The 281,239-nt window shown below is 56.9% G+C and overlaps 3 protein-coding genes and 2 long non-coding RNA genes across 17 annotated transcripts; 3 read left to right on the forward strand and 2 right to left on the reverse strand.

The window, feature by feature from the left end:
* Nucleotides 1-764: 764 nt before the first annotated feature.
* LOC123289074 (uncharacterized) lies at nt 765-9,612 on the forward strand. 2 transcript variants are annotated; one of them, XR_011502541.1, is made up of 4 exons: nt 765-983; nt 1,659-1,923; nt 2,043-2,214; nt 5,899-9,611. It is a non-coding gene; the product is annotated as an uncharacterized lncRNA (long non-coding RNA). The 2 variants fall into 2 exon arrangements; XR_006532851.2 differs by lacking the exon at nt 2,043-2,214 and having other exon boundaries at nt 790-983; nt 5,899-9,612.
* Nucleotides 9,613-25,888: 16,276 nt separating this feature from the next.
* RTL6 (retrotransposon Gag like 6) lies at nt 25,889-31,389 on the forward strand. The gene is made up of 2 exons (XM_014864429.3): nt 25,889-26,041; nt 26,212-31,389. Exon 2 carries the CDS (start codon nt 26,482-26,484, stop codon nt 27,199-27,201), a length of 720 nt encoding a protein of 239 aa, XP_014719915.1. The 5' UTR covers nt 25,889-26,041; nt 26,212-26,481; the 3' UTR covers nt 27,202-31,389.
* A 59,615-nt stretch (nt 31,390-91,004) lies between these two features.
* Nucleotides 91,005-226,145, forward strand: SHISAL1 (shisa like 1). 4 transcript variants are annotated; one of them, XM_070506751.1, is made up of 5 exons: nt 91,005-91,344; nt 179,867-179,962; nt 183,395-183,608; nt 193,290-193,607; nt 220,238-226,145. In XM_070506751.1, coding segments are annotated over exons 2-5 (597 nt in total). In that variant the 5' UTR covers nt 91,005-91,344; nt 179,867-179,898; the 3' UTR covers nt 220,239-226,145. The 4 variants fall into 4 exon arrangements, with proteins under 4 accessions (XP_070362852.1, XP_070362854.1, XP_070362851.1 ...); XM_070506753.1 differs by lacking the exon at nt 91,005-91,344 and adding an exon at nt 147,601-147,656; XM_070506750.1 differs by lacking the exon at nt 91,005-91,344 and adding an exon at nt 148,640-148,973.
* Nucleotides 200,742-205,917, reverse strand: LOC123289113 (uncharacterized). 2 transcript variants are annotated; one of them, XR_011502542.1, is made up of 3 exons: nt 205,645-205,917; nt 202,289-202,529; nt 200,742-201,899 (listed from the first exon to the last, which is right to left on the reverse strand). It is a non-coding gene; the product is annotated as an uncharacterized lncRNA (long non-coding RNA). The 2 variants fall into 2 exon arrangements; XR_006532872.2 differs by lacking the exon at nt 205,645-205,917 and having other exon boundaries at nt 202,289-203,149.
* A 29,271-nt stretch (nt 226,146-255,416) lies between the features above and the next one.
* PARVG (parvin gamma) lies at nt 255,417-281,216 on the reverse strand. Of its 8 annotated transcripts, XR_011502545.1 has the most exons (15): nt 281,040-281,180; nt 280,458-280,667; nt 278,624-278,715; nt 276,175-276,239; nt 274,795-274,897; nt 273,670-273,810; nt 272,669-272,784; nt 271,313-271,368; nt 269,124-269,146; nt 266,382-266,440; nt 266,131-266,199; nt 263,923-264,024; nt 257,650-257,849; nt 257,498-257,570; nt 256,643-256,968 (listed from the first exon to the last, which is right to left on the reverse strand). XR_011502545.1 is itself a non-coding variant. In XM_014864424.3 (14 exons), exons 3-14 carry the CDS (start codon nt 278,697-278,699, stop codon nt 256,859-256,861), a joined length of 993 nt encoding a protein of 330 aa, XP_014719910.1. In that variant the 5' UTR covers nt 278,700-278,715; nt 280,458-280,667; nt 281,040-281,216; the 3' UTR covers nt 255,417-256,858. The 8 variants fall into 8 exon arrangements, 5 of the variants coding, with proteins under 5 accessions (XP_014719910.1, XP_070362856.1, XP_044634066.1 ...); XM_014864424.3 differs by lacking the exon at nt 257,650-257,849 and having other exon boundaries at nt 255,417-256,968; nt 281,040-281,216; XM_070506755.1 differs by lacking the exon at nt 257,650-257,849 and having other exon boundaries at nt 255,417-256,968; nt 281,030-281,166.
* Between the last annotated feature and the right edge of the window lie 23 nt (nt 281,217-281,239).

The following is a 281,239-nucleotide window of genomic DNA, read 5'->3' on the forward strand; positions in this document are numbered from 1 at the left end:
TCCTCCAGACACAGTGCTGCTGGGACTGCCACCGGCTCAGCCACTTTGCAAACTGCTTGGCAATATGTACTAGGCTGAACCCAAGTCCCTAAACGACCCAGGAATCCTGCTCCTCGGTGTAGATGCGATAGAAATGCCCACGGATGCTCAGCAAAGACGCAAAGAGACATTCTGGAAGGTTCATGATTGCCTCAAACTGGAAACCACCCATCTGTGCACCACAGTGATGGACAAATGAACGGGCTATTCGCGCGGTGGGCTCTGCACAGCAGCAAGAATGAGAGTTGGACAGACACAGGCAGCAGCGACGACCCTCACAAACAATGCTGAGCGGAAGGCGCCAGACGGAGGAACCAGGCTCTAGGGTGACATTTACGCGAGAGGAAAAGGCAGGCAGAGCGACCCCACGGCGCCAGATGGTTGTTTTGTGTTTTTTTTCTTGCTTTCCCTCCCTCGCACCCTCCCCCCTTCCTTCCTTCCAAATCTGGGATCTCTCTCTCTGTCTCTACACACACACACACACACGCACAAATGCATGCACACACACACATAGCTCCTTCTCTGCGTCAGGAAATAATGCCCTCAGTGGTGGGCGCCCCAGTTCAAGGATTAACGCTCTGGAGGACCCACGACCTTCTTCAGGAGTCAGAGAGCTTCAGGCCGCTGTCAGACACAGGGACTAGGAGGGGCTCGTCTGGGTGGAGATGAAGGGTTGGTGGCAATCAGGTGACAGGAAGTGGGTACCACGCCCCATGGGGGTGCTCCCGGGAGGGGAGGAAGGTGGAGGCCGCCCCCAAGCAGGTGTTCTGGGAGAGTGGAAGGGCAGATCTGCTCGTTTAAACGACGCGTCTGTGTCTTTGTAACAGTTGCACACAGTGGATTCCCTGGGTCCTTTTCGGCTGTGTAACTGAATCTCCGTTGTTGGTGTGGCCGCCACGTGGGCACCAGGCCCGGCTGCAGGGTTCCCATCCGGGCTCTCCCAGGTACGAGTGATTGATCAGGGGCGGGCTAACTAAGCTGCTGGGGCCCCAGGGTCCCCATCTGTAAAATGAGGTCAAGCACTGCACATGCCCGTTAGGCTGCTGTGGGCACGATGGGAGCTGTTATCTGTAAAGCTCCTGGCGAGAGTCCAGAACACAGGAAGCGTGTGATAAATGCTTCCCACTCTTGCTCAGTTGTTTAGAAATTTCCCCCGTTTTCTTAGTTGGCTTTTGCTGTGATGACTCTGAGTAATGAGCACCCCAGACCTCTCAGCGGCTCTCAGGACTAGGACCACACTCTGTTCAGGGCTGTGGCTCCACCTGCCTCTCCTCTCATTCTGGGAGCCAGGAGGAAGCAGCAGTGACCACCTGAGGCATTACTCCTGGGTACTGTCGCTCCGCCCACACTCCAGGGCGCAAAGCCAGTCTCAGGACCAGGCCGGAGCAGAGGAGCTGACCGCCCGCACAGGGAACCCTGGCAAGGGCGGGCGAAGGAGGGGAGATGGGTAAAAACGATTCAACCTCCTCCCCACTCAGTTCAACCTGGCTCTAAGGTCCCCTGTGTGGAAACATGGTGCCCCTGTCTGATTAAATTCCTGGAAGGGCAGTCAATGCCCCATGAGTCATAGGAGGATTTTCCTGTTGCTTCATAAAGCGTGGCCAAATTGCCCTCTGCAGGAACGGACCCAGCTACGTTCCTCCCAGGAGTGCACGAGCTGACCTGCAGCTCCAGCCTGCGTGCAGTGAATTGTCTGTTTCCACCTTTTCTAAGTCGATGGGTAAAAATGACGACGATGATGAGAGTTATGACAGCACCGCATTATGTCGCTGGCTGGGATTTCTACGGTGGAGTCTGCCACATGTGAAGTTGGAAGGACCCGGGATGGGAGCAGTCATGATCATCGGTTCCCTCGTTGCCACTCCCACATGGGACTGTGGGCAGGTAAGCTTCCCGCTGACCTAGGCGCGTGGCCATGTGACCTGTGCTGGCCGGGGGGACGTGCAATGTCCAAGCAGCAGCTTAAATGTGCTCCAGTGGTGTGCTCTACCTGCCCCGCCCAGCCCCTCCCCTCCACCATGGGGATCGCACGTCCTGGGCAGTGGCTGCCCCTCCATCCTGGGCCCCAGGCTCAGAAGACACGCGGAGTCCATCTCGGCTGAGCCACGGCTTTCATGAGCAAGAAGAAGAAGTAACGTTTCTTGCTGCAAACAATCAAGAAGGCTGTCCGATACGGTACGTGATTGGAAGGACATGTCCCTCTCCTGGGGAACACGCAGCCTCTGGGTTCACAGATGGAAGGACCTGGGTGATAATAACACCGTCCTTTCTCAGTTTGGGCTCCTGTGTGCAGGAGGTTGACTGGGGAGAGCTCCCAAGCACAGCTCCAGCGGGAGTGAGGGCCGCGGGGCCGGGCGGAGGGAGAGGCTGGTCAGTGACGGAGCTGAGGACACCTCGGCCGACACGGGGGGCCCTGGAGCTGGGAGGCCAGGTGGGCAGCGCTTTGCACCCGGGCATTGATCACTCGTGGGACGCAGGCTTCTCCTGGGGAGGGGAGGACCTCGGGCACCGTAGTCAGTTCCTGGAGAGATGCGGGGGAGCCCTTAGCAGCTGGAGGAGTGAAGGCCTTGCCCCTGACGGGGGCATCTGCGAGGTGAACCACACGTCCCCTGCATTGACGAAGCTTCTGTAATTGAGCACCTGGTGTGCTGGACACAAACTGCCAACCGTGATCACCAGGGCCCTGGGGGTTAGCGTCAGCACCCATCAAGGGGATTCCCAAGGTGACACTGAGAGAAGGTGGCCGGGCCGGGCTGGGGGCCCGCGGCTGTCTGACTCCAGCACCAATGCCGTCGGCTGCTAAGACGGAGTCGGGGGAGGACAGCTGGCCATGAGTTAGGGTCGTGCCTCACCCAGGAGGGGCGCCCGGTGGCATCTTGGTGCGAGTGGGTGATACCTGCCGGGACCACCCGAGGAGCCCGCTGCTGGGCTGCGGGGATCCGATGATGTGTTCTGGATTGCCGTCTTCTTTTGTGCCAGAAGCTTTTACTCTCTGAGAGGGAAGCAATTTAGAAAATGATTCAGCAGTTTGGTAGAAGTTTCCTCGGGCTGCCGGGTCTGTAGAAGGTGCCTCATCTTTGGAATCAAATCTATGGTTGGAGTCCCAGCTCTGCCCCCTCCCACCTCACCGTGGGACCGTGGGGCCTGTCACATCTCAATTCCCCAAGGGTGGGTTGAGATGCCACCCTCCTCCCGGGGAGGATGCTGGGGGATGGAGTGAGGCAATGGGTTTGTGGACTGTGACGTTCTCCGTGGGTCAGGGACGAGTTTCGACTCTGGGCCTGGGGACGGAGAGGTGACAGGGTGTGTTCCTCCACCTCAAGGAGGCCACAGCCCAGTGGGGAGCCCGCCATGTTGACCAACCATCATGGGGCTGTGCCAGGCATGCCACGACACAGGGAGGCACAGAGGAGGGTGGGGGCCAGCTGTCGGGGAGGGACATGGGAGCTGGGTTTTGATCAATGAATAGGAGTTCACCAACTGGCCAAGAGGGAGTGTGTGCCGAGCTGGAGGGGGTGTGGGTCCAGAGCATCTCAGGTGAACGTAGCGAGAGGATGGCTTGTTCAGCTCCGTGTTCAGGCTTCCTGATTTCAAGTCAGCTGTACTTGAGATCCGTGCCTTTTCGTGCATGTAAATTACACCTCGATAATAAACTAGAACGGACGGGAAAAGTTTGCCAGGTGAAGATCGTGGCGAAGTCAGGGACGCCTCGGGGAAACAGCTGCTCAGTGGAAAACGAATTATCTTGTCGGGCCCGGTGATGAAGAAGTTTGATTTAGGGGTAACCTGACGGGAACCTCCCATTTCACAGAGAAGGAAACACATCAGAGGACCGCTGCCTTGTCCACAATCGCGCAAGTTGTCGGTGGCAGAGCCGGAACTCAAATTTAGGGTGTGTGTGTGTGTGTGTGTGTGTGTGTGTGCCTGTGTTTACAGGGGTGGGGCGGGAGGGGCGGTGAGTCCACTGCAGTGAAACTCGCTGCAGGAAAGAGCGCGCCCCTTTGATCTGTGTTCGTGCCACTCAAACAGGCTGCTGCAGTAAAACGACTTAACAAGACAGACAACATTTCCCCCCTCCTGGCGCCCCGCGAGAGCCGCTCCGGCATCCGCCCCAGCCCTGCCCCACTGGAGTAAGAACCGGGATTACCCACGGGCACGGTGCTGAGCTCCTTGCTGAGCTGACCCTGCAGGCCTCGCGGTGACACTCAGGAGGCGCTGATGACTCTCCCCACCTCGCAGATGCGGGCTCTCAGCTCGGGTGGAGCTCTTTGCCTGCGGTCGCCTGGGGCCGGTGGGGCAGGTGGGGCGGAGCGCCGCAGAACTTGAACCCTGGCTGTCGGGGCCTTTGCACTTGCCGCCCCTGCTTCCTGGAACACTGTGTCCCTGAGTACTTTCATGGTGGGGCCTCCTCTTTGTTCAGGTCTCAAGTCAAAGGCCAAGGAAGGCTTGACCACTCCAGCTAACACGCCCCCCACCTCCGTCTCCAGCACTTTCCAGCAATCCTCGTTTTCTTGTCTTCAGAACACCTGTTTTAGTAAATTATCCTGTCTACCTTATGTGTTTATTATCTGCCTTCCCTACTGGAATATACATTCCAGGAAAGAAGAGGCTTTACTTAACATGCTCCTGTGTCAACCGATATACACTGAATGAACAAACACATGAACGAATGAATGAATGTCAGTGAGTCCTGGGCTCTTCCACTAATTTCCATTAGTCCATAATTTCCTGCTCCAGCATTTTCCTTGGGCGTTTAGGGTGTTTCCAGTTTGCACTGCTACATCCGTTGCGATCTATCGTGGGGTCACATTTATGCCTGGTGGATAAGGTCGTTTATGAAGTGACGGAGATGACAGCGTTTGGTGGTTCTCCCCACGCTCAGCCTCCCATTGTCGAACACTGGCCGTGCTGCAGGCTCTGTGCGTGCGCTCTGTCTGCCTGTTCAGCCTCACCTTCCGCCTGCTCTCGGACTCAGAACAGGAGAATCTTTGGTGCTCGCATAGCTGGGTCCTGCCAGCATGATGGAAAAAGAGCCCCATCCAGCGATTGGCTCTGCCGTCTAATTCCCGCTGTGAAGAGCCGGCTCTGCTCAGCTCCTGGGAAACGAGAGCCCAGGCGTCACCATCCCTGGAAATGAAGCTGCAGTCCCTGTTGGAGATTAGCGAGGTGGTGACGAGGGGGGCAGCGGGGCTGGCCTTTAAGTCGGGCTCTGCCACTTACTGGCTGGTGCGGCTGAGTGAGTCACTGCCCACTTCTGCAGCTCCATCTCCGCGCCAGTGAAATGGGATAATGATGGTAACTCCACCATCAAATGAGGATGAGAGGACCACAGTGTTAGAGGACCAAACGAGAGGAGGTGAAGCGCTTGGCAGCCTGGCACACTAGACGTGGCCTCCCAAAGGCAGCCTCCACATCATGCTGCTGAGCATCTGCGATAACGAGGCATCGGTCCCTGGGGCCATCCCTCACACTCTGCTTTTCTGTTCCCACCCTCTAAATCACTGGGGCCCCCAGCCCTTGGGGGTCCACTGAAAGGTCCTTAGAAGGGTTGACACGACCGTGACGCTATACTCAGATCACAATGCCTGGGCGGCTGTGACTGCCAGCTGCAACACTGCATTCTTCTTTCATTCGGCTGTGTGCCAACATCGTTCACAGTCCTGGGGCCCATCAAGCCACGGAACAGACAGGACGCCAGACCACAGGTGCTGTCTCTGCCCAGAGCACTGCGGGAGATGTTCAGCGAGCGGGCAGCTCCTCTCTGTGCTGTATTTTCACATCGTTTCTCTCTAATTATTTCCTCGAGTTAATTTACATTTATTATGGTTACATTTGCTGTGTTTTACTCCTAATTTGCAGAAATGCGTTGGTGGCCCAGAAATGGTTCCTTACAACCTGGAAGCCGAACAATGACTGGAATGCAGAAGGAGCTTACGGCCGTAAAAACCAACAGCGAGAAGGGGCTGTGAGGTCCTGGGAGGTGAGACCACTCGCACGATGATTTTGCACGAGAAGCCCAAAAACAAAAGCAGGAATTACAATCTCAGCAAATATCTGAAGAATTGATTCTATTGTACGGATGAACTCTCGTCCCCAACCCTCTGGATGTCACCAGTTATGAAACTTCGTCAAACAGCAGCCTGAAGCCGGAGATTTCTTTTCTTTCAAAAAATAGTACAATCCCTCGGATGAAGTCACGGGGTTTTTCCGAACAAGCACAGAACGAGAACGGCCCGTGCGAAACTGAGAAATTCTACTAAGAAAGGCTGAAACGGGGCAAGAGCTGCCCTCTCCGTAGCCACAGCAGAGGCAGCGAGGTCACTGTTCTGTAAGTAACCACAGAGTTAATGCCACATACCATGCGCAGGGAGAAAACCAGAGCCGCCGGCCAAACCCTCCATCGAATGACGCCGTGGGACGTTGCCTAACGGCGAGGACACGCGGCGTGTGAGAGCAGTTCCTGCCAGCAGACATGTCTCTGTCCCCACGAAATCCTCAGCTGGGAAGAGGAGAGAGCCGCTCCCAGTGGCACTGGGGCAAACGCTGGTGTTTTGAAGAAAGAGCCAGTCGTCCGGCCAACATCACTGAGCCTGACGCAGTCAGGAAGAGCTCTCCGCACTTTACAAGAATCGAGCAACCAGGACTTTTATTTACTAATTTTTATTGCATTAATTAGTTTATTTAACAAAGACATAGTTTTACTATCCACACTTTAGAGTTGGCCAGCCCATGGCCCGTGGAGGTGAGCTGGCTTGCCCCAGATGACGCGATTGGTGGGCAGCAGAGGGGAGGTGCAGCCGAGGCCACGGTGTCCACGCCACTCTTACCGCCATGGCCAACAGCTCGGCCCCAGGGTGAGCGAGAAGCGGATTTTTCCTCCCTAATGACTGAGAGCTCACATTTCAGGAGAAGAGGCTTTTCATGAAACGCAATTATTATTATCATTTTCTGGAGGCACGATGTGGACTGGAAAAGGGGCGTTAGAATCAGTTCTGACTCGCCACCCACTCTGTGAACAGCAAGAAAGGACAGCTTGGAGGGAATGAGGCGGCCCAGCCTCCGTCCTTCTGTTCATGGCAGAGTCAACAGTCCAGCCGTGCGTGCCCTGGTCCTGTCTCACAATGGACGGAAAAGTCACCAATAATCCACGTGACCTCGCACGGCTGCTGCGTGGGCATCTTTCAACCCTCCGACTGGATTAATTGGCATCAAACTCCCATATGTTCCTTTTGAAACAAGGGCAGAGATCAGACTTTCCTTCTTGATAGAGACAAAGCAAGTCAACACCATCCCGGGACTCCGCGTGGCGGCTTCCAGCGTCTTGAGGATGGAATCAGTGTCTCAAGCATCACGGAGACCCTGGATCTGTCACTTCAGGACAGAAGACTCACGGACGCCTTAAAAGGACCAACCGTAGCAAGAACTGTTGGAAAAAGAAATCGAGGGTCAGACACGTTTGAAAAATCGCGTCCACAAGCTGCAACAGGTCGTGAGATATTTCCAGAACGCAGCTCAGGAGGGAAGCGGGTGAGGAGCCCACCGGCTGTTGCCTCCTGCTCTGTGACGCTCCGCTTTCCGCTGTTCCCGTGTTTGGCGAAGTGGTAAAGAGTCGGAATTTGTTTCTGCGAGGTTTGTATTAGGATCTGCGAGCTTTACAGTAGGTTTGTGTAAATACTATATATTCTATAGATATGATGAGACCACCCGCCTGTGTTAGAAAGAGCCGCCTCGGGCCACCGTGGAGCACGTCACAGTGAGCAGCGGTGATCTAATTCAGTAGAAATAACGAGTTAGGGAAGAAAACTAATCTATAATTCAATCTCTCCCCTCTCAAGAAGGCCACAGCACCTCCATAAAAATTTAGAATGATTTAATCCCTCGGAGTGACAGGAAACGACCATTTTTATCACCAATTTTTAAAGCAATGCCTTCACTTTGCTTTTACAAAGGGAGACGACGCTCTAGAGAAAACTACGCCCTGAGCTGGGGATCTGCTCCCCTTCTCTCCTTTGGCAGAGTCTCCGCTTGGGGGTCACAGCCAGGCCTCAACCTCAGAACCAGGGCGGGAGAGGTCCCCAAATCTGGTGACCTCCATAACTGACACCAACACCCACTCAGCTGCACAGTGTGGAAGCCACATGTGACATCTCCCTCTGTGTCATCTTCCTAATTCATTGCCAAGCCTTGGGGAACTTACCTCTGCCCGGTACCCGGAGTCTGAACCTCACTCCATCCCCACTGCTGCCCCCACTCCGAGCCCCAACTCTCGGCTGGACCGTCCAAACAGCATCTTCCCGACTCCTCCAAAGCCATTTCTCTTCACCAGCCGGAGTGGCTGTTTCAAAGCGTGAATGTGCTCTGTCCTCTCCTCTCTGCACCGTAACGCTCTCCATCACAGCCCCTGCTCTGGACTGTGGCTTTGAGCTGGACCGTTCTGTACTAACCCATCAAATCCACGGCAAGCCCGTGAGGGAGGTGGCTCCGTTGGGGCTGCCGTGAAAGCAAAGGCGTGGTGCAGGTGGACCCCAGGAGGCAGGAGAAAGGGCGCAGAGACAGCGAGGCAGGCAGGAGGGTCGCTGCGGCAACGGGGCTCAGTCCCACCCACCGGGCCCCCCAACCGTGCGGAAGGCACCTGGGACTGTCCACCTGGAAGACACGCACCGGGGCGCCCTCCCCCTGTCCCCTCCCCCGCTTGGCTGAGGACGGCCCTGGGGGGCCCTGACTCCCCTCCATTTGCAGGCTCCCCTCCAGGAAGGCTGAGTGAGCTCCCCCGGTTCAGCCAGAGCCCCAAGGCTCAGAAGAAGGGAGACTCTGGGGGCACTGGAGGCTGGGCATCAGCAGTGGCCTGGCTGAGTCTGCCCGAGGTCATGCGAGGAGGTGGCCTGGGACAACACGGTCTCTTGCTCCAGAAGGTGCTGCTGTCATCCCCACTTTGCAATGCAGAAACAGAGGTCCAGGGAGGTCAGCGGCTGGCTCAAGGTCACACGTTGTTAGAACACAGACGGAAGCCCTTCATCGGCTCTCCAGCATCCCTTCAGAAGAGCTGAAGAGCAGCACCTGCTGGTCACCCAGTGACTGGTGGGGTTGGTGTGTAAATACCCCGCCTCCCTCACCGCCCCCGGGGTAAAGTAGGTCCCACAGTCCCCCAGCCTCCGGGGCTGGACTGGTGGGAGCTTTCGCCCCGCCCCCGTGATGCAGAATATAAACCAGCTTGACTGCAGCCTGGGTGGGGCGCCTCAACACCAGGCTGGTCCACAAGTGAGCTGCAGTCACCGGCCCCTTCGGTGCTGTCCTTCTGGGAGAGCAGGACCAGGACCCTGGGGTGGCACCTTTGGCTCCTCTCCCATTCACTGCCTCAGTCGGTCATCACCCAGCTGACTGTAGAGTGGCAGATCTGCCGGCCAGGTCTGGGCCGTGGCCTTGGCCAGCGTGCAGGGAGCTTCTGAAGAGACCCAAACTAAGACATTTTCTGTTTACTCTAATGTATACGAGACTGAAAAAGTATAACTAGAACCATATCCTTGTGCCCCAAACTTAAGGTTTTTATTACAAGTGAATTTTGATTTGAAGGTAAATATGAAGTAGTTCATTGAGTAATGAGCTGAGAGGTGGTCCACGGATGTGGGATGGATGCAGGGGGCGTGGACTGTGGCCCGAGGCTGAGAGACGCTGCTGGGGGCCACCTCCCTGGTCCTCAGAGTCCCATCGTCATTCGCTTACTGAAAAGCCAAAAGCTTCCTAGGTCCCTTGTGATAGAACCCACCCCTCTCACCTGGCCGGCCAAGCCCTGCTAAGCTGGCCCCGCCCCCTGCTCCCGTTGCTCCCAGGGCCGCCACATGCCTCCTCCTGTTCTAGAACACACCAAGGTCATTCCCAGCTTAGGGCCTTCGCGCCCGCTGCTGCCTCTGCCCAGAATGCTCCTGGCCTTCTTCACGTTGGTGACTCCTTACCATTCTCCTCCTGGCTGGCACATCACCTCCCCAGAGGCCTAAATGAGCCTGCCGGGCATTCCCGATGATGTCACACGGCACCTGGAGCAGTCCGGAATTATCTCGGCCACCTATTTGTTCCCGTGTGTGTTGTCTGCCCTACATACACCAGAATTTGAACTCTGTGAGGGCAGAACCTTTATCTGGCTTGTTCACAGCCGCATCCCCAGGTCCAGAACAGCGGCAGGTGCGTCCTAGGCCCACGGTGGTCCGTGTGGTGAAGAATCCTGCTTGGGGAGGTTTCCCGCCTGCCAGCCATCGCCCCTCTGTCCCCTGAGGGTGGCTCTCTCAGGAAGGGCTCGGTAGTGTGAGGCTGTCCCGTCTCCCGGAAGTGGGAGAGTGTCTGCCATACATCCTGAAGGAGCTGTAGAAGCAGCCAGAGAGCTTCCATGACCCATCTGCAGACCCCCGTCCTCCAGGCATCTTCCCCCAGAATCCCTCTCCACCTTTTCTGGGTCAGTCCCTTCCTGTGTGGCCCCCGCACCTGGGTTTGCGGGCCGCTCCACTCTCATCTGGTTACCCTGGTGCTTTACAGCTTACAAACTGGGTTATCTGTTTCTTCATCCCTCCGCCCACCCTCAACGTCCTTCCTCCAAAGATTCGAGGTGCCACACAAATTCTATTTGCTCATCCCTAAGGTGGCCCCAAGCCTGAGGTGCTCTGTTGGTTTGATAATAGTTTTTCAGGAAACTAACAAACATTACTGTTGGTGCAAGATTAGAAAAAACCTCACGGACAAGGGCAGGTGCCATCCATACAACTCCACCTCATCTGCCTCATTTCTTTCTGCTTGCCACCAACAAAAGTTGAGTCTGGAGTTTCTTCTGAGTCACGTGTGGCTGTCGCAGTGGCACAGAGCACCTGCCCGTGTTTGGGATCCGACCTCTTCCGGGCTTTCAGAATGGGCGGCGTGTGTCTGCAAGGCGAGGAGGGTTCCCGGGGTTTGGAACGGGAGCCAGCGTTTCATTTTCCCCCCTTAATTGAATTGCTTATCACTCGAAGTCGAACAGCTCCTTCTGAAAGGCGGCCAGCCGCTTTAGACAGAGCGGTGCTTGGCGCCTGAGTGATATTCCTTTTGACAAATGAGTCGGTCACCAGAACTTCTAGAAGCCTTGGAACTTCTGGAATCTATTCTGCGTGATTTGGCAATGTCACCTGTCTTACACATTGGCAGGTGTGCGACAAGAATGGGTCTTACACACAAAATTACCTTTCAGTCTTTTCGTCTGCCATTGTAGCTCAGGAATAAACTCACAGAATTTGGAGAATAGGTTTGGGACGGTCTGACATAAAATATATTCTAAAAAGTAATTGCAAAATTCGTTTTGGGGGGAACGGGGGAAAAGCCTCAAAGACAGAGGCACTCATGATCTGGAACAACTGGAGGTAAGCTCTCTGTCGGTCCACGAGACAGCCAAATAAGAGAGACAGGTCGTGATATAAAGATGCTGAGATCGATTACATTACTGGTCCAGAACATCCACTCCCTGCCGCCCGCTTCCACGGATAAGGATGCTTTTCCATTCACGGATGCTGGGCCTGATCACGTGACCTGCTTCACCTCTGTTTTGGGTGGTCCTAATTCTCTGCTCCATAACTTCAGGCTTAGCTGTGTGACTTGTTTTGGCCAAATGGATATTAGTGGATGTGCTCTGGCAAAGGCTTGCATGTGCCTGTGAGGTGGGCTTGCCATTTGGGGCTCCTGCCGCCCCAGAAGAAGAGCTTGACCTCCTGTAGCTGCTGCCTCTTCAGCCTGCAGCCCTGGATGAACACAGGTGAAGCACACCTGGATTCAAGCTGCAGCTGCATCCAGCCCAGCCCAGTCCTTGTCAGCTGACCTCCAGCCAACGACAGCCATGTGAGAGAAAATAAATTGGTGTTTTAAGCCATTGGGTTTTGGGGTAGTTTGTTACACAGCATTATTATGGCTGTAGCTGACTGCTACAGATACGAATGTGAACAAATAACTGGGACCCCTCTTCCTGGTCTAGCAGGTGAAACTAGCAAGCAAGTTGCACAGGCTTAGAGTCAGGACAAAGTCTGTGTTCTATCACGAAGCATCCTTGCAGGTCATCTTAAGCCTGTGTCAGAACGACCTTGTAACCCTTCACCTCATGACCCAAGATGAAAGCAGGAAAAGATCTGTGACAAGACGAGATGAAGGGTCCCTGGCTCTCCTGTCCCCTAGCATCATTTTTAGGTTGAGGGACTGCTCAGCAACCTGGTCCTTGCCTCCCTCCACACACAGATAACACCAACACTCCAGGATATATAACCAAGAATTCTTATTCTGGAAAAAAACCAGATGTACCCTGCCACGGACGAACAGGTGCCCCCTGGCGTATATGACGAGGAAGCCCCTTTCTGCTCATACACCACCCTGTAAGAAGGTATATAAACTGCTCAGACCTGGAGACACTGGAGTGGTTCCTTAAGGAAACCCTGTTCACCTGTTTCTGGGGCTCGAGTCCTCACTCTCACTTATTGGACAAGCTCTTTCAGTCAACCATTTTGAGGTTCTTTATTTCAGTCGACATTGACATGGTTTCAAATAGAAGCCTCATATTAAGAGACCAGCCCACCAAGGGGCCGCCGTTGGCCTGGGATGAGCCGCTGACCACACGGACAGCTCTCACCACGCTCCACGTCTATGCAGATGAGGCTCGATTCTTCCAGGCAACATGGCGCAACCAACTGGAGAGAACTTGTGCTTTTAATCCTTCATTATCTTGACCTACTGTAACCTGTGACTTCTAATAAGAAATATATATTTGGTCTTTGTCCCAGTTCCTGGCACAAAGCTCCTAAAACCCTTGGAATTTCCTAAGAGCTGTTGATGCAAATAATCCATAATCAATCTATAAATCAAAATTGGGGTGAGTTTATCATCTAAGCCAGTTTTCAGGACTGTAGCCCGGGAGAAGCGACCTTCCCCAAGGAAGGAAGCTCTCCGAGAAGTGGGGTGGACAGAGTGGTCATATAGCGTCTTGGAACAGGGAGTGTACATCACATATGACAGGAACGTCCCTTCTACTAGTCACGGGGCGCTTAGCTGTCACAGCAGGTCGGTGGCCTTCGTTTGGGGAAGAGATGCTTATCTTCAAAGAAATGCTGATATGGGGAAAGCTACATCCCTCTCTAAGGGCATCATCTTGGCTTTGGGACGTTGTAAATGCTTAAAGGTGCATGCTCGACAGGCCACGGCAGGCCCTTCTGGAAAAACAAGGTCAGGCCAAATTAGTTTTAACCCAAATGGCTTCCTCGTACTTCAATATCTTATTGCTTTTCATTTATGCATCAGAGCGCAAAGGAGATGGGAGTGTCTTTCGTTATTCATAAGAAGCCCTTTTCAATGATGCCTGAGTTTCTGTTAATGAGGCGACTTTCAGAAAGCCCCTGAGAATGGGGGCTGGTTGCCAGGGAAGCAACCGTGTGATTAGAGGGTTGGCACTTTCAGCCCCACCCGACCTGTGACCTCCAACCTCCGACCTCCGGAGATGGGAGATGGACTGGAGTTCGGGTGTCACCAGTTGCTGGTGATGCAATCAATCGCGCCTACGTAATGGAGGCTCCATGAACATCCCTAAAGTGTGGGGCTCTCGGAGCTTCCAGGGTGCTGAACATGCAGGCGCTGGGAGAAGGAGCATGGGAGGGAGAGAGCACAGACGGCCCCGCCCGCCCCGCGGCTGCCCCAGGCATCTCTTCCATCTGGCTCTTCCTAAATCGCATCCTTCATAATCCGCCTGACGCTCTCTCCGGGTAGACAGTGTCAGAACCGCGTTAAACTGTAGGACGCCCAGACAGTGTCCGCCGAGAACTGGAGAATTGCTTCGTGTGGGGAAAAACTCCCCACATTTGGTGGCCAGAGGATTGAGAGGATTCAAAGGGAACAGAATTTTCCTTTAAAGTAGAGTATTGACAGGAGAAACAGTTTTTACTTCACGTATTAAAAAAAAAAAACAAGTGAAATTAGGTGTCTACGTTTAGGTTCAAATTTAAATGCTAGTAGTGTCACCAATGTCCATAGGTTAACCACGGTGACGAGGATGCGCAGACACTTAAGCAGGCTGAGGTCACAGCTCCGGCCTCTGCAGCTAGGTCACCCCTGAGCAGGATGACCGACCCATCCCGGGAGCCCCTTCAGCTCTGGGTAAAGTGGGACGGTTGGTCACCCTATGCCCCACCCTAGGCCTGGGGCCTGGCCAGATTTTGACACCAATTGTAAGATGAATTCACTCATTTCAGAAACATTTACACTTTGAAAAATTATGTGTCTCGGAATTATGGAAACATTGTGCTTACGGTAAACAAGATAAAAAGAGATGGAGGCATTGGGACGGAAATTAGGACACAGAAGGTGGTGTAGGAAACACACACGATTTTTCACCCTTCCTCTTCAAATCCACTAGCACGACGTTAAAAAAACGTGGACTTTTAAAAGACGTTAATCCACAAGAACAAAGAGAACAGAAGAGACAACGGAAATGAGGTTTGGGGAGCAGGAAGGAAGATGGACATGAGCTTACTGATCTAACAGCAATTGCAATATAGATATCTTGATATCTTGGGAGGGAAAGGAAGGCTGTGTGTGTGTGAGAGAGAGAGAGAGAGAGGGAGAGAGAGGGAGAGAGAGGGAGAGAGAGGAGACTGTGGTGTTTGTGGCCATGACAGGAAGCTAAATCATCTTCCATAGTGGGAAGTTGATAGATAATGCCTAAATCTAAGTAAGCAACAACAACGTAAGGATGCTATTTAAAGACTTAAAGACGAAGGCAAAAAAACGAGGCAGGAGTACATGTTCTGGAAAGATGGGATGGGGGAGGGGAGCAAGGATTGCTGATTCTAGCAAAGAAAAAGTGTATGATGACTTGACCTTTAATCCATGTTCATTCAAAACTTAGATGAAAGCAAAAATCCTAGAAGAGAGGAGCCACACTGAACCCACGGAGACAGCACAAGGACACGGCCATCCACGGGGCACTGAGCTTGCGTTTTCTAGATGGCTAGGGGAGCTGAACACTTCTTAATCAGTTTGCTGGCCTTTTGGGATCTCTGCTGAGAACTGTCTCTTCGTAGTCTTTCTTCCTTTTCCTATTGGGTGATTCTCTTTTTCTTAGCGATCATTCACGATAGATTCTGGACGCTCATGTTTGTGGGTTATCACTTGTGCAGTCATCTCCTCTCCTCCTTACTTTGGCTTGCCTTCATCTCGTGTGCATGCGTGTGTGTGCGCGCACACACAGAAGTGTTTCATTTCCGTGAACTGACTTGATCAATCCCTTCCCCGTGGTCTGAGTTTGAGTTCTGGTGTTCATTTAAGGGACCCCCTCCTAACCCTCTGGCCCAAATGATACACTCCGATATTTTCTTCTAAAAGTTTTAGAATTCTGCTACTCACTTTTAGGTCTTTAACTCATGTGCAATTAACTTTTGCATAACACATAGAAATAAATATGCCGCAGCCTCCAATACAGCAGGGAAAAAATTAATGAATTGGAAAATATACCTGAAAAAATGTATTTCGTTGCTCTGCAGCAGCGGTTCTCAGAGTGGGATCCCCAGATCAGCAGCATTGGTGTCACCTGAGACCTTGTTAGAAATGCAAATTCTTGGGCCCAGCCCAGACCCTTTGAAGGAATCAGACACTGGATGTGGGGTCAACCCTTCCAGGAGATTCTGAGGTATGCTACAAGCTGAGAATCTGCTATACATTGTTCCACTTTATTTTCCAGCTTACTGTGATGGCATTGGTGTTACGGCCAGGGTTTTGCTTTTACAAACATCGCCTCTATGAACCTATCTTTCACAGGTTTCCCAGGGCCCCGGTGCGTGTGGTCTAGGGAGGCCCTCCAGCCCAGCCCGTGTCACCTTTCCTAAGCCACTCGAGTCGTTTTCTGAAGGGGTGCTGTCAGCCTGAGTTCAAGCAGAAAAGGGAAAACACATTCAATCCCGGTAAATGAAGAGAGTTTTGTAACAGAGATGATTTACAACAGTATCCTGAGAAAAAGCAACGTTTTCACTAAATTAAAAAACCAGCGGAGCACAGATGTACTGGGATAGGTTGCAGCAAACACATCGTTCATAGCTGCATCCAAATAGTGTGATATTTTATCCATCAAAGTAGAAGCTGTAGTTATCAATATTTAGAAATATTATTATGCATACACAGTTAGAGAAATTAGGCTACAAAAATTTTTGTGACAAAGTTGGTGTTGAACACCAAAACAGACTTCAGGCTCCTGGTCCGTCCTTGCTGGCTTTGTCGCAGTCACGAATCGGACCCTCGAAACGTGGGAGTCCTTGAAGATAGACTTTGGGCATTGACCTCATGCCCTGGAGGGGGACTGAACTTTTTGCAAGCGAGTCCTTTAAATTTTTCTTGCATTGTGTCCAAAATCAGTTGGAAATCTTTAATCAAAGTATTCATTAAATGAGTGCCAAGAACTTGAAGCTTTGAAGCTTTAGTGAATTGTAATTATTAGAAACAATCCTCGCCAATAGGGACACGCTGAAATTCCCCCCTACAAAAGCAAGGGAGGAGCTGAAGAAATTAAACGCTGAGAGCTCCAACGGCGTTTGAGGTCTAATTTTCAAAATCCCATAATTGTTTTTGGATCATCTCAACATGTGGGAAGAATCTTTTGATGAGATTCCTAGTTTTAATTAGATAAATTTATATTTCGTGCTGGAATGGAAGGAAATGAAGCAGGCCTATAATTTTTGCAGCATCTAAATTTGACGAAACGGTCAAAAGAATAATATATGCTTTTTGAGGGGGGTGAGTTTTGGCTTATAAACGTATTTGTCGCACAACGGTACCCTGAGCGGAGTCAAAATGGCTGAACTTACGGAGATCTTTGAGCTAGAATATTTATACATTTTAATACAAAAAAGAGAATTGAGAACATCCTCCACTTACTGGAGCTTTTCTGAGCTTATCTGGTTCCTTAGCACCCGAAGGAAGAGGATTTTCTCAATGGAAATACAGTCTACAAAGACTGAATGGAAAATGTCATCAGATTTAAATCTATCCCCACAGAATGCAGCTTTGAGTAAGACTGCAAGTGATTCTATGACAAAAGGAAGAAGGATAAGACCATATTGAAGAAAAAAGCGTCCTTCGGAAAAATATCAGCAACATGGCCATAGCTCTAGGCCCCCAGGAAAATTGACTAACGTGTTGAGCCATAAATACTGTTTCAGAAAATGCATTAGTTTAATTACCTTTAGCAACTCGTTTTGCTCCGAAAAGTATCCCAGCTTGGGTGGCCGCCTTGCCCACGTGAAGACGTCAGCACGGTTGAGCACGCTCCTCCTCCAGAAGCTGGTTCTTGGCTTCGAGGCCCCACAGTTTCCTTCGACCCCTGCGGCTACTCTTCCGCAGGCTCCTCCCCATTTCCTAGACGGCTAAACCATGGGTTGCCCAATTCTTGACCCTCTTCTCCTGTCTGTTTACACTCTCCTCCCAGCTTTAAACACTGTCTGTCTATTCATGACTTTCCAATGGACCTTTCCCCAGAGCTCCAGAATCACATCCCGAGCCAGCCTGACATCCCACTTGAAGGTGTCCGAAAGGTCTCAGAGTAAAGTCTCAGGGATGGCCTCTCCACCAAGGCCCACTTCACACGCAGCTGTAAGAAGTGACGCAGACAGACCCGGTGTGCCCTCCACTCAGTTTCCCCCAGAGGTCACATCTTGCAAAAAAATCACAGTTCAACATCACGACCAGCATATTGACGTTGATATGGCCAAGGTACGGAAGATCCAGAGTTGTCCTTTTACAGCCATGCCCACTTCCCTTTCACCCCAGCGCCTCCTCAGGGGTTCACTTTTCTGGAATGAACGCCTGGAGTGCTATCGCTGGGTTGTACGGCAGTTGCACACTGTTTTGTTTTGTTTTTTTTAAAGAAATCGCCAAACTGTTTTCCAGAGTGGCTGTACCAGTTTGCATTCCCGTTTCTCTGCCTCCTCACTGACATTCGGTGTTGTCACTATTTTTTATCTTAGCCATTCTAATACGTGTATGAGGAGATCTCAATAAGATTTTAATGTTCATTTCCCTAACGGCTGATGATGGCAAACATTTCTTCATGTGCTTATTTGCCATCCGTATCTCCTCTGGGGACAAATGTCTCTTCATGTCTTTCGCCCGTTTTCTAGTTGGATTGTTGGTTGTTTTACTGTTGAGATGTGAGAGTTCTTTTTATGTTCTAGATACGAGTCCTTTGCAGAACGTGTGGTTTGCAAATATTTTCTCCCGATCTCTGGCTTGTACTCTCATCCTAACAATCCTTCACAGAGGAAAAGTTTTACATTGCGATGCAGTGCAACTTATCAATTTTTCCTTCTACGAATCGTGCTTTCGTTGTCAAGTCCAAGAATTCTTTGCCCAGCCCTACACGGCAAGGATTTTTATCCTACATAGACGTATTTTAAAGTTTTACAGTTTTCTGTTTGACATTTAAGTCTGTGACTCATTTTGAGATAATTTCTGTAGAAGATGTGCAACTTACACTGAAATTCTCTCTTTTTTTTAATCCTACGGATGTTCAATTGCTCCCTCACCATTTATCGAAAGGCTGTCTTTCCTCCCTTGGATTGTGCTTGCATCTTTGTCAAAAATCAGTCGGCATACCTGCATGGGTCTGTTTTTGGGTTCTCCATTCTGTTGCATCGACGTGGCTGGGGTCTATTCCTCCAGCAACATGAACCGTCTGAGTTACTGCAGCTGTATGAGAAGACTTGGATTCCTTTCATCAGTGTTTTACTGTTTTCTGCATAAAAATCCAGACATATTTTGTTAGGTTTACACCTGAGTATTGTTTTAAGCGACTGTATGTGGCATTGTATTTTTAATTTTGCTGTCCATGTGTTTCTTGCTAGTATATACAAATAAAATAGATTTTTGTACGTTTATCTTGTATCTTGTGATTTTGCTGAACTCACTTATTAATTTCGGAGGTTGGGTTTTCGTGTTTTTTGTTTTGGTAAATGCCTTGGGATTTTCTATGAGGACAATGATGCTACCTGCACTTAGGGGCAGTTTTATTTTCTCCTTTCCATTCTGCACGTCTTTTATTTCCTTTTTTCCTGATCGCTCTGACTAGAACTTGCGGCGCTATGTTGAATAAAAGTGGCAGGAGCGACAGCCTTGCCTCGTTCCCAGTCTCGGGAGGAAGCGCTCAGTCCTGGACCAGCAGGTGTCAGGTCAGCTATGGGTTTTTGTAGAGACTGCCTAACAAGGTGAGGAAGATTCCCTCTTTGCCCATTTTCCTGTGAGTTCTGATCACGAACGGCAATCGATTTTTTTTGAGATAGAATTCACATACCATAAAAGTACATAATTTAGTGGTTTTCAGTACATTCATAATGTTGTGTGGCCATCGACACTAATTGCAGAACATTTTCATCACCCCAGCAAGAGAACTCGTGACCCCTCAGCCCTCACTCTCCATTCTCTCCTTCGCCCCGGCCCATGGCAACCCCCAATCCACTTTCTGTCTCTATGGATTAGCCTATTCTGGACATTTTCTACAAATAAAACCATACAATATGTCGCCTTTGTGTCTAACTTCTTTCACTTAGCTTAGGGTTTTCAGGGCTCATCCACATATCAGTGTGTCATTACTCTTTAGACGTCGTTAATGTCCCATCGTGCAGTGAGACCACATTTTGCTTCCCACTCATCGACTGGCGGACATGGGGCTTGGTTCCATTTTTGGGGGGGGTGCTATTATGAACAATGCTTCTTTGAACATTCACGTACAAGTTTTTGTGTAGACATGTCTTCAATGATCTTGGGCCTATGCATAGGAGCAGAATTGCTAAGTTATATGGAAACGCTATGTTTAATTTTTCGAGTAACCGCCAGACTGCTTTGCGGCAGCTGCACAATTTTACATTCCCGTCAGCAATGCATGAGAGTTTCAATTTTTCCACATCTTCACCGACATTTGTTATTGTGTGTCTTTTAATTTGTAGCAACACTGGGGGGGGGGAGGTGCAAAGTGATATCTCATTATAGTTTTGATTTGCATTTCCCTAAAAACTAATGACATTTAGCATCTTTTCATGTGCTTATTGGCCATTTGTATACCTTCTTTGGAGAAAATGTCTATTCAAATACTTTGCCCATTTTAGAAATTAGATTATTTGTCTTTTTAATATTGAGTTGTAAGAGTTCTTTATATAGTCTGGATATTCGACCCTTATCAGATAAATGATTTGCAAATATTTTCTCCCCTTCTGTGGAGAAAAGAAATTTCACTTTCTTGATAGTAAAAACACAAAAGTTTAAAATTTTGGTGAAATATAATTTATCTATTTTTTCTTTTTTCACTTGTACTTTGGTATCATAACTAAAAAAAGCCCACTGCTCAATTCAAGGGCACGGAGATTTTCCCCTAGGTTTTCCTCTAAAGAGTTTCATACTCTTAGCTCTTACGTTGGGGGCTTTGACTGATTTTGAGTTAATTTTTGTATAGGGTGAGAGGCAGGGGTCTGACTCCTTTCTTTTGGGTGGATGTCTAGCCGTCTCAGAAAAGACTGTTCTTTGCTCATTGAATTGTCATGGCACTGTTTTTGAAAATTAATTAAACATAAATGTTAGGGTTTATTTCTAGACTTTCAATTTTATTCCATTGATCTATGCCAGAACCACACATTCTTGCTTACTATAGCTTTACAGATAAGTTTTGAAATTGAGAAGCATGAACCCTGCAACTTCGTTCTTCTTTTCAAGATTGCTTTGGCTAATGTAGGTTCTTCAAATTTCCATATGAATTTTAGGATGAGGCTGCGTTTCTGCAAAAAATAACAACAACAACAACAAAAACAGCTGGGAATTTGATAGAGATTGAGTTGAATCTGTAAATAAATGCGAGGAGTATTGCCATCCTAAGAGTGATAAGTTTTCCATTTCACGAACACAGGATGTCTTTCTATTTATTTAGGTCTTCTAATTTCTTTCAACGATGTTCTGTGGTTTTTGGTGTACATGTCTTACACTCCTTTTGTTAAATTTATGCCTAAATATTTTATTCTCTTTGATGTTATTTTATTTTATTTTATTCATTTATTTTTTGAGGAAGATTAGCCCTGAGCTCTCACTCACCGTCAATCCTCCTCTTTTTGCTGAGGAAGGCTGGCCCTGAGCTAACATCTGTGCCCACCGTCCTCTATCTTATATGTGAGATGCCTGCCACAGCACGGCTTAATAAGTGGCGCACAGGTCCCCGCCCAGGATCCGAAGCAGTGAAGCCCGGGCCACCGCAGCGGAACACGAGAACGTACCTGCTACGCCAGCAGGCCGGCCCCTCTTTGATGCTATTTTAAATGTAAATATTTTCTTCATTTGACTTTTAGAATGTTCATTGCTACCATATAAAAATAGAATTGATTTCTAACATATTGATTTTGCATCCCGCGACCTTGCTGTACGTGTGTATGACCTTTAGTGGTTGTGTGTGTGTGTGTGTGTGTGTGTGTATTCTCCTAGATCTGCTCTATATAAGATCATGTCATCTGTGAATAGAGATACTCATACTTCTTCTATTCCTAGTTTGTTAAGTGTTTTTATCACGAAAGGGTACTGGATTTTTTCAAATGCTTTTCAAATGTCTATTAAGACGATCATACGGTTTTTGTCCTATATTCTATTATATGATGTATACATTGGTTGATTTTTGTGGGTTGAACGAATCCTTCCTTTCTGGGATAAACCCCACCTGGTCAAGGTGGAAAATCTTTTAAAAATGTTGCTGGATTTGGTTTGCTAGCATTTTGTTGAGGATTTTTGAGTCTATGTTCATAAGGTTTACTAGCCTGTCTTTTTTTTTTCTTGTGACGTTTTTGTCTTGTTTTGGTAACAGAGTAACACTGGCCTCAGGAATGACCAGAGAAGTCTTCCCTCCTCTTCTACTTTTGGGAAGCACATGAAAAGGATTGGTGTTAATTCTTCTTTAAGCGTGTAGCAGAATTCACCAGGGAAGCTATCCAACCCCGGGTTTTCCTTTGTGGGAAGTTCTTGATTACTAATTAACTCTCATTGCTTGTCAAGTCTATTCAGATTTTCTATTTTTTCCTGAGTTTGTTTCGGTAGCTTGTGTCTTTCTAAGAATTTATCCGTTTCATCCAGATTGTCTAATTTGTTGGCATACAATTGTTCGTAATATTCCCTTATAATTCTTTTTATTTTTGTAAAGCCAGTAGTAATGTCCCCTCTTTCATTCCTTATTTCAGCATTTGAGTTTTTCCTCTTTTTTTTCTTGGTTAGCCTCATTAAACGTTTGTCAATTTAGTCAGTCTTTTCAAAGAATCAACTTTTGGTTTTGCTGATTATATCTATTGTTTTTCTTTTTCCTTACTTTGCATCTCTGCTTTAATCTTTATTATTTACTTCTGCTTGCTTTGAGTTTAGTTGCTCTTTTTTTTTTCTAGTTTCTCAAGGTGGAAGGTGTGGTTATTGATTTGATATCTTTCTTCTTTTTTTTATCATAGCCTCTCACAGCTTTAAACTTCCCTCTAAGTCCTTCTTTTGCTATATCCCATGCATTTTGGTGTATTATGTTTCAGTTGCATTAGCCTCAAAATATTTTCTAACTTTCCCTAGGAATTCTCCTTTGATCCAGTGGTTATTCAAGAGTTGCTAAGACTGTGTTGTTTAATTTCCACACATTTGCGAATTTCCTTGTGTTGTTGATTTCTAACTTCATGTCATTGTGTCTCAAGAACGTGCCATGTATGATTTCAGCCCTTTCAAATTCACTGAGACTCGTCATATGGCCTAACATATGGCCCATCATGGAGAACGTCCTTGAGAAGAATGTGTGTTCTGTCATTGAACAGAGGGTTTCACAGATCTCTCTCAGGTCTGGTGGTTTATGGTGTGTTCAAGTCCGCTATTTCCTTGCTGTATAGTTCTGTCCATTATTGAAAGTATATTGAAGTCTTTCACTATTATCACTGATTACCCATTTCTCCCTTTGTTTTTGTATGGTTTTGCTTCATGTATTCCGAGCTCTGTTGTTAGGTGTATACAAAATTGTTAAGTTGTCTTGATAGATTGATCCTTTTATCATTACAAAATGTCTTCCTTTTTCTCTAGTAACAATTTTGCCTTAGACTCTGTTTTGTCTGCTTTACAGCTGCTCTAGTTCTCTGCTGGTCAGTTTGAATGGTCTATCGTTGTCCACTCATTTACTTTCAACTCATTTGTTTCTTTGACTCTGAAGTGTGTCTCTTGCAGACAGCACTGAGTTGGGTTATTTTATAAAGTCCATTTTGCCAATCTCAGCCTTTTAAATGAAGTGTTTAATCCATTTACATTTAATATATTACTGATAAGGTAGAGTTTCCTTTGCCATTAGGTTATTTGTTTTCTATAAGTTCTATTTTTTGTTCCTCTATTCCTCCTCTACTGCCTTTTTTCATATGAAATAGATATTTTCTAGTGTACCATTTTAATTCCCTTGTCATTTCTTTTACATATTTTTTGAGTTATATTCTTAATGGTTGCCCTGAGGATTACAATTAACATCTTAACTTATAAAAATCTAGTTTGGATTAATACCAACTTAATTTCAATAGTTTAGCAAACTTTGCTGCTAAATATCTCCATCTCCTCCCAACCTCCTTTGTGCTATTATTGTCATGCAAATTACTTTTTTTTGTACGCTCATGAACATAGATTTCTAAGTATTGCTTTATGTAGTTGTCTTTTAAATAAGACAGGAGAAAGAAGAGTTACAAACAGAAATACATTTATGCTGTGAGAAACCAGCTGTTAATTTTATTGACAACACCTTACCCAGGATCACTTGCTTCTCTCTTGCTGCTTTCAAGAGTCTCTCTTGGTCTTTGACTTTCGAGAGTTCACTTATGACATGTCTAGGTGTTTGAGTTTATCCTACCTGGAGTTTGTTGGGCTTCTTGGATGTGCAGCTTAATGCATTTCATCAAACTTGGGAAGTTTTTGGCCTTCTCTGATACCACTCCAGCTGGGGAGCGGGGTGGGGCACCTCATTTTAGCTTGGCAAGGGTGGAAGTCTAGGCTCCCTACTCAGCCTTTGCTGGCACAGGTGGTGGTGGTGCTATCAATTTTCCTGCAGTGTTTGGTGGGAGTAGAGTGGTTACTGTCTAAAAGTTTTCTGTCTTCTTAGCCTGTCCCTTTCCTGGCTCTGTGGCTTGAGAGAGCAGGCCTTTTGGGGAAGCTGTTTGGTCTGCACCCATTGGCAATTCCAGGTTGCCAGCTTCTTAAGCTCTAAATTTGAGAGATATGATGCAAAAGGATACCCAGCAAACCCATCACTCTGTCATTCCTTGGGCCCTGAGCCACCCAGCCAGTCTGCCTTTTTCTCTCCACCTTGTAGAGTCATTTGAGTTTTTCTCAGTTGTGATTTGTTGAAAGAATAGAGAAGAGTAAACCTACCCCATCTTCCTGGAAGTGGAAGGTGACTATACCTCCTTTCAAAACGGACTTCTTCACGGCCACCTCATCTTGTTCCATTTCTGCCTCCCCTCTCCCCCACCCACAACATCTGTTCTTTTCACAAATGTTATTCCTTCCTTGTTTGCAAAGAGGATGCTAAATATGCTTACTTTAAAGTCTTTTTTCAGACTGTTCTATTATTTTAATTTCATCTGGAGTTAATTCATATTATGATAATTGATTTTGTTGGCCATTATTCTTAGCATTAGATGTTTTCATGGGCTTCAGAGTTTTTATTTTTAGGCTCATTTTTGGGTAAAAATCAGTCTTTCACTTTCTTTCTCTGTCTGTGTACTCAACCCTCCTCCCCCTTTGACATTCCCTCCCCACCCCAGCAGTTTGGGGCTGCACCAGTGATATGAGGCATGAGTGAACCGGACTCTGTCAGAGGCCTACCTGAGGAGCACAGGTGGCTGCCAACGGTTCAGTCTCCTTGAAGACCATGTCCTGCAAAGACTGGCATGGTGGTGGGTGTCCTCTCTCTCCAGCCATGCCTCAGCCTAGAACCGACCTTTCAGAAGCAGCTCAGCAAGGTCAAGCAGGAAAGCCATCCAGATCCTAAGTCCGAATAGTTCACACCCTTTGGCCCAGTAGTTCCACTCCTTGGCGTGTACCCCGGAGAATACAGCATAGACAGGGGCTGGGATTTATATATAAGTGTGGTTCATAAAACTTGCACATGGAAAATGCGGTAGAGATTTATCAAAAGGAGCATGGTTAAAAGAATTGCGGTACACGATTTTAGTGTACCACTAGGCAATTTAAAATTGAAAATCATGCATCTTTAACGGGAAAATGTTCAAATTTCAGTGTGTCATTAAGGTTACAAAATAGTTCGTAAGGTACAAAAATTAACATTTTGTGATAAGATATATCATAGAAAAATGACTAGATGGAGCTATAGAAATAGTACTATGTGCTCCCTCCAAGTGGACCGACTCTGAGTGATTTAAAGGGTTTTTTCCTAAGACTTTTGCAACACCAAAATTTGCTACGAGTATATACTACATTGAATTTGTATTCCAGTCACAATAGGAAAAGCAAGCTTCCTTTTAAAAAAATCATTGTAATATATACAAAAGGAGCGTTGCAAGCAGTGCTGGGAATAATCAGAAAAACAAGGAAGGCGCCCAGCGAAATAATAACATAACAGTATCCACGGTCATCGCTGATTGGCTGCTGAGGAAGGACGCGCAGCAGGTGCCCGGGAGGCGGGGCTGCGCTGGAGGGGGCGGGGCCGCGCACGCCACTTCCGGGGCGGGACCTCGGCCGCCGCGCGCGCGCTGGAGCGGGCGTCTCCATGGCAGCCGGCGGGGCCCGCGCGAGTCCGCCCCGCCCCCGCCGCGCCCCCGGCCCCGCCGCCGCCCCGCTCGGCCCGCCCCCCGCCGCCGGCCTGACCTGACCGGGAAGCAGTTCCGGCGGGCCGCCGCCGCCGTGACGCATCGGCCGCCGCGTCCCCCGCTCGGGCCATCTTGGTGGCGGCCGGCGCGGCAGACGGAGCCGCGGAGCCAGCGCGGAGAGCCAGGTACACGCGCGCCCCGGGCCCGGCGCCGTCGCGGGGGCGGCCGCCCTTTGTTCTGCCCGGTGGGCGCCCTCCCCTGACCCCCAGCTCGGCCTCCCGCGCCGCGTCCCCCTCCTCCCGGCCCCTTCCTGCGATCGAAACCCTCGTAAAAACCTTTTTTTTAAATCCTTCAGGGCCCGGGACCATCCAGCCTCCCGCGCAGCCGCCTGGGCCTGGAGAGGGCCGCGATAGAGGAGCGCATCCCGGAGTCCAGGGGCCCAGCGGCCTGCACCGCCTGCTGCCCCGGCCGCGCTGCCCTCTCTCTGGTCCCCTCGGAGCCCGCTCTCTCCCTGATCCCTGCTCGGGCCTCCCCGGTTCCAGCATCGCAGGTGCTCCGCTCGGGGCTTCCCATACCCGCCCCTCGCGCCCCGTCCGTCTCAGTCTTTGGCTGACCTCTGGCCAACATGGTCCAACCCCAGACCTCCAAAGCCGAATCCCCGGCCCCTGCGGCCTCGGCCAGTGCCCAGGTAGATGACGTCATCGACACCCTGACCTCCCTGCGCCTCACCAACTCTGCCCTCCGGCGGGAGGCCTCCACCCTGCGGGCCGAAAAGGCCAATCTCACCAACATGCTGGAGAGCGTGATGGCCGAGCTGACCCTGTTACGCACCCGGGCTCGGATTCCGGGGGCGCTTCAGATCACGCCGCCCATCTCGGCCATCACCTCCAACGGGAGCCGACCCATGACCACACCTCCGACCTCTCTGCCCGAACCGTTTTCCGGAGACCCCGGCCAGCTGGCGGGGTTCCTGATGCAGATGGACAGGTTTATGATCTTCCAGGCCTCCCGCTTCCCGGGTGAGGCCGAGCGAGTGGCGTTCCTGGTGTCCCGGCTGACGGGGGAGGCGGAGAAGTGGGCCATCCCCCACATGCAGCCTGACAGCCCCTTGCGCAACAACTATCAGGGCTTCCTGGCCGAGTTGCGTCGAACCTACAAGTCCCCTCTCCGGCACGCACGGCGCGCCCAAATCAGGAAGACTTCTGCCTCGAATCGGGCTGTGCGCGAACGGCAGATGCTGTGCCGCCAGCTGGCCGCCACGGGCACCGGGCCCTGCCCCGTGCACCCCGCCTCCAGCGGGACGAGTCCAGCTCCCACCCTGCCCACCCGAGCGCGGAACCTTTAAGAATCGGCCGCCACCCTGGTCGCATCTGCAGCCACCCAGGTAGCATACACCCTCTGCTGCGTAGAAGAAACGTGCGTGCGACAGCATCGCTGCTGTTTGAAGACGTCCCTTCCTGCCTCTCCACACCTGTTCCCTAAGGAGATCTTCCTTCCTGGCTCTTGGGCGCCCTGTTACCCACCTTGCTTCCTAGTGTACTACCAGCTTCGTACCTGCACCGCGGCGCAGGTCTCCCCTCTCTTGCCTGCAGCCCCAGCTCCTCTGGTGACCACAGCTCTGCTATTTGGTCACAGCGACTCCACGGCACCCTGCGGACCACTGGGGCTGACCTCTCCCGGCGTGACCAGGGTCGTGGCAGCTCCTACTCCACCCTCTGCTGGCCCCCACAGCAGCTCCCTGCCTGCTTGCCGAGACCTCACGGATGACAGACAGAAGCAGCTTTGGCCAGGCTGGTGGCTTGGTGTGGGTACCTGGAGTGGGGTCTGGCTTCCTGCCCATAAGTGATCACCTGCCCTGCCAGGGCCCAGCGTTGCAGGCAGGGGCCTCGTCCCTGCTGTCAGTAGCCAGGTGACCCCTGCTGGGGGTGTGGTTCCAGCATTTCTGGGGGCAGGTTCACTCTGCACATAAACACGCAGTCATTATGGCCGTTGCTGCCCCTGGGAAAGACCGATATCGCGGCTAACAGGAGGAGCCCCTGGAACGTGCACCTCCATTAGCGCCTGGCTGTAGCTGCCAGTGTTCCGATGGCACCAGGAATTTGGGGGACTCTGGAACTCACCTGCTAGAGAGGGTCGTTGTGACTGTGGACACTGGGCAGTTGCATCAAGGCCCGACAGGCAGCACGTCCCTGCACGTCCATGCCTCAGGCCACTGCAGGCTGGGGGCGACGCTCGTGGCCCACTTTGCTGCCCTGCACCTCCAGTGGGCCTCACCCCAGCTGCCAGTGTGCAGTCTCCCCCTCTTTGTCCCTTGGTGGTGGGCCTTGTCTAGCTTGAGCCTCATTCCCTTCTCCATTCAGGTGACGTGTGGCCTTCGCCTCCACCCTTTCAGCCACCCACACCGTCTCTGCGTCTCTGGAGCTCCGTGGAGCCTGCCTCCCCATGTCTGGGCTGGCCCTCAGGTTCCAGGCTTGGTCCGAGAAGCCCTGGGCTCTGACGGCTGGAGAGCCAGCTCCTCTGGGCCGCAGCATTAGCGCTTGAGGCGGGCGGTGTCTGCCTCTGGCAACCCCACCCAGGGCCTTGGCACGTTTGTAAAGGAGAAGGGCTGCAGGCTGCCTCGGTCCTAATGTGGTGCCACTGCAGAGCTGGCACTCGTGTTCTAATTCTGAGGGACAGAGCTGTACCTCCTGGGGTTGTGTGGCCTCGTGCCTCCTCGCGGGGCCCACCCAGAGGTCACTTTCTTGGTGAGACTGGGCCAGGCCCTTTGGAGCAGTGACGCCCCGCCATCTTTTAGTGCCAAAGGGAGTGCAGTTACGGGGCCGCCTGGACCGCGGGGCATGGGCGCTCTTGCCCTGCTTCACCTGCCCACTCTGGGTGGTCCTGGCTTGACTGGAGAACCACGGCCTCCGCGCCCACCCAAAGACCTGTGTCTTGGGATACCCGGAGCTTGGGTCCTGGGGCCCATCCTCTTCCTCAGAGTTTTGACGATGCTGGGAAGTGACTGCGTTCCTGAAGCAACTGCTGCCTCGCAAGGTCAAGGGCATTCAGTGGTTGCTGGGGGTCGTGGACCACTGCCACCTGCTCATTGTACTCTGTTAGCCCAATTGCCCTGCTCAACAACTGCCTGAATACAGGCTTCAGGCCCCCTGGATTCCAGCTGAGGCTGTTCAGGTGGGACCATGGTGCTCATTAAGCATGAATGTGGAGGACACACGGTGGGGCCACCATTCTGGGGGTGGGACCTCTGATGGGGGGTGTGCAGATCGCTTTCTCTGTGCTCAGTCGTCTTCTGTCTGCCTGCAGATGAAGGGGTACAGTGGCACCTGGGGAGAAGGAGGCCGGTGGGGGGTCACAGACACCTTGAAGGTTTCCATGGGGTGCAGCCCAGCCAGGGCAGAGACCCTGCATGGGACGGCAGGATCTGCCACCCGCCAGCCCTGGGTCGGCCCGGGTGGTTTTGGGACCTGCCGTGTTTGTGGTGTTAGGCGCTCCTTTCAGCTGTGCGGCTCGTCCCAGGGCCAGAGCCGCCGGGGCCGAGGCCGGCCATGCCCACCCCTTTGCGCCTGGGATGTGCCCAGTCGAGGCTGCCACTCGCTTCGTTTGTCTCGGTGATGTGGCTGCGTTCCACCTGTTGGTGCTGGCGTTCGTGGCCTTAGGACTGGTGCTGTTGCACATCTGCGACCTTGACAGCTCCCTGCAACGTTGGAAACGAGCACGTGAGAGAGGCTCAGGGTAGCCCTGCACTGCCCTCGGGGGAAGCTCCACACTGGGCGCCCTCTGTGGCTCTGCTGGAAGACACCTGGTCCCCTGCCACAGAGGATGGGATCAAGCTCCTGCAGCCCGGAGCTGGACCATGTGACTGGGAGGGTCGCACGCAGACGGAGGTGGGGGGTATAACTTTCATTGTTGTACATTTTGGGCTATAACTTCTCTACGTCCAAGGGGACAGGCGTTGCTTTGTAAAAGGGACAGGCAGTGTTGATGGTGCATGGGAGGGGAGCTTATGTTTTCGTGGTGTGGACACTATTTGGCTTCCATTGTGACTGCTCTCTGGTCTGTGTGGCGCTCCCTCTGGTAAGTAAGCTTCCTTGTTGACGGTGTCGTTGGAGGTGAGAATAGAGTAAGTGCTGCTTCTTGGCCTAACAGAGGGGCCTTGGCGTTAATGTCCTGAAGCATTTCGGTGACGTCTAGGGAAAGGCAAAGACCCGTTTCGTGGGCCCCAGGTGAATATGTGATGAGTGAGTAACGATGAGACGAGCAGAAACACCCCGTCAAGGGCAGGTGAGGCTTTCCTGATGCACCAGCCTCTGCTGTCAGGGCCACAGGACCCCGCTGGAGCCGCACTCCAGGTGGTCAGGCCTCTAGGAGGACAGACACGTGGGGAGGGTGGGCGTGGACTTAGCTTCCCTTAAGGGAGCCAGCAGCAGCTGGGACGCTACCAGGTGGGGCTCTGTGTGGGAAGGGGGAGATCCTGGTGGAGGTCCCTGCCGTCTCCCTCCAGCGCTGTATGACCAAGGTCGCCTCCTGCACAGGAAGCGGTAGGTCCAGGGCTCAGAGGTGAAGACCCAGGTGGGGCTCCGCAAGGAGGTGGAGAGCAGGCTGTTGGGGACACAGCAGAAACTTGCAGCATAGGGAGAAGACGGGTTTAGGGCAGGTCCGTCATGCACTGTGAGTGAGCGAGCTGCGGTCTCCCGTGTCACCCCTCAGGGTCCCAGCACGGGGCATGGTGGCGGTTGACACAGCACGCACGCAATAGAGAAGATGGGAGGGACCCCAGTCCTCACCGCGATGTCACTATCTCCTTTCTGTAAACAAGTCACAACCCACCAGGTCGTTTCATCATCAAAGCAAAGCTACACATTATAGAAATTTTGGAAAATAAAGAAGAAAGAGAAAAAAGTAAAAACTTAACATTTCTGTGTCTCATTCCAGGCTGCCCCGCCCCATCAGGGCTTCTCTTTTTGGTCCAGCGTAGTTGTAGTCCTGTACCGAGAGCACGGGCACTCCCCGTTGCGGCTGGCTGTTCTTCGGATGGCTGTGTGCCCCTGCGGCAGTCGTGCCAGTGGTGGGCACCAGTGCTGTTGCTCATTTCTCACTGTCACAAATCGATGGATATCTTCGTGCACAAATCTTTTTCCCAATGTCGAGTTTTATTTCCTTAGGGTGGATTCCCAGAGGTGGGGTTATTGAATTAAAGAATATGAAAACCTTTGAGGCTCTTATTACCTATTGACGAAATGGTTTCCAGAAACCTTTGTATCCACTTACACTGCCACCAGCAAAGACAGATGTGCCCGTTTTACCATCTTGCCAGCACTGAGTGTTATCATCTCGCTAAGTATTTGCTGATCTGATAATGAAAAAATAGCAGGTTTCAGTTTGCATTTCTTTGGTTTCCAGCAGAGATGAACATCTTCATGTGAAGCAGTGTGTTTCCTCTTTTGTGGGTGTTGGTGTCCTTTGCTCTTATCTACTGGGGTCTGATAAATTTGTATGAGCTCGTTGTATATTAAAGATATTAACCTGTCGTGTGTCATATTTGCTGCACATGTTTCCAGCTTTTACTTTTTTATGTGTGTTTTAACTTACTGAAACTTTGACTCGTACGTAGCTGATCTGTTCCCCACTGGGCACTGTGCCCACGAGGCCGTGACACGAGGTGGCACATCTCTGTCCTTCCTGTTCACGGCTGTGTCATTGCACCTGTGGCGAGTGCCTGGCACACATCTGTCAGATGGTAGCTCGAGCGGGTGTGCTGGTGCTGGGGCCCATGGGCGGCCGCCACAGGCTCTGCTGGAGGGCTGAGGGGCTGGAGCCGCCCTCCAGCCTTTGGTCTCCGAATCCCTCTGTACCTTTGTTACAAATCATTGAGAGCCCCAAAGAGCTTCTGCCTATGTGGGTTTTATAAATGTTTACCATATTATAAATTAAAATAGAGAATGTTTTAAAATGTTATTTTGAAAATAAACTCATTACATGTCAGCATAAATAGAATATTTTCATGAAAACTCTGTTTTCCAAAACAAAAAATTTAGCGAGAAAAGTGGTGGTAACATTTTTGCAAATTTGACGTTAGTTTAACAGAAGACAGCTGGAGTCCCAGACCGGCTTCTGCACATGATCTGTTGTGAGCTCGCACGTCACATGGCCGCTGAGAAATTCCACGTACACCCGTGAGATAGAGCGGAAAAGGCTCAGAATGTGTTATCACGAAGACAGTTGCGCATTATTACGCAATAATTATTACGCAGTGTTATCACGCAGACACTTATCTCACAGCCCCTGGGAGGGCCCGCTGTCCGAGGAGAGACGAGCAAGGTGGTCCCGCGACCCCCTCCCTCTGCTCCTTTGTGGTTTCTTTCATTGCTTTAGACTTAAGGTCTGTTTTTCCCTCTGGAACTGATCAGCAGTTGTTTCCGGAATTAACTTGGCGTACAGTGTAAGGTGAGGCTCTAAATGGACTTTTTTCCAAATATTTAAACAAATATCCTGAGATGAGACATTGGATTCTCTCCCTCGTTGATGTGTGTTGTTTCCGTTATCACACTCGAGAATCTGTCATAGGCTGACTTTCCTGTTATCTGTCCGTCCGTTTACTTGCCCCCCCCCACGACTTCCCTCTATTAACAGTTGTGGTCTTAGAGCTTGTGCTCATATCTAGTGGGGCTCTCCCCCTTCAGATCTTCTTATCTGTATCCCCAGATGAACTTAAAAAATGAATGCTGAGATTTTCCCCAATCCTGGTAACAGGCGTGGGGCTGGGAAAGGCCTGGTGGTTCTGGGCGTTGTGTGCGGGCGGGAGCTGGGAGGGTGGGGCACCCCGACTTCCTGCCGGCAGGAGGCCTTGCCTCTGGGGTTTCCACCTGCCATCTCTCTCTCTGACTCGTGGGAGGTTTGGGAACAGGGTAAAGATCTGCATCCCAGCTGGCTGGACTGTTGCCTAGTCAGTGTCTTCTGCTATGGAAAAGTCTAGAGGGCACAGAGTCACCTGTTGCCTGTCCCCAGATGGCTGGTCCTGAGAGGTTTACAGGGACCCGGCCACCCACTGTGCCTGGCTGTGGAGGTGCGGAGCTCTGACCTCCCCACCACCCCCTGTGTGGGGCCCAGCTGGAGGCTGGAGGCTGGAGACCAGGAGCCTGGGTGGAGCAGGGCCTGCATCCTCAGTGACTGCGTGAACTCTGCTCTTGCCCTGAGCTCCTAGGTGCCCAACCTGGTGGGATTGCATCCTGTGCTCTGAAGACTCTGAGGGTCTATCTCAGGGAGCGGTGGCTCTGTCCACGTCGCCCCCAGACCAGGAACCTGGGTGTCGTCCTTGCCTTACCTCCTTCATCCCACACCTGCTTTCCAAGGCCTTCCAATGCTGCTTCTCAACGGCTCAGGCAGGCGGGCTCTCTGTTCCCACCGCTGTACCCTCTTCAGTCTTTCTTCCTGCCTCTCCTCCATGCTCTTAGTCCTGTGTTTAGGATCACGCATTCCTCCTCTGAGAGACCCTCCTGAACAACGAGGCCGGTCGGGGTCTGCAGGCTGTGCTCCCACATCCGCACACCCACCCAGGGGACACTCATTAAAAGCTTGTCTTGTGTTGGTGTTGAGCTTCTGTTTGTCTCTGCCTCCAGACTGTGGGCTCCTTGGGGGCAGAGCCGATGGATTGATCCGTGTCCCCAGCAGCTGCCCAGGGCCTGGGCGTGAAGCTGCTTGGGGTTGACCAGAAGGACAGCACAACAGACAGTAGCTGGGAGTGTGGGGTCCACGTCGTACAGGCCGTCTGCCAAGCAAAACTGGAACCCCAGCAAGCCCCACACCTGTCCATGTGCCCCATTTCCCTTTCTTTTGTACGAAATGAGATCACAGCGTACGTACTCCTTGTTAGCCTCTTTGGGTTTTTTCCCCCACTTAATGTGTGATGAGAACTCACCGAGGTCATGACATAGCCTTTGAAAATACAGTTTATAAATGAATGATATTCCACCTCTGGTTCTGCCACCCGTGACTCAAAGGATCCTTTTCTTTTGGGAATGCAGCTTTGCAATTTTTGTCATACATGGTGTTGCAATAATCATCCGTGTAGCTGCACGTTTCCTTGGGAAGGTTTTCCTGCCGTCAGGATGATCCTGTCGTCAGTCTCCCCAGTCCCCTTTACATTTTCTGAGAGGTCATCGCTGATACCCAGGAAGATGAATGTTGTGTTTCTGTTTGACCGCTTCACTGAGCACGGTGTGGTCGGAATGTTTTTTCAGTTGGTTCCTCCGAGTTTCTGCATACATTGGTAGCGTCTCCAGTCAACAAATGTCTGCTCCTGGAACAGACGCTGTGGCCACCCGGGTCCCCTTCCAGGACCGAAGCACTCATTTCCCCAGCACCGGGCGTGTTGGTGACCGGGAGCTCTCAGCTGAGTTCCTTCCAAGACTTGCTCTCAAACGAAGTCATCGCCTCACCCACGACTGTGCCTCCTGCATGGTGGCAGCACACGTCCCAGGACTGGTTGACGTGGGACAGCGCTGCAGGGCCCTCCCAGCTCCAGAGCTCTTCGGGGCGTTGACCGAGGGCCTCCTGCAGACTCCCTCCGCTCAGCCCTGCTTGCCTCGCTCCCCACCGGTGTCGACCCCAGAGTGCTTCCCGACAGACTTCCTGCAGGCAAACCTTCATCTCAGTCTGTGTCCCAGGCAGGGCGGCCTGTGACAGTCCGTTCCTTTGTCTAGAGTTTTTATTTACATCCTCTCAATTCAGTTTCTGGAACTTCCTGAACAAGGTTATTTGTTGCTGATGCCTGACACCCTCGTCTTGCTCCCGACTTTCAGGGGAAGCAGAATTGCTGGGCTGTCCTGGGTGTCCCCTCTGGAGGCAGGGCCGTGTTCGTTGCTGCTGCATCTGTCTCACTGAATCCTCCCGGCAGCCCGAGGGAGGGATTGTCTCATGACCCCCACTTGACAGATGAGGAAAGAGGCGTAGAGGGGGTAAGTCGCCTGTCCGTGTCGCACAGCTGGTAGGGCCATTTCTGGGGCTTGAACCTGGTCCTTGGACTCCAGAGCCTGCCTCCTGATCACTGGCCTTCTGGTTTCCCCCCCCTTACTTGTGATTGTGGCTCTAGTGTAGGATAGCTCGTTCTGTGGGTTGTGACTGAATTTGTACTGAAACCTTGCTCTTCAGCTCTGGGCACATGAAGTGAAACACCGTCATACACGCATGCACACACGCACGCACACTCATACACACGTGTGTGCAAACACACACACAAGCACAGGATGTGTGTTTGGAAGCATTTGGAAATAATAAAAGGAAATTTCTAGTGGAGCAGAAATGAAAATATCTCAAAACTGAAAAGAAAGCGTCACTGGCCACCATGGGCTGTGTGCCAGCAAGCAGGGCCTGCAGAATCTCCACCCTCCGGCCTGGTTTGTGGCAGAAGCGGGCTGCCCACCCAAGGCCAGGGCCAAAGCAGGTCATTCCTGTGGGTCCGGGAGCCGTCCCGTATGTGTGCGCGAGCAGGCCCAGAGTCGCCGTGCTGTGCCGGGCAGGAGCTCCACATCGAGCTCTAAGTGTGGGCTCAGTTTACCCCCAGGACCGGGGCCGAAACCGCAGGGACCCACTGCCCAGGGAGCGCTTCCCAGCCCAGAGTCCAGGCAGGAGAGACCCCTGCAGGAGACGACGCCAGAAGGAAAGCGCGTGGGACCAAGGGAGCCTGGCGTCCATCAGTCTGCAGAGCAGCAGACGGGAAGAGTCTATCCTGGCAGCGATAACAGTGCGACCTGAAGAAGACTCTGGAAGTCGGTCTGTTCCAATCATACCAGAGGGACGGGCAGAGCAGTCTCGTGAAAGGAGAACCGGAGCTGACGAAGGAGGGCACGCTGCCCCTGCTCCCCCCACAAGCCCCCTCCCCCACCAAGGGACCCCTCCCGGGGCTTAGCTCCTCCCCCGTCAGGTTCAGGTTTAGGCCCCTGCCCTGTGCCCATGCACCCACCCCTCCCTCGACCCCCGATTTCTCGAGGAGTGGACTCTACCCGCTTTGCACACGTGTTCACCCACAACCGCAGTACAAGCTCACGAGTTTTTCATCTAGTCTTCAATTTTTTTCTGATGAACTTAATTGTTTAGCATTTATTGATTTATTTGGATTAGAATGGCATACATATAACATACAATAGTGTATGTATCATATACTTTAAAAAATATAGAGGATGTAAAGAATAAAAATCTGCATATCTGCCACCCAGAGAAACACAGTTAATGTTCCTATGTATTCCCTTCTAGTCTGTTTTTACCTGCAATTACACACACACGCACACACATACACACATGCAGACACACAGCCCTTCTTACAAATTTGGATCATTCCAGGTAGACTTTAGAATTAAACAAAATTGTGAGATTTTTTATTAGAATGTAATTAATCCTATGAAATTCTTTGAAAACCATGGACCTCTTTGCAATGCTCAGTCATCCACTCTGGGGACAAGTTATACCTCTCCACCCGTTTACTTCTATTTTATGTCCCATACGAAGTTTGTGGTTTTATCCATATTGGGGCTTTTTAAAAAAAAAAGTCATTTTTCCTATTGTAAATGTAACATATATTTTTTTTCCAAATGGGTTATGCATGGCATGGATTAGAGATAGTGATTACTGTACTATTTTTTAGGTTGCCATCAGGGTGAAGTCTCAATATTTTTACAAGTTTTAAAGCTGATTCTCTTGGATTTTTGTATAATCTCATCTCTTGAAAATAAAAGTATTATCCACACTGACTAGTACTTGTAACCGTATTTTCTTCCCGTGCTGCATTTGGGGGGGTCAGGAGGAGCCCCTTCTGTGCTTGTCTTCCTACTGCTGGGGAGGGTGGGGCCTGGGACAGGAAGGGAACAGAATCACACTCAGGCCCGTGCTGGTGGCCGCACCCGGTGAGCGCGCACGCGGTCTGCCTCTGGAGCCCTGGCGGTTGGGCCGTGCTGCTCTGTCTGCTTATTGCTCTGTGTCAGGTGCTGCTGGGAACCCATCACTGTCGCCTGTGGCTGGTTCCAGGGCGGTGTGGCTGCTCTTCCATTCCTGGCCCCAGTTATTCATGTAACCTCAGCCTCTGCTGCCGGGATCTCCTCACCCCACTGGGCGGCCTCTCCGGGTTGGGAAGCTGGCCGACGCTCCCGGCTCCCCTCCGATGGCCTCCCCTGTACCCCCGGGTGATGGTCAACCCCCGCACCACAAACTTAGCTCTGTGGCCTCCGCCCTCTTGCACCAGGCTTTACCACCTCTCCTCTGTCAAGCGTCCTTCCCTGGGTTCCAGAACTCCTGAATGTAGCTGTGAAGTCTTCTGGATTCCAAGCAGTGTTGTGTCCCCAGAAAGCTGCTGGTCACACACCAAGCACCACAATTCAAACCCATTGAAACTGCCGGCTCTCTCAGCTCGTATCTGAGCATTTCAAAGACAGGAGAGGCTCATGTGACTTGCCCATGAGTCTCCAACGGCCATCTCGGGACCTCAGCTAAAGCCACCACCCACCTCAAGAAAAGTTATGCAGTGTCTAGGTCTGCACTGCAGCAGGACATTGGGCTGGGCTCTTCCCGTTGTGGCCAAGACCCACAAACGAGAGTGAAAGGCAGTGAATAAGCTGTATCCTGAACTGGCACCGCTGTGACAAGCCGTCAGCGGCCACACGTGAAGGGATTTCTTAGGCCTGTCCTTCAACCAGAACCAAAAGTTTGCAGAGTCTGGCTGGTCCTTTACCAACCCATTTTCTCTTCTACCTGGGCCAAAGGCCAGGCTGTATTTCCCAGCCTCCTTCCCACCAGATGTGGCTAAACGACGGATTTCCAACTGCGGGGTGCAGACGAGCGGGATCCTCCACGCCCTCCCCGACCGCCAGTTCCATCGCTGCTAACGGTCAGGGTGACCTCGGAGACCACGTGGTGAAGACGGCAGAGCCATGCACCAAGGGGGCCTGTTTAGGGGCGAGCCAGGGTCACCACAGGGTGGGGCACACAAGAAAGCATGCATGGGAGCGCAAGCGTGACGGCCCCCAGGGGGGTCAGCCCGCAGAGGTGGGTGGATGGGGGCAGGGAGCCGGCGGGGCGGCCCTAGGCTTGAGGATCTGCTTGCACCCAGCGCTGAATGGGGATGCGAGGCGGCTGTGGCCTGGCGGGGGCCCTGGGCCCTCTTCCCAGGAGCTGCCCCGACACACGGATCAGAGCGGCCTGGATAGAAAGTCTCACCAGCCCCTCCAGGCCACCAGGCCCACAGTGAGCTCTGACAAGCTCAGAGGGAGGGCAGGAGACAGGCCCCGGATTGTGCTTGAGCCGAACGTTCTCTAGAAGTAAACAGGGCTTACTCTTAAACCCCAAGAGACCCTTCTACAGACAAAAATGACAAGACACCCTTGGAATCTGGCCAAGGTGTCATTGCGAGACCTCCGACCTAATGGAAAGGGGTCCACAGACCCCACTGAATTGGAGTTTGGAAGAAATCAAACCACTTCTATTTATATCCCTAACAATTTGAGATCCTCAATAAACCAGGAACACATAATTCACTCAAATTATGAAACCCCACAAAGCTATGAAACAGTGAAAGAGGAAAAGCAGAGAAAACATTGGTGTTGGGAAACCTAAAGGAGCTTTTACGGCATGAAAAACCACGTCGGAGTGCGGCAGCCTCGGCACACCAGCTGCCAGGGCCGTTTAGAAGAAGCTTGTGGAACCCACACGGGAAAAACGGCCACCGTAATGCACACCGACTGTGCACCTGCTGTGGGCCAGGCGCTGTTCTAGGAGCTGCCGATGTGATGCGAGCAAGACGCAGACCCTGCCCTCGTGGATCACCCACCCTCGAGGGGCAAGAAGGACGACGAGCGCGTGTGTGCGTCACATAACGGCAGGAGGGCGGACGGGGCAGCAAGGCCTCTCCGAGGGCGGGACCCCCGAGCAGAGGCCGAGGGAAGTGAAGGGGGCTGAGACTCCACCTTGACTGTGGTCCTGAGAGGGAAAAGTTATTAAAATCCATGTTTAGTCTTAAAATCGGTAGTGTCTTAGACTCAAGGAAATGGTTAGTTTTTTCAGTTTTGGGATTACACTGAATATACGATTTTATGTCCTTCATAAAACTGGCTTAATATGATACACATTTTACCATGTTATTTAAAATGTTCTTTGAAAATAAGCTGACGATTTCATAATATTCATTACATGGGCGTGTATAACTTATGTAGCTGTTCTTCCTGGATGGTGACACAGATATTACATATTCATTTTTAAAAAATCAAGATGTAATTTACACACAGTGAAGTGCACGAACTTAAGTACGTTCTCCGACGTGTTTTGACAAAGGTACGCACCCTGGTAACCACCGCTGGAGTCAAAAGGTGGAACGTTTCCATCGCTTCAAAAACGTCCCCGTGCCTTCTGCCGGTTGATGGCTCTCCACCCCTGCCGGGCATCTGCGGTCTTAATTTCTGTGCCCCTAGCTTAGCTTCGACTGTTCTGGAGCGTCGCGGAAATGGAATCACAGAGCGTGTGCTCCCTGGTGTTTGGGCGTCTTTTGCTCAGTCTGGCATCTTTGAGATTCGTCCACATTGGTGCGTGTCTGAGTAGTTCGTCACCTCTCATTGCTGGGTAATGCTCCCTTCTGCAGACAGACACTAGCTGTTCAGCATTCACCCGTCGATGGACATCGAGGCTGTTTCCGGCTTGAAGACGTGTGAATAAAGTTGCTGTGAGCGTCCCCGTGGAAGTCCTCTGTGCACGTATGTCTGCGTTTCTCTTGGGTGAGAGCCTAGGAGCTGAATCGCTGGGTCCTAGGTAAGGGGGATAATTTTATAAGGAACTGCCAGACTGCTTTCCAAAGCGGTCGCCCCGTCTTCCGTTCGACTCAGCTGCGTGCGGGTCGCGTTGCTCCATGTCCCATCTTCCCCCGGGCTCGTCTGTCATGTGAATTTCAGCCACTCTGGTGGGCGTGGGAGCATCTGCGGTGGTTTTATTTTACGTTTCCCTGGTTTCTAATGACACTGAGCATTTTTTTCCCTAGCCATTAATATATCTTCTTTTTTTCCCCCAAAATTTTATGAAAAATTTCAAACATACATAAAAGTTGAAAAAAACTGCATAGGAAACAGCCATAGATCCACCAGCTAGATTCCACAATTAACCTTTTACTACATTTGCTTTAATCGCATATCCATCCAACCTTCTACCCATCTTTAACACATCTTACTTTTAACACCAGCAAACAAAGTTAAAGCTATTAGGATTCTGCACCCCTGAGCACTTCAGCGTGCCTATCGCTCACTGGACTTCAACATTTGTTTGCAATTCTTTTTTGATTAGGGGATGGGGATTCATCCACATACAGTAATCAGTCTTACATAGGTCATTTGGCGATTTTTGAAAAATGCGTACACCGTCGTCCCCCCAGCCCCTATCAAGATAAAGGACATCACCGCCCAGAAATTTCCCCACTGCTCCTCCCTGGTCCTAAATACTTTCGTCAATCTCCGGGACATTAAGATATTCTGTAATTGCTTCTTAAAAATTATAGTTTTAACTTTTACATGTAGGTCTCTGATTCATCTCAAAATTTTGTGGATGACATGAGATGGGGTTGAAATTTGTTTTTTTTTTTCCCGTTTATATCTCCAACCGTCTCAGAACCACTCGTTGAAAGACTTTCTGTTCCTCCATTGGCTTGCTTTGACGACTCTGTCTAAATCAAGTGACCAAATATAGTCTGTCTACTTCTGGACTCTGCATTCTGCTGCACCAATCCATTCGTCTGCTCACACGCCGGCACCAGGCTGTCCTGATTGCTGGGACTTGGAAGTCAGCTTCGAACTCGGGGACGTAAATCCTGCAATTACGTTCTTCCGTTTCCAGATTGCTTCAGAGCCTCCGGATCCGCGCTGTGCTGTTCAGTGAGTCACTACACACGTGTGACTATTCAAATTTATTAAAACGCAGTGAAACTCAAGATTTAGCTCCTCTGGTACAATAACCACATTTGAAATGCTCAATGGAACATTTTTATTATCATAGATATAGTTTAGGTCCTTTGCAATTCCATATAAATTTTAGAATCATTTCATCAATTTCTGTTTAAAAAGCCTGCTGGGGCTACAATTGGGAAGGAATTGAATTTACAGATTAAAGCGGTTGAGAGCGGACATGTTCATAATGTTGAGTCTTTCGAGGCGTGAATGTGGTTTCTCTCTCACCATTTAAGACTGTAATTTTCCTCAGCAGTTCTGTGGTGTTTAGTTAGCAGCCTTTCACATCTTTTGTGAATGTATTCCTGAGGATTTTAAGCTGCTTGATGCTGTTGTAAATGGAATTTTTTTAAATTCCATTTTGCAATTGTTTGTTGTGTAAAACCCAAACTAATTTTTATATTTGCTTTTATTCTGTGATTTAGCTGAAGTCACATATTGGTCCCAGTAGTTATTTCCCAGACGCTTAGGATTTTCTACATACACAGTCATGTTGTCTGTGAATAGAGTTCATGTCTGTCTTTTCACTCTATATGCCTTTGATTTCTCTTTCTGTCCTTTGTGTGCTGTCGGGGCCTGTAGGACAGTGTGACGCGGGAGTCATGGGAGCGAGCGCCTGGCCTCATCGCTGATCTTTGGGGCGCGTGGTCGATATTTCACCATTAGGCTGGATGCTAAGTGGCGGGTTTCTCACACTTCACCTTGATCAGGTTCATGGAACTTCCATCGCGCCCTAATTTGTGTGAGTTTTTTTTTTTAAATCAGGAAGGGATGTTGAGTTTTGTTAAACACTTTTTCTACAATTTAGGCAATCATATTTTTTCTTTTATTCTGTTAACATGGTGAATTAAACTGACTGTTTTTCAGATGATAAACCAACCCTGCATCCTCAGGATGGATAGTGAGAATTATCCTTTCTGTAAAATGTCGCATTCGATTTGCTAATACTTTAAGCATCTTTTGTGTTTATTATCAGGGGGAGATCGAGCTGTCATTTCTTTTCTGCAATGTCTTTGTTCTTAGGGTTACGCTCACCTCATAAAACAGCTTGGGAGCTCTTCCCCTCTCTATTTTCTGAAAGAGTTTGGGCAAGATTAGATTATTTATTCCTTAATTGTTTGATGGAAAATTTAAGTGGACCCACCCGGGCCCGGCGTTTTCTCCGTCGTGAGGCGTTGACAGCGCGCTCGGTTTCTTTAGTGGATTGATGGCTCTAACCGGCTGTCTGCTCCTCCTCCGTGAGCTTTCGTACCAGGTGTCTTTCAAGGCATTTGTCCCTTTTACCAAAGTTAGCAAATTTGTTTACATGAAGCTCCTCATAACATTCCTTTATTATCTTTTTGAGTCTGAAGGATCTTGAGTGTTTGTCCTCTTTCATTGCGTAACATTGGCAGTTTGTGTCTTTTCTTTTTTTTTTTTGATCATTCTCATTAGAGGTTTATCAATTTTACTAATCTTTGCAAAGTACCGTTTTTTAATTTCATTGATTTACTCCTCTTGTCCTGATTATTTCCTGATTACCACAGTGAGATCCCTTTCACACCGCCCAGAACGCTGTCATCAAAAAGACAGGCAGTGACAAGTGCTGGCGAGGACGTGGAGTCAGGGCCCTCACACAGCGCTGGCGGGAGGGTGAATTGGCGGTCACCGTGGTGCGGTCACTGTGGGACAGCCTGGCAGCTCCGCAAGCGCTTAAATGGAGTTCCCACACAGCCGGGCAATTCCATTGCTAGGTCCACGCAACAGAAACGAAAACGTGTCCACACAAACACCTGTGCGCGAGTGTGCACAGTGGCACTATTGGTAACAGCCTCAAGAGGAAGGAACCCAAACGTCCATCTGCTGGCAAGTAGAGAAACAAAGTGTGGTCTGTCCTTACAGTGCAATCTAAATCCTCAGCAAAAGGAGTGAAGGACCGATGCTGCTATAGCGTGGATGCCCTTGAAAGCATTCTGCTAACGAAAGGAGCAGGCGTATGGGCCCATTTGTATGAAATGTCCAAAGCAGGCAAATCTATAGAGACAGAAAGAAGATGAGCGGGTTCCCGGGGGCTGGGGGAGGGACGCGGGGGAGTGGGTGGGGTAAAGTGAAGCCACTGCTAACGTACAAGGTATCTTTTAGGGATGATAGCAATGTCCTAAAATCGATTATGGTGGTGGGTGCACAACTCTGTAAATAAACTTAAAAACGTTGAATTGTACACTTTAAACAGGAGAACTTTATGGTACACAAATTATCTCTGAAAAAATTTGTTAAAAGTCTAAATAAACATGAATTCTATATACATTCTTATGGAACCTACAATATACATGGAACTAACATACGCAAACACAGGAGCATGTGAGTTAAGAAGGTGGTAAGTGAAGTGAAAAGGATCCTGGGTCCCAGTATTGCCTGAGAAAGTGGAAAAGCAGCAATTAACATTTTGTCGTAATAAGTAAAGGAGAGGTGTTGACATTTCTAGGAAAACCACAATCAAACGCTCAAACTAACAGGGGGCAAAAATGGAATAGTAAAACATAATCTATTCCAAAAGACAAGAACTGAGAGGAAAAGCAGCGTAGCAGAGGTTAGGCAAATAAAGCACCTAGTAAGATAATAGGTTTAAACCAGATATATCAGAAATTAGACTAAAATTAAACGGACCAAATTCTCCAGTCGGAAGGTAGAGATTGACAGAATAATTTTTCAAAATGCTATATGCTGTTTATAAGAGATATACCCAAAACTTAAGGACCCAGAAACCTAGAAAGTAAAAGGATGGAGAAGCGTAGATCATGTGAACACCAGCCAGACGAAAGTCAGGAAAACTCTGTTAATAGGTAAAGTGGCAAGAAAGGAAAAAGCATTGGAAGATAGAAACACTTTATGATGATAAAGGTTATATTCACCAGAAAAATATGACAATTCTCAGTTTGTATGTATCTAGTAACACAGCCTCAAACTGTCTAAGCAAAATGGCAGAACCACGAGGAGCGGCAGAAGAATTCCCCGTCATAGTGAGAGATCTCAGTAACTGATAAACCAAGCAAACAAAAAATCACTCTGGATACAGAAGCTTTGAAGCACACAATCGACTTGACCGACACACTAAGAAGCCTGCATCCCGTTGCAGAAGACACCTTATTTTCAAGCACAGATGAAACATTTAAAAAAAATTGACCATATTTTTCACCATAAAACAAATCTTAATAAATTTCAAAGGATCGAAGTCATACCCAAGAATCTGACGCAAGGTAATTGTAAATCAGTAATGAAAATAAAGCAATGAATTAAGAAACGCTCATCGACGTAACCCACAGGTCAAGAAAAAAATCATCATGCAAATTAGGAAATATTTGAGTGGAAGGAAAAGCACATCAAAACATGTGGGAAGTAGGGCAGCAGGGTTCGCAGAGGAAGTTAGAGTCGTGAATATTTACTTTAGAAAACAGCCAAGACTGAAAATCAATGAGCTAAGCTTCCTTGTTCAGGAGTTAAAAAAACAAACCAGAAGAATAAAACCAAAGGAAATAGGAGGAAATAATAAAGATGGGCTCAAAAACGAATAACATGAAAAAGAAGTATGAGAAAATTAATGAAATCAGATATTAATTCTTTGAAAATAGTTGAGGGACAAGGGTTAACTTGTCTCTTTCACTGGCTGGCGACCTCCAGCAAAACAGTAGTCCTTGCGCGCAGCTCCATTACAGCCATCGGGCCACCTGCTTAAGACAGGTGTGCCCGGCCAACCAAGGGCTTAGATGGCAGCCCATCACACCTGGGGGCTGCTGGGGCACCTGTGCCGTGATGGCCGAGCTGGCGGAACAGAGCTGGAGCCCGGCATCTGCACATCACACTGCTGTGGATCCCAGCCCACGACCGTGCCAGGGAAAGCCTGGTGCTTTTTGTCAGTCCAGGGGCTGAGGTTCCCCATCCTGGATTCTGATGTCCATCCCGGATAGATCCTTGTGCACTTGTGCAGAATGAGCCACGGGCGGCCCGCCCATCGGTGACGGCTCCTGTCTCTGAAATTCCCTTTGTACACACTACTTCGGCAAGCCTGGTCAGGCCATTCACCGTTGTTTGCAGGACAAGACGGATGGAAAGATCTCTGGAGAAACTGGCCCAGAAAAAAAAAAAGAGAAAAGGCACAGATACGAAAACAGAAATGAAAGGGCAGACACTGGAGATCTTGCAGACATTAAAAAGATAGGAGGAGGATGCGGTGGGCTGAGTAATGACCCCCATAATCTCTGGAACCTGTCACCTTATTTGGCAAAAGGGACTTTGCAGATATGATTGAGGATCTTGAGATGGGGAGATTATCCTGCGTTATCGGGTGGGCCCCAAATGTGATCCCAATCGTCCTTAGAAGAGGGAAGCAGAGGGAGGTTTGACAGTAGAAGAGAAGACCACTGATGGAGACAGAGCTTGGACGATGCTCTTTCAAGACAAGGGAAGGGATCAGAAGCTAAGGAATTCGGTAGCCGATAGAAGCTGCAAAAGGCAAAGAAACAGGCTCTTCCTCGAGCCTCTGGAGCCTGGAGTGAGGCCCTGCCGACACCTTGATCTTGGCCCAGTTATACCCATTTTGGTCTTCAGGCCTCCGGACTGTAAGAGAGTAAATTTGTGTTAAGCCACCAAGTTTGTGACAAGTTGTTACAGCAGCTCTAGGAAACTAAACAGAGGCTACTATGGAAAATACTGTGGCAGTTTAATATGAGATTTTACGCAAAATGGATACATTTTAAGAAAAATATGATGCTCCAAAATTGGCACGAAAAGAAAGGAAAAATCTGAATAATCTTTTAATCACTAAATCTGTAACTAAAAACCTCCACACAAAGAAAACTCCAGGTCCAGATGGCTTCGTTAGAGAATTCTACCTTACATTTAAGGGAAAATAATGCTTCCTGTACACAAACCCTTCCAGAGAAAGAGAAATGGGAAGATTGCCCAACTTGCCTTGTGAAACCAGTTTAACTTGATGCAAGAAAGAGGAAAGGGCGACATGAGGAAGAAGCGTCACAGGGCAGGTCTCACTGGTGAACATAGATGCAAACACTCAAAACAAAGTATTAAAACCAACCAAACCACAAGGTACATTTAACATAAACCGCTATCTGCCGTACTCACAGATTAAAGGAGAAAAATCATGATTATTCTAATAGATGCAGATAAAGCATTTGATAAAGTTCAAATCTGATCATGGAAAAAGGAACTCTTAGAAAACTAGGAATATAAGAAAATCCTTAATCTGGTAAAAGATACCTACCAAAAACATCTATAGAAGCTGCATATTTCTTGGTGAAATGCTGAAAGCTTTCCTTTTAAATTATGGGTAACAAGACAGAGACGCTTGCTGTCCCCCTCTCTCTGCCATGTCACATGGGGGATCCTAGCCAGGGTCATAAGGCGATAAAAAGAATGAAGTCATAGGAATTGGAAATGAAGAAACAGATTTGTCGTTCTTTGCTGAGAATGTGGTTACGTGTATAGCGACTCATAGAGATGCCAAAGGCAAATTGTTAGAGCTAATAGAGAGTTTAGTAAGTCAATATACAAAAATCAGTTGGATTTCTATATACCAGAAACAAACGGGAAAGGAAAATTTTAAAAGATGACATTTAAATGCTATGAATAATTATATGCTAATAAATTAGACAATAGATGAAATGGACAAATTCATGGAAAGATACAGACTATCAAAACTGACTCAAGAAGAAATAGAAAATCTGAATAAATGAGTAAAGATACTGAACTAATAATCAAAAAACCTCCCATATGGTCCAGATGGCTTCACTGGTGAATTCTACCAAAGATTTAAATAAGAATTAACACCAATTCTTTATAAATTCTTCCATAAAATCAAAGAGGAGGGAACACTTCACAACTCATTCTGAGGCCAGGAATACCCTGATACCAAAAACCAGACAAAGACGTCACCAGAAAACTACAGACCAATATCTCTTATGAATGCAAGCAAAAATGCTCAATAAAACACCAGTGAGCCAAATCCAGTAATGTATAAAAAGAATGATCCACCATGACCAAGTGGATTTATCCCAATAATGCAAGGTTGGTTTAACATCCAGACATCCAAGAATATAATACATCATATCAGTGAGAAATAAACAAAGACCCACAACCCTCTCAATAGATGCAGAAAAAGTATTTGATGAAATCCAACATTTTTTTATGATAAAAACTCTCAAAAAACTAGAATAAAGGGGTCTTCCTCAAACTGGTAGAGGGCATCTATGAAAAACACACAGCTGACATCACATGTAATGGTAGGTGGGAGACAGGATGATTTCCCCCTACACCAGGAACAAGACAAAGATGTCCACCCTCATGACTTCTATCCAACAGTCTACTGGGGGGTCTAGCCAGGGCCATTAAGCAAGTGAAAGGCATCCCGATGGAAAAGGAAGAAGTAAAATGCTCTCCATTTGCAGCGACATGATCTTGTATGTAGAACGTCCTAGGAAATCAACTCTCTGCTAAACTATTAGTTAAATTAGTTATTAGACCTAAAAGATGAGTTCATCAAGGTTTCAGGATACAAGATCAATATACAAAATCAATTGTATTTCTATACGCTAGCAATGAACAATCTGAAAATACAGTTAAGATAAAAATTCATTTATGAAGGCATCAAAAAGAATAAAATGCTTAGGAATGTATTTAACAAAAGGATGCAAAACTTACACTCTAAAAACTACAAAACACTGTTGAAAGAAATTAAAGAAGATTTAAATAAATGGAAACGCATCCCATGTTCATGGATTAGAACAATCTGAAATTCACATGGATGCTCAAGGAACCCAGAATGTCCCAAACGATCTTGGAAATGAAGAGCAGAGCTGGAGATTTCAAAACTCACCACAAAGGTACAGTAATCAAGACAGTGTGGTATCGGCAGAAGTATCAACATATAGATGAATAGAATAGAATTGAGAGTCCAGAAATGAACCCTCACAATTATGGTCAATTGATTTTTGGCAAGGGTGCCAAAACCATTAAATGGGGCAAAAATAGTCTTTTCAACAAATGGTGCTGGGACAATTGAGTGTCCACATGCAAAAGAATGAAACTGGACCCCTACCTCATACCTTAGAACTAAAAGAATCAACTCACAATGGATGAATGACCTAAATGTAAGAGCTAAAACTATGAAACTCTGAGAAGGAAACATGGGTAAATCTTCCTGACCTTGGGTTGAGCGATGGTTTCTTAGGTATGACACCAAAAGAACAAGGAATCATGGAAAAATAGGTACATTGGGACTTCCTCAAGATTAAAAACGTTTGTGCTTCAAAAGATATTATCAAGAAAATGGAAAAGCTCACAGAATAAAGTTTTTGCAAATCGTATATCTCATAATGGCTAACACATTCCATTGTATAGAAAAACCACATTTTGTTTATCTGTTCATCAGTTAGGCATTTGGGCTGTGTCTACCTTTTGGCCCGCGCGCTGTCATCCGTTTGTAGCAGTGCCCTTCGACACGCCGGTTATGGTCACTCTGTGCAACGTCTTTCAGGGGGACCCATGCCATCAATTCTATGTCCAAGGAAATTGCTGTCTCTGTAAGTAAATTTTTCTTTTTTTGGTAACAGTTTTGAGGTATAGTTCACATACTTTTTGCAGTTTACCTATTTAACTTACCCATTTAAAGAGTTCAGTGACTTTTAGCATATTCACAAGTTGTGCAACTATGGTCACAAACAATTTTAGAACATTTTTGATACCCCCAAAAAGAAACCACACACCCTTTGGCTGTCACCTCCTGATAACCCTACTGCAAGGAAACTACTATTATACATTCTCTGTTTCTACAAATTTACCTATTCTGGACATTTCATATAAATGGAATCATACAGTAGGTGGCCTTTTGTGACTGGCTTCTGTCATGAGCACAGTGTTTCCGGGGGTCATCTATGTTGCAGCGTGCATCAGCACTTCATTCCTTTTAACTGCCAAATAATATTCCGTTGTATGGATAGACCGCATTTTGTTTATTTGTTCATCAGTTAATGGACATTTGGGTTGTTTCCACCTTTTGGCTGTTACGAATAATGCTGCTCTGAACATTCGTGTACAGTCATGTACCAGTTTTTGTGTGGACAAATGTTTTCATCATTGTTGGGGACATACTCAGGAGTGGGGTTGCTGAGTCATATGGTAATTCTAGGTTTAACCTTTTGAGGAACCATCGAACTGTTTCCCACAGTGGCTGCACCATTTTACATTGCAGCGTCTATGAGAGTCCCAATTTCTCTACGTCCTTGCTGACACTTGCTATTATCTGTTTTTTGGTTAGAGCCATCCTATAGCCACGTCACGTTGTGTTTTAATTTGCATTTCCCTGATGGCTAATGATGTTGAGCATCTTTTCATGGCTTGTTGGTCATTTGTGTAACTTCTTTGGAGAAATGGCTATTCAAATCCTTTGCTCGCTTTTTTATTGGGTTGTCTTTTTATTATTGAGTTGTAAGAGTTTTAGATACAAATCTCCTATCAAACAAATGATTTGCAAAAACTTTCTCCCATTCTGTGGCTCGTCTTTTCACTTTTTTGATGGAGTCCTTTGAAGCACAAACATTTGTAATCTCAATGAAGTCCATCCTGTCTATTTTTTCTTTGATTTCTCGTGCTTTTGGTGTCATATCCAAGAAACCGTGTCTCAGTCCACGGTCATGATGACTTACCCATCTGTTTTCTTCTGAGAGTCTTACAGTTTTAGCTCTTCCACTTAGATGATTCATCCATCTTGAGTTAATTTTTACACAGGCTGTGAGGTAGGTCCAACGTGGATGTCCAGTTGACCAGCACCATTTGTTGAGAAAATTATTCTTTCCCCTACGGAAAACCACTCGTGAGCACTTACCACGGGCCGGGCTCTGTTGTAGGAACAGGGTGCAGCCGTGCACAGACTAAAGTGTCTGCTCACATTCCAGGGCGGGAGACAGTCATAAACAGTGGACAAATGGAAGTATCCTACCTTAGGAGGTGACAAGTGCTCTGAAGAAAAGCCCCACAGGACAATAGGGATGGAGCAGTGCCTGGCGGAGCAGGAGGTTTCCTGGAGGGTAGTCCCGCCTTCAGCAGAGACCCAGCGAGAGGGCAGGAGTGAGCCTGGTGGCTGTAAGGCGGCAAGCACCCCCGGCCGAGGGACAGCAAGTGCGAAAGCCTGGGATCAGGACTCTGCTTGGGCATCTGAGGAATAGGGGGTCAGCGCGGAGAACATGGAGTGGACAAGAGGGGCCGTAAGAGGAGGTGCCAAGCCAGAGGGCTGGCGGGGCCAGCTCACGGGGCTTCTGGGTGGCCAGCATAGCCGCTGTCAACACATTGGTGTCTGTCCCTCCAGACTTTCCATTGCAGTTATGCACGTGTGTGTGTGTGTGTGTACATGCGTTTAGATAGAATCATCTTGACAAAAATGGGACCATGCTCATAACCATTCTCTCATAACCTCCTTTGACAGCAGCACTGTGTCGAGCACTTTCCCCTGTGAGGGAGTGTCGCTCTATTGCTGGGCGCCACCAATTTTAGTGTCAACCACTTAGTCCCTGGCCGCATTTGCACCGCTGTGAGCAGCGCGAAGGCACTTGGCCTTGCCCACATGTCCTTCCTCACATGCTCCAGAGAATCCCCAGAAGCGGGCCTTCTGAGTTGAAGGGCATGCATGCTCATGTGAGTGACTGTATGGTGAATGAGTGTGCAGTGACTGCTGTCACCGTCGGTGCTCGGGGATGCGTGGACGGACTGGGTCACTGCAGGCTGGCAGACGCACAGGGTCTGTGCATGCAGAATCGATGTCCCCTCCGGGTGTGAGCTCTCGGGGCATCTTGGGGCGCCTTCTGTCTGCCTGCAGGCCTGGAGAGAGAGGGCACACAGCCGCACTCCCGTGCTCAGCTGGCAGTGTTGCTGACTGCCCACGACTCCTGCGACCTGCCCCCCGGCCCACCGCCAGCTCCCATGGGTGCAGGGCCAGCCGTGCACCCCAGGGGCCCAGGGCAATGGGGTGGCCCATGAATAGGCCTTTCTCCAGCCCAGTCCTTTCTCCAGTCTCTCCTCCATATGAAGACGTCCTTTCTCTGGGAATACCCCAAACCAGGCTGTGCTGTGGCTGGGGGAGGACTTCAGGCTGGGGCTCATCCCTTTGGTGGCTTTAAAAATAGACCAGCCATTATGCCAGGATAATATGTTAACGCCAGGATTAGCATAATGTGGTAACCGGCTTGGAGACCACAGCACGCACCTTGCCTCTGGACCCCACGTTCCCAGGCTGGGACCTCACAACAGTCACATCCTCGTGGATCTAAAGCGAGGCGTTTGCAACTCGACAAGGCCATCCTTTAGGTAATCCCGCATGCAGCGGTCCCAGAGACAGTGGGGAGAGAGCGTCTGGAAGAGGAAGCCACGCGGCTGAGCCATCGACCGGCTGCTCACGCCAGCATTGCGCATTCATAAACGCACGCCAGCACATCCTCCCGGGAGCCCAAGCGGCGGCGCGAGATAAATGGAAAATTTTGGAATATAATTAAGGTAATGGTAGTCCTTCAGCCCCACAGAGTTTAATTTGCAGAAGCAACGTTTCCATCCGGGCTGTTTATCACCCCACGGAGTCCGGTTCCACAGAGATAACGGAAAAGCTGTTGTGCGGTCCAGCCGGCCGTTTGTCTTGGAGACGATCCCCGTGGTTCTGTTTGAGGAGGCGTCGTGGCCAGACAGCTTCCGCCAAATGAATGTGTCCGGTGTGGTGACTGGCCTCCAGCCCTCTTGATAAGAGTCTGAGGGGCCTGGTGCGTCTGTGAAATGGCCAGACACTGAGTTCAGCCCTGCAGCAGGAGGTTGTGGGCTCCGGAGCCCAAGCCTGGGGCTTCGGCTGCATCCTCGCAGGTGTCCCAGCTGCTGTCTGCCCTTCCTGGGGGAGAGTAGGCCCCCCGTCTTGGAGGTAATCAAAGACAGAGCAGACTCTTAGAGGTGGCGGTAGATGATGTCAGTTGCCCAGCTCATAGCCTCTCTGTGAGGTTGTTCACGGCTGTAATACGTCCATTGAAACCACTTGTTCTTCTAGCATCCCCTGCAGTCAGGGACAGCCCAGTGGCACCATCCTAGTTAGAAATATGTGAGTGAAAGTCACTGGGGATGGCTTCTGGGAAAGCTTTGTAAAATTACCAGAGTTAGCTGCCATTTTCTTTTTTTGATCTTTGTGTCCTTCTTCCTGCCTGGAATGTAGAGGTAGTGTCTTGATCATAGCAGCCATTTTGTGACTATGGGGATCATAGTCCCAGGCTGAGGAGGATAGAGCAGAAGGACAGGAGGAGCCTGGGCGTTGATGACATGGTTGGCCTGAGCCAGCTGACCGTGACCTCTGGACTTTTCCATGAGATAGAACAAGTCCTTCACTTGTTTGGCTGGGCTCAGGGCTCTGTCACACGTGGTGCTGACTGGTACAGCGGGATGTTCCATCCGTCTGGAGTTCAGGTGAGACACCCGCTGAAGATGGCAGCCTGGGAGTTAGCAGTGCTCAGATGGAAATGAAGCAGCCCTCTGGGCTTCACTGGTAAAGGATGCGGTCTCCTGGGGCAAGGAGACGAGGGCCCAGGAAAGGCTGGATGCTGGCATTAGAGGGGCGGGTAGAGGAAGCAGAGGCCTCCAGAGAGCGAGGGGAGACAGAAGGAGAGCTTGGAGAAGAAGGTACTGCAGAAGCCAAGGCTCTCCAGCTTTTTCAGCCTCTCCTGGCCTCTCCTCCTGGATAGACGATGGGAGTGTTGCCGTCGAAAGCCCCGCAGTGGGGCTCATCCTCTGCCCTCTGCCCTCCCCTTCCTCCTCCATTCCGTCTCAGTGACTGGCTTTGTTACCCACCCACGTCTGGGCTCCTCCCTAACACGCCCTCCCTTCGGAAGCACTTCCCTGTCCCTCTCCTGCCCTCCACCTCGGCCGTAGTCGAAGCTGCCGTCACCTCCTGCCCGGACCCCTGCAGGCTCCTCCTGCACCCTCCCTGCCCCCGGCCAGCCTCACTCTGTGCGCTGACAGACGGCTTCCTCCTTCGTGTTCCTCCTTTGCTTAAACCCCTTCAGTGTCTCCCCACTACCCTCCTGGTGAGGCCCAACCCCCTTGGCATGGGCCACAAGACCCTTCATGACCTGGCACCTGCCTGCCTCCCCGTCCTGGTCTTAGCCAGCACTGCAGGCATTTCTGATGATGCTCCATTTCCTGAGCGTGTCCCGCTCTTCAAGGCTTCTGCGCCTTTGCCATTCCCTCTTCCCAGCATGCCTTTCCCCTGGCCCTGGGAGTGAACTCCTGCTCATCCACTGGGAGCCCCAGCAAGCTCTTCCTCTGTGAGCCCTGCCTTCCGGGGTCAGAATCAGCTGCAGTTTCCCTTTCATTCCTGTGGCACTTTGCTTGAAGCAGATGAGTTGAAGAACTCTGCATACTGTCCCGCAGTGAAGCACTTCCATGCCACGTCCCTCACCAGAATGTGAGCTCCTTGATAATGAAAACCAGGTCTGAGTTAAAGCACCCAGCCCAAGAGTTGGCGTGTGCTTGGCAAGTCACTGTTGGATGAATGGGAGGATGGAGGGATGGAAGGATGGGGGATGGAAGGATGGGGGATGAAGGATGGGGGATGGAGGGATGAGGGATGGAAGGATGGGGGATGGAAGGATGGGGGATGGAGGGATGGAAGGATGAGGGATGGAAGGATGGAGGAATGACGGATGGAAGGATGGAGGAATGACGGATGGAAGGATGGAGGGATGGAAGGATGGAGGATGGAAGGATGGGGGATGGAAGGATGGGGGATGGAGGGATGGAAGGATGAGGGATGGAAGGATGGAGGAATGACGGATGGAAGGATGGAGGGATGGAAGGATGGAGGATGGAACGATGGGGGATGGAGGATGGGGGATGGAGGGATGGAAGGATGGGGGATGGAGGAATGGAGGATGGAAGGATGGAGGATGGAAGGATGGAGGATGGAAGGATGGGTGAGTTAATGAGTCACTGAATGGATCCATGGATGGATGGGGGGATAGATGGATGGATGGGTCACTGGATGCACGCATTCCCCTGTTCCCTCCACCGGCCTTATTTGTCTCCACAGCACTTAGCACCATCTGTGTCATAAACATGTGTTATTTATTGTCCACCTTTCCAAACTAGAGTGTAAGCTCCATGAAGACAGCAACTGTTTTGCTGACGACGACAATCTCAGAGCTAAAGCTGTTGCAGACGTGCGGCAGCTGCTCGTGAATGAACAATGAGGCGGAGGCGTGGACGCTGGCCGGGGTCTTCTCTCTCTCCATCCCGGGCACACACATTCTCTCACACGGTCTCCTCAGCATCCAACTGAAATAAGGAGGCATGCAAAGGGAGGCCCGGACTCAAGCCCAGTCCAGGTGCAAATGGGGGACAAGATCCCCCCCTGAAGCCCCCAGAATCCCAGGCGAGTGTGTTGCATGCTGTGTTTTTGAGTCTTAGGGCATGTGGGGCGGATGGAGGGATAATAAAGGAATGAGGCTTGTGGGAAGGGAGAGTTCTAAACGGGCATTGGGAAGGCTTCCTGGAGGAGGTGGCGTATGAGCTGGGCCTGGGAGGATATGTAGGATCAAGATGGGCAGACACAGGCATGGCAGAGCGGAGGGGGTGGGGCTGGAGAAGAAGGCCAGGGATGGTTTGACTGCAGAGCTGCGTGCGGTGGTGGAGGATGGGCAGAAAACACTTGGGAAAAGCAGGTTGGGAAAGCCTACTTGTCACAGCCGGGAAAGGACCCAGGAGAGGTGTCCAGAAGGACTGGAAACAGGCTGACCCAGGTGGTGCTCTGGGGAGGACCGTGAGTCGTGGGCTCCCTGATCCTGCTAACAGCAGGTGCGAGCCCGGAGCTGGCCCCTAGAGGTAGTCGTGGGAGGGTGGGGGGGCGCCTGGGACCCCACCTGGCCGATAACGGTCTTCTCTGAGACTTTCCCCGGCTCCCTGGGTGAGGCACGGCTGGGCCAGCCTCCTGCCACAGAAGATGAAGTCTGCAGGACAAGGCCGACCCACAGAGCAAGAGGAGAGGGAGGAAAGGGAGAAAGGCCGGCTGCCTTCTCGGGCTGCCTGGAGGAGTTGCCGTTCCTGGGCCCAAGGAGCCGATCGTCTCCTGCACTGGGGCGGCCGCCCACCGCCCTGCTTGCTCAGGGTTCAGCTTGGAACGCAGATGACGTGAAACAGGCGTCTGGAAGCTGCAGGTTGCAAGGGATGAGGCCTACTGTGCGCAACAGGTGGAGCGGGGTGAGGCCCTGGTGCTGGGGGCCTCTCTGGGAGCCACCAGCCCTCGTCCTGTGGGGGCAAAGCAACTGGCTGAACTGCCCCTGAAATCTTGCAGGAGCTGGAGCCTCTGGGGGCTTGGCAGAGAAACGTGTAGCCGTGGGAAGGTGCTGGCTGCTCCTGCAGCAGAGACAAGCCTGGAAACGGAGCGAGGAAAGGACGGCTCTGTCCCAACAGGCTTTTTGTGCCCGGGGCCACGAGGCCCAGAAACACGCGCCCGGCAGCGTGCTGTGAAAGCCAGATTCTACGTCCCGGGAGCAGAGGCGGGAGGAAGGAGGCTGGGGGCTAGGGGTCAGCGCCCGGGCCCTCCCGACACCCCTGCTCTGCACTGCTGATTGAGACAACAGAGGTGACCCCGAAACCCGCTGGAAAGGCCCCCCAGGTGCAGCCTGGCCTGGGGAGCACATCGCTGTGGCTGCCCCCGGCTGACAGACACCCCGAGGCTTGGAGGCAGCCCAGCTCTGGAAGGCGGTTGCTAAGAGACCCAAATCCCAAGGCTGACATCCAAATTTAAGGGCACGACTCAGAAAGAACCCCGGCTTTGCCCTGGTCCTCGGAGTCTTCGGAAACCCGTGCCCGGAGGCCTGGACAGAGCAGGAGTGCAGGCTCGGCAGAGAGTGTGGCGGGGGCTCAGCCTCAACGCAGCCCTGGGCCTTGGAACACGCCCTGACGGAGCTGAGTCCCATGTGCCCTTTCTGATGTGGCCCCAGAGGATGTGGGTGAGCCACACCGGCTCCCTGGAGCTCCCTCCCCTGCAGGAAGTGTGTGTGTGGGATGTCGGCTGCACACCGCTCCCCCGGCTCTCCCTCTGCCTGCCTCTCCGTGCGCACACAGGACATACACACATCGGGGCACGTGTCCACACACGCAAGGACACACACACACACTCACAGCCACACCAGATTTCTTTACATTCTAAGATGCCATCTCTCTCCCCGCTGGGCTTCCCTCTGCCCTTGTCCAGCAGACCCCAAAGCTTCCATCTCAAATGTCAGTTTTTCGGAAAGGCTGTCCCTGAAACCCTGCTGGGAACCCACGTGCTCTCCGTATGGAACGCCGTCCGGGGGTGGCCGTTGTCCAGGGGCTGAAGGCGCCTCTGGAATATAAGCTCCGTGAAGTCAGGAGTTCTTCCATTGGTGCTCGCCCAGCGCTGAGCTCATGGCGGGGTTTCGCTGAATGTTTATTAAGTTTAAGGAAGAAATAAAGATTTTGCAAGTGCTAGGCCAATGCCCTTTCTTCCATGTCTCCTTTTAGAAAGGATAAGGATTTTTCACTCCTTTTGCCTATTTTTTCATGCATGTTGTTATTTTTAATTGAAATGTTAGAATATTCTTTTCAGCAATGTTCTTCAAGATGATGACTTAGGGTGCTCCAAACCCCAGTGCATAGTGACAATATTTCTATATGATCTCAGATCAAGATTAAGAATTTAGTATTTTGAGATGCTTCCAATAAGATCCAGTGAGCAAAGGAAGTTTCTGCCCAAGTTGATATTTTCAAAATGTGCTCTACCCACTGGCTGGGGTCTGAGGACAAATGGTGGGGACTCTCCAGGAAAGTCTGAGGACAGGCTTCCAGCGCCTCTCAGGGCCCGAGGCCTCCACCAGTCCCTTGCAGCTTGCACCCAGTCCACGAGCATCTGGAGGGGTCCTCGCCAACCCCCGTGCCTTCCACCCGCACTTTGCTCCCGCCTTCTCTCTGGGCTGGACGGCATCCCGGGGACGGGCAGTTCACACGCTCCCTCCGGGCCTCTGGAAAGACACACATCTGAATCTTCAGCAGGAGTTAACGGCGTCAAGGATGCTCCAGCCCTGTGGAGGGTCCGTCTCTCTGGATAAAGAACGTCCAGGGCACCCTCCAGCCGTGGCCCTTTCCCCGAGGTGAGCTGCGTGTTTCCTAACCAAGGCTGAAGCTCTGTTCTCTCCCTCCAGATCACTCGCTGCCCTGAGCGTGGTCAGGTGGTCTTGGAACTGACCGCTAACTGTGAGCAGTTTGTCTGGTGACCAGTCAAAAGCACTGGACCAGACGTCTCGATGCGACTTCCAACTCCACGACCAGTGGGAAGGGAAGCCCCATCTGGACCTCAGTTTGCTCAGCCTGTGCACAGGGAGGATCCTATGACCCTGTTCACATAAAGATAAGTCATGAAAACGGGTCGCAATTGGTAGACGTCTTTGTGCCCACAAAAACCGAAAATCCTGTAGAAGCATACATGTGATACACGGTAAATTCTTGGAAACATGCTCCTCCATGAATGTGCAGGCGTGTGCACGTGTACAAAGGTGGTTAGCACTCCATAAAAGCAGCAGAGGCAACTATGGCCGAATGCAAGGCCAGCAGCTCCTGGGCTGTGATGACACAACCTCCTGGATGTTAAGTGGAAGCACTCACCTCCTCGAGGCAGAAGAAGGGAGCAGCGGCCCCGGCAGTGCTGAGTGCAGGCTGCTGGCGTGTTGTCTGGGTTCAGAGCTGGCCGCCTCCACTGACCAGCCCTGTGGCCTGGGCACATGATTCAATATTCTCGCGCCTCAACATCTTATCTTCAAGATGCGTATAACAGAGCCTGCCTGAGTCAGTTAGGGTGTTTTCAGTTGCAAAGAACAGAAAAAAAAAAACCGACCCAAATGGGCTTTTAAAATCAAGATAATTTACTCATTCATCAAACTGGAAGGCTCAGGTGACGTGCGATCCAGTGGTGTAATGGGACACCTAGCTTCCTGCTGTCTCTCCACTCTCCTTCCTATGGTATCAGATTCACTTTAAAACTGACTCCCTTATGTCCAGAGAGGACTGCCAGCCCCCCTTGGGACTGTGTGTCTCCTGGTTCCCATCGTTTGAGAGAGACAGTGTCTCTGCTCCAGCACTCATGAAAACGGCCCTGGTACTACTCTGATCGGACCAACCTCAGTCACACCCCAAACCTGAAGCAGTTGCGAGGCCAGGGGATGGACGCACTGACTGGCTTAGCTTGGATCCTGTGCTCCGGCCCCGGGGCTGGGAGTAGAGCCAGTTTACCTGGACATCCAAATGTGTGTGGGGGACTGTGGGAAGGGAGGCAGGTGCCAGGAAGGATGAACAGTCATCTGTTACGGCCCCCCCGGCCCCCCACATGCATACAGATCCTCTTCCATCCAGGAACACTCAAAGCTGCCCTCATCTGCATAAATGTACCTGCTCTGTCCCCAAAGGGAGATGACCCAAATCTCTGCATCCGACTCCAGCTTCAAGACCTCGGGGAAATTCCAGTCCTTCCATAAGTCTGCATGGAGCTCATCACAGTAGGTGGACAGGACTCGAGAGGGAAATTAAGTCGCAGGGAGGGAGGGACGTTCCAGTGTCAACTCTGTGCCACCAACGTGACCCCTCGGCTGTGGGGGCCTTTGCCATTGTGAGTCATCCCCAGGCCCCAGGCCACCCCCCCTGGGTACCAGTGAGTGTCTGTGGAACCATCAAAGGGATGCTGCAGCCAGGAACTCACCTACAGGAATGCACATGCTCCTCACGCCTGTATGAGGCAGGGAGCTTCATCCCCATTTCACTGACTTGGAACACTGAGGCCGGGACTGGCCTCCACAACCAGCCAGGAGCAGGAGAACCAGGAGTGGACTGAAGAAGCCTGACCCCAAAGTCCATGTCATTCCATGGTTTTGCTGGTCACACTAGGAGAAACTGAGGCACAGAGAGAGCCGTTGATAATTCGCCAGGCCACCCAGGAGTTGGTGGCCTTGCTGGGGTTGCTTTCAGGGTCCCCTTCCCTACCAGAGGGACACCCCATGTTGAGGATGATGCTGAGCTCATGGCCACCTTCATAGGAAGGAGATGTCAGACTCAACCCTCTGGGGTCCCGGAAGCGAGGGGACCCTGGGGGTGTTCACACACTGGAGGGTGGGGGTGCAGTAGCACACACACCCCCCTGAAGGAGGAGTCTAGACCCCCTGTCCCACTGAGGACCAGCAGAAGCGCTCTGCCAACACACGGCTTGTGGGCATGTGGAGAACCCAGCCTCCAGCTCCTGCTGGCCATCTGCCTTCTCCATCCGATTAAAGGCAGCACCGGGGGGTGAGCTGGACAGGGACAAATGCTGGTAGGCTGTGGGGCCCTGGGACTCATGGGGCGGGAAGCTGCCGCGGCCCCCAGGGACGGCCACTCACCTTGTCATGGCCTGAATCGCCTCCAGTGGGGCGTCCACACAGAGGTTTGGGCTTGTTTTTGTTTGAATATAAAGGAGTTGTTCTGGGCCAAGATGCTCGCCCATTCCCTGTTAAAATGGTTTCAGTCCCTCACACCTGGATGACGCCTCTGAGGACAGGTGCGTGGGCAGGGGGGTGGAGAGGGGTCATCTCCGTCTATTGAAGCTCTGCTATGTGCCAGAAACGTCGTCTCATACATCGTCCTGAGTAGCCGTCCACACGTTACAGGTTCCCCACGTGTGGGTGGGGGAGGGGCCCAGATTTGAGGATCTCTAAACACCTCCCCTCCCCCCATCAGGCCTCAGGCACTGCAGATCTGGGGGAGCACAGGTGCCCAATAAATAAGTGAGGAAGGAATTCGTGCAGCCTTGTGACCTGCCCTTCAACGTGACCGCGTCTTTGCATTGGTCAGTTTGGGCTCAAGTACGCTGTGGTAACAAACAACCCCAAGGTCACAGTGGCTCGACCCAAAAGTCTGTTTTGTACCCATGCAAAGTCCACTGCAGATCCAGTGACTCCCCAGCAGCATGATCTCCCAGTGGCAGCCCGACAGGCTGACCGGGGCGCCAGCAGCCTGCAGCTGCAGCTCTGGGAAGGTGTCCACCTTGCCCAGTGCAACAGGAGAGGGCAGGGGAGTGGCTCTCGGTGCTTCTGCTGAGGCAGCGCGTCTCCTCCGCGTGTTCCACTGCAGGGCAGTGTGCGCCTGGAGGGGGAGGAGACCCAGAAACCTTGGAGAGCACTCGCCCTCCTCCCTCCCGCCAGTGGGTGTCATTCTCCAGCATCATTGCCAACTTTGGTCACCTATGCACCTGGCTTCCATCCTGGAGACTCTGCTGCTCTGAGGCAGCCCCTCCGGCCCGTTTGGATGACAAGGGCCCTGAGAGAAAGGTGGAGAGACTGAGGCAGGGCTCTGGCTTCGGGGACATGGCCTGTGTGACCCCCAGGGACGCCTGTGTGCAGGTAAAAGCCCCCTGTGTCAGCCGGGGGCATTGGGCTGCGGGAGGAAGAGCCTGGGTGGGGCTCCAGGGCGGTGGGCTGGAGCCCCATGTGAATAGGGCTGACCGGGTCAGCGAGGGCGTGGCTGCCTGGGGAGGTGGTGAACTCTGCAAGCTGAGGCTGGTGGCTCCAAAGACGGAGGACCCCAGCCAACCTTCTCCACACCAGCCGGACCCACTGGGGGCCAGGCCAGGTCAGGTCATCACCCTCTTATGCTTTAAGGGACCCACGGACCTCCTTCCTTCCTGCTGCAAACTTGGTGGCTTCAGAGCGCGGGATCCTCTGTGCAAGGCTGGTGTACCTCCAGCTCTGGCAGAGGCTCTGGCACACAGTAGGTGCTCACCAAGCACACAGTGAGTGTATGAACCGGCAAGCACAGGCTGGGAGGCAGCAGGTGCAGAGGTTAACAGCACGGCCATTCAGGTCCCACGGTGTCTAGCACAGATCATATGCTTGTTAAATCGTGAATGGATGAGTGAATGAATGAACGAACAAAAAATGAATGAATGAATGAACACATGAATGAATGACCAAAAAATGAATGAATCTATGAAGGAACGAATGAATGAACAATTGGGACAGGTCTTGGCTTTCGCTTGTTACTCCCTGATCCCAGGCACGTTATTCCCCTCTCTGGGACTCAGTTTCCTCTGATGTGGAGTAAGTGGAGATAACAGCCCACGTCTCGTGAGAATGCCTTTTCTAAGCGGAGCCTGCCCAGCAGAGGGCCCAGCCCATGAGAGGCGCACCCACTGTTTCTTTAGTTTAATTCACCCTGACAGGTTTGAGTTCCTCCCTTCAATTCAGTGATGGGTTTGGCGGTGGCCACGCATGAACAGAATTCTAAGAGGTGCTCCCGGGTCAGACTCGCACGCATTCTCGAGGCTCCCAGACAGGGAGTAATTCCTCTGCATGTGAGCGTCCCAGGTCTGGGACGGTGAGCCACTCGTCCCTGCAGCCTGGGAAGGTCATGCACAGGCCGTCTCTCTGGCAGAACCGGCATCTGTGACTCACTCGTCATCATCCACATCCTAGCCCCGTCCTCTGAGCAGGTGGTCTGGCGTCTGGACCGGGGCAGGACGGATGACAAGACAGCATTGACAGTCATAGCTCAAGCTGCCCAGACCGGTCTCGGGGGACTCCATTGCGAGCCTGGTGGGCCCCTGTGTCCTGTCTGCTCTGTCGCTGGCTGGGCGGAGGTTTTCACACATGCTGGGCGATTTCCTTCCTGAACTTTAGAACACTCGTGTGTAAACTGGTGCAGGAACGGGGAGAACCAGGTGGTCCCCGTGGAAACTCAGGCGCTCTGCCTATTTCCCCCCCCGATCCGTGGCCAGAGACCCCTTCGGCTCTTTCCTGGCCCCTTGCTCCCAGGCTCTGTCCCCTGCCCAGGCCAGCGCTTCCTGGTGACGCAGATGACTGGTCTGACGGTGACGCGTGGGCCTGTGTGCAGAGGTGGTGAGCCCAGCCCTCGCCTACTCCCAGGTTTTGGATGCAAAGGTCCCCCTAATTCACTAAGGCCACACCTTCTTCCGCGTCTCGAACCCCAGCACGGCCAGTGTAGCTGCCCCTCGCTGTCGGGATTCCGGAACTCTCACATATGGGGTGGGCACCATCTCGGGGCTGCACTTTGTAACCATCCTGCCCTCACACTCAGGGAGAAGCATGATGGCTGGGCACCTGGGGACCACAAGAATGGACTGACCCTTCGCAGAGCTCTGAAAGGCAAGGCTGTTGGTGGCCTCGTCCCGCCTCTCAGCCAACCAGGGAAGGGTCAGCTGGCTCCTGGGCACTTTCTCCACACCAGGCTCTGGGCCGGGCACCGGGCACTGAGACGGGGTTCAGGCCAGCCTGGCCCTGAGGACGTCCTGGTCTTGTCGGGGAGACAGAGCCCCAGGAGCCACGGGGCTGCGCTAGTGGTCTGCTCCCTCTGGGACCCAGGGGCCCACAGGGGGGATGGGCGGGTCTGGCGTGTTCTCTGGTTCTCCAGGAGGCCTGCGACGTGGGCAGCCTTCTCTCCATTCCATAGATAAAGAACCCAAAGAGCAGAGAATGAATCAGTCAATTTCCAAAATAAGCAGATTTAACAGACACCCCAAGCTGGCGGCGGCACAGAGGCATGCGTCTTCTCACGACTGGCTCTGCAGGTCACCTGCGGCCCGGCCCATCCAGGCTGGCTTCGCCTGGGCAACTCAGCCTCAGGCCGAGGTCTGGTTCGGGTCTGCTGCTGGCCTGGGCTGCCCAGGCCGACCTCCTCATGGCGGATCACGGGGCGCAAACCACCAGGCACCCTTACCGCCTCTGGCCCCATGGTGTTCACTCGACTCCATTGGCCAAGGCGAGCGCGGTGGGCAGCATCGATGGGGTGGGGAATACGCTCCACCCTCACGGGCAGGAGGGTCTGAGCTCATCCCGCATCACAGCCCAGTGGCAGAGCTGGGATTTGAACCCGAGCCCGTCGACGGGACAGACGACCATCTCATTTGAAATCCTGTGTGAAGCCTGTGGCTCAGGGCTGCATCCGTGACAGCTCTCTTCCCACCGTCTCTTAGGAGTAAGAACATCAGACGGCAAGGGGCGGCCCCTCAAACTCAGGCTGGAGCCATCGGGAGTGGCTGGGGGGCCCTGGTGCCCGGAGTGTGACCGTCAGGGCCTGAGGCCTCCGTGCACAGAGGCCCCTCCACTCCCCAGCTCTCACCTTGCTTCTCCCCTCTCCGAACCTCAGTCTACTCTCCCCTAAAGTGGGGGTCACAGTAGGACTTAGGTACCGGGTTGGGATGAGGAGTGGATGGGATATTAGGGGGAAGCCCCCTAGGACCCCGTCTATTCTGTAAGGCGTGACGATGCCCACGGTTCCTGGCCTGGGCCCGACATCACGTTTACGTAGAGCTTTCTTGCCCGTACAATTGCACCTGGTCCCCGTGGCAGCCTTCCGAGGGAGCTGTCCTTTTCTCCTTTACACGAATGAGGAGACTGTGCATCAGAGAGTTTGAATTGTTCACTAATGTCGCATGGCCCGGACGTGGCTCCGGCAGGAACGGCCTGCAGACCCGTCTGACCTGGGGAGGGGATGGTCCCCCCAAGCCGAGGGCTCAGAGAGGTGAGAGCAGGGCTCACGCAAGCACAGGAGGAAGGCAGTGGTGCCCTCCTTCTCCAGGGCGGCCAGCTGGTCTGCAGGGCACTTTCTGAGTCCTGGGACTGTGTGAGGCAGGTCACCTGCGAGAGGAGAGTGCAGACAGGGCTCCCCAGAGCTCGGTGGCAGGGCTGTCTGCATGGCAGGGAAGGAAGACGACTGCAGTCACTTCCTTTGTTCATCCTTTCATTCATTTAAGCATCCACTGAGCTCGGCCCTTCCGCCTGACCCAAAGCGAGGGTCTCAGGGGAGGGAAATCAGATGGGGGCCTTGCAATCAGGCAGTTCCTAGGACCTTGCAGCAAAATGAGACCTCGGAGCACAGCATCCTCACAGGAGGTCATCAGTCTCAGCTCACTCTCCTGCAGGTGACAGGGAGCTCACTACCTCACAAGCCAGCCCCTCTCAGCACTGGGCGTCTCTGCCTGTGGAAGAGTTCTTTCCTTTTTCCTTTTGTTGGTTTTGTTGTGCTTGTTTGTTTTGCTCTGCAAACAGTGCTCCCAGAGCCATTCCAGCACAGTCTTTGGTGTACGTGGCCAAGAGATCCTCCAAAACTTTCGACGTGACCTACGGCGTCTGCCTGTCCTCGCCTTTCCCGGATAACGCCGAGCTGCTTTCCAGAGAGACTGCACCAAGTGACACGACTACGGTTTTATGAACTTCTGGAAATTCTATTTGATTCTTTTTTCAGTCCGCTCAAGCCATTTTTAGAATCTCTTCCTTCTAACTCATATTTCCAATCCTCCCCTCTTTTGTTTCTTTAATCGTATTAAGCGCTTTTATTTTATATTCCGCCTCTGGTAATTCTGTTATCTGAAGACCGCGCTTGACTCAGCCGTGTGTGGTGTCTGCAGGGTCTCCCGCGAGGGCCCGACGCCGCGTGGCCTCGGAGACTCTCCTCTGAGACACTGCTTCTCCCCGGCCTCCCACCTTCAGGTATGGCGTCCAGTGGACTCCTGCAGAGGATATCAGCCTTCGCCCGTGACAAGTCTGGAGGAACCTTTGAACCTGCATCCTCGGCCCGAGCGTTTTGCAGACGGGACAGAAGCAGGAACGGCTGGTGACCGGGGAAGGGCTGGCCGCAGCTGCAGAGCTTCAGGAGTAATGTTCCCTCTCCCGGCACAGAAGTGTGTGGTGCACGAGGGCACAGACCAGCCCCATTTCTTGCTGTCTTGGGTCTCTGAGGCCCCTCCCAGATCACCTTGGCCGGCTGGTGACAGACACAGGGAGGCGTTCTGAGGGTCTGAGCCACAGAATGGTGGTACTCGTGGTTACTGAGCGTCGCTGTGATGTCTGACTTCCTGGTGACCACGACAACCCCACCAGGCAGCACTGGCCTGACCCCACCCCTCCTACAGATGGGGTCCCTGAGGTCAAAAGGATGCAGCTGACCTGGGGTCCCCCGGCTGCGGGCCTGCGCGCACGGCCCTCCTGGACGCTCAGCCTCCCACACTGAGCGTTCGCGGTTCCATGTTTGTTTCTGCTGTTCCCATTTCAGTTTCCTGGCCCCGGGGGGTGAGGGACACGTGTCCCCTGCACTGTTGTTGGCTCGGGCCCTGCTCAGACGCCCGGGCGGAGGGGGCTTGTCCGTCACCCGAGCTCATGCTGCCTTTGAGTCAGAGGCAGGGAGAGGTGAGGGAGTCGGAACGCCTCCGGCAAATGCCGCTCGGCCTTGGCGGCCAGGCAGCCTCGGCCTGTCCTGTGAGAGAGCTGTGCGGTTCTGGGTACAAGCCAAGGACAAAGGCGACCCAGGAAAGAAGCCTCTTCCAGAACGGACGGCTGTGGCCTGGCAGTTATTGTTCCCCGCTTCCTCCAACGCACGCCGTTCGCAAGCCTTGCTGGAAAGATTCCCATTCCAGTCTAGGGTCACCTGCCTGGGGCTCAACCCACACACAGAGCAACACTGGGGCTCAGCAGAGGCAGGCAAGGCCCTGGCTTCAAGTTCTCCTGAGCAACAGAGCAGCCCGGGCCCTCAGAACTCCCGTGGGCATCTTGCCCTACGCAGCTGGCACCGTGAGACAAATGGGCCCTCGGCCCTGCCCTGTGGCAGCTCCCAGTCTGGAGGGGGCTCAGGCTCAGATAGAGACATGCAGCTGTAGTATGGGAGCCCAGCCTTGGAGAGCGCAAGGAGGGCTTCCTGGAGGAGGCAGGCTGAGCCTTAAAGATGAGCAGTATGAGTAGGATGGGTAGGTTCTCTCTCCTCTGAACCTGGTTAATTCCTTCTTGACCTTCAGATCTCCGCTCAAGCATCACTTCCTCCAGGAAGCCTTCCTTGAGCTCACCCACCTGGCAATCCCCTATGATAGATGACCCTCCATGTCCCTCTCCTTCCCAGTCTCTGAAGCAATGGGATTGAGTGATTAATGTCACCCCCTCCACCAGACTTTGGGTTCCAGGAGGACAGGGACCACGTCACCTTGGGCCCCAGGGGAACTCTCAGTATCCAGCAGGAGGCGGCTACCGATATGAGCACAGGCTCCATCTTAATAGCGTAGCAAAGAATGTGACTTTTCCGGGCCTCCGTTTCCTCACCTGTGAACCTGGCTTGTTGCAAGGCTAAGTGGGTAACAGAGTCGCAGTCCCGAGCTGCAAGCAGGTGTTCAGGATGTGTCAGCAATTTTTATTTTCTAGGTCAGGGCCGGGCACAAAGCGTGTGCTCCATCAATATTTGTTAGATAAACGTATGTTGCTGATAAATGCATTAGTCGTCACACTGGTTTTGCTGATTTCTTACCTGTTTATGATCTCCCGCCCTGACGCTGAGCCCTGAGAGGGCGGAGCCGGGTGCCCCGCTCACACGGCCTGCTCAGCGGCCAGCACAGCCCTCGCCTCGTCCTCAGCGCTGGGAGGGGGAGCAGCGCCCTTCTGTGGGGTCCTGCACGCCGTCTCGGTTAACCCTCCACAGCTCAGAGGTCCCCTGGTCTGAACACACGTCCCCGACCCCAAAGCCCAGCTGGATCTGGATCCTCTCTTCTCATACCAAGTTGAGGACGGCCTCCTGTGAATGGTTTTCCTGCAGTGTCAACATCTGGAAACTTCTTTGCTTGCGGGAGGGGCCAGTGCCCTTTCTGTGCAAGTGACGCATTGGAAGTGAAAATAATATCGCTGAGATGCGTCAAGGGCTGACTGTGTGCACAGCCTGGCTTTCTCCAGGCCTCCTGGCAACCGGGAGGACAGGATAAGGACCAGCGGCTTTGGCTCAGCAGGCGCGCGCCACGTTCCAGGGTTTGTGCAGGCTCTTCCCCACAGAGGCTCTCTCGAGGCTCACAGAACGCCACGGGGTGGGCAGTTTTATTTTACTCCCCGTTTACTGCTGGGGAATCCGAAACCCAGAGAGGTCACTTGTCTGAGGCCAAACCCAGATCTACCTCTTTCTGTGGGGCCAGCCTCCATCAGACCGTGGGTGTGTCCTGTGAGCCCCACCTGAGCCAGGGATCGAATGGCTGCAGCATCTGTATCCACAGACGCTGCTAGACTCGCTCTGCAGAGAGGAGCTGGCAGCGTCAGGAGGGAGCAGGGCTGGGGACCAGAGGGACCCCACATGCACAAGGCCGTCGGGGCTGAGCTGAACTCTTCTGGTACTTTCTCCTTTTGGCAACTGTTGCTCCCTGGGGGCAGGGCCCACCTGTACCTCCCCAGGCCTGGGGTGCAGGTTGGCTGAGGGCGGATCTGACAGGCTCCAAGGCGCTAGGCACTCTACCACCCTGTCCCCAGGAGAATTCTGGAGCTTTCTGGAGACCTCACCAGATACCACATCCCTCCACCGCCCTACGAATAGAGAAAGGATGGTGCAGAGAGCCTGTTTGCCCAGCAAGATTCTAAAGGGCAATTTTCACGGCCACCATCATGAGAATGAAGGCTCTTCCTCCAAGAATTGCCAGTTTCTTTCCCCTTACCCTCTGCCTGCTTTCTCTCCTCCCCCCATTCCTCCATCCCTGCATCTGTCCATCCCTCCATTCCTCTATCCGCCCATCTCTCCACTTCTCCATCCTTCCATCCTTCCATCCCTGTGTCCGTCCATCCCCCTATCTCTCCATCTCTCCATCCTTGCATCCCTCCATCCGTCCATCCATCCATCTCTCTATCCCTCCATCCCTCCATCCTTCCATCCCTGCATCCATCCATCTGTCCATCTCTCCATCCTTCCATCCCTCCATCCGTCCATGTCTCCATCCTTGCATCCCTCCATCCGTCCATCTCTCCATCCTTCCATCCTTCCATCCATCTATCCCTCTATTCCTCTGTCCCTCCATCTCCCCATCTCTCTTCCTCTCCCTCTTTCCTTCTTGCTACCCTTCTTCTCCCAGCAATAGAAGACAATGCTGAGCATTTGCTGGCACAGGGCTAGCTAAGCCCCCCGACCCCATAGCCCTGGCTGCTGGCCCTGCTGCCCACCACATGCGCCCTGAGGTATGGCAGGGGCTGGGGGCTCACGTGGTATGTGGCCTGATAGAGGCCGCCTTGCCTGCGTGCCATCCCAGGCTCTGTCACCTGCCTCCAGACCTAGGCAGCCTCGGCCACCTTTCTCACCTGCTCTAGTTTCTGAGAGGCATTCGAGCAGGGAGCACCTGCCAGGCCCGTCTTGCTGTGGTGCAGACCCAGCTCTTAGCGGCCTCTGGCATGAAGCAGGGGCTCAAAAACACATGTGGAGCACATGTCTTCCTTGCGTTGGTTCTTGGCGTGTGGTGGAGGCAGGGACGATGCCCCTGGAGTGGGACGCAGGCACCTAGGCTCCCTGTGCTGACTGGGCTGCACAGAGGCTCAGAGAACCAGGAGGAGGAGAGACGAAGAAGGCCCAGGGCTCACTCCCCCGGGAGGGGAGGTGAGCTGGGAGTTGAGCCTGGAACGGGGAGGGGCTTGCTCAGCCGCGGAAGCAGGACCAGCGCCTGCACCCCAGGCGGAGGTGCCACGTGGGCCGCGGGAGGGCGGTGTCAGGGGGCAGGGTGCTTTGTGCCCTGTGATGCGTGAGTGGGCAGAGCAGCTGAGAGTGTTTGGAGGGAAACGGACAATTCTGAGCGTTGAGACAGGAGCTCCAACCTCAGCCTTTATAACCCCGCCCCATCCCTGCTTCACAAAGGCCACTTCTGTTCTGTCTGCACAAGAGAGGAAAACGTCCCTCCCCCTAAGATTCCACACGATGCAGGGCCACGTTTCAGCTCTCACCTCCCCGTGAAATGATCTCCGTCCCTTTGAGTCTGCTCCAGGATTGCTTGTCCCCGAATCCTGGTTACAGAGAACACAATCGTAAAACGTGGTCATGTATACAACACGCTTCCCAGGCATCCTCAGAGAAGCCTCCGAGTGTGGCATGGGCCGCCCCCAGCTGGCTCCCTGCTCCCGGCAGCCACTTAGAGTGTCAAGAGCAGAGCTGGCGTGTGGCTCTTCCTGGAGAGCTGGCATGAAGAGGTGCCTGGTGGCTTGGGGATCGGAACACGCCACTGGCAGATAAATTGAGTTCTGCAGCTGAACTGTCCTGTTCCTCGAAGAAACTGTCAAACTGTGTCGGAGGAAATCCCGGTAAATCTCGGAAGATGCTGCCGGATGATAGAAGTCGGAGACAGTGAAGGTCATTAGAAAAATTAGTCCTTTTGGCAGCAGGGGAGAAAGCCGCGGAGGGCTTGAGGCACAGGTTGATGCCCAGGGTGAAGGTGTGTGCCCGGGGGGCTGGGGCAGGCAGCTGCTGGCCCAGGGAGGATCAGCTGGAGTTGGGGTCCCTGCCGTCGTTTACCACGGTTGGGGCACCCCGAGCCCAGCAGGCTCGCCTCCCCCATGGGGCTCTGTTTCATTTTGATTCCCTTCTCTGTAATTCAAGAGCAAATAGGGCTGACTCCAGCAGCTTCTGTCCCCTGGCCCCAGCCCTGTGCGTGAACAGTCACTCCCCATCACCGTGTGAGCTCTCCGGGTTGTGGAAGCGCCAGGCTGTGGACGCCAGAGAGCAGGGCTGACAGCAAATCAGAGTGAACGCCTTGGAGGGGACACCCAGGCACCCAGGATGGGCGGATGGAAGTGCCGGACCCTGGGACTGGACAGGGCGCACAGGGCAGGGTGAAGAGAAGGGAAGAAGCCCTCCACCCACGTACCAGCTCTGAGCTCCCCACACAAACACGCTTGGGTCCCCGAGTTAAGGACCCCCACATTCCCTCAGTGTCTCTCTCCTCTCTCAGCCATCCACACGGCCTCACCCCTTGGGCGGGCTTTGCCCCCGTCACTCACAGAGGCGGCCATAGCTCGGGTCTCAGTGGACACGACTCGTCCCCTGGCCTCCTCGGCAGGGTTTGCCCTATTTGGCCTGAGGATGCCGAGCCCAGAGCCACGGCTGTGCTCTCTGAAAGCTGCAGTCAGTCTAAAGCCTGTGAGGGCTCAGGGCCCTGGTGTCTGGGGGGGCCCCTGGTGAGTCCCGAAGCTTCTCAGAGCCCCCACGTCTTCACCTGCAGAGCAGGGCCTGTGACACCCGCCTCCCGGGACAGCGGACTTTCAAGGCTGCAAAGTCAAGGTTCCTACTTTGGTTGCGGGGGTAGGCACGTCCAGGGTTGGGGGGCTGGCCCCAGCCTCGGGGGCTCATTCTCCTGGGAGCCGTGGCTCTCCAGGGCCCGTGTCCACTCTGCTTTGGGCCATTCAATGCGGCTGGCGCTCACAGGGCCCCCACTGGGTGCTAGGACTGAGGCGTGACGGGGAGAGCACGGGCATCAGATGTTAGACGGGCGGTCCTGATGCGGGCGGGTCCATCCCCAGGGCCTGTTGTCCAATATTAGGGCCCTGGGGCAGGATGGCAGCCAGCTGGGCCTCCTGCACCTGTTCCACTCTCCCGCAGAGCACTGACCCAGGAGTCAGAGAGGCGCACGGGAACACGGGGAGGCCCTCGGCCCAGGTTTTGGCAGCAGGCAGCCTGGCTGCTGGGCCCCAAGGGCAGCCCCCCCTCTGGGAGCCTGAGCCAGAGTCTTCCAGGTTGCGGTTGCTATGGAAACCAGGACCCCAGGCCTTTGCCCACCCTCCCACCAGAGCTGGGGCTGGAAGGATGGAGGGTGGGTCACGTGGGGGGCTGGTCTAGGCCTGAGCCGGTGAGCAGGGGCTAGAGCCAGGGTGGGCTGCATTCACATCCTGCCCTCCGGCGCTCAGTGCCCCCCGTGGAGGCGGTGAGAAACCCCAGGGGCCCAGACTTGGCAGCACAGAGGATGCTGGGAGGGCTCTCTGGGACCACCCAGGCTGCACCGGAGAGCGCTGGGCCATCTGGCCGCGCCCCCCACCCTGCCCCGCCCCTACCCCCTTCTGCCACAGCAGGGGGCAGGAAGGGGGGAGCTTGGGGCTGCTGGAGACTCAGGAGGAAAACAGAATACAGCACAGGTGCCCACGGGCAGTGGGACTTGGGGCCGGGATTATTCTGATCTAGAAGAAGAAATTCTCCTCCCGCTTCCTTCGCAGCCTCTGGTCCAGCAAGAAGCCCGCTGCCCAGATGCTCGGGAGGTGGGGGTCCCTGCCTGCCCCAGCCCTGCAGTTCTGAGGTTCGGGGGCCCTGGGCTCACATGAGCTCTGGGAGCAGCAAAGGGGAGAAGGAAGGCTCTGGAAGCCTCTTGGCACAAAACCCCAGCCAGAAACTCTGTCAGCTCCGTCTGCAAGGGTCTCCGTGAGCTCAGCCCCTCCTGCTGGTCTTGTTCACACCACAGGGTGGCCCTAATTGGCCTTGGGAGTCCTGCTGGGAGGGAGGCTCAGGATGCAGAGCAAGCCGGCCTGTGGCCCCCAGCAGGGTCAGACCCAGACGCCTGTGCGGAGGGGGCGCCTGGCCGTCGGAGCCCAAGCCTCAGCCACCCCGGCAGTGCTCCCACCCGGGTATAGCACTCTACAGTTTCCCATCTGTTCTCTCATTCAGCCCCCAGCATCCCAAGGAGGTGAGGGGTGCGGATGGCCATTCACTTTACAGGTGGGGACCTAGGCTCCAAGAAGGTTCGTGACTTGGATGATGCTGCACGGTGATGACTGGAGGCGGGATTTGCACTTGGGTCCAGGTGCACCTCCTGACCCCAGGCCGGCTTCTTTTCTTAGGGCAACTTTGGGCCATTTGTGCATGTCATCCATCCCATCATTCCGGCACCCAACAGCCACAGTGAGGGCCTCCCGTGGGCGCAGCCTGCCTCATGGGGCCTCACGAGCCTGTGGGGGAAGAGACAGCTCCTCGAGTAGGTGCCTCTGCTCGTCCCTCCGCCTGGAAAGAGCTCAGCCCTTCTCCACCTGGCAAACTCCTGTTCACCCCTCAACACCCAGATCTATGACTCTGACCCAGGTCCCACTAGTTCTGAGGAAGAACAAGTGGCTTGATTTGGTGACAGGGGAGAATGAGGCGGGTGAGGGAAGTGCATCCCCAGGCCCACAGGAGGAGCTTGGCTTGTGTGTGGCATGGTCCACACCTAGTGAACCAACCTTCCATCCAGGAGAGGGGCAATGAAGATAGATGTGCCCAAGCGTGCACTGTGGACCCCTAAGCCGGGCGCGGGGGGTGGAAGGGTGATGTTGACCTCAGGATGCTTTCTTCAAGGCTCGTCTCGTGGGGCCTTTGGGGAACATCTGGCCTGGACCCTCAGGGTCTCTTCCTGCGCTGACTCACGATGCGACAGCTCAGGCTGGAAGGTCCGTGTCCACTGGAAGAGGCTGGACAGACGAGTGGCAGAGCCCCAGGTGAACGGCCCGTGGGAGGATGTTGCTGTATCCACGTTATTTCCTCCTCCAAACACCAAGACTTCGACGACCGAGGCAGCGACGCCCGCAGGCTGACACTGATGCACAGATGGAGTCAGCAACGTGGATTTGTCCCCACGTCCCTGGTGCAGAGTGATCCGGGGAAACAGTCCTGGGGAACACGGGGGCGCTGCCCAGCTGGGCTGCCAGGGCCCTCTGAGCCCCTCTGCTCCAGTCCTCATCGGCTGGGCAGGTGTGGTCCAGAGAGGGAAACTGCCCTGCCCAGAGCCACACAGCACATCAGGGACCAGGCACAGCTGGACAAGGACTGACTGCTGGTGGGGGGTTCCCACCCTTTGTGGGAGAGCCTGGGGCCCCCTGAGCCCTCGCACACCCAGGCTCTTGCTGGGCCCCCAGGGAAATGCCCTACACCCTCTCGGGCCCTCCAGGCAGCCCTGGCTCCAGCAGGTGCCCTTATTGAGAAGAGGCAGCCGGGTTTTCTCTGCCGCACGTTTCTCCCCCCTGTGTCACACTGGCAGGCGTTTCTGTCTGCCTGCTTGCCCTCTGCTGGGTCCCCTGGCCATGGTGAGGGGCTTGGAGCAGGACGAGAAGCCAAGTCTTGCACTTGTGGTTTGGATCCACGAGAGAACGGGTGCTGGCTGCTGAGGGCTCCCCTCTGGCTCCTGGGAGGAACACCCGGGACCCAGAGGTGCCGCGCTGTGGTCGAGGCCACGAGGGGTGATGGGCTTGGGAGCTGAACCTCGGAGGTGGGGCTGAGAGGCTGAGAGTTGGAGAGAAGCAGACCCTGTGGGCGCCTGCAGGGGGGTGGCAGCCGACGGTGCCAGAGACGCCCTCACAGGGCGGACAGATGCACAGATGCTGCCCACGGGGGTGGGCTTCTCTGGGGCATGGGAGGAGTGGAGGCTGCCCCACCCCACCTCATTCCTCCTCACCGAGCCTTCGACCCTGCGCCCTCAGCTCTGTCCCTCCAGCGCCTAGGCCCGTGACAGTGTCCTCTGTTGCACGGAGTGCCAAGCCAAGGACAAGGGCCAGGCCCGAAGCCGGCATCCCACCCACGCCCACTGGGCCACTCAGCCGAGGCCCTAATGCTGGCCCAGGTTTGAGTCCCGGCTCTGCCTCCTGCAGGACGCGGTGCCTGCAGCCGCTGAGGACTTCTCTGGTCCTCAGTTTCCTCACCTGAAGAGTGGAGGCAATCATAGTATTGGATCCTTGTGTGGATTAAACAGAGATGCTTAGGGCTCCAAATTGTGCCCGGCACGGAGAAGCTCCTGGTATGCCCATAACACGGATGGAGAGACCGAGGAACAGAGAGGTCTGTAACTGATCCAAGGCCACACAGCAATGGTGGGGCCAGGATCTGGACCCCGTGCTCTCACCCGCACCCACATTCCAGCAGCTGAACAGCTCAGCCCTCGACTTGGGGTGCCGTGCGGGCGTTACAGCACCAGAAAGAATGTCACAGTCAGCATCAGACATCGCTGCTCTGAATGAGGCACGAGGCACAGAGCAGCTGGCACAACAGAGAAGCCCCCCCATCTAGGGAATTTCTGTGCTGGGCTGGGGAGGGGGACACGGACGACAAACAGGCAAATCAGCAGATGGACAGATGGCTCGATGGATGAGGAGGCTGAGACGGGTGATGGGGCACACTACGGCCTCTCTGAGGAGTGACACTTTTGCAGAGAGGGAACAACTAGGAAGACGGAGTGGACAGTCCAGCAGGCGGAGGGCAGGGCGAAGGTCGGAGGTGGGGGCAAGGTTGGGGCCTGGGGGGTCAGACAGGAGCCCGGAGCTGGGTGCCGGGTCCGCCTGGGGTCAGACTTCCTCTGCCGTGTCCTGGGAGGGTTTAAGCACCAGCAGGGGCGGCCTGATGGCAGCTCTGGGCGGGGGGCCAGCTTCCCTGGAGAGGCACAGAGCTTTGGCGCCGTCTGCCCTGGGGGGATCCCATCCTTCCAGCCAGAGCCCCGGCTCGGCTACGGACTGTCCTCAGACCGTCCACCCGGAGAGGACAGCGAAGGCCAGCTTGAGTGTCATCAACAAGATGGTTATCACTGAGTCCTGACGCCAACGCCCAGCGCAGGGCCCGCCTCGGTGCAGGTGGGAGGGGACGCCGCGGGGGGCGGAGGGGGGGAAGAGACGCCATCCAGAGCTGAGGGTCAGCCCCGCCCTGCTGCAGCCTCAAGGTCAGCCTTCCACTCCCAAACCTTTTACAGGGGAAGCTCTACGCCCCCCACCGCCCCCCTACAGCCTCTCTTGCCCGTCTCCCCCAGCCTCGGCCCTGGCCCTGGCCCCAGGGGCTCGGCAGAGGAACTCAGATGGTTCATCTCTTCCCATGAAGTGCCAGCCTAGCAGCAGGAGAGCCCAGCACTTGCTGGAGAGATTTCCCGTCAGGAGGAGCAGGGTAAATTGCCACCTGCTCCCTCGCTCTGTGGCTTGTCACTTCCAGTTTAACGAGACCCCAGGTGACGCAGCAGCCAGCCTACCTCGCGCTGACTGCCAAGCTTCCTTTCCTTTTCCATCTGTCTCCTGTCTCCCCTCTCCGCCAGGGTACTGTCCTGAGCAGCGGGGGCTCTGCGGGCAGCTCTGCCTCCCACACCCTGTGAGACCCCAGCCAGGGCCGCCTCCTGGGCCTCTGCTCCCTGCAGTGCAACATGGGCCGGTGGGCCCAGCTCTCAGGCTGCAGGCGATGTCTCCTTGCCCCTGTCAGGGGACCCAGATCCTTCATACTCACCAAGCCCTGACAGGCAAACTGGGACGGGCCCTGCCCCTGCCCCTGCCCCTGCCCAGGATGCCGGGTGCCCCTCGGGGCCTCAGTGTCGCTGTCCCTGGGGGGCTCGTGTCCCTGCCCCTGCTCACAAGCTGAGCTCTCTCCCTCTGGCCAGGCCAGATTCTACTGAACTCTCCTGGGCCAGCCAAAGGCCTGGGCAAGGACTAGAAACTTCTGGGAGTAAAGCCGGTGCCTCTGAGCCCTGGGCCAACACCTACATCCTTGAATACCAGCTTCCAACATAGAAGTAAGGGGTGGAGGCAAGCATGTGTGGCTGGGTGAGTGCGTGGTCCCACTCCTGCAGCTCATCCCTTCTTGTACCTTGTCCCTTCCTGCAGCTCATCCCTTTCTGAAGCTTGTCCCCTTCTGCAATTCATCCCCTCCTGCAGCTCATCCCCAACTGCAGTTTGTCCCCTCCTGTAGCTCATTCCTTCCTGAAGCTTGTCCCTTCCTGCAATGTGCCCTCCTCGTGCTCCTATAAGCCTTACTACCCCAGGGTGGGGACGTGGGGGTGAGAGGCAAGAACAGGACTCAGAAGAGACAGGCCTGCCCATCGACCGCCAGCAGCCCACTTCTCCCTGCCTCAACGTCCTCATCTGTCAGACAGGGCTGGGCGCGCCTCCTTGAAGAGGTGGCAGGAGTTAAATGAGGGACTGTGGCTGCCTTTCCACCCAGGGTGCTGCTCATCACAGGCACTTAGGGAGCAGCCGCTCCACACCAGGCTCGGGACTGGCTGCCCAGGCGCCCTGCTGGAGCACGCAGGAGGTACGATAACTGTGGACACATCGAGTGCTTGCCGTATGCTGCCATGTTCAGACTGTTCCCATGTTAGCTCATGTCCTTCCATCAAGCCTATAGCAAAGCATCTTTTCTCATCCCCAATTCACAGAGCAGGACAGGACCTGCGTCTACTGGTACCCACACTCCTTCTGCAGCATTTGGCACATTCTCTGGTGCTCATAGGGTTTGTGGAGTAATATAATGACTGAGCAGCATCTTTTCCCTGTCAAGAACAAAATGAAATGGAATATTATGCAGCCCTAAAAAGGAGGGAAATTCTGACACACGCTACAACACGGGTGAACCTTGAGGACATGCGGCTAGGTGAAATAAACCAGTCACAAAGGGACAAATCCTGTATGATTTCGCTCATGTGAGGTCCCTAGAGGAGTCAAATTCTGGGAGACAGAAAGCAGAAGGTGGGTGCCAGGGGCTGGGGGCAGGGGGTGGGGAGTTGTATTTAATGGGGACAGAGTTTCAGTTTGGGAAAATGAGAAAGTTCCAGAGATGGATGGTGGTGGCGGTGCACAGTGAAGCAAATGCACTTAATGCCAGTGAACTGGACACGTCAAATGTTCGCGTGGCCTCACAGTGTCTTCCTGCCCTTCTCCGCCTCCTTCGAGTCCTCGCCCCAAACACCACTTCTTCCAGGAAGCCCCCTCTGACTTCCTGATCCAGGAGATGCAGGTGGCCCTTGCAGCGGCGGGATGCAGGAAGCACAGGGCAGGGAGAGGGTCTTGGCGTCCTGAGTCCAATGTCCTGGATGAACCCCAGCTGGACCACTTCTCTGAGCCTCTGTTTCTCCATGTGAAAATGGGATGAAAATTCAGACCCTGAAGGGAGGGCTCACTGAAGACAAGTGTGGTGTGCTGCCCTGCAGGCGGGGACGCCGGGCTGCCTGCACGTCCCCCGCCCCCAGCCAGCCTCCAGGGCCCGAGGCTGCCGGGATCCCCGGAGCGCCCCATGAGAGAGTCCCAGGGCGCTGGGCCCTGCTGGCTGCATCCTGCCTGTTCCCTTCTCCACTGGGCACCGAGTCCAGGGCTCAGAACACATGCGTCCCCCAGCCCAGGCAGCATGGCCAGGTGTGCATGCGAGGAGCCAGCTGATCAGGAGTGCTTGCTCCCAACTAGCCGTTCTGCTCTAGTCACAAGCAGAAGCTTGGGGGGTCTCTGACAGCCTGCATGAGGTTGTGCGGACACCGTGCTGACAAAGGCCACCTCTCCAGCCCACTGGAACATGGCCAGCAGCCTGAAAACTGGGTCAGGAAGTTTCCTGTTCCCTGTAGGTGTCATTGAGAGCCGTCCACAGGGGACCAGAGGCAGCTCCGCCCCGTCCGTCTCCCCAGGCCCTTCATGCGCTGAATCTCACCAGAAGGCGGAAGGGTCCCTGGCCGGCCCTCAGGCCTGGCTGTGGACAGTCTATGAGTAATAAGGCGGTAGACACTCAGATGGGGAGGCGACAGCGGCGACATCACGTGGTCTGGGAGGCCCAGGCTGCGGATGGCCAGTCTCCAGCGCAAAGAGGGAAGGGGCTGCCCAGCATCCAACATCTGGCCATCGTCAGAGCCAAGATTGCGCTCAGGCGAGTCGAATACAATCCCGGGGATGTAACAAGTGGCCGCTGCATCTGTACAGACATGGTCTGAGCTGTCAGAACGGCGAGGACCCCAGGCACTGCGGAGTCTACTCCACTCTACACATGGGGAAACTGAGGCCTGGAGGTGAGAAGCGACTTACCAAAGGTCTCATGGTGAGGCCCTGACAGAGCTCAAACGGACCCGTCCCTGCCTCCCGGTGAATGAAAGAAACCAGCCACGTGTCGGACGGGTCGGCGGAGAAGCAAGGGAGGCGACGCTGGAGGCGGACGGGGCAGAGCCAGCGAGGCCCAGCACCCTTGGGTCAGGAGTTCTGGCTGATTCTCGCAGCCGCCTCCCCCGCCGTGAACGTGGTGGACGGGAGGAGAGCCAGCCACGAGGACACCTCGATGTCTGGCTCAGACAACCAGGGGACGGTGGGGGACGGGGCGGGAGCACAGGACTGTCCGAGACGTGGCTAATGAGACGCCAGGTGGAGGTGCCGAGCAGGGGGCTGGATGAGTCAGGATGCTGGCAGGGGACGCACTTGGGAGCCTCCAGCCTGTGAGGAGACCAGGAATGGGCTGACCAGGGAGTGTGTGTCATTAGCGGAGAAGAAAGCCAGCGACCAAGCCCTGGGCCACCAACGTTTAGGTGTTGGGGAGACGAGAGGCACCAGCCAAGGAGACTGACGGGGGGCAGCCAGGGAGGCGGAGAGAACCAGGCAAGTCGTGGTCCCTGGGGCGAGGGCAGCCGCTGCTTCACGAAGGAGGCAGAGAGCCGCGTGCCACTGAGAGGCCCAGGCGGGCGAGAGCTAGGAGGCGGCCACTGCGGTGGGATGCCAGGAGGTGACTGGCGACCTCAACGAGAGCGCTCCCCACAGGGTGAGAGGACGGCCACCAGATGGCTTGACGACTGCAGGGAGCAGGCAGGGGCCGGGGACAGCGCATCCCAGGACCTTGGCTGTGAAGGACACGGGAGGCGCGGCTGGACACCCGTGGCCCCTTTCTGTGCGCGGCCGGTAGCACAGCGTACTCGTGTGCGGCTGGATCAGTCCGGGAAAGAGGGAGCCTGGGTGAGGCAGGAATGGAGGAGGGAGCGAGCTCAAGGAGGCTGGGTCTCTGTCGGGGGGCGGGGGGGAACAGGTCTCCGTTTTGCAGAGATGGGTGTGTGGGCGGCGAGGGACCAGCCTAGCCCGGTGGCTTCTAGCTCCTCAGTGGGAAGGAAGCGAGGTCACCGCTGAGTGTAGGACGTGGAGGAGGGAGGGGAAGGTGTGAAGCAGGCCTTGTGGACGCGGGTTCCCATCACTTGTTCTCACTCCCACACGCACCTACAGGCTGGGGTGCCCTCCTTCTTCCAGAATTAAGTCCGACGCATTCTGGATTGTCTTCACGTGACATCTCGCAATGTCTTTCCCAAGCAGGGTAAACGGGTCTCATACTTCTGCACGTGTGACACAAAACGATGGCAGCACAGCCTCCCTCACTGGGGGCACCGGTGGCGTCCGACATCACCGCGTGGCCAGCAGCGCGATGACAAACACACAGTCATCTCTGTGCGCCTGTCGAGTATTTTATATGCGAGACCCTAACAAGTGGAGTTTCCACTCAAACGGGTGTGCACGTGGATGATTTTGGTCCCGCTGGCCTTGCAGAAAAGCAGGGCCTCCTCACACCCGCATCGTAAGGCAAGGAGCGCCGGCCCCCTGGCAGCCAACGTCACCGCTCGCCTTCGCTGGCACCAGATGAGTGAGATCCAACGTGGGGTTGTTTTAATTTTCAGTTCCCTGATCCCTAGTGCTGTCAAACACGTTTTCTTTATTTTTCTCTTCTTCAATATTTTACCCATTTTTCTGCTACTTGTGTTTTTCTCGTTGCCTTCCAGCACTCTCTGCAGAGAAGGCTATTAAGCTTTTGTTATTTGTGTGGCAAATGCTCTCTCTTCCTCCAGCGGATATCTTTTTACTTTGTTTCCATTCTTTGCTGCGGAGTTTTCTGCTTCTGTGCAGAGGATGTTGTCAGCCTCTCTGTAGCGGGCACTGCGGGTGCCACCCAGCTGCTCCTCGGGCCGCCTGCTTGTCGCGCCTGTTGTCCCTCCGCTGCACCTTGGGGAGAGCCCCCTTTTGACGGGAAGAGCTGTCTCTCTCTGTGGCTCTCCCCTCCTGGCGGGCTGCCGAGGACTGACGGTTGAGGCAGAGACGCAGAGGCCCAGCCCACCTGCCTCAGGTTGGGACACCTCTGAAGGCGTCCCCAGCCCCGAGCTCCCCACAAGACTGGCAGGGCTAGCTGTCCCTCTGCCTGATCCTCCGCCCTTCCCGACAGAGGCACCGTCTTTAACAAAGGACCACAGAGCCAGTGGCCTGAAACAACAGAAATGCGTTCTCTCCGGGTTCTGGAGGCCACATTCCCAAATCAAGGTGTCTGCGTGTTGTGCTCCCTCCCCACAGTGGAGGGGAGGGTCCTTCCTCTCCTTCCCACTCCCAGTGGCTCCGTGGTGCCCCTCGGCTCGTGGCCGCGTCCCTCCAGTCTCTGCCTCTGTGGCCACAGGACCTTCTCTTCTCCGTCTGTCTTCTCCTCTTCTGTTTCTTATAAGGACACTTGTCATTGGATTTAGGGCCCATCTGGATAATCCAGGATGGTTTCATCTACAGATCCCTAACTTGATTACATCAGCAGCAACCCCTTTTTAAAACAAGGTCACAGTCACAGGTTTCAGGGGTCAGGATGTGGACAGGTCTCTTGGGAGCCACCATTCAATCCGTTTCAGGCACCTGCAAGAGGCCCCTCCCACCCCGCCTTCTCTGCTGAATCTCCGTCTCGGTTTCAGGGAACCCAACCCAAGTCGCCGCTCCTCCCTCAAACCTTTGGGACTAAGGGAAGCTCTGGAGGGTCCAGGCACTCGTCATTCTGGCTGCGTGAATTTGGGCAAGTCCCCTCCTCTCTCGGGGCCCCAGGTTCCCGGCTTTTGATGAAGCAGTTGTGCTAGACGCTCCCCAGGGATTTTCTGGCCGCCTGTGATCTGACAAGGCCCACACCCGCCAGGATCGTCCGACACTTGGGTCTTCAGCAGCTCCTGGGAGCGAGACCCTCTTCCCTGGGGGGTGGGACTGGACAGCAGAAATGCCCTGAGGCCTGGCGCCCGGAAAGCCAGCTGGCTCAGAGAACTAAGGCCAGGCTCCTCCCAGCCCCCGCCCGGTGCCCCAGAATAGCTCTGATGTCATTCATAATTGTCCCTTTCTCCCACAATGAAAGCCACCAAGCGAGAAAAAGGGGTTTCTTTTCTAAAATTGCTTTTCCGCTTTCTTTGACAGAGACTGCGGTGGCCGTGCGTAATTAATTCATGGCCTGGTGAGCGGCGGGTCAGCCACTCCGGCTGGGAGACAAAGCTCTAGAGAAAAGTCGGCTGAAAATGAAATCGCTCAGACGCCGACGCCGGGACCTGCGCTGCTCGCAGACCCGAATAAATACAGACAAATCCTGGCTCGGGAACGCGGCCTCGCTGGCGGTGGAGAGGGAGGCCCCAGGGCTCTGACCCGCTCCGTCAGCGCAGAGACCCAAATAAGTCCAACCACAGGGAAGCTTTGAAGGTTTTCCTGAGATTTCTCAGGCCCCCAGAGGCCTGGAGACAGGTGTCAAGCCCACAGTGGAGGCGAGATTTTCTGGGTGGTGGAATACAAGTAGCTTTGTTGTGGCGCCCTGGTCTGCGGCCAGCTTTCTAGGTGACCTTGCGCGAGGCAGGCTGAGGCTCATGGTCCTCTTCTGCAAAGCGGGATCCCAATTCCTAAATTGCAAATCGATTATAAGGACCAAGGATCTGCTTCGAAAAATCTGATCCCTTTTCTCCAGCAATTACGGGGAAGGACTTGAGCCTGAGGGGTCGCTGGTGATGTGCAGGGCCCTGAGAACAAGTCAATTCTGTGTAATATGGAAAACCGGAACCCCCCCAACCACCATCCGGGGGGCCTGTTAGGAAAAGTGTAGACCATTCATGTGACGGAGGACTGTGCAACCAATAAAAATCACTTTGCAGATAAATATTACAGCTATGAGAAAAGCAGTTAAGACACTGGGGATGGTGTCCCTGTCACAGAGCATCCCATCAGGAGAGGGGACACAGACGTGGAAGCGACAAAGGCAGTGTGGCCAGGGCTGGGGGCAGCCCCTCACCACCCCCTGGAGCTCGAATCTGCGGACCTTTCCGGGAGAACAACCTTGGAAGCCCCAGAACTGGGTCTAAGCTTTTCAGTGATTTTTTTTTTTTCCTTATTTGATATGGGGGTGGGGAGAGGGCAATGGAAGAAGATCTGGGTTTTAGAGATAATAATAGCTAACATTTCCTAGTGTTTACTAGGTGCCAGGCACGGTGCTAATGCTGTACACACTGCATTTCAATAACTCCAAGATGACGCCAATTGTAAGGCACCTGTATTTTACGTACCACCAAGAATTTTAAAAATACTGGCAAACTGTGACCCACCATTAATCCAGGTGCGTTGTGATTTCAGAGGTGGTAAAAGGCGAATCCTAGAATCAAGCAAATATCCTTGACTAACTCATCTAGTCTTCACAGCTGCCCTTAAGGCAGGAGCTGTCACCCCCATTGGACAGATGGGAAGACCAAGGCACAGAGACGTCAATGCCTGCCAGGTCGCTTAGGTGGCAGAGCTGGGACTTGACCCAGGGCCGTCTGGGTCCCTGCTGTGCAACTTCCCTCAAAGGCACCATGACGACACTGGGGCAGAGAATCAGGGGTGCGATGGGGACAGAGGAGGCGCGTTAGGGACCCAGGCAGCAGGCGGGGAGTCGGGGAGAGACAGTGTGGCCACTTCCTCCTCAGCGTCCCCCCTCTTCTCCCTCTGCTCAGGGTTAGGGTTAGGGGTTAGGGTTAGGGTCAGGGCTCCAGGGTCAGGGCTCCAGCCTTCCCACGGGAGAGGTTCGCCCGCCCGTCGCCTGGGGGTCCCCTGCACACAGCTGTGGGCTGCTTCCCACCAGAGCTGACGTTTCTCTCTCGGATTCTTTCAGAGCTGGAACACTTCAGCAGGGCTGGAAAACCACTTTCATCTCAAATGTCCACCCTAATCAATCCTCAGAGGCTGCCTGGGACTGTGTTGAGAAGGATTCTGAAGCCCAGCGGGGACCCAGTGGGAAAGCCTGGGGCACTGTCTCCGAGGGCACCAGTGGAAGAGAGGTGGCACAAGTGCCAGGCGTCTTCCAGGCCTGGGCCAGGGAGAAGCTGGAGCGCCATTAATGGAGGAGGACCACCCGAGACCCCCACAACATGCCCAGGAAAAGCTATGGTCTCCCCAGGATCGAGCTTATGCCCTTAGCTTCTCCGGAGCCCAGGCTTCACCAGCTGAGCCGAGACCTTGGGAGGAGGCGAGAATGGGGGCCGTCCAGAGTGGTCAGGGGTCCGCAGCCTGGGGCTTCTGGAACCCTGGAGGAGGCAGGGGCGCCCCGCGGCACTCAGGCTCGTGCCTCAGATCACACTGTGCGGAGTCGGCTGGCCCCGGGAATTATTCCACCTCTATAATTAGCTCAAAGTTCCCCGCTGCAAATGAGGAGGACGACGTGGGGGGTGAGGGTGAAGCGGCGTGACAGACGGCTTGACTCACACCCAGAATGCCCGGCAGCAGGAGCGGCTCCCTTCTGGTCCTGGGCGAGCTGCCCCCTGAGTGTAAGGCGCCGGTCGGCTCCAAATCGCCACCGCTTCTCGTTCCACGCCCACGACGCCCCCGGAGATGGGCATCGTCACTGCCGCCCTCACGCCTGACACGGGAGAAATAAGCTCAGAGACAAGGTGGCTTTCTGAAGCAGAGGGAGGATTGGAACCCAGGACCAATCGACATCCACGCCCCCACACCCTCGGTGCTGCCCACTGCCTCGCACTCCTCCCAGACAAGGGCCCAGGAGGTGGTCATTGCAGAAGCTGGCTCTCTAGAACATTCTAGAAAATGGCTTTTAGGAGACACACTTTCCTCTTTAGGGAAGAGCTGGAATTTTTTGAGGATGGACAGACTTTCAAGGGTTCCTGGGCAGTCCTGAGGTCTGTGTCCACACCCCCCACGTCCACCCTCCCCCCGCCACCAGGCCACAGTAGAAGATAAAGGGCCAGGATGGAGGGAGACCTCTGGGTCCCCCTGCCCCCCAGATCTAGAGGGTCTTGGGCCAGGATCAGGCTTAATAGCAAGTGAGATTTTCTATTTCCTGACTGCCTCTGGGAACAGAGGAAAACAAATATCAATTACGGGCAGAATTGTCAGTTGGAAGAAAGCTGTTGCTCTCGATTTAGAATTTACAAACAGTTAATTAAGCCACAACAAGGAACGACGTGGGAGGGAGCAGGGTGCTGAGCAGGGAGGGGGGGGGCAGTGGAGCGCTGCTCCGGGGGCCTCCCAGCCTAGGCACACAGCGAGTCGCCTGGGCCCCTCTGATAGCTGCCAGCCGCTCCCAGCAGTTTTTATGTAACTAGTTGGGGGTAGGGAGATGGGGAGAACGCAGGCAGCAGCATGTAAGTTCTCCAGTGATTTCTCTGTGCAGCCGGGGCTGACGACACAGAAGGAAGCTCGATGGACTGAAGAGCTGCCCACTGCCAGCTGTGCCAGGCCTGCCTGCTTCCCCTCCCTTCGCATCCTCCAGGGGCCCCACTTGAATCCCTTCCTCGAGGCTGCACCCCTATGTGGGCTGCAGGGATGTAACAGCCTGTCCTGGCTTCCTGACCTCATGGCCTTGACCCCTTCAGTCACTCACGGCCCTGGGACCGGGGACTCTGAGCCCAGCTCCAGGCCTGGACCCCGGGTCTTCCCTGGGTCTCTTGTGTTTCAGGTCTGGCTGTGGGACCTCCCGCTGTTTCCGCTGTCCTGGGCCCGGCGGTTGGAGCATTATGAGGCTTTTGACAGACACGGCCCGAACAGGGAAGGTGTCTGTTTTGTTCCATCTGGAGGAAAAAGAACGAGAGCATGGGGTGAGGGGGGGGGGGCCTGCTGATGGAGGCGGCAGTGTGGCAGACAGCAAAAGGCGGCCAGAAGGCGTGAGGCACGGAGGTCCCTCCCTTCCCTTTCAAGGAAAATGACTCTCCATTCAGGAAATATCCACCAAGAGCCTAAGGGTGCCAAGCAAGTGTCAGAGGGCGGGGAGGAGTCCATTAAAATCTTCACCCCAAGCCAAGTGTGCCAGGCCTGTGCCAGGCCAAGGGCAAGACAGGGAGGATGACAGACCCGCTCCCACTTCCTCGGGAGGAGGTTCTCTTTGGGGAGACAAGGAATAAACAAATAAGTCTGTTAATCAGCATGACAACTGCAGATGGCAATCAGCGCCATAAAGAAAATAAGTGATGGGGGGTTGGGGAGCACCGTGGATGTGTTACACAGACCGGGCAAGGGAGCACCCTCTGAAGAGGTGACTGTGAACTGAGACCTGAGTAAGAAAAGGAGCCAGTCACGCAGAGATCGGGTGTCAGAACATCCTGGCAGAGGGAACAGGTGCAAAGTCCCTGAGGCAGCAAAGAGCTTGATGTCCTTGAAGGACGAAAGGAGCGTCTTTATGTGGGAGTCAAATGAAGGTGGCGAGCGAAAGGTGAGATCTGAAGGGACAGGGGGCTATAGAGCCTTGCAAATGCAATAAGGAATTTGAATACTGTTCTCCTTAGAATCAGAGGCCAGGGAATGATTGAAAGATGGAAGGAAGCGACTCGGGATTTCTGCATTTGGCCCAGACAGAATGACCGGCACTGGGCGATCCGTTCCAGCGTCGACAACTGTGAGCTGGAGCAGGTGACTCCTCGCAGGCAGGGGGCAGCAGCCAGCGCGAGACCGTGACCCTTGGAAGAAGGAAGGCCCGCAGCGGGAGCCCACGGTCCCTGGTTCTCTCTCAGGGGATAATTTCCTGGGCACAGCACAGGGGCCCGGGCCCCGGTGGAGCTCAGTGGCCATGGAGAGCTGAGAGGACAGCAGTCAGAGGTCAGGGCAGCTGAAGTGGCTGCACCAGCAGATAAGAAGCCAGAGGGGAGCTGTGCAGAGAGGGGCCCTGGGAGTCAACTTGGGGGTCTCCCGGGGAGTCCGTGGCTGAGGGATGAGCTGTACGTGCTCAGAGCAAGACCAGCCAAGGCTCTCAGAGAGTGGGCTCTGTGGGACTGAAGGCAAAATAGAAACACGAAAATTTTGAGCTGAGCCGGGGGAAGAGTGGGGCCAGGGAACCCTGAAATTCCGGTCTTGCTAGAATGCAGACTTTCTTAGGGCTGGCCTCCCGCTGAGAGCCCAGAGAGGGCAGGTCTTAGCAGTAGGGAGCAGGTCTGAGTGGAAGCGCCACACTAGACCCCTCCTGACGAAGCCTAAACCGAGCCCTTGAAAGATCCACAAGGAAAGCAGAGCTCAGAGGGAATTCCCGCCAACTGAGAGATGCCACGGTGTAGGAACCAAGTCCGTATAGTTCAAAGGGATCCTCTAGTGACTTAACTGCCCGTAAAACCAGAAGCACCCTTCAGAGGAAGATAGCGAAATCCAGAATCCTTCAATAGGTTATCCACGGTGCCAGCATGCAGTCAGAAAATCCCAACACACAAAGAAACAGGAGTGTGCAACTGACAGTCAAGGGAAAAGCGGTCCCTAGAAACAAAACTTGAGATGGCCCGGATGCCGGGTTCAGAAGACAAGGCTTTAAAGGAGCCGTGATAAATACGTACAAAGAATTAAAGGAAAAACATGTAAGAAGGGAAAGGATATGGTGTTAGTGAGTGAACAAACAGGAAATCCCACCAGAAGAATGAAAACTGTTAGAAAAAACAAGTGAAAACTCTAGAACTCAAAAGTCCAACAACTGCAATAAAAATTCCCTGGAAAGGTGTCACAGTGTGTTAGAGGTGATGGGGGTGAAAGACAGGGACCTTAAAAATAGACCAATAAAAATTATCCAAACCTAAGAGAAGAGATTGATTGATTGATTGATTTTGAGGAAGATTAGCCCTGAGCTAACATCTGCTGCCAATCCTCCTCTTTTTGCTGAGGAAGACTGGCCCTGAGCTAACATCCATGCCCATCTTCCACTACTTTATATGTGGGACTCCTGCCACAGCATGGCGTGCCAAGCGGTGCCATGTCCGCACTTGGGATCGGAACCGGGGAACCCTGGGCCGCTGAGAAGCGTGGAATGTGCACACTTAACCGCTGCACCACCAGGCCGGCCTGAGATTTTTTTGAATGAAGAAAAATGACCAGGCAGAGAAAGGACGGTCTTTTCAAGAAATGGTGCAAGGTTGCTTGGACCTTGCCCCATTCTGGCCGCTGGGCTCCTGCAGGGGCTGTGCTGCTCCCCGTCCCCTGCAGCCCCATCAGGGCTGGACGACCCTGACTGAGCTGGGGTGGGTTCAGGACAGGGCAGGCATGAGCTGCAGGGGGGCCACCTGTGCGGGGGTCCAGGGCGGCAGGAGCCTCCAGGGTGAGGAGGACGGATCCTCTTCTAAGCCACCAGGGCTGTGTGTCTTCCCTCTCCCTCCATGCCATCAGGTTGGCAATAAATCTCTATTACTCGCTATGTGCCAAGCGTCGTGGTCATCGCTGAGCACAGAGCAGTGAGCCAGACAGACCGGGGCCCTGCTCGCTTGGCCAAACCTTCCAGAATGGGGGTGACCCACAAGTAAACAGATGAGCTGCTTATGACGGTGATGGATGCCGGTGTGCTCGGGGGTAAAAGCAAACACCACACCTGGCAGGTGGGAAGCCCTGGCCATTCTCGCTCAGAAGGGGTTTAAAGGCACAAGGGCGGGTCCCCCGTGAAGTTTCAAGAGCCCACGCATGGCCATGAGGCACGGAGCTGGACCAGAGCCCCCAGGACTGTGCTCAAAGCCACTGAACCACTGAGATGGGAAGGGGTGGATGGGACGGCTGGAGAGCGTGCACTGTGTCTGAGGAAGGGCTGCCTCGGTAGACAGTGAGCTCCCCATTACAGGAGGTGTGCGAGCATTCACCACCCACAGGGAGGCTGCTGAAGGGACTGGAGTGGCACAAAGGGACAGAGAGAGGCTGAGACACTGGGGCAGGTGGAGACGGGGCATCCACCTCTGACCCTCATGGCCTTGGTTTTCTCCACTGTGAAATGGCAGGCAGGGCGGGGCGCTCATCCCCAGACCCACCGGAGGCGGGACGCCCTCTGACCCACGGCCGGAGGGGCCGACGCACCGCAGCCTTCGTTTACCATCGCCTCCAGGAGGCGGAGTCTGCAGCCCACTGTTCCGTCCACGGGGCAGGTCAGGGGGCCTCCTCCTCAGACCCCTCGGTCCCCAGGCCCCAGTGTCCCCAAGCACCCTCGAGATAATCTTGCCCACCTGTGGGTAGGCGAGGTCAACGTCCACCCTCCCTCTCCCAGTTCCTCCTCACAGAACTCGCCATCCCACAGAGGGGCCAGGCAGGCGCCAGGGACCAGAGGGGATCAGGCTGGGCTCCTCATGAGGGAGAAGGCAGAAAGGGGCAGATGGATGGGAGCTCGGAGCCGGGAGGGCTCCCTGGAGGAGGGGGTGGCCTATCTCCCTTCCTCTCTCTCCTCTTTTCTAGGATCACCAGCTGGCTGTGCCTCTCAGGGTTTCTCTGTCACCTCTTCCTCGCCTCTCTGTTGCAGCCTCTCTCTTGTGCCCCCCTCTCTGTCTCCCAACCTCCTTCCCCTGCCACCATCTCTCTCTGTCTGGACGTCCCTCTCCATCTGTGAGTGTCTCTCCTTTCTTGCTGTGTTTCCATCTATCTTGCCCGCCCCCCCCCCCCACACCCTTCCCAGTGAGTGACAGGGCAACGAGACGGAGCCAGAATTAGACCAGCAGCTGGGAGGCCAACTGCCACTCTGTCTCTCTTCTCTGCTTGGGGCCTCCACCCCGGGGGAGTGGATTTCACAGCCCTCGGGAGAAGCGGGATCCTGTAGTGGAAACCCTGAATTAGACCTGGGTCAGAGGGCTGCAGCTGTCAAATCACAGACAGGTGGGCTGTGTCCTGGTTGGGGTGGGGTACCCCGGGGCAGCACACAGTGGCCCCCAGGTGCCCAAACACAGGGCAGACGGGACCCATGTGCAGGGGTGGGGTGCTCTGGTCTCTGTCCTTGGAGGGTGACCGTCTCCCAGGCTCCTCGGCCGCTCAGTCCAGAGCACAGACCCCGGATGCAGCCTGTGTCCTGTGAGCGGGGACAGGGTCCCGGGGCACAGAGAGGGGTGGGGGTTCTGCCCGCACGTGGAGTGGGCGAAGCAGATCAGGCTGGGAGGGGCCGGGCTGCAGACCCCAGAGGAGCCCTGAAGGAACCCCTCATCTGTAAACGGGGACAGGTCCTCCCTGGGGAGTCCCTTTACCCCCAATCTGCCCTCTCGTCCTTTCCACCTCACCCCTCGGGCTCTGCTCTCACGTCCCTGCTTCTGGGTGTCTGAAATCACGTGGCTTAAGCACTATGTGCGGCAAGCTCCTGAAGAGTGGCGGTCTCACCCACCGGACTCTCGCTGGGCCCCCGGCTCCCTGAGGAGAGCCGGCACACAGTAGGTGCGCCACAGGGTTTGCTGAATGCGAGGATGAATGAATGAAATGCATCCCTTCGCCAGAGGTTTACTGTCACCACCACCTGGTGTCGGCCGCATGCCCGCCCACAGGGAGGAGGGGACGGCAGTGCACACGCTCCTCTGGGCTCGGGGTGAGGGGAGTGACTCCCCCTGGACTGGAACTGTCAATGCAAATCCACAACAAAATTGAAATCTTTCCATAGTTACAGTTCGTAATCTCCCTGACTCACTCGGCTCGGGCAGTGAACATTCACCCACGATGGGAACGATTATTCCAAAAAGAGTTTAATGGCTGCCTAGTGTGACATCGCACAGATGGCCCCGATCCGCTGAACCCTTCCTGTGGAGAACCGTTCATTTGGCCAACGAACAGGGACCGAGGACCCTGGAGCCCTCGGAGCATAAGCGACGGTCCGTGCCTGGGCGAGTTTCCCCTCAATGGAAGAGACAGGCGTGCGCCCAGCAGGGACACGAAGCAGATTCTGCAGACGGGCGCCCTACAGAACTGGAGGCTCCAGGGGGTAACTAGGGAGACCCCCTCGGAAGGGGCGTGGCGGGGGCAGCGGCTGTTCCAGACGCCGTCTTCCCCACCTCACTGGCCTTTCTGCCTCCCGGGTCGTGGCAGAGACTGCTGGCCTGGTCAGCTGCCCTGGGGGTGGACGGTCCTGGTTAAGGAGTGAGAGCCGGGCCCCTCCCCTGCCTCTGAGCAGCCCCAGGGCCTGGAGGAGGAGAAACGCTGATGCTGACGGCTGCAGCCACATCACAGCATCCAGGCCACCTGCCTGCTGTTCCCCAGGGGGGAGCTCGGGGGCAGGAATTCCCATCCCCAGCACTCCTGGGGCCCTGGGAGGCCAGCCAGCCAGTCCCCGGTGTACGGAGGAGGTGGCCTTGGGCCTGGGAGGCGGCCGGAGGAAGGGTGGGCGTCCCAGGCACAGGGGAGAGCTCCTCAAAGGAGGCGGTGGGGGAGGCAGGACACCGGGGGCCGAGTGTCCACAAGGGGCTGCGCCTCCTCCGTGCAGGACAGTTAGGCCCCGCTCCCTGCACAGAGGCCGCGGCCCACTGAGGCTGAGCGGCTGTGAGGGCTGAAGCTCGTTCAGCAAGAGCACGCAGGGAGGGGAACCAGCTTCTCCCCTACGAGCTGACGGACAAGCAGACACTGATGGCCCCTGTGTGCCTGGGCCTTCCCCTGGTCATCGCAGCATGGCCTGTACTGGCCTCCTAGAGGGACAGCAAGGCCCAGGTAGGTCACAGGTGTGCTGGGGCCCCCAAGTGGAAACGGCCAGGACCGGGGTCAGTCCTCCCCTCAGACACCAGAGGGCTTTGGAGGGGGGTCCCACAGCCAAGCCCCAAAAGCCCACGAGTGGCCGTCTGGACTGCAAAGGCGATGACATGCCCGGCGCATGGGGGACAACAAATGGCAGGGAGCAGTGGGCGGGGGGCGGGAACAGCAGTGGGGGGCGGGTGCAACGCAGAGACCCAAAAAAGGGAACATTCCAGGGCACAGCTGTTGGACCAGGAGGCGGGATGGGGGTGAGGGGGACATGAGCCACCCCCCACCCCCACCCCCGGTGCAGCCACCTTCTGGTGGGGGGTGCTGGGCAGCCTCCCCTCCTTCCTAGGCCCTGGGCTCCACGTCCCTCCAATGGGGGGACTCTCAGAGACCCTGCGGGTTATTAGGGGACCAATAATGACATCAGGGGGTGGGCGTTTGTCCCCTGACTTATGAAGCATTTCCTGAGCACCTGCTATGGAACTGACACACCAGGAATGGTGATGGTGAACAAGACAGCGGGCCCCGGCCCCCGTGACCCCCGTCCAGTTGGGAGGAGCCCCCAATCAACAGCCATGGCTGTGTCCCGTTTCAGCCCATTCTCTGATCCCAGCCCTGCTCTGGACAGGAGTGCTCGCTGCCCTCTCTCATCTTCCAGATGGGGAAACTGAGGCAGCCTGGGGATGAGGGGAAAGCTGCCCTGCTCAAGCTGAATCCCAGCCTGGCTGCTGAGTCAGGGGCCGTCCCACCAGAGGGTCTCGGAGCTCCCCCCCCGCAACCCATCCAGGATGGCGCCTCTCAGATGAGAACACCGAGGACCACATCCATTAAGTGCCTCCGTCTCTCTCTTCCAGAACGTTCCCAGGAAGCAACAACTCAGCCCAGGCACGGGCTAGTCGGAGCCTGGAGATCTCAGCTGGGATCCTGGCACCTGGGGAAGGGCCCGGCTCTAAAAATAAACTGCTCGCCTCAGCCTGGGAGCAGCTGTGCGAGCCTGGCGAGCAGGAGCAGCCGCCCGCCACTCCGGGCAGATGACGGCGGGCCTGGCCCGGCCAGAGTGCCCCCGTCTCTGGCAGCTGGCCACTGGGACAGGCTGGTGGCAGCTGGCAGCCAGGAATATTTGACCCCCGACTCCCGGAGGCGCCCCCCCGCCCCCGCCGCCCTGCCGCACACGTGAATACACGTATGCCCCAACCTGGGACGTGCTCCGCAGAGCGTGGCCAGACTGCTCCCAGGGACCAGCCGGTGAGGGGCAGTGGGGACGCCAGGAGGTGCCCTCCGCATGCTGGACAGTGACAAGTCTCAGAACAGGTAAGGGGACGCTCCTCTCGCCCAAAGGGTCTGCCCTCCTGGAGGAGGTGAGGCCGTGGGCTTGGGGTGGGAAGGGCTCTGGGAGGGCTCGCACGTCCGTCCTCAACTCCGGGGCAGGAGCCATGATGCCACCTCCCTGCCCCGCTCCGTGGCCCAGCCTGGGGGGAACAGCCTGTCCTTTGCGGCTCAGAGCACTCTCGGTGGCTGCCTAAACGTCCGAGCCACGTTGGCTTAATTAGAAGCCAGCTGCAGGTAGCGGGTTTGCAGGAAGCAGGCTGAAAAGTTCGGAGACGTCGAGCAGGGTTGCCAGGAGCCTGGTGCCTTAGGGGAAGGAATGCCTCCTCATCCGGCTCTGGGGTGGGTGGGGGAGGATGGGGGGGCCAGGTCCTGCCCTCAAGGGAGGCGGGCGGCCGCCTGGGAAGACCCTCCAGGAAGGTGGGGAGGAAGCTCAGGGAGACCCAGTTCCTGGGTGGCTCTCCGGATCCCCAGTTCTCTATCACACCTCAAGGTTCACAGGAAGAAGCCCGTTTCGGTGGGGGCTGCCTTGGGCATTGAGCTGGGCCCAGTGGAACTGAATCGAAGCGAGGGGACCCATCCTGGCAGCTCTGCACCTTTGTCCCCTAGTGCTCGGGGGGCTGTCAAATCTGACTTTCTGCCTAAATGGATTTCTGTGCCTGCTCCCTGGGCACGATGTTCACCCAAAGGAGATGCGATTAGGGCTAATTCCATCTCCTCCGGTGCCCGGGAGGGGGCAGGCGGGGAGAGGGGCTCCGCGGAGGGGGGCCTGCTGGCTGCCTTCATCCCCATTTATCAGAGGAGGGCAGGTGCTGGGCGGGTCTTGGCACTGGCCGGACCCCCGCGAGGGCTGCCCCAGCCTTTCCCAGGCACGAGGCAGGGAGTTCCCTGGGGAGTGGGACTAATGGAGACAATTTCTCGGGGCCTGACAGTGAGCTGCCTCTGCTTGCCGAGTCCTGCAGCCGCAGGGCTGTCGGGGGTCGGGTCCCGGTACGTGGCTGCCGGAAGGAGGGCGTGCCTGTGGGGGAAGGCCCTCCGTGGTGGTCCGTGGAGAAACGCTGGGTGGCCGCCTCTGGGTCTTGGACTGAGCACATCCTTCCTGTAAATACCACCCAGGACCCTCCGTGCCAGGCATCGGTGCCACCTCCCCGCCATGTGCTTTGCCCCATGGTCCCTCAGAGTCACCCCAGGAGCTGGTACCCTTTAACCTTCTCCATGCACCCCAGACCCTGGCCCAGTAAACCCACCCCACGTCCCCCAGCTTTGGTGCCACTTCCGATCCTCACACGTGGCCTGTGTCACTAGGGCCAGCAATTGAGTAACTGTCACCGTCCGGGTTGAAATTCCACCTGGCACTTGCCCCTGGGCCACCGCTCCCCAGCATGCAAATCCTGGCAACCACACGGCCCCTCGAAACCTCAGTCTTCTCACCACCCAAAGGCGCTGATGCTGCCATCCTCCTGGCTGCCGAGGATTTGCAGAGACCTTGGGCAGGACTCATGACACAGAGCTGGGGGCAGCGGGCGGGGAGGGGAACGTGTCTGCATCGGGATCATTTCTTCTGCACTAAACCCCGTGCCTCGAGGGCCGAGACCTCGCAGCACAGAACCTGGCACACAGTAGGCCTGCTTGTTGGATTCACGTACACACACAGGGGGACCGGCAGGAAATCGCTGAGTCAGTGTGACCACCAGCCTTTAAGGCGCTGGCCTTCATCTTGGGAACTTGTCTTAGTTCCTTGTTTCGGGGTAATTTGGTTCCTGTCTCATGTGTGTGTGTGGATGCCCAGCCTCCCCCACAATGCCTGTGAAGTAGGCCTGTCCCCAAGAGTCACCTCTGACCTGGCACAGCCTCAGTGGCCACCCAGGGAGGCTGGGAGTGCCAGAGGTGGTGGCCGGTTCAGACCCACTGACACGGCCACAGGGAACCCAGCAGCGGAGGCTGAAAACCAGGCCACGCACCCACACTCGCGACAGCCACCCCACCCATTGTGACCAAAGGCCAGGCTGGGGCCGGGGCTAGACGGACGTTATCTCACACATGGAACCACCCAGTTCTACTGCAAAGAATAAAACTCCGTAAGAAGGCACAGCTCAGCAAAGCGGGGCAGCTCTCCACGCACTTTACTGCGGGCAGAAGAGGCTGCATGTCGGAAGCAGAGACGGTGCCCGCCGGCTGCACGGACAGGCCTCCTGCCTTTGGCACGGAAGCTCTGCTCCAGACCCGCAGGGGCTGCGCCTCCCTGGTTGTGCCCACGTCCAGCTGTTGCTCTTGCCCCGGTTCCAGATGCTAAGGGCGAGGTCTGTTCTGCGGGTGACCCGCTCGTGCTCGCTTTAGCATCCTGCCATTTCCTCCGGGTTCTGTCCGCCCTCGGGGAGAGGGCTGAGCCTGTGTTCGTGTTTTCCCTGCTCCTGAGCTGTGCACATCTCCGCTGTATTGGTCAGCTCTTGCTGCAGTGACGCTCTGTAACAAGCATTCCCCAAATCTTGGCGGCTGACAGCAACCCAATGTATTTTTCTTGCTGCTGGGTCTGGTGTCTGGCTGAGCTGGGTTGGGTCAGGCTGGGCTGAGCTGGGCTCAGTGGCACTTGGTTCCAGGCTGTAATCCACTTTGGGCTGGCTCTGTGTTCTCATTCTGGGGCTGGGCCCCTCCGGATTGTGGCAGAGGAGTGAGAGACCAAGCCAGACGCCTTAGCCCCTTAAAGGCATCTGCTCGCATTACTCAGTGTCATCTCTCATCCAGGTAGGTCACCGGGGTGAGGGGCAGACTCCACCTGCTCTCCTGGGGGCACTGCAGGGTCACAGGGTAGAGGGAGGGGTGGAGATGGAGGGAAGGGGCCCTGTCTTCCCTGTCCACACACACAGCCCACACCCTCTCTGATTTATGCACACACTGCCCCCTCCAGCCTGGGTGCCCCCTGAGGACAGGCCCCTGCCAGATTCTCGCTGGACCACATGGCCCTGAGGATGTAAATATCCCTGAGACAAGGTCAAGTTCAGGGTCAAGAGGGGGAGTCAGCACGCAGCGAATGGCATTGTTCCCAGCTTAGGGGGTCCAGGGAGAGGAATGGAGCAGAGACCAAGGAGCACTTACGTGTCATGGACAGGACAGGGAAGTCTCACAGGGGAGGTGGCCCCATAGAGGGATTTCCGCAGGCAGAGGAGAGAGGGCAGACGGTACCCCGGGAGGGGGTGCTGCCCGTGCAAAGGCCCTGAGGCAGGAGAGCGGGAGCCACAGTTGGTCCAGCTGGCCCTGCTGCCACCTGCTGAGCAGACGGCCCGCCCTCTCTGGGCCCCAACTCTGCGGACAGTGCAGCCCCACGGCCCTTTAGGAACCGGCCCCGAGAACTCCCGCCAGCTCCTCTGGCTCCGGCTCTAAATTAAGTAGTAAGCCAGAACCTCTGATCCCATTACTTGAATCATCATTGTCCTGCTCTTTGATCTTTCCTGGTGGCTGAGCCTGACACGGAGGCTCTGGAGAGCCGCTCAGCTGGCAGCGAGGAGAGGAGGCTGCTCGGAGTCTTAAAGTCACTCACGATTTCTCCAGTTCACCTTAATTTGCAAAATAACGAATGCACAGCCCAAATGCCCTTGAGCTCCGAGGGCATTTAAACACCAGCAGCTCGAAACCCTGCGGGGCGGGGGGGAGGACCTTCCCAGGTTCAATGATCCCGCAGAGAGGACATTTCGGGAAGGCGTCCTGTGTAAGTGGCGTTTGTTCAAGGTGTCTGTCCTCTCCCCACTCACGCCCCTTCCAGGCAGGCGGACCAGAACCAGAGAGGCCTGGATGTAGGGACGGCTCCAGTGTGGCAGCTGTGCCCTCGGCCTCTCTCAGCCTCCACCTGTGCATCTGTGAAATGAGCAGGTGACCCCTGCTTGGCAGCTCCCCCAGGAGAGCAGGGAGAATCGAGGGAGAAAGTGGGTGTGGAAGTGCAGGCAGGGGCGCCCACTCTGTGCACGGTGGTGGGGGGGCCGGGGGAGGAGGCAGCAGTGCAGGACCCAGAGGCGCAGAGGGAGGGGAAGGAGAAGGGGGGTGAGGGCAGAGACCACCCACCGTCCCTGCAGGAGGGAGGTCCTGGGAGGCCCCAGCACACCCCAGCCCCCAGGGCTGCTGGTGCCAGAGACCCTCGTGTGCCCTGGGGATGGCAGGGCCCCGCCCTCGCCCACTGTCCTTCCACGGAGGCCCGGGCCACCCCGACGTCACCTGCAGCTCTAGGAGGAGAGAAGCGAGTCCATGTTTTAAAAGTGAGTGATTGCACATGTGAGGAGTCGTATGAAAGCCAGTTTAGGAAAAAATGTTAACGAGCTGTCACCCGCCCATCCCAAGTGAGAACCCATTTCCTTTCTGTCACTCACCGTCCTTGTCCCACTTCTGAGGGCCAACCATGTGCACCGGGCCGTGTCCTCGGGGCTCTGGAGCTGAGAGCCTGGGCCCAAACCCCAGCCCTGCCACCTTCGGCCACGAGGCCTTGGCAAGTTGCTTTACCACCATGTGCCTCAGTTTCCCAGCCTGCAAATGGGGTCTCACTGAGCCCTAGGTGCATGGAATGCATTAATGTGTGCGAAGCTCTCTGCGGTGCCAGGCACTGGGGGTGCTCTCCAGGAGACGTGGCCTGTTCTTGTCCCAGGTCCCTCTCCTGGAGGACCTCAGCCCGCCCTGGGTGACCTCGGGGGGCATCGACGGCAAGCTGGAGGGGGACCATCGCCTTGCAGCCTTGAGCGTCCTTTTGGCAGGTTTTCAGATGAAATCTTTTCTAGGGCTACTCTGATTGGAGGAGATGGGACGGGAACAAGGTGGGTGCCAGCCTGGCCTCCCACTGACTCCCCCACAGTGGAAACCCCCACCTCCGGAGCTCTCCTGCTCACCACGGGAACACGGTGCGACCCCCTCCCCCGCATCGCCTATCTCCTCTAGAAACCCACCTGGACCTGCGGGCAGCCAGCCCTCCCGCCAGTCCTGAATCCTGGCTGCCCCGTTGGGGTGAGCCGGGGACCCGGGTCTGCCTTCCCCGGCCGGCCTTCCTTCCGGGAGCCGTCCCTGAGCCTGCCCTGGCGGGATACCGCTGGGCACCACCTGGTGGAACAGAGATGGAGTCTAGGAACTGCCAGCCCAGTGGTGACGTCACCCACGACCGTGGGGACTCTCCGGGGTCTCCCATGAGGCTCCTCGGAGTCCCCGGGGGCCCCTCTGGGACTGCCCCCCTCAGCCGCCTCCCCCGTGTGGGTCAGTCCCCATCTCTCTTCCCACGTCCATTGGTCTCTTTTTCTCTCTAGACCCTCTGTCTCTTCTCTCAGCCTCGAGTGGCCCTGAAATAAAGCTGGAGTGTCCTCTTTAGCAATTTCAATATATTAAATGCTTTCCATTCTTAATTCAAAAAGCGGATGAGTGGGTACTTGCCCTTTCTCTCTTTCAGAAAGGGACAGCAAAGGCCACCAAACCAAGTTAATTGATTCTTTTCTCCTGCGGCCAGAGGCCGGTCCTCGTCGTCATTCACACTGACCCTGTCGGCCTGGCAGCAGGAGGCACTTCAGGCCTGGAGCCTGTGCGGCGGGGTCCCCCAGGCCTCGGTGGTCCGGGAAGCGTTGGCCCCTCCCCCCACCCCCACGTTGGGCTCCTTTGGGCTCCGGTCCCTCCGGGGGTGGTGACGCTGGGGAGCAGGTTGTACCGTTCCTTCTTCACTCTGCTGAGCGCATCTCTGGAGTCCTTTATTCCGCGGCCCTGCCCTGGGGTGCTGATACGGTCGCTCTCCAGGGGGGACACTGGGCTCCAAGGCGGGCGGATACGCCCAAAGCCACCTGCAATTGTAGCAAAGCTGAGGCTCGAACCCCTGCATAGAGAAGCCTCAGAAGCCGAGTGAGGGACAAGGATCCTGACACAGGGGTCCCTTCGCCAGGTGCGGCCACCCGCTGGTCAGGCCCTGGCCGGGCGCCTCCTCCCAGAGTGTTCCTTTTGGGCATCCCCACCCTGAACACGAGGCCAGAGGGAGGAAGGGCCTTGCTGGACACACAGCTGGTGGCAGTGGCCGAGTGGGACCCCATGCGTGGGTGGGGTCAGCCCGCACGTGTCTGCCGAGTTCGCGGTGTGGCCCCGAGCTGGGTGAGCCGTGCACCGTCCGGGATGGATGGAAGTCTCAGAGCCCGGGACTCCTGAGGTGCCTGGGGGTTTGGAGGAGGCTCAGAGGCTCAGGGGCCCCTGTCAGACCCCTCTGACCACAGCGGCCATGGCCAAGCCACTGTGTCCTTAGCTGTAGGACGGGATGGTCACACCACACCTGGCACGGAGGCAGCCAGCCCTGCTCATCACCAGGAGGACGTCGGCTGGAGCGGCAGGCCGTGTGGGCACAGTTCCCCAGGTGCCCCGTGCACCCCAGGCTCTTTCCCGCTGCAAGCTCTGCGTGTGCTGCCCCTCCCCCAGGAGCGCTCTTCCCTCCGCCGCCGCCGGCCTCCCGCCCCCTGTCTGCGGCTGAAGGCCACGTTCACATCCCTCGGCCACCGCCAGACTCAACTCGTGCCCTGCGCCCGGCTGCTCCCCTGCCTCCGTTCTTGCCGTTCTCTTTGTTCCGAGGGCGCCTGTCTTCTTGGAAAAATCTATTCCTGATTCAAACATCGCCTCCTCCAGGAAGCCATTGTGACCTCCTCCGTCTTTCCCTTCGGACCTGTGCAGACTTCCAGGAAGGCACTAGTGGCAGTGGCCCCTCGGGGGACGTGCGTCTTTCTCCACCACGAGAGGGACTCCCTGAGGGCAGGGACAGTGGCTTATTGAACCTGACAAGGAGGAGCCCTTCTCAAACAGTGACCGTCATTACAGGACCAGCAAAGCTGCAGCGACGTGAGGAACCTGCCGGCATTTCCTCCAGCCAAAGAGTACGGTGTCTTCCTCCGCTCACCCGCTCCATCTCTCCTACCCAGGGAGAGGGGAGGGCCCAGCTTTTTCTGGATTTCTGAGACACAGAACTGGGGAAATAAACTGAGAGAGAGAAAAACGGGAAGGACCTGTTCGCTGGGTCAGTTCCCGAGCTTCCTTTGTTGTAGAGAATTTTGATCGCGGGCAGAATGGAGAGAAAACCATGAAGCAACCAGACAGGCTGGGACAGTAAACAAAGGACCAGAGAGCCCGCAGCTGGGCTGAAAGGAGGGACTGAGAGCCACAGGGGTAGAGGGAGAAAGGAATCTGGGAAAGAACGTGATGCTCTGCAGAGACCGGGCCACCTGACGCCTCGAGGTTCTTTGGGTCACATTATATTGTTGTTAAAAACCAGAGATTCTGCTGCGCAGAGGCACCCCAGCCTGCCGTGACCCTAAATGTCACCGTCGGGTTGATGTCCATACCCCTCTCTAGTTCAGACCCACTGGCCACGGGTGAACTCTCTGCGATTCCTGGCTAGGCGCAGGGGTCAGAAGGCCCTCTCCTGCCCTCCTGCCCCCCTGCCAGAGAGCCGCAACCTTCAGCCCTCAGCCCTCAGCCCGCTGCCCGCACCTGAGCTTTGAGTCTCAGAGCCCAGCTGCCCTCTGAACGCAACTCCCAAGCCGTGTGACCCCTGAGATCGGTCACTCGCAGGGACCGGCAGCTCCTCCAGCTCCTAGGCCGGCCCGCCAGTTAGCGGGCACCGGGTCTGCAGAGAAAGTGCATCGTGAATGATGAAACACTAGCAGACAATTAGGGCTCCTTGTGGCTCCTTGTGAACGCTGCTTTGCTCCTGAGAAGAGCGTGGATGTCATCCAGCTGTGTCAGTGGGAACCCTCCGCACTCTGAAAACCCGTGCTTTCCCAGGACTTGCCATCCAGAATAAGGAACAGGGTGGTCAGAGCTGACGGGCTGCAGGGGTCAGCTGCGAAGATGCCAGCTCAGCCATCGATCGGTTTATGGGTCCCTGCTCAGCAGGATGTGGGGGAGAGAGTGCGGGCTTTATCGCCTGGCTGAAACGAGCTTACTCCCCCACTGCAGCACTTAGTAGCTGTGTGACCTCGGGCAAGTGACTCAAGCTCTCTGAGCTTCATGTGGCCTCGTCTATAAAGCGAGGCCCGAATACCTGGACCATGGAGTTAATGGGTCAGACCACCAAGTGAGAGGAGAAGGCACATGGCAGGGGCTCAGGGAACAAGGACAACAGTTAGTTAATAGATACCACCTTCCAGCCAGGAGGACTCAGCTGACCTGCCTGGAGTCCCAGACACAGCCCTTGGTCACCGTGTGAGGTGGGGCAGTTCCCTCAGCTCCTCTAAAAACAGGACGAATAACGCTGTGCAGGGCTGCTGTGTGGGTCTCATCAGATGACGTGGGGGAAGATGCTTTGCAAACTGTGAAGTGCTGTGCAAATATCACGAGTAGTTGCTAGAAGCCGTAGCAGCAATGGCATGCAGGCCCAGGCTGGCTCTGGTGCTGGGATGTGCTTTGTGCTGGTGTCTGACGGCTCAGTGGGCTGTCCCCCAGCTATGGCCCAGCGGTTAGGAGGGTGTGCTGTGAACTTGGACCACCTGGGCTGTGTGACCTGGTGTGAGTTCCTCAGCCTCTCTGTGCCCCAGCTGTGCCTCATCTGTAACGTGGCAGAGCCCTGCCCTTCCCAAGTGCCCGGTAGATGTGCGTTAACAGCCGTCGTCTGGGACAACAGCTCTCATGCGTTTCCTCTTTGGTGCCTTTGGCTTCCCTTTAGCAGGCCACGATCTACTTCTCCAGCCGACCAGCCTTGCACGCCCCCCCCTCCCATTAAGCCCCACTGACCCCCTTCCAGCCCTCTCCTGCCTCTGCTGTCCCAACCTGGCTACTGGCTACTGTGCTCCAGGAAGCCGGGACCGCGGTTCCCCCCCTCCGACCCCCGCCCTCCAGGAGCCCCGCCTCCTCAGGCATGTTGACACTTGCTGTCTGTCCCCTCCGTCAGCCGATGCTGATGTCTCACACCCTCTGCACTCAGGAAACGAAGCTTGGGGGGCGAGTAGCTTGCACAAGACCCCGGAACCCCGCAGATGCCAGCGCAGAGCCAGGAGCCAAGCCAGCCCCGCTTCCGAGCCCGAAACGCCCCCGGCAGCGTGGACAGCGCCCGGCTGCCTGTGGTCGCCAGGCTGAGGACCCCTGGGTGACCTGACGATGTGGTATTTGTGAGAGAGTGGACCCGAGTCCCAGATGCGAGCTGGACCCTCAAGGGACGGGCCCGGGAGACCCGCCACTCCACCTCGCCCTGTCCACCCGCCTCGCTTCGTGCTCCTGTTGCCCCAAGTGTCCACACCCGCAGGAGGCCTGCTGGGACTCCTGTCCTCCTCGGCACCCGTCAGCCACGGGGCTAAGGCCACTGCCCTCCCCAGGGCAGCCACAGCCTCCCCCCGCTGCAGTCACACAGGACGATGTCCTGTCCCCAAGTCCTCTGTGCAGGCAGACACCTCCTTGCCTTGCCGGCTGTCCCCTCCAGCTAGAGCACCTCTCCCCTCGACTTCCGTTACAGCCCGACTCCTTCCCTCAGGAGGAAGCGGCCCTCCTGGGTGACCCCACATTGTGTTCCACTTGGAGGTTAATATTCTGCTGTCTGTCACCAGACCGTGGTCTCCCCCAGGCAGGGCTGGAGTCCCGCCCGTCCCTGGGTCCTCACGGCCAGGACAGAGGTGGTGGGTGTCCATGGGGATCTGGGCACTGCAAGGAAGGACAACGATCCCACGGAGGAGACTGGAGGGCAGGGAGCAGCCTCCCTGGGAAAGGGACATTTAAGCTGAGATCTGCTGACAGTTGGCAAGGGGAAGTTGAGGAACAGCATCCCAGGGAGAGGGAACAGCATACGCAAAGAGCTGGAGGTGGGAGTGATCGCTAGAAACCAAAGTGAGACCCATGAGCCTGGGGGTGGTCCAGTGTGGCCCGCGGCCGCCCGGCCACACCAGCTCACCGAGGCCTCTCTGATGTGCTGGGCTTGACAGCACTGTGAAGCCACGTACTATGTCATCCCCACTTTAGAGTGGAGGGAACTGAGGCTCAGGGAGACAGAGCGACTTGCCAAAGGTCACACAGCAAAGGCAGAGGGGGCGCAGAGACAGGCCTTGGACCCCACCCGCGCCACTCCCCCCGCCAGGCTCAGCCTCCGTGGCTGGTTTTCCTGCTCTCGGAGGCAGAGAAGCACCATGTCCGGGCTGTCCTGCTTGGCTGGCACCTGTGGGCCGGCCCAGGAAACCAGTGTTTCAGGTCCATTATTTCCAACACGCCGGCGCTTTGCTTCGCTCGGTGAGCGCCTCCCAACTGCGTATTTCCTCGAAGAACCACAGGCAGCCCACAGGAACCGGGGCTTATCTCCACGGTCAGGAGCTGCCGAGTTCGGCTGAGTTTCTAACATCTTCATGACTGAACGGACTTTCCGACCCGGGGGAGCCCCCGGGGGCGGCTGGTCCTCCTGGGAGGAGCGGGCTTGTCTCTGCCTCCCCTCTGCCAGGGCAGCCTGCCGGGCCAGCCAGCCACCGTGCAGGGGACAGCCCTGTCCCCCTGTAAGAGGAGGTGGCAGAGAGCTGGCAACGGGGCTGCCCTGTGCCAGCCCTCGACACTGGTGAGCTCGTTCACCTCTCTCAGCCTGAGCTTTTTCATCTGCAAAACGGGCAAAATTTTGCAGGTTTGTTGTGAGGTTTGACAGATCCCTGAGCAGTGCTCGGCACGGGCCAGCACAGAGAGGTGTCTGCCGGCATTGGCCGTTGGGGGGTAATTGCAATTTACACAGGAACGCCGGACTCCTTCCTCGCCGTCAGCTGCTACGGCCCAGGGAGCAGTTTCGGCCTTGTTCCTGCTGCCTGTAGGACCTCACGCATGCCTCGTCCCCTCTTGCTGTTCCCTGTGTTTTTCCCTTCTCCCCTGCACCCCCCAGGGCCAGCATCTTCTCTTCCTCCAGGCTCAGCCTCAGTGTCACCTCCTAAAGGAGCCTCCCCAGACTGCCCTGTCATGCTTCTCTGCGCAGCATCCACTATGACCCCCGACTCCTCCTCTAGCCTTAAATTGCCTTCTCCCTCTGAAAAGAGGGCTTCCCCACTCCTTTCTAGTTTCTCTCCGCTCCCCCCCTTTTAATTAAAGTTACATAGGCACATGGTTATGTATAATGCATATGCAAATCTTACGGAACCGATAAGATGAAGAGCAGAAGCCGCCTCCGCGCCCATCCCCCCCGCCCAGACCCTCTTCCGGGAGCCGACGGCTGTTCTGCGCTTTGCTTATCGCTCTGCCGATTCCCTTTATAACTTTAAATAATACGCTTCCACCTCTTCTTATCGACTTGAACAATATCTGCCGGCTCGGCTCTGGAACGCCAGGCTCTCGCCCACGCGCCCTCTCCACCTCTGCTGGCATTTTCTTTCAGGCCCGGCCCCACTGGCTCCGTGATTTAAAACACAGACGGCCCTGGCCATCGCCTGCTGACTCTGGGCTCCTCTGCCTCTAGCTTCCCCATCAGGCCAGCTGCCAGAGGGAGCTCCCAGTCAGAGCTGTCCCCTGCCGAAAGGTCCCAACACACGCACCCACGGCACCGACGGTTGGGTCCAGACTCTGTGGTGGTCCCTGGAGCATGCGTGACCCGGCCCTGGGGTCTAGCACCTCCTGCCATCCTCCGTGACCCCGTCCCCAGCATCACCAGCCCTCCTTCAGGTCCTCACTCCTCAGGCTGTTCCCCGGGCGAGAAGTCTGTTCCCCTGCTGGCTCCTTCTTGCCTCTCATCCCCAGCTTTAAAACCCCTCTGCCCGCCGCCTGCCCTGCACGGCCATTCTGAGCCCCCCTCTCAGACCCTCTACCCCACAGCCGGCAGCTCTTGGCGCCTCTGCTGTTGCTCTCCGACGTGGGTGCACTTCTTGTCCGGCCCTCCCATGGGAGGAGGAACTGGGTGGCTTTTGACCTTGGCTGTGACCCCAGTGCTTAGGGCGCTCAGCGGGCGCCAGGCAGAGAGTCCGCTGACAAGACCAGGCCAGACATCGAGCCCAGGTTCTCGATTTGCCCACTCGGGCAGCCTCGAGGGCGAGGCCCCCACTCCGTGCCTCCTCTTCCCGCTGCTCCACCGCAGGGCCGCTCGCCGTCAAGGGGGAGGGCGTCTGCCTTCCGGGCAGAACAACTGACCATCACTCGTCTGTGCTCTGTCGGGGACCAAGTCTGCGAGCTGGAAATTAATAAATAGGGCTCTCGAGGTTGGTGTTACGTGAATCTTATTCCCTGAGCAGCCACGGAGTGTGCTGGGGCCTGCAGACAGACAAACAAGCGTGACCCCAGCTGCAGAAGACGTGCCCCTCAGAGGAGAACCTGCCTAGGGACACTTTCTGACCTGCTTTGGGGTCTCCCTGCTGCTCTGCATCGCCCAGGCAGCCCACCCCCATCCACGCCGCCTTCTCCTGGGCCTGGGCTTGATTACACGCAGGTCACCTGGATGCATGTGTGTCTGCAGCCAGACTCAGGTGTGCACGGGGCCTGGGTTCATGTGTGCGTGCACACACCTGGGACTCATGTGTGCGTGCGTGCAGGGCGAGGGGGTGGGCCAGCTGCCTTCCTCCTCGTTGTCTGGAGAAGACACCATTGTGCCTCCATCCCTGTGGACAGCCAGCGTGGCGCAGAACTGTTCAAAGCTCTTCCCCCAGAACTCTGCTGGCCTCACTCCGTGGTCTGCCCGCTCCCTCGGCCGACGGGAGAAACCTGCCACGGGTCAGGCCCCAGCTCCCCGGCCAGGACTGCTTCTTCCCTCCGTGAGCTCTCAGGGTTTTCCCCGACTGTCGTCACTCTGAATGTCACCAGGCGTGCGTGTTTTCCCGTCGTTAGTCCTGCTCTATGATTACCGGGCACATTTGATCTGGAAACATGATGCCCGCTGCAGCTGGGGGCGGGGGGGGGGGCACGCTTCTCCTATCGTTATTCCTTAAACTCTGATTTCTCTCCTGCACTGACCCGTGCTCTCTCGAGAGCTGCTCCCAGATGCTGCTGAGTCTTTGTCCTTCTGTCGCGTGTTCCCGGGGTCCCTCCACTTGTCTTCTGGAACACCAGCTTGATCCACAGCCGCGTCTGGTGATGACCCGATCTGGCTGCTGGGCTGTCTGTGGTAATTTCTGCGATCTCCCATATTCCAAACATCCCAGTGAGTCTCTCGTGTTCCTCTGCTGCCCTCTCATCACCCTGCAGCCAGGCGGGACCCGCCAGGCACACTGCCCCGGGGTCGAGGTGTCAAAGGTCACGGTCACCAGCTACTCTGGGTAACAAGAGTCAGGAGGGACCAGACAAGCTCCCCATCCCCAATGGGACCCCACCACTGCACCCTGACCGTCCTACCCTCTGGACTTGTTCGGGCCCCACGAGGGAGACCACGCTTCCTCTCACTTCCGGCTGAGGGTCACTCTGCTCCCCCTCCAGCCCTATGCCCTCCAACCCACCCGGGGCCCCTCTGCTCCCTGCTGGCACAGGCAGGCAGTCATCCTCTCCACGCCCACTTTCTGCTCTCGGTGGCCCCAGGGAGGGGCGGGCAGAGTCCCGGGGCACAGTGTGCCATCTTGGCCAGGAATCCGCCCTAAGAGGGCAGCTTGGCGATTTTCCTGGCAAGCAGATTTACAGTGTGTTTGTTTCTTTCTCCTAAATATGGAGGCACTGTTTTCTCAGGGCTTGACCGGCAGGACCCAGGTGTCGGTCGGGCACGTGTGCGTCGCCCACCTCCTGGAAGCTCCAGGGCACCTGGCAGGGAGGGGGTGTGGTATTTATTTCTTGTCTGGCCCGGTGGCGGGTGTTGACCTGTCGGCAGCATGCTTGTGTCATTTCTCCCCTTGCGGACCTGGGGCCCGGCCGAGGCAGGGATCCCTCACTGGTTTGCCACCTGCTCTCCAGGCTCCAGAGCGGGGTTTGGGGAGCCTCCTGCAGCCCCTCCGTCGGGGTGACATGTGACGAGACTCAGCAGCCCTTTCCGGCTGGCTGTGCGGCAGGCCCGGGTGTGTCTCCTGCACAGAAGGGGAGGCCTTGAAGGATGTGATTCGGTGGCCGCTGCTGCCAACTCCTGCAGAGCCCAGGGCTCAGAAAACGCCTCACGGACGGGAGAAAAGCTCTGTTCTCAGGGCACTGGAAGTCCGCAGAGGGACAGCCAGGTCCTCCTGGGAAACTGCCCCGAGAGACCTGAGGGCGAGGCGGATCCCTGGGAGCCCCCACACCCTCTCCTCGCTCCTTCACACCCGCACAGGCTGGCGCTCTCGTCACCCGCCTCACAGATGAGGAAACTGAGGCCCAGCGAGAGGAATGCCGTGCCCGAGGTGACTGGCCAGCGACAGAGCTGCCACAGGCAGGACCCACCTGTCAGCCTTCAGCTCTGTCAATGAAAAATCGAAGGAAGTGATGCCTCGTAAAGACCGTCTACGTGTCCCTGAGCCCCCAGACAGGAAAGGGGTCACCCCCGGGAGCCATCTGGAAAGGGGCCGTCGAGTGGGCCTGCAAGGCGGGGGCGGTGCCCACGAGCAGTGGGTTTGGGGAAATGGCAAACAGCTGGAGCTGCTGGAGTGCCACACGCAGGTAGGGGAGAAGAGGGGCTGGGGACCCGGTGGCCGTGCCAGGGAGCTGGAGCTCGGCTCTCGGAGCCTGGAGTGACACAGTCCCGTTTCCATTTTAAAAATCACTGAGTGCAGAGGGGAGAGTGACAGGCCAGGAAGCCTGCCCCCCTCTTCCTTCTGGCCCCCTTTCTCTGCCCTCTCGTTCCTTCCAGCACCCGCCCCTACCCACCCCGCCTCCCCGGGGAACAATCAAGATGCAGAGGAAAGAGAAGGCCGGAATGGTCACCAGACTCTGCTTTAAAACAGACTTCCAACATGCTGTGTGAGCCCCGCAAAGTCACTCGAGCTCTCTGAGCCACGGCTCTTGCTTGGCTGAAAACGCAAACAATATTCCTGCACCTGGGAGATGCTGCGAGGGCCCCACTGGTGAGAGCAGAGAGCAGATCCTGTGCCGGGAAGGTAGCTCACAGCGGCCGCATCTGTGTTCATTCGTCCCCCCATCCACGTGCACGCCCTGCCCCGGGGGGGGGGAGAGGCCCGGGCCGAGCTCAGGCCGTCAGCCTTCAGACACAATCGGCTGATTAGATTAACGTTCCTCCCTTGGCAGCGCCCGGGAGGGCGGAGAGTGATTATAAGCGAGTTTGGAGGGTGATGGTTAAAGGAAATCGTCCCGGCAGCTGGTCCGGGTGGAGGGAGGCCCGGCCATCCGAATGCCTTTCGCGGTTGTGTTTTCCATGGAGGATGCATGGGGGAGGCGGGCGGCTCCTGACACGCTGGCTCCCGGGGCTGGGGCTGCGGCTGCTGCAGGAGGTCAGCTCACTCGGGACGCCCCCACCTCGCACATCCCCCCACCCCACGCAAGGAAGCTCCCTGAAGCTGCAGGGTGGACAGAGTGGTCACGCACCGTCCTGGAACAAGGGACAGACGTCACATATGACAGGAATGCGCCCTGTGCTCCAGTCACGGGGCGCTTAGCTGGTACAGCAGGTGGGTGGTCACGAGGTGAGCTCAGTAGGTCAGTAATTATCCTTCGTTTCTGGGAAGAGATGCTTATCCTTAAAGAAATGCTGATACGGGGGGAGGCAACATCCCTATCTTTAAGGGCATCATTTTTGGCTCTGGGACATCGTAAATGTTTAAAGCAGATGGACGATGTCTGCTCAACAAGCTACATCAGGCCTTTCTGGAAAAACAAGCTTGGGCAGAATTAGTTGTAAACCAAATGGCTTCCTCATACTTCAATATCTTATTGCTTTTCATTTATTCATCAGGATGGACAGGCATTAACTAGGAAGAGAGGACGGGAAGAGGGAGGAAGAGCACTTCAGACATAGGGAACAGCATGGGCAAGGCCCTGGGGTAGGAAGGAACCTAAAGCGTGCAGGAAGAGAAGAGCTCAGAAAACAGGGTGGGGCAGGATGTGCAGTGGGGCTGGAGAGGTGGGCAGTGGCCAGTCCCCCAAGCCTTACACAGAGCCGAGCATAAGGGGGACCACATGTCCGGAGTGGCTGAGGGCGGCCCAGTTACATCTGTTATCCCAACCTCATTAACGGCTCCTCCTTTGACATTTAAGAGTCCAGTCTGGGTTTGGATGATGTGTTATAAGTCTGTGGAGGATCTGGGGGTTTATCCCGAGGGGAGGCGCTGGGAGCCGACACCATCAGGCACGTGTTTCAGGAAGAAGAGGGCTGACGGTGGGACCAGGAGACCAAGCTGGAGGTGGGGGCGGCTCAGCCTCGGGTGTGGCACACAGGGTGGAGAGCGTGATGGATCTGAACCTGTCCAGGAGGTGACCGAGCTTCTGGAGGCGGGCAGGGGCAGGGCACCGAGGGCTCCTGGTTTGTGCGCGTGGACGGGCCACGGCTGCTCCCCCGGGAGAGCTCTGGGTGAGGACGTCTGGGGTGGGAGGGCGTGGGTCCCTTTGTGTGGACGCTCCGGTTCCAGGAGCACACGGCCCCTCCCGCCCGGCTCCCCGGGCCCTTCCTGACACACGCGCCCAACACACGTCCACGCGCTCACCTGCCTCTGGAGTCAACGCGGTGCATCGGTTATGGGGGGGCACCTGCGTGCGGGCTGCACCCACTCGGTTGGCCGTGGTTGTTTTCCATGTTTCTCCCTGGGGAGGGCTCTCCGTGGGGACCCATTGGTGGCCCTAATGGCCTCCAGTCACTCGGGATAAAGGCTCAGTGCTCCCCAAGGCCCCCTGGCCCTACAGGGTCTCCCCTTGGCCCCCTCTCTTCATCTCCCCACCCGCTCTGCACCCTTTGCCCCACCCCCACCCAGTATCTAGCCACTCAGACCTTCTGGCTCTTCCTCAAACCCAGGTCTCAGCCGTCCCCATCTTCTGGAAGCCCCCGGAAGGCTCCTCCCAGGCTCTGCCCACGGCTCCCTCCTCATCCTCCTCTGCCCGCTTCACACCCCAGAGGAGCCGCTCCCAGCAGAACCTGCAGAAAGCAGGAGTTCAACACTCTTGCTGGACTTTCTGGACGAGGCAGGCCAGAGCCCGGGGAAATCAGCAGTCTGTAAACACAGGCACGGGGGGCGAGTCCCTCCCCATCACGTCAAGGCACCTGCACTTCCTCTCGGCCCTCCAGGGCTGCCCTCCGGCCGCCCTGCACACTGGCCTGGGGGTGGGGGCAGGCAGAGGAGGACGGGCGCTGGGGGGCCGTCTGGACTGGGCTGAGCTGGGGGTGGGCCCCTGGCTCTCCTGCTCCTCCCTGTTTGACCTCGAGTGAGCCCCTCGCCTCCAAGTCTCTGCCCAGTGATGTCCCGAGGGCTCCTCAGGTGACCTGGCCTTCGGGCTCTGTCCTCTCCCTCCGTCCAGGACAGTGCGCACCCGCCAGCTGCCCTGCGAGCAAATGCTCCTGCTCACGGCTGAGGAGGGAGTTTGGGGCCAAGGGGGCAAATAGAAAGGAGGGTAACCGCGAACAATGGCCGGGGGAGTCTGGGAGGGCTCCCGGAGGAGGTGGTTTGAAGGGGACTTTGGCGCAGGGAGAATGTCTACAGGCAGAGGCAAGGGAGAGGCACCCAGCCTGAGCAAAGGCCCGAGGCAGGAAGGAGGTGCAGCAGCCCAGACGGAGTCAAATCACAGAGGGCGAGGGACCTGGAGGGGCTTGGAGGGGCTGCTTGAGCCCAGCTTCCGTGGGCCTCGACTGCCAGACCAGGGCAGCCCTGGAGGCCTTCGAGGGTTTGCACATGTTCAGAGCTGTGTTAGAAGCTTCCAGATGCCATTTCAGATCAACCAGCTGGCGTGACACCCCTCTGTGGCTGGGCCTGTGCTGGGTCCTGGGGACCCAGGCTGGAGCCTGCCCTCGAGAGGCCCAGCTCCTGCATGGAGGCAGGAAAATCAGCATCGTGTTCTCCGCGCCATGATGGGGAAATCTGGGGTTACTCTAGCTGATCAAGGAGGGCTTCCTGGAAGAGGGCACCCTGAAAGCAGCCTTGTAAGCCAGCCAGGCGGGGAATGAGGCACGACCAGGGCCCTGCGAGGCCGAGCTGTGAGCAGGCTGAGGGTGGGGAGGGCAGAGGCGCCTCAGTGACAACCGCTGACGGCCTGTGCCCAGGCGGCCTGACCTCTCCCTCTGTGCCACCCCGTTGCTTTCTCAGCTACCCCTCTGGGCAGACGTTACTTTTCTGCCGTTTACAGATGAGGACACTGGGGTTCGGGAGGTTGGGTGACCTGCCGGGAGTGGCTGACCCGGGAGGGTCTTGCACTCAGCCTGGGGTCGGGCGGCCACCGGGGTGGCAGGTGGCTGCTGAGTGTCACGGAGGGGCTGGGCCTCCCCAGGAGGGCGGCAACTTCAGGCCGGAGAAAGACAAGGTCAGACTCGGCCCTTGGAAGGTTCCCCTGGGAGGAACGGCTGAGCCCCTAGAGGCTGGATCAATGGGTGGCAGAAAGCTCTGGAAAGGGCGCCCCCGGAAGTCGTTGGAGCTGTTTGGAGTGTGGCCGCGGCCACCTGAGGGTGGCAGCAGGGACCCGGCCACCCAGGAGGCATGGCCCCTGCCAGAGCCCAGCCAGAGGGGGGTGGGGGGCGTGCGGCGTGCAGCCGCCACAAGGACCCTGATGAGGAGGCGATTATGTCTTGAGCTTTGCTTTAAAAACCTTAATGGATTTTTTCCGCTCCATAAAGCCGCCCTACGGTCTAGGAATGATAATTGAGATCCGGGAACAAGACCGAGGCTGCGGAGAAGTGAGCATCCGCTCCCCGCCCCCTCCCCAGCTGGCCGCGCTCCGGGCAGCGTGAGTGCTAGGCAGCCGTCCGTCCCCGCCCTCCGAGAAATCCTAGCTGGTGTCCTGATGTGCCAGCTCTGGCCGGGCTCTGCCAGTGCGAGCGCACAGTCCTCACGGCGGTCCTGCAAGATAGGGCTGCTGTCATCCCATTCTCGGGTGGAAAAACTGAGGCACAGATGCCTGTGGGCTCATCCACTGCACCCAAGCACCTCTCACCTCTCAGGAGGTAGGGACTCCTGACCCAGGAGCCCCACCCCTACATCCAGCACTGAGCCTTGCATGCCTCTGGTGATGGGGTGCTCACCACCATTCTTCACAGAAATCCAGATGCTCTGACCACCCACCACATGGGTGCAGGCCGTCACATCTGACGGTGGCCTCGCCCTGTCTGTCCCTGCCCTGCTCCCACACCAGTGTCACTCCCTGCCTGGCTCAGGAGGCACAGGGGACGGAGCCAAAGTTAAGAGCCACATATTCCTGGTAGCGCCAGCCATCCCTGTGGGCTCCTCCCCCCACCAGGGTCATCCTGGCCCCACTCACCTGTCCAAGGTGGGCAAGAGGAAGTGACATGCTGGGGCCACCTGGCCACTGGACTCCTCCACCCCGGAGCCCCATCTCTCCTGGTCCGTGCCCTCCCTCTCCACCTCCACCCCATGCTCCTTGCTGGGAAGTCACAACAACAACAACGGCAGTAATGATAGCAGCTAACACGTGCAGCCTCTGCAGGTGCCGGGCCTTGCTCTAAGCAGTTCACACGTGTAAACCCTGGAATCCTCGCACCTCTGTACAGAACACCCCACATTGAGGCCATCTTACTGCTGAGGACACTGCCCAGAGAGGCTGAGACACCTGCCCAAGGCCACACAGCTCCCTAGTTGAGGGACCCCGGGGGCGTTGCTCTTGTTTGCTGGTGACCAGGGAGCCGTAGGGCCTTTGGTCCCTGAGAGGGGCCTTCTGACACCGGGAGCAGCGCCTGTCCTCAGTGCCCACTGCTGGGGCAGCTGTTTACTGGAAGGGCCCGGAGGCTCCAGGCAGGGCCTGTGCGGTGCAAGGACCTCTTTGTTCTGTGAGGATTTGTAGCATCGACAGGCCCCTTGCTCCGCTCCCAGATCCAGCAGCAAACGGGTCTGCAGGCACAGGGGGCTCGGGGCCCCACGCTCAGTGCTGCCACCAACTCCTCGTGTGTGACTTGGGCAAACGGCTTCCTGTCACAGGCCCGTCAGCTCCCTCAGCCTAAGAGCCACTATTCTCTGCACACCTACTGTGTGCCAGTCACCAGAGCAGCCTTTTGCCGTCCTCCATCCCAAGGGCTCATCCCAGCAGTCCAACAAGGTGGGCGACGTTCACATTTCACGGAAGAGGGAACGGAGGCCACCCTGCCCGGGCATACGCCAGGGCAGAACCAGGACTGGGGTGGACCCGGCCCTCGCAGGGCTGACTCCAGTTCCCACTGCTGGCTGGGGTTCGGGGGTTCAGCCCTCCCTGTTCCCAGATCAACAGCCCCTCTTCTTTTTGAGGAAGATTAGCCCGGAGCTAACATCTGCTGCCAATCCTCCTCTTTTTGCTGAGGAAGACTGGCCCTGAGCTAACATCTGTGCCCATCTTCCTTTACTTTATATGTGGGATGCCTACCACAGCGTGGCATGTCCGTACACGGGATCTGAACCGGCGAACCCCAGGCCACCGAAGCGGAACGTCCGCACTTAACCACTGCGCCACCGGGCTGGCCCCCAACAGCCCCTCTTTGTCCCTGGGGCTCTCTAGTCGCATCACCCCTGCCCCTGGGTGACCCTGGGGCGCAGAAGCAGAGAGGATGGTCTGGAGCCAACATTGGGTCGACACCCTTCTGGCGTGAGTGGAATTGGCTGGAGGAATAAAGGATGCGCCTGATTCACTGAGAATCATTTTTTTTTGCATCTTCGAGCGTTGGCCGAGCGTCAGCTTGAAGACGTCAGGGCTGCCTCACTCATCAGCACTCAAGCCGCTGCTGTGCCGCTAGCCCTGCGTCCCCTTCCCTCCCGGGCCACCCCCGAACCCGTGCTGTTTGTAAGCAGAGAGCCTCTGGCCTGGGCGTCATTGAGGGCAGGGACTGGGGAAGCCACAGGCCCGCCCTGGAGACACGGTGCACGACGGGCCGGGAATCCCTGCTTCGCCAGGACACAGACCCGCCGCGTGGCCCCTGCTCACCCCTGATTCTCTTCCCTGGCCCAGGCGTCTCTGTTCCTGGACGCACAGGTTAAAGACGGGTCTGTGTTTGAATCACGGCCCTACGTGGCTTTGGGCTAGAGGCCTCATTTCTCCTTGCCTGGGTTTACTTATCTGCAAATGGGTGGCAACACACGCTTTGCAGAGCTGCACAGAGAGGGTGTTTGCAAGGTGTTCAGTGCCCAGCGAACAGTGGGTGCTCTGCTCGCCCTGTCCTGCGCCTGCCCCCACGCCTGCCCCTTCGGAGCCCTTGTCCTTCAGGTGGCCGCACTGGCGCCTCCTCCTTCACGGGCCACGCTCAAGTGAACGTCGGCGTTGGCTTGACTGCGAGTCTCGAGTCCCGTCCTGTGAATTCGGATTTTCTTCTTCCTTGCAATTGTTTTGAATATTACAGATCCCTTCCATTTCCACGTAAATATTAGGATCAGCTTATCAGTTTACACACACCTGCCTGCCGAGACTGGGCTGGAATAGCATTAAGTGTATGGATCAATTTGGGTAGAATTAAGACCTTGACGACACTGGGTCTTCTCACCCGTGAACGTGGCATATCTCTCCACTTTTTAAAACATCTTATTTGATTTCTCTCGATAATGTTCTGATTTTTCCGTGTTGACGTCATGCACATCTTTCATTGGATTTATTCTTGGGCGCTTTGTGTTTTTAATGTTATTGCAAATAATTTCTTAAAATGTCATTTCCTAATTATGTGTGCACGGTATCTAGAAACAATTGGTTTGGGCATATTGACCTTGAACCCAGCAACCTGCTAATTTTATTCGTTCTAATAGATTATCTGTCAGCACCAATTATATCATCTACAGGTGCTGACAGTTTTCTTTCTTTCTTCCTTATGGCTTTTCTTTTTCTTGTCTTATTCTATTGGCTAAAACCTTAGTGTTGAACCATTGTTGGGATTCTGGGTCCCCTGGCTTGTTCCTGACCTCAGTGGGGAAGTTTCCAGTCTTTAATCATTAAGTATGATATTTGCTGAAGGTTTTGTAGATACCTTTTATCTGGTTAAAGAACTTTCCTCTATTCCTAGATTGCTAAATATGTTTTTAAAATCATGAATGGGTATTGAATTTTACCAAATGTCATTCCTATATCTATTGAGATAAACATATGATTACATTATATTCTTCCAATGTGGTGAATTTCACTGATTGACTGTCCAATGTCAAGTCCATCTTGCATTCCCGGAGTAAATCCGACTTGATCCTGATGAATTGTGCTTTGTACATATAGCCAGATTCTATTCTGCCCCTATTTTATTTAAGATTTTTGCATCTTTAATTTTGGGCCTTTAATTTTTTCTTTTGTATTAGTTACTTATTGCTACATTACAACTTGCACCAAAATATACTGGCTGAAAACAATCCTCTCATCTCTAGGGGATTCTGTAGGTCAGGAATTCAGATGGGGCACAGCTGGGACCACTCGTCTCTGATCGACAATGTCAGGGGCCTCGGCTGGAGGACTGAAGGCCGGGGCCGGGAACCACACGAAGGCCCAGTCACTGACATGCCTGGTGGTTGGTGCTGGCTGTTGACTGGGGCCCCAGCTTGGGCTTCCTCACGACGTGGTTGCTGGATCCCAAGAGCGAATGTCCCAAGACGGGGAGAGAGAGAGAGTGAGACATAAGCCACACTCTTTTGTCCCTCATACACCCAGCCTGGGGAGTCACGTAACATCACTTCTGCAGCCCTCCGCTGGTCCAGAAGTCACCAGACTCCTGCCAGATTCAGAGGGAGGGAGAAGAATGTAAGTCCCAGTGTGAGAGAAGCAGGGGGCATGGGCTGCACATACTGGTGTGTCTGCCTTTGGAAAACACATTCTGCTCCTTTTCTGTAAAGTCCGTATCAGTTTTAAGTATGAAGGCTTTGCCTTGCCTCTAAAGCAGGTAGGAACATAGCCCCACCTTTTAATTCTGTGCATCATCTGTATATGAGGGGTGCTGTTTTTCCTTAAATATTTGGAAGCATCCATCTGTGAGGCCATCTGCACCTAGAGGTTTCCTTGTGGGAAGGTTTTAAATCACAAATCAAACATCTGTATGTGATGGGTGCTTTTTCTTTCTTCTTGGTCAGTTTTGTTTTTCTGGGAGTTTGTCCATTTCAACTGAAATTTTAAAGTCAGTGGCCTAAAGAGACATTCATTATGTCCTTTCCTAATGTTGGTAAGGTCTGTAGAGATGTCCCCTTTTCATGCTTGATGTTGCTTTCTATTTTCTTCATCAGTCTTGCAGAGATTTATCAGTCTTATGATGCCCTTGAAAAATAAACTTAACACTGTGAGTTTTTCACTATTATATATTTATTTTCTATTTCATTCTTTTAAGATTTCTCTCTTTTCTAATTTCTTTGAGTTTACTTGTTTTTGTTTATTTGTTTGCATTTTGAGATGTATATTTAGATAATGTCTTTTCAGCCTTTTTTTCCCCCTTAAATGTAAGTTTTGAGACTATAAATTTTCCTCTAGGCACTCCTTTAGCTGCATCTCATATTTTGATGATTCATTTTATTATTGTTCATTTCAAAATGTTTTCAAATTTTTATTGTGATTTCTTGCCCAACTCATTGATTGTTTAGAATTCGTGTTTATTAATTTATGAATGGTGGGGATATTCTAGTTGCCTTTTTGTTATTGATTTCTGGTTTAATTCCACGAGGTCAAAGAACGTAGGATTTTTTTTTCACCATCCCCATCTCAATCCTCTTGGCAACAATTATAAGTAACTGTTTCCTTGACTACTCTACCATTTTATCACCCAAATGTGCATCCCCAAACATAGCTTAATCTTGATCATTTTTTTTAAATTTAAGCTTTTTAAGTTTACAGGCTTCCTTTCCATCTCTTTCTTTTGAACACATGACTTCAATTGTTTGAAATTTGTTGAGACTTGCTTTGTGGTCCAGCATATGATCTGTTCAGTAGATGATCCAGGTGCCCTCAGTGATCATATGAGCTCTGCTGTTTATTTTTATGATGTTCTGTGCGTGTCAGACAGGTCAGGTTTATTTCTCATGGATGGCTTCTCTCTGACTCACCCTTATTCCGAGGGTATAACCACGTTCAGGGGTCCAGCCAAGACTGTGCTGTCCTTCGTCCTTGGTTGTCCCTGGACCCCAATATTTTTTCTCATGACTGTAAATCTGCTGAAAGTTCTGCTTAAATCTTCAGCCTCTTAGAAGTCACTTTCTGCAAAGCTCATTCTGCTTAGGAATTAGTAAGTTTCTCAAAGGGGGATGGAGAGAGTGTGGGCTCAATTCTGCATGCTTTTGTTCTCCTGGAATTTAGATCCTCGAGTCCTGGCTGCTGGATAGCTCTGAACGCCAGGTCTCCTCTCCGCAGCCCCAGGAGATTCCACGAGCTCTGATGAGCTGCCACCTTCTGCATGGTTCTGCTTGGCTCCCAGCCTCTCGGAGCAGCTGCCCACGCCCTGGCAGGTGTCTCTGGGGAGGAGCGGGGGACTGTCAGCCTCCCCTCCACCAGCTTCCCCTCTCTCCGGCCTCTCAGCCCCTGCAGTCCTCACTGCCTCTGCAGCTCTCCCATGTCTTCACGCAGAGATTTGCTGCGTCTCAGCTCACTTTCCTCCCTGCTAGGAGCTCAGCAAGGAGGGCCGGCACTGGGGGCCTCACTCTGCTGGTGGCAGAGGAGACGGTGGAAATCAATGGAGTGAGAGAGACCCGGTGGTGGTGACTTATTACAGGGAGCAGAGGAGTCAAGGATGAACGCAGACTGTCTTCTGAGATGCTGGGGGCACACGCTGGCCAACCAGACTGATGTCTGCGCCCTGCCAGGCTCCCACAGCCCTCCCCTGGGGGTGCCCAGACCTCCTCCCTGTGCATCCCCCATTATAGCGCTGACTACTCTGTGGCATCACGCGTCCTTGTCCGCCTCGCCCGCCAGCTGGGAGCTCCCCAGTCGGGTGCTTTGTCTGCGTATCTCTGTGTCACAGCGTTGCCCAGCCCTGAGATGGTCACAGGTCACTGAGGGAATGTGGATTTGTTGCACAGTGAGTTGTGGTGAGACCCGTGTCTCCTGGGGGCAGAAGCAGCTGGGACCTACGGCTTTGCGCCCGGCGGGCTCCAGTGTGTGGAGAGGCTGGGTGTTTGTGGGAGCTGCTCCCCAGGCCCCAGCCCATCTGCGCCCCCACAGCTGGCATGCCCAGACCCAGCTCTAACTGGGTTGCTGGACGAGGTCCAGGCTGTTCCCGAGGCCAACCCCCAGGCTCCCAGCTGTCCCCAGCCCTCACCCACTCCTGGCCAGGCCACATTCTCACTGTCCCCTTTCTCAGGTCAGATGGGGTGTGTGCAGGGGGCAGGCCCCCCTGGCAGTGGGAGGCGGGGAGGGTGTCTAGAGCAGCCTGGAGGAAGCTGAAGGTAAACACCACTAGTTACAACTTGGCCTCTCCCTCGGTGCAGGATTTAGACCAAAAATGAGCACGGCAAGGGCAACCCCTGGGCTGGAGCCAGAGCTGGGAGCTGTGTCAGTGTCCTGGGGCTGCTGCAACAAATGACCTCGGACCAGATGGCTAACACTACAGAGATGTCTTCTCTCCCAGTTCTGGAGGCCGGAGGTCCACAATCAAGGTGTCTGCGGGGCTGCGCTCCCTCGATGCCCCAGAGGAGGATCCTTCCTGCCCCTCCGGCTCCTGGGGTTTGCCAGGGACCCTTGGCTTGTGGCTGCATCACTCCAGTCTCTGCCTTCTTCCCTGTCTGTCTGTTTGTCTTTCTCTCTTCACATGGCCTTCTGATAAGGACACTGGTCACTGGATATAGGGCCCATCCTCCTCCAGGACGACCTCATCTTAACTAATTGTATCTGCGAAGATCCTATTTTCAAATAAGGTCACATTCTCAGCTTCCAGGCGGACATGAATTTAGGGGGACCCTATTCAACCCAGGTCAGGAGCTTAGTGAGTTGTGATGGAGCCAAAGGAGAATGGCACCGTAGCTTCCTTGCAGGGCCCTACACAGGCGCCCCGGCCCACTGCTGCCCCAAGGGAATCTGAGCTGTGTCCCTGACCCGGCAGTTCCCCCGAGGCCGCCCTGCGAGGCCCATGCACGCCGTGTCCTCACTCGGGCCATCCACAGCCGTTCCTCGTCACAGGGCTCCTGCAAATTGCTTCCCATCTTTGGAGCCGTCAGCGGGTGATAACGGCCGCCCTAGCCAATGGCATCTGGTCTGGATGTGGCAGAGAGATGCCCGATGGGGCCTGGGCTGCCAGGAGACCAGAGCTGGTGGCCAGAGAGAGTTAGGCCTGGTGATATCACCCCAGATAAAACCTTCAAGGGCCCCCATTACCCTCGGGTAAAACCCAGATATCTCCACGTGGCCAGTGAGGCCCACGTGGCCCAGCCCTTGACCACCCGGCAGCCCTCCCTCTGCCGGCTTGGGCCACCCTGAAAGTCCTTCATTGCCTCCAATGCATCCTGAGATCCTGCCTCAGGGCCTTTGCACAAGCTGTTCCCCACCCTCAGAATGCTTTTCCCCATCCTCTCCTTGTGGCTGGCTGATTCCTCCCTTTGACTCTCAGCCCGAATGCCCTTTGCTCAGGCCAGGCTCCTCACTCTTCGGTTTGTAATCTCACATTATTGGTGGTGGCCCTTTGGTGTCCCCCAGGGGACTATAAGCTCCACAAAGAGCTGGCTCACCATCACATCCCTCTGACCGGCACAGCACCTGCCACGTAATTGGTGCTCCCTGAACTTTTGTTGAACGACTACGTGAGGGGTCCCCGGCCTTGGCAGGCTGGGATCTGGGCTCCAGTCTGACCTGGCCCCTTACCTTGTATGTGACCTCAGGCAAGTTGCTTTTCTTGGGTTCTCAGTTTCTCCTACTGGCAGAATGGGGTTATTAATCCTGACCTGTCTGCCTCCCTGGAGAGACAGTGTGAAGCTCAGAATCACCTTACTTTACTCACTCGTTTACCCAGTAATTGTGGGGTGCTTACAACCTGCCAGGCACCCTTCCAGGCAGTGGGGACACAGCGGTGGGACAGAATAGGAAACATCCCTGTGCCTGTGAAGTTAACGTCCTTGGGGCCTGGGAGGCAGGAAATAACCGAACAAGAGGGAATGGCGGGAGCCGTGGGGACCGCTCACAGCAAGGCGGCAGGGGGCCTGGGTGGCTGAGGGTGGCTGCCCGAGCTCGCGGTGAAGGGGCCGTGCGCCGCACACCTGCAGGGGGCGCTGTTTCCGGGCTGGACGGCAGCGGGGAGCACAATCGCCTTGGGAACGAAGACCAGAAAGCTGACTGCAGAGCGCTCCGGGCAGAGGGGACAGGAGGGCAGAGGCCCCAGGGCAGCCGTTCTTGCCCCCCCCCTCCCCCCCACCCCGGGCCCTGGCTGAGGCTGGAAGTGGCCTGAGCGCCTGCGGGCTACGGCCCCGCGGAGGGTGGCACCCCGGGGAGGCCCACTTGCTAGCAGATCTGTGCATGCAGCCCGGGGAAGATGTCCCTCTCAGCTGCCCTGGCAGGAGAAGGAGGCTGGCCCGTCCCTCAGGGTCCCCCGCACACACCCCCTCTCCGGCCAGCCCCCCATCTAGCACATTCCACGCCGACAGACCGAGAAACAAGAAGGGCCCCAGCTGCTGCCTGGGCCTCCAGGTCCCTCCGAGGCACAGAGGAACTAATCAGGTGGGGAGCAGCTGCCAGATGTCCCCACGGCTGCAGAGGCTCAGCCCAGGGCCGCTGCACAGACCAGCTCAACTCCCCGCCCTGAGCACATGCAGGCCTTCCAAACCGAGAGGCTCCCACACCACGCCACACCCAGGAGGCGCCCCGCCGCGACTGACTGTCTCCCTGCAGTCAGCCCAGCAACAGCTGGGGTCAGGGTCCTGTTGCCACCGTCTCACTCTGGGAGCCAGCTCCATGCAGACCCCACCCAGGAGGGGCCCGGCTCTCTCGTCCCTACCCTGATCACTCCCTGAGAGGGCCTGCAGGGAGGGAGAGCTGGGGACTAGCTGTGGGGCTGGGGGTCCAGCAGAGCGAGGGTCTATCCCTCCACCAGGGTGGCGAGGGGATGGTATGCATTCTGGTCCGTGTGACGCCAGGAAAGGCCCACTGGACAAGCAGCCCAAGGGGGCGCTTGGTTGAAGTCTCAGCCACGACGTACCAGCTAGGACTTCAAACACCCACCTCGTCTTTCTGAGCCTCGACTTTCTCATCTGTAAAATAGGCTCCCACTTGCCTCACTGCATGGCCGTGAGAGTCTTCACCGGGTGAAGGGCTGACCTCGTCCACCCAGGGACCTGTCACTCCTGGGTCTGACGGATCTGTCCACTTAGGGCTTTATGAAGAAGGTGAAAGTGGGTTGCAGATCCTCGCTCTAGAGTGAGAATTACGTGTACGGGTTATTAGACCGTTAACTGAAATATCTACACAAATATATGTTGCATCCTATCAGATGTCACACGTAGACACATACGATAAGATATAAGGATAAACCGTGGGGTTCTGTGTCCCCTCCCCACTGAGGGATCGGGGGCACCTCAGCTGGGAGGATTGCGTCTGGGTCGGAACTGGCCTCTGTCGGAGCAGTTCCTGCCGGAATGGGGGCCTCCTCCCTCGGGATCCGACTTTTCACCACAGACGCGTGCGGGCTGTCGGTCGGCTTAGTCGTTCCTGAGGACTTCACCAGCCACGCCTCTAAGACTCGCCTCCCGCAACGGGCGCTGCCAAATGTCTGCCCCACGACCGAAGTTGTCGTGAGTGACCTGGGCTCTCTGCATCTGGGCAACGTTGCTGCCCTTCGAGGCCCGTGCTGGGCACTGAGCCGGTTTTGGCAACTTAAGCTTTTGGTGTAAAGGGTAGTTTCCAGGCCAGGCTGCCGTCGACGCAGCTCCCCAGTGCGCAGGGCCCCGAGCGCTTACACCCAGTGCCCGCTCCTCGGAACAAGCGTCATGCCTGTGGTGTTAGCTTCTGCTATGCAACAAACCATCTCAATATTTGTGGCTTCAAATATGACCATTTGTTTAGCTCGTGACCCTGTGGGCTGCCTGGGAAGCTCTGGGTCTGGGCCGGCTCCGCTCGTTTCTGCTGGGCTCTCATGCATCTGGGCTCAGCTGGCAAGGCGGCTGGCGATGGGATGACCTGGGATGTCTGGTGGTCGGCAGGCCGCTGGCTGGGACATCCCAGTCCCCTCGATGTGGCCTCTCCCGCAGGCTGGCTGGGGCTCGTTCACCCGGTGGCATGAGGGCTCACATGCTTTCCAAGGCTCTGAGGGCATCGGGCTCGCTAATGTCCCCTCGGCCAAAGCAAGCCCCACGGCCGAGTCCAGAGTCAGTGAGGGAGGGACCACACAGATCCAAGAAAGGGAGGGAAGACCATGTGGCCATTCCTGCAACCTCAGATCATTGTCGTTTCTATGATGAAGGTGGGATTCGGGACGGGGGAAGGAGGGGTGGTGAGCAGTCCTCGCGGGGGCCCTGGGCATCCTGTCTCGGTCAGTTGGTGGTGTTGGGGGAGAGTTCATGCCACCCAAGAGGCAATCAAAAGCCAGCTGTATTACGAATTGGAAGCAGGCAATCCGGAAAGGCTACAGACTGAACGATTCCCCTTGTGTGACATTCTGGAAAAGGTGAATCTATGGAGACAGAACAAAGATCCGTGGTCGCCTGGGGCTGGGGCCGGGGGATGAACAGCGGGAGCCAGAGGGTTTTTAGGACGACGAAACTTCTCTGTAGGACGCTATACTGGTGGATACGTGTCCGTATACAGTTGTCCAAACGCAGAGCACGTGCAACAGCAAGAGCGAACCCTGATGTCAACTAGGGGTCCTGGGTGACGGTGATGTGTCATTGCAGGTGCCTCAGTGGTGGCAAATGCCCCAGTCTAGTGGAGGGCATTGATAATGGGGAGGCCGTGCCTGTGGGGGGCAGGGGGGCTGTGGGAAGTCTCTGTACCTTCTGCTCGCTTTTGCTGTGAACCTAAAATGCTCTAAAAAATAAAATCTATTTTACAAAAAACCCAGCCAACCCCACTCCAAGCAGGCGGCGTGTGCGAGGCGACGAGGCCGTGCCGGGCAGCGGGCAGTGCAGGTGGGGAAACGGGAAAGAGCCGGGGGCAGGGTCTCAGAACGCCAGAGACCCGAGAGGCCTGATGTGACCTCCGACCTTTCGCACTGGGGAAACTGAGTCACGGGTGCACACGATGGGCGCGTTCACTGTCCTTCCGTCCGGGGCTGTGGGAAGGACTTGACGAGACAATGTGCGTGAACCCTTCCAGCCACGCCTGGCGCAGGGCAAGCCCCGGCACATTCTAGCTGCAGTTATCACTCGAACCCAGGCCTCCTGCCCCCCAGACCCGTGTTTGTCCTTGGCCGTGAGACAGCTCCCCACAGCCTGAGTCTGCAGGCCGTGGGGAACTTTCCTTTGAAAATCTCTCCCACATCTGCCTCTCCTGGGGCTCGGAAGTGTCACCGCTGAGGGCTGGGGTTTCATCGTCCACTGGCTGATGCATGTGAGGCTGCAAAACGCTGCCGGGTTCGCAGAAAGTGCCCATTAGCGGCTGGCATCCTCGCAACTGAGATGGAGGTCATCTACACTGGGGCCAATTCCAGCTCTGCTGTGTGACCGTGGGGAGTGCTTTAGCCTCTCTGTTCCCCCATCTGGAAAGTGGGCCTGATGAGAGGCTCTGTTCCAAGGGCCCCTGTGAGGATGAGCCAGCAGCACAAGGAGGACCCACGCATCACAGGTGCTGGAAGGAGTCGGCTTCATTGTTTTATTCTAATCACTGCTCTTCAGAAAGCACCTGATGGTTCATCCCCTTCTCAGTTCACTGAGTCCTGCCAGTCGCTGGGTCACAAGCCGATTTGGACCAGCTTCTGGCCCTAAAGCGTCCCCAGGCCGTCGTGCCCTGCCAAGACTCGGGGGTGCGGGGCTGGAGGGACCTGGGGAGGGCCTGCCTCTTCCCCTGGCCTTGGCGAAGGCCTCCCAGGGGCCGCGGGCTCTTAGAAGCCCGGAGCAGCTCCCTGTGCGACCCCTCGCGGGTCTCTCCTCCACAGGCCTCGGTTTCCCATCTGCCAACAGGTGGGAATAACGCATCCCTTTATCTGACATGCCCGCACCTGGTGCCAAAGGGCACGGGAACATGGCAGGAGCCAGGTGCAGGGGTGCTGGGAACGGTGGCCTTAGCCAGCACGAGAGCCTTGAGCTGGATCCGGGGACGTGAGAGGAAGACCCAGGGTCCCTTCCTGCAGATCTGTGATCCACGGGGAAGGCCAGGTCTACACTGGCCTGGAGCTAGGTAGACATCTGCCTATGGAGGCCTGGGGGGGCACCCTGGCGGCCGTCTGCAGGAGCAAAGTCTGAGGCAGGAGGCTTCTCCCCGGCTTTACTCAGTTTCCTAAGGACATCGTCCTCCTTAGGACCCGCCCAGACCACACTGCTGAATTCTCCAGAGGCTCAGACCGCCAGGGAGCCGGATGCTAGTGTAGCCCTCGGCCGCTCAGACAGACAGACGGGGCTGCGCCCTCCACAGAGAGCTGGCTTTGTGGACCCGGGAAGCATGTGTGAGGGAGTCTGTGTGCACATGGACTTCTGTGAGTGTATGCGTGCACATCTTTGAGTGTGTGCATGCACCTCTGTGTATGTGTGCATCTGTGTGTGTGCATCTGTGTGTGTGTGCGTCTGTGTGTGTGTGAGTGCATGTGTGCACGTTCCAGTCAGTAGCTGGGGCATTGACTGACAGGCCAAGGACAAAAGTGCAGATCAAAGCGGCCCGCCTTCGCCAGCCTCCGCTCCAGCACAGGGAGGCGGCTTCGTTGCAGAAGCGTCCGGAGCTTCTGAAGACGAGCGAGCCCTGAGCGGGAGAATGACTCGGGTTATAGCTGCGCAGCCTCAGAGAACTCAGGACCCTGAGAAGGGTTGTGGAAGTGAGTGCCCCCCACACCAGCATGGGAGCTGGGTGGTAGCGAACGGTCGAGTGGTCACCACCCTCAGGAGGGGCGTCTGGAACCAGTGCGCGGCCCTGGACCTCCCTGCAGGAGGGGCTGGGGTCTTGCGGGACAGCCGCCTTCGGCCCATGAGCCCATGTGCCCCCCGCACAGCCTCAGTCTCAGCCTCACCCCTGAGGGGAAGCCCGGCCCCTTCCCGGGGCTCCCTGCTCCCCACACCCCATCACCTGCTGGTTGCTCTTCACCCCTCAGGGGCATCCTTTTTCCAGAAACCCCTACTTGGACCCAGTGTGGGTGGCGGCTTTGGGGTGGGGGCAGCTTCACTCTCTCTCTCTTGCGGCCCCGGGCTCCCACCCGGCAGACTCGTGCTTCCCGCCCTTGTGTGCACACTGAGGGCCTTGCCTCAGTTTCAGTGCTGTCAGGTAATAGGAAGTCGGGGCGAGGTTGAGGGTGGACCTTCAGAGTCTCATGGGATTGAGAGCTCCGCCTGCCCCGGCCTGGCTGACGTGGTTTGGGGCCAGGGCTGTGGTCAGCCTGTCCTCTGCCTGCTCCCCCAGTGCTGGGGGCGGCTCTTATCCCTTGGGGCTGGGCTGGGCTGGGCGCAGGCGAGGACGGGCGGGGGAGTCTCCTGAAGGGGCTCGGCCGTGAGCTGGGGTCAGGCTCCCGAGCAGTCCTTGAAGACCCTCCCCACGGATCCCTCAGCCTGTGGGTCGCTGGGCAATGCCCCGTCCTCTGCCCCAGCTTCCAGGATCCACTCTTTTTTCAGGGTCTAATTTGGCCACGAGAATGACCCTCTTTGTCCCTCAGAGCCTAGCACAGTGCTGCCTCTTGGCTCCACTCTAGCAGCCCCTTGTCCCCAGACCTATAACCCCGAGAGTTGCCCAGGGGAAACTTGCCAAACTCTTGGGGTGGTTTGCTTGGTGACCCCACCCATCCTCCTCCAGCAGCTACTAGCACAGATCACACTTTTGTACAAATTACAGTCAGGCCCCTTCTTCTAGGCTGACCTCCTGGGTTGGCTTGGCCTGGACGCATGGCTGGAGTCCAATCCCATTGGCGCAACACCAGTCCCATGGTGGCTGCCTTTGGGGCCTGTGTTCTGCTGGGCTGGCCTGGGTGCGCCCCACGCCTCCCCCCACCCCCCAGCCCCGGTGCCTCCACCCCAGGCTCCCTCGTCACACTGTGCTCTCCCCCATCTCATCATTCAGCACCTGGCCTGGTCTCGAAGGCAGACACTGCCTCCTGCACGGGGCCTGGCGGGCTGTGGGGCTCCGTGAACATCAGCTGAATGGGCGAGGCGGTGAGAAGCTAAAGCTCCCTGGGGAATGGGGCCGGGCCACCCTGGGCGAGGAAGCTGTGACCTTGGGGGGCCTGGGGAGGTGGCTGGTGCATCTCCAGGGATTGGTTCCCCCGGGGGCAGTCCACCCCCACCCCCTGTTGCCCTGGGAGGCGTCACATAGCCCTCTTTCCAGGCCTGAGACTGAGGGGCCCCACCTCGTCCCTCCTTCCTGAGGCCAGGGCCAGACCGCCCCGCAGGAGGTGGGCTGTGGGTGGTCCCACCACTCAATCGTGAACGGGGGCAGGAGGTGGTGAGCAGCTGCTGGTGGGAGCCAGGGTGGCGTCTGGGAGACACCTGGGTTGGGGCAGGGCCCTGAGGAGCATGGACGCACCGGTGATGGGCGGGTGGCATCAAGGGCAGCCCGGGGCAGGTGGCCTCCGCCCCTGGGCCTCAGTGTCCCATCTGTGAAGTGGGAGCTGTGAACCAGGCCTGTCTGATGGGCCTTGCAGGTCAGGGGACTCCAGGCGTCCTCGCACGCTGGCCCTCCCGCCACACACGCGGCCGCTGTCTCTTGGTCAGCCCTGAGCGGGCGCCGGGGTGAGCACAACTCCAACAGCATCAGCTGGGGAGCAGCGCGGGATTCTGGAACGCGCTGGGAGAACGCTGGGTGCCGTCCAGGCGCTGTGGCCAACCGCGCTCGCAGGGAGCCCTCATGACTGTCCCCGTTCCAGCAGGCCAGCCCTTCCAGAGGGACCTCCTGTCTTGGATGCGAGCCTGCTCAGAGCACTCGGGGCTGGCGGACGTGCAGATGGCCCAGCCAGAGGCTCCCTGAGGTGGCTGTACTGGCCACAGAGGGAAGTAAGAGCTAGGGGCAAGTGGTCACACCCGGAGGCCCCACGTCCTGCTGGTCATCCCTCAGCTACTCACAGAAGGACGCCCACTCTGAGGCAGGCTCGGGTGGGGAGATGGCCCCACACACCCTCCCTGCCCCTATGGGGCCCAAAGTCCAACTAGAAACCGAGTGTCCAGAGCTGACCAGTTCAGACTGACCCTCCCCCTGCGTCTCTGCCACAGCCGCCCAGCAGTCTCATGGTGGGGAGGGAGCCCATCCCACAGCGGGGGAACCAAGGCAGCCAAGTGAAGGGCTCGCCCCGAATCCCACGGCTGCTCCCTCCTGTGCTGTGAGGCAGGGTGGCCCAGTGGCCACACACTCCCGCTTAGAGCCAAAGTGCCACAGTGGATCCCGGTGGCCCCATTCTCCAGACCTTGGGCCCGTCGCCTGGCCTCTCTGGGCCTCGGTCTCTTTGTGAAATGGACCTGATCGTGGCATTTGCTGCGGGTCTTGGGCATGAGGGAGACATGTGTTTGCATGTCTAAAGGGCAGAGTGGGGCTGGCACACGGCCAGTGATGTCGGCATTCGCTGTCACGGTCACCTTCTGGACCAGGTCATCCTGGGTGCTGGGAGGGACAGTGGGAGGGGCACAGCCTCTGCCCTCTAGACGCCCTGGCCATAAACCACAGCCACCCCAGAGCCGAGGCCGGGGGCGGGGGCCCAGAGGAGGGGCCTCAAAGGAGGGGACGTTGAACCAGGCCTCGGCCTGTGAGCGGACAGCCAGGATGCATCCTTTTTCCTTCTACTGTGACTGGAAAAGGCACATTGAAGGAGCGTCAGAGAGCTCTCATGTGGGTTGAGAACTGTTTGGGGCAAGTTCAGGTTGGCCCCGAGGGGCTCTGCTTCCTCCACGTTCCCCAGACGTCATCGAGGGTCCCCTGGCTGGTGCATCACAGGGTGAATTTGAGCCCAAAAGCCCGTGATGATGGCCTCGCTCCTCTGACATCGATACTGGTTGTGGTCCTCTGCTCGGCTGGAACAAAGTCCCGCAGACGGAGCAGCTTAACAAAACGGAGATTTATTGTCACAATCTGGAGGCCGGAGGTCCAGATCAAGGTGTCTGCAGAGCTGGTTCCTTGTGAGCCTCTCTGCTTCTTGCAGACGCCGTCTCTCCCTGGGTCCTCACGTGGTCGTCCCTCCGTGTGTGTCTGTGTCCTCATCTCCTCTTATAAGGACCCCAGTCGTGTTGGATTAAGGCCGCCAAATGACCTCATTTTGATGTAATTATCTCTTTAAATACTGTCTCCAAATACAGTCACACCCTGAGGTCCTGGGGGTTAGGACTTCAGCACACGATGGCGGGGCACACAGTTCCGCCCAGAACTGGTGATTCGTCATAATTCTAGAGTTTATGGGGTAATAGTCATGCTGAGTCCAAGGACCACTAGCCCAGTGACCCCCAGAACCCACCCACCCCAAAACCAAGAGCTCTGCTCCCTACAGGCAAACCGAGGCTGGGAGAGACCGTGACTTGCCACATTCCACAGCCAGCCAGGGGCCGAGGCACGGCTCGGACCGGGCCTGGCTCTCTCCAGCTTTCCACAGGCTACACGGCTTCCTAAAATGGTTGGGGAAACTTCTGGACTCCCCAGAAGCCGCCTTCAGGGCTGCAGCCCCGTCAGTTGCTTTGCTCCCGGTCGTAGCTGCCGCCAGGGCCCAGTCCTGGAACCGGCTCGAGGATACGGACTCAGAGCTCTTCGGCTCGGCACCCAAGGTGGCTACTGCGCCCGGCATACGGCTGCTGCTCGGGAACTGTCGGATGCGACCGCGGATGCCGCGGCCCATCACTGCCTAAGAGGAGCACGCTCGCTCTGAGGAAGGAAGGCAGCTCGCCCGCGTCTGGGCACTGAGGACACTCAGCCAAGAGCTGGGCCTCGCCCCGCCCTTGCTCCCCTGCCAGCCTCCATGCGACGGCCGCGTGGAGCTGACCTTTCCTGCATCTGCTAGAGGGGCCCAAGCCAATTCCAAAGCCCTCGGCTGTCCCGGAACTGAGTCGCGACGGAGGACTGCGGGATTCTCCAGGGACATCTGGCCCCCACATGTCCCCACCGCCTCCATCCGGGCTGGCGGCTCCAGCCTGTCGCCACACCTCCCGGAGATACCCGGCGAGGACACGTCCTCGTGGAACGAAGAACCCGCTCTGGATTCCTCGCTGCTTGTGGTCCCCAGCCGGCTGCCAGCTGTGCGCAGCCTCACGCGCCGACCCGTGGGGTAGGGAGCTGCCGGAGCGAAGACGTTTGTGTCCGCAGTGGGATTTTCCCCCAAAATTACACTCAATGTGGTGGGCCTACTGTGTGACAGCCCCCAGCTACAGGTGGGGGTCAGGAGGAGGGGTCACAATTACTGAGCCCTTTTGTGTGCAGTCGCTGCTCCTGCATGATGCTCAGTCAGTCAGCCCCAGAGGCCCCACTTCGCAGATGGGGAAACTGAGTCTGAGGTCGACTCACGGCTGGATGAGCCTCAGCCGGGAAGAGGCGTGCAGGAATTCGCTCTCGGGCCTGAGGGGCCCTGACATTTGTCTCTGCCCAGGTCTTCCCAGCACAACCCCGGGGTATGCTTTCCCTACAAGGCAAAAGGGCTCTCCTCAGTTCTGCTCGGTGACCCCCCAACACTCACGCCAACGCCCCAAGTTCTGGGTCCCGCCCTGCCTCCCGGTCTTTGTCTAAGATGTTCTCACTCCTGAAATGCCTTCCCCAGCTCACCCTACGGCAGCTGCTGGAGGACAAGAGGCACGGGAGCTGGGTGTGAGGTCCCAAGGCCCAGGCTCGCATGAGCCTCGCTTTCTTGGTTTCTTCATCTGTAGGAGGGGACTAGACTGTGGGCCCACGAGAGGATCAGTGAGAGTTGAGATGGGAAAGTCTTTTCAAAACAGGAAAAGCTTTTAGGGGTGTTACCACCAGCCTGCCCCAGGCCCTTTGCTCATACTGCTTTGTGGCTCTGCACAGATGAGGATCTCTCCCCTCCAGCCAGCTTTGCAGAGCCCGTGGTGCAGGGGTGGAGGTACCTAATTCTTCACCATCATCATCATCATCGTCATCATGGCTGAGATGATGGGCCAGGCTCATGCAGCCCCCAGAGCCTCATCCCCCGCCATGGCATCTAAGTCCTTTTAGCCAGAATCCTGTTGGGCCAGCTTAGCGAGACTGGCCCACCAGTGACATCTACTCAAGTTCCTTGGAGTAAGTTTCCGTTGCCTGACCCCTTGCTCTGCAGCGCGGCTGTGGCTCCCCGGCGTCCTCGCTGTCTTGGGGATGGGGTTCAAACCCTCCCCTGTTGCCACAGTCTTGACCCCCACAGCTGCAGTCCTGAACAAGGTCTTCCTGGCCATTTCCAGCAAGCGTCGCTGCAATGTTTCTCTTTAACGCACGCCTCTCCGCCCCCGACCAGCCCGGCCATCCCCCCAGAGCAGCTCACCCTGAACTCTGACTCTGTGCGTTGGTCTACAGCAAGCTGGACACTCAGAGCGCTGACTTCTCCCGGGTGGGGGCGGGGGGCGGGTCTCAGCTCCCTGCTCTGTATTCACGCCTGTAAAATGGGTGTGAGGAGTGCAGAGACCCGTGCACAGCACACAGCGCGGCTCCCGAGCAGAACAAGAGCCCGCAAACTCGCGATTCCTTTTCCTTCTCTGGCTCGTGTTTACAAGACGCCTGAAATCTGCCAGCAGAGAAAGACGCCTGGTTGTGGGGATATTCTGTCTTCCGACGGGGAAACAGGATCCCAGGTGGCACCTCTCCGAAATGGTGACAGCTGCCCAGCTCCCCGTCCCCATTTATCGTTCTATCTCGGTGCTCAAAAGCACAGACAGGTGACCGGCGGCAGAGCCGAAATGGAAGCAGAGACCCAGGATGCTCTTGGACGGGCCAGGCTCGCCCGGCGGGTGTGGCTCTTCCGCGAGACCGGCTTGGCGGTTTGTCTTGTCCGCAAGTGGACCAGCAGGCAGGGAGTCGTGATGGGTTTTCGGTGTTTGTCAGGAGTTTCTTTTCTTACCCTCAGGAATGTCGGCCACTCCTCTGAGTGCCTGTCAGGGCATCTGCATCCTTAGCCTGGTTGGCTTTGAGCATAGGGACTGGGGACAGTGTGACCCGGCGAGTGTGACAACTCCGAGGTCTCCTGGGGGGCAGGTGGGGGACCCTTGGTGGCTGCACTTTTCATGCAGAGAGACAGAGACCCAGAGGAGAGGGGCCAGGTCAAGGTCACACCGCAAATGGGTGCGGGAGCTGGGAGCCCAGATGCACCCTTCCCTTCCTTTTATTGCCATTTCAAAAGTCACCTGCTCCGTGAAGCCGTGCGTGCAGCCACGGCCCTATCCCAGGCTGGACCAGGTGTCCTCTGGGCCCCACAGCCCGCCAGGGGCCTGTCGTCAGAGCCCTGAGCTTGCTGCATTGCAATCATGTGGATGTAGCTCCCTCCCTGGGCAGGTGGGTCGGAGCCGGAGCCCAGGCGGCAACAATGAGTCTGCGGGAATGGACTTGTGCAGCTCCTTCCCTCCCCTGCAGGCAGCCAGACCCGACCATGAGGCTCTTTTATCTCCGCCGCCGGCCAGCCCAGACCTGGCAACTAATTACAAAAACGCTATTAACAACAACAACAATAAAAATGACCAGCGCACCACTGCCGCCGCCCATCACTGAGCCTTACTACAAACCAGGTGCGGTTCCCGCCGTGCTGTGTGGAAGGCTCCTGACAGCCGTGGGAGGTGGGTATTATTATCCTAATTTTTCGAATAAGGAAGCAGAGACTCAGAGAACTGACTCCCTGCTTGGGCATCACTCACAGAGGAGATGGTTCTAGAAAGGGCGGCGCTGGAAGCTGGGCGCAGGGTAAGGGAGGGCAATGTTCTTAGTGCCCCGGGGCTGCTGTGACAAAGCCCCACAAAGAGCGGGGGGTTGGGGGAGTGTGTATGTGCTCCCACAGCCTGGAGACCAGAAGACCCGTGGTTCTTCCTGAGGCTGAGAGGAGGGACTGCTCCAGGCCCCTCCCCTAGTTTCCGGGGGCTGCTGGCCGTCTGGCATCACTGGCTTGTAGACGCATCACCCCATGTCTCCGCCGTTTTCGCACAGCCTTCCCCCTGTGTGCGTGTCTGTGTGCAAATTCCCCCTTTTTTTGAGAACACGGGCCATGGTGGATTAGGGCACGCTGCATATGGCCTCATGGTCTTTAATCACATCTGCAAATCCTATTTCCAAATAAAGGACCATATTCCAAGGGATTGGGGTCATGTGAATTCAACATGTGAAATTTGGGACATAATTCAACTCATAACAGCGTCCCAAGTGGGGGCTGCGGGTCAGCTGGGCGGCCACGGGACCAGCCACGTCAGGCGGAGTGCCAGGTGGGCACTGGGGATGGGCCAGCTAGAGGAGGGAACCCATGGGGACACTGAGGCACGGGCCAAGTGTCAGGGAATGTTGCCTGGGTTCCCCATCAGGACAAATGGCTCCACAGCCCCACCGCCCTCCTCAAACCAGAAGCCTGGGGTTGTCCTCGCCCCCCCCATCTCCCCCAGCCCCAGGTCTGACCCCTTATCTCCCAAAGAATTCTTGAATCCATTCCCTCTGCACAAATAAGAAGGTATATATATGTTATAGCAGAAGGCAATGAATGCTCCAGGGGCAAAAAGCCAAGAAGGCAGGTGGGGAGTGTCTGGAGGTGCGGGGCACTTCAGAGAGGCCTTCCCTGAAAATGACAGGTCAGCCCAAGTAGGAAGGAAGGAGGAGGCCAGCCTCAGGGATATCCTGGGACAGCAGAACTATCTGGGAAGTGGGACCATCCTGTGCAAAGGCCCTGAGGCAGGCATGTGCTTGACACAGCCTGGGAGCAGCAAGGAGGACAACAGAGCTGGAGTGGAGAGAAGGGGTGGGTAGGAAGGACCCTGAATGTGGTCTCGGAGTGGGGTGGGCATCTCATGTGTCTCTAGCCCAGGACTCTCTCTCTGACCCTGGCTTCTTCCCCTTGACCGCCTCATCTGGTGTCAGGAGTAGCCTCGATATCCGAATCCCAGTTCTTATCACATCCAGGCCCCCACGCTGGTCCCTGGCTGCCGAACCGGCGAGAACACACGGTGTGTGATTTCATTATTGAAATCACTTTATGTAACAATATCATGAAACCCCAGGGAGGAGCTGGCAAGAAAACCCCCAGAAATAATGAGAAAGACGACGGGCTCACCATGAACAGAAGCCCATTTGCAGCAAATACACGAGGGATCACAATATTTCCACATCTTCCCGGGGCTTCCATTTCATTGCCACCAAGTTCCACTTTCTTCCTTAAGCTTTAATCAACAGATTTAGACATAGCACCATGCTCGACAGCCTTGATTTCTGATAAATGAAACAAAAATATTTTAAAAACCCTCACACAGTTGGGAGCCGCAGGCCGGCTCCCCTCCTGTGTTCTGCCCGATGTTTGAGCAGAATCCGGGGTCCTTCGCTCAGCACGTTTTTGCTGAGGGCCTACTGTGTGCCGGGCCCCATGGGACGCAGCCGGAGGCGAGCAGATACGCACTCCAGGCCTCATGCGGCGGGACTTCCCGATGGAGGGGCATTTATAACAACGTCACACAGCGCGCACACGGTCAGGAGGTGCTCAGGCTATGGGATAGGGGACAAAAACTGGGACAGGGAACCGGAACTGGGGGCAGGGAGGCCGGCTGAGGCTGCGCTGGAGAGCCGACGTTTCGGGGAAGGTCTGATGGGGGACAGCCTTGTGGCTGCGGGCGTCTTCAGCAGGAGTGTTGCCGGGCAGGGAGGCCCCTTGGCTCTGGACTAGACGGGCCGTGAGGGCTCGAGCAGCCAGGGACATGGTCAATCTGACTTCAGAGGCGTCCCTTGGGCTGCCCGCTGAGCGTGGACTGGGGGACGGGGGTATTTGAGCCACAGCTCCCTCTCAAACAGCTCGCCTGTGTGATTCTGTGGTCCCCAAACCACCTGGACGTGTTCCTGGGGCTGGGGAGAAAACGCTGCCCTAAGATCTGGAAACTGTGGGTTCTCCGGATGGCTCCACGGTTGAGCCCCTTGGACAAGCCACTCAGCTTCTGGAAGCTTCTGTCGATAAATCGCCGCCGCGTCAGGCGACCATGGGGTCCGGGTGGGGGCGTGGTGGGTCTGTGTGCACCCGCAACGGGGCTCTGAGTTCTAAGAAGCACCCTTGCAAGTCCTGGGGCCACCACCGGTTGGATCCCGCAAGTTCTCGAAGCAGATGGGGCGGACGTGCCCCCCAGGGCACCTGCCACACCCCCATCGGGAGCACAGGGAGTTGGGGGTGAGGGGCGGGGGTCACCTGGGCCTCCACCAACGGGGATCTAGCTACAAGCAACGGGTCCTTCACAAGACTTGCATCCTCCTCCCCAGCCTCCAGCCCTCGTTAGACCCCTGAGGCCAGATTCTGGGCTGGAAAGTGACCTGCCCAGGCCTTGCCCACGGTCCAGAAACCTCCATGGTCAGCTCAGGCGTTTCCGTGGTGACACAGGGCCTCCAGGTCCCCGAGACCCAGAAGACAGGCCCCAGTAGGAGGAAGGCCACCACGGGGTCCGTACACCCCACCCCCCTGGGCCAGGGCCGGGGCACTCAGCCTGCAGAGCTAGAGACTGACCAAGGAGGAGTCAGGGTCAGAGCTCTGCTGTGTCTCCCCTGGAGCAAGGAAGCGAGTCTGCTGAACCAGCCCCGGGCCCCTAATACGACCCCCCAACTGCCGCCTGACTCACATCCTTTAAGAAACCAGCATGGTGCGTCCGTCCGGGGGAGTTCTCGAATGCAGACCCCTGCCCTGGCTGCTGCTCCCCCAGCCCCAGCCCAGAGCATCTGACGCCCACGTCTGGAAGAGTCACTGTTGGGGTCCCTTGTTCTCCCAGGTCGGCTCCAGGCAGGACTCCCCGAGCCCCGGGCCCCATGGGCACCTTCACCAGCACAACCCTGGGGGTGCTGCCAGGCCCAACCCTGCCCTTTCTCCTGGTCTCCCCTGGATCGGGCCCCTGGGCACCGCAGCTCCAGGCTCCAGCAACACAGGATGGATGCCCCACCTGGTCCCACCCGGCTGGAGGTAAAGGAGGCAGCTGCCCCCTCCCCCTTGGAGACATGCAGTAGGACGGAAGCCACACTTGTCCCCAAAGAGATGTCCTCTCTCTGCTCTCTGATCTGCTCGAGGAGCCCCAGAGTTGGGGAAGAGGTCCCTGCTCATTCTCTGCATCAGGGGACCTGCCTCACCGACATCTCGCTGCTTCAGCCAGGCCTTCGGCTTTGCTCGTCCACTGCAGTGCGGGACGGACACTGGCCTGTGGGGCGGGCGAGGTGGGGGGGACAGTGAGCAGGACGACCCCGGGCAGCTGCTGTGGCTGTCCAGGCAGGAGCGATGGTGGCTCCCAGGGGCTCGTGGTAGACGGCAGCGGACGGCACCCGGCCACGGCTGTGAGTGAGGGGGAACGCACAGAGCCCGGGAGACGAGGAGAGGCATCTGATTGCACAGGATGGAGCCGGCCGGCGGGAGGGGGCCGGGTGAAGGACAGGAGGATGCTGAGGTCCATCCAGACCTGCCTGCAGACCCAGGGCCTGGGCAGCTGGTGACGCTGTGACTCAGGAGAGAGATTTGGGCCCAGAGACCTGGGATTTGGCGGCCCGTAGATGGACAAGAGAGGGCGGGAGAGGAAGTGGTGAGCGCACAAATACGGCCGAGAATTCCTCCCTGCCGCCTTCTTTCCAGGTGTGCTGCCGAGGCCAGCTCCTGGGACGCAGCGTTCACCGCCGTGTCGGTGTGGAGTGAATGAAGTCTTCCTCCAGGCGCCGTGGGAGGGTTTTAAACCGAGCCCTCATGCAGAACAGGCCCTCCTTCCCTCGATTGTATAAAATATCCCTGGGGCCACTGGCCGTCCGCAGATTGGCAGAGGAGGGTGGGGGAGCGCACAGGTGGGCTGCCTGGGGAAGGCGGCCCTGACCCGGGAAGCCCGTGCTCAGTCCGCAGGGCAAGGACGCTGGGCAGCCCCGTGCGCTCAGCTCCAGCTTGTCTGCGAGAGGAGGAGAGTGTCCACGGCTGAGGCCTGTGCAGCCTCAGGCCGTGAGATCGATGGGCTGGAGAGCACCGGCCGGGACGCTCCGGGGCAGCGGCAGCCTCCCTGCCCGGGGCTGCAGAGCTGGAACCCCCAGCCAGCCCTGGCCAGCGAGAATATCCCCACACCAAAATCCCACAGCGGCAGAGGATCCACTGGAACGGCTAGCCTGCGCTGGCCAGTTAGCCAGACAATGACCCCTGCTGACTCGGCAATGGCAGCAGCAGTTGGAGCCAGGCTCAGGGTCCCACTCAGCAGCTGGTGGTGGGGGCGATGAGGGGCCACCCACCCTCTCTGAGCCTCACCTCGTCCTCTACGAAACGGGCTCATTGAGGAGCAGCTCTGTGCTGGCGAGTTTGTTTCCCGTGGGACTCTGGGCAGTATGACACGAAGCAGTTTTATTTGTTCCAATCACGGCCACTACCTCATCCTCTCCGGCTCCTAAACAGAAGCCTGCAGCCCTCCGGCACATTCTGGGCCCAAGTCCACGGGTCCACGTTCACCCAGCTGGCAGCGCTGGCTTCTTGTCCATCCTTCCACTCGGCTCAGGCGGTGGGGACTGGGAGTGGGCAGGGCCATCGTCCCATCTTCCCTCCTCCCCTCTCTTGCTCTCCAGGTGATGGGAACATACAGGGTCCAAGGCAGGGGCCTAGCAGGGCCAGGGCGGGTTTTTAGCCCATAGTCTGTACATTCTGTCTCTAGTGGTCCTGGATCCAGATAAACCCCAGTATCCTGAAACCCCAGGGTAAATAGTGACCCACGTCTGTGTGAATCACTGTTGCAATATCCCTGGAAAGCAGAGGACCAGATTATATTTGATTGCCTCTAGGAATGGGGAGCTCTCTTCCTGAGGGGCAGCCCATTCTGACTGTCTCTCTCATCCCCAACATTGAGGCGATTCTTGTTGGGGAGTCCACCCAAATGGTCTCCGTGCTAGTCTGATCCTGGCCCCTTGGGGACACAAAGAGCCCGACCATTTCCTCTCCTCCCCAGGTTGGCCCTGTAGAGGTCATCCACTGTGCCAGTCACCACGCCCTGTCCATTCCACAAGGAAACATGATACTGACATCAAGGACCTACTATGTGCTTCAGAAGCACCTACCATGTGCCACTTTATGTGCATATTTCATAACGCAGCACCATGCCTCCAAGAAGGGCCATAATCACAATTTTATACAGGGGGCAAACAGGCTGGGAGAGGTCAAGTGACTGGTCTGAGGTCACAGAGCCTGCCAGTGGCCCATCTGGGGTTTGCCCCAGGCCATCAGGTTCCAGAGCCATGCTCTGAGCTGTCAGTCGCTCCTGTGGAACAGGGGAGGCCCAGGCGAGAGTGTGCGCTGGGCCAAGCCGGAGCGGAGAGGCAGGGGCCTGGGACGAGGGTCTCCACCCTCCAAGGCCCCTGTCAGGCAGGGGGCAGGATCAGAGTGGGGGCCGTGAGCCAGCTCCACGCCCTGAAGCAGGGGTGTGACAGTCTCCCCGCCTGGGAAACAGGACAGGTGACTTGGCGAGGGTCACAGACCAGTAAGTGGCAGAGCCAGGACTCGAGCACCTTCCCGTGCTCCAGGCGGGACCTCGAGGACAGCAGGGGCTCGGCACTTTCGGTGGTGGCACCTCCCTCCTCCGGCTCCTCTGCTCTCCCAAACAGCTGGTGGGGCTCCGCCTCGCGCCCAACGACGCCAGAGCAGCTGGCCGCACCTCGGGGGGCCCAGGCCTCCACTCCTGCTGCACGCGGAGGTGGGGGCGGAGTGGCGCTCAGCTTCCCAGGCTATTCTTAGCTCCTCAGGGCCCGAGAGCAAGGTCACCCTCCTGTGCCCGAGAGAGGTGACTCAGCCTCTGATCCGCTGGCGGAGGGCCCAGCGCGCTCTGCACTGCTCGGGAGGCCAGGGCCACTCCTGGGCCGGCGAACAGGCCAGGTGGGCAGCCAGGTGGGAGCCCAGCCCTGAGGCCTTTCACTTGTCCCATCTGCTGTGTTTAGGTGGATGCCGATGCCACCATCCCCTCGCCATTCTCTGACAGGTGCCTGTGTTCCCCAAGGCGTCCCCACCCCCAGGACAGCGCCTGGCACACGGGAAAGGCTCCATAAATACGTGTGGAATGAATTGCCTAATCCGTGAAGGGACCCATATACTGTCTGGTGGGGGAAGGCAGGCACTTTATTAATAACGATCACAGCCAACCACTTACGAGGCACTTTCCACATGTCAGCGGCCACCGTAAGCATGGCCGCACCTCATTAGCCCTCAGGACAATGCACGAGACCAGAAGTCTTGCTCACCCTCATTTGACACACGAGGAGGCCAGCTGTGGAGGAGCCAAAGGTCCTCCAGTGGCGACTCCAGACCCTGGGCTGGAAACCTCTGTGCTGGCCGGGAGGAGACGGGCCATGAGAGCAGCGCCAGAGAGAGATGGCGGTAGCTGGGGGGACGGGCACCCTGGAAGAGGCACCACGTCAGCAAAGCCCGGGAGCCTGAAAGACAGTGTTGTGGAGGAAACCAGGGGCCATGGGTGTGTCTGCAACCTCTGGCTAGGGGATGTCTGGTGCACCAAGAAGCCTGGGTGTTCATGGGTGCTGGGGGCCAGAGGAGGGCCAGTGACAGGATTGGAATTGGCTCCTGGTGAGATTGCCCCAGCTGCCGTGTGGAGGGGGCGTGGGAGGGGCCAGGACAGTTTGGGGGCTAGGGGCCAACCAGCAAGAGCTGTGGGATCTGAAGTCGGGGGTGTAGACGGCTGGATCTCAGAAGGGTGGGGGGTGGGCGGTGAGGCAGAGACGGCGGCCGACGGTGACCCCAGATTCCCACCATGAGCGTCTGGTGAATGGAGTGTCCTTCCCCGAGGCAGGAACATGGAAACTCACCCTGGCTCCCCACGGAGCCTCTGGCCCATGCCTTTGGACCTCTCGTCCACTGCTCCCTCCGCCCCCACCTAGCAGCCCAACCAGCATCCCGTCTGTTCCAGCAGCCACCCGCCTGCCCCTCTGTCACAAAACGCTCAGCCAGCCAGCCAGCCACCTGCTCACCTGTCTGCCCACCAAGACGCACTTCCAGGCGTCCCCATCCCTCGTGTCCCCTGGTAATCACCGCAAGCATCAAATGAGCTAATTAATATACTTGGAACCGATGCTTGGAGCAGTGCCTGGTACCTCCATAAATATCAGCCGTGGGTAAATTATTATTACTATTGTTATTGTCTAGCCAAACCCCACCACTCATCATTCACTCATTAATCCTTCTAGCCGCACACCCATCACACATCCACCCGCCACTCACTTACCCATCCACCAACCAGTCCCTCATTCATCCTCCATGATGTTCTCTGTCTACCTGCACGTCCTTCTTTCCATGAACCACTCACCCATCATCCGTCCATCCATTCATCCATCCATCTGTCCATCCACCCATTGTCCATCCATCCATCATCTACCCATTATCTACCCATCCATCCATCCATCTGTCCATCCACCAATCTATCCATCCATCCATCCATCTATCCACCCATCCATCCACTTATCCATCTACCCATCATCCATCCATCCACCACCTACCCATTATCTACCTATCTACCCATCCATCCATCCATCCATCCATCCACCTCTCCATCCATCCTTCCATCCATCCACCCACCATCTTTTCACTCATTCCACATCCCTCCACTCCTCCACAAGCACCCATCAATTGAATGCCCAATCCTCTGCTCATGTCCCAGGATGCAAAAACATGGAAGCTTGAATCTGACACAAGGATTCTCAGTGTGGTTGGGAAGGAAGGGCAGGTCAACACAGAGCAATCACCTATCAGAAGAGGGGCCTCTGCTCTAACGGCCAGAGGGAAGCAGAAAAGGCCATCTGAGCAGACCAATCAGGGAGGCTTCCTGGAGGAGGGAGAGCTGTCTACAACTGTGCACCCAGCTAGCTTGCATGAACCAGGCTCCAGTGCCACTCCGCTCTATCCACTGCCCCTCTGGGCTGCCTCGGTCACCTCTGCAAAAATTATCTCGTTCTTTTTTCCGACGATAAAACCAAGCTGTTGAGGCAGCAAGCTTATGCACGGTTTTGTAAAAATAATAATAAACTAACACTCCATGCTGAAGGCCTCTAGTCCGCCTGTCGGCACAGGGGAGGGAGGAACAGAATTGGGAAGGGCCCGGAGAGGGAGAAGACAGGATCCTATTACACCGTGGAATTAATCACGGCACCTTTACAGAAAAAACTTCACACATCATTATCTGCCGTGGGAAGAGCAGCTTATTTTGGGTGCGGGGGAATTAATTAAAGTTGGGGAAGTGCTTGGAGAACCGAGGATGAAAGGGGCAAGGCCAGTGCCTGATGTGCTCATTAATAAAACCTCGGTGCCAAGTTGCAGACATGGCAGACGGGGCGCTGGGCGTCCCGGGGGAGCTGGGGGGCGTCCGCTGCCCCCTGGGCTGGCTTGCTGAGCCCAGCGCTCGCTGTTAGAACCACTTCTGCAGCTTCTCCCATGAAGGCCACTCTGGGCTGGGCCCTGATGTGGGCAACACTGTGGACACCAAGCTGGGTCAGACCCAGGCTGGCCCTTGGGAAGATCCTGGCGGTGACAGAAGCACAGACAGACCGTGTCATTCAGTACGACCAGGGCTGTGATGGGCGAGAAATCCAGAGGAAGCAGGGACCCGGTCTGGGCTCAGAAAAGACTTCCAGGAGGAGGAGACAAATGACCTGGGTCCTCAAAGACAAAAAGGAACAAAAGAGACAGTCTGGGAAGAGAAAACAGAGAGAGTTGGGGTCCCGGGTCATGAAAGAATGGCAGTTCAGAAAAGACAAGAGACCCAGCAAACCTAGGGTAGCCTTGGGGCAGGAGATGGAGCTCAGTGGAAGGCAGAATCCAGACTTTATCCTGAAGGCAATTGGGAGCCATAGAAGGATGTTGAGCAGGAGAGTGATGCTGTCAGATTTGGGTTTCACACAGATCCCTTTGGGTCCCATTGGGAGGATGACCAGCAGGCAGGAGAATGGAGTCGGGAGACTGCTGGCTACTGCATGCGTCTGGGCAGGAGATGGTGAGACCTGAATCAGGCAGCACCCATGTGTACCAGGAGGAGCAGCTAAGGGGCTGGAGCAGGGCCTCTCAGGGCTCTGCCTGATGAAGCCAACACGACTGGCGACTGGTGAGGGGGTGAGCCAAAATGGTCAAGGGCAGAATTCCCACACAGATAGGTCTCTGTGTCTGTGGCCCTGACCCCATCCTGCTCTGACCGCCATGCTCCAGGTCCCGGGACGGAGACTTGGCCAGTGGCGTTTGTGGCTCCTCAGCCTGTGGACGCCACCTCTGGGGAGTAGCCAGCAGCCTGCCAGCTGCAGCCATTGCCCGTCGACATCCAGCCCCACTCCTCCCACTGCCCTCTCCCTCCTCCCCAGGCTGGCTCGGGTGGCCCCTTGTGGGTGGAGGACGGGACCTCAGCTTTGCTGGTCCCGCCTGAGAGCTGGGCTTTGGGGTCGGGCAGACGCGGCTCCGAGGGACCTCGAGCAGATTACTTCCCAGCCTCAGTTTCTTTGTCTGAGAGATGGCGCGACAGCAGCCGCTGTCACACTGGCGGAGACGATGCCTGTGAATGCATGGAGCAGCGCCCGACGCACGGCTCCGAGCCACCGGCTGTGGTTATGTTTACGGTGATGACATAAAGGCCCAGAGCAGTGGCCCATCCACAACAGGTGCACAAGACCTAGCGGCTATCGTTATACTGAGTGAGACCCCAAACCAGGGGCGGCAGCCGTCCACAGGGGTAGAGGGTGGGGAGAGCCACATAGAGGCCCTACTGTGTGCAGGCTTTGTGCTGAGACACTTACTGAGCATCGTCACGGGGTCCCTGAAAGGTCGGAGCTGGTGTCCCCATTTCAAAGACGAGGAAATCGAGGATCCGAGGGAAAGTGACTTGTCTAAGGGGCTTTCGCCGGCACGAGGCTGACCTGGGAGCCTGACTTTGTAATTTTCACGTTAAAACAGGACGCTGAGAGCTGAGGAGGCTCAACGTGCTGGTGGCCTTGGGCAAGTCTCCAGCCCTTTCTGAGCCTCAGTTTCCTCATCTGCAGTCGGGGCTCCACAGGCCACGGTTCTGGGGTTCTGCCTTTGTAGGTGGTGGCCCCAGATACTCCGATGGGGCCCCGGGGCAGAAGGCAGCCTATCCTCTCCTTGGCCTGGGCCCCAGCTCCGGGTGTCGTGTTCTGGGGAGACCGTAGGGCAAGTTGTGAGCAAATCTGACTGCACAGGGCCTGGCCCCTCCCGAGGTCTAGGTCCCGGGTCAGGAGGGCTGACACGGGCATCTCCCGGACGCCAAGTGAGGCCATGTTTTTCTGACCAAGAAAGCGATGTTGGTGTAAATGGTTCTGAACTTAGAAATCAGAGTGCAGGAAGCAGCTTTCACTTACCTGCTGTGTGATCTGGGCAAGGTGCTTAACCTCTCTGATCCTCAGCTGAAAGGATGCAAAAGTAACAGTGCCTCGCTTATGGGGGGCTGGCGGGGCTCATGAAGAAATGTTGCCACCCCCAGGCCTGGCATGGGGGGCGTGAGTCGGGCTCTGGGAGCTGGAGTTTCCTTCTCCTTCCCCTTTTCAGAAAAACCAGGGTTCAGCTGGCCCTGCTCAGCCCGGGAGCCCTCAGCTCAGCGACACCCCGTCAGGCCCGAGCGGCCTTCTCAGGCTCTGATTCACCGCAGGTATTGACCGGTGAACAGGGTGTGGCCAGCGTCCCCACAGCCAGGAGTCCCCCCAGAACAGGATTCAGATCCTGGCCCCCCACCCAAGGCTGCCCTTTCCCGGCTCCGTGGAAACACGAGACGTGGCAGTGACGACGGCTGCTCTGAGGCCAAGCCAAGCAGCTGTCAGTATTCGAGGAGCCGCTCAGCAAAGCAAAGCAGCCTGGACTCCGGCCGGTCACGGCCCGGGCGCCTGAACCCCAGACAGCCTGCCGCCCAGGGCCCGGGCTGGGCCTGCAAGAAGCCGGAGCTGGGCTGAGCCTGCCACAGCCTCCACTGTCTGAGCTGGAGGGGCCGCCCACCAGTGAGCACAGGGCAGGTGGGGAAACCGAGGCCTGAGGAGGCAGAGCCAGGTCGGGTTCCCATCCCAGGGCTCTCCACTCTGTTCCTCGTTGCATCAGGGTCAAGAGCATGGGCCCCTGGGCAGGGACAGACCCAAGTTCTAATCCCAGCCCTACCACTTCCCAGCTGTGTGACCCTGGGCTGGTCATTTAACATCTCTGGGCCTATTTTGTCAACTATAAATAGGAACGCATAGAAGCAACTCCCATGACGGTCGTGAGGATTCAGGGAGACCATCCAAGGCACATCGTGGGGCACAGGGCACCTAATAAGTGGGAACCTGACCTAATTTGGGTTAAACACACATATATTTGCTGAACAGATACTGTGTGCCCAGCTCAGGAAGGGAGGAGAGAGCAGGCACGCTCCTGCCTGAGCAGCTGTCAACTTAATTCGACAGAAAAGCTGGATCTTCACCTCAGAGAAGTTAGGTGACTTGTCCAGGGCCGCCCAGCTACACTTTGAGACTCCTGTTCTGGCCTAGGCTGCCTTGGGGTTTAAAATGTCCAGTCTACAGAGCAAAGCCCCCACCCCTGTCCCCCAAGACAGAGGCTTCTGAGAAGGGAGCGGCAAAGAGAGTACTCACGTTGGAGTCCTCAGATTTCCAATGAGGACTCTCACGAGCTGTGTGACCTCAGGCCTGTTACACGACCTCTCTGAGCCCCCTTCCTGCAGCTCTCAGATGAGGGGGGCTCCCTGCCCCTACTCCCTGCGTTTTTTCGAGGCGTCAATGGGCATGGAGGGCGTGTGGACTGAAGAGGCGCTGTACATGCCAATTATCCTAATTTATCATCGTTACTGCTATTCCGGGACCCGCCCACGGGGAGTGCTGGGCTGTGTGGAAAATTGGGCCTCTTGCTCAGGGCGCTTGGGTCAACCCACCACTTTGCATCATATTAATTCTCGCCATCTGCGCTGGGTTGGAGCCGCTGCTGAGATGCAGCAAGCCCGCAAGAGGCGCCAGCTGCAACACAGCCCAAACCGGGACAGACGCCGGGAACTGGCAGTGTCGACGCCCACACGGGCCAGCCAGGTGCCGGGGCTTCCGCGGGCAGGGAGTGCCTCGGGGCCGACCCATCTGGGGAACCGAGGTATGGGGGGGCGGTCTCAGTGCCTCCAACAGGACTGAAAATGGGCTGCCCGGGGTGGGGGGCAGACCATGCTGCTGCCCACTGGCATGTGGGAGCCAGGATTCCAGCCTGGGGCTTGCAGCTGTGAAGCCGGGGCTCTGCCTGCGACCCGAGGGCTGGTGTCACAGCCCGTCACCTTCGTTCTCGGCCCCTCACCTGCGAAACTGCCGTAATGAGAGAGGGGCTAACAGCTCCTGTCCCACGGGCTCGTCACAACCTGACATGCACAATACACTGAGAAGCGGAGAGCAGAGCCCGGTGCCACCAAGAGGAGGTGACCGTCAGTGGTAGCGGACAGACGGGGAAACTGAGGCTGGAGGAGGCCAAGGACACGCTGCGTCCCTGGGGTCTCTTGTTTTCCAATTTGGGGAAGTGCCTCGGGTCCCCCCCAGCCCTCCGGGTTCCCACTGCCCCCATGCAGCAGACGTGCTCCCGGGGCCCCGGCCGCATGGCGGTTCCGACTCAGGGCATCAGCGGGCTCCGAGCCTAGGGCCCGGGCAGGTGGGTCTGCAGGGGCGCTTTCTGAGCCTCGACTGTCCCGTTCCTGGAGTCAGCCCCCCAGGGCAGGGAGCAGGGCCTCCGCTGCGGCTGTCTCCAGACTGACCGGGACTGTCTTTCCTTCTTTGCGTCCGATTTTCTGAAATGTGGAATTCGCAACTGTGTACGACATGGGCCGACCTCTCCCAGATGTCCACATAACCAGCTATCGGGGGCGTATTTAATGAGACAGAAACGCTTAGGGACATGTAGGAGCTGTCCTTGAGAACAGGGCACAAGGACGACCCGTAAGGCATGTCTGATGATGGACGGGGGCTGCTCTCCAAACAAGACTGCCCACGGGGCCTGTGGGGGAAGATGGATCAGAGTACCGAGGGCCTTGAATGCCAAGCCAGACCCAGACGTCATCCTGCAGGTGTAACCACGGGAGGGCTGCAGGCAGAGCTGTGCTGTACGCAGACCACCCCAGGGTCTGCAGGGGGAGGGGCGGGCTGCGAGGACGTTCGTCCCACAACAACGAAGTAATGGGCACAAGTGATTGCCGAGTAGATTGGTTTTTCTCTCACTGCACAAGCAGTTTAGCAGCTGAAAACAGCCCCACATATTATCCGGCAGTTCTGTAGATCCGATGTCTGGGTGGGCTCGGCGAGCTCTCTGCTGAGGGTCTCATAATGCGGAAGCCGAGGCACCAGCCCAGCGGGGCCCTGACAGGGAGGGTCCGGGGGACCCCAGGCCCCTTCAGGGTGCTGGCTGGACGTGGCTCCTGGCGGCTGCCGGACTGAGGTCCTCGTTTCTTCCTGGGTGTTGGTGAGGGCTGCCCTGAGACCCCCCTGATCCCAGCAGGAGCCTGCACCCCTCCTCACGCTGGCATCTCTGAAACTTCCTCTTCTGCCGCCAGCCACAGAAAACTCCGCTTTTAAAGGGCTGGAGTGATCAGCTGCGGCGCCCCAAACCTTAATCTCCTTACCTTAAGGTCAGCAGTTAGACGTTGTAATTACATCTGCAAATCCCCTTTGACGCAGAGTGCAACATCGCAGGAACACGGGGGCAGGGGGCCGGCTGGCTTGGAACCGGCCTGCTGAGTGCACCTGAGATGGGGACAGAGGCCCCGTGTCCTCTGGGCTCTGAGGGCTGTCAATGTCCTGCCAGGCCTCCTGCCAGGGCCAGAATAGAAGCTGTGTTCACACCTTGCGGCCAGGAGGGAGACGGGCGGGGGCAGGGAGCCGGAGGCCGTGCCGAGGCCCCACGGGGGGTTTGCGCCCCCGGGCGGGCACACGCTGGCATCACTACAGGCCTCAGGGGGGCTTCCTGGACTGGATAACTGGCTGGCCGCATCTGATCTCCCAAATCTCTAGGACGTCAGTCGGAGGGAGCAGTGGCTTTGCACACTGAGCACCTTCTGTGCGCCTGGCCCCGAGCAGAGCATTCAAGACCCACAACATCTTACAGACGAGCAAACTGTGCTGAGCACGGCCCAGGCTGCAGCGGGTGCCAGCTCCCACCACCAGACTGTCCGCCGCCCAGCGGACCCGCCCTGCAGCCACTGGGGGCCTGCGGCTTTGCCACGACCGACGCGTGGCTCCCCTGGCCAGGTGGGGGAGCAGGAACAGCAAAGGCCTAAGGATGGAATAGACCAGACAGGCCTCCCACCCACCAAGGGCCCAGGGCCCGTGTCCTCCATGTAGACAGGGGTGGCCTGGATGCTCTCCACCTCTCCAAGCTCTGTCTCCAGGGGCAGGCAGGCCCCGGCATGGGTCCATCAAGCCCCTTCGAGTTGAGATGGGAACAGGTTCAAGGAGCTGAGTCACTTGCCCACCACCCCAAGCCCTCCACAGGAGGGACTGTGTGGCCAGTGGTCCAGAACACGTGCCCTGAGCCAGTTCAGATCCTGGCTTGGCCACATCCTCCCTGGGTGACTTGGGGGCGGTTGTCTCCAAACCTCTCTGAGCCCCAGCTCCTTGTCTGGAATTTGGGAAATGAAGCTTGGAGACGGGACCCTAAGATCTTGAAGAGGGAGAAGGAGGAACTTGGGGAGGTCCTTGGGAGGGTGGGGGCTGCTCCCCGAGGGATGTGGGGGGACGATGATGCGGAGGCTGGGGGCCAGCTGGTGGGCCCCTCCCCCTGCCCGCCCCAAGGTCTGGGCCTCCAGGCGCCTCCCTCCCCCACTCCCCAGGGAGGTCCTCATGCCCCCAACTTCTAATGAAAAGGCAGCAATTTTGATGAGGCAGGTGATCTTCTCGGGAAGCCTGGCTTTAAATTTAGCTCCTCCCCAGCCAGCCCTTTGAAAAGGCTGCTCTCCACGGAGAGAGCGTGAGTCATCCGCCAGGCCGCCCGCCCGGGCGAGCAGCGCATCTGCGGGGGAGCAGGCCTCCCGAAGGCAGAGAAATAGTAAATAGGGACGGAATTAAAGGCGACTGGTAGTGGGAACCAGCCCGGCCTGACACACAGTAGGCACTCAGCAATGGGGGGTACCGGCTCCCACGGCAGGCTGTGTAATGACCCGCACGCTCCCCCATTGCCTCTCCCTGTCCCAGCCCAGCCCAGAGTGGAGACACCATATTTGTTGAGCCAGTTTCCATGTCCATCTCACCGGATTCCCCCAGTGGCGCGTGGAGCACACCCCTCCTGCTTCCATGGAGACACAGCCAGTGTGGGGGGTTGGAAATTCACCCCGACCCCCAAAGACATCCTCCTGCTCATCCCTGGAACCTGGGGATGCTGCCAACCACGGCAAGAAGGACAAAAGAGCTTTGCGGATGTGATGAAGTGGGGATCTTGAGATGGGACTTCATCGTGAGCTATCTGCGGGCCCTAGATGCACTCACAGGTGTCCTTCTGGGAGGGCGCAGAGAGAGCTGTGACCACACAGAGGGTCTGGCCACGTGAAGAGGAGCAGAGAGAGTCTGGAAGATGCTGGCCTTGGAGATTGGAGTGATGCGGCCACAAGCCAAGGATGCTGCAGCCACCAGGAGCTGGAAGAGCCAAGGAAGGCTTGTCCCCTACGCCCCCTGAGGGAGGCAGCCCTGCCGACACCTTGACTTCAGCCCAGTGGAACTGAGGTTGGGATACTCGGCCTCCAAAACTGTAAGAGGACGAATATGTGTTGTTTTAAGCCACTGCGTCTGTGGTCATTGGTTATGGCAGCCACAGGAAGCCAGGGCACAGGAGTTGGGAGAAGTGGGTGAACCGGCCTGCGGTCACACAGCTGCTGAGAGGCCGAGCTGAGACTCAGCCCCAAGTCTGACCAGCCAAGGTCCGTGCTCTTTCCTGAGACCTCCTGGAAGAAGAGAAGGGACACTGACTAGGATCGAGCACCCACTGAGTGCCAGGTGCTCACTTATTGTGGGATGACCAGCAGGACTGGTGCCTGCTTGCGTGTTCTCTCCTCTAATCCCCACGTTGATCCTTTGCGGTGGGTGGAATCTTTCCCATCTTGCAGATGAGGAAACTGAGGCTCAGGGAGGCAAAGTGGCTTTGTCCACGGCGGGGGAGCCTGACTGCAGCCCCGGGAGCACAGCGAGGCGGCCCAGAGCAGCACGCAGCAGGCGTGTAACGGCACTTCGATGAGTCCGCGGAGGGGCCGCCTAGGGGCACCCAGTGCCTAGTGGGCTGGATGTGGCTGGGGCTCAGGGCACCTAGAGAGGAGGCTGGGCAGGCCGGGAGGGCCGCCGGGCCTCGCGGGACAGGGCCTAGAACGCCGGGAACAGGTGACTGTGTTTTAGCCACAGAAAGTCAGCTTGGTGGAGGTCTAATGCCCCGTGTCACCACCCTCCAGGCTGTGAGCTTCTTCTGGGCTCTGGTGTCACACACCCGGGACAGGCCCGGAGCCTGCTCAGTGAGGGGGGGCAGGGAGGAGGGGCTCCCCAGAATGACAAGGCTCTTCAACACGCGCCACGCATGCACGCACACACACACCGTGCACAGTTGTGATGACCCTCAGGACACAGCCTCTGCCTGCAAGGAGCTCAGAGGATGCTCACCTCTCAACCCAAGCCCCACCGGTGTGAGCACGGGGACCCCAGGCCTGTTTCTCAGCCTCTCGAGCCTCTTGGCATCATGGAAGGAGGCACAGGATGTGACCCCTGTGGGGAGGAGAGCTATCCCAGGTAGGGAGCCAGGCTCGGGGGTCCGGGGGTCTGGGCTGCAGCCCTGGCTCTGCCCCTGGCCGGCTGTGTGGCTCAGGATGGGTGCCTGACCTCTCTGAGCCCCAGGTGCCTCCTCTGTAATACGGGGAGGATATGACCCAGCGCTGTGGTGAGGAATAAGTAAAACTAAGTGCGTAGACGGCTACAGCCCAGTTTCCAGTGAGTTCAGTCGATGGCTGTAAAAGGGAAGCCAGGTTCAGAGGCGGGGAAGGGCTCCGCCTGTGCTCCAGGGCACTCGAATCCACTCTCCCTCCCCAAACGACCCAGGGATAAACCATCCTCATCACCATCCTCGTTGCTGCTCCCTCTGCAGGGTCCTTGAAGGGGCTGCAATGTGCCCCCACGTGACCTTCCTTACCACAGGAGGTCACTGGGCCAGGGACAGAGGAAGACGGGAAAACAGGCTTCCTGAGCTCGGCTCACTGGCTCCAGGCCACAGAGTCTAGATCAGCGATGCCCTGCAGGTGAGGGGGGACATGGGGGCCAACAGGAAACAGGGGGCTGCTGGGGAGCAGAGATGGAGAGGAGGAGGGCGGGAACAGGGGAGCCCCCCTAGCAGTCAGCTGGCCAGGGAAGCAGGGTTCCCATGAGAAACTGCACGGAGGGTCTCGTCTGCCGTGAAGGAGTCTCCTGCCACACCTGGCCCTGCCAGGACCACCTGGCTCAGGGTCCGGCTGGAAGGAACGTCTGCTTGACAAGAACCGCAGCAGGAAGCACACCGTGGGGTGGGGCCCTCCTGTGGCAGATGCAGGAGGGGCTGCCAGGACCAGTGACACCTGGCAGAAGGGGGTCCCATGTTCCTGCAGGGAGGGGCTGGGGAGCCCCTGGAGCCGGCCTGGCGAGGGCTGGGGAGCAGCCAGCAAGGAGGCGGGTGAGCGAGCTGGTGGGGCTGGGGAGCCAGAATGAGAGCAGAGCCGGTGGGAGAGGAGGAGAGAGGCAGGATGGAGGGGGGAAGGAAGAAAAGGAAGAAGGAACAAAGGAGAGAGGAAGGGACACAATGAAGTAAGGGAAAGAGGAAGGGGAGAAGGGAAAGCAGAAGGGGGAAAGGAGCGGAAAAAAAAGCAAAGAAGGAAAAAGAGAGTGAGAAGAAAGAACGAAGGACAAGAGGAAGAGATTGCTCAAGACAAAACGAAGAGAAGCACAAGGCACCGGCGAGGGGAGGAAAAGAGACTGCGAAAGAAAAAATGAGAAGGAGAGAGAAGGGGGGGAGACAGAGGGAAAGGGAGGGGGGGGGAAGAGAGAGAGAGAAGGAGAGAGAGAGAGAAAGGAGAGAGAGGGGGAGCGAGCGGGAGAGGAGGCGCCGCGGGCGCTGGCGAGGGGGGCCGGCGGCGGCGCGGCGGGGCGGCTGGAGCGCAGCGCGCGAGGGGGCAGCAGAGGGCGAGGCGCGGGCGGCAAGAGGGGAGCGGGCAGCGCGGCGGCGCGGGCCCGGCGAGCATGAGCGCGGCGGCGGCGGGCGCGGCGCGGGGCGCTGGGCCGGCGGGCGGGCGGGCCGCCCAGTAGCCGCGGGCGGGCGGCGGGGCATGCGTCCGGCGGCCGGACCACGAGCCGGAGCCCCAGCCCGAGCCCGAGCGCCGCGCCGCGCCCCGCGCGCCTAGGAGCGGGCTGCTTGCCGCGCCGGCCCCGGAGCCCCGGAGCCCCGGAGCCCCGGAGCCCAGCGCCCCCGCGCCCCCGGGGCCGGGACAACTGTTGCGGCGGCGGCGCGGCGGGGGCTCGGCGGGCGGCTCAGCCCGCGGGCGCCGGGCCGGCGGCGGAGCGAGGAGCGAGCGCGCGGCGGGCACGAGGTGAGCGGCGCCCGGCGGGCGGCGGGCGGGGGCCGGGGGGAGGGGCGCGCCGGCCGGTCCGACGCGGGGAGAGGGGCCGGGGCGGAGCTCCTGGCAGAGGAGGGTCCCGCGAGTGGGGGGCGGGGTCTTCGGCACCCCGGCTCCCGGGAAGGGGTGCGGGCGCCCGGGGCGGGGAGGGGTGGGCGCCCCGGGGAGGCGGGCTCGGTGCGTTGGGGGGTCCGCGGTGCTTTGGAAAGGGGCCGGGGACGCCCAGGCGAGAGTTTGGGGGCTGGAGCCCTGTCGGGCAGCCGGTGCCCTGGCATTGGGGTCCGCGCCGCGGCTCACGAAGGTCGGGGTCGCTGAACCCTGGAGAGGACCGGGCCGGGTCCGAGGAGCAGTCCGGGGCGCATCGTGCCGGGACGCGGCTGCTGGGAGCGGATTCCGCGTCCGAGGTGGGGACCGGCGTCCGAGAACCGAGTCTGCGAGCGCAGCGAGCCGGGAGCCCCTTGCGCGCCGGGCAGGGTTCCGGAGGCGCGTGGGGACCCGGCCGGTTCTGGGGGTCCCGGCTGAGCTGCGCGGGCGACAGGAAGGCCCCTCCGAGTGCGTGCCCCTCGCTCCCCTCCCGCCGTGTGGCCCCAGCGGAGCCGCCGCCGCCTCCCAGGGCCGAGTCAATATTGATCCCGCGCCTGGGGCCGGGTGGCCCGGCGGCGGCCTCCGAAGCTCATTAGCGCCCGCGGTTGCCATGGCAACGAGACCCCAAGCGTCTTCAGGTTATATTTATTCTAATTATTATTATCATTATTAGTATTAATATTTGCTACTCAGCCAGAGAAAAAAAGAGAGGAGGGCAAAAACCCAGCTCGTCCTGGCGCCTCCAACTGTCATTTCTTAGGAGAGAGGCAGGGCGGCCGGTGGGCCAGGGTGCCGTGCGGCGGTGGGTGGGTGCGCGTGCGGGTTGCCCGGGCCGCACCCTGGGGGCCGTGGGGCCGGGAAGGGGAGTTACATAATCTGCCGTGGGAGTCTGTCTGTACGCCTCCTTGTGTCTGCCCTGCCTCTCCCGGCCTCTCGGATCCCTTGGCTCAGTGAGTGATCTTGCCTAAGGAACCCCAGACCTGAATGGGAAGAGCAGAAAGTGCCCTGGCCTGGAGTCAAGGGGGGAGGGGGACCTCCAGTCTTCTGTTCCTCACTGTGTGACCTTGAGCAAGGCCCTTGAGTCCTGAGCCTCTGTTTTTCCATCTGTAGAGTAGCATGGAGCCATTCCCATCTGCGAAGCTTGCCCCACTTTGAAAGCCCTGTAAGTTCTGACTGTGTGCTGCTGGCTGTGTGACCCCAGGCTGCTGCCTGCCCTTCTCTGGACTCAGTGTCCTAATCTACAGAATGAGGGCCTGGCCCCTCAGTCACTGGCATTCTGGGAGCCCCCCTCCGGGCTATGACTGAAGTACGTTCAGCCAGCAAGTTGGGCTCTGTTGAGACCCAGGCTAAGGGGAGCTCCTCCATCACCCCTTGTCCCGTCACCTGTCAGGCGGTCTGAGTGTGGCCAGGGAGCAGGCGGCCCCGTGGAACATGGGGACTTTTCATCAGCAGTAGGCTGCAAGGTTTGGTTGGAAATGTCACTGAAAACCAACATCAGAATAATCCTCAGCCTCTGGTGTCAGCCCAGGACAAGCCCCAGGCTGGTCAGGGTTGCCTGGAATTGGGGGTCCCTCCCGCATCCCCTGGCTGTGTGACCCCCCAGGGCAGGACACCTCCCTGTAAGCCGTCTGTCTCTCTGGAGAGGCTGTTGCTCCGTCTGTCCTGGCTGGGGCTTGAGTGTGGAGCAAGAGGTGGCCAGAAAGTTCTCTGAAGCCGGGTGGCCCCTGCCCTCATGGCTGGAGCTGAGAGCCCCAGGTAGGGGTTCTGCCTGGTTCTTTAATGTCACCGTCACACCGAGTTCCTGGCTCTCACTCAGGCATCTGGGAGGGATAAACCGATGGGGGAGGCCGAGGGGAAGGAGTCTGGCTTGGAGCCGCGTGTGTGTCTCTGTTTGTGTCTCTTTGTGTCAATGCGTGTGTCCCCCTCCCACCCTCCCGGGCCACCCAGCCTGGAGCTTCCCAGGGCAGCCGAACTGGACAGGAGGGGTGAGGGCAGGGCCAGCGCTGCTCAGACCTTTGTGCGTGGGAGCGGAGGACGGAGGCCTGCCCAGGGCTGAGAGCCGCTCCCTCGGTCCTGTCCATCCGTTCCTTCTTTCCCCTTCCTCAGCCAACTCAGGGGTCCCGTGGCTGCCACTGGAGGCATCAGCTCTGCCCTTGACGGCTCTTGTGGAAATGGCCCCTGACAAGCCCGCGGGGTGAGAGCCCTGCCTGGGGGAAGCCGAGGCTATGGGGCTGCAGGGCGGGCGGGGGGGGGGGGGAGCCTGGTCCAGAAGGCAGGTGTGACTCAGCCAGAAGAAGGGAGGGGCGGCAGGTGTTCTTGGCAGAGACCCTGGGGGTGAAGATGCAGATGCAGATGTGTAGGAGGGAGAGGGAAGCACCCTGTGGACACGGACCCCGGGCCTGGGAGCTGGGGCGGGGCGGGGCTGGGGCTGCAGGACTAGAGGACAGTGGGAGCTAGTGCAGCTGGAGCAGCGCCGGCAGGGGAGCTGGATACCACCCCCCCCCCCCCCCCCCCCCGCCCCTCGGGCCTGGGCGAGGGTTCAGAGAGCAGGGGTGGGGCTGGGGAGATGGGAGGATGGGTGAGTTTGCAGCTTGGACGCTTACGTGGCTGGTGGGGGGAGCCCGGGGTTGGGGTGGGCAGAGGGGGGACCATTGGGAGGATGAGAAGAGGAATCTGGTGTCCAGCTCTCTAGGACAGTCGGCCTAACCCTCGCCGGTCCCCGCTTCCTGCCCGGCTGTGGGAGGGGACTGCGCCTGGCCAGGCCTTTGGCTCCTGGGATGGGGAGGCAGCGAGTGGACACCAGCTCCAGCAGCTTCAACTCTCTGCGTCTGTAACACACGACTTTGCTGTCTGGGGGGAAGGCTGCACCCCACAGCGGGAGGATTGCCCTTGAGCGTAAAAGCCTGAAGGCCTACTATGCACCAGGTACCGTGCTGAGCATGCGCCGAGCCATCGTCTCATTTAATCCTCACACCCACCCTGTGAGCTGATGGTCACGATCCGTCCTGTCGTACAGTTGAGAAAACAGGCTCGGAGAGGTTAAAAATAACCCTGCTCGTAGCGTGCTCTCATCACTACGCTACCCCACCTGGAGCCCAGCCCCTGCCCGACGGCCATCAGGGACTCTTCAGACCCAGTGCAGTGAGCCACTTCAGGGCCACATCTCCTGAGTCTCTTCCTAGTCGTTGTTCTGTTTACTCTCCTCCGGACTGATCTGCGTGTGGCCTGTCTTGGGCTCAGATGAAAGGCATCCCCTCCCTGTACCTCTGTTAACTCAGCCTCTGTCTCTTTACCTTCTCCCCAGCCAAGTCATGCAACAGATTCACACTGATCTGAGGATGGACTAACAGCCCCATCCCTGGCTCCCCCAGAGCGGCTTTTCCCAGCCCAGCTGCTCTTTCCAGAAGTTATAGAAACCATAGTCAACCCCTAAGAACCGTGTGGCCTTGTCTCCTAAACGTTCCTCTATAAGGTGGGGTCCTGAGCATTTAGAGCTGGTGAAAGGAGGCCGGTGACCGGAGGCCCTGGGCCACGCCCTCCTGGGGACATCAGGTGCCACCCACTCTGTTGGTGATGGTCTCCCCCTGCACGGGGCCTGGCAGGGAGGCGGTCCCATCTTCTCCTCCCACCCTCCCTCTCTCTGTTCCTCCTTCCCTGCCTTCCTTCCTCCGGCACACATATCCCTTGACCCCTTTTCTGTGTGTGACCCCCCTGGGGAGGTGGAGGAGACCCCAAGCCCCCTCAGACCTACTTCCAGGGAGGCTCTGCCTAGACGTGACCAAGACTCAGCATCAGTTTGATGACTGACTATACGAATAAATAATTCTCTAGTTGAGATAGTGACTGTTCCAGCACCCCTGCACCTGCTAATGTACCTCCTCCTACCCCCCGGCTTGGCCCACTTGTGACAAGCCCCTCCTTCCTTGTCCCCTAGCCGTGACCAGGTTGGAAATTTTCTGAAGGGCCTTCTCTGGGCATCCTGACTTTGCCACTCAATGGCAAGTCACTCCCCCCCTGAGCCTGGATTTTTAGCGATGCGGGCACGTGAGGGTTGGTGGGGAGAAGGCACTGGGAGGGTCTTGGGCATGGGAGCCCCACTTGCCATAGCCTGTAGTTGGGGGCAGACAGAGACAGGGACCCCAGCATCTCCGAGTCCCGTGTGCTGGGCTGTGATGGAGGGAAGCCCCAGGGGCTGCGGCCAGGCCTGGAGGGAGCTGGAAGCTTGTCCGCTTTCCCGTATACAGACGGGGACACCGAGGCCCAGAGTAGGCTGGGGACTGTTCAAGGTCACAGCCAACCAGGCATCCACGAAGGCAGGGGATGTTGGGGATGTGATGCAGACCTGATGGGTGTGGTCCACAGGCCTCTGGGGCGGCTCCCTGGGGTGGGGGGCGGGGGTGCAAACCCTTCCTGGCTGGTGCCTTTGCCCTAAAACCCCCAGGCTCTCCCTTCAGAAACAGGCTTCCCGTCTCCCCCTCCCTGGCCATCCAAGCGGAAAAGCAGAAGCAGAGATGAAATTCCAGTGCTTCCTGTCCCCTATCTGCGACGTCAGACGTGAATGGAGCGTTTACTTTGCGCGTTCCCGACCCGGCCCCCTGCCCTCCCCCGTCTGGGACACTCCCGCCCCGCCATCCCTCGGCACGAGCACCTCTCAGCAGATGCGCGCAAACTCGCCTTCAGAAAACCAAGAAATAATGCATGAGTTTCCCAAATTACACCCATTTAACACTGAATTAAGTTCTGGAAGCTCTTAACAGAGCCCTGGGAGGAAAAAAAAATTTTTTTTTTTTTGTTCACACTTCCCTGGAAAATGAGACAAACCGTGATCTTTTAAAACCCAGCTACATAATCTGATTATTCCTCCCTGGCAAGCCGCAGAGAAGTGCCCGGCGAGGGCGGGGCGGCGAGATGCGCATGGGGAAATGGGGCCGCGAAAGTTTGTCTCCTGCGCCAGATTCCGAGCTCCTCGCCGCCTGATGGGCTCAAAATAAAGCACTGCTTTCTTAGATATTGGCACAAATTAAAGATAAAGGCAAATTCCTTCCATAATCCAGCGTGAGAATTTCCTCGGCGGCTCCCGGAGCAGGTTGCAGCAACGCTGGTGGTTTGCCTGCCTTGCCGGGAGAGGCTTCATGTGCAGCTGGCTTCATGGACCAGCAGAAAGCGCATTAGCTTCCATTCATTCCGCGTTTCCCCAGCACTTACGCTGTGCTGGACGCAGCGCCCGGCCCAGGGGACAGGGGACGATTAAACAGGAGCCTGCCCTGCTAGGTTTTGCAGTTGTGTGTGTTGGAGGCAGGAGAACAAAAGAAAAACAACCATCTTCGAGGTCCCACCCTACCTGAGGGGTCAGGGAGGGCTTCCTGGAGGAGGTAACTTTTGGCTTGGGTCTTGAAGGGTGGGTAGGAGTGTGCCAGGCACAAGGGGGCAGGGGGCATTTCAGGAGCAGCCTGAGGAAGGTCTTGAAGTCACAGCCAGACAGGACTCTGGAACCCAAGGCTCCAGCTCAGACAGGCTCTAGGAGAGGAGGAGGCAAGTATAGGAAGCCGCTGTGTGGAAATCCTAAAAATCGAATCAAAGAACCACGGTTACTAATGCCAAAGTCTAGGAAGTCCCCTTTCTCTGTCCACTGGAGTCTTGCTCCTGGGCAGCAGTGCAGGCCGGGCCTCAGGACGTGGGTTCTGGGATGCCCGTGCCCCAGCTGCCGGCTCTGAGCTCCGCTCTCTTCGTCCGGAAGATGGGGTGATGGAGCCCGTTTGCAGGAAGCCTGGTATCGTCATGGAGCCCCCGAGGCCCGGCCAATTGTGTTCGGCCTCCCGCTCTGTGGGAACCCCGCATGCCCACCCACAGATTTGCTTCTGAAGGTCTTTGCTGTTTAGGTTTTCCAGAGAGCAGGGCGGGATGATGCAACTGCCTGGAATGGGCCCCTGGGGCTGAGAGGCCTCTGGGGAGTGAGCCGAGGCCCCTGTCAGGGCGCCCAGCCAGAGGCAGGCTCATGGCACAGATCCCCCGAGCAGCCTGGGGTCACCAGCTCCACCCTGCCCCAGGCTCTCCTCTGCTTGTTGCGAGCCCAGCGGCCCTGGGCAGCTTGCAGAACCTCTGAGCCTTGGTGTTCTCATCTGTGAAATGGGTGACGTGAGAGCCAGACAAGATCCATTTGCAGAAGGTGCCCAGTTAGCACGGGGTGTGCGTTCCCGCAGCTCTCTGTGCTCTGACTTTGTTACTGTTTCACGGGAACTCCGGGAACTCCGCTGTGACTCTGCTAGTGTTGCAAATCTGTCCATCCCACACCCCCAGGGCAGGCATTCTACCACCGGGATGTCCATCGAATGAGGAAATGAGTCACGGAGCTGTTGGGCCCAGTGCTGTCTGCCCAGCGTCATGGCAACTGCAGAGTGGGGTGCAGTGGGAGCCCGCTCCGGAGCGCACGGCCAGTTCAAACCCCGGCGCCACCTCCTACCCGCACCAACGTCGGCTGGTTATTTCTCTCTCTGAGCCTCAGTGTCCTCATTTTCAAAATGAGGTTGATAATGATGGTGATGATAATAACTTACCAGGTGTCATGAGGCTCAGAGGTGGGGATTGTAACATTCGGGCTCCCTCATCGATTATGGTGGTAGCCCTTATTTATTCCCCGCCCCCCCGAGCTCTGGAGGGACTGTCAGGGTTCGAATCCCAGTCTTCACCCCTACTGGCTGTGTGACCTTGGGCAGGTTATATAACCCCTCTGAGCCTCAGTCTCCTCATCCAGAAATGGGGCTAGCACCCACCTCACAGGGTTCTTGCAAGAATTAAACGATTTGATCTAAGACACATGCTTGGTGCAGAGCCTGGCACACAGTCAGTGCTCAGGAAGTATTGCTGTCATTGTCGTCACCACCGCCGCAGGTAATATCAAGCACCCAGGAGGAACAGAAGCAGTGGAGCTTCTCCGTGTCCCCGAAGGGTGGAGATAGCATCGTTCCCGGTTCAGCTCTGTAGCCAGAGCCTCGCCTAGGCGTGCTTTGGACAGGCCTGTGAATGAAGGGATGTTTGCATGCATGAGCGGGTGGATGGATGGATGGGTGCGTGGGTGAGTGAATGAATGAAGGATGGCTGTTGGGAAACATCGAAGCCTGAGATCAGGGCAGCCCAGGAAGGTGCCGAAGGACGAGGCTGAGGCTTCCTCCTGAGGGCCGTGAGCAGTGGGGTAGAATGAGCTTTGCAGCCAGATATGACTCTCTTCTCTGCACGAACATTTGTTGTCCCCATTCCAGGGGCCCAGGGATGGCGGCCCGAGTCTGGGTCTCCGGGCGGCCTAGTGTTCGCGAGAGTTTGCTTCCGGAGCTGGACAGAGCTGGGTTCAGGCTGTGGCTTCTGCCCCTTTCGCACAGAGAAGTCCCCGTGTGTCTCTGCACCTGCGTTTCCTCCTTCGTAATATGGGGACAATGCTGCCTCCCTCTGGGCCGTGGTGCTGCGCGAAGATAAGGCGGCTGGGGATGGTCTGTAATCTGGAGGGGTACACGGGAAGTGGAGGAAGTGTCGGGGCTCCTCATGGGGGGTGACAGGGAGCACGGGAGATCGAGGAGCAGGGGGGTGGCGAGGTGCAGGCGGAGTTCATGGAACGCCAGCCCGTGGGCCACCCTGGACTGTCTGAGTCCCTCCCGACGGGTCCCCTGGGGCAGGACGGAGAGGAGGGCACCACCACCCTGCACCAGAAGTAAGCCTGCCAGAGCCACAGAACGGCCTCAGGGACGGGAGCCCTGCGCCCCAGGCCCCCGGGGTCCCTGGCCTGCTGGAGAGCCCTCCCGTCCTGGGTGCTTTGCAAACACCACCTGATTTAATCCTGGGAACCCTCCCTCAGCAAGGACGGCTCAGAGAGGTGATGTGACTTCCCCGTGGGCACACAGCCTCGAGGCAGCAAAGCCAGGATGTGGATCTGGCAGCTTCCACTCTTCCCACTGGGGGAGGCCGGATACGCTTAGTGGTCAGGAGGGGTGCTGGCGGGGTGGCGCAGGGTCACCACACTCGTGTGCCCACCCCTCACCACTGTGTGGCCTCCCCCAGCCACCTCGCTCCTCTCTGCCCCAGTTTCCTTCTCTGTAAAATGGGGTCCACAGCAGGCCCTCCTGCGTCATGTCTGGGGGACGGTCACTGAGGGGCCAGGCGGAGGGCTCCAGAAGGGAGCCCTTCACACATTTGTTACCGACATTTGAAGCCCCTCTCTCTGAGGAGAGAAAAACAGGGGAGCAAGCCCCTGGGGAAGGGGGGAGCCTGGCAGAGCTGGTGAGCTGCTCTGGGGTGGCCCCAGCATCGCCTGGGCCTGGAGGTCGGAGGTCGAGGGGGCCAGGGTCTTTGACTTCCAGGGTCTGGTTTCTGCTGCCGCCTGCAGCCTCCTCAGAGGGGCTGGGGTCAGACAGGAGCGGGCCAGCCATTTGCCCGGGTACGTGTCGTGTGATTGTTCACTTCTGAGGTTGCACCGAGGGCTTGCCCTGGTGGCTCGAGGTCTGCAGGAAGAGGGCACAGTCACCCCTTCTGCCCCATGTCTGAGTCCTGCCTGAGGGATTGCACAGATGTGGGTGACGACAGAGGGCGGGGGAGCAATTCTGCCTGGAGGAAAGGGGCCGAGCATCAAGGAGGCCTGCCCAGAGGAGGCGGCACCCAAGGCAGTGGGGGATAAATGGACCAGGTGGATGAGCAAGGGGCTGGGGGGGCCACTGAGGCAGAGGGAGCCCCACATATGGAGCCCAGAGGAAGGAATTTGGGGAACTTTTGGGGCTTCAGCATGGCTGTCCCGTGGCACTTGTGGAAAGCTGAGCCGGCGAGGCTGTAGAAGCGGCCGTGGCCTGACGTCCCAGGACTCCGGTGAGTTAGGGAGTTGACTCTGCAGACCCAGGAGGGCTGATACGTGGCTGGGTGTCACCGCTGGTCGCTGCCGTGCCTGGGGCAGACATTGCTAATCAATCCTTCACAGAAGGGGTCAGGCTGTGCCCAGCCCCACCCCCAGGCAGCCCCAACAGTCGATCCTGAGGGGACCCCTGTAGGCCCTGCTGCTGTGGGCAATGGGGATAACGATGGTCCCTCGCAGTTGCTTACGTTGGTGGCTCAGCCCAGCACCCAGGATCCTTTCCTGATGGGAGAGGAGGGCAGGTCGCAGCCTCCAACGCCGCCCGGGCTGCCACGTTCCTGTGCGGCCCCGGCCCCACGGTGCGTGGTGAGTTGGGTCCTTCCTCGGAAAGCAGAGCCGTCCCGTCCAGGGCCGAGAGGTTTGCAGTGCGCCCACCTGGAGTGCAGACCCCTCACCAGGGAGAGGCCCTGTCCGTCTGTCCCCTGCAGATCCCCAGGCTGGCGGCTGAGCCCGGGGCAGCCCAGGGAGGACCTGGGCCTGGCGGGACTCTGGGGTGAGGAAGGATTAGCAAACTTTTCTCCTGAAATTCAAACAATTGGACAATCTGTTCTGGATCGATTTAGAAGCAGTGAGGTGACAAAAAAAAATCAGAAAATATAGTGTGAAAGCTATTTTCTCTCGCTCTCGGTTGGGAAGAGGGATGAGCTGGAGTTTATTTGTGGACCGTCCACGGCCGTGGCCAGGGCTCGTCACCTCCCCACTGCCCCTCCCCTACTGCCTGCCACCGCCTCCTCCACGCCCAGTTCTGGGTCTCAGAGGGGCGTCAGCATCAGCCCCGGCTCTGGCCTCGGGGAGCCAACAGCCTGCAGGGGCCTCAGACGTGGACATAGCCAAGAGGGGCACCCTGAGGGAGGTCCCTCCTGGGCAAGCAATGGGTGGGAGACATGAAGAGCCTCCTCCCCACTCCAGACCAAGGCATCTCCATGCCGAGGACTGTGTGTCTGTCTGGTTCAGTCCTGTATCCTCAGGGCCTAGGTTGGGACTGGCCTGTAGGAGGTGCTCAATGAAAGTTTCCTGCTTGAATGATGGATGGAAGAGAGGAAGGAAGGGTGGATGGAAGAGAGGAAGGGATGATGGATGGAAGAGAGGAAGGTAGGGTGGATGGAAGAGAGGAAGGGATGATAGATGGAAGAGAGGAAGGTACGGTGGATGGAAGAGAGGAAGGGATGATGGATGGAAGAGAGGAAGGGAGGGTGGATGGAACAGAGGAAGGGATGATGGATGGAAGAGAGGAAGGGATGGTGGATGGAAGAGAGGAAGGGATGGTGGATGGAAGAGAGGAATGGAGGGAGGATGGAAGAGAGGAAGGGATGGTGGATGGAAGAGAGGAAGGGATGGTGGATGGAAGAGAGGAATGGAGGGAGGATGGAAGAGAGGAAGGGAGGGAGGATGGAAGAGAGGGAGGGAGGGAGGATGGAAGAGAGGAAGGGAGGGCGGATGGAAGAGAGGAAGGGATGAGGGATGGAAGAGAGGAAGGGATGGTGGATGGAAGAGAGGGAGGGATGGTGGATGGAAGAGAGGAAGGGATGATGGATGGAAGAGAGGAAGGGAGGGAGGATGGAAGAGAGGAAGGGATGAGGGATGGAAGAGAGGAAGGGATGGTGGATGGAAGAGAGGAAGGGATGATGGATGGAAGAGAGGAAGGGAGGGAGGATGGAAGAGAGGAAGGGAGGGCGGATGGAAGAGAGGAAGGGATGATGGATGGAAGAGAGGAAGGGAGGGTGGATGGAAGAGAGGAAGGGAGGGACGATGGAAGAGAGGAAGGGATGGTGGATGGAAGAGAGGAAGGGATGAGGGATGGAAGAGAGGAAGGGATGGTGGATGGAAGAGAGGGAGGGATGGTGGATGGAAGAGAGGAAGGGATGATGGATGGAAGAGAGGAAGGGAGGGAGGATGGAAGAGAGGAAGGGATGGTGGATGGAAGAGAGGAAGGGATGATGGATGGAAGAGAGGAAGGGAGGGAGGATGGAAGAGAGGAAGGGATGAGGGATGGAAGAGAGGAAGGGATGGTGGATGGAAGAGAGGAAGGGATGATGGATGGAAGAGAGGAAGGGATGGTGGATGGAAGAGAGGAAGGGATGATGGATGGAAGAGAGGAAGGGATGAGGGAGGCAGGAAGGAGACCCAGGCTTTGAATGAAGCGATCTGCTCATGTTAACATGTCTGTTAGTGGTAGAGATCTGTCACCCCAAGACCTGGATGTCCCCCGCCACACCTGTCCCTGGGCCGGGAGCTAGGCCTGCGACATTTGGGGGCCTCCCACACCAACGCCCCTTTCTTTGCTGTGCTCAGTCCATCCCACTCCTGACACAACGCCCACACGTAGTCTTTCACGACTTGAGCCGAATGCTGATTGTTTTAAATAAGCTCGTTCAGTGTGAGGCCAGGCCCCCTCCGCCGGAGCTTTCTGGAGTCTGCATCGTCCCCAAAGGGAAGGGGCTCCCGAGGGGCCGTGGTGACTTGGGTCCCCTTGATGGAGGAGTTCATTCAGAGGCTAGATCTTCAGGGTTGTCCTCAGTGTGAGGGGAGGGGTGGGGCTCCAGCACCGCGTGGGCAATGGGACCGGCTGATTCCATAAGCGCTGTCTTCTGTTGTGCCCCAGGTGCTGGCAGAGGGGAAATTCCACTGCTTTCACTGTGGGGAGTGACTGCTTTCCCCACCACCGCTTCCTCCCCAGGGCCCAAGCCCAATAGCCTGACGCCCAGAAAGAACGTTGACTTGGAAGCCAGGCCAGCTTGGGTCCAAGTCCTAACAGCCAGCAGCTGTGTGACCTTGGGCAGGTGACACAACCTCTCTGAGTCTTAGTTTTCTCATCTGCAAACTGGGAGCAGCAGCCCCTCCTTTTCTGAAAATTAAAGGAGACAATATTTGTGAGATGCCTGTCACAGGGCTGGACACACAGTAGGTGCTCAAGAAATAGTCTGTTTCTCCCGCTTCTGCTGCGTGAAAGGCCAGTTGCTACACACAGTTTAACTCTCATTTGGGTTCTGCGTCCACAGCTGCGAGCCTGTGGGCTCCAGGCCAGGGCAGGACCCACAGCTGACAGTGGGGGGTCTATGCCACTCACCATGAGCCCTGTGAGCCCAAAATGTCTATGCGGCCACCCTGGAGCTGTGTGGGTTGTGCCCGGCATGGCCAGCACGTGGAGCGAGCCTGTGCTGAGGCTAGAGCCTGAGCGCCTGTCTCTGGTCTGCTCCGTGGGAGCTGTGTGACCCCCAGAAATCACAGCCTCTCTGAGCTCCCCTGTCCTCACTGAGGCCAGTAACCTCCCCTGCAGCACTTCTTGCATATGTTGTCTCCTCTACTCCTGTTACCACCCAACTGAAGCTGGGGTTGGCACCCCACTCTACAGGGGGACACCCAGACAGGCAAAGTCACGTGTCCAGGGACCCAGGGTGACCATGTCCCCTCCCACAGGCCCATCTGCACCCTCGGTCCGTCCTTGGCCAGGCACGGGCCCATCCCCTACCTCCGAGCGGTTCTGTTCTGCCCTCCCCCTCCCCCTGCTGATTGGGTTTCCTGCCAACACGGCTCGTTCATAAATGCTTTTTGATGTTGCCTCTCCATTCCCGGGAAATTTCTGAGCCAGCTTTCCGCAGAGCGGCACGTGAGCTAGACCTCCGTAATTCTGTTTACCTAGATGTCCACCTGCGCTGTCAGATTTCTCAGTTTCCTCCCGTTATAAGCAATGTTCATCTTTCAAAAGCAGGAGGCCTGCTTGGGTGGGCTGGGGAGTAGCGTTGACCCACGGAGGACGCCTGCGGTCGAGCCTCGTCCTCCAGCGCCAGACCCTGCTCCAGGCCCGAGGTGGACCCCTGGCTGGGCAGGGCGGGTGTGGGCCTGGGGGCTGGGCCTTCCTCGGCAGGGGCCTGTGCTCTGCCCCTCGCCCCCTGCTCCCTCGAGAGCATCTTTTGTGTCAGGGTGTCAGCAGAGACCCCAGGGGATGTCAGAGGGCTCTGGCCGCTGAGTGGATGCTGGCAGCCACGTTGACTGGCAGCTCTTTTGTTTGCAGGATCAGAGTGGTTCTCCAGTTCGGGAGGGCAGAGCGGCAGTGGGATTAAGCAGAGGAAGCACTGGCTGCTGGGGGGACCCCCCAGGCTGCGGGGGGGGCTGGGAGCAGACAGGGAGAGGAGAGCACCCCTGAGATGGCTCAGAACGCTTCAGTCTGATTCCAGAGCCCGGCTCCCAACCTGACACCTGACAGCACCTGGACATGGTGACCCTGGGCCTGAGAGCTGGGCTGCCTCCGGATCTCCAAAACGGTTTGACACTGCCGTCCTCCTGGAACGGAACGGGGACTCCAGGAGCCTGCGTCTGAGAGGCAGGCATGAGAAGGGGTCTTCCCTCTGTCTGGGTCCCTCTGCACCCCTCACGCCTGTCCAGTGACTGACCACCCCTTCTCCCCTCGAGGGGCCGGCAGAGGCAGGTGACAAAGCCGGAGGGGGCCCATGGGGCTGGGATGGCGGGGGAGTTCAGTTTGGGGTGCAACAAGTTTGGGTGCCAGGGGCCCCTGAAGTGGAGACGAGCTGGGGAGGCCGCTGTCTGTTTAGGTCTGGGCCCTGCGGGGCTGGTGGGGTGAGCGAGGGTTTGCAGAGCTTGGGGAGGAAGGCAGAGGGCCACTTCCTGCCCCCTCTGGAAGTGACCTTTGCCCTTGCTGCCTGGCCATTGCTCCCAGGGGCCCTCTTGGGTGTGGACCGTCCCTGGCTCTCTGTGGGCCAGTGAGGCTGACGGGGATGGTGACCGGGGCTGGCTAACCAGGGGGCAGCCGACGCTTTCAAGAGGGGCACTGGGTCCTGGCCTGCCTGTCGGGGGCCGCTGGCTCGCTGCCTGCTCAGCAGCTTTGGTGCCAATTGGGAAGAAGAGTGTGGGCGGGAGGCCCACCAACCCCCAGAGGTCAAGTGGGGTCCAGTGGCGTTACCAGTGGACCTGGTCCCTCCTGGCCGGCGGTGGGGGTGAGGGGTGTCAGGTCAGGTTGGGGGGCCGGCTGGGCTGCGCGCCATCCCTGTGGTCTCTGCTGGGGCCCTATTTGCATAATTTTGAAGTTGATTGGCCTAAAGGCAGCTTCGCTTAATCACAGCTGACGAGTCTCTGGTTGCAGCAGCAGCTGCTGCCAATTAGCCGCGTTGGTGCCACAGTTTGTTATAACTCGCACCCCTCCCCCAGCCCCTTATCAGGCCCGAAGGGACGAGCAGGCCCGTTCAGCGCCGGCTCCCCACGTGCACCCCAGCCCAGGGCCTCTCCAACCCAGAGATGCCCGTGGTGCTCGTCTGTGAAGTGCCCTCGGGGGGTCAGGGGCTAACGCAGGGGTCCCCGGCTGGGGCTACCTGGTTTTGTTAATAAAGTTTCACTGGAACCCACCATCAACCCCGCGCCCCGTGTCGTCCACTGCTGCCCTCCCGTGGCAGCAGCAGAGGTGCATAGTTTCGACGCTGCCCAAGGGCCCGCAGCGCTGCCGGCATCTGCAGTCTGCCCCTCCGCAGAACGGCTCCCGGCCTCTGGTCCAGCCCAGCGGGCCTGGGACGTGGCTGTGCCCCGAGGCCTCTGGAAGGCTGGGGAATGCAGATTCCTTGACGGCACACCAGTTCTAATCCAGCGGGTCCAGGGGGCCCGAGAGCCTGTGTTTCTGACCAGCTTCCATGGCGCGCAGGACCCCACTCCAGGCAGCCCTGGTCCCGCCCCTCCAGGATCACTCACGACAGTTTCCACTCAGCTCGTCCTACTCTGAACACAATCCCCACTGGACAGAAGAGGAAACAGAAGGTCTGAGAGGCCCCTCGATTCTCCCGAGGCCCTGAGCTGACAAGCTCTGGAGGCCCCACCGCACCCTTGACGCAGGCACCTCACCCCAGATACAGAGCACCTGCTTACAACACACCTGCTTATAACACACCTGCGTACAACACAACCCAGGGTACAACACACCCAGGTACAACACATCCCAGGTACAACACACCCAGGTACAACACAACCCAGGGTACAACACACCCCAGGGTACAACACACCCCAGGTACAACACACCCCAGAGTACAACACACCTGGGTACCACACACCCCAGGTACAACACATCCAGGTATAACACGCCCCAGGGTACAACACACCTGTGTACAACACACCCAGGTACAACACACCTGTGTACAACACACCCAGGTACAACACACCCGAGTACAACACACCCCAGGGTACAACACACCCAGGTACCACACACCCCAGGGTACAACACACCCGAGTACAACACACCCCAGGGTACCACACACCCAGGTACCACACACCCCAGGGTACAACACACCCCAGGGTACCACACACCCAGGTACCACACACCCCAGGGTACAACACACCCCAGGGTACAACACACCCAGGTACCACACACCCAGGTACCACACACCCCAGGGTACAACACACCCAGGTACAACACACCCCAGGGTACCACACACCCAGGTACCACACACCCCAGGGTACAACACACCCAGGTACAACACACCCCAGGGTACAACACACCCAGGTACAACACACCTGGGTACCACACACCCCAGGGTACAACACATCCAGGTACAACACACCCCAGGGTACAACACACCCAGGTACAACACACCCAGGTACAACACACCTGGGTACCACACACCCCAGGGTACAACACACCCAGGTACAACACACCCAGGTACAACACACCTGGGTACCACACACCCCAGGGTACAACACACCCAGGTACAACACACCCAGGTACAACACACCTGGGTACCACACACCCCAGGGTACAACACACCCAGGTACAACACACCCAGGTACCACACACCCCAGGTACAACACACCCGGGTACCACACACCCCAGGTACAACACACCCCAGGGTACAACACATCCAGGTACAACACACCCAGGTACAACACAACCCAGGGTACAACACACCCAGGTACAACACACCTGGGTACCACACACCCCAGGTACAACACACCCGGGTACCACACACCCCAGGTACAACACACCCCAGGGTACAACACATCCAGGTACAACACACCCAGGTACAACACACCCAGGGTACAACACACCAAGGTACAACACACCCAGGTACAACACACCCCAGGTACAACACACCCCAGGGTACAACACATCCAGGTACAACACACCCAGGTACAACACACCTGGGTACCACACACCCCAGGGTACAACACACCCAGGTACAACACACCCAGGTACAACACACCTGGGTACCACACACCCCAGGGTACAACACACCCAGGTACAACACACCCAGGTACAACACACCTGGGTACCACACACCCCAGGGTACAACACACCCGAGTACAACACACCCCAGGGTACAACACACCCAGGTACAACACACCCCAGGGTACCACACACCCCAGGTACAACACACCCGGGTACCACACACCCCAGGTACAGCACACCCGGGTACCACACACCCCAGGTACAACACACCCCAGGGTACAACACACCTTGGTACCACACACCCCAGGTACAACACACCCCAGGGTACAACACACCTGGGTACCACACACCCCAGGCGTGCTTCCCTCGGCTGCCACACGCCCCGGCCGGGCTCCTTGCTTGGGGTGTTCTCTGTCTGGTTCCACCCTGGGCCCTGCTGCTAGGAACGGCGACACCTTGACAAGTCACAGAATGCCGTCGTCCCCTGGGTTGGGGGAGAATGATCGTGGGAGGTCAGGGGTCAAGGGCACGGCCCAGAGCGCTGGGCACCTCGTGGGGGTTTTGCTGCCCCCGCTCCCATATCTGCAGTGCGCTGGCTGTATGTGCTGCGTGCCGGTGCCGCTCTCTCGGTGTTCCCACCGCGGGGGGAGACCCGTCCTGCCTTCGCTACGGCACTTGAGTCACCTCGATGGTCAAGGGCGCCTCGAGCAGACGTGCTCTTCATCCCCCTCCTGTTCCTGTGACCCGGGGGGTGGGGTGCAGGGTGCCCACTCCCAGCGGAGGCGCCTGAGCCCCCCGAGGCCGGTGACCTGCGCAGGCAGGAGAGGTGGCTCTGGGCTTCCATCCCTGGCTTCCGTAGGTCGGGCAGGTCCAGCTGCTCAGGGCACATCGCTGGCTTATGGGAAGACATTTCATGCCCGTGAGTCCCCAGTTGACAGATGAGGAAACCGAGGCACAGGGCAAAGGGACAGGGTGTCTGGGGCTCGCCGGGAGGAGGCTGGGAATCCACATGGAGACACATGCTTACTGGACTCGGAAGATCCAGCACCAGAGACCAGCCTCCTTAACCAACTGCCCAACACGGCCCCGTGTGGCCGCCCTGCCCCATCCTACAGGACCCCCTCTCCCCTCGCCCTGTCACAACGATGTGCATTCTTCAAAAGCACACGTTTCTCAGCTGTTTCTGCCCTGTGAGGTGGGGCACGCTGAGCTGCATCTGGGGACTTGAACTCCTCCACCCTGTGTTGCTCAGACGCCCGGGACACTGGTGTGGCCGCCGTCCGCTTTGACAGCTGGCGGGTTCCAGTGTTTGGACGCGCTGCGATGCGTTTTCCCGTCTATCCGTTTGGGTTGTCTCCAGGGTTTTCCTCTTGTAAACAGTGCTGCCGAGAACATTCTGGTGCCTGGTGCCCGCCGGCCAGCAGGGCCTTCGCTGAGCCCAGGAGGGGTGTTGGTTCATCATGCAGTCGCTGAGGACCCACTGTGCGCAAGCGGCTGTAGGGGACAGAGCGTCCCGAGCCTGCGGTGGGGTCGTCCTCCCTGCAGGTGCCCTCCCCCAGCCAGCCAGGCCGGCTGGTCTGGGTCATGGTCCAGCCTCCGTCAGAGGCAGTGAAGGAGTTCCTTCTGCGTGGGGTGATCTCGTGGGTAACTGGAAAGATGTTGCTATGCTTTCCTACGTCATCGGCCTCTGGACCTGGCAAACGGGTTCGCTTCGAACAGTAGCTTAAAAACAGCAAGGCGGCCCAGGCTCAGAGAGGTGAAGGGGCTTGCCCAGGGCCACACAGCTGAGAAGCGGCAGAGTTGGGACTCGAGTCCGAGTGTTGGGGCCCCAAGCTGAGAGCCTGCCCTCAGGTCCTCTGCTCTTGCACTGGTGCTCAGGCCAGAGGCAGGGGCCGCCCCGTACCTTGCTAAGCGCTGCTCAAAAATTCGTCCCATTTTCATTGCTCTACATGAACCCTCAGCCCCACCTTGTGTGTCCTGGACCTTCTGCGGGGAGCGCCCTCCTGCTCTTACTCATCTGTGGGCGTCCACTGCCAACCCTGGGTCTGAGTTGAGTCTGCCACAAACTGGCTGAGTGACCCAGGACAAGTTACTGACACTCTCTGTGCCTCAGTTGCCTTAGCTGTAAGTTGAGGGTAATCACAGCTCCTCCTAATCATGAGGATTAAGTGGATTCCCACCCCCCACCCCCAGACCGGGTCAGGCACTTCTGCTGGGCTCCCGTGGCACAGGTCACTCTGATGTGCCGCTGTCCGCCCGGCCTGGGTCTAGATAAGGGGCATTCAGGCCAGTCCACTCAGCCTCTGGCTGCCGGAAGCAGAGCAGCTGCGTCTTCAAGGGCCAAGAAGGGGGGTTTCTCTCTAGCCCAGCTCTAGATGGCCGGACTCCAGTGATGGGAGGGAGCGAGGGGGAGGGAGCTGACCTCCTACGTGGCCTGGCTTTGAATGCCACCCGTGGCACTGCACATGACAGAAATGCCAGCTCAAGGCACAGCACAGGGACCAGGACTCACAAAGGCCTGGGAGATGGCAGTGGGCTGGGGGCAGGTGGCTGCAGAGGCCAGCGGGTCCTCTGGCCGTGTCCAGATGGTCACGTGCCCTCTCTGGCAGACAGGTCCCTCTGCTACTGGGTGGGGATGGGCCGGAGGGGTTATGAAAGGGAGGGACAGCCGGGAGGGTCAGCCAGCTTTGGGGTCAAGTGGACCCTGCCCCACCTCCACCCCGTAGGCTGTCTGTGCCTCAGTTTCCTTCCTCATAGGGCTGAAGGGGGGACTGAAGGCGCTCGCCATGCACCTGCAGGTCCGGGGCCTGGCGGGGAGGAGAGGCTGGAGCAGCGATCACTGACCCGCCTCGACCAGCGGAGCCCGAGGGCCTGGGGAGTCACACAAATCGAGTCACGGGAAGGAAGCATCCGCCCGGATCCCACATGTCAGCCCCGACTCGGCCCCTCCTGGCTGGGAGGCCTCATGGGGAGTGTGCTGAGTTTGCTCATCTGTGAAATGGGGCCCTGGGTGGGGTGCTGTGAAGACACAGGCGGTTAGACGGGAGCTTGGCTGGGGGGATGGTCACCAGGTGGCGGCCCCAGGCTCACCTAGGGCCTCGGCTCTCCAGCTGCCCGCCCCGCCCCGCCCAGAGGAACAGGCTGGGTTCTTGCAGCACAGCGGGCCAGCCGGTGTTGGAGGGCGCTCCGTTGCCTCTGCAACGTCCGACCGAGAGGCTCTCCTTTTATTGGGGTTCAGGGTTGGTCGAGGCAGAGAGTGGGAAGGCCAGCAGCTGTGGAGGACTGGGCTTCTGGTCTCTGAGCCACAGAGCTAGGCAGGTAATGGATGTCCCGTGGAAGCTCCCAGATCCACCCCACGCACAGGCATGCCCTCCTTCAGGTGCAAACCCTCGCTGAGCCCGGCCACGTTCCGGGATCCCTACCCTGGGCAAGCCCCCAGCCTCAGGGAGGAGCCAGGCACAGCCACAGAATGACCCTCAGGTACAGAAGAATGTGAGGGGCCGCAGTGAAGCCTGTGCCAAGGGAGGGGAGGGGAGAGCAGCGTCTGGGTAGTGGGGCTGGGAGCCCTGTGGGAGGCGCACAGACACTGGCATTGGACCAGCTGCTCAAGTCCAGGCTCCTACCCCTGCAGGCTGTGTGACCTTGGCAAGTTGCTGAGCATCTCTGTGCCTCAGTGTCCTTGTATCAGAGCCTAGCAGAGAGGGGGGGCAGGAAGAGAGGGTCAAAGCTCAGACAAGCTCCATGCTTCATGGACCAGCGAGGAGGCCCGGATGGGAGGGAGGACAGAGGAAGCTGGGGGTCCGACCCAGACCAACTCCACTCCCCCCACCCATGTTCTCCCTTCAAGCTCTTCCCAGGTCAGCCACCCTCGGGAGCCCTGCCCCAGCACCCACTGCTCTGGACCCGGCACACTTTCCCCTCCCCCTCCCACCCTGCTCGCTGGATAGCCTTCTCTCCCCGCGTGTGCACCGGGCTAGCCAGGCAGAGGACAGGGCAGACAGACCCCGGCCCACTGCGGGTCGTGGCTGGCCCCTGTGTGAGCGGCCCCCTCCCCCATCCAATACGCGCTCGGGAATGCACAGAAGCGCCCTGCACACAGTAGGTGCTCAGCGGCTGGGCCCTGCCCTCGCCTCTGCCTCCCCACCCAGTCATCACTAGAGAGGGCTGAGACCCCCATTTACGGTGGTCCCCCTGAGTCGTGGGTGGCCCCGTAGAGGACCATTGGCACCTACTATGTGCCAGGAGTGCTCCCCACCCCCCACGGGCCCTGCCTGCTGCTCCGGCCTCATGGCCCTTCCTCGCCCTCCCCGGCTCCTGCTGCCCTGGCCTCCTCCCCAAGCTCTGTCCCACCCCTTGGCCTTTGTGGGTGCTGGGCTGCTCCCTCGCCAGGCCCACCCTCCCCTGTCTGGATAAGGCCTGCTCACCTGTCAGCATCTCTTTCCTCGGGCTGCCCTCCACCCAGGCCAGGCCAGGGCCCTCCTGTGTGATCAGACACCCTGAGTCAGTCATGGGGGCGTTTGGTTGGCCTCGTGGGGGTGGGATGGGTCTGCTCAGCCCGCCCAGTGTCACACTCAGTATGGGATGAATGAATGAATGAATGAATGCATGCATGCCTCCGTCACCTCCTTGGCCCTTCCCAACATCCCTTCAGGGTGGGTGTGTATCCCCATTTACAGATGGGAAACTGAGGCTGGGCTTCAGCTTCTGTTCCCCACAGTGAGGGTGGGTCCCTGGGGCCAGGCCCTCTCCCACCGAAGGAGGCAGGAACAGAGGCCCCGAGCAGGGATCGAAATCCGGAGCCGCCCTCCGTCCCCCAGGCGTCCTGCGGCCTGTCTTCACTCTTCCTGCCCTGACACTTTAAGTGATTCATTCTTCATGGGATATTTTTGTGTTTCTCCAGTGGGAAAAAATGCCGCTGGGATTTCCAGGGGTTGTTTTATCTCCATGGTGCAGCCAAATAATTCGGAGAACAGATAGAGGCAGAGGGCCCGCCGGCGTCTCCGCTGAGCCCTCCCCTTAACGGGGGAGGAAACCGAGGCTGGGCGGGGAGCCCCCGCCTGCCACCCGCGTGGCCCCGGGGGGAGAGCAGAGCAGCTGGGCCTTCGGGGAGCTGGGATTTCTGGCTCAGCCTCTTTCAGCTCTGCGCCCTTGGCCGAGGCCTCAGTCTCTTCCCCTGTGGAATGGGGAGGACGGCGGTGCCACCCTTGGACACTCAGGAGAGTGCCTAGAGGAGGACGGGGTGAGTGCTGAGCCAGTCCAGGGCACGCTTGGGCAGGGGGCAGACAGCTGCCTGGGAGGCGGGGGAGCCTCCAAGGAAAGAGAGCCCCATGGGAGCAACTGGGATGTGCTCCTGAGGGAAGGACTTGGGGGCGGGCAGGAGTGGCTCCCGAGTGAGCTGGTGGTAACTGCATGCCGTCCCCATTGTAGCACGCATGCCGACACCCCCACAGCAGTCTGCAGGCACGCTTCTCCCCTCCCTGGCCCCACGGCAGCCCCGCGGAGCGCGTCTTATCACGCCTGCCGGGAGGGGGCAGAGGGGTTAGGGGTGTGGATCCAGGACTCTGAGCCGTCCCGCCTGGGCTCCCCGGCCTCAGGGGGACCCGTCCCACCAGGGTCCTGGAGTTGGGGTTTCTTGGCTACGGTGAGCTGCTTCCACAGGGGGCTGATGCCCAAGGTCACTTCTGGTGGTGGTGGCAGTGGACGTGGACCCCCATCTGAGTGGGAGGAGCCAGCGCGTGGCACCAGGCCTCTGCCTGGATGTCCGTGGCCCCCGTCTGGAGGTTTACTCTTGGCAGCAAAGCGAACCTGGCCTCCAGGCCAGCGAGTGTTGACGGAGTTCCTACTTTGAGCGGCAAACCTTTATTTAGAACCCACTGTGTGCAAAGCGTGGTGAGGGGACACAGAGACACAGAGGCCCCCCCCAAGGGGCTTGTTCCAGGCAGGGCAGCAATGGGCAGCGGGCAGGGCAGAAGGAAACAGGTGCTAACTCTGGGCACAAGCAAAGCACGAGAGGAAGGACTCGAGACATCTGCACACAGGCACGGTGTTCAAACACACTCTCCCTCGCTGACGGGCACACAGGGACCCCCCCGGCACCTACACCTAGGAGAAGCAGAGTGGGCAACACCAGATACAGTCCGTTTATGGAACATGGACTAGCTGTGCGGGGCGCCCTGCTGGCTTCTCCGGTCCTTTCTGTCATTTAGTACCCAAGCAAGGTGGGGGTGTGGCTCCCATTTACAGACAGGGAACTGAGGGCAGTGGAGTAACTTGCCCAGAATCCCCAGCTAGTGAGCAGCAGAACTCCGATTCCAGGCTCGGGGGGACTGGCTCCAGGGCCTGAGCCGTCACCTCCCGCACCCACTGTGAGCCCCTGTTTGGAGTCAGACAGACGTGGGTTCAAACCATAGCCCTGCCACCCTCCAGGTCTAGGCAAATCGCTGGGGCTCTCTAAGCTGCTGTTTATTTATCTGAAAAATGGAGATGATGATGCCTACATTCATTCGCCAATCCAGCAAGTGTGTATAAAGTGCCTACTATGTGCCAGGCCTGATGAATAAAGTACCTACTATGTGCCAGGCCTGATGCTGCATACAGTGAGGCATAAAGTGCCTCCTGTGTGCCAGGCCCAACACTGCATACAGTAATGAGCAAAAACGAAGTGGTCTCGGCAGGGCCGGCTTCACCATATATAACCTGTGCAGTCGCGCAGGGCCCCGCACTCAGAAGGGCTGCGCTTGGTTTAATGCTCTGCCGTTGCCTTGTAGTAGTGCTTAATGATTTCCGGACAAAGACTTCTGCATTTTTCCTTTTGCACTGTGCCCTGCAAATTATGCTGCCAGTCCTGGGTCCCAGCCCTTGTCTGGCTTGCAGTCAAGCGGAGGAGACAGATGCTCGGCGAGCCATGGCACCGCGTGCAGCTCTAAACCGCCCCCTGGCTTCCAGTGAAAGGTGGTGGGTCCCGATGGTGTGTGGGGGTCAGGGCCGGCCTCTTGGAGGACACAGGCTCCGGAGATTTGTCTGAATCTGCCAGACTGAGGGGAGGCGCGGTGTGGGAGGGGCCCGGTGAAGGGCTGCAGGATGGCCATTGAGACTGGAGGGTGGGCCCTGGCCGGGGAGGGGTGGGGACCCTGGTGGGAGTCTGGCCTATCCCAACACGGTGGGGAGACCTCGGAGGGTTGCAGTCGGTGATGCGATAGGGCTTGCATTTCAAAAGCCAGCTTTCTGCTTCGAGGTGAGGGTGGCTTGGGGGAGGGACAGGGGTGGTGCCAGGGGACCCCAGGGTGCTTGGTTGACCTGGGAAGGAGGAAGTGGCGGAGTAGAGGGGCCAGGCTCTGGCTTGCAGGTCTGCATGGAGAGGGGTGCAGGCCATCGAGATGGACACAGCGTGGGACCTCAGGAGCCAGTGGGAGGTGAAATGAGTGTGACAGACATGCAGGGCTGGGCATCAGCAGGGCTGCTGGCCATGCAGCCCGGAGCCCCGGCTGTGGGAGAACACGTCCGTCCTTCTTCATGCCTGTGCTCACCACCTTGGGCCCGGCCAGCACAGTGAGGGAACGGGTCCTGCTCTCCGGTGCCCTGCCACTCCCTCCTGCAGGCACCGGAACCCGAAGCATGTGCCTGGGTCTTGCTCCACGAAGTTGTCACGCCTCCCAAAGTGTTTCTTCCCAGACGTCACATTTCAGAGTGAGCTTCATAACCTCTAAGTGGGTGTGGTCCTGCAGACAGAATTCACAGACTCGGGGGTAGGTCGCAAGGAAAGGCCCCGGGAACTGGCTGGAGGTTAAGCATCGCCGCCGACACCGTGTGCATTCACACGCGTGTGCACGTGTGTGCTGCTGGGGTGTGTGTGGACGCGTGTGTGTGCACACATGTGCTGCCTGCGGTGTGAACATGTTCACCGTCAGTGTAGACAGGACCCAGGAGCAGAGTGTGGGTTTGACTCTCTGCCCCTCGCCGGCCGCCTGCACTGGGCACAGAGACAGCAGTGGCCCAGCCTGATGGCTCAGGGAGAAGAGAGTGAGCTCAGCTCACGGGAGCAGAGCGCGGCCACTGCCCGGCCCAGTGGGTGCTCGACCGCCATGCACTGCCGTCCCCCTGCCGGTTCCGGGACCTGCCTGCTGGGCGCCTGCTGCCCGCTGGACTTGGACTGTCATGAGGCTGTGAAGGGCGCTGCCCTCGTCTGATGACTGACACGTGGGCTCACACCACTGACCGGAAGAGGAATGCCAGGTGTAATCACTGACACATCGTGGCATCAGTTGCTTGATGACCGCCCCCTGGACCATGGTCCCGGCGCTGGGCTTGGCGCCTGCAGAGGCCCGTTGGGTGTTCATTGACCGGGTGTCCAGGAGAGCACCGTCCCCTGCAGTGGGGGTGGGAGGGTGAGGAACCGAGGCGGCTCTGTGGCCCGGGTGGCACTGAGCCCAGCCACTGGGAGGCCTGGTTTGGACGATTTGGGGAGACGGATGCCTGGGCGAGGGGTCAGGCTGAGCAAAAGGCCGGCCTCCTGTGCTCTGCCACCAGCTGCTGGCGCCCGGGTGCTGGGGCAGGACCTTCCCCACCCCGCCACGGGGCTGGCCGCAGAGCACCACCGTCCACCCCGCTCCCCGCGCCCCGTACACCCGCAGGTGGGCAAGGAGGGACGTGTTTGGGTGACGGGCATGGAACTGCTCACATGTCCTTCTTTCCTCTCAATGCCAGGAAGTCCAGGGCTCGGGTGGCCCAGGTCTGAGGAGGGCCGGGCCTCAGTTGACCTTCTCCCAGTTTGCACTCACATCAGGACCGACCAAGCAGGCAGCATGCTCCCGCCCACACCCGCCACCGGTGAATCCCATCCAGTCAGACCCTAGGGTGGGGAAGGGGCCTGAGTTTCAGAAGCCCACCCACGGGAGTGAGGGATTCAAGGGGTGAAAAGCTTCCCTGAGGGGAAGCCTTCCCCAGTGGAGCCTTGAAAGCTGGGTCGAGGCTGCCCTGCTGCAGGAGAGGGGAAGCGTGTCCCACGCATGGGGAGGAGCATGTGCAAAGTCCCAGTGGAAAGGCAGATCCTGGAAGGCTGAACTCAAGGAACAGAGAGAGTAGGGGAGCACTGGGTGGCAGCAGGACCAGACCACACGGGGCCTCAGGAGGGAGCGTGGACTTGAACCCGGAGCCTCCAGGACTCCTGAGGAGGGAGTGGGTAGTCAGATGGGCACTTCGGTAAGCTGGCCCTGGGGGCCGCCCAGGACCTGGATTGGTGGGCAGAGCTGGGGCAGAGCCAGCCACTGGCAAGGATGGGTCACTATGGACACTTCTGAGTACCACCCCCCGCGCACCGGCCCATGCCAGGCCTTCAATGCATCACTTCATTCAAATGTCACAGGACGCTGTGAATTAGATGCTATTTTTACTCCCATTCTGGAGCCGAGGAGACTGAGGAAACTTATCCCAGGTCACAGGGGGTGTGGTTACAAGAAGTGGAGCCAGGACTGGCTCCAGGTAGCGTGGCCCAAGCCCAGGCGCCCGGCCTCCAGGCCTGCTGCCCTTGACGAGGGCCAGGCAGGTGAAGCCCTCGGCCACCCCCAGGGGCCGGCGTGGTGGGCTGAGAGGGGGTGCCGGATGCGAGAGGATGTGGAATGTCCAGGGGGGCCCAGCGGCCGCCAGGCCTGGGGTGTGTGCAGAGCCCCCTCCGACACAGCCGAGGCCCTCCCCCACGGCCCCCACGGCCCCCCTCCCCCGGCCCTGTCCCCCCTGCCTGGCCTGGCCGACGCAAAAACAGATCTGTTGTTGTTCCCGGTGGGGTTTAATTCGTCTTCCTGGGCTCTGCTTCTCTTCACATGCCCTCCTTTCCCTGCTCTCGCCAAATTCGGTGTTTAAAAATAATCCTCAAATTTGGGAACAGCAGTCCCCGGCTGACCCGAGGGGTGGACTGCAGAGATGCGTGCCTGACTCGTGACTTGGGACGCGGTCAGGGCTCGGAGGAGGCCCACTCATCCAGAATGTTCTTCTGGTTATTTGAGTTTTATCGTGGGCCACCAGCTACTATCGTGAGCAGTTGACCAATTTTCAAAGAAATAGAACCCGGGACCATCAATCTAATCTGCCTGGGGTACCTCTGCTTTCTGGGGGGCCTTGGGGGGGGCCGTGGGAGCTCCTCTAGTGCCTGGAGGAAGGACAAGTTTGGAGGCCAGGCTGGCCTCCTGTCTGAGCCACTGAGTGACTGTGTGACCTTGGGCAAGTCACTTCACCTCTCTGAGCCTCTTTGTGTCATAAAGTATCCTTTATCTCATAAAGTATCCTTCTTTATGAGATGGGGGTTGATACCTCCCTCATTGGGCTGACGAGGGATCGCCTGAGATGACACAGTGACAAGCGAGTCCAGGACACCGGAAGAGCTCAAGGACCCTGGGCGGGAGGGGGGTGTCCTCACCCTTGCAGCCCCCACTCCCATTGCTGCTGGGGGGGTGGGTCCCGGGTCATGGTACCTGGCGGCGTGACCGCCCTTCTCACCTGAGCTCCTAGTCCCTGAGCCCAGGCCCCTCTGCAGACCCCACGGAGATGGCTTTGGCCTTGTGAATGTCTCTGCTCTTGACCTTGTGACCACAGTGGCCGGCCTCTGGGATCTCGCAAGGAGCCGCCGAGGCGGAGGAGTGTCTGACCAGCTGGGGAGGGACGGCTGACTTCTCAGATGGTTAGAAACGGAGTTTTCCTGCGACTTCCCCATGAGGCCCAGTGGGTTTTTCTCCCCGCACTGATCCAGCCTTCAGTTCTGGGACCCGAGTTGCCAGGGGCCAAGGTGGGTAGGGCAGGCCCCACCTTTGTCCAGCAAACGGCTGTGGCTCCCGTCGCCCACTGACTCACCCCTGGCAGCCCCAGCTGGGGCGGGGGACACGGCCGGGCTGAGGAAACTGAGCAGGCCTCGAGGAGAGCCCAGAGGGATGGGAGACCAATCCTCCCTGGCCTGCGGGGCTCTGGAGCCTGAGCTCAGAGGCCGTGCCCCAAGCTGGCCAGGGCCTGACTCCGGATCCCACAGCCTGGTGGAGGAGGGCATGGGGGCCAGTCACCTAAGGCAGAGCTGGTGGGTGCACCTAAGGGCAGGGACTCCCCTCCTCCACATCCCTGGAAGCCAGGCTCTGTTCCAGAGTGGGGGTCAGCCAGTGGACGTGGAGAGAATGAATGACTTAACACGTTAACTGAAGAAGGGATGGGATACAATAGCCTCACTGGAGGGACAAACATCTTCCAGCTGATAAAATCACAGCAGGCTTCCGGGAGGAGGTGGCACTGGAGTAGCTTCTAAGGTGGTGCGGGATTCGGACTCACAGGAATGAGAGGAAGGCACCCCAGGTGTGAGTGACAGCCCCCATCAATATAGGCAGGGTTTTATTAGGGAATTCGAGCAGCCAGAGGGAGGGCCGGATGCGTGGTGGCCCCCTTCCACCTGGCATTCATTCAACAAACCCACCAGCTCCCAGCCCTCAGTGGGCCTCGGCTTCCCCACCTGTGGAGTGGAGCCAAGTTGGGGGGTTGTCTCAGAGGACCCGTCACTCCCGGCCCCCCAGTGTTTTCCAGGGTTGATCCTTCATTTCCCCAGCACGAAAAAATCCTTTCCTAGGACTTTCAAATGCTGTAATCTCCTTCATCCTCCGAGGAGGGTCCTGATGGAGGCTGCAGGAGGCCCGGGCTCACAGCCCGTGGGGCAGGGCGCTCACGGTGGGGGCAGAGAGGCCCTGTGGCCAGGGAGGGGCTGACCAGCCGTCACCATCAGCAGTCGCCGTCTTAAGATGTTTCTGCTTTTTCTTGCGACCGTGCCATCCCCTTTTCTCATTCTGGCTCAGCCTTGAGAGGAGCAGCCCCCAGCCCCGCCCCCCATGGGGCCGCCTCGCACCCGGGCTGCAGGAGAGGGGACGGGGCCACCAGCAGCGCAGGGCCGGCCGTGAGCCCCTCGGCTTGGCCTTGAGTCTGTCCGTGTCTCCTTGCTCCGAGGTCTCAACCTCTGGGCCCCTGGTGGCTTCTGGCTCAGCCTGCCCCGCTGAGCAGGACTCAGAGCTGCCTCGGGCCCAAGCTGGCGCCCCTGCCATCTCCCTGAGCAGGCCGTGGGCTCTTGAGGGCGAGGACAAGCCAGCTGGTTGGTGGCTCTGGAGCCCAGCCCAGGCTGGCCTAGAGCAGATGCCCCAGGAGCTTCTGGGCCGTTGGAGGGACTGTCCCTGTGGGTCCTTCCCAGTCTCGACTTCCAGAGCCATGTTCTCGGCAGCAGATCTCTGCAGGGTATGCAGCCGTGAGGCCTTCCCCAGGGGTGGGGGGCCTCTCCCCGGGGGGGACAGGGTGGCACTGACGTCGGGCCTAGGACGGAGCGGGCAGGGAGGCCAGGAAAGCGGCTCTGGAGGTGGGCCAGCCTGGCCAGGAGGGCAGCAGGGTCTCCCCGGTGGACACAGGGCTCTCCCAGTGTCCGCCATCCTCACATCAGATCCCGCTCCTAGGTGGGCAGGTGAGCATCCTTCCGGCTCAGTGTGGATCCCACACTTCCCGGGGCAGTCCCTGTGGGAGAGTGGTGTGGGGCAGGTGGTGGCGTCCTGGGGCTGTGGGAACCATGCCCCACAGACTGGGGGCCTGACCCGTTCTCTCACCGTCCGGAGGCCGGAATCTGGGATCCAGGGGTCGGCAGGGCTGGTCCTTGAAGGCTCTGACCAGGACTATGCCTGGCAGCTCCCCAGTTCTGGGGCTTTGCTGGCCGTCTCTGGCCTCACGGCTGTGGACACATGGCCCCATCTCTGCCCCATCTCTTGCCGCCGTCTCCCTGCCTGCCTATCTGTGTCCAGACCTCCTCTTTGTCAGGACACCAGTCAGACAGGGGCCCACCCTCCTCCAGTATGACCTCCACCACGTCGGCAGTGACCCCGTCTCCAAACAAGGGCCCGTTCTGAGGGGCGAGGGGCGGGACTGCAACGTGTGAGTCGAGGGGGACACAGTCGAACCCCACAGTGAGGGCGGAGCGCGTGTGGCCCAGAGCCTGGCGCACAGGAGGTGCTCGCAGCTCCATCCCCATCCGCCGGTCATCCCTCCCCACAGCTGACAGCCCGCCTGGGGCTCTTCACGCGGGGTACACAGGCCTCCTCTCCACCTCCACGCCCAAACCCCGGGCGGGGGGTGATAATGAGGTCACCGTCCCCTCAGCTGTGTCCTGAGGCTTCAACAACCGATCTGAAGTGGCCACCGAGGGCCAAGGCCCTGCCTCTGGTGGCCTGCTGCTACCTGCCTGTCCATCGTCCCCCACTGGCCTCCCGGCTGCTCCCACCTCAGGGCCTTTGCACCTGCTGCTCCTGGCCTGCACCCCTCTTCCTCCAAATAGCCACACCCTCACTCCTGCCTCACTTGAGTCTGGCTCAGAGGTCACCTCTGCAGTGAGGCCCTCCCTGCTGCCCTGGCCCCAGCTGCTCCCACGTCACCACTCAGCACCCCACACGCGCCTTGCTTTATTTCCCCTCATACCTTCTTTTTTGCTGAGGAAGATTCACCCTGAGCTGACATCCATGTCAACCTTCCTCTGCTTTGAATGTGGGTCACTGCCACAGCCTGGCTGACTATTAGACCACCGGGCCAGCCCCCACGCCTCGTAGCTTTCTTTATTGTGGTAAAACATACATAACATAAAATTTACCATCTTGATCACTTTTAAGTGTACCGTTCAGTGGCGCTAAGTCCATTCACATTGTTGGGCAGCTGTCACCACCGTCCCTCTCCGGAGCTCTTTCATCCCCCCAAACTGAAACTCTGTCCCCACGACACTCTAACTCGCCAGCGCCCTCCCCCAGCCCGGCACCCACCTTCCTACTTCCCGTCTCTGTGAATTTGACTCCTCCCGGGACCTCATGTGAGTGGAATCCTACAGGGTTTGTCCTCTTGTGTCTGGCTTCTTTCACTCAGCGCGATGTCCTCAAGGTTCACCCGGGCCGTAGCAGGTGTCAGAATTCCGTTCCTCTTTCAGGCTGAGTAATATTCCGCTGTGTGGACGGACCACGCTGTGTTGATCCAGTCATCCGTCGGTGGGCGCTTGGGTTGCTTCCACCTTTGCTGTTGTGACTCATGCTGCTGTGACACGGGTGACAAGTGTCTGTTTGAGTCCCTGCTGTCGGTTCCTTAGGGCGTGTCCCCAGGAGCCCGGGAGCATATTAAACATTCCTGTGGGTGCGTGTTTGTCGGCCTCTTTCCTCAGCGCGCAGGCCAGGGCAGCGACAGTGTCCGTTTAGTTCTGCTCGTGTCTGTGTGGCTCACGGCTGGAAGGTGCCGGCGCGGGCAGACTTGCTGAGGGTTAATGGAAGTCAGCGTTAGCGACACAGCAGGGAGACCCGGTCCCGAGAACCTGGGGCGGCGAACCACGAGCCCTTGTCAGCCCACCTGCTCGCCAGCCCTGCTCGTCCCGGTGCGCTCCCGGCGCCCACCCCGGCAGCCCCAGCCCGCCGGTGACTGCCCCCCCGCCAACCCGAGCCGTCCGTCCTCCTTTGATTAAGCCTCATTTTGCCGTGAAAAGAGAAGGAGGTGACAGTTGACTGGTGGGGGAAGGTCACTCTTTCCAGAAAGGAAATTGGATGGCAGCATTTCCATCATCCACGGCCCGGCCCCTGCTCCTGGCAGACTCGCCTCCCTGCCCTCGCCTGCTGTCCCCCGCTGTCCCCCCCGTGGGCCACAAAGCTAGTGTCTGCCCCCGCCGTTGGCCAGGCAGCCCACACCCCACTTCTCCCGGCTCTCGTTAAACAGGCGGCTCTGGACGGATCGATGCCAGCCAAACGATGACCAGTTGTGGCCAGCAGTCCTTGGACGTGCTCGCCGTCCTCTCGTTGCTGATTTCCGCAGGTAGACCCCCCGGGATGCTCAGGGTGGGCGGGGGAGGGGGTGGAGGGGCACAGGAGTTCCCTTCCCGGTGTCAGTGCTAGCCCAGCTGGGGTCTGGGTGCTGACTAACGGGGGTGCCCTGGTCCCTGCCCCTCTGGCGTCCCCTGCGTGAGGAGCTCGTGTTCAGTGCAGTTCAGGGGAGCCTGCTGTGAGCTGCACCCTGTGTGCCTGCGCTGGGAGATTCTCGAGGATGCCGTGGGCTTCGGGGGGGCCACCAGCCAGTGCTGGGCGGAGCCCTTGTGCCGGTTCCCTCCCTTACCCTGCAAGTGGAAGTCGGGTGACGTCACAGTCATCCCATTGCTTAGAGGAGGACATGGAGGCTTGGAGAGGGCGCTAGCCAGCCTGAGATGGCACAGCTGTGCACGGCTGGGATTCCAACCCAGGGCCCCGCCTCCCGGCGCCAGACCAGCCTCCTAGGCCGTCCCCGAGGTCCCAGCTGCCGTTGCAGGTGGGCTATGTCACTCTCCTGTCACAAAGATGGGCATAGACCAAGTCCCCAGCCGCTCCACCTGGAGCTGGCTGGACAGAGAGGTCTGCCCTGCCTCCCAGCAGAAAGGGAACCCGGTGCCAGCCTGGCCGCTCGGCCCCAGTCTGAGCAGGGCCCCCACGCTGTCTCTGCCTGTCTCTCCCTCTATCTCTCTCTGGGTCTGTCTCTGTCTCTCCCTCTATCTCTCTCTCTGTGTCTCCTTTTCTCTGTCTCTCTTGGTCCCTCCTCTCGCCCTCGTGCCCTGGCACAGCCGTTGCCCCCTTTGCTGCAGGTGTGGCTGAAAGGGAGGCCATGAAGGGCGCCGGGGGATGGGCAGCACAGGGCTCCCAGGACAGCAGAGCCAAAGCCAGGCCAAGGCCACGGCCTGGGGCCACCGTTTACTCCTCTCCTGTGCGTTAGTTCATTTGGTCCTCACTGCCCCCGGGAGAGAAAAACTTCATTTTACAAATGAGGAAACTGACGCTCAGAGAAGGAAAGCGACCTGCCCGAGGCCACACAGTCAGATGACACAGTCACACAGCTGGCTGTTAAATGACAGCCGTCAGGACCAGGACTCGGCCCTGAGCTCTGCAGACCTCAAGGCTCCAGGGCCCAAGAAAGCGTCTCTCTCCTGGTGTCCCCTCCCTACCTGGGCCGATTTTCCTGGTGACTCAGAGCTGGCTGGCCTCCTGAGGGAGCATCCCTCTGCCCTGGGGCCCCAGCGCAGCCCCAGAGCCCCGCTGTGCCTGTGCCTGGGAGCCTGAAGGCACGGCCCCCATCGTCCGTATTCCCACACACCCAGCCTGGTCTAAGTGGGCCCCTTAAGCACCTGGGAGACCAGCGGTCCCCATCAACAAGAGGGAGGAGGCTCAGAGAGGCCGTGATGGCCCAGATCACCCTGCGTGCTCCTGGAGTTGGACCCGGCTGTCCCGGCTCCTAGCCCTGGGCACCTGTGGCTCCAGCACGTTCTTCCTGGGGAGGCAGTGGGGGCCTCCTTATCTTTGCCAAACAGCCAAAGCAAGTGGTGCCGACCCTCCAGCGGTGCCTGGGGTGAGCTGCTGGGCTCTATCACATCCCCCCCGGCCGGGCCTCCCTCCGCACCCCCGTCTCTGCACAGCAGGCTCCTCTGAAGATCCGCTGAGGCCCCCCCGCCTGCTCTGTCCCCTCCCCCTGGTCCCGCGGTGGCCTGACTCAGGGCCTGAGCTTGTCCTTCTGACCAGCCCCGTGGGCGTTGCTGACACGCCCGACTCCCCGCAGGCCGAGTGTGGGCAGGTCCACGGCAGGACTTCCTCGACGACCTGGACAGGGCCGGGGCAGTGGCCAGACGGACCCCGCTCCCAGGCCGGTGGGTCCCATCACCACCTGCTGGAGGGCTTGCTAAGACACAGAGGTGTCACAGCTAAGACTCAGCGGGCCGCCCCCACCCCCCTTGCTTCTGATTCAGAAGGTTGGCCGAGGGGCCCGAGTGGGGGCTTTGGTGACCGGTCCCCAGGGGAGGCAGATGTGGCCGGTCAGGACCACACTTGGGGACGGCTGCTCTGAGCCTCCGTTCTCTCCTCTGTCCAGCGGTGGTTCTCGAGATAAATGAGATGGGCACTTGCCTGGGCGCTCTGTGACCTCTGCCTGCCCACAGAGGGCTTTCTGTTTCCCGAGGTCGAGGCTGAGAAGGGGCCCTCGCCTGGCTCTGGGACGCTGGGTCCCTCTGTGCTCGGGCCATCCCCACAGGAGGGGGTGCTGTGCTTCGGGGAAGGGACGCAGGATGTCACAAGGCCACCCCAGCCAGCTGAGGCCCTCCAGCCCCCGAGGACCGCCCTCAAGGCCCAGCTGGGACCCCCGCCAGCAGCCCCGGGCCAGGAGCTGCGTGGGCTGCAGCCTGAGGACCTCGGTCAGAGGAGCCCTTCCAAACCAGGGCCTCTGTGGTCGGAGACGTGCATTCGGCCGACGAAGCCCCTTTTCAGCGACACAAATGAGATACAGCGACCCCTTTTATGAAGACGCTAATTAAGCCGGAGACGGTGGGCTCCAGGTTTTTCCCATTGTTCTATTTGTTTGGGCTTTCGCTCCATTTGTCACCATTGGCACGATGGGTAAATACCGTCCTGGGTCTGCAGCAGTGTCCATGGCTGAATAGGGGTCTCCCTCTGTGAGCCGGGGGAGGGGGGTCCGAGGCCAGGCAGCTCTGTCACCGGGAGGCGGGAGTGGCAGAGGCTGGCCCTTGGGGACCTACAGGTCCAGAGTGCTGGTTTAGTAGAAAGCAAGGTACGGAGGGGATGCCGCTGTCTCCACAAAGTGGACCCGGTTTTTGCACCCATGGTGTTCACCACTTATCAGCAGGTCCACAGCAGCCCACACAGTGACAGAGGTCATTAAGGCTGGTGATGGGGGAGTCGAGAGGCCCCAACTTTGGATCCAGGCAGGCCTGGGTTCCGTTCCCTCTTCACCACCGCGTACCAGCTCAGGCAGGTCCCTTTAAGCCTGCGAGCCTCAGTTTCCCCATCTGTAAAGTGGGATCACAGACCAGCCTGCTAGGGTGGCCACGTGGATCAAATGAGATGGAGTCTGTGAAGCTCACAGTAGGTCCTCAGTTAATGTTTCCCAGTTGCGTGCCTGCTGTGTGCAGAGCTGCTGGAGGGAGTCCACACCAGGCTCGAGATGCAGCCCCGCCCGCAAGGAGCCCCCAGCTTGGGGGCACCGTGTAAGCAGGGAGGTCATCCAGGGAGGCCTGGGAGGTGACGGGAGCCCCGAGGGGGCCTCGTGGCGGAGATGAGGCTTGCCCTGGACCACAGAGCCTTCCCGGGATGGGAAGAAGCGAGCAGGACCCTAGAACAGGCCCCCAGGCCCCGCCTCTGGCACTCACGGACTGGCGAGGGTCTCGGGGCGGCTGGCGTGGTGAGGGACCCCGCTGAGCCCCGTGACTCTGTTTTGCAGTCTTGTCCGCGCACTTCCGGGTCTGTGAGCCGTACACGGACCACAAAGGCCGCTACCACTTCGGCTTCCACTGCCCACGGCTCTCGGACAACAAAACCTTCATCCTCTGCTGTCACCATAACAACACGGTTTTCAAATACTGCTGCAACGAGACCGAGTTCCAGGCGGTGATGCAGGCGAACCTCACGGCCGGCTCCGAGGGCTACATGCACAAGTGAGTACCCGCTGGGGCACCACCCCGTCCGGGAAGGCTGCAGCCGGAGCACCCGGCCCCGGGGCCGCTGTGGGGTAACCGCTTCGAGGACTGGTGGGCCTGGAAGGAGTCTGGGACCGTCTTCTGGCCACCAGGTTTGCTGGCCTGGTCTGTCCTCTGAGCGTTAGCCTCCGCATCTGAGAAATGGGCGTGTGGTACCCACCTCTCATGGCTTCTGTGGAGGTTGAAGGAGGTCAAGTGTGAAAGGCTTTCAGGCACAAAAGTCCTTGGGCCAGGAATCCAGGGGGCCCAAGTTTCTTCATTCATTTGTCATTTGCTAACAAATATTGATTGACACTTTTAACCCAGAGATTAATCCTATGCAGCCCCTTTCCTTAAGGTGATTAAAACATATGAGACCAGGGCCCTGATGAAGGCACCATCAGTGTAAAGAAACAGGAGGAGTTTGTGGGCAGAGAAGTAGCAGGAATATGCTAAATAAAGGCATGGAGGATCAAGACGGTATGCATTTCTCTTATTATGAGTGAAACTGAGCATCTTTTCAGATGTTTGAGGCCATTTGTATTTTCTTTTTTACTGTGAGCTAGCTCTTCATGTCCTCTGCCATTTTCCTATTGAATTTTTTGCCTTTTTCTTATTTGTTTACAAGAACTCTTTATATATGAAAGCAACATGATGCATTTCAAATATTTTCTCAGTATGTCTTTGAATTTGCGATGCTTTTTTTCTCATGCTTAATTTTTAATTGTTATATAATTAAATTGTATCCAGTTTTTTTCTTTTATGTCTTCTGGGTTTTGTATCAGACTGAGAAAGGCTTTCCCTACTCCGAGATCATTAAATATCCCCTCGTGTTTACTTTCCCTTCTTTTATGTTTTAATTTTTTGCCTTCAAATCTTTGATCTGTCAGGAATTTATTCGAGTGTAAGTTTTGATGTAGGAATCCAACTCTTTTTGTTTTTCCAAATGAGTTGCCAACACCATTCACTGAATTGCCCATCTTTTCCCCACTGATGCAAAATGCAAACGTCTCATATACTATAATATACTGAATTTCTACATATAGTAAATAAAAACTACTTAATGTACTATTAAAAATACTCAATATACTAAATATACTAAATACCCTGAGAATCAGGGTGGATTCACAGTGAATCCATGAAGAATCACAGTGCACAGAGAATCCACAGAGAATCACAGTGTCTCGTGCTGTCACTGGTCTGTCCGGCCATGTGCTAGTACCGCACCGTGTTAACTGCTGTGGCTTTTAATATGTTTTCATGTCTTCTTGGTCTGCTCCCCCTGGATCTTTTGTCGTATGAACTCTGGAATTAACTAGCGCAGTCCTCTGCTCACCCCTAAAATTCCAGTTAGTATTTTTTGCCAAGTTTGTGTCGAATTCATAGATTAATTCAGGAGAACTGCCTTTTCAGATGTTGAATATTCCTATCTGAGAACACAGGATGTCTTTCCATTTGTTTAGGTTTCTTTCATAGTATTTTGGAACTTTCGTCGTATAGATACTATACATATCTTTTCAATTTATTCCCACTTATTTCTTTCCATGCTGCTATTATAAATCGAGTCTTTTCTTCCCCAATATCTTGTGACTGACTGTTTAGATGATAAAACTTAGTGATTTCTAAACATTAATTTTATACTCAGCCACCTTACTGAAATTTCTTATCTTTGTACTACTTTTTCAGCTGATTCTCTTAGGTTGAAGTATGCCATTTACAAACTGATAGTTTTATCTCCTGCTTTCCAGTTTCTGTGCCTCCCTCCTTTTTCTTGTCCAATCTTGTGGGCTAGCACCTCAAAAGCCATCTTTTAAAGTTGACAAGTGTTCTTATCTTTGTCCTGACTTTAAAGGGGATGTTTCAAATATTTTCCCAGCAAGCCTGAGGCTGACTGTTGGGGTGGATGTATTTTGTTCACGGTAGGGAAAAATCCACTTGGAAGGAGTGTTTGTTGAGTGACTGTAGAAGGGGTTAGCAGCACCACTGGGCAGTGGTGGGGTCCGAGCCCCAGTCTCTCTATGTGATGTTGGGGCTTGGGTGCTGGGCCACCAGGCTCTGCTCCCTCGGGAGAAGCTGCCTCTTCCCTTTGCTCAGGCAGAAGATGCGAACTCCTTGACTATCCCCCGAGTCTCCCTCCTCCCACCGAGGCCAGCTCCCCAGCCTGCCTCCCCCAAATGCACGGGTGCTTCCCCTGAATATCTCGCCATCTGCTCAGGCCTGAGAATAATCCTGTGTGTGAAGTCGTTCAACAAGCCCTGTCCATCACGAGGGCTGGAATCAGGCTTGGAAGCTGACCCAAGCCTTTCTGAAAGTCAAAGACTGATCCCCGGAGGGAGGAGGGCGGTGCCTGGACCGGGGTTGGGACCCCGAGGTGTTGTAGCTGCGGCCGAAGGCCAGACGGAAGACTGAGGCTTGGCAGGACGACCAGACTTCAAGGCTCTGGCAACTGGTGTCTAGGATCTTCCTCTCGAAGCCCACAGGTTTCTATAATCTGCACGTTGACACAGGATTTCACACGGAATTCTCCACCGTTTCAGCACAGTGGGTCCTGGTTGCTGATGCTGAAGAGCTGGACCACAAAATAAAGCCCTTCCCCCGGTAGCGATGGAAATATCGAAGGACGAGGGCTTGGTTCTCGTTTCTGGGCCTCAGAGAGCATTTCTGAGCAAGCAGCACGGGGCGGGCACTAGGCTCACCCGCCCGCCCCTTGTCACCTAGCTGAAGTCCCGGCCGCCCGCCCTCAGCCCCCTTCGTGCACAAGGAAGATGAGGATGCAGAGGTGGAGGGACCTGCCTGATCGAGGCAGCTGGTCGGTGGGGGAGCCAAGAGCCAGCCAGGTCTGGAAGCTGCCCTCCTAAAACCGGGGCTGCCAGCAGTGGAGGCGCGTCTGGGCAGGGGGGCCCCTAGAGCAGAGATCCCTACCGTCGACCCCAGGACCCAATCCTTCTCGGTGGGGGCTGCCCTGTGCCTTGCAGGTGCATAGCAGCATCCTTGGCAGCTGCCTGCCAGATGCCGGTACCACGCCCCCCCCACCTGTGACAACCAGCAGGGTCCCCGACGTTGCTGAGTGTGGGGGGCAGGATGGCCCTGTGGGGAGTGCCATCTGGAGGCATTCCTCCCTTGTTGCTCCCCACTGGGCTGCCCACCACCTCCCCTTCCCCCGGACATGAACGGAGCCCAGGAAGGGCCTGTGCCTGCCCAGGTCACTCGGTGAGCGCACACGGATGAGGAGTCGGGCTCCCACTCCACCCCGGCCGTCCTGTTACAAGTATTCCTTGTGCCCCACGGAGGGAGGCAGGTGCTTGGCTCTCCTGCCTCCATAAGTTTTCAGGAAGCTGGGAGGCATGCGGTCCAGAGGAATGAGCATTTCCCGCAGCGTTGGTTCCCTCTGCCCTTTGAGGCTCTGACCCCTCTGGGCAAGACGCCTGTGTTGCCTTGTTAGTCCTCACAGCTGCTCTCAGAGGAAGAAGGAAGGGGCTGGGCCCAGGCCAGACAGTCCTGTTCCAGCTACAGTTAGGCCTGAGGGACACCGAGCCCTGGTCCCGGCCACTGAGCTCTGCCACCCCAGCTGCACCTAGAAAGCCAGCACTTGTCTGATGCTTGGGAATGCACCACATCCTAGCCCAGGGGCCTCGTGTCCCAGGATCCCACACATGTTAGCACCCATCAAGATGGTCCAGGGCGCCTGTGATCCCCACGGGGCTTCTCGAAGGTGCACGGGGTCCGTTAACAGCAAGGGCTGCCTGGCGCCTGCCCAGCTCGCCTGCCGTGCCAGCGAATCGGCCGGGAGGCGGGGCTGGTGACAGGGAAAAGGAGAGCGCTCTGCTGTCTTACTTATTTGTATTTTTCTGGAGGAACAGAACGGTTTGTTTGGGTTCTGGCTGCCTGGCAGGAACGCAGGCAGAGCGAGGGGAGCAGCATCGCCAAGCCCAGGGCCATGGCGAGATGCCACGTGCGGCTGCACGGGCAGAGGCACTGGTGTCCAGGCGACGTGCACCACAGACCTTCCCGTGCCGGGTCGGGGGACGGGGTGTGGGCCGCCAACAGTGCGACCAGACCAGGGCCCGAACCAGCAACGGGAGCCTCTGTCCAGGGCACGGGGTGGGCTGGGGCGTGGGGGGCCAGCAGTCGGCTCCCTCTGGGGGAGCACGTCTCTCGGGCAAGGGTGGCTGGAGTGGAGTCTTGTGTGATATGTGGGCGTCCTTCCCGGGCAGACGGGCTGTGGGGGGCGGGAGAGGATGCGAGGAGATGGAAGAGGCCTCCGGGACCTCCGAGGGTGGAGCGGAGGAATCGCCATTCTTCCTGTGTCCGTGCACGAGACCTCTTTCCTCCAGAAGCTTCCTTCCCCAGGGCCCAGAAGTGTTCCAGCCACACCAGTGGCCGACCTGGGGCACCCGGCCGGGCCTGGAGACCTGAGAGCCTGACGTCCTGGATTTCCTCCCCACCGTGGACCTGTGCCACCTTCCAGCGCGCCTCGAGCTCTGAGTCCGGCTCCCGCATGGGGTGACAAGTTTCCGAACATTCTGGTCAGTTGCTGGACCCCGTCAAGCCCTGTTTGGTGGAAAACCTGCATACGTGCCACTTCCTTGAAAAGGCTAAAGCGGTTCCAGCATCCGTGATGTTTGCTCGTCTGAATGCAGGCCGCCGAGTTGGGAGGGGGGACCTAACGAGCAGTGATGAGTGCTCAGGGTGCCGCCCGGCTCAGGGAACTCCTTCCACCCGTGCAGAGGCCTTCTCTGTGAGGAAGATCCTGCAAGCCCCACTACACCAGGGCCGAGGCTCAGAGAGGGTGAAGACTTGCCCGCAGTCACACAGCGCACAAGTGGCAGAGCAGGGTTTGGGACAGACGTATCTGTCATCCAGGCTCAGTTAGGCTCAGGTGAGGAGCAGCCCCAAAGTCCCTGGGGCTCCAGACACGAGGCTCATTGTCGTCTCACCCTCCACATCCTCTTGGGTCACCTGTGGCTCTGGGCGCAGAGCATTCTGTGACCCAGGCCGGTGAAGCAGTCCTCTTCCGGGGCAGGACATCCCCGTGGTGGAGGGAAAAGAGAGATGGCGAGACCGCCTGATGGCTCCTAAGAGTCTGCTCACATCCAAGCCATTCCCAGGAAGAGGCACGGGCATGGACCCCGGGGGCAGGCCCACAGAGACGGGCAGTGAGTCCTTGATCGCAGCGGACTCTGCTTCCTTGGCCCAAAGCCCATGGTCCTCCATTGCACTGGACAACCTCAATCCTGCTGTGTGACCTTGGGCTAGTCACTTTGCCTCTCTGGGCCTAGATCGGTTGAGCGCTCCCTCTGTGCTTCCATCACAGGAGCCAGCACTCCGTTTCTCTCCAGGCTCCCGTGTGGTCTCATTGAGCCCCACAGTGACAGCACCAAGGAGGGAGCGTTATCATCCTCGTTCTACAGTCAAGGGAGAGTAAAGCTCTGTCCGAAGGTCACGGAGAGAGAAGTTTGCGGAGCTGCGATCGGAATTCGCGCAGTCTTGGCCTCTCGGGCCCAGAGTTTAATGAGCCAGCGTTACCAGCCTTGTCGCTCCAACGCACAAGCTGCCTCGCGAGTGGACTCAAGGCTCTCATTTTTCGAACGAGGCCGGCCAGGGGGCCATCGGCCGTCTCCCAGCCAGGCCCTCGCTGGGCCACGGGCTCTGCAGCCCGGGGTCTTTCTGGCGTGATGGCCTCCTCCATCCTTACCTGGGACACCTGTTGGGTGGTGACTCCACCTGGCCGCAGCTGCTCCCCGTCCTCGCGTCCCTGCTCCTGTCCCCAGAAGGTGCTGGGCAGATTCCTCCATCAGAGGAGATTTCGTTTATTGCTTGGGAAACGCCGAAAGAATCTGAGTCCGTAAATATCCCAAAAGACACTGAAAAGTTGCTGTCGGTGGCTTTGGCTGGCTTCGCATCTTGCCCCGGAAAACAGCCTCTGTTTTATCTTCTGCCCTTTATGAAACACACACCCTCAACAAAGACCCCATGTCTGGAGGGAATTAATTTCCGGATCACATTTTTTAATTCAATTTTAAAAACTAGAATGCCTCCAGCTGGCCAGCCACAGGGAGGGCAGGTGGAGGAAGGCAGGAGAGCTGCCTGGGGACGGGGTCCCTGGCCGGGCGTCCCCTCCAGCAGTGCGTCCCCCCTTCTCTGAGCCGAGGGGGGGCTCCCTGTCCCCCCAGTGCCAGTTAGAGCGAGCTGCAGAGGCCCGCAGGCCAATACCCATACACGCGATGACAGTGACGCCCGGAGATGCAGGGTGCTCTTGTGTAGGGGGCTGGACCCCCTTCTCAGTTCCTGGTAGAGAGTGAGCTGGGACAAGTGGGCGCACAAGCAGAGGCGGGGGTCTCTCCCTGGACATCCATACTGGGCTTGACCTCGGGATTTCCCCAAGATTCAGCACACTCGGAGGTCAGAGGGACCTGGGTCCAAGTCCCAGCGCAGCCACTTTCTAGCTGTGTGGTCTTGGGCCCAGGGCTTTGCCTCTCTGGGCCTCATTTCCTCGTCCATCACCTGGGGAGACTGGCTCCTAATGCCTGGACTTGATGCCAAGATCCAGAAGCGGGGCGCTGGCATGTGGTGATTGCTGCTGTCACTGTCGCCTGTTAATGATTGTGCACAAGAAGAGAGACTCCAGGGAAGAAGTGGTTAAGATCCAGGGCGTCACTGTCACCAGCTCGCCACAGGCACTCAACATGTGTGAGCTCAGGTGATGTCCGCAGCAGCCCCGTGCTGAGCGCTGGGCGCACAAAGATTAGTCGGACCCTGACCCCAGCCTCCAGGGGCTGTGGTCTCCAGGTGCTGGCAGGTCCACAAAACGGCAAAGACAACAGTGTGTTCTGGGAACCCCAGTGGCTTTGGGAGCCCAGGGGAGGGGTTGGACTCAACCCAGAGACCATCCGGGAAGGCTGCCTGGAGGAGGTGATAGCTGCACCAAGACATGGGCGCGAGAGGCAGGGAGAAGTTCCAGGCAGAGGAGCAGCACAGACAAAGGCCTGGAGGCAGCTTGTCTGCCCTGAGAAGCTGGGTGGCGCCTGTCCAAGGCAGTACGGTGCAGTGGTTAGGAATGTGCCCTCTGAGACAAGACTACTGGGCTCTAATCCCGGCTCTGCCATTCAGTGGCTGTGGGATCTTAGGCGAGGCTCTTAGTTCCTCCCAGCCTCAGGTTTCCATCTGTCAAATGGGGATGATGGTGATAACATTTCCTTCCGTGTTGGTTTTGCGCATCAAATGGGCCAACGTGGGAAGCATTTGAGGGATGTGTGAGCTGCTGTTTTCATTCCTCTTATTATTTCTCAGTGCCAGTGGTGCCAGGCCCCGTCGGGGTCCAGCCACCACCCCCGGCTGGCATCATGGACACCCTCTCTGTGTGGCGGCATCTGCCAACAGCTGCCCCTGCCCCTCCCCGCTCCCCTCCCCCAGCCCCCGCGGCTGCTGCCATGGGAACCACCGAGGAAAAGCCTGACGCTCAGAGCCTCTCTGTGGGGCTGCAGGGGAGGCTGGAGGGGCCGTGCTGGGAGAGCAGGGGCACCGGGGACTGGAGCCAGGCCCCCCTCCTGTCCACGTGGATGTCCACCCCAGGGCTCCGGCCTCAGCACACCAGACAGGGCTGCCGGCCTCTGTTCCCGGGCAGGAATGACACATCCCATGTCTCCAGGCAAAGCTAGCTTCGCCCTGAAATAAGGCAGCCTGGGGCCTGGCTGTCAGTTATTCACACCTTAGCATGAACAAGCCCCTGAGACTGCTGCGGGCCTTGTGCAGGTGGTGGCTGGAGGGGGGCCCGCAGGCGGGAGCAGGAACGGCCGTGACGCAGAATGGTCGGTTCCTCCTTCCTCAAGCAGATGCTAAGCCCTGAGCACCTGGTAGGGTCTGCTCCATGCTAACCGCTCAGGACACACAGAGGGGCCCCCAGTGAGGGGAGGGGAGGCATTCCAGGCAGAGGGCACACAGTAGGCGTCCCTGGGCTAGGCCCAGCCACCATCTCGCTGCAGAGGCCCAGGCTGGGCAGGGGGTGAAGTGAGCTGGGAAGATCCAGGGTCTGGAAACTGAAACTGGGGGGGTTTCACATCATCTCCTCCAGGCCCAGAGACATGCAGGTGTTCTCCCAGGACACACAGGAAAGCCAGGCCAAGGAGGAACCACAACTAGGCCTCCTGGCTCCAGCCCATGCTCCCGACTTCAGACAGGGTCTGGAGGGACGGGCTGTGGGGATCCAGGACATCAAGGGGCCCCATATGGCGAGAGCCCGGGCGGGTCTCTTGCTGCGGGAGGTGGGGCAGCAAGGCTGGACGTCGGCTCTGCCCCACAGTCACGCGCCCCCTCTGTGCCACCCGCCAGCGCACCCCCACCTGAGCAGATGCCACAGCAGGAGCAGATGGAGGCGGTGTTTGAGGGATAATAAATCGGCCGCTTGAACAGCCGTGGTCCCTGGCGAGCACTGTCTGGAGCCCAGCAGCCCCGGCTGCAGTGGCAAGACAAGGAAGTGGCCCTCCCCGGGCACCCTGGGGAGACTCAGACCCTGGCCTCGGTGGGAGGACAGCGAGGGCCAGGACAGCACAGCCCCAGGGGGTGGAGGCTGGGTGAGAGGGGTGCTCAGGCGAGGGGAGGGCCTGACCCAGCCGCGTAGGAGGGGCCGCCTGTCCCGAAGGCTTCCTCGGGGATGAAGCCTCCAGCAGGCCATGGTAGGAGTGAGGAAGGGGAGGAAGGAGACAGGAGACAGAAAGGATCGGCCAGGCAGAAGGCACAGCCTGTGCAAAGGCCCGGGGTCGGAGTGAGCAGGGCGTGCTCCCCGGTGGAGAGACAGGTTGGTCGGGGAGCCAGGCTTCACAAAGGGGCTGCACACGTTTGCAGCTTAAAACCCTCCACCATTCCTGCTTCTGGAGGACGGAGCAGCCCTGGGCAGGGAACGCTGGGTGACAAACAAGAGAAAGGATGTCGGGGCCCCGAGACCCCAGCCGCGCACAGTGTGGTGGCACCTGGTGAAATGGACTGAGTGGGGGAGGGAGGAGGGTCTGAAAGGCACGTGGCTGGTGGGACAGTGGGGCCCAGTGATGCTGCGTGGGGTGTGGGGAGGGCAGCTGAGCTGATGTCCTGCTTCCTGGGCTTCTGAGGGAAGGAGATGGCGCAGGCTCAGGGAGCCGGCCTGGCGGGGGTGAGGGGGTGGGCTCAATGGCTGAGTTGCACGCGGCACATGGGGTGTGAGGTGGCCCAGGGTGGGTGCTGAGGGGCAGAGGTTACAGCTCCGGAACTGGGGTGGGTTTGTCCTGAGACAGCAGACTTCCTGCTCGTGCCCCCGGCCCGTAAGATGGGGAGGAGCTGGCAGGGGGACGGGAGGAGGCGGTGAGGATGCTGGGAGAGCATCGCGGGCGGCAGGTGAGGGTCGGGGCCACCGCATCATAGGAGCCCCAATGCCCAGCTGAGCAAGGACGCGGGGTCCTGGGGGAGATGCTCAGGTAGGGGCAGGGCCCCAGGCAGTGGATTCCCCACAGGGAGGAGGGAAAGGGCAGGTGGAGGAGAGGGAGCCGGGACTCCCCACCCCCAGAAGGGCTCACCACCCCTCCTCTCTGGGGACCCTGAAATAGCTCCCGTCCTAGGTTCTCTGGTCAGCCCCGCTGACCCCCTCGGGCCCAGGCTGTTGCCCCCCCCTCAGCCTCTCTCCTTTCTCCACAGCAACTACACGGCGCTGCTGGGTGTGTGGATATACGGCTTCTTCGTGCTGACGCTGCTGGCCCTGGACCTTTTGTACTACTCGGCAATGAACTACGACATTTGCAAGGTCTACCTGGCGCGGTGGGGCATCCACGGACGGTGGATGAAACAGGACCCCCGACGGTGGGGGAACCCTGCCCGGGCCCCCCAGCCAGGGCAGCAGGCCCCGCAGCCCCAGCCTCCCCCCGGCCCCCTGCCGCAAGCCCCCCAGGCCATGCGCACGCTGCAGGGAGACGCCCACGGGCCACCACTGATGACCTTCCAGAGTGCGTCTGCCTGGTGAGTGGTTGCCATCGAGGCCTAGGCCGTCCCCGCTCCCTTGCCTTTGACGAGCTTGGAAAATACCAGATCGTTGTTGCTGCTGTGTTTGGCCCATCGATCGATGACCTGATTATTTGCTTATCTTATTTGCCAAGAATTCGAAGTTGCCCATGGGATCATGGTGCCTGGACAGGGAGGTGGAAACAAAGCTTGCACATATATTGCACTTAGAGCCTGGTGTAAGAGTCATTGCCACTGAGCAGTAAATGGAGTTGTGAGTTTCCTGGCTGCCAAGGCAAAAGGGGAAATCAGATGGCTTTCCTGGTTTTCAAGGTCTGGTCAGAGGAAGCAGATCAGTGTGTCAGGAGCTGGGGGAGACGTTTTTGTCAGCACGAAGTTAGAAGCTCTGCATATTACTGGGTTCCATCATGGACATACATTCCGAAAGGCATCTGAGGTGATGCAGGCAGGCTGTTTAGTGATGGCTCAAGAGAAGGCGAGGAAGCTGGCAAGGGAGGTGGGATCTCAGGGGTGGCCTTGTTGGGCGGCTGCCCCAGCAGAATCCGGTCACCCTGCATAAAGGGCGTGTTCTAATCTGACTGCCTCTGCACGACTCTCCTGTCTGTCCAGCCCTAGTCTGGTGGGAGGTGGGGAGTTATGTAAGCTGGGGGTCCCTGGGCCGTGTAGAATTGGAGGGAGAGAGGAGAGTCTGTGCATTTTGGAGCAGGGACCTCGCGGTGTGGCTGGCCAGCACCAGGACAGGAACCGGCCCCGCACAGGAGCCAGGCTGAGCGCAGATGCCCACGTCCAGGGGCGGAGTGTGGGGTCAGACACTCGGGGGGGGCCGAGCTGCAGCCACGGGCACACAGGGCATGGGGCGTGTCATCCTGGGACCTCACAATGCTGAGCCCAGGCTGCAAGATCCAGGTGTAGAAACAGACAACTCAGCCATCACCGCCAAGTCCACGCGCTTTGCAGCCACTCAATTCGGGTCCAAGTCCCAGGTCTGTCATTTCCCAGCCCGGCAACTTCAGGGAAGCCACCTCCGCCGTGTTAACCTCCAGCCCTGGTGAAGGAGGGGAGAGTCAGAATGCACTCCTCCCGCCCCCGGGGGTGTCCTGAGGATTGGAGTAAACAGTCGCCCGGCACTTAGTCAGTGCTCAGCTAACCCCTGCTGCTTCGTGCTGGAGACGCAGCCGAGCTGGTAACGACCACTTAGATAGCCGAGAGGGAGTGAGCTTTTCAATAACGCATGACTTGAATAATTCATACGGTACACTCAAGTCAGCTTGTGCTTATTGATCGAATAATCGCCCCATCTATCACGCGGCAGACAAAGACACAGCCTTGCTCAGCTCAGCTTGACAAGTGTCAGCTGAGCGGGTCCTCTGGGGTGGGGCCGGGGTCGGGCTGCGGCGATGTGGAGGGGGTGGCTGGCGACGAGGTCGGTCTCTACCCTGAGGAGTCTGCGGGCGGGGGGAGCACAGACAGCCGTTGGCCGGGCCCGGATGCTACGGTTTCCTGAGATGTGGGTGTCTCGCAGCAGACACACTCGGGTGTTTGTCACAATAAATTCCTGGGTCTCACGCAGAGCCTGCCAACGAGTCGCCTCTTAGGGCCGTGCCTGTAGGCACCCCAGTTTGGGAACCACTGTAGCCAAGATTCCGGAGAGCTGGGAAGTTACTCTTTGACCGATGGCGCATCCGTCCTCTCTCCCCGCCAGTGGGAATGCCTGATGCCCCCCTGTGCACTTGACGAGGCGGCGGTGGGAGGCGCCGCCCTGCACTGTGAGGGCGTTGTTCTGTTCCCCGAACTCCTGTGGCCGTTCCAATGGCTGTCCCCTACAGTTCTCCCTTGTGCGTCCCCACGTTGCACACATTGTGTGCCTGCTGTGTGCCAGGCATGCTGTGTGGTCAGGATGGAGTTCAAGGGCGTCAGCCGTGGAGGAGAAAGAGCTGCTGGGGCTGCCGGGATGGTGCGTCAAGTCCGAGTTCGTGGCGTCCGAGTGGGAGGCTGAGCTTGCCATCGTGGGCTGCCATCCAAACGGGGGGGCATTCCATTTTGGAGCTCAGAGCCTCGCTGTCCCTCCCCGTCCTCGCATGTGCGGACTCGGGATGGCGTTTCCGTGACCCCGTGTCATTCGTTCAAAACCGTTGTCAGAAACCTACGAGGATGGGATGCGGGAGAAGGTGCCCCCCCGGCTCCCTCTGCCCTCTCGACTCGGTGTGCCCTTGGTCACTCCATGTGACCTTGGGCCAGGGGCTTCCTGCTTGGGCTTCCGTTTTGCCAACCAAGGTGGGAGGGGATGGACTTTGAGAGCAGAGGGGACCTTCCCCTCGCTGGGCCTCCTGGCGAGTGCCCACGGTTCCAGCAACATCTGTCGAGCACTTGCTGTATTCCGGGCACTGTGTTTGCACCCTAATTCTCACCCCAACCCTGAGGAGTAGGTGCCCGAAACGTGGAGAGGGGGGTAGCTTTCCCGAGGTCACCGGCCCGTACGTGATGGGGTGGGAGCGAGCCGTGGGACACAGAGACAAGGGGCCACAGGAAACCACACGTAAACCAGCACATACAGCCTGGGGGGCTCAGGCGGAACGAGGGCACAGCCAGAGCCCAGCCATCCGCATTAGATGAGCCTCGACTTGTGGGGGGGGGTGCACGTCCTGGGCAGGGAGCCGCCCCAGTGGAGGTCTTGGGTCTGCGACCACGTGGTGGGTGTGGTCACAGGGTGTCTAAGTGTCGCCAGGGGTGTGGCTGGAGAGGTGGCTGGGACAGGGGCGGGCCGTCCTCAGTGATCCTCCCAGAACAAGAGTCCCGAGTCTGCGCTGCTCCATTTGCAAAGTGTCAGCCTGCGTCCTCCACACGCCGCGTGCCAGCGGTCCTGAGCGCTTCCTCCGCGTCGAGATGCGGCCCCTTGAGCACCCATCCCATCAGCTGTGCCTCCAGGGACCTCCACGGCTGCTCAGCCAGCCTCCACCCCCAACCCTGTCTGCAGTGTCTCTCTCTGTCTTTCTGTCTCTCTGTCTCTCTATGTCTCTCTGTCTCTCTAGCTGTCTCTCTGTCTCTCTGTCTCTGTCTCTTGGCCCCTGCCCCCCCCGCTCCCTGCAGCCTCCCTTGTTCCTTCCTGCCCCGATGGCCTGCTTCTCCTCCTCGTCTCCTGCAACCTGATGTATTCTCCTGCCCCCGAACCCCCGGGCCTCCAGAGGTGGGGGCGCTGCCACCCTGTCCTTTGGCTCAGAGCCTTCTGTGACCTTGGTTGCTGGCCCCTCTGGCCCCTCTCAGCCCGCCTCTCCCCACCGCGGAGACGACTGAACACCCTCCCGGGTCGCAGTCCTCCTGCAGCTGGGCCCTGACCTCCTGCTGGACCACGGCTGCCCAGCTTCTGACTGTCACCCGACTCGACCTCCAGCCCCTCGCGGCCCAGCCTCCACGTGGTGTCACAGTCAACACTCCAGGCAGCCGAACAGTCACCACGAGCGTGTCACAGCCAGGAGGGCCGGGCGTGCAAGGCCAGGAGCACGTTAGTGCTCCTTAAACGACTCGAAAAGCCGCCGACAGCATCTCCCACTTTCTGCTTCCGTCCCCAGAGCTCCTCAGCCTGTGGCCTGTCCCTCGCTCCCTCCCCGTCCACTGTGTTGTGTGATGGTCCCAGCTTCTCCAGCTCCTGAGGCGTCTCCGTGCTTGGCCCCTCACCCATTCTCCTCCCCCAGGGGGCAGGACGCCAGCAGACCTGAGCCCTTCCTCTGGGAAGAGGGGCAGAGGAGGACAGAGGGGTCCACGTGCCCACTCCCCCCTGGGTTCCTGGAGTCTCCGTCACTGGGTTCCTCTGGGTCCCCACAGGCCTATTCTGAGCCCTTATGTGGAGGCGGGGGGCTCTGGAGTCAAGATCCCACCCTGGACCACTCCCGGGGAGACTGAGGCAGGAGGACAGGGTGGATGGAGACAGAGGGGAACCGGAGGGGTGCGGGCAGCGGTGCTGCAGGTCAGGGCTGCCCCAGGCTCTCAGGACCTCCCGCCCCGGCTGCAGCAGGAGCTTCTCCCAGGCTCCCTGGACTGTAGCTGCCTAGTCTGGCACAGGGAGGCCTGTGGCCGGGAGCGGACGCTGGAGCTGGGAGGCCAGGCGGTGGACGGGGCTGGCCCTTGGCCCCCCAGCAGAGTCTTGTGCGGGGCCGGGCACCCAGCAGTGCTCAGTGACCACTCAGAAACCCACCGCAGAGGCCGTGGGCGCTGCTCGCACACTCTCTTCTGGGTGGCTGGCACTGAGGCGCCCGTGTCAGGGGCTCAGGGCCCAGAGACACAAAGAGGAGCAAGAGTGGGCACGGGGAGGAGAAGGAAGTGGCCACTGCCGGGTGCCCACCATGTACCAGGCACCCGTCCCCGGCTCCATCAGCGGGGTTCACACTGACACCATCATGCAGCCATCACTCTTATTCAGTGGGTTATTTTTAGTATTTTTGTCACTATCAGCATTACTGGAACCCGCTCATCTGATTGGGCTCCCGTCAGATGGCTGGAGTTCAAGGCCCACCCGTGCCACCTGCTGGCTGTGTGACCTTGGCACGTCATTTCACCAACTGTACCTCAGTTTCCCCATGTAAATGCCAGGGGTCGTAATCATCCTGAGAATTAAATGGGACAGACGGTCCTTGTAAAGGCTTGGCCTGTGCCTGGCCCCGATGGGGCGGTTCTTGTGGGCACTTCACAGGTGGGTAAGTGAATGTTGGGGGGTCCTGCCATTCCAAGGGGGCCAGCGAAGGTGGCAGCAGCAATCACCCAGCACCCCCGCAGGCCAGCCACATGTCACGAGTTTCCTCACCTGTCTGCCCTGTGGGGTTGGGGCTTTGAGCCCCATTTTCAGATGTGGAAACTGGGGGCCTCAGAGAAGTCCCAGGTCACCCAGCAGAGGGGAGACTGAGGCAGGGCTCCACCCCGGGCTGTGTGGCCCTAATGTGGCACCCCACAGCCAGCGGCCCCTCTGCTGGGGAGGAGGGGTGAGCCTCCCGTCAGAACCCTGGGTGGTGCGTGGGCACCGTTGCAGGCCCCACGGCAGTGGCATGTCTCCGACTGGGGCTGCCTCTGTGGTCCCTGCAGACATGCTGCGTCCACCTCCATCACCGGAAACGCCACTTCCTTGCCTGCCGCTGGGGGCCCAGGGCCTGACTGCATGGCCATGTGGGTGGTGTCGGGGCGCCCCCGCTCAGACCTCACAGTCACTGGATCAGGGAGTGGGGTGTGAGGGCTGGAGCCCAGCCTCCTTCAGCTAATTCCACGGAGAAGCCAGCTTTCCCTCCATCTGTCCTCGTCTCCCCCACTTGCTCCTGACACACTGGCCCCCCTGCCGTTCCCGCAGCTTCCCAAGCTCACCCCCACCCCAGGACCTTTGTACCTGCCGCTCCCTCTGCCTGAAACGCTCTCTTCCCAGATGAACGCGTGGTTCGGCCCCTCCCTTCCACCAGGCACCTGCTCAGATGTCACCACTCGGAGAGGCCTTCCCTGGCCAGCATTTGTAAACCAGCAGCAGGCCCGCCCCGCCATCCCTCGCTACTCACTTACCCTCTTTTAGTTTCCTCGCTGTTGTGTTTGGTTTCTTGTCTTGTGTCTGTCTCCTCTGCTGTTAGGACAGAGCTGTAACCAGAGCTGGGGTTGATGTGCCTGTGCTCAGCCGTAACCCCCGCACTGAGTATCGGGTGCTCGACAAAAGTGGCGAATGAATGCATCTCCCTCCGCCCAGCGCCGGGCACATACAGGTGCCCAGGAAGTCAGATCCATGGTGCAGTGCTTTATTCTCCTAATAACGGTGTCTCCCATCTACAAGGAACTACCGAGCTAAGCAGCTGCAACGACCCGTGCCATTTAACGTCCCCAACGGCACTGCAGCTTGGTCATCCTGAGCTCCTTGTCTGGAGGGGGAAACCGAGGCTCAGAGAAAGTTAGCCACTGGCCCAGGCATGCACAGCAGCTGCGCTGGAGTTCACACCAGATCTGGCGACTGCAAAGCCCACATTCTCAGAAGGGGAGGCAGTGTCTCCACTGTGCTTGTCCGGCTGTGACAGCTAAACCCCGAGACGGGGCTCACACAGCTCGAGGCCCCTCGCTGCATCCACAAGGTGGGTTCCCTGTGCAAATCAGGTCTCACCCAGCCCAGGGGCCGGACCCCACATATCCCCAAAGCTCATGAGGCCTGGGGCTCCAGGGATCGGATGCCAAGCCCTCTCAGGCCTGGGCCCAGGATCGGCTGGAAACTTGGTGTGGGTTCCCGCCCAGTGCTGGCTCTGTCGCGGCCCCAGGTGTGAGTGGTCAGTTTGGTTTGGTTCGGGGTCTTCGTCCTTTCACTTGCACCATCTGTGAAGGTCTTTGCCAGCCCTCGGAATCTTTCTGGAGCCCGAGGAGGAGCTGAGGCGGCCAGATGTCCCCATCCATCCCCCCGGCAGCTCGCCGCCTGCCTCCTTCCCCTGGAAAGCCTGCCCGCAGAGGAGGACCCGGCAGCACAGAACGCAGAAACGCAACACCCAGCTGTTTTAAACAAAACTTCGCTTCAGAATCTCCTGGTCACGCTGGGGGAAACTTGTGGGGGGTGAGCTGCATGCTCTTGGAGTCAGAGCCGGGTTCAGATCGAGCCTCCCTGTGCGGGTGGGGAGCCTCGGGCAAATGGTTCAACTTCTCTGAGCCTCAGTTTCCCCATCAGTAAAATGGACACAGGGAGACTTACCCTGCGGGATGACTTCGAGGACTAGAAAGGGCCCAGCGTGTGACAGGGCCCTCCCTAAATGCTGATTGTAATGATCGTGGCTGTTAGTGCCAGAGGAAAAACAGAGAGAAAAGCCACACGGAACCCCCCCCCCCACACACACACACACACAGAACTACGGATATTTTGCATTTCTTACGCACTGGCTTCAACACCTTTCCGATAACAATGTACCCCCAGTTTTGCATTCTAATTTTATTCACTTAGCTTTAAATGAGCCATTATCCTGTGGTTTTACTTAGTTTTTCTAAATATCATTTTAGCAGGTACCTGGTGGTCTGGACCCCGTGTTCTGTCATTAATTCGTCATTCCCCTGCAGCGGGGCGTGTAGACGGCTTACAGTTTTTTTACTGTGACAAGTAACGTCTCGGGAGGAGAAACGTACTCCAGAAATTAAGAAGCGGCGTCAAACACCTTTAAGTGTTTGTGGTTTTCCCTTTTTTGAATTATTTCCTCTGGGTAGATTCCAGGGGGGCAAATTCTTGAGTCAAGGAGAGTGGTGGTTTTATGGTTCTTTATACCGGTGCCAGCCGCGTTCCCCAAGGGACCGTCAGCTGTAGCTTTCTGGGGCGCTCACGTCACAGCCCATTTCCAGCCCATCTCCCTGGGTTTTATAGGGTTTGCACCTCCGGGATTGTCAGTGAGCTCCAGCCCTTCCTCCCTTTGTTAATTAGTTGTATTTCCTCTCTTGGGGGTTGCCCATTTCTTTTACTATGCCCCCAAGACAGGTGATAATTGAAGCCATTTCCATAAAGCAACATTTGTTTCTCAAACTTCAGCTCCTTGGTGTTCCTCTCGTCTACAAACCTCCCTCATACCATTTACTTAATACATTTTTAATTGACTTTAAATCAAGTCACTTTTTTAGAAAACTCAGTCTTGCTCTAAGCAACCATATCTTTGCTTTCAGAGTTATATTTTTCCTAATACGCATTAAAACAAGTGCATAAACATATCCAAGATGTGCTGGGGCCACCCCGTGCTGGCTCACAAGAGCTGGGAGTGAAATTTCTAGCAATTTGGGGAGCCTGCTGTTAAACACAGCCACTGTTAAAAGCGAAATGCTACAAACTTACACATAGTTATACTAAAGACAAAGATAATAGGTACTCGAAACTCTTCACTTCCTAATTATTTTGCTACATTTGCTGTTATCTCTGCTCTCGAGTTTTTGCATCTGTTGTATCTGTGTGATGGAAACTGTATCTCAGTGGCCACCGGCCTCTCTTCCCGCCTCTGCGTTCTGACACCGCATTGGCGGGCTTTACACAATGGAAACGCTACAGATCAGGGCTTGTCTCCCCTGGAGAATCAGTCGTTAAATGTTTACGGCCACACCACTGTACACGACGGCTCAAATGCGCGTGGACTCAGCACCTTGCATGATCCGCCTGCCCCCGTGGCGTGTGCACCTCGCTGTGGAGAATTGAGCATGTTCTCATGTGCTCGTGGAAGCTGCCGTCCCGGTGTTTCCAGGACCCCGTGGACAGGCATCCAGGCAGCGGTAGCCGGGCGGTTCCGGGAGGGAGAGCCTTTGACCCCTTTCAGCTCCTGGTCCTTCCTGGAGCAAAAGAAGCAGAAAGACCAGTCAAACCTTCCTGTCACACATCTGCCTCTCGGTCCCCACGCCCCCACCGCCAGAGGGGCAGTCCTTCTGCAAACTTTCCAGCTCCTTCCTGCTTTTCCTTCTCGGAAACAGGCTGCACTGTTGTGAGGATGGAAACAGGCTGCACTGTTGTGAGGATGCAGCCGGGACACTGTTAACTCGCTCGTCGATTGTCAAGCCCTTAGGGAGGGTTGGCCGTGCCCTGTACTGAGAGCTGGAGTGGAAGGTCAGAAAGACACAGCCCCACCCCAAGGAAGGCCAGCCAGCGATGCGCAGAAAACTGATCTGACCCTCCTCTCAGGCTACCTGGAAAATCGATGTATTCAGCCACAGGACGAACGTACCTTAGAGAAGGTTTTGGAAAAATCAGTTTGAAGATGCAATTCCAGGATGAACTAGACCAGGCTTGGCTGTCTGCAGGTCACTCTTCCAGCCCGAGTTCCAGATGGGGGTTCCGCTGTCTCGGGGCCCAGGATGCCTCTCAGCGGGGTGGGCCAGCGAGGGTCTTGGGTCCAGCCAACCAGGTCCACGGGCCCTGTGTATGACCTTGGGCGAGTCCCTCGCTCCTCTAGGCCTTTTGCCTGTCTGTGAAAGCAGGGGCGTCAGGAGGATGGAGATGGTGTCCGTTAGGAGCCCGGCACAGAGCAGGTGCCTGGCCCCGTGGCGCCCTATTCCGAGGGACGTGCTGCCAGGCGGCCGCATCAGACGTGCCTCACCCTCGGAGGGGGCCTCCTGCGCTCCTGCCCTCGCACCCGGCTCCAGGGGAGGCTCACGCTGCCCACCCAGCGCACTAGTGTGGAATCTTAATTAAAATTCCATAACCCAGCAACTGTGGCCGGCTACTGTGTAAACAAAGATGCCATTCTGGTGAGCAATTAGTAAAGATGTTTCTGCAGAGGCCTCGGCGAATCTAGGCGTCATGAACTACCCGGGAGAAAGGAGGATGTTCCTTTATGTCCGCCGGACGGGAATCCCGTACTGTCGCCCTCTGGGCTGCAGCAGGGCAATGTGGAGAAAGCACGGTGGCGCGAAGGGAGAATTGTGGCTGGGCTGGTGGCCGTGCTGGTCCCCAAAACCATTTCGTTCAGGGGCCCTAAGTAGGCGCGGCTCCTAGCTCAGGTGCCGCAGGACGATGGAAGAAGTAATTTATCTCCATCGGTAACAGAGGACCAGGGAGGGCCGTGGGATCGCTCCTTCTTTATGCCCCTGTCACTGAAACTCTGGCCTTAACTAGTGAAGCATTTGCTTCCCAGAATAGAAGCTCGTTGGCGCGGTGAGTGGCTCCCAGTGTGGGCATTCCAGCTGCCGTCAGAATGACGGAAACCAACACTTGCCTGGGGGCCGAGAGGGCGCCCGCTCCTCATAAACGCCCTCTGGAATGCTCTTCCTGTTGTTTCTAAGGCGCCCCGGAGGGTGCTGGGAGGAACCCGTTGCCAGATCGCTTTGGCCGCGAGCTCTGGCTGGGATTCTGTCATGCCCTGAGCACTGGGACCCGGGGCTCCAGGAATCGCTGGGCGCTACAGCCTTGGGGTGGCAACCACAAAGGCTCTGGGGCCCCTGGGCTGGGCTGGCGCCGAGCTCTGTGCTGCCCAGCTGTGTGTCCTTGGGCACGCTGCTTCATCTCTCTGAGCTGCCGGACAGACATGAGTGGAGGAATAAATAATCCCCAGCTGGCAGGGGGATTATGGGGACGGAATCCGAAAGGATGTTCAGAGGGCCCAGCCCAGCACCCCACTCATAGGAAGAACCCCCAGAGGATCCTCTTTTCCTGATTCTGTCCACCCCGTGGACATAGCTGAGGGCTTGTGTTGTAGCTCTTCCAACCAGACAAGAAAGGGGGACATTGTGCTAGATTGTTCTGCTGTCCGCTTGGTTACCCTGGGGTCTCTGTATCCCAGAATCCTCTTCCTGGTGATGCCGGCTGAAGTTGTCCGATATTCAGGAGGCCGGAAACAGCCGTCCCTGGGCCCTGGGGGCCTCAGAGCCAGGGAGGCAGGGCTTCAGAGCTGCCCCCGGCCCAGGGGGTGGGGCTTCCTTCAGGTTTCCGGTCTATGTCCAGCCCTCCTTCCCAACTGCGGACCCCAGGCCGCAGACCCCTCAGACGCGTCCTGGAGAGCTTCTGTGGCCCCCAGGCTCCCTCGTCGGCCGCCCGGCTCCCAGCCTCCCTGCAGATGGACCCGGCGCTCCCGTCCAGCACTGCCCAGTGACCCTCCTCTGGGCCCCCGATGCCCCTTTCTGGACCGTTCCCACCCACAAGTCTGGACACACGAGTTCCTCCCATCAGTGCCTTACTCCATACCCCCCAGCGCTGTGTGCTCCTGGACCCTGACCCATCCCGTCACTCACATGGCTCGAAGGGGCACATCTTTGTGACCTCGCAAGGTCTCTGACACCCATGTGTGTCCCAGGGTGTACATTTAATGGAGCGTTGCCAACTGCTTTCCAGAAAAGCCACTTGCAGGCAACAGTGCGCTCACAGCTGGCGGCACCAGAGGGACGAGGACGTGCAGGGTGCGGCGAGGCCGTGGTGACGGGACAGCGTGCCCGTGAACTTACGGAGAGCCGGGCCCCAGGCGCTCTCAGCGGCAAGGGACTTGCTCAGATGGGAGTTTCGACGAGGCCCCGCCGAGACTGGGCGGAGTGTGGGAGGCGGGGAGGCCGTCGCTGGGCCCCAGGAAGACGCTGTGGTGCTGTAAGCGGCAGGGAGCTATGAGGGGGAGAAACGGACCGACGTGGAGATGGTTTGCAGGCAGAATGGACAGGATCTATAGGACTGGATGTGGGGGCGCAGGAGACGACCGCGGTGACGTGTGGTGTAGCCACAAACGGGAAGGACGGCGGCCGCTGGAGGCTGCGGGCGCAGCAGACGGGGCGCTCACCGCTGGCTGCAGTGGGAGCCCTGGGCGGCGGCGTGAGGGGAGAGGGGCATAAAGGGCAGGGACAGGTCACGGGTGAGCGGGAGACAGAGAGGCCCCAGGAGGGACAGGTGTGTGCCAGGGGGCAGAGGGAGGCCCCAGGAGGGATGGGGGGCCTGGGGCATGTTCCCCATGGTGGATGGCCTCCTCCCTGGCCACGGTGCCAGCCGAGAAAGGCAAAGACTCGGGGGGCGGGTGTGCAGTGTGTGTGTGTGCAGTATATGTGAGGGGTGCATCTGATCTGAGTGTGTGTGGGGGGGTGTGTGTATTGTGAGTGTGCGTGTGCACACTCACATGCCTGGGGGTGACCCCGGCTCCAGCTCGGCCCCCTCCCGCCCCCTCTGTCCCCACCCAAGGGCTGTGGACAGGGCAGGAGAAATGGGCCAGGGCACCTGAGGCCGGCCGGGGGCAGTAAGATAGAAATGGGGCCAAGCCAGCACCCCAAATGGAGGGAACACAGAGATGCGGACGGGGCCGGGGCTGGAGGACCTGGAGCCACGGACGGTCAAGGGCAAGGCGCAGACACCCCCGGAGCAAGAAGGCACATTAATTTCACAAGGATTTGCAAAACACAGACCAAGGCCTGGGCCTCAGCCCAGGGCTGGGGACACAGAATGAACCAGGCCCTGTCTCTGCCTGGGAGATGCCTACCAAGCCTGGTCACCTCACTGGATCTCCCAGCCCAGCTCCCGGCGAGCTCCTACTCATCCCTCAAAACCTTGCTCAGGCTGCTGTCCTCCCCCAGGCCTCCCTCCCTCCTCTGGAGGACTTCTCTCCCAGCTCACCACTCCCATCGCAGCCGTGGCCACATGGTCTGTTGTCACCTCTGTGTCCACTGGCCTGGGCAAGGACACAGACAGTCTGAATCCCGCTGGGGACCCCAGTAGGAGGAGCAGAGCCCCGTGAGATCACAGCTTCCCATTCGACTCCCCCCATGGGCGTGCTGTTCAGCCTCGGGCACGCCGCGTCCCTCCCTGGGCTTCTCGTCCCCTGTGTGAGGCGAGGAGAAGGGCTGAGGCTTCTGTGGGTCTCAGCTAAAAGCTCTGACCTTCCCTCTGGCTGATGGAGATGCTGATCGGGGCCAAGAAGGGCTGGGAAAGCGCTTTGAAAAATTCATGGCAGGAGGCGAAGGGGCAGAGTCCGTCCTCGGGGGCAGGAGGAGGGGTTACAAACAGAGGCCGGTGAGAGGACAGCGTCCGGGCACTTTGTGGCATTTGATGGAGAGCCCAGAGCTCCCGTGAAAGCAACGGCATCAAATATTTACCAAAGCGGCATTAAAAATTAACCCCGAGGCTGTGGATGTTTACAGACCCCGAGCTCGCTGAGGGCCAAGTGACAAAGGGAGGGGAGGGCGGGCTGCATGCGGGGCCTGAATAGTGAGGCCCCAGAGCCAGGCCCGGCTCCTCACGGGCCCTCCTCCCCTGCAACCAGAGCCAGAGCAGCCTCCAGCCCTGCGTCTGCAGAGGCACCTGCTCGGCCCTCCTCAGCCACAAGCCCTCCGGAGGCTCGCCGCAGCCTGCAGGGTCAGGACAGGCCCTCGGCTCAGCCTTCCTGATCTGTGCTCTGGCCCTGCCTTTCTGGGCAGCTGGGTCCATAGGATAGAACAGAGTGAGCATGCGAAGCTGGAGGAGATTGAGGTGGGAGCAGGGAAGGGTCTAGGCATTGGGAGCGGCATGTGCAAAGGCACTGAGGCAGAGAGAGCCAGTGCATTCATGCAGCAGAAGGAGAGATGGGGTGCAGGAGTGTGGGGAGAGAAGGGGAGCACAGGAGGGGAGGGGTGGAGGGTCTGATTGTGCCTGGCCTCCGTGAGGAGAGGGCTTCCTATTCCAGGGACAGGGGGATGGCCCTTGAGGAGAGGGACATGGCCCAATGTGCCTTTTCAAATGTTCCCTCTGGCAGCCAGTGGGGAGGGGAGCTGGCAGTCCATCAGAGAGGCTGTCACAGGAGCGGGGGTGGCAGAAGCCGTGCGGGGCCCTCGGGACTGGCTGGCACGTTGGGTGGGGGATGGTTAGGAAGTGGGAGACCCCACAGAGGACATCTGGACCGAGCCTCTGGGAGGATGCTGGTGGGCTTTTCCGAGGTGGGGCCCCAGGGGCAGGCTGGCTCTGGGGCTCAGCCCTGCAGGGCAGCTTGCGTTTGAGCTGCCCGTGTGTGGCAATGGGTGATGCCCCACCACAGATGGGTCGGGAGGAGCTGGGGCGCGGCTGGGCTGACACCAGCGTGGCTGCCACTGAGGGGCTTGTCCTGGAATCTGAGGGGCCCCTGGGGAGGACGAGGTGGGCGGGAGCTGCCCCCGGGGCATCAGTGAGCTCCAGGAAGCGCCCGGAGCCCTGAGCGGAGCTGACTCCCGAAGGCACAGCCATCCTCTCCCCATGGGTGCCCTCGACGTTCCCGGGGGTGACGGCCAGCTTCTCCTTAGGGAAAGAAAGTGAGGTTTCCCATCAGATTCTTTAAAATGAGGCAGTGCCCTGAAGACACAAAATAATGCTAATTTGTCTGCAAATAGGGTCTTCGTTTTGACGGTCTCTCGTCTTTCCTGGAGACCTGGTGACCAAAACCTGGGGTCCGAGGGGCCCTTGGGAGAGCCCCGCCCACGTCACCTGCACGGCCACCTCCCAGGGCAGGGGTTTCCCTTGTCATTTGACGGACACGAAGCTAAGGTTCCGAGAGGTCACATGGCACGTTCTGAGTCAAACAGCAGTGACAGGCGGCCTGGTTCCTCCGTCCGGGTCCTCACACCTTTACCAGCTGTGCCCATGCCGCATGAGGGACCGGATAACCCAGAGCCCCCCTCACGCACACACACGTGCACACATGTGCCTTCTCTCAGCCCCTCCTTCCGCACTTTCACCTCCGCCGTCTTCATCCATCTAGACGACCAATAGGATGTCTCGATAAAGTCAAGATAACGCCCCTCGAGGGCCTCCAATGTCCCCTCCCGAAAGGCTGCTTCTCCCCACTTAGTAGGACGGCCGCTTACCGAGGGCTTTCTGTGCACGAGGCGGGTCTATACGCTGGGTCCTGTGCAAACCTCACACAGTCCCCATTTAGCAGATGGGCAAACTGAGGCTCGTGGAGAAAGGTGGCTAACGGCTGATGGCGGGCATGAAGGCTGACGGGCGCGCCACCCCGCAGCTCCCGCCGGAAGCCGGAAAGAGGGAAGGGAGGCTGTGATCCGGAGAAGCCTGAGCCACAGACCGGCTCACGGGGGACACGGAACCCGCCCGTCTCTACAGAACAGGGCTGGAGCTGAGGCCCCAAGGGCCATGGGATGTCAAGCGGGTGCAGGAAGCAGGATTCCGTGCAGGAGAAAGACACTCACCAGGCAGCCCACGTCACAGCAGCCTCGCTTTCCTAGGAGGCAGTGAGCTCCCCATCACTGGGGTGTGCAAGCCAAGGCCAGAGGGTCATTCCCTGAGATTGCAAGAGTGGGAAATCCAGCTGCGTGGTCCCCAGCTCCTTCTCTTCCCTCTGGCTCAGTATCTTGGGTCACGTGGGGTCCTCTCACCCGCTGACCGAGGGCCCCTCAGAGCCGGAGGTGGGCGGGTTCTCAGGGACATTGTTGCATCCACATCCACGGATTGACCACGTCCGCCTCTGGCAGTGACCACGTCGGTCAGGACGCCCCCCCATGCCTGGATCCCCGCACACCGATCCTGCCAGGAGGACGGGTCTGCTGGGGGCAGAGAAGGGGCCTCCGGCCAGCGGAGCACGCACCACACTGCCCTCCGCTATTTGTTCAGCCACCTCCCACAAAGCCCTACTGTACGCCAGGCTCTGTGCTGGGAGTGGGGAGAGGCTGCCAGAAGGACCTCCCCAGGCTCGGACCCCTCTCCAGCTCCTCCCTGGACTCTGTGGCTCTGAGCGTCGCTGTCCCCGATGTCAAATGATGTTATTGTCTCTGCTTTCCTCCCAGCAAATTTGCGAGAACTGGGGGATCCCACAGGTCGGCCAGGGCCTTGGAAGCAGGCGCTGGAGCATTGGGTACCCTGGCTGGGAAGAGGAGATGAAGCTTCACATACAGGCTCAAGCCCGGATTTGTACCCAGTGACACTTATCAGTTAGAATGCTCTTGCTTTGCACGCAACAGCAAACCTCACTCGGACTAACTTACACAATAAAGAGAATGTTTAACTCATACCCCTGAACACACCAGAGGGGAATATGGGCTTCAGGAGAGGCTTGATCCAGCAGCTCCAACCACCTGAAGAGGACTTAGTCTTGCATTTCTCACTTCCACTTCTCTGAGGTTGAGGCCCAGCTCTCCCTCCAGGTCACGAGTCAGCTACCACCAGCTCCCAAAGCAACAATCCAAACCCAGCAGCAAAGACAATATTAGCATCTGCATCAGCTCAAACACAGACCCCAGAACTATGTCTTGCTGGTCCTGATTGTCCCGAGGTGGGTATGAGTCAGGCCTTGGGGATGCAGAGACCAGTCCAGAAGGGGGGAAGGGAATGGATGTGGGGCATCTGCCAACCAACACCCCCCCACCCTCCAAACCTCAGGCTCCTCATCTCTGAAATGGGGGAATCGTCCCTGCCTTCAGGGTGGCACGCGAGTGCAGATCACATGTAAACAGGCAAAGCGGCACACACGGAGCGTTTATTTTTACCCAGATGGGAGGAGTGCACCTGAGATGCCGTGTTCTCCATGGAGGGGGGAGGGCGTCACGAGGCAGCCACTTCCACTGGTTCCTTAGGAAATGTTTATGGAGCAGCTGCCGCACGCCAGACACCAACTGCCAGGGGGAGGTGTCCCGTGGCTCCGTTACCCTCTCCACATTAAAGTAATAAGGTGCCATCTTATCTGCACAGCTTCATGCCTTTCAGTCCAAGATATCAAACTTTCCAGGACCCATGAGGCTGCCTCGCCGCCCTGAGCACCCCTCCCCTGACATCCAGCCCCTAACTCATTCTGCCTGACCTTGGGCTGCGTGTGGAATTGGGTGGCGTGGGCTCATAGCACCAGCATCTCTCACACAACGTTGTGTCTCTAAGAGAAATTCATCCACGTTGTTGTGTGTAGCGATCGGCCCTTGTTTTTCACTGCTGAGTAGTACTCCCCTGTATGAATGTACCGCAGTTTGTTTATCCATTCACCTGCTGAGGACGTGTAGCTCATTTCCACTTTGGGGCCGTTGTAAGTGAAGCTGCTCTGAACACTCACACCCAGGCCTTCTGGGGAACTTGCACACACCATTGTCTGGGAATCATGCTAGTGTCCTGTGGCTGCTGACACAGATGACACAAACTAGTGTCTTAAAACAACACGAAAGTAATCTCTCATAGTTCTGGAGGTCAGAGTTCAAAGTGAACCTCGTGAACGCCCGAGATCAAGGTGCTGGCGGCGCTGGTCCTGCGGGGGCTCCAGGGCGGAACTGTCCCCTGCCTCTCCCAGCTCCTGGCAGCCACCTGCCTCCGTGGCTCGGGGCTGCTCTGCCCCCTCTCCAGCGCTGGGCCTCGTCACTCTTTCCCTCCCAGCCCTGTCAGTGGGCGCAGAGGGCGGCTCATGGGAGCTTCCGTCACCTTTTCCAGATGCTTGCATGTCACTTTCTCTCATCATCACTCGAGCACACCTCCGCCAGGCAGCCTCCCAGGACCACACCTTCCGCGGCTAAGAGCTGGACCCCGGGGGACTGCGTGCGGTCTTAGCTCCGTGGGGTTGAATCCTACCGGCCCCGGTTCACTCGGGGCCCCGCACCGTCTGCTCCCTGGTAAGATGCGGTTGACGGCGTCTCCGGGTTGCTGTGAGAACGTAACGGAAAACCTTGCAAAAGCTCCTGGCGCCACACCTGGCATATAGTCAGTGCTAAATACATGCGAGCTGTCAGCCCCGCGGAGGGCGCCTTGTCGGAGGTTCACCCAGCAATTTGTCCCGGTGCCTCTGACGACTCTGCTTCAGTGGGCGGGTTACTGTCACAGCCTCCTCCGCCTGCAGGAAGCGTCCATTGTTATTCAAATCGCCAGGTGTTCCGTCTCCTCTTCCCAATTAGGCTGCAGCTGCCAGCTGCCCACCCTCCTGTCCTGGGGGCCGAGGGCCAGGTTCCAGGCCGTGCCCTGCCCCAGAGGGGTGGCTGCGCAGCCCGGCGTTGGCAGCACAGGCTGGACTCCCAGCTCCACCGCTAAGTGGACATGTGACTCTGGGCCAGCTGAGGCGCCTCCCTGAGCGTCAGTCTCCTCCTCTGTCTGTGGGGGAATAATGGCCCCCTGGGGCTGTTGGGCAGCTCGGCCAAGCTGTGCAGGGACCGTGCCGTCGGCACCAGCCCGGCCCTGCCTCCTCTGGAACGAGGAGCTCACGCCTGCTCCTTGGGGCCCGAGGGTCAAGTCCATCCCAATGCCTTCGCCTAGCGGCCAAAGCGCCTGGGGGCTGCCCCTCTCAACTCAGCCTCCCCAGGAGCATCCTGAGCCGTCCCCCCCCCCCCCCCCCGGTCCTCTGAACGGCCTTGGCTCAGGCCGGGCCTCCCCCCAACCCCGAGAGCCTTCCCATCTCCTGCTCACTCTGCTCAGGGCCCAGCTCGGCATCAGTGCCCAAGGGTTTTCCTGGGTCCCCCATTCCCATCAAGGCCGTGCCCCCATGAACCCCAAGCCCTGGCTGCCGATGCAGCGTGGATCTGCCGCTCTGGCCTAGGGGTCCTGCTGTGGCTCCCACCCACTCAGAGCCCTCAAAGGCGGGACGCACGCTTGACCAGGGTCTGAGCCCCAGCACCCAGCACGGGCCGGGCCAAGGACGCCGCCAGGGAGCGAGCGCTGCCAGAGGCCTCATGGGTGGCGGCAGCCTTGACACGAGTGGGAGGGGCACTGGTGGCCCCAAGCCTGGTTTCCCGGCGCTGTTGGCGGTAAGGGGCCAGGCCACCGGCACAGTGCCTGGGTGGCGGGCAGCCCCAGGACCAGGGGCAGGCAGGCTCTCGGGGACAGGCTGCTTGGGAGCGGCTTCCTGCGCTCGTGGACCGCAGCTGCCTGCGTGGCTGTGGCACAGCTGCCACAGAAGCAGAACAAAAGTTGACCTTGGCAAAGCTTTGTTCTGGAAGTTTCTGTTGAAGTCGTGTTCCCAAGGCACATGGGCCACAGAGGCTGATGGGCTGGGCTGTGTCCAGATGAGCTGAGCCGGGGGGGGGTCCGCGTGGTGAAGGGCCCTGCTGGCCAGCAGTGAGGATGGCCCTGCACGCCTGAAGTGGCATCAGGTGGATTCTGAGGTCCAGAGAGTTTAAGTGACTTGCCTGGGGTCACACAGCTTGTGAGCGGCAGAGCCAGGATATGGACCCAGGCCTGTATGACTCCGAGGCCCATGGCAATTCCTGCGCCAGCCCCTCCACAGCGCCATGTGGTCCTGACTGTCACCGAGACCCACGCGGGTCAGACCAGCTGCATGGAAGGGTGCCGAGGAGAGGGTGCCCCCAGCGTGTGGGGCACACCCGGGCCTGGAGAGAGAGTCCTTGGAAGGTGAGGCCGCGAAAGTAGCGACAGTGGGAGGCCCCAAGTGCCCAGCTCAGGCGGCAAAGCACTACCCTCCCAGGACCCAGAAGCAGAGTTTCCTTAATGTTACTGATCTTGAAATATTTCTTGTTCTGCCAAAGAATGTGTGTTCAACGTTCCTCTAAGGCGTAAAAATGCTGAAACAAATGCCACGTTCCCCTGGCCAGCCTGAGGAATAGAGCAGCGCCCACACCTGAGGCCCAGCCCGCCCTTCCCCTCGAGGGTCACCAGCCTCGATTTGGGGCCTGTCGTCCCCAGATGGAGGTGTCTCCCTAGGGAGTGAGACGGGGCTCGTCTGGACGGGGGGCCCAGGGCAGAGACAGCCACTTGGAGGCCTTGGCCAAGGTCGAGGGGATACTGCCTCCATTCAGAGAAGGGGGAGCCTGGAACAGAGAGAAGGGACATTGCTGCTGCCACCGTATCTCAGAAAGGCCACCAGGGCAGGGGGCTGTGAACTGTGTTAGGGGATTTGGCCCCATTGTAAGTTTTCTAGATAACTGAGCAGCCAAAAGGACAATGGGCTTCGAGGTAGTGAGCTCACCATCCCTGTGGGAAGCCAAGCAAAAGCTAAACAGCCACCGGGACTTTCCCTCAAGGCTCCTCTGACTTTCCTCTTCCCCAGCCCTGGGGCCCCCTCTGTCTCAGATCCACCCCCCTGATGTCACTGTCTGCCCCGCCAGATGGGGTCTCCAGGGCTGGGGTCTGAATCATCTGCTACACGCTCCCCCTACCACGTTCTCAGGGCCAGGATAGAGCAGCGGGCACGACACCAGGCAAGCCCTGCCCTCACGGAACGTTTGAGCTGGCGGGAAGGCAGATGGTCCTCAAATGACAGAGACGGGACATCACTGGTAGGGAGTGTGACGGGGAGAGTAAAGCAGGGACTGGGGTGCAGCAGGGCTGGGAAGGCCTCCTGGAGGAGCCGTCTGCACCACGCCCTGAGGTTGCTGAGAAAATGGGCCCTGCGTAGATGCCTAGAGAGCAGTCTAGGCAGAGGGAATGGCAGGTGCAAAGGCCCTGAGGCAGGAGTGCCCAGGAGTGTCAAAGGAACAGCACAGAGGCCTGTGCGGCTGGAGAAGAGTGACAAAGGCACATGACAGGAGGCCGCGTCAGAAGGGCACTGAGGGGGCAGCATGGAGGGTCAGCAGGGCCTTGGTGATGAGAAGATATTAGAGGGTTTTAAGCAGAAGAGGTTTAATATATATATGTTTTTTAAAAACAGAGAACTCTGGCTCCTGTGCTGAAAATACACTGCAGGGAGGTGTGGGCAGAGAAATCAGCTGAGTACTGAAATGCGCCAGGTGAGAGAGGACAGGGGCTCTGACGGCGGCAGTGATGGAGGAGACGGGGGGAAGTGGTGAGATCCTGTCTGTTTTGAATAGATGAGATTGGCCGATGGAGTGGACCTGGGTGAGAGGGGGAAGAGCGAGTCAGTGACGGCTCTGAGGCTTTTGACCTGAGCTCCTGGGAGGAGGGAGCCGCCGTGGGCTGAGATGCGGGGGGCCGAGGAGGAGCGGGTTTAGAGGGAAGCTGAGGAGTTCGGTGTTGGACATGTTAAGAACGGGATGCCTGTTAGGCGGGCAGGGGGAGGTCCAGGAGGCCAGAAGTCAAGACGGAAGCTCAGGGGAGAGGCCTCAGCATTCGTTAAAGCCGCAGAGCCAGGGAGAGCAGCCCAGGATGCGGGTCAGAGAACGGGGCGTGGGAGCGTGGGGCATCCTGGGGCTGCTGCTGGGCCCTCGGAGGTCTGCGTCTCTCTGCATCGTCGGGGAGCCGCCGCCTTTGCGCCCGTGCCCTCCTGATGGACGACCCTGAGCTTTCACTTTGACCCGAGCTGCTGCGAAGAATGAGATTGCCCAGGGGCCACGTTGGTGGGATAATTGTAGGTGGAACCGCTGGGCCCAGGGCGAGGGCACCTGTAACTTTGGTTCCTGTCCGACCACCTTCCGGAAGGGACCCCAACGTCCCTCCTACCAGCAGCCAAGCAGAGGCTTTCCCCCCACAAACCAGCGGACCCGTGGCGCCCACCCTCGTGATCTCAGCTGGGCGACAGTGAGAGATGGCGGCAGCTTCCTCTCGTCTGTCTGCTCTCCAGGACACTTGCCCGCGGCGGCTTTCTGTGCGTTTCTCTTGTTTCAGACCCTGCACTTGCGATTTGACGGTTTCTCCCTTTCTTCTTGGCAATTGGTCTGTTTGGCTTCTCTCCCCGTGGATCCTTTGGGTAATTTCTGTTTTCTTGGAAATTCACCCATTTCGTCCAGGTTTTCTGATTTCGTTGGATAGAGTTGAGCGGTTAGGCGCCCCTGTTTTCTCTCCTCATCTGTCTGTTCCCCCCGTGTTTCCTGAGCCCCTGCTCTGTGCCCAGCATCATTATCGGTCCTGGGGAGAGAGCAGTGCACCAAAACCAAGGCAAGACCTCCTGTTATGGGGCCTACGGACGATGTGAAAACCATCTCCGTGAACTCTGCGGGCTGTTAGTGGTGACGAGAGCTGGGCAGAGAAACCACATGAGAACAGAGAGGGAGTTGAGACGCAGTACAAGTTTGCACAGGATGGTCAGAGACGGTCTCAGAGACGGGTGACATGAAGGCCATGAGGGCACAAGCGTGTGCTTATCTGGGAGAAGAGATGCAGGTGCTGGCGCGGCCGGGGTGTTGCCGGGGTCTCCAGAGAAACGGACCCAACAGAATGGACGTGTATAAAGAGATTCCCTGTGAGGAGTTTGCTCCACAGCTGTGGAGGCCGAGAAACCCCGAGAGCTGTGGTCGGCGAGCTGGAGCCCCAGGGCAGCGGATGGCGCAGGTTCCGGCCCGAGTCCCCTTGTGACGGCAGGAGGAGAGCGATGTCCGGGCTCAGGGACAGGCAGGCGGAGGGGGCCGCCCCTTCCTCCACCCATTAATTGGATTCGGGCTCCGCATGGACTGGAGGAGACCCGCCCACATCGAGGAGGGCCACCTGCCTTACTCAGTTTACCCATTCAAATGGGAACCTCGCCCACAGCCGCCCTCACAGACACGCCCAGGATAATGTTTGACCAACTATCTGGGCCCCCGTGGCCCCATCAAGTTGACACGTAACATGAGCCATCACGGCTGGAGTGGAGTGAGCAAAAGGGAGAAGATAGGGATCTGATCAGAGAGGAGCTGGAGGGGAAGGCCTTTGGCTTCTACTCTGAGGGAGATGGGAGCCATTGAGGGTTTGGGGCAGAGAAGTGACGTGATCCGATGTAGATTTTCACGGGATCCCTCTGGCTGCCGTGTGGAGGATAGACGGAAGGAGTGGACCAGCAAGGAGGCCATCGCGAGAATCCTGCTGGCGTGGACCACGGTGGGAGCAATGGAGGCAGCAGGGAGTGCAAGGTTTATGGACATATCTGAAGGAGGGGCAATGGGGTCTACTAATGGATTGGATGTGGGGTTCGAGAGGAAGAGAGGGGCCAGAGATGCTCTGGGACTCTGATGTGAGCAACTGGAAGGATGGCACTGTATCTACTGAGCTCAGGAAAATTGCAGGAAGAGCAGAGCTGGGGAAGAAGATCTGGATTTTAATTTGGGGCATATTCAGTTTGAGATGTCTGTTAATATCCAGTTGGTGATGTCAAGTAGACGGTTGGAGAAATGAGCCTGGAGTCCAGGGGAGAGCTTGAGGCTGGAGAGTCATCAGTGCGTAGTGAGTGTTTAAATCCTTGGGAGGACACGAGATCCTCAGGACAGAGTAGAGATGGAGAGAAGAGACCAGGAAGACAGAGAGGGACCCAGAGAGGAGCCTGAGACGGAGGAGAGAACCAGGAGTGTCCCCGAGGCAGGAGGAGCGATCAGCTGTGTCAGGGCTGCTGAGAGAATGAGTGAAAGGAGGACCGAGAATGGACCACTGGATTTAGAAACATGCAGGTCTTTGTGACCTTGACAAGGGCAAATTCTGCAGAATAGTTGGGACAAAGCCCGTCTGGAGGGGCTAAGGGATAGCGGAGAAGTGGAATTGGAGAGCGAAAGAACTGCTAACTTGCCAGCAGTCACTCCCTCCCCCTGCTTTATTAGATTCCCAGCAGTTGATGTGTTTCACTGTTTTTCAAAAAGAACCACAAATTGCATTTATTTATTCATTCCTTCCTTTTCTGTTTTTAACTTCATTTCAGTTTTAATTTATCAATTGCTTTCCTATATGCCTTCCTTGGGTTTATTTTGCCTTTCTTTTCTAACTTTTTGAGTTGGATAGTTAATTTGTGTCTTTCTCATTTATTAATAGCAATATGTGAAGCTATAAATTTTCCTCTGAGTGTTGCATTGGCTGCATCCCACAGGGTCTGAATTGTAATACTTTTATTTTCGTTGTTGTCTAGATATCCTGCCATTTTGATTTTTTGCTCTCTCTCTGACTCAAAAGTAATTTTAAAGAGTGGTTAGACATCTTGGTGGTAGAGTTTGTTTTGTTTCGTGGTTTTGTTATTAATATTTTCAAATTCTATATCATGATCAGAGAATGTTGTCTCATTTCTAGTTTGGGGAATTTACTTTCTTTGTGGCCTGATAGTCATTTTTTTGTGTGTGCATTTTCCAGGGCATTTGAACAGAGGGTGGAGTGTGTTTAATATACACACACACACACACACATGCACGTCTACTATGTTGTTAGTTTATTTGGCTCCCTCTATCCTTGTTTATGTTTTCGCCACCTTCATCTGCGATGGACTGAGAGAGGTGAATTAAAATGCACTAATACTAGCATCCTCTTTTTCTTCTTAAATTTTCTGCAGTTCTTGCTCGTGAACATTGCGGCTGTGTTATTTGGTGCACAGACACTCATTACTCTTAGATCCTCGTGATGACTCTCATCTTGGTGCCCACACAATGCCCTTCAATATTTCTTGCCCTGTTTTCAGCTTTGTCTAATATTCAGGAAAAGACCCCTGGTTTCTCTTAGTTTGTATTTGTTCATGATGTCTCTGGCCGTGCTTTTTTTAAATTATTATTATTGTGGTAAAACACATAACATAAAATTTACCATTTTTTTTTAAAGATTTTATTTTTTCCTTTTTCTCCCCAAAGCCCCCCGATACATAGTTGTATATTCTTCACTGTGGGTCCTTCTAGTTGTGGCATGTGGGACGCTGCCTCAGCGTGGTTTGATGAGCAGTGCCATGTCCGCGCCCAGGATTTGAACCAACGAAACACTGGGCCGCCTGCAGCAGAGCGCGTGAACTTAACCACTCAGCCAAGGGGCCAGCCCCAAAATTTACCATTTTAACCACTTTTTAGTGTACAGCTCAATGGCATTAAGTCCATTCGCATCGTTGTGCATCCATCACCACCGTCCATCTCCAGAGCTTTTTCATCATCTGCCTGTCCTTTTTATGAAAACTTTGTGAATCATTCTACCTTCAGTGGATTTTGTTTATAATCTTATCCGAGAGTCTTTTTTTTTTTTTTTAGCAAGTGTGTGGCTCATTAACATTTACTGATATGGCAGATACATTTGGTCTTAGTTCTGTCATCATAGTTTGTGATATGCTTTCTGCTTTTATAGCTTTTGTGTGGGTTGTCAATTTTCACCATATGGTCTCTGTTTTCTTTGTTTTATTTTTTGTGTGTATGTCTTCTGACAATTTGGAAAGCTGTGTTTCTGAGCTCATGGTTATCTTGATAATTATACTGTGTTATGATACCCTTAATCTTCTGTTTCTTTAGACAATGTTTATTTTCTCCCTACTATGAATGAGGTCCAAATTAGACTATTTCTACCCTCCCTCCCTACTCTCCCTTCCACCAAATGATTTTAAGTGATTATATTACTTTTTCTATTTACCTTTGTACCTCTAATGTTACTTATACCTCTAAATGATTCTTTAGACCTCCAAGTGTAAATAAATAAGACATAGTTTATGTATATTACTCCCCTCCTTCTCACCTGCACCCCTCCTATCTATTATTATTTACAGTAGTCCCGTCTTATCCACACGGGATTCCTGCCAAGACCCCAGCAGATGTTGGAAACAGTGGATGGTACTGAACCCCACAGTGGTCCCCGTTATCCAGTTTTGCTTTCCACGGCCCCAGTCACCTGTGGTTGAGGGGTAACCGAGAGGTACCACTGTGTGTCAGCTCTCTGCTTTCTCTCTCCTTCTTTCCATAACAGTCACCATCCTTCGACTTGTTTCAGACACAGTCCCACAGTTAGAGAGATTCTCACTGCCACGGCTCTTGCCAGAGTTACCCCATTTAGCCTTGGTTTTCTGGTAATTTATATAAGAAGGGCTCATGGGAACTATAATTCAAAAATATGTTCAAAAAGTTTCCTGTTGACTTTATACTTAAAAGATGGTTCCTGTGGGCTGTAAGTCCTTGGTGCATTCATTCCTTCACTCCACAAATGTTTATTGAGCCCCTACCGTGTGCCTGTTGTGGCTTTGGACCCTGGCAACACAGCAGCGGACACAGCACACAAACGCCTCGGCCTGTTGTATGTTGCCTTCTAGTTGGGGGAGACAGACAGCAAACTTGACCAGCAAGGAAAATACGGGCTGTGCTGGATAGAGATACGTGCTGTGGGGGAGGATGAGGCAGGGTGGGGACACCGGAGCGGGCTTTTTCTACTCCCTGGGGTCTCTCACCTCGAGCCCGTGCTCACGTTCCCACTGATGCAGGGTTGGGGGTTGGCCCTGCCCCTTGGAGTGTCACTCGCTCTGGAAAGATGGGCTGTGCCGGCTTGGTTAGAGCCCCTCCCTGGACGTCCCCCCTGCCACCGTGCCCCTGCCAACCACGCTGGGGCTGCCTGAAGACACCTCACGAGTCCAGAGCTGTCAGCAGGTGCACGTAGCAGAGAGGCAGCCGCAGTGGGTGAGGCGGGCGGTTGGGGCCCCGCCAGCCCCGGGTTTCTCCCTGCTTCCCCTCCACCCGCATCAGTGAGGGTCCTTCATCCTCCTGGTCTTCCTCTGGGTTCACGACCCCTTCCCCACAGACTTCCGCTCACACGGCGTTGGCTGGGCTGGGTCATGTGACCACTCCTGTGTGCAAGGGAGTCTGGACAGGGGAGTATTTGTGATGGGACAGTTGCCCCTATAAATGGGTACAGGAGAGGGGCCGCCCTGTGCCTGCCGCAGGTGGGGGTTGTGCTTCTGTTCCTCAGTGTCCTCGTTTGGAGGTGATTTTGAGAGGGGAAAGGACAAAGGCAGCTCGACTCTGCCAATCAAAGCTGAACGCACCCCGTGGGCTGGTGTCCACCCTCTTGGTCCTCTGCCAGGAGCGCCCTGGCTCCTCCCCGTGGTTCTGTGGGGTGTGCTCGTATCCAGCGGTGTGATGCCAAGACTCATGACGATTTTTGTGATGAGGATGAGTGGTATCTGTATCTGTTCATGTTTCCCCGTTGGTTGTAGCAAAGGTGGCCATACGGTTTATCGTCCAAGTCAGAACGATTTCAGGATGACAGGGGAACAATATTAAAAATTATGTCAGAACAGCAGGTGTTGACTGGGACCATCCCCAGCTGAGACGTGCAATCACCTGGTAATTCCTGGGGTAAAAGAATACTGGTTTTTTTTGTGAGTTGATTTGATGTGTCACAGATTGAAAACTGTATCTTTCCCTCCACCCTCTCTGTTCTAATAATTAGCCTGTTGATTCTCTGGGACTTTCTGTGTGTGTCATCTGCCAGCCGGTGTAATTTGGGTTCTTCTCCTCCACTGCTGATGCGCTCTGCTTTTTCTTGTCTTATTGCACGGGCCGGGGTGCTAGTAATTCCGAGAACCACATAAGACTTTCCAGTCTTAAAGTCACATGGTTCTCAATATCCACAAGACGAAGACGGGTCATGTGCTCAGAGAAAACCTGGCTTCTCCTGGCCCTGAGGCCTGAGAGAAGTGTTCCCGGTGCGTCCCCACCATGTGATATTTTCTTTCCTTCTGCTTCCCCAGAAAACCCTTTTGCCGTGCCTCAGGATGGGGGAGGTGAGACCAGAAGCACCCGGCGCAGCCTCCGAGAAGAACAGCTTCCACAGAGATGCCAGGGAGAGCCGAGGCGGCCGCGGCGGTGGCAGAGAAGGGAACGCCGCCTGTGCCCAAAATCCCCTGCCGCGGACTTCTACAGCTGGGAGCAAACTCAGGGGAGGGGGCCGGCGGTGCAGGGTGGGGGGCTCTGAGCCACCCGTCCACAAGCAATAGTCCCATTTTGGGCTGGTGGCTTCTGAGAGGTGACGCCCTTGTGGACTCAGGATGACCGACACTAAGCTGCTCCGGCCGGTTCAGACCGGGAGGGTTCAGGCCTGTGCGTCGTCCCCACAGTTCCCCTGACTCTGCTCCCTCCGGTAGTGGCCCGTGGGCCTATGCGTGTCTGAATATTGAATGTGAGTGTGTGTGCGTGCGCGTGTGTGATTCAGAGTGTTCTTTGTGTTTGTTTGGCTGGTTTTTATTGGGGTCCCCCAGCTCTCTGATGGGCACGGGTCACCACGTGGTGGGGGTCCTCGCCAGCATCCCAGGCGGGCTCCGGCTTCTTGCACCAGCTGGCAGCTGTGAAGCAGAGGGAGTTGGCAAGCATGGGGCACGGCCCCGCTGTGTCTCTGGGGACACTGGGGACTGGAAAATGCCAGTGAGGGTCCGTCCTGCAGGATCTGTTCCCGTAACAACAGTAACAATAAGGGGCACGTCTGAGCAGGCGTGAGGTTGGGTGTCTTCATGCACACCTCTCTCGCCCTCCGGGAGTGGGTGGGGTCAGTCCCCTGCAGAAGCGGCTCAGAGCAAGGGAGGTGCCCAGGGTCACACAGCCAGGAGGACACCAGGCCCTCAGTTTGCCGTCAGGGGTGCAGGAACCCAAGGTCCAGCCTCCCCAGCCAGGGCGCCCCCAGCACCGTCCCCGCAGCGTCTCCCCAGTGGCTTTCCAGTGGACGATACGTTGCTCTGCGTTCTCCACCATCACCGCCCCGGAACCCTCGTTCACGTAGCACATTCTGGTTAAGCACCTGCCGTGTGCCGGGCCCGGTGCTGGGCAGTGATGGGGACGCGACATGGGTCAGGCAGGCCTTGTCTCTGCCCCGGGGGGGCCGCCGTCTGGTGAGAGAGATAGACACACAGATCTTTGCTGGACAGGGTGACGAGCACTTATGGAAACTCAGAGGAGAAGGTTCTAGAAACCCTTCCACTTTAAGGTGGGACTTCCACCCAAACCTGGATGTCCATCCACAGTGCTCACCGCCTTCAGCCACCCCCTGCCCCAGTGGCATCATCCAGGCAGTGATCACACAAATCCCCAAGAGCCACACTGCCAGTGTAGACGCACTCGCGCTGGTGTCAGTGATCCTAAAGTCTCCCCCAGCCCTTAGGGCAGTGAGCGCTGCCGAATAAGTGCATGTCCCCTCTGATTGTGTGTCCTCACTCAGCCAGACCCAGTGTCCTCGCTGTTCATCACACCCAGCAGTGAGCAGCAGGCCCTGCTCACGGTACTGGTTTTCTAGCTGCGGAGAGAGGGCAGTGAAGAAATTAGTGAGTAAGGAAGATAGCAACAGTGGTGAGCCTTCTGCTGAGAATTCAGTCGAAACCATGTTAGTGAGGGTCTTGTGGAGCTTGTGTGGTTCCGGAAGGCCTTTCTGCACAGGTGACAGTTAAGCCCAGATCTGAATGGTGTACAAGAGCCAGTCATGGGCATTAGAGGTGCAAGAAGAGCATTCCAGGCAGAGGGGAGAGCTCGTGCAAAGGCCCTGAGGCAGCAAGAGGCTTAGTGGTTTCAAGGAACCCAGAGGGAGAATGGAAGGAGATGAAGGTCAGAGAGCCCAGACTCTGTGGTTCACTGTGAGTCACTGTCAGGCTGCACAAGCACAATGCCCCAGCCTTTGATCAAGCAGAAAGAACTTTCCAGGTGTAAAGCATTTCCTATACAGCCTGGCTTTTCATCCTCTCAACAGCCCCACAAAGAAGGGACACTCCCCGCTTCATGGACTAGGAACTGAGGCTGAGATGAGTCAAGCGGCTTGCTCAAGGTCACACAGCTGGCCTTGGAAGACCCAAGCCCATGGCGTCAGTCGCGTCTCCTCCAGACAGTGATACACAGCTTGGCAGAGGCAGGGCTCTCAATTAGGGGTAGCGTGGCTTCCTTTCCCCTGGATGCTGAGTCATCACAGAACATGCCCCAGGGCCTTGCCCCTGCCGGGCAGCAATTGCTGTGGAAGGGTGCTCACAGCCATTCAGCACAGCTGGATCAGCCCGCACCTGCAACCCACGTGCACAGCCTCGGGAGTCAAAGGAACCTAAACTGGGCTGGGGGGTGGAGGGTGAGCACAAGACCCAGATTCCGACATCAGCTCTGCGTTAAGAGCAGTGTGCTCGGGCTAGTCCTCTCTGCCCAGTTTCCCCATCGGTAAGAGGAGGGAGTCATTGGGCCGTCAGGGGGCTCGCACCTCTGGCTTCCTGCGGTTCTGGGTGACGCTCATGCAGCTGCTCAGACAGAAGGGCTTCCTCTGCTAAGAAGGAGCTTGTGGCCTTGCCTCCCCGCCCCGAATGCCCGGAGCCAGAGGTCACTGTCCCGTATCCCAGCCGGGCTGGGGTTCAGCTGAGTGGCCTCCCTGAGGTTTGCGACCTGCGGGCTGCTGCACCTGGCCCGCCAGGGGTCTCAGGAGCGACTGAGAACCCTGCAGCAGGTTACAGTTGCAGCCGGGCTGGGATCGGCAAATGCCGTTGTAAGCCGGAGGCCTCCCACATGTGGCTCAGCAGACATCACAGACTTTGCACACCAGTGCGGAGCAGCCTGCGGTGTAGACGGACCCAGAGTGTGGAGACCCCCAGCACCGCCCCTGCCCAGCTGAGTGGCCTTGGGGGAATCACTTCTCTTCTCTGAGCCTCAGTTTCTCACCTGTCAAGTGTGTGGGACGGGGTGTGGGAGGAAGGTACCCACACTCGCTGCCTCGCAGTGTGGCCAAGGCGGGTGAGGACGGTGCCTGTGGTGTGAACACCCAGAGTGGAAGACATGAGTGCCGCTCAGTCATTCCCGATGCCGAGGGCTCCTCAAAACCCCACGGGACCCCACTCATCCCGACGAGAGCCGGTCCCCGTGCTCCTGGGGCGGGTGGACGTGCCAGTTGGCAGAGTGTCCCTGAGAATATGATGCAGGGGGGTGACGAGACCAAGTAGAGATTTATAGAGTTGACGTTTTTCAGTGACTCCCAAACCTGATTTTTCAAGCTGCCTCTGTTTACTCTTTACTGTGAGCTTCTGGCTGTTCACTACGTCGTCTGTAAAAATAACAATAATAATAATCCAAGAAGAGGAGGACCACGAGCCCGCCGAGGAGTTTGCATCCGCCGCTGGTCTGTGTCACGGACTCCTGTGTTTGTCAGGACCTTTTCCCGCTGGGAATGGTGTGTTATTAACGAGCAGTTTTATGCTTTCCTTCTCGTCCGTGTACGGTGTGCCTGTGCGTTCCGGGATCTCTATTCAGAACCAGTACCTGGTAGCGCCCCCGGGCCCCTCCGCCCTCTCCTTGGCCTTCGGAGTCGCCTGCCGGGCGAGCATCTGATGCTGACCAGGACCAACCTGAAACAGGCCTTAATCGAAAACACACACGCACACACGCCCGCACGCACACACGGGCATGTGTGCACACACACATGAATGCACAGGTGCACACACGCGATTCTGCGGGTTGATCCGGTCTCTCTTGCTGTCTCTGATGCTTTAGAAAATTAGCAGGTAGACTGCTAGCTAAGGTGGGTGGCATGTCCCCTCCTCAACCAAAAACCCCTTCAGGCAAATTTGTCCCCAGAACTGGAAAGGACGGGGGGGCATCGAGGAGACCTGGCCGGGAATACAGGGTGACAGGCCTCCGCCAAGAGATACTTCTCGGGCCACTGTCACATCGAAAGCTCTCTTTAGGTCATTTCAGTCATTTCTGAGTTCCGTGCCCTCCGGCCCTCTGCCGTCCCCCCGGCCGTCTGTCCCTGCCCTCACCCCCAGCTCAGTGGACACTCCATCCGCTGCGTCTACTAGAGCTTGTGCTGTAAAAGAAGACACAGTTCCCCAGAGTCGGAGACTTTTAGAATGTATTCTTTGGTTTATTTTAATCTTTTCCACTTGGCCGATTGGTCCCCCGACAGGAGGAGTCACGCCATAGGTGGCCTCCAGAAGTGAATTTGCAGATTCCTCGACAGTCCCGGTCGACGTGTCAGCCCGACTGGAGGTACTGGGGGCACCTCTTGTCCGTGTGGAGGGGCAGCCACGTCACAGCAGAGCCCCCATCTCCGCTACGGAAACCTGGGTGCAATAGAGGAGGCGGCCGGTGTGGCACCTGACCTTACTGCTCACCTGGCGAGCACCACACGGCATCTGCCTAGTCCCCACAGACCGTCCAAGAGGTCAGGGGGCAGCCGACCCCCCAGAGTGGGTGACACTGTGGTCACTGCCGTCTGCAGCCCCGGAACACGTCACCAGACGGGGGTGATGCCCTGTGCGCCCCTCCCGTGCCACCAATGCCATGCAAGGCCCCCAGCCCCTCCTTGTGGCACAGAGGCAGCCCCAGACGGTAGGAGGCGAACGTGTGCAGCTTCGGGATCCATGGTCCGAAAAACTCAAATGTTGAAATCGGGGAGTCAGGTGACATAGAAGATCCTAGAAAAAAAAAATTTGTTCACGCATGCATTCACTCATCTGTTCAACAAATATTTATCCAGTGCCCATCTGGAAGCAGGTCCTGCTGTGCACGGAGATGTCAGGGAACACGCCACATCCTCGGGAGAGGCTGGCATCACCTGTGACGTGACTAGTTGTGCCTAATAGTTAGGGATGCTCAGATTCACAAAGCAAATAAGGAAGGCGTACCTATCCCGTCCACGAAAGTGGCCATGGAGGTAGCATTGTCCCCCTGTCCCCAAGTGTCCTGTCCAAAACCCTGCCAGATAGTTGGTGCTAGATAGATGCTTGGTGAGTGAGTGGCTTTGACTGTGAGTCAGACTGTACCTAAACCTCCTATGTTCACTGCAAAGCCCCAACCCCCTTGCCCTTGACAGACTGAAATTCAGGGCCGCTGCAGTGCCCGCTTCCAGGGGGCACTGTTCCTCTCAAATGCGCCGTGAGCAGCCACCCCGGGTTTGTGCAATGAGGTGCCCAGTGAATTGCCCTAAGCTGCCTTCTGAAACATGCAGGTCCCATCGAAGTCAGACGAAGTCAAGGGAGGATGGCCGTGGACATGAGGCCAGGTGGGCCCCCCCTCCCGAGGAGCCAGGTCAGGAAGGGGACGGGGCCACAAAGGGGTGTGGGGGGCGGGGGGAGGAGCCATGAGCCCATGGCAGGTCAGGAAGTTACAGCTTCCACGGCTGCTGTGGGCGTCCCGTGTGGCCCCACTGGAACCAGACTGGTGACCGAGAGAGTGTCTTCCTGGACCCTTGCCTCAGTTTCTCATGCACAGTTTCCTCCTCGTTTCAATGTTAGAGCTAGTGGGCTCCATCACAGGCAGATAACCAAACAGTCAGTCTGGGTCACGTGCAATAACTAAGTGGGGACTCTGAGGGAGGGGGCTCCGTGCCCCTAACGGCAGGAAACCCCACCCAGGGCCCGTGTGTCCTCCCCCGGGTCAGGGGACAAGGGCACGTGGCTACAGGTGGGACAGAAACGGTTTCTCTCTCCCGTAAAGCCCGACTTCACCCGAGCCGGGCTGGGGGCCCCTCTGAGAGCTGACAACCGGGGAAAACCAAAAACCAATACTGTTCCTAATAATAATATACTATAATGTACCAATAGCCGTGTGTTTTCCACTGCCCGCTGTTGCGCTGCTCCCGTCTTTATATACAGTAGTTTTTATAAAGATGTCCTGAGGTTTTAATAAAGGAGTGTCTCGTCAACTGTTCCCGGTGTTAGAATCTGCTTTGATGTTTCAGAAGGCGCCCGCGGGAAGCTGTGTCGTGCTGTCATTCTCTGTGGGGGCCGGCGGAGGACCGGGTGGGGGGGTCAGCCGAGGGGCTGTCTAGAGGCACATTAGGGGCAGCTGGTCACCTGAGTCCACCCTTCAGACCACAGGGGGTGCAGCACCAAGGGCAGATTGAAAGGCCAGGTGGGGCCCCCTCCCGAGGAGCCAGGTCAGGAAGGGGACGGGGCCACGAAGGGGTGCGGGGGGCGGGGGAGGAGCCGTGAGCCCATGGCAGGTCAGGGACAGCTGCTGCCCGGGGGGGGGGGGGGGGGGGGGGAGTGAGTCCTGACCCCTGCGACCTTGTTTTCCGGGTGAACCATCACACCTCAGGCTGCGGCCATGAGAGCAGCTCTTCCTGGCTCAGAAGGACCAGATGACGGACGGCTCCGGCCAGTGGTTCTCAGAAAGACCAGGCTCCCGCACTCCAGGAGGGAGGGACGTGCTTGTTGAGCAAACAGGGGTTTGTGCCTCCAATAACCGCGGCCCAGGCGGCCGGCTGGACCCTCTTCCCCCAGGTCTCCAGCCCAGGAGCAGTTTGGCGGGTGCAGTGATGCTCAGAGGCACGGGGCCCACATCAGGCTCCCAGCAGTTTCCATCGCCAGCACTCTTCCAGCTCTTCCTCCCACCTCCAGCCCCGAGTCCCATCCGATGGCCGAGTGGTGGGGGGGACAAACCTCCTCCCCAGCCCACTCAGCTTCAGGGCTGGGCGCAGGAAAAGGACCAGACACCAGGCGGGGGGTATGCAGGATGGCTGCCGTTGTTTGCCGCTGCGCGTGCACTGTTGGGGTGCAATGAGGCCCCTTTGGAGGGCACGGGGGTCTTCCCATGCCCCTGTCTCCAGGCGAGGAGCAGGCCCGGGAGCAGCTGCACATGTGGGGCAGGCAGTCTTCCCACAGCAGGCCGCCCACGGCCCCACGGCTGAGGCCCCACCGCTGAGGCCCCTCGTGCTAGCAGCCCTCCTGGGAGGGGACACCAGCAGGCCCAGGCACTTTCTGGGCTAGACATCCCCCCACCCCCGTCCTGCTGGAAGCTTCCTGCCCTCTGCAGAGCCAGAGGCAAGAGGGCCTGTGGTCTCCACGTCCCCCCAGCCCCCGGCCCCCCATCCTCTTCTTCTCTGCCCAGGGCCTTGCGAGTCTGTGCCACACAGACCAACTGACTCGGGAAGGAAGTGAAGGGTCCTCTCTGCCTGCGGGCACCTCACGTCTCTGTGAGTGGTCACCTTAAAACCCATCCCTGCACACACCCACACCCACACCCATACCCACAGAGAAACACACACACACACACAGACACACACACATGCACAGACACACACAGACACAGAAACACACACATACAAAGGCACACACACAGACACACAGACGCACACACACACAGAAACACACAGACATACACACACAGAAACACACACAGACACACACACAAAGACACACACAGGAACACACACCTCTCCCCTTGGCTCTGAGAGGGGCAGAATAACCTCCCTGAACGAAGCCTGTGCTCCTGGAAAGCCGCCTCCTCTCTCCCAGTCGTCCCTTCCGCTGGGGCAGGGTTCATTCTGGCCCCAACAGCTGGCAGGGTGACAACACAGGAGAAGGGACAGTGGCTTCAGGCTCCTTGGGGCCTCGTCTTGGACTTGATCGTATGGGCCCTGGGGAGCCACGGGCAGGCTGGGGGCAAAGAAGAGCCATCAGCGGACCTGACCTGTGGGAAAGAAGGAGCTGGGCATGGACGGGATGCGTTCGGGGGGCAGCCCTGGAGAGCTCGCTGTCATCAGCAGGACTGCATGAACTGAGACGCGTGGGCCCCCAGCCTGACTGCGAGGACCTGGCACAGCCCTTCCTTCCCATCCCTCCTCTCCTCTCCCATCCTGAGCGTCAGACACACCCACATCCCTCGTGAGGAGGCCCAGCCCGTGATCCTTACTGGACTAACACCAGTTTCCCCAAAGAGAAATGTCTGCAGGAAGCAGGGGCCGCCTGCCCCCACCCTGTGACCAGGTTGATGGGTCCTGCTGGGATTATTGTCCTCACACCACGCAGGCGCAGGCAACCCACAAAGCGAAGGGTCTGGCCCCCCCCCCCCCCCCGTTCACCCTGAGCTGTCTCTCAGACTCCGCCCTCTCTTGCCTGCTTCAGCATCCCCTGTCCCCTGCATCATGGATTCCCCCTCGGTTGGGTCACTGCCATCAGTGTTCAAATGCGCCTGCATTTCACCCATCGGAAACACTCCAACGCCCGCCCCCAGGGAGGGCAGATCGGGTCTGCAGACCGACCCCCCCCCCCCCCACAAGAACAGCTGGAAACCCTGGGCCAGATGCTTTCTAAAAATCTCCTGGAAGCGTTAGAGAGCTGACCGAGTGGTGAAGAATTCTGAGGTCAAAGTCCGGGAGAGGATGGGGTGGCCCGTGGGGCTGGTTTTCCCTGGGGGCTTGTTGACCCTGAAGGGGGCGGCCGAGAGGATGAGCCAGCCTGAGGGGAGGGGGCTGGAGTCCAGGACTGCTGGAGGGACGGATTTGTAACCCCCCCTTTGGATAGGGACCGCAAAGGCTGCACCATCGGAGTAAGGGTGCGCCCGCCCCTGCAGCCCAATTCCACTTCACCGGGGGCCCGGAGGCACCAGTTCCTGGAACTGGAGAACGGAGATCCTCGCCAGCATCTCGGCGTCTGATGGCACCAAATGCTGTCTTCCTGCAAAGGGGCTCCGTCATGCCAGGCTTCAACGCATTTCCACGAACACTTTATCAGGCATATTCTGTCTGGCCCACCGTCAGGACGAGCAGGGATTCATGCAGCTAGAGGGATGCGAAACGCGGCCGCAGGAGAGAGCTGCAGGGGCTGCAACCCACGGTACTTAAGGTGCTCAAAAAGTATAAAACTGCGTCTGAAAACTGAGAGGCATAGGAGATAATATAGGAAAGTGTACAGAGAGCCAATTAGAAACCGCAGAAATAAAAAGTATAATAACCAAAATTCAGGTCTCAGTAAACGGGTTTAAAGGAGGTAAGATTGAGACAAGGCCAGGATGTCTGCCCTCACCACTCTCATTCAAGATGGTGCTGGGAGCTCTCACTAGCGGGAGTAAAGCAGGAGAAAGAAATCAAAGGCATCCATACGGGAAAGGAGGAATTAAAACTGTCCTTCTTTGCAGACGACCTGGCTGTCTACGTAGAAAATGCTGAGGAATCTATAAAAAAACCAACTAGAGCTCCTGAGAGAGTTCAAAGTTCGTAGGACACGAGACGAACACACAAACATCAACTGTATCTCTACGTGCTAGCGATGACATATGAACACAAAAATTAAAAATATAATGCCATTTATAACTTCTCAAAAAAATGAAATCCTGAAGTGTAAATCTAACCAAACTTGTAGAGAACTTGTAGGCGAAAAACTACGAATACTGCTGAGAGAAATCAAAGATCTAAATAAACGAAGAGACGCACCTTGTTCATGGATGGGAAGACTCAACATGGTAAAGATGTCAGTTCTCCCCAAACTGATACATAAATTTAAGATATTTCCTATCAAAATCCCAGGAAGATTTTTTTTTTTTTTTTGAGGAAGATTAGCCCTGAGCTAACATCTGCCGCCAATTCTCCTCTTTTTGCTGAGGAAGACTGGCCCTGAGCTAACATCCGTGCCCATCTTCCTCTACTTTATATGTGGGACACCTGCCACAGCATGGCTTGCCAAGCGGTGCCATGTCCGCACCCGGGATCCGAACCAGCAACCCCAGGCCACTGAAGCAGAACATCCGCAATTAACCTCTGCGCCACTGGGCTGGCCCCCGGGAAGATTTTTTGAAGACATAGACAAGATTAATCTAAAATGTATGTGTAAAGGCAAAGGACTAGAATAGCTAAAACAATTTTGAAAAAATTGGGAGGACTCATTGTAGCCAATTTCCTGACTTAGTACACAGCTGCATAATCAAGACTGTGAGGATCAGTGGGAGGGCAGACATACAGGTCGACAGAGCAAAACAAAGAACCTGGCAATAGACCCACACCAATGCGCCCAACTGGTTGTTAACAAAAGTGCAGAAGTGGATTGATGAAAGAAAGACAGGCTTTTCAGCAAATGGTGCTGGAGCAACAGCACATTCAGAGGGAAAAAAAGAAAAATGATCTTGACCTATGTACCTAGATCTCACACCTTAAGGGAAAATTATCTCAAAATGGACCATAGATTTAAAAGTTAAATGTAAAACTGAAAAATTTTAGAAAAAATAAACAGGAGAAAATCTTCAGGATCTAGAGCTAAGCAAAGCATTCTTAGATATGGCACCAAAGACACGATCCTTAAAAGGAAAGCTGGTCAATTGGACCTCATCACAATTGAAAAGTTGTGCTCTGTGAAAGACCCTGGTAAGATGGAAAGACACACTACAGACTGGAGGAAAATATCTGCAAGCCACATACCCAACAAAGGGCTAGTAGCTGGAACTATAAAGAACTCTAAAAAGTAAACGGTAAAAAAAACAAACAATGCAATTAGACACGAAGAGACGTTTTATGAAAGAGGATATCCAGAGGACAGATCATTTCAACAAAGCCCAAGTTATCTATTTTGTATTCTGTTGCTTGTGCGTTTGGCTTAGCTAAGAAACCATTGCCTAACCTGACGTCAGGAAGATTTGCCCCTATGTTTTCTTCTAAGCTTTATAGATTTAGCCCTTATATTTGGATCTTTGATCCATTTTGAATTAATTTTGTATATGGTGTGAGGTAAGGGTCCAACTTCATACCTCTGCAGGTGGATGTCCGCTTGTCTCACCATCATTTGTAATCGTCTTGGCACCCTTGTCAAAAATCAACTGACCATAAATATGAGGACGTATTTTTGTACTCTCAATTCTATTTCATTGATTGAAATCTCTATTCTTCTGTCAGCACCACAATCTTGATTAGTGCAGCTTTGTAGTAAGTTTCGAAATTGGGATTTTTCGTTCTACGAATTTGTTCCTCTTTTTCCAGATTAATTTGACTATTTGGGTCCCTTGCATTTCTGCGTGAATTTTAGGATCAGTTTGTCAATTTTTGCAGAGAAGTAAGCTGGGATGTTGATAGGGATTTTGCTGAATCTATAGGTCAATTTGGAGAGCACTGTCATCTTGACAATATTAAGTCTCCCATTAAAACCCCCAATACTAAGTCTTTAAGGACGTGGGATGTCTTTCCATTTATTTAGATCTTGTTTAATTTCTCCCAGCAATGTTTTGCAGTTTTCAGAGCATAAGTTTCACACTTCTTTTGTCAAATACAGATAGCAAATAAGTACGTGAAAAGATATTTAACATCCTTAACTGTTAGGGAAATGCAAATTAAAACCACAATGAGAGATCACTACACACCTACTGGAGTAGCGAAAATAAAAGATAGTGACAGGGGCTGGCCCCGTGGCCGAGTGGTTAAGTTCGCGCGCTCCGCTGCAGGCGGCCCAGTGTTTCGTTGGTTCGAATCCTGGGCGCGGACATGGCACTGCTCGTCAGACCACGCTGAGGCAGCGTCCCACATGCCACAGCTAGAAGGACCCACAACGAAGAATATACAACTATGTACTGGGGGGCTTTGGGGAGAAAAAGGAAAAAATAAAATCTTAAAAAAAAAAAAGATAGTGACAAGTGCTCATAAGGATGTGGAGAAACTGGCTCAACATGCACCAGTGATGTAACCCAGCAATTGCACCCCTGGACATTTGTTCCAGGTAAATTAAAACGGATGCTCACCCAAAAACCTGTCATGAATGTTGACAGCTGCTTTATTCATAATACTCCCAAACTGGAAGCTTTCCAAATGCCCTTGAACTGGTGAAAAGTTCAACAAACTGTGTACATCCATGTCGTGGAATACTATGCAGCAATAAAAAGGAATGAACTATTGGTACATGCAAGACTCTGGTTGAGGCGCCAGAGAATTATGCTGAGTGAAAAAAGCCAATCCCAAAAGGGTACACGCTGTGTGATTCCATTTATATAACATCTTGAAATGACACAATTATACAAATGGAGAACAGATTATCAAGGATTAAGGAGGAGGTGGGGGCAGGAGGGAAGTGGATGTAGCTATAAGAGGGCAACAGGAGGGATCCTCGAGGTAATGGAAATGTTAGGTATCTTGACAGTATCAATGCCAGTATCCCAGTTCTGATATTGTGATAGAGCTTTTGCAAGAAGTTACCACTGGAGGAAACTGGGTAAAGAGATGTCTCTGAGTTGCTTCTTACAACAGCATGTGAATATACAGTTATCTCAGAATGAAAAAGTTTAATTTTAAAAAACAGATTAAACACAAGAGAAGAGAGAATTAATGAACCTGAAGATATGTGAGAAGAAAATATCCAGAATGAGGACCATCGAGATAAATTAATGGGAAATATAGAAAAGCACTTAGCAGTCATAGGAAACACATAATGGACGTGTAATTGTAGGTCCAGATGGAGAAGTGAAAGAGAATGGAGAAGAAATAATATTTGAAGACATAAAAAAGGCTGAGAAATTTCCACAATTAATTAGACATCAAGCTGCAGATTCAAGAAACCCTACTAAATTGAAGCAGAAGACAAAGAAAAAATCTTAACAGCAGCCAGAAAAGAGAGCAGGACTTGGGGAAGCCAGAGGGAGGCAGAGAGAGGCGACCTTTGAAGGGGCGCGACTAGACAAACCACAGACTTTACGATAGACGTAATGGAAACCAGAAGGCAATCGAAGAGTATTTTTGATGCGCTAAAAGAAAGTACAGGCAAACCACGAAGACATGGCTGATTCACTTCCAGACCTCCATGATAAAGCGAATACCACAATAAAGCAAGTCACACAAACTTTTTGGTTTCCCAGTGCGTGTAAAAGTTATGTTTACACTATACTGTAGTCTGTTAAGTGTGGAATAGCATTGGGTCTAAAAAACCAATGTGCATACCTTAATTTAAAAATCTTTCATTGCTAAAAAATGCTAACCATTATCTGAGCTTTCAGAAAGTCATAGCCTTTTTACTGGTGGAGGGTCTTGTAAAAAATGCAATCTCTGCAAAGCGCAAGAAAGGGCAGTGCGACAGAACGGGTGTGCCTGTAACTGCCAACCTGGACTTCTAAACCCTGCAAAACATCCTTCGAGAATGAAGGTAAAATAAGATATTTTTAGAAAAATTAAAATTGAAAGAATTCATCACCAGTAAACTTCAACTGAAAAAATATTGAAGGGTCTTCTTTGGGTAGAAAAAAAATGATTCCAGCAGAAGCTTGATGATACGGAAAAGAACAAAGTGCAACAGGAGGGTATGTAGTGAACTCTAAATGAGAAGTGCAGAATTGGGTGGTTGTAATAATGTCTTCTGGGTGTAGAAATATACGGAATTAAATCACAGGACAAAAACTGCAGAAAAGACAGAAGGGATATAAATGCAGCTAAAGTGTTGTTAGGTCTTGGATTGTCCAGGAAGAAAGAAAGTACCAAATAGTATCAGATTATGTTAAGAATGCATTTTGTAATCTCTAGGAGAATCTGGAAATAATAGTAAAAGAAAATACAACTTCCAAGCTAATATGAAGGGAAACATGGAATGACAAAATGTGCTTATCCAAAAAATGGAAGAAAGAGAGAAAAAAGAATATAGAGAGGACAAATAAAGCATATAATATTTAAAACCAAATATTTTAGTAATCACATTAAATATAAGTGAATGAAATGGTCTAAAATTAAAAGATAAAGATTGAGACTGGATTTAAAACGAAAAAAAATCAACTATGTGTTATTTATAAGAGACATTTACAACATTACGGTACAGGAAAAAATGAAAGTAAGGGGCCAACCTGGTGGCATAGTGGTTAAGTTCACATGTGCTGCTTCAGGGGCCCAGGGTTTGCAGGTTCGGATCCCAGGCATGGACCTAGCACTGCTTGTCAAGCCATGCTGAGGCGGCATCCTGCAGAAAATAGAGGAAGATTGGCACAGATGTTATCTCAGGGACAATCTCTCTCACCAAAAAAAAAAAAAAAAAGAAAGAAAGAAAAGAAAAGGATAGGAAAAGATATATTATGCAAGCACTAACTCCCCAAAAGTTGGTGTATCTATAGTAACATCAGATAAAGTAGACAAAGACAAGGAGTATTAGCACAGATATAGAATAACATCTCATAATGACAAAAGAGCCGCCTCAACAGGGAAACATAACAACCTTAAATTGGTACACACCTAATAACACAAAGCTTAAAATATATAAAGCCAAAACTGATAGAAGTACAAGGAGAGGCGGACCAAAGCACAGTCTTAGTGGAAGATCTTAACACCCCTCTCTTTATAACACGTAGAACAGTCAGATGAAAAATCAGTGAGAATGTGGAAGAATTGAACATGACTAAGGAATCTACTAAATGGAAATATAAGCACAATTCATCCAACAATATAAAATGCACACTTTCTTCAAGCAGACGTAGAGCCTTTATGAAAAGTTACAATGTACTGGATAATTAAGGAAGTTTCAACCTTCAAAGGACATTATCGACCACAATGCCATTAAGATAGAAATCTATGAAGACAAAAAAAGATAACTAGAAAATTCCCACTTGTTTGGGAAGTAAGATATACGCTTATAAATAACCTAAGATTAAAGAAGAAATCATAATGGAAATTGGAAAATATTTGAGCATAAAGGAAATGATACCTATTAAAACTTGTGTGATGTGGGTAAAGTAGCATTTAAAGGGGAATTTAAGCTTAAGAGCATATATTGGTAAAGAAATCAAAGATCTAAATACACGAAGAGACAGACTGGGTTCATGGATTGGACAGCCGCACAGTAAAGATGTCGATTCTCCCCAAATCGATATACAATTTTAACTGACTGAAAACTAAAGATTTAGCCATACTTCTCACATGTTAAAAACAGGATAGTCAAATAAACACAAAGTAAGATAAAAGAACAATGGAGATGAGTGCAAAAGTAACGAAAAAGAAAATAAACATGACAGAGAATTAGCAAAGCCAAGTGCACGTTCTTTGAAAACAATAAAATTGATAAATCCTTGGCAAAACTCAAGAAAAAAAGAGCAAGAAGACCCAAAATCCCAGTGTCAGGAAATAGGAAGATGCCACTACACATCCAGCAAATATAAAAAAGATAAGAGACTATTATAAAAAATTGTATCCAAAGAATTGGAACTTTTAAAAGAAATGGGTAATTTTCTAAAAACATGCAAGTTCCCAAACTGATATTAGAAAAATAAAAATCTGAAGAGATCCATAATTATTAAATAAATTGAATCCATAGCAAATGTTTCCCACTAAGCTAACCCCAGGCCCTGCAAATTCACCCAAACATTTAAGGGAGAGATAACGCCCATCTTACACAAGCTTTTCTGGAGAATAGAAAAAAAATACATAAGATGGAATATAAAAGAGGATAAAATGGCCTTAACTCATTTTATGAAGCCAGAATAACCCTGATACCAAACCTGACAAGGTGGGTCTCCGCCATCCACATAGATGCAAAAACCTCAGTCAGAATATAGCAAACCAGACCCAGCACGACCTCACCAGTTGCACCCCATAAATGACAGGGTAGGTTAACACCGGGAAACGACAAACGTAACCCACAGCACTCGCATATTAAAGAAGAAAATACGTGATCATTTCAATAGGACACAGAAAAAAATTATAAAATTCAACACTCCTTTAAGGTAAAAAATGCTAGACAAGCTAGGAGTCTGAGGGAACTTTCTTTAAAGCAGATAACAGACACCTGTGAAAAACGTACAGAAAACGTCTTATGTGTCTTAATGCTTAAAATATTGAAAACTTTCCTTTCAGATGGGGATGAGCCCAAGATCCTGCGAGCACCACTTCTGGTCAACAGTGAACGTGAAATCCTGGCAGCGCTGTAAGGCAAAGACAAGGGATCAAAGGTGTAGGAATTGAAATGGAAGGAATTAAAATGTCATCTTTGAACACGATATTATTGTATAGGTAGCAAATCCAAAATAATCGAATTTAAATTAAACCCAGTAGCAAAGTATAAAAAAATATGTATCTCATTCAAGCAAAGTCTAACATGGATGGTGAGAACCGTTTTCCATACACCGCTCCAGGGTCTAGGCACCCTCCCTCCTGCCGGCTGTCGTCTCAGCACGTGGCCTCCAGGGCGAGGAAACACAGAGTCTCAGGGAAACGCACCAGCAATTCAACACTTTGGTCGGGAAGTGACAGGTGTCACTTCCACTCACGTTTCATTGGTTGGAACCAGTCACATGGCCCCACCTAACTGACAGGGAACTAGGAAGTGTAGTCTTCCTGTGGTCCCAAATATTCCAGTCACTCTTTCTCCACTTGTAGAACATGCTGACACCTTCTCAAGATGAGTGATCCACGGCCACAGGTCCCTGGACCCAGCTTGGATCTCGGATCTCCAAGCAAGCGATCTGCACAGTGCTCTCTGGTGGGTCTGTCCCTGCGTCTCGGTCTGGAGACCTGCAAACGAAAGAGACACTATCTGCCTCCTCCACGGACCCCCTGTTCGGCGACGGAGCAGTGACATTCACAACTGCAGTAAACACTTCCGTTTGGAAATGGGGAGAATGGAGACAGGGAGCCGGCGCTGCTCTGCGGCAATCCTGAAACCCTGCTGGGTCAACATTGTGAAGGCCGCTGCCCTGGGCGAGCAGAGGCTCATCTGGGAGGTCCCTCGGTCCTTGTCCCCCCTGGCCCCTGACTACATCATTCCGTCAGCCTCCTTGGCCACATCTGAAATGGATGTGGAGGAGTGCGCTGTCCTTGTGGGCTGTGGGGCTCTGGGCCACTGTCTGCCCAGGGAAGACTGGGGACTCAAGGCTCGTTTTACGTCATGAACAGTCAAAACTATCCAAGCTTTGGGTTTCTTTCACAATACAATTTCCTTAAAAACTTAAAAAGCCTCTCATTTCTTTTTGTGCAGCAAGTTCCAAGTTCTATGCCTCCTTTCAGAAGTTCTGAGATACAGATCTCAGCTTTACTTACTTGCCTCTTTGCCCCCAAGTCTCGCTCACGCCTACTGGGAGCTCCCTTGAGTCTGCCTGGACCTTTCTAAGCTGCTTTTTGCCCTGAGGTAGCTTGAGCCTTTCTTGTTCAACGGCTTTCTCAATCCTGGATGAAGTTATTTTTGGCTTTCCAACTTTGCTAAGCCCCAAATTTCTGGAATTTCTCTGTTCTCTTTATTTCTGGTCTCAAACTAGCCACTTCCTTCCTGAGTTCATGTCTTTCTTGCAAAATCTTGTTGAGGGTAGCCAACAGCCAAGACACACTCATAATATCCTGCTTTCTTCCCAACAGGCTGTGAATTCACACAGACTGGATTGAGTAAACGTTACCATTTATAGCCTGGATTGCCATCCCCCAGCCTCCAGTATCAGTTTCCCTGGAATCCACCGCCAGCCACTAAGCCAACGCCATATGTTTTAGGTTTTTGATGCAGCGACGCCAATTATTAGTCAGGACAGGACAGATGATGCTAAGGTGAAAACAAGGGGTCGTTTATCGCTCCCGCGAAGATGATGCCATGGGGCAATGCTCCAGGGGAGCCCTCCTCCATAAAGGGACTCAGGATCCGAAGGCTTTCAACTCACGTCTCCACAGTTTCAACACAGAGCCTCCTGGTGATAAACGCCACCAAAAGCGGACTGGAGAGACACTGGAGGCACGCCGTTACCCCCTTCTGGAACAGCGTTAAGTATCGTCTTCCGGAAACGCTCCGAGTTAAACATACTACAAAGACATTGTGATCAAATCAATGTGCTGTTGGCATGAGAATAGACAGACGAGAATAAGAAATATATGTGAGCATTTATGATAATTTAATACAACAAAAGTAGTCTTTCAGCACAGTGGAGAATGATTAATTAAAACGTAATTATTATTATTGTTTCACTGAACGACAAATATTTACAAATGATACTGGCGTGACGGGCTATCCATCCAGAAGAAAACAAAATTGGACCCCTTCTTTAGCCATATGTGAAAATAAACTTCCCATTAAAGACTTGAACAATAAAAGTTTAACAAGAAATTCTAAAGGATTGTATGAACGCGCTAGAGGTAAGGAAATATTCCTAACCAAGACCAGACACCCAGTAACTACAGAAGAAATAATAAACATTTGGTAGGACAGAATTAATTTTTGTGTGACAAAAGACAACACAGAGTCAATGTGAACAAGAGATTTAAACAGGGGGGCACATATAAGGCTTATATTTATTTACGGAGAGCATGCGCAAAGGGAATAAATGACCCAAGAGAAAAAGCAAAAGAGACACCAAGAGACAATTCACAGAACGAATCCAAACGGCAACAAACCCATGAGGAGACCTTCAAAGGTGCTGGCATGCGGGTTGGCACAGTGAAATAATGAAAACCAGCCTGGCAAAAATAAGCCTATAAATCTGTTATTAGCCGCTATATGGGAAAAGGGTACTCATGCACAGATGCTAGAAATGAGAGTTTTTATAACTCTTGTTGAAAGCAATCTGAAAATATCTGTTAGAATTAAAAATACCTCCACCCTTTGGCCCAGCGTGCATGGGATGGAATTCCTTCTTGGACAGGAAATCAAAAGATGCCTATCCACAGGGGCACAGGCCCAGTGGGGTGCTCCTGTGGGATCGACAACCTGGTATCCAGAAAAAAAATGCATGCACGTATGTGCATACCAATATTTATTACAAAATCTATTAACATAAGGGATGTGTGGCATGAAGTTCACAAATAGGAAAAAACATATAATACTCTTTGTTGTAAATTTTATATAGTCACCTTATTCTTACAGAACGTTTATTGATTTTTGCCAGAATCTTATCCCTGGAACCAACCCATAGTTGCAACCAAAGAACAGGGGTGCGTCCAACCTGAGCGTTCAGCGCTAGTTTCGGTTTTGTTCAAGAGTAAGATGAAAGTGGAATGAGGAAGACGGGTGTTGAAACTTCTCTCATTCATCCATGGCGGGAGCGTCCTCTTTGTTGAACTGACTAACGGCTTTCCCATCCTGGAAGAACAGCTCCTCAAGGGTTTTGGGCTATTCTGATGCAACAGCGGCAGACACGACACACTTTTAAGTTGAATTTGCATTATTAATGTTAATGTTTCCTAAGTCTAGACACCCGACGAAACAATAAACCAAGGCCTGCTTTGTAATGAGTGCCAACGTCCGTGGTGTGTGTGCCTTCCCCACGGCCGACGTTAAGCTGCCTGTGGCACGGCTGAGGCCACACTCGGGAAGACGCCAGAGAAGGCGCCATCATACTGTATTTTACGATGGATGTAAATAACCTCAAGCACATCGATAATAGCAAAACAATTAGGAAGTGACAATTTTGAGTATTTATTACTTATGTTCTATAGAATGTACTTAATTATAAGTCTATGGAATTTAATTTTTTTTACTGGTTGGCTGCATTTAAATAACTGGCTCACAAAATTCCTGAAAAATTAACAGTAGACTCTCATGAGCCAGTGTGTGCCGGCTCTGGCACCCCGGGAATGGTGGACTAATATGGGATGGCCGCACAATGTGGAATTTTGTGCAACTATTTATAGGAATGAATTGGAGGTCTCCAGGGGATTTGGAGGGATTTTCACAAAGAATTGTCACATAAGAAAAGCAAAATACAGACAAGAGAGCAGAATATTGACCACGTTTTTGAAACACAATGTGTTCCCAACAAGACCTCTTCGTCTGTGTCTGTAGACGTTAATAAACAGTTGCATGAATATTCAGAAGAATAAGGCAACGTGATTTGGGGGCGTACAGCGTGATGTGTGGGAAGGAAAAAGGAAGCCAAGCAAAATAGGAAAACAGAACGCAGAGACAGCCAAAAAACAAACCCCGTGCATGTTAACATATTAACACACGTGTGTATAATCTATGCATGTTTGTGCTCATGTCGTTAAAATACATTTTTCAACCAAGTCCTCAGTGGGGCGGTCATTTGGGTTATCTATCATTGCACAACAAAACACCCCAAAACTTAGGAGCTTAAAATACCAACAGCCATTTAGCACGACAATTCTGTGGGTCAAGCACATGGCCTTTCTGCTTACCGTGGTGTCGGCTGGAGCGCTGGGATGGCTCTAGTGTTTGACGTGACTTCCATCACACGGCTGGTGGTTGATGGCTCCGAGCTGGGAGCTCAGCCAGGCTGTCGGGTGGGGACCCCGGTTCTCCTCTGTGTGGGCCTCTCCACCCGGCTGCTTGGGCTTCCACACAGCATGGCGACTGGCTGCTGAGAAGACTTGAGTGAGTGGGTGAGCCAAGGAAGTGATGCCAGAGAAGGGACAAGAAGTCAAATTCTCTGGAGCCTTGCAGACCCTTGTAAAGACCTTGGCTTGTAGTTTGGGCGAAGAGTGGGAGGCTTTGCAAGGTTCCGAGCAGAGGAGTGACACGCTCTGGCTTCATGTTTTTAGAGGATTGTCCTGACTGCTGTGCTGAGGACAGACTGTAGGGGGGCAAGGACTAAGCTGGCTTGTACCAGGATGGACGCGGGGTGGTGGTGAGAAGCGGTCAGACTCTGGATGCATTTTGGAGGTGGCACTAGCGTGATTCCTGACAGACTGGCTGCGGGGTATGAGAGAAGGGGGCACCACGGATGAAAACAAGGCCCTCGGCCTGAGCGACTGAAAGACGGGGCTGCCGCCCACCAAGAGGGGGAGGTGGGGCGGAGATCAGAGTTCACTGGGAGACGTGTTGGGCTTGAGATGAGGTGGCTCTGACGTCCAAGTGGAATTGTCAGGGAGGCAGTCGGAAACCTGGTAGGGGGTCAGGATAGGGGTCCGGGCTAGAGGTGTAATGCGGGAGTCTTTGGCATCTTGATGGCGTTTCAAGTCTCAAGACGGGATCAATAAGGCGGTGAGCGGGTAATCAAAGAAGACAGCCCAAGGACTGAGTTCCAGGACACTCCACCATGTTCAAGGTCAAGGAGACAGGAAGAACCAGCAACAGAGTGAGGAGGGACCCCCAGAGAGTGTGCGGGGTCCAGGAGGCTGGACGAGGATAGGAGAGGGCAGCCGGGAGAGGGGAGGGCAGCCGGGAGAGGGGAGGGCAGCCGGGAGAGGGGAGGGCAGCCGGGAGAGGGGAGGGCAGCCGGGAGAGGGGAGGGCAGCTGGGAGAGGAGAGGGCAGCTGGGAGAGGGGAGGGCAGCTGGGCAAGGGGAGGACAGGCAGGAGAGGGGCCCCTCAGCAGAGTCGGACACTGATGGGTCAGGAAGCCGAGGTCTAACAGCCAGCACTGGAATTGGGGTTTGGGGTCATTGCCGACGTCATTTGGGGCAGCTTCAGGGACTCCATGGGGTCAAGAGCCTACTTGGAGGGGATGGGGGCGCGATTCAAGAAAGATACGGAGGAGTTTTGCTCTTTCAAGAAGCTTTGCTATCAAGAAGTGGGGACGGAGACGGGGGCGGTGGGCTGAAGAAGAGGGAGATGAAGACTTTTTTGAAGATGGGAGGAAGAGCTGGACGCGTGAATGCTGGTGCTAACAGTTTATGATGGAACAGTGTTGGCTGAGCACTGACCCTGAGCCTCGCACTGACCGGCCAGGGCGCAGGGCACAGCAGGGGTGGAAGCAGACGTGGCCTGCCCAGGGCAGCCTGGGCTTTTCTGGGTCTCACGCCGGACAGCACTGTACCCTCACTCCACCTGCCCGCCCCCACCCTCCCACTCCAAGAGGTGGGGGAGCCCCTGAGACGTGCAGAGGCTCCGTGCTCAGAGGGGTCCTTGTCCAGAACAGCATCTGTCTTTTTAAAAGAACATCCTGATCTCTGTTGGACGCCCCAGCTTCCCACTATTTGCATCAGAAAATAACCAAGTGGCAGGCAAATATTCGAGCCAAACCCCAGTGCGGGAGGCAGCAAGACGTGACATGCACGAGGAATCTGCAGCATGAGCCCAGGAGGCAGGGCCAGACGGGCGCCCGTTAGAAATGTCTATTTGCGGCTCCCCGGTCTAATTTCCGAGTATGATAATGAATAAATATTGGTCTTTCCTTCTGCAGTTTTTTCCATCTGGGTGGTTCAACCAAATAGATGCTGCCACCTCTTGTTTTCTAGAACTGTGGAGAGACTGGGGCCCAGAGAGGGACAGGGCATCACCCAGCATCTCACAGTGAGATGGTACAGGACGGAGAGGGGAGCAGTGCAAGGTCGGAGCCCCTCGGAGGGGAGTGGGGGTTGCCTTCAGCTGGAGCTCAACCTCTGCTTTTGTCCCTCCAACATACCCTGACGAGTGCTCACCCAGTTACTGCTGAATACCGCCAACGACGGGGAGCTCACTACCAACCAGTGGCCCATTCCATTGTTAGACGGTTCCAAATGTTAGGGAGTATTTTCCTTTGCAAAACTTGTGCCTATTAATGTGCTGAGTGCTGTTCTAGACATGGGATGCCGTGAATGAGACCCACAGGCTCCCTGCCCTCGGTGGAAAGACAAACAAGAACCCACACAGACAGCCAAAGGAGGGGAGGGGGGAGATTGCAGCTGGTGCTGATGCAGGGCAGACACTACAGGGCAGCGAGAGCTGGTGGCAAAGGCAGAGATGGTAGGGCCGTGCGAGACAGTGACGGGGGCTGCTCAGCCTTGGTGGCCAGGAGCCGTGACAGCTAAGCTGACACCTGGGTCAAGAAGGGGCTGCACCTGTGGACACTGGCGAGCACAGCATTCTGGACAGAAGGACAGAGAGTGGGGATCCTGCCGTCCTCTGAGGATGGAGGGGGCCTCCCCTGAGGTGGGCAGCCATCCTTGATGTCCTTGTTGGGAGATGGTCAGTCCCAGGAGTGGACGCTGGCCCTGGGCGATGGGGCTTTGGCAGCAGGGCACTGCACCTCCTTGCCGAGCCTGTGGGGGGCTGTCGGGTGTGGCTCCCCACGGGCGATGCCCTTCCCCCATCCCCTTCCCGCTGTGCCCCCCCAGGTCTCTGTGACCTCCCCTGCTCTGAGCAGCACTGGAACATGGTTGTGGGTGGGCTCCCGGTCACAGGGGGCAGATCCTTCGAGGAGCCTCCTGAGGCCACAGCAGAGTCAGGACGGAGGGTCTGGCCGCTCCCCCAGCCCTGGAGATCCTCCGATCTGCCAGCCCTGGAGGCCCCGGACTCGTTATGCTCATTGGACTGTGCACTGAGCCCAGATCCAGCTCCTCCCACCTCACCCCCACCCTGCAGCCCAGCCCTGCCCTCCGGGGCCCGCAGGGCTGCTTCCCGTCCCCAGGACAGCCCTGCAGAGACCTGCGGAAGGCCACTTCCATCCCTCCCGGGCCTTCCTCAGGATCATAATGGCCTGAAGAGAGTCCCCAAAAAGATAGGCCCACTTCCTAACCCCCAGTCCGTGTGCGTGTGGCCTTATTTGGGTGTAGGGTCTCTGCCGATGTAATTAAGATACGCCATCTCCACTGCAGGGTGAGCCTTAAATCCAATGGCTGGAGTCCTTGTAAGAGAAAGGAGAGGAGGATTTGAGGCACAGAGACACAGAAGAGACCAGAGGGGAGCCCACGTGAGGACTAGGGCAGGCTGGGAATGATGCAGCCACAAGCCAGGGGACAGCGAGCTGCCAGGAGCCAGCAGAAGCGAGACAGAGGCCCGGGACGCATCCTCCCTCAGAGTCTGCAGCAGGAACAGACCCTGCCCGCAGGATCTCGGACTCCGGCCCCCAGACAGAGAGACAATAAGTTTCTGTTGTGTGAAGCCCCCAGTTTGTGCGATTTGTTACAGCAGCCCTCGGGAGCTCCTATAAAGATTGACAACCGTTCAGGTGACGCGTCTCATGAACACTAGCAGAAGGAGTGGACGAGTGACTGAGCCAGGGCAGATGAAGCTGCCCTCGCCCGGTGCCTTCTCTTTCTGTTAACACGACAACATCATGTCCTCTCTTAGTGTCTGGTCCCAGCCCCAGGAGTCGAAGTCCTGGGCCACCCCGGCTATCACACTGGAGTCTCCCGGCTCGGTCATGCTGTGGCTGTGTGGCCCGGAGCAAGTTATCAACCTCTCTGGGCTCCTACCAAATGAGTGTGCCAGAACTCCCATTTCAATTTATCGTAAGGATTCGAAATAATATTTATAAGCCACACAGCTAGGAGCTGGCACTTAGAAGGTGCTCAGGGATTGGCCGCTAAGTATAAGCACCAGAGTGCGCCTCACTCTCAGCAGAGGTAACCAAAATGACGTGTGCGATCGGAAGGTATTCTTGCCTGAAGCTGACGTCCCTTGTATGCAGTTTTATTCTCATTGAGAGAGGCAGCCTGTGATGCATGGAGCTGAGTGTGTTTCAAGGATTTTACACTTGGGTAAGATTTTTCATAAAAGCACATCACCAATCGAGGGGGGGTGTCCTTTGTCAGACCACATATCCTGGAGGCACCGGTCACTGCCTCCCTGTCCGGCGGGGTGCAGCCCCAGGCCCTGTCCCCACCCTCCGCCTGCGCCTGGAGGATAAACGGCCCAGAGGACCCTGAGCCAGCGGCCGGCCGTCTTCCTCCCAGCTCCCTCTGCATGAGCCAAATCGGCCAAGGAGGAGCCATGTCGTCGAGGAAAACAGCATTTCAACTATTTCCCATCCTCACTCTTCACCCGAGAGAGGACCTGGGTGGTCCACCCGTCAGGGAACGGCTTGACACAGCCAGCTGCCACGGGGCGCGTCTGAGGCTCCTTTCGCTGCTGGGCTCGCCGGCTGGGTTCATCTTGGGCCCCGTTCGCTCTCTCGGCCCCGTTCGCTCTGTGCGTCCTCGTCTCCTTGGGGTCCCTGGCTCTGGTCTCGCACAAGCCACGCCTGCTTCACGCGGGTCTCAAACTCGCCACGGAGAAGTCCACAGCAGCTTGTGACTGCGTCAGCCACAGAGCACGGCGGAGCCCTCCTATGTGACTTCCAGTCTGGGTCACCAAGGCCACCGGCTTCCTCCTGGGACAGTCAGAGCCCAGCTCACCTGCCAAGAGAAGCCCAAGGTGCACAGCGTGGCCACAGGCCCTTGGTCCACCAGCAGCGCCAGCTGAGCCCAGCACAGGACCAGACGAGCGAGCGAGATGCTGCTGGGTGATTCCAGCTACTGCAGCCTCTTGAGCCTTCCTGCCCGAGGCCCCAGATGCTGGGAGTGGAGCAGAGCCAGCACCCCGGGACCCATCGATGCCCCTCCAGCAGAGGCCGGAGCGTAGCAAATGCTGGCTCTCTCGCAGTGGTTGCTTTAGGGGCGGTTAACAGCCAGCCCTCGAAACTGGAAGAGAGGACGTCGTTATCAATAGTACCCGCCTTACAAGGTGGAAACATCAGCTTAGGGAGCTCCAGTCCCTCCCCCAGGTCAGGGGCAGATAAAGGGAGAGCAGGATTCGAACCCCAGTGTCCTGTCTTTAATGCGCACGCCCTCCCCAGCCTGGCTGGTCCCTGCCTCGACAGGGGCCGGTTCTGATGGATTTGATTAGACGTGTGGGGTCCCCCGGGCATGGAGGGTGGTCTGCGCGGCAGAGGCAGTCGAAGGGCTCCCCGAGGAGAAGGGGCTGGTGCTCTCGCCCCAAGGCCGAGGCTCAGCCTTTCCAGCGCGGCCCGGTCAGTGGCACCAGGTACGGGGGCTCCAGGGCCCAAAGCTTCCAGCGATTGGTGGGGCGGACGCGTCCACAAAAGGAACATGAAAATATCTTCCTCTTGCAAACTGTGTGGAGCCCACGGCTGTGCGAGCAGGGACCTCCCAGCTCCTCAGAGGGGCCGTGCGAGGGAGGGGCCCCGAGGCTCCTGCTTCCCCCCACCCCGGAAGTCCACTCTGCCTTTTAAGAAAGCTGCCGCTTCTTCCAGAAACCACCACTCTAGAGCCCAGGATTCATTGCTTCACCTAACCCACATTGAGAAAACCCGCTGGCAGCCTGCTGCATGCACCATGGGGGAGATGGAGGGGAGGTCCACGACGGGGGTGGGGGGGGTCCCACTGGGAGCCCAAGGTCAGAGGACTGCCCCTAAAGTGGGGGGACCGAGGCTGCGAGAGGCGAGGGGCTCACCCCAGGACGAGAACCCCTGGGGGCAGGGGCCAGGCCGTCTCCTCCCGCACCCCCCGACCTCATGCAGGGTGGGTTTGCAGGATGAATGAGAGGAAGGGAGGCTGAAAGGGAGGAAAAGAGGGAGGAGGGAGGGGAGGAAGGAGACGGGGGCGAGCGAGGATGACGAGATGGGAGGAGGTGGGGTGGGGGCGATTGTTCAGCTCACAGGCAAGCCCACGGAGGAGATAAAGACACAACTCGTTCAACAGATCATTATAAAGTAGACAAGTGTACTCTGCCATTAAACTAATCCTACAGTTGAGTGTGTATTGAAATGGAAATATTGTCCAAGGACAAACAGCCGTGTGTAAGAGGATCTCAATTTCTTCCCCCCAAAATCAAGGCCAAGAGGGGCCTAAGCTCTGCGGTCTCGGCCTGCTGGCCCTGCTCAGGGCGGGGAGAAGCCAGGCTGGAGGAGAAGCAGGCAGGGGCGGAGGGGGCGGGGGGTCCGAAAGCTCTGGGCCAGGACTGGCTGGAGGGAGAGCTCTTAGGGTGACGTCTACACCGCCGTGCGTGGAAACGGTCAGGGAGGAAGTCCCCAGGCACTGTGGATGGGGGTTCGGGTGTGGTTGCCCTTCTGCTTGTTCGAAGTTCCTAACTTTTCTACGATGACGACCAGGATAACTTAGGAAACAGAGAAGCAGTCCATCAATCGGTACTCGTGTCCCCCGCTGGACGAGGGGGCCCTGGGTCATGGGGCTGCACCTGAGACATGAGCTTTCTCTTGGGGGCTCTTGGGCCCTGAATGCCAACACAGAGTGAGCAGAGCCCTGGGTCTGATCCCCCACGGGTGGCCCTGGGGTTCCAATCAAATGGCCCAATTCCAACCCACTGTAGCTGCTTCGAGAGGGAGAATGGCCACGTGCCACAATGCCCAGGACCACAGGCCCCAGCTCAGTGGGCACACACATGCCGGCTCAGGAGGACACCACCGTTACTCTCACCTAACCGGAGCAGCCCTAGCAACTGACGTCGGGGTAACCAGCACGCCCCAGAGCCCTGTTCCATGGGTCCCCATTCCTCGCTCACTCAGCAGGTCCTCCCTGATGGTTCCCCATGCCCTCCTGTGCCGGGCACGGGGCACTCAGCAGGGGGAAGAACCAAGCAGCCCACCGACGGGGAAGACAGGTGCAACCGCGCACATGGCACTCAGAGCCGGGCTGTGGGCCCAAGGACTTGGGCCACATCAGAAGGGGTCAAGGCACAGAGAGCCCACATGCAGTGTGAGCTCAAGGCCAAAGCTGGAGGCAACCGTTGTGGCCCAGGGATGGCAGGACAAGAACACAGGCGAGTCGGGGGGACCTAGAACACGCAACAAGGAAATAAACCCCAGCTGGACCTGGGGTTGTTCTCTCCCTTTCTGTCCTGCCTCACAGTGGCTTCTGAGGCCCGGGAGGGGTCATGGGGGTCCCCTCCTGTGTCCCCACTACTCACTGGCTTCCTGTCCTAGCCAGCCAGTCACCGCTTAGCACCACATGGGCTGCTTTTTGCCTCAGAAAGGACAGATGTTTGCCCAAACCCATCTCTCAATTGGAATGGAAAATGAGCAAAGAGGGCTGTGAGTTTCCATTTCTCCGTGGTCTGGAGCTGTGGTTCTGAAACTCGGCTGCACATTAGCATCACCTGGGCGGATCCAGACCTCCCGGTGTCTAAACCGCACCCAGACCAGGGACTGAGAACGTCTACGGGGGGACCCGGGATCAGGAGAGTCCAGTGTGCAGCCCAGGTGAGGACCACTGCCCCAGGGCTGGACTCAAAGTGTGGTCCGTGGACCGGCAGCATGGGATGGCCCAGGGCTCGTTAGTAATGCCGAGTCTGCATTCAACACCCAGGTGAGTCACCCACAGGTAAGGTTTGAGCAGTGAGAACAGTGAGCCTGGTGCATAACATGCAACCCAGCAGCTCTGGGTCTCACCTTTGGTCCCTTACCTGTGACGTACTGCCCGTCCCCATGGGCCCCCGAGGGTGGATGGACGTCAGCTGGTGGACCTGCCTGATGGCCACAGCCCAGATTTTGACAACCCAGGGTGGTCTGAGCAAGACCCCCGCCCGGTGAGCTGCCCTAGCCCGTTAGGTGTGGTGCTCCTTGTCCGCGGGGTGTTGGATCCCCACGCAGGCTCCCCGAAGGGCAGGTGTCCTCGCTCTGCTCACGCGCCCCTAACGCAGCCCTGCCACCCTTGCAGGCCTTGCCTGTTAGGAAGCTCTGCCTGATGCTGGTGGAGAACCTGCCTCCTGGGCCGAGCCGGTTTCACCCAGGGGCCTCTGCCTCCCCCGCTGAGCTTGTGGGGCCTTGTCTCCACCTCAGGCTGTCGGCTCCCCGCCCCTGTTTTCTTGACTGGGACCTCAAGCTGACTCCTTCCCTCCAGACCTGCTGCCTTGGCCCACTCTGTCCCCCGGGTAGGTCCTGTCACCCAAAACAACCAGCACTGGCCATTCTAGAAGATTCCATCTCCCTAGCACATCACACGGTAATTTTGTCCTTTAGAAGAAACTATCGAAAGCCTCTAGTTGGTGGCATGTACTGATGTGACGGGAAGATTGTCCGTGGGTAAATGCTACCCTGGATTGGGATCCAGCTTGGGAGACAGCACAGGGGGTGCGGGGGGGTCTCGACAAGGATAGAGAGTGGACGGGGCAGCACACACATACCCCTGCATGGAGACTCGGGAGGGGCAGAGACGGAGAGAGAGAATTTCAAAGACACTTTGCTGCCTATTAAAAACCTACTATATGAAACCAGAGAATGACTTCCATTTTCCACAGTATGGCAGACAAATTCACTGAGCAATAGTTGCACTGCAAAGAAACAAAAACATAACATATGTGTGTGCATATATGAATGTATTTGTTATATATGCACATGTGCATAGAGATACGGATGTGTGTGTTTAAACGCATCAAGCTGAGCGAGCAAGAACGAGGGAAATCCTCACCAGCCAGAGAACTAGGAATGAAATTGGAAGTCCCCAGAAGTAAGCTGTTGCCAAAGCTGGCTTTGCCCTGGGGACATTTGCCAAGCCCGGTCACCTGATCTTCCTTTTCATGATGCCACATGGCTCTGGGGTGGGAGAAAAGGCTGGCCCGCCCAGCATGAGAGTCACAGAGGGACCCCATGTAAAGCTGGGCTCTTCAAAGATGTTCTCCTTGTTGGAATAAGCTAGGGGGAAACACCTGAAGAAGGAGAAACCACAGACACCTGTCTGTGTCAATCTTGGCACTGGAGGAAAGGAAAAAAAAGTCCCCCGTGAAGTCATAACCTCCTGCCAGCCCTGACGTGGGTTTTACCCTAGCCGTGTGGCCCACAAATGTCAGACTGAGACTAACTTAAAGGGAGCCGCCTCCAAGGGACCCTCAGTATCTGGCTGAAACAGATGTGAATTCTCTCTGGACGTCCCCATTTTCCATGTGGGCCTCGAAGAATCACCTGGGATTAAGCAGAAAGGACCAGCAGCAAAGCTCACAGAAGATACGAGGGAAAAGCATCATGAGCGAGAGTCAGCGCAGACGACAGACCCCAGAAGGGGCCACGGCGGCAGCTTCGGGCCTCGGACCAGCAGACACAGAACATAAAATAAAGATGCTGAACGTGAAGAAAGAACTCAAAGAAAGGATCGAAAAAGATGAATACGGAGCAAGAGATATAAGATGGCCAAGAGATTTTGAAAAAGAAGCAAATAAAACTTCTAGAAACGACAAAACTCTATAATTGAAATAAAATGGGCAGATAGAATGGCAGAGTCGATGCAGCTGCTTCGGTCCAGGTGCCACCAGTTGCTGTGCAGACTCCACGTGGAAGCGAGGGCGAGCCCTTCCTGCTCAGGGGCCGTTCAAAGCCGGGGTCCCTGACGGCAGGCAGCTCTCCTGTCAGGGAGGTTCCCCCTGTGGCTCCACCATCTTCAGCACGTGGCCTCCCCGATCCCCACTTGTCTGCGTCATCCGGTCATCCCCGGGCACCATGGGGCACCCAGGGTCATGCAGGGGAGCAGGTGTGGGGACGAGGCCCGGCAGTGTAGCATCTTACTTCCTTCACATTTTGTGGACTAGGACTCAGTTACGCAGTCTTGTCAGATTGCAAGGGAGGCTGGGAAACATTCTAGCCATGTGTCCTGCGTGGGGAGGAAGTGGGTTTGCTGAGTGGTCCAGGGCGTCTGGACCAGGCCATCTGGGCCAGGCCAGCTGAAGAAAGGTGAGGGTCCAGTAAATGCTAGCCACAGCTGTTGTTCAGCTGATGGCGCTCTTCAAGACCCTGCCAGTCATGATTTCAGTTTATCCTTGTGACTCCCACCTGGGGGTTAAGCTCAGCAGGGAGGGTATTCCTATCTTACAGAAAAGGAAATGCATGCTCAGAGAAGGGCAGTGATGTGCCCAGGGCCACACAGCTGCTAAGAGGCCCAGTTGGGATTGGAGCCCAGGACTCCCCACGACGTCACACTGCTGCCTCTCATTCCAGACGAAAGGGGGATGATGGAGCCAGAGGACCTCCATTGGCCTCTGCGTTTTCAGCTGAGCTGGTAAATCCGTTGGCCTCACCCAGGGACCGAGGCAACTGGCCAGAGGTCAGCGCGGTGAATCTGGAGTCGTGCTCAGCTTTAACACTTATGAACGAGGCTGTCAGAGCAGCCAGCTGGGTGGGCTGCATGTCGAGCAACAGGTCTGGAACAGCTAAGAGGTCTCTGCCAGTGGATCAGCCAGCAAACATTTCCCCAGTGCCTCCAATGTGCTGGCTAGTGTCATGGGCTCCAAGCAGGAGAACCTGGGGGCATGGGACATGCAAAATCCAGGTGGGGCCTACCCGATGGGCTGGCTCTTTACTGCCCAGCCCTGAGCTCCAACTATGTGCCAAGGTCTGACTTCACATGACAGCACCCTCACACAGAACCACCAAGGGAGGGCATTTCGGTTCTGTTTTTGCAGGTGTAGTGATAACGGTGATGGTGATGGTGAGGACAAAGATGGCGATGATAATGGTGATGATAATAGTGATGTTGATGGTGATGGTGGTCATGGTGATAATGGTGATGCTGATAATGATAATGGTGGTGATGCTGATGGTGGTGATGGTGATAATGGTCATGGTGATAACGGTGATGCTGATAATGATCATGGTGGTGATGGTGATGGTGGTGATGGTGATGGTGGTGATGGTGATAATGGTCATGGTGATAACGGTGATGCTGATAATGATCATGGTGGTGATGGTGATGGTGGTGATGGTGATGGTGGTGATGGTGATAATGGTGATGCTGATAATGATCATGGTGGTGATGGTGGTGATGATGATGATAAAGGTGATGGTGGTGTTGGTGATGGTGGTGATAGTGATGGTGGTGTTGGTGATGGTGGTGTTGGTGATGGTGATGGTGGTGATGGTGATGGTGGTGTTGGTGATAATGGTGATGCTGATAATGATCATGGTGGTGATGGTGGTGATGATGATGATAAAGGTGATGGTGATGTTGGTGATGGTGGTGGTGGTGATGGTGATGGTGGTGGTGATGGTGATGGTGGTGATGGTGATGGTGGTGATGGTGATGTTGGTGATGGTGGTGATGGTGATGTTGGTGATGGTGGTGGTGGTGATGGTGATGGTGGTGTTGGTGGTGGTGATGGTGGTGGTGGTGGTGATGGTGGTGGTGGTGATGGTGATGGTGGTGGTGGTGATGGTGGTGGTGGTGGTGATGGTGGTGATGGTGGTGGTGGTGATGGTGATGGTGGTGATGGTGATGGTGGTGTTGGTGGTGTTGGTGATGGTGATGGTGATGGTGGTGTTGGTGATGGTGGTGTTGATGATGGTGAGAGTGATTGTGATGATGGTGATGGTGTGTCGTCCGACATTATGGAACACTATGTGCCGGGCAATAGTTCAAGCTCTTTAGATGGATTCTCTTGGTTAACATTTATAATAACCCTACAAAAAATAGCTTCCTTATTGCTTGCATTTGACAGAGAAGGAAACTGACGCTCAGGAGGTAAGTGGCTCACCAGCGTCACCAGGCAGTCGGAGGATGCACCCAGGACTCGCGCCCGAGTCCGACTCAAGTGTTGCATCTGCCCACTGCCCCCCCCCCCCGCCCCGCCTCCTGCCCTGCGGGCTCTGAGCTCCGCCCGAACAGCGCCTGCATCTGAGCCCTCTCTACACCCTGAGCTCCAAGCTGGGGCCTGCACACGGCAACTGCTCAGGGAAGGTCTGCAGGGAACGGCTCGTGCACGACGACTTGTGCAGACGTGAAAACCCACCTGCCCGCTGATGAGTCCGTCTGCAGCCAGTAAGCATACCAATCAACTGGAACGCTGGCAGATAAATGAATGAATGCATGCAGCTGTTGGCCAACCCAGGTCAGCTGGCCGGCTCTTCCAGGAAGAATCATTTCTGCGACATCCCCATTGTCCATTTTCCAACCAGCCATGCCTCCCGCATCTGCTGCCCTAGCTCATCCCAGGCTCCCAGGGACCGAGGGGCCCCGGCTGCTCCCTGGGTTAAACCCGACAGTGAGAAAGGCCTGTGAGGCCCCTCCACCTCGGCTGCCCGGGTCCTAAAGGGAAGGAGGCCAGGGGCTGGGGGAGGGGCGGCGGCGGCTTTGATCTGCTGCCAAAAGGGAGGGGGAGGGGCACTTCTCCAGACAAGCTGTTCGCGCTCCAGCTGACTTCAGGAGAAGAAAAAAATACTCCTCGTGCCATCTGTTCCCAGAGTGGGGCTGGTGTGGGGCCTGGGGCTTCCTGCCGCTCAGGCAGCCAGACTCAGTCTCCGAAGCCGAGACAGCTGCCCCCTGGATTATTTTGGGAAGCGGCTCAATTCGGAGGCACCCCGGCCTTCGAGGCATTTCCCGTGGCTGCGAAGCTGTTTGCACGCCCAGCCCGAGCCTGCCAGCTCCTGCTCCGGCCTGGACGTCTTCCCGTTCAGCCCACTGTCTTCATCACGCGTCCAACTTCTGCTGCATCTTCGACTGGAGTCGGATTCCTTGGCGTGGAGGAGAGAGGGAGGGCGCCGGGGAGCGAGCTGAACTGAGGGCAGGGCTCCCTGTCCCCCTCTGCTCAGGCTCCTTTGTGGGAGCTCTCTCCACCCACCCCCAACACCAGGATCCCAGGCATCCACACTGTCCCAGAGCCCCTGCCTCCTCCCTTCTCTCCTCAAGGATGTCCCCACTCCTTTTGTGAACGCCAACCTCCAGGGGTGGGTGGGACACGGGCTTCTCCGGCAGGGAGGACAGTATCAGAAAGGCCTGGAGAAAGGGTCTCAGTCGGGAAGGGCTGGGGCGCAGCAGGACCCCACACATGGTCCCCAGGAAGACCACAGAGCCGCAATGTCAGGAGGGCCCAGGGCATTGGATGCTGCCCAGAGGCTGGGCAGCAGGGGACGTTTAGGATCAGGTTCCCAGGGCAGAAAAATTCTGACTGCAGGTGCAAAGCTGGGGTCAGAGAGGAATGAGATGAGGATCCCGGCTGCGGAGTTACCATAACCACTCCCCACGGATGGACGGCAGGGCCTGGATTCCGAGGGGCAGAGGAGAGGAGGGGAGGGCCCGAGCTTGAGAGGTGAGCAGACGGCAGAAAGGACAGGACTTGGTGCCCAGATGGGAGAACGGGGAGTGTTTAGAAGGAGCCGCAGGGCTCAGGCCTGGGGGCCAGGAGGCTGGGAGGGGCGATCAAAGAGATGGGGAGCCAGGAGGTAGGGCAGGGGAAGGGGTGGGTTCCGACCTGGATGTGGTGAGCTTGGGGTGGGCACCCCAAGGGGCTGTGCCCCGGGCGGTTAGAAACATGGGTCTGGCCAGGAAGGAGCACGGTACAAGCCAGCGGCTGGGGGGCGGGGGTGGGGGTGGGGAGGAGGCGAGCTGTTGTCTAACCGTTATGGAGCTGAAAGCGCTGTGGAGGTGGGTGCTGGTGACGGTTGCACAACAATGCGAACGCACTTAACGCCACTGAGCCGTACCCTTTAAAGTGGCTAAAACGGCAAATTTTGTTACGTGTATTTTACCACGATCAAAAGATTTCAATGGACTAAATTCTCCAATTAAAAGGCAGAGGTATTCAGACCAGATAAAAAGACACAACGATTTGTGCCCATAAGAAACCCTCTTTAAATATGAAAACACAGACCGTTGAAAAGGAAAAGGAGAGAAACGATACCTTGCTCATGCTAAGAGCAAGACTGCGCAGCCGTGTTAACACCCGATAAGGCAGATTTCAGAGCGAGAGATTCCGCGAAGGAGAAAGAGGACGTCAAGAGGATGTGCCGGGTCTGACGAGCACACACCACGGGCGGGCCCCACGTGGGTTGCGTTTACACAACCTCAGGCCTCAGCGCTCACAGGTGGTCCTGTGCTCACCGGCCCTGGGGTCTCAGCTTTCTCCCTCATCAGGCCTCACCCACTGCAGGCAGGCAGTCCTCACCCTTCCTCAGTTTGACGGGAAATTTAAAAATTTTTTAATTAATTTTTTGTAGCTTTATTGAGGAATAATTTACCAAAGGTAAATGTTCCCAATTTTAAGTGCACGGTTTGACGAGTTTTGACAAACGTAACCAGTGGTGTAACCCCCATCCCATCGTCCCCCGAAATTCCCTCGCGCCCCTCGCTGTCAATCCCCTTCTCCAGCTCCCGTGGCCCTGGGGCTGAGGGTCTACTTCCTGCCGTCATGGTTCTGCCTTTTCTAGAATTTGTAATAAACGGTGTCATACAGCATGTGGCCTGTGTGCCGTTTCCTTCGCTCAGCCCAATGCCACTTGTCATCCGCCCTGTCTCTGCACTGACACTCTCTCCTCTTCATTGCTGAGCACATCCCCATCGTCTGCACACACTGCCATTCGTGCATCCGCCAGTGATGGACATCTGACTTCTTCCAGTTACGGGTTTTTACGAGTAGCAGCAGCACTTTGTGTGGGCATATGTTTTCGTTTTGCTTGGGTAAACACTTAGCAGTGAAATGGCTGGGTCATATGGTGAGTGCATGTTTTACTTTATAAAAAAAACTGCAAAACTGTGTTCCAAAGTAAATGTACCACTTTGCATTCCCACCAGCAATGCCTGAGAATTCCAGCTGCTCCCCATCCTCGTCAACACTTGCTACTGTCAGTCTTTTCAATTTAGCCATTCTGGGCATGTATGGTCCTTGTGGCTTTAGCTGTATTTCTCTAATGAATGATGGTACTGAGATTCCGTCTGTCTGTTCAGGCTGCATTAATAAAATACCGCAGACTGGGGCCTTAAACAACAGACGTTTATTTGTCACGGTTCTGGAGGCTGGAAGTCTGAGATCAGAGTGCTGGCAGGTTCAGTTCCTGGTGCGGGTGCATTTCCTGGCTGGCACATGGCACCTGTGTGTCCTCATGCGGTGGAGAGAGGGAGCTCTGGTCTCTCGTTCTCTACTTATGAGGACACTGATCCCATCCTGGGGAGCCCGCCCTCACGACCTCATCTACGCCTAATGACCTGTGAATCAGGAGGTGAGGGGCACAGGTGGACGCTGGCAGGGTGGGGGGAAGACCACCCCAGACCTTCTCACACTCAGACACTAACTCCAAGGCCTCCTGATGTCCCTGCCTGTAGGACGCCCCCCCGAAACCAAGCTCCACCAGCTGGTCTGGCAAAGACGGCCTGGCCCACGCTGGCCCACTGCCCCAAAGCACCTCCCCAAATCCAAGGCCGTCAAACTATGACAACCCCAGAGCTGGTGGGCTCCGTCCTCCATGGGTGCTTGGAGCTGGCAGAGCAGGGGAGGAGCCCAGAGGCAGCCCGGGGGTGCCCACCTCCGCCTCCCCGGCAGGCCCTCACCCCTGCCCACAGCGCCTCCTCCCAGCTGGTTCCCGTCAGACGTCAGCTCCTGGAACACCCATATTCATAATCCTCCTACAGGAACATTTTCTTTGAGAAATGTTGGCAGCAAGTGCCAGGTCTCACCAGAGAGATGGACGGGAGCTTCTCGGGGACAGGCTGGGAGACACTCTGACCACTAATCAACCACAAAGATTTCTTCTGCACAACTTTTGGGCGAAGCTCCCCATCGCACCCACAGGGGCGGGCCTGGCCCACAGCGCCTCTGGCAAGTCACTGAATTAACTTCCCAGAGCGGCTCGGGGGCTTGATGTGGGAAGCACATGGGGCTCCCGCCTCTGGATGGTGACCTGGAGCCTGACACCCCCAGTGCGAGGCGGGCGGACAGCAGTAGCTGCGTGTGGGGGCATCTGGACATCAGCCCTCACACCTGAAGCCCCTCCCGCTCCCAGAGCCAGACCCTCAAGCCTGAAGAAAGGTCAGCATCGCCGGGCTCTCCGCTGCCCCACCCCACCAGGGAGCCCGTAGAGGTGAGGAGGGAGGCTGCCTGAGGCGCATTTATGCATATTTCAGAGCCCCTCCCGGGATCCTGGCAGGCTCCCCAAATCCCTCCCGGAAAGACCTTTGTTAAAATAAACTGAGTGAGGCCAGAGGTTGGCTCAAAAAGGATCCACGCCTAGTGGGTTCAAAGATATTCAGACAGATGGAAACAGGAGACGGGGCGGGGGTGGGGGGCGTGGGGGGGGGGGGGAAGGCCGGCGCGCACGCTACAGACACACAGGGAAGTGGAGGAGATCCCTCTGCGGCCCTCGGGCCCTCCGGCTGGACCCGGCAGGCAGGCTCTGAGAAGCAGCTTTTGGGGGCAGCGACGGTTAATTCGGGGATCCACAGGACATCCCGTCCGTGCTTTCTCTCAGCTTGTGCTTGGAAAACAGGCTGTAGAGAACCCGCAGCGTGCTCTTGGCGTCCTTGTTCACGATGTCTGTGGGGCAGAGCAGAGAAGAGGAGGCCTGGGTAGGGGAGTGACCAACCCACTCAGTTTGCCCCGGACAGAGGGGTTTCCAGGGACAGGTTTTCAGTGCTAAACCCGGGAGAATCCTGGCAAACTGGCACAGTTGGTCACGCTCGGCCTGAGTCCCAAGTCCCATCACATGGCCTTGCCTCCCTCCTCCCCCGGTCCAGCTGTGCCCAGCATCCCTCCCGGGGTGCCCCCAACACAGGAACTCCTCAAGGTCTCTGTCTGGACACCCGTCCCCAGGGACCTCTGGCCCCCATCTCCTCTCCCCAGGACCCCCTACTCCACTGGGGTCACTGGAAGCTGTGGACACAGTGCCCCTCACAGGAAGCCTTGGCAAATGCTCATTGCCCCCATGCCAGGCAAGAGGACCACACCAACACGAGCTGCCTGACCCCCCACCCCCACACTGCCCTTCCCCCTGTTCTGCGGGTGCCCCCAGAGGCTGGCTGCCCAGGGAACAGAGCCATAGCACCCTGGTGTGCCGAGCGCTCACCTTCGGGGCTGACGGGGTAGCTGAGCAGGCCTTCATCCTTCAGCAGCTCCAGAGCCAGAGTGACATTGTGCAGCTACGATGACAAGACCCCGTCAGATGTCAGCAAAATGAGGCAGCCCCCCTAGGCCCTGGCCCCCGAGTGCCAGGCCCACCCCTCATCCAGGATGTCCATCATGCGTCAAGGAGGCCACCTCCAGTGGGAAAGGCAGTTGTCAGGGGGTCACCCAGCCGGGGGGTCAGGGAAGGCTTCCTGGTGGAGGTGACGCCTGGAGGTGAGTCTGACCAGGTGAGGATACTTAGCCAGGGAAGGATTGTGAGTTCATCCTGATCTTTTCCGATGCAGCCCCCAACCCTGTAGGCAACAGAGACCCCCTCAGAAACAGCCAAGTTCCATGGGCAAAGCAAGATGAGGAAACCGAGGCTCAGAGTGGCCAAGCAGCTCGTCGGGGCTCACATGACAGAAAGTGCCAGAACGAGGTCTGTCTCACTCTGATGCCTGTGTGCAGCAGGCTGGAGGAGCCAGCCCCGCCCTGGTCCCTGCCCTTTCCTCACCCCTCTGCCTGCTCACTGCCTCCAGCACGGCGGACAGTGCCCGGCCAGTCAGGCCCACCTGGCTCAGGTCCCAGCCTGTCCACTGGGTCACCTGGGGCAAGTCGCTTGGGGCCGCCACTTGACCACCTGCAAAGTGGGGTCCCTGTCATTTCCCTGGGGCCTTGATGCGGCATACCGGGTGGGGAGCCCTGTCTGTCCTTGGCTCAGAGCAGACCCTCTGTGAATGGGGTCCTCCCTTTTCAAGGCTAGTTTCTCCCACAGGCCTCAGGTACAACCAAAAAGACCCCGCCCTTCGCCTGGGGCAGCAGCCTGGTGCACACAAAGAGAGGTGCGGGGTGGAGCAGGCCAGGTGCACACAAAAAGAGGTGCGGGGTGGAGCGGGCTGAGTGAGGTCTAAAGCCAGCTGAGCCCCTGATACACTGGGACCTTACGCAGGTCCTTCCTTCAACCGTCTCAGTCACCCATAGGTCCACCGTCTGGGCTGGACGTCCCAGATGGGTGGCCAGCCAAGCTGGTCCCACTCCTTCCCCATCTGCCAGCCATCCCAGGCCCACAGCTCGCTTCAAACAGGCCGGGCAGCTCCCATGGCAACCCAGCCAGGGGCCTAGAGGCCGGTTGGCAGAGCTGCAGAGGAGCAAGGCCCATGCGAGGAAGCCAGCCCTGCTTAGGCTGCCTCTTGAGATCTCGGTTGGATGTCCGTGCACCAATGCCCACCAGATGACAGTCACAGGCCAGACAAGTACACATCCTCAGTCCCGTTGTCTGTACGATGGGAACAGCACATCTTCCAGCCTCTATCTCCAAGGCTGCCGTGTGGCTCCGATGTGATGATGGACACAAAATTGAAGCCACAAAGCAAGATTTGAAAGTGGGATGAAGGCACAGCAGGGGCCTGGCCTCAGCCAGGGCCTCCCTGACAATTCCCTGGGTCTAGGCTCCTGCAAGGGCGATTCCCTGGGTCTGGGCTCCTGCAAGGGCCGGGAGGCAGGACACATGCAGGGAGCTCAAGGCCCCCTGAGAAAGCACTCTCCCTGAGGGAGAGAGGGGTGTGGGTCACAGTCCTGGTCCAAGGACACTGGGCAGGGGCACCCACCCCCAAGGACCCCTGCTGAGTCCTAGGGCAGGGGCCGGAGTCCTCGCTGGCGGCTGGCACACGGTGGGCTGCTCAGGGAGCACAGGCAGCCCCTCCCTGGGATCTGGAAGACGGAGTGAGCAGGGTCCTTCTCTGCGAGGGAGAGCTCTTGTTGGAGCATCCAGTGGACAGAGCAACTGCGCTGGGGGCAGGTCCAGGAGGCGAGAGAGAGCGTGGGAGAGGCTGGATCACTGGCCCAGCAGGCTGTCCCACTATAGTCAGTCAAGAAGAAGAAACAGGGGCCGGCCCCGTGGCCAAGTGGTTAAGTTCACGAGCTCCGCTGCGGTGGCCCAGGGTTTCACTGGTTCGAATCCTGGGCGTGGACATGGCACCGCTCATCAGGCCACTTTAAGGCAGCATCCCACATGCCACAACTAGAAGGACCCACAACTAAAAATACACAACTGCGTACTGGGGGGCTTTGGGGAGAAAAAGGAAAAATAAAACCTTTAAAAATAAAAGAAGAAGAAGAAACACAAGCTGTCACGGGATGCCAAAGCCCCCAGGCAGGTGGGACACACCTGTGGGATGTCCAGCCAAAAGGAAAGGAAATCTCAGAGTGAGCAGATCAGAGCTGCATGGCCTGTTCCTGTCACTGTGTCCCCAGGTGTTCCCCCCAGACTGAAGTAGCCTGCAAACGGAGGGTTGCAATTGTTGCCATTGTTCACCTTCTCACCGTGACCACTATTCACAGGATGCACAGAAAGTCAATGTCAGAGAGGGAACGAGACACTGAGACCAGACTCTCAGCACAGTGCTCTCCTGCCTTGCAGCTGTGCCTTTGATGTCTTCACTCTCTAAGCCAGCATCTCCCAGAGCGTGATCCAGGGTGTAGGGGGAGACGGGTGTCTGTGACCAAACTATTTTGGGAAGTGTTGGCTCAAACAAAGTAATCCAGAAATCCTTCCCTGAAGGACTTCTCAGAGCCTTGAATTTGTTTTGGTGCGTCACCAACCTTCAAGACTTTGCATGTTTTCCTAAGTCGTCTGACCACAGAATCTGTCTGTCACAGAGCACCTCATGGGACCAGTGTTTTGGAAACACTTCATGCATTCGCTTATTTAAAAAATATTTATCGAGCATCTACTATGCGTTGGCCGGGCAACGGGGCAAAAAGAGACCCCCTTTGCCCTCAAGGAGTTTGTGCTGTGAGATTGGCTGCTACCGACACTATAAAAATAATCACGCGAGCTTCGATTTGTCACCCTCGTCCTCAAGGACGCCCAGTCGGAACCAGGAGCAGCTGCCCCGGGCTCCAGCACTGTCTCACCACGCCCTGCTAGAAGCATCACTTTTCTTGCGTGCCCGATTTGAGATGATGAAGGGACAGCTACCACGTTCCGTTCGGCCAGGGGAAGGTCACGGCCCCGGGAGGACGCATTCAAACCCTCCCGGGGAGAGATGATTGAGTAGGGAGGAAGCCGAGCCTTCCTGGCTCAGAGCTCCGGTCTCTGCAGAGCAGATGATCGCGTCCCTCCCTCATCCCTGACTCCTCTTCCCACAGCGAATGGCAGTCTCACGTGAACACCACTGGCAAAGAAGGTCTGAGGACGAGAAATCCAATTCGGAGGGGCCGCTCTGCCGAGATAACGACTCTGCGGGGTCCCCCCTTCAGGAGGGGCCGCTGGCCCCGCCTCTTCGGCCAGTGGCCCCTTCGGCGCTTCTCTTGGATGTTCCTGCGGCGCAGTTTCCTGCAGTTGCCCTGAGAGTTCATCCCAGGGGCCGAGCTGAAAGGCTGGTTCCTCCCCGACGTCCGTCTGGCCGACGTTCAGAAGGAGGCTCTGAGATGGGGGATCCAGCAGGCTGGCGGCGCACAGGACGTGGACATCAGGCCACTTGGCAGTGAGCAAAATCTTGAGCCCCAGCCTCACACTGTGCAGGGCATCCCCACCGGGCTGTGGGGCCTGCCCTGGCCGACAGAGTGAGGCGGCAGTGACCACGCCAGCTCCAGCCAAGGCCTGCTGTGTTCCGCTGGCCTCTTGGGTCTCTGCCGCTGCCACGAGAAAACGAGGCCCGGCTCATGCCGGTCCCAGGAGCAGGATGAGAGGGACGTGACGTGGAGCTGGACCACCCCCCCCCCCGACCCCACCAAGATGGCCTGATTCTGGCCAATCCCAGATGAGTGAGGGAGCCCAGCAGAGCTGGATCACACACTCAGCCAACCGCAGGTCTGTGAGAAGAAATGATTGTTTTAAGCCACCGCTTGCTCATGAGGTTTGTTACACAGCACTTTTGTGCCAATAGCTGACGGATGCAGTGCCCAGAGAATGTAAGAACCCCTAAGTGCTGACCACTGTTCCTGCCACCACCAGAACCACACACACGGCACCACCCCGGCCTGTTCGCTCCTCGCCCAACATCCCGGCCATGGGACTCTGAGCCCAAATCAATCCTGACCTCAGGAGCACCCTGCCTCCTGGGAGGGTGGAGAGCACGCCCACTGAAGATGGCATCCCCATGGTGCACGAGGACGAACAGCAGGCTGGGGACCAGAAGGCCCGTCCTGGTGTCGGATCTGCCACCGAGCAGCTGAGTGGTCCTCGGCAAGTCCCACAGCCTCTCAGGGCCTTGGTTTCCCCCTCTGTAAGATGGAGACATGACCCTTCCCTGAGCCCCTCACGGGGGTGTGCAGTGAGGGAGGGATGGGTCAAGGGCCCGGAGGGGTAGACGTGGGTGGTGACTGGCAGAGAATGTGAGAGGGGCCATGGCTCAGGGGCCCACCGAGGCCGAGGAGCTCAGAGGAGGCGGGAAGGCGTCAGAGCCCATGGCGGGGCTAGCAGGGTGGGAACAAAGCAGGAGGCATGCTGGAGAGATGGCCTGGGTGGAGACCTGGAGGTCTTGGACGAGCGCGTGAGGGCTGCCGGGCTCTGCGGCTGCTGCCTGGAGTCAGCAGCATGGGGACAGGGAGGAGGCTGGGGAGGCAGGTGGGGCTGGACCACCCGGGCCTGCAATGCCAGAGGAGAGCCTGGGGGCAGGGCTGGCGGCCGGAGGCAGGGGACAGATGAGGCTGCGGGTGTGCAGGGGAGGGAGGGAGGCCTGGAAGAGGGGAGACCGGCCTGGGACTGGGCCAGGGTCCAGGGTGTACAGCTTTACCCCAAGGGTCCTGAAACAGCCCGGGGCCACAAGCTGTCCCCCTTCCCGGGGACATGCAGGCATGTCAAAGGGGGCAGAAACTTTTCTTCCTCCCAGAAAAGGCCCCATAGGCTGGCACCGGGAACGGCTCCCGGCCACAATCCAGTGTCACTTCCTGGAGGGCTGATGGCCATGAAGACTGCCGGCCGGCCCTGGGCTGGGTGGGGAGACCAGGGACCACAGACCCCCCCGATGCTCCCACCTTGATGGCTCTCCACTCTCCCTCCTAGTACCTTCGTGGCCTGAGGGGTCACAGGGCACAGGTCGTCAGCCTACTTCAGAGACAAGAAGCCTGAGGTGCAGGCAGCCAGCTGGTGGTGAGCAGGGGCCGGACTCGGGGCCTCCGGCCGGGCGGGATGCTCATTCCTCTGCCACGTCTGCCCCGACGTGGAGCCAGACAACGAGGGTAAGTCGCCGCCCCTGTGGGCCTCAGTTTCCTCTTTGGGGGAGTAGTAAGGATCCCCTCCCCTCGGAGTGGACGTCCCGTGTGGCGAGGGCGTTCCCAGCAGGGGAACAGCCTATGCAGAGCCCAGAGGTGGGAGAGCGTGAGAAACCTCCACCAGGAGCTGTGGCAGGTCCGTGGGACAGGGCCAGAGCGCAGAGGAGGGACGCAGGAGCCCCGGGGATGCTGAAGGCTGCATGCGGGAGGCTGGTCCTGTCCTGTCACTTCCGCCAGCATCACCATCCTCTCCTGCCCCTTCCCCTCCCTGGGGCAGGCCACAGACCCTCCTGCCCGGGCTAATGCAGCCAAACCCCAACCAGCCTCCTGGGCTGCAGGGCCCACACGGGAACCCCGCAATCGAGGACAGACCCCCAGGCCATGCCCTGGCCCACTCCTGCAGCCCAGGGAGCCACAGACGCAGCCCCCAGACGGTCCTGCCTTCGTCCACATCCGAGCCCCGGCTGACGCTGTTTTCCCGCCTTAGGAAGAGTTTGTTCACTCTGCAAACCAAACCCTAATCAATTTCACGTGTCACCTCTTACACAGTCTTAAAGGAGCCTTTATGGCTCCTTCAGCTAACACTAACCACTCTTTCATTCAGGTCCCCCAGGGACCCACCCGCCACGAGTCAATGCGCTTCATCGTGACCCTGGGAGACCATACAGCGTTGAGAGTACAGGGGGTGAGATGGGAGGTCCTCCGAGGCAGGAGCTCTGTTGGGTTGTCCTTATGGCCCACATGGCACAGGGCCAGACACCAAGCAAGAGCTCAGAAAGTGAGGGATCAGGTGCATGGGTGCATGGGTGCATGGATGGACGGACGGACGGACAGACAGACGGATGGATGGATGGATGGATGGATGGATAGATGGATGTATGTATGGATGGATGGATGGAGGGAGGGAGGGATGGATGGCGAGATCGATGGATGGATGGGCAAGCAGGTGGATGGGTGGGCGAATTGGGTGGATGGGGAGTGGGCCAGTGAGTGGACAGGTGTGAAGGTAGCGGGGTGGATGAACGGACGGATGGGCAGACACATGACAAACAAATTTCTCCTCCATCCTCCACTTCTCCTGGAAGTAAATAAGTAAAGACTGGCCGTGCCGGTTCCACAGATGTGTGCACTCTGAGGTGGACCGTGGAGGAACATCTTTGGAAAACTCACCATTTCCGCAGGAGAGCTGGGAGTGAGGTAGAATTCCTTCAAGTGCAGGAAGAAGCCTTGCAGTTGTCCGATCAGCAGGAGCAGGATGACGCCGTCTGCGAACTGCAGAGAAGGGGGGCTGGAGTTGGACGGCCCGGCGGAGCCCGCTCTGCCTTCACAGGCTGCGTGGCCCTTCAGAAGTCACACAACCTCTCTGAGCCTCAGCCTCCTTTTTGAGAAATGGGGATGACCTCCCTGGCCTTGCCGTGTTGTTGGAAACATCGGCGGCAGCCGATACAAAGCGGTTATTGGCTGCCTGGCCCATCGTGCGTGCTCAATAAAATGAGCTATTTCTACATTTTCTGTGACATAGCCTCATGTCACTTTTTAAACCACATCCTGTTCCATGAGCTACAGAAGCACAGGAGAAAACAGAGTTAAGCGTAGAATTATTCCGTGAGAAAAGGCAGGGCATGGCACTCCGGCTCATGCTGCCACCGCCACACTAATGTGTCTGTCTGTCTGTGTGCAGACACAGAGCCTCGCCCTCCCCAGCACGTCCGATGCTAATAAAATCCTTTGAAATCTCTGCAAAGATACGAAACACGAGGTGGGCTATCGAGGAAAGCCTCCTCTCCGGGTCCTCAGGGAATGTCCTCCTAGTGGGTCTGTTCCAACAGTGTTGGTTCGCCCTGAAATCTTTTCTGCTCATATTCCTGGTAACACCACCAGAACACCGGGACCTCAGCACCGCCTCTCCCCCGACAGCCTGCAACCACCATCCTCCCACACGCCGTTATTCTCCGAACGCCAGTATTTAACACGGGAGAAGTGAGGATGAAACATGTCGAATGTAAGCCTGGGAAATCGTCCTGTTTGTACCCACACGAAACATAATAAAACTGCAGATCTCTCCTCTGTCGCACGTCCACAGTGCCAGGGGGTGTACTGAACACCGACTCCATCATCTCACTTAGTACTCACAGTTCTGTGAGGTTGGTATCCTTGAACCCGTTTTATAAGAAGAAGAGCCTGGGTTCAGAGAAGTCCAGGTCCAACATCACACAGCTAATGTGGAGGAGGCGTCCTCGGAGCCCAGAAGCAACACGTCCCCATGTGGCTTTGGAGTCTGGTGTCTCCACCCTGCCACATCACCACACCATATCACACACAAATGTCTCACATGGCCACCACGTGAAGAGGTCGTGAGCACAAACTCTGGCTTCAGCAGCCTGGGTTCAAATCCCCTCGACCACTAATCACTGTGTGACCTTAGACAAGTTAATTAACCTCTCTGTGCTTTAGTGTCCTCATCTGTGAAATGGCATAGAATCAGTTCCCACCTCAGGGCATAGGGAGGATTTGATGAGTTAATGTATGCCAAGCTCTTCTCAGGGCCTGGCACACAGTGAGGGCTTTCCTGGTTTCAGCTACCAGATACAGAAGCGTGTCAACCCCATTCCTCGCTGGCTGATGTCACAGTCTGTCTGAGCTCCGGCTAAGACGGTCATAAGCCATTCCGTCCATCTGGGACCAGGTCTGCCCTCTCCTTCCCCCTACGCTGTGCCAGAACCCAGGGGGCCTGAGACCCACACCGCCGCGTCCAGCAGGCCCCTTGTCCCCCGAAGACCCCAGGCAGGCAATTAGCCTCTCGGCTCCCCAGGCCCCCGCTGCGTCGAGGGAGCCCCATGGGACCCAGGGCCTTCGAGGAAGGCCGTGGACACTGTGGAGGGCTGACCGCCGAGGTCCCGTTCCCGCCCCGGGACGACTGGGTGCGGGCCAGCTGCGGCGGGCTGCGCTCGGGGACCCTGCAGACGTGGGGCTACGTCGGCACCTACAGCAGAGCCTGGCCCACAGCGCACAACCAATAAATACCGGGCACGCACGCAGTTGCCCCCGGGCAGCTCGCGGGCCGTGAGTCCTGGTATCTGCTAGTCCACCAGTGATTTTGAAAAAAGAGCTGAAAAGCGGGTACTTTACAGCAATGAAAAGTAATAACAGCAGCATTGATCACCCCCTTTGTAAGGTGCTCCCACTCTCCCCACCTCACGGGGTCCCCACTGTGGCCCCAGGTGGCGACGCTGCTGCCAGTGACACTCCCCTTGGAGAGCAGACCCCAAGTCTCCGTGAGGTGACACATTGCAGGCCATGGGGGTGGCCGGCTCCTGGTGCCTGCGGGGCCCTCTTCCCGCCCGCGCCCTGTGGCCCTTCCCGCAGCCGAGTCCCTACCTGGGTGTCCAGACTCTGCACGGACAGGCCCAGGCGGTCCAACTTCTGGTTGACAAAGTTCACAATGGCCTACCCAAGGAAAGACGATGCCTCAGGCCCAGGGCTCGGGTTCGTGACCCTCCCGCTTATGGAGACAGAAGCCCCCAGCCTGCAAGGTGCCAGCGCACAGTGGGTGCGCAGCGTGGGCCGTGCCTTCCCCTGTGTCCCCACCCCGGGCACAAGGCAGCAGGGGGGGCGTTGATCGCGCTCACCTCTTTCACGGCATTCACCTTCTGAGGAGCCAGCTTAAATAACTCATCAAACACGTCCTCTGCAGACAGAGCCAACGAACACCCCATTACGATGCCATGATCTCTGTGCCGAATGGGGACTTTTTCTCCACAAAAGTTTCCCAAGTAACCAGTCTGGAGGGAGCTGTGGTTTTACCTCAAGGTTCTTGAATTAAAAAACGGGCCTGGGTCTGAGTCACCAAACTCAACCACCATAAATATATCAAACCAAACATTCAGTGCTCCCCTGGCTGTGTGGCCCTGGAGGAATTGCCTCCCCTCTCTGTGCCTTGGTTTCCTCATCTGTAAAGTATGGCTGATAATACCTACTAGGTGGGGTTGTTGCAAAGATCAGACTTGGTAGCAGATAACACACTCAGCATGGTGGCCGGGCACACAGCAGGATTTCAATAAATGCTCATCCTTTCTGCAGTGGACGCCTCGGCCGCCATCCCTTCCTCTAGGAACTTGCCCTGCCTCCTCTCTGGTTCCTGCTCCACCCACAGGTCTGCGGGAGCTGCCACAGGTGGCTGCGCAGGGCCCGGCCCGGACTGACACTCAGCCCATAGGTCTCCTCCCCAGCGTTCCCCGTTCGGCAGAATGAGGGCATGGAGCCCTCCCGGAGTGTCTGAGCTTGCAGCGTGCAAAGGCCAGCGCCAGCAGCAGCTGAGTCATGCCCACGGGGTCTGAGAACAGAGGGAGCATCTTAGCAGCTAGGCTCTCGTCCAGCCTCTGACGCCGCGAGTCCTCGGGCTCGTGCCCTTTCCCACAAGCTGCCTTCCTGCTATTTGCAGCCAACGCGCCTCCCCTGGGGAGACTGGTCCGCAGACACCGAATACCCAAACTGGGTAGAAGAATTTGCCTTTGGATTCTGCCACTGCAGCTGTGTGACTCTGAGCAAGTCACGTCACGTCTCTGTGCCTCGGTTCCCTTGTTAGTGAAGGGGGAAAGGTAGCATGAGTTAGCATCATGCACAGTAAATGCCCCACAGACCCGTAAACACGGAGGGAACAGCAGTGGTCCCTTCCTGACCTCCTGGCCTGTGGTCAGGGAAACTGTGTCACTGAAGGACCTGGGAGATGAAGGGCAAATGTGCCCTCAGATGACACTAGCCAGAACAGCATGAACGTGCTGGCAACGGTTTGGAGAAGGCCTTGCCCTGTGTCCCGCCCCTCACTGTGTGACCCATCCTCATGCTGCCCCCTAATAACACTGCTCCCAGGGCACCCACCACATGCTTCTGATGTCCCTCCCCACACGTACGCAGACTCTGACCAGCCTCCCTTGCACCTCCCCTCTCCCTCCTGCCCCCATTCAGCATCCCTCAGCCCCCATTCTCAGAAGCCCTTCACAGGTCATTATTTCCACCTCTGAAGACGAGGTGCCCTGGTAGAACCTCCCGCCCAGACAGCTGTGTGTCCTAAGCAGGGAGGGCTGCAGGGAGGAAAAATAATGCAAGGGTGGATGGATGGATGGATAATGGATGGATGGATGGGTAGATGGATGGATGGATGGATGGATGGAAGGGTAGATGGATGGATGGATGGGTGGATGGATGGAAGGGTAGATGGATGGATGGATGGGTGGATGGATGGAAGGGTAGATGGATGGATGGATGGGTGGATGGATGATGGACGGATAGATGATGGATAGATGGATGGATGGATGGATGATGGATGGGTGGATGGAAGGGTAGATGGATGGATGGATGGGTGGATGGATGGAAGGGTAGATGGATGGATGGATGGGTGGATGGATGATGGACGAATAGATAATGGATAGATGGATGGATGGATGGATGATGGATGAATGGAAGGGTAGATGGATGGATGGATGGGTGGATGGATGATGGATAGATAGATAGATGGATGGATGGATGGGTTGGTGGATGGGTGGATGGATGGATAGATGATGGATGGATGAATGGATGGGTTGGTGGATGAATGGGTGGATGGATGGATGGATGGGTGGATGGATGTATGGTTGGATAGATAGATAGATGGATTGATGAACAGCTGGCGAGGCCGACTGACTGAGGAATGAATGAATGAAAGAAGGAATGGCTGGATCAGTTGATTGTTGAAGAGCTCTGTCACAAAAGCAGTAGTCTTAGAGGAAGATGGGCACGCATGTTAGCTCAGGGCCAGTCTTCCTCAGCAAAAAAGAGGAAGATTGGCGGCAGATGTTAGCTCAGGGCTAATCTTCCTCAAAAAAACAAAAACAAAAAGAAAAGCAGCAGTCACATTATTGAACAATCACTATTAAGCATTCCCTGTGTTAAACATATTCACAAATTATCTTTTAACCCTCACTATAGTCTAAGAGGCAGGTGCCCTTATTGATCCCATTTCACAGATGAGGAAACTGAGGCACAGACAGCTTAAGACGGACACTTGCCCAAGCTCACGTGGATAATGAGCGGGAGAACGAGTGTTTGAACCCAGCCACCTGGCTCCAGAGCCCCCACACTTAACAACTGCGCTGTCATCGGCAATGGGAATTACAAATCTCTCTCCCAGTGTGAGCAGTGTCATGAGAAGGAAGAGCCAGACCTGTGGACGGACAGCGAGAAGGAGGGACAAATAGACAAGAAGGCTGAGATACGAATAGCAGACCACAGGGGAAGTGCGAGAGAACCCCCAGCAATTAACCCTTCATCTTTACGCATCTGTTTTCACACGTATCCAGTAGAAAAAGGTTTCCTTCAGTAACAAAAGTACTCACTCTTTGATTGGTCCTGCTCTGTGCTGCAGGGAAAATGGTAAAGGAAAAAAAGCAAACAAATGGTTAAAAAAAGTCTTCAGACCTATGGTTTCTTGATATGACAGGACGTAACCACACAAGGCTGACGGAGAGACCAACGTCTGTCTCCAGAAGCAGCAGGACCCCGTGGGAAGCAGGCCGACCCTTCCCCGAGGCGGCCACTCCCAGAAACGTCTGGATTTGGTTGTTTTTGTGGTTGCTGTTTTAGATTAATGGGGCGTATATTATACACACAATAAAATGCACAAATGCTAAATTTATGGCTTGTGCATGTTACGGAGACCCACACCTGCGTGCTCACCCCCCTAGTGAGCACCCCCAGTGTGTGATCCCACCACCGCGACCCCACAAACTCTACTGCTGCAGGGATCTCTCTCATCGTCTGTTGCTTTTGCCTGTTCTAGAAATCCCCATGAACGAAATCATCCAGTACTTTTATGTCTGGCTTCTTTCACTCCATTTTTATTGTTTTTGAGCCATTTTTCTCTGACATTGCTGTTTAATTTTCTGTCCCAGCCCCAGCCCCCCAAAGCGAGGGTCTGGGCCCACAGCCGGCCACGCTCTCCTGGGAGAGCCGGGCCCCTTTGCCCGTGGCCCTCGAGGCAGCCTGAATCTGGACCCAGGGCTCCGCGTCAGCAGCCCGCCAGGAGGGACGGACCCCTCCACGCTGCCCGCGACACCAGCCAAGTGCCAGAGGGGAGCCCCACGGGGTTTCCTGTCCAGAAACAGGGCTGAGAGGGGAGATTTGGTGCCACGAAGGGGGAGGGATGTGGCGTCATGAGCACCATCCACAGCCTCCCACCCAAGTACCTGAAACCCCTTCTCAGGCCTGAGGCTCCCTGGAGCCAGCGCCGAGCAGCTCGGGGGCCGGGTGCCCGGGAGCCACAGCTTCACTGGGTCAGCGGGAACGAGGCTTCCTGCCGGGGAGTCCTCAGGAGGGTTAAAGGGGCCGATGTGTGCATGGGACCCGCAGGTGTGAGGGGCCAGCAAGGGTCGTCTGCCTCCCGCCCTTTGCGACGCTCAGCTCACTCACTTGGGCCACAGTGGTTACTTGTCATCGGTCGCAGTAGTTGGAGCCCACCCTCCCCAGGGGACATCCAGGAGCCACAGACTGGAAGGCCTCAGAGTCAAGCGGGAGCAGGAGGGGAAGGGCCCCCCTCACATCATCATCTCCAGCCCTCACAGCAGCCCCAGCAGGTAGGAAGGGGTCCCCATTTTTCAGAGGAGTGAAGAGGTTCAGAGAGTGGAGGTGACTTGCTTGAGATCACACAGCTCACACAAGGCAGAGCCAGGATTTAAGCTCAGGTGGGGCCGACTGCCAAGCCTGTGAGCTGAAGACAAGCTACTCCACCCGGCTGGGCTTCATGAGGGTTAAATGAGCCAGGGGAGCTAAAGCATACAGCTCAACGCCTGGCACATAGTAGGCCTTCAGTCAGTGTAGACAAGAAAGGAGCAGCCACCACTGTCCTGCAAGTAGCCCACTCTCAGGCCGACCCAGAAAGACCCAGCCGGCACCGCCTGGAGGCCTGAGCTCATCGGCAGAGCTCCGCCGGGCGCCCTGCTCACCCGGACAGACGAAGAGCCAGCAGCTGGCTGACCTGGGCACTCCAGTCCCCCACCCCGCACACAGTAGGCGCTCAATAAGTGTTGGTGCCCTCGCCCCCGGCACCGGGAGGCCCGAGGGGCCTTGCTGTCGGGCTGTAAGGGCCCCTCCCAGCGACAGCCCCTCCCCGCCATGGCCGAGGCTGCCTGGCAACACTGGGACGCCGGGCTTGAGGGAGCCAGCACAGCATCGAGGTCAAAGACCGCACTTCTGGGTCCCTCCTGGCCCCCAGTGGCTGTGAGGTGACCTCGTGACTGAGGGCAAGCGCCCCTTCTGACCCCAGCTCTGCCTGTTTTGCTGGGCTGTGCAGAGGACAAATGAGCTGTGGAGGTGGGCCTGCCGAATGGTCCATAAGGGGCCCGCCCTGCGAGGCCCAGCAGGATGGAAGGGCCCCAGCGTGCCACAACAGGGCCAAGGGGACCCGCAGAGTGTGAGGCCCCTCCCACGAGGGTCAGGCAGGTCTGCTCTCTCCGCCGACCTCAGGCCCACTGCCAACCTCCCCCAAAACCAAAGCCCAGCCCTGCCCGGTCCCCGGTCCTTCCCTCACCTGCACTCAGTGAGCTGTTCCACTGACTTCTCGGACTTCAGGCCACTCTTGGTGCGCTAAGAAAGAAAAAAGGAAGGAATTGAGCAACCTGGGAAAACTCTGGGACTCACACTGCTGCTAACAGCCTGTGGTGGCCAACGCAGCCCAGGGGGACCCGTGTACTCTGCCTCCTGCCCTCCTCAGGGCGTCCTCCTGGGCAGCCTTCATCACAGTGGTTCGACTTAATTGTCCTCCTTCCCCATGAGCCTTGAACCCCACATGGATGGCGCCATGACTGCCTTGTTCCCCAGGCGTCCCCAGAGTCTCACCCACTGCCTGGCTCACAGGGGGTCAATGAACATGTGTTGGTCTGAATAATGGACAGATGGATGGATGGACGAGTGGAAGGTTGGATGGATGAATGGATAGATAGATAGATGGATGGATAGATGGATGGATGGATAGAAGGATGGATGCATAGATGAATGGATGGATGGATAGATGGATGGATGGATGGATGAATGGATAGAAGGATGGATGGATGGATGGATGGATGGATGGGTGGATGGATGGATGAATGAGTAACGAATGAGTGAAGAAATAAAGTCACCTCTGATTTACATAAGAAGTATAAACAAAGCCATGAAACTGCTGAGTGGAGAATCTTAATCAATGGTTTTGGAAAAAGTAAGAATGAATTCACCTGAGTTTGGCCAAACTTGGCTTGTTCTGTTGGGGTGAGTCAAAGGTAAGCCCTACGTAGGAGGCCCTGCTGTTCAGAGGGTGGGGGAGGGAGGAACAGGGGCAAGGTGGGGGGACCTGTTTGTGGTGCTGAGAATCTGTCTGAGAGAGAAGCCGTGGACTCCTGGGGCATTAACTATAGTGCAGTCCTGCACGTGCTAGAGAGAGAGCGCCCTGTGGGGTGGGGAAGCCCATAAAGGCCCCCTGGAACCATCGTCACAGCCATCAGGTAGTGAGTGAGTGACAAGGGCCGTGGCTGTGTCTCGCTGATGTGAAGGCTCCCGAAAGGCCACAAAGAGATGGCTACTTAGCCCCTGCGATGTGGTTGCATCAGCCAGGACCTTCCTAACACCCCAGGGAGATGCCATCTGATGATGTCAGCAGGACTGGCTGGCCCACCAATCTCTCCGTGGCCCCACTGAGCCCCTGCCGGCTCCACTGGACTCAGCACCTCCCACCCACAGCTCCAGCCGAGCGCCCCACTGCTGTCCTCATGGGATTTGACATTTCTCCAGGCTCCCAAGAACATGGCCTGGCTTGGTCCCCACCCCACGCAGCACCCCCAAATCCAGGGCATGGTGAAGCGGACCGGAGACTCCCAGCCCATGCACAGGGACCCTGCGTCCAGCCCCTTACCTCCATGGTGATCACCTCCACCTGGACGTTGGTTGGGAGGGGCAGCGCAGGCTGGAAGCGCCTGGCCAGGGCCACGAGGAGATGCAAGGTGGCCAACAGGTCCTTGCTGAAGATGGCTGGGAGAGGAGAGGGTACCAGGTTAGAGCTGAGAGGGCCACCATCCTGGGGCCACATGGAGCTTTCGTCACCATCACAGCAACCCTCTGCAGACAAGGAGGCCTGTGTCCAGCCCTCTGAAGGCAGATTCTGGAGAGATATTCAGACATGAAAAGAGCCACACGTTGCCCCAGTCATCCCACCTCTGCGAATACAGCCCGAGGGCGCACCGCCCTGTGCACGGGGTTTAGACAGGGATGTCGGCTGGAGACGCTAAATGTCCTGTCCTACAGCAGGGCACTGGGAGAGCAGCGGTTAGATTTCAGCTGAATGGGACTTAATTCGGGGTCAACATTATAAACATGCATTATCGAATGTGAGAATTTAAGCACAGTGGCAAAGGCAGTGGCAGGGAGCCCAATAAAAAGCGGGCTTGAAAACAGTTATGTCATTGCCACCCAAGCTTCTTAACTTCTTTTGGCCTCTGTTTCCTCATCTGGTAAATGGGGAGGATGCAGAGATGGAACAGCAGGAAATTCACACCAAACTGTTTGCGGGCGGTGGGGGGCGGGGCGGGGGGCGGTCTGCGGGGGTTCATGCTCTCCATTCTCTGGCTGGCACTGCAGATAAAACTCCATGATGAAAGGGGACAGTTGGGCCCAGGTGGTGCTTGGAGCTCAAAAAATAGCAGCTGCCTCGGTGACAAAACTGAGTCTATCCCCACGGGCCGGGCTTTGCAGCAGCGACACCTGTGAATACAGAAGTGAGTCCTGCCTGCCTGAGGCTGCTGCCCCTTCTAGCCCCCCGGGTTGTACTTGCCCCTGAGGGGGAACGAGCGCACCTGCTGGGTACCCCGGAGCCCCTGGCCCTCCCCGACCCCAGCCCCGGGCAGGGGCCCCACGTACCCTCCATGCTCCACCTGGCCTGCTGCTCCTCCACCTGCAGGCTCCGGTTGGCGGCCTCCAGCACCAGCGCAAGCTTGCGCCTCTGGCTCGCCTCTGTCAGGGCGATCTCCTCGACTTCCAGCTTGAGCCCGGCCAGTTTTTCTGAGAACAGAGGGCAGGAGGGGTCAGAAGAGAGTGGAGAGAAGCCAGTGAGCCAGTGGAGAGGATGGGAGAGCGGGGAGAGAGCAGGGTCAGAGGGACCCACAGCCCCTGGGCTTCCTCCAGGAGGCTGGCCAGCCTTCAGGGGGTAAGGGCACTGTCCCCTCCTCACCTGGGCATGCAGGTGGTGTGACCTGAGCAAGGCCCCCGCCCTCCGAGCTGCCCCCACTGGCCCTCTTCACTTCAGCGCCCCCTATGTCCCAGCCCCTAACCCTCTGCACAGCTCTGTGCACTTCCTTTCTGCAGGGCAGTGTGGCTTAGTGGTTAAAGCTTAGCCTCCTCACTCCTCTGCTTTCTTCCTTGAGACCTTGGACAAGTCACTAGGCCTCTCAGAGCCTCAGTTTCCTCATCTATAAAATTGGGATGGAGTTGCCCAGAGGATTAACCGTGCCATGACGTGGCAGGTGCTCAGGAAGCATTAGCCGTGGCTGGTAGGATTGTTCTGTGGCCCGTCCACAGAGGGCTCCAAACACAGTCTGGCCCCAGGCCCCAGGCTGGCTGAGGCCAGAGTCAGGTCCACCGCCCCTCCAGGACCTCACAGCCTCGTGCAGAAAATAGCCATGGAGGCACGTGACCGTGCACCAGCGAAGGGAGAGGTGACAAGGACCTTCTGGACAGAGACAGGAGCCCCCAGCAGGAGCCAGCCCACCTCTACCACAGGGCTGTCTCCCGAGGGGCCTGTTCCTCTCCAGCAGCCCAGGGCAGCCCCCGGCCGGGACACGGGTTTCTTTGTTATCTCCAGCAGCTTACAAACAGCAGGCGCTCCATAAATGCTGGAGAGGCAGTGTGCAGGCAGCAGAATCCACGGTTTGGCAGAGAAAAAGCAAGACCTGCAGCCCCCCGAGTTCTGCAGGGTGGGAGGCTGAGGCTGGTGAGGAGGCTGCCTGTGGGGCCTGCCAGCCAGTTGTGGGGGGTGCAGCCGCTTACGGAAAAGGTGGTGCAGGATGAGCCCGTCGAACATGTCCTCCTCCAAGCTGCGGACCACAATGTGCTCAGGGAGGAGCTCCGTGTTGATCCACTCCATCAGCACCTGCAGGTGCCAAGGGGACAGCTGACCCGGGGCCACTGCTCACCTGGCCCCCCACCTGGCTCAGCTCTACCCTCAGCCTGCAATGCCCTCCTGCCACCTGCCAATTCCTACCTATCCTTCGAGGCCAGGTCAAACACCACCTCCTCTGGGAAGCCCTCCCTGATCTCATAGGCTGAGTTAGGGACCTGCTCTGGGCTCCCAAAGACCCTCCACTTCTCCCTGTGTAAGGATTTGGTAACACGGCTGCTGGTGTCTGCCCGTCCCACAGACTTCACGGTGGTGGTGCACAGCGCCGCTCCCTCTGCATGCTCCCGAGGGTGGGCCCTCCGTGCTCCACGGGCCAGACACACTGGGGACATAGTGTCCCACCCCTTTAAGGGAGCGGCGGGAGCTAACCGGGAGCTGGCAGATATACACCCGGCTGCCCACCCACCCACCCGGGAGGATCCGAGAGGCGCTCCCGGGTGCCCAGCAGGCCCGAGCTCCCACCCCTGTCACCTGCTCCATCACTCGCCCCAGTGGCTCCTTCCCTCTGCATCCCACCTCCCACTCTCCTTCCTCATCTCTTGCGATCACCTTCCAGCTCAACCACTTGCACCCACATCCTTATCTCAGGAGCAGCATCTAGAGGAACCCAAACTGAGACCATGGATCAGCACCCCGCCGGGTTTTCCAGGAGGGACCACTCTACTCTGTGTCCCGGTGCCCAATGGTGGGAAAAGTAGACAGAGAGAGCAAGGGAACCAGAGAGAGGAAGGGAGGGCTGGAACATGGGTCTAGGCCAGGTGGTGCAGGCCAGGAGGCCTCCCTGGAGGAGGCCACAGAAAGGCCACATGGAGGCTAGAGAAGTAGGGCAGAGGAAAGTGGAGGCCCCGAGCCTGTGCCAGCAAGTCCTGTGGCCATGGAGAGCCCCACCGGGAGACCCGCGCCTGTTCCTGCCCATTTCTCCAGCTGTCCATTGCCTTGGGCAGTCGCGCCAGTGAAGGAGCACCAGCTCTGGGGCGGACGGCCTGGGTCAAACCCAGCTCTGTGGCGGTCAGCCCTGTGCCTCCTCCAGGTCGCGTCACCTCTCCGAGCCTTGCTATCTGCTCTCTGCAATGCAGGTGACGACAGATCCCTCTCAGCCGCCGTGGGGCACACAGTCGGCGCTCAATAAACGCTCCTTCAGGTGGCCATTCAGCAGGTCTCCCGAGCCCAGGGCCTGAGGTCAGGGAGGGGCGGGGCACCTGTCAGCCCCACCCCCAGAAGACGAAACGCTGCCCCCAGAGGCCGCCTACCTTTTGCAGCTCCTCGAACTTGGGGTCCTTCCTCGATGTGGGCGGCACGTATTTCCTCTTTTGTCCTGGAAGCAGAGGGAGCATGACTGGCATGTGGAACCTGTGGGGCTCAGGAGCTCTGTCCCCACAGGTCCCCGTGGGGCTGGCATCATGACCGCAAGTGGAATTTGTGGTCCCGCTGCTTCACACACACACCACACGCGTGTCCTCTCACACACACACCTGCACACACACAGATACACACACACACGCACTCGCACAGACAGACAGTCATAGACACACACCATGCATGCACGCACACCCTGAGCACCAAACGTCCACAGTGACTTGGGTTTCCCAGACGTGCCCCGTCTTCCACCCCTCTTTGCTTTGCCCATACTGTTCCTGCCACACCCCCAACACCCTTCCTCCTCCTTTCCGTCATAAGCACCAGCTCATCCTCAGACATTGCAATATTTATATTTTGGGAACATAAACTCAAAAACTATTTCTTGTCTATCTGAAATTCACATTTAACTGTTTTTTTAAGGGATTTGTTTTTAAAGGTATCCTTTTTTTTTGGTGAGGAAGATTGGCCCTGAGCTGACATCTGTTACCAATCTTCCTCTTTTGTTTTCTCCCCAAAGCCCCAGCACATAGTTGTATATCCTAGTTGTAGGTCATTCTAGTTCTTCTATGTGGGACGCTGCCACAACATGGCTTGATGAGCGGTGTGTAAGTCTGCGCCCAGGATCCAAACTGGTGAACTCGGGGCTGCTGAAGTGGAGCACACAAACTTAACCACTTGGCCATGGAGCCGGCCCCTAACTGTGTTTTATCTGGCAATTCTACCCACTTACATAAGAGGAAGCCACAGCTCAGGGGAGCCCAGGTTCCCGGGCTGCAAGGGGCCCAGGTGGATCCCCACCGCCCACCTGACACTGTCCGGCTCCTGGCGTGGACACACAGAGGCCGCCCTGGCTCGCTCTCGGAGCCCCAGAACCTGGATCAGCAGCTTCCCCACATTTAGACTCATGGAACCCACCAAATGTCAGGGCTGAGGGGACCCACGAGATCATCTTGTTCTGATGGATGTGGGGGAAACTGAGTCGCCGAGTGGGTATTTTGTTGCCCAAGTTCACAAAATGCATGGCCTCTGTCTTCACATGACCCGGCTGAGACTTTTCCTAGACATTCTGAAAATCTTTGCGTACTGCCAGCCCCGTGTCCTCTGACAGGAGAGGGGTGGCTAACGCGGGGCGCTGGACGGCCTTGGAGAGCGGCGTGAGGGAGGGAGGCAGTGAACGAGTGAGTGACTAAATGAATGAATGAATGAACGGCTGTGGTGACACAACGCCCCCGCCCCCCTGGAGCAGATTTCTTGCCACTCTGAATCACCCCGTGTTCCAGCTCTGCCTGCCAGAACTTCAAGTATCTCTAAATAAACCATAAAACAAAAAATAAATATTTTTTCAAAGAACTGAGGCCGACCGCGGGGACGGCAGCTTTCTTCATAATGCCTTCAGGTCTTAAGCCATCCATCGACAGGGAGCAGCGGAGCAGACCTGGCAGGAAGGCCGCTGGGCTGGGCGCCCCGCCTCCCCGTCTGCTCTGTCAATTAGAGTATTTCACACTTTTCCCCGTCTTCACACTTCGGTTTTAAAGGCTACCTGAATTCCAGTGAGTTCACTCAGAGCCCTGCCCAGGGGGCCCTGGGCTGCTTCCTGCTTTGCTGTCTGTTTCTTTTCTGTAACACGGTGGTGACAGCTCTGGGCACCTGTCACCATCCTCCTTTCAAAGCATCTCTGCGGAGGGAGATTTCAGGGGCTGTGGCCACAAGCTCCCCAAGCTCAGAACAGAGCCTCGCTCACAGGGGTGCCCACTCTCACTGAACCTCCCCAACCCTATGCCTGCCCTCTTTTCTAAAAGACCCGCAGGTGTGAAGGGAGCCGGTCAATAGACTCTCCATTCTGCAAGATGGCAGGTACATCTCTGCAGACCTCCGCAGGACTGCCTGGATTCTGGAGCCACCCTCCTTGGGTTCAGAATCCCTGCTCCACCATTTATTAACAGTCACCTGTTACTCTGTTCCATTACTCTGTGCCTCGGTTTCCTCATGTGCACAAAGGAGGTAATAACACCCACCCTCAGAGCAATCAATGAGATGCCGCATATAAGAAGTGCTTAGCACATACCAGCACATAGTAGGCCCACATAGCAATTAGTACCCTCCGCATCCCCAACGTCACCATCAACCTGGAGGGGCATGGGGATAACTGTGGAAGGTTCCAGAAGCAGGCAAGGGGGTAAGGAGAGTCAGGTTTAAAGCAGAAGGCCTAGGCAGAGGCTGAACAGAACTGGATGCTCAGCTGATGCCGTGGAAAGCATCGCACGTGCCCGGGCACGGCCTGTTTGGTCCTCGCGATGCAGACCCACCCCCTCCACCACGCCCCAGCCCGCAGCCGCGTACCTTGTGGGAGCTCCTCCTCCACCGGTGGGCCCGCCTGGGGTAGCTGCAGCAGGTTGTACAAGGACTCGGCCTCCATCTCTCCCTGGCTGGCCCTGGGGGAGGAGGGGACAGAGGCAGTCATAGTCTGAGTAGCCCCATGCTCACTCGGTGTCATTTCTTCCTGACCAGGAGGCACGGGAGCAGGTGGGAGCGGGCTGTGGGTGGAGAAGTCACCGCGCTGCCTGGGGAAGGGGACAAGGACCCCGATGGGAAGGATGCAGGGTGCCAGTCCTTGCCTCCACTGGGGTGGAGAAAGGCGTGCGGCTGAGGACACAGCCTGAGCAAAGGCTTGGCAGAGCAAAGGTGCCCCCTTGGTTGGGGCAGAGCAGCCAGCTCACCGCTCTCCCACAGCAGACAGGAAGCCCCCCGGCCCCTGCCGTCAGGACACAGGAGGGGGCATCCCACTCCTCAGAGCTTGGCAGACCCAGGAAACCCTCAGGCTGAGCATAGGGGCAAATCCAGGGTGGGCCTGGGTGGGTTCCTATGGGGCTGGTACAGGGGAACACACGGATGGATGAGACCGACAGACAGTGAGCTCCTGGTGGGCACCGGGCCCGTCTCCTCTGAACCCCTGAGCCTGAGGCAGACGACCACAGAGCAGCTCCACCAGCCTTGGAGTGAGCCGACTGGAGCTGGTGTGGCGACATCGCCCATCTGTGCAGGCTTGGCTCTCAGAGGGTGGCCTGGCTCTGCCTGGCCCCCGATTCTGAACACAGCTCTCTGCAGTGGGGCTCATCATCCTCAGCCTCTCGGGGCGGTTTAGGGGTCTTGGGGCTCATGCCTGTGAAGCACCAGGCACATGCTCGCTGGGAAGGCCCAGCATCCTCACTAAGGGCAGGGTGCCAGGCTGGCCCCGGGCCTGGGACGGGCAGACTCAGACCCAGCCCGGCCTCCTTCCTGTTCCCCGGGGCTCACTTCCTCCCCTGCTTTGCTTTGCCCTCCCTCTCTCCCCCTTCAGCCCCTGGGTCTTCCCCAGCGTTTCTAGCCCCAAACAGACATTTGGGGCAGGGGTGTCATGCGGCAGAGGACGGTGGTCAGCTCCAGCCCCCGGGGAGGCTGGGCTAAAGTGGCAGGGCACCCAGCCGTGGTCGGATGGAGGAACTCCCAGTGCTGGGGCCGCCTCATCACACCAGCAGCCAGCCTGGGGACACTGGGGGGCAATTCTGCCCTGAATTGGGGAGGGGGTGACTCTGAGCCAACCTCGTGCCCTAAATCCCCAATCCTCCTCTCGGACCCCAGGATCCGGTTTGAGGGATGTGATCAGAGAGGAGGAAAAAGCCCGCCTGGGGGTTGGGAGGCCTGGGTTCCGGGCAGGCTCTTCCTCATTCTGGCTGTGTGACTTTGGACAAACCCCCTCCCCTCTCCGGCCCTGATGCTTCTTTCCAAGAAGGGGCTGGACTCGATGCTCGCCACAGGGAGCAGAGCAGATAGAGCTGGGAGCGCCTCCAGCCATCAGCAGCCCCCGCAGTCCCTTCCCGCCCTGGGTGCCAGTTTCTTCATCCGAACCCAGGGGAGGCCTTTCTGCCCCACCCATCGGATGAAGCTCTGGGAAGGGATGCAGTGGGACGGGAAACCTGTTGGAAACCTGTTCACCTGGCCCCTTCTACCTGTCCGGGCCTTGGGGAGGGAGGCACGGGGCTCAGGGCGCTGCTTTGCCCAGCTCCCTCGGCTGAGACTGTGCTCTCTGGGCCCCCAGGAGCCCTCCCTGTGTGCGCTCGGCCTCCCAGAACCACAGACAGGCAGGAAGCCCTGGCGGCCGAGGGCTCCCACCGGCACAGACGCCAGGACGACTCACCTGGCGCTTCCTGCACGTGAGGAAGTGAAGGCCACGTTGCTCGAATGGTGGTCCCCGGGCTCTGAAAGAAAGTAGGTGCTGGGGTCCCCGGGTCAGCGGGGTCTGCAGAGGCTGGTCCAGAGGCGGGGGCCGAGCTGCTCACTTCCTCCAGGCCTGTGGCTTCTGCGGGGCCTGCTGGGGGCGTCTGCAGGCAGCTTCCTCCTCGCTGAGCTGCAGGGCGCAAGGCTTCGCTTCGGAAGAATGCCACCACAGAACCTACCGGAAAAGATCTGCCCCCAGGGCCCCAGCAAGCCCGCCACACCTCCTGGCCTCCTCCATGGTTCGCAGGCAGTTCCAATTTAACATGTCTGCTTTCTCTCCCTCTCCCCTCCCCACACACAGACCAAGCCAGTTCCTCTCCAGTCTTCCCATCTTCAAATGGCAGCTCCAGCCCCCGGCCACTGAGGCCAGAGACTGTGCGTCCACTGTCCCCGAGGCCGCCCCATCCCACCATCAGCAAACTCTCAGCTCTGCCCCCAGGTCGTCCCTCCACCTCCACGCCCCCACCTCAGCCAGGCCCCCCTTCCTCTTGCCTGGACCCACAGGGGCCTCTCAGCTGGAACCCGCTGCCAGCTCCTCACACCCACTTCCTGCCCCTGAGTTGTCCTCCATAAGCAACCAGAGGACACACTTCACATCCCAGCTCACTCAAAACAGGCCAGTGGTGTCCAAGAGCTCTTAAAATAACATCCAGGCTGCACGCCCAGCCCATGAGTCCTCTATCTACCCTCGTCTCCCGGCCT

Source organism: Equus asinus, chromosome 4, assembly GCF_041296235.1.
Source record: "Equus asinus isolate D_3611 breed Donkey chromosome 4, EquAss-T2T_v2, whole genome shotgun sequence".
In the NCBI taxonomy this organism is placed as follows: Eukaryota; Metazoa; Chordata; class Mammalia; order Perissodactyla; family Equidae; genus Equus; species Equus asinus.

What these genes read in the sequence shown, in the direction of transcription:
- RTL6 (XM_014864429.3), top strand. Translation starts at nt 26,482, where the DNA reads ATGGTCCAACCCCAGACCTCCAAAGCCGAATCCCCGGCCCCTGCGGCC.
- SHISAL1 (XM_070506751.1), top strand. Translation starts at nt 179,899, where the DNA reads ATGACCAGTTGTGGCCAGCAGTCCTTGGACGTGCTCGCCGTCCTCTCG. An exon ending in CTCGTTGCTGATTTCCGCAG is followed by an intron (nt 179,963 to 183,394) that starts GTAGACCCCCCG and finishes TCTGTTTTGCAG; the next exon opens with TCTTGTCCGCGCACTTCCGG. An exon ending in TCCGAGGGCTACATGCACAA is followed by an intron (nt 183,609 to 193,289) that starts GTGAGTACCCGC and finishes CTTTCTCCACAG; the next exon opens with CAACTACACGGCGCTGCTGG.
- PARVG (XM_044778127.2), bottom strand. Translation starts at nt 278,699, where the DNA reads ATGGAGGCCGAGTCCTTGTACAACCTGCTGCAGCTACCCCAGGCGGGC. An exon ending in AGTTCGAGGAGCTGCAAAAG is followed by an intron (nt 274,898 to 276,174) that starts GTAGGCGGCCTC and finishes TGGCACCTGCAG; the next exon opens with GTGCTGATGGAGTGGATCAA. An exon ending in GAACAGCTCACTGAGTGCAG is followed by an intron (nt 269,147 to 271,312) that starts GTGAGGGAAGGA and finishes TTTTCCCTGCAG; the next exon opens with CACAGAGCAGGACCAATCAA.